This window comes from Prionailurus bengalensis, chromosome D2 (assembly GCF_016509475.1).
Source record: "Prionailurus bengalensis isolate Pbe53 chromosome D2, Fcat_Pben_1.1_paternal_pri, whole genome shotgun sequence".
In the NCBI taxonomy this organism is placed as follows: domain Eukaryota; kingdom Metazoa; phylum Chordata; class Mammalia; order Carnivora; family Felidae; genus Prionailurus; species Prionailurus bengalensis.
In genome coordinates this window covers 75,626,293-75,914,650 of record NC_057351.1, presented here as the reverse complement: position 1 = coordinate 75,914,650, position 288,358 = coordinate 75,626,293, and the positions used below count along the sequence as shown (strand labels likewise).

At 42.2% G+C, this 288,358-nt stretch overlaps 3 protein-coding genes across 8 annotated transcripts; 1 reads left to right on the top strand and 2 right to left on the bottom strand.

Annotated features, from left to right (window-relative positions):
- Nucleotides 1-68,384: 68,384 nt before the first annotated feature.
- LOC122493316 (SEC23 interacting protein) lies at nucleotides 68,385-112,917 on the bottom strand. Of its 4 annotated transcripts, none has more exons than XM_043597708.1 (19): nucleotides 112,605-112,917; nucleotides 108,766-109,298; nucleotides 104,996-105,218; nucleotides 103,618-103,811; nucleotides 101,588-101,677; nucleotides 99,373-99,493; nucleotides 97,741-97,830; nucleotides 96,114-96,255; nucleotides 94,315-94,523; nucleotides 93,390-93,508; nucleotides 92,707-92,859; nucleotides 91,320-91,415; nucleotides 86,492-86,689; nucleotides 80,703-80,858; nucleotides 80,176-80,278; nucleotides 78,518-78,703; nucleotides 77,687-77,849; nucleotides 77,107-77,208; nucleotides 68,385-69,510 (listed from the first exon to the last, which is right to left on the bottom strand). In XM_043597708.1, the coding sequence occupies exons 1-18, from the start codon at nucleotides 112,765-112,767 to the stop codon at nucleotides 77,127-77,129; spliced, it is 3,021 nt and encodes a 1,006-aa protein (XP_043453643.1). In that variant the 5' UTR covers nucleotides 112,768-112,917; the 3' UTR covers nucleotides 68,385-69,510; nucleotides 77,107-77,126. The 4 variants fall into 4 exon arrangements, with proteins under 4 accessions (XP_043453643.1, XP_043453645.1, XP_043453646.1 ...); XM_043597710.1 differs by having other exon boundaries at nucleotides 77,687-77,846; nucleotides 112,605-112,853; XM_043597711.1 differs by having other exon boundaries at nucleotides 108,901-109,298; nucleotides 112,605-112,853.
- Nucleotides 112,918-125,264: 12,347 nt separating this feature from the next.
- On the top strand, nucleotides 125,265-173,423 carry LOC122493315 (minichromosome maintenance complex binding protein). Of its 2 annotated transcripts, none has more exons than XM_043597707.1 (16): nucleotides 125,265-125,618; nucleotides 144,593-144,678; nucleotides 145,513-145,653; nucleotides 145,783-145,824; nucleotides 148,344-148,445; nucleotides 153,181-153,325; nucleotides 155,651-155,802; nucleotides 157,183-157,283; nucleotides 160,758-160,930; nucleotides 161,304-161,427; nucleotides 162,984-163,101; nucleotides 165,826-165,991; nucleotides 166,897-167,030; nucleotides 168,248-168,412; nucleotides 171,103-171,191; nucleotides 171,567-173,423. In XM_043597707.1, the coding sequence occupies exons 1-16, from the start codon at nucleotides 125,561-125,563 to the stop codon at nucleotides 171,691-171,693; spliced, it is 1,923 nt and encodes a 640-aa protein (XP_043453642.1). In that variant the 5' UTR covers nucleotides 125,265-125,560; the 3' UTR covers nucleotides 171,694-173,423. The 2 variants fall into 2 exon arrangements, with proteins under 2 accessions (XP_043453642.1, XP_043453641.1); XM_043597706.1 differs by having other exon boundaries at nucleotides 125,276-125,618; nucleotides 160,758-160,936.
- An 846-nt stretch (nucleotides 173,424-174,269) lies between these two features.
- Nucleotides 174,270-264,371, bottom strand: INPP5F (inositol polyphosphate-5-phosphatase F). Of its 2 annotated transcripts, XM_043597703.1 has the most exons (20): nucleotides 264,031-264,358; nucleotides 242,740-242,820; nucleotides 223,621-223,757; nucleotides 213,849-213,977; nucleotides 213,472-213,639; nucleotides 213,299-213,355; nucleotides 210,782-210,980; nucleotides 209,841-210,020; nucleotides 208,624-208,691; nucleotides 201,194-201,318; nucleotides 200,342-200,419; nucleotides 199,268-199,388; nucleotides 197,902-198,030; nucleotides 191,679-191,796; nucleotides 189,323-189,521; nucleotides 181,406-181,477; nucleotides 180,262-180,335; nucleotides 179,702-179,830; nucleotides 179,017-179,104; nucleotides 174,270-176,514 (listed from the first exon to the last, which is right to left on the bottom strand). In XM_043597703.1, the coding sequence occupies exons 1-20, from the start codon at nucleotides 264,125-264,127 to the stop codon at nucleotides 175,362-175,364; spliced, it is 3,402 nt and encodes a 1,133-aa protein (XP_043453638.1). In that variant the 5' UTR covers nucleotides 264,128-264,358; the 3' UTR covers nucleotides 174,270-175,361. The 2 variants fall into 2 exon arrangements, with proteins under 2 accessions (XP_043453638.1, XP_043453639.1); XM_043597704.1 differs by lacking the exons at nucleotides 174,270-176,514; nucleotides 179,017-179,104; nucleotides 179,702-179,830; ... (8 more) ...; nucleotides 208,624-208,691; nucleotides 209,841-210,020 and having other exon boundaries at nucleotides 210,809-210,980; nucleotides 213,301-213,355; nucleotides 264,031-264,371.
- Between the last annotated feature and the right edge of the window lie 23,987 nt (nucleotides 264,372-288,358).

Here is a 288,358-nt window from a genome sequence, read left to right as displayed (position 1 = left end):
GTGGACCGGGCCCCGTTGTGACAAGGACCAAAAAGGGTGGTGAGCACATTGGCTAAAAAGGAATGACTGTGTTTCACTAAGTTCCCACACAACTTTTTTATTGCCCTAAGAATATTTGTTTCTTTCATTATTCTCTTGTTATCTGCCATAAAGCTGGAAACTGGAACCTGAGGCTAGGAATGGTTGGGAGAGCATTACTCCTCACTTCTCCACTGGAATTTGACATAAGGCCATATATCTAAGGCCACATTAGGAATCTCTTGAAAGCAATAAGTTTGCAAACTACATTACCAGCAGCAAAGCATACCACCTTGGGGTTCATGAGTTCTGCGTTCTCCGAGACTAGAATGCAAACTATAAAATCCTTGAGACATAGGAGGATAAGGAAGAGTCCTCGAAGGCTCCCTCTGGATGCAGTAGACAGAGGCTCTGTTCTAGGCAACCCACCTGGGCCTCCTATGGACACTTCCCTACAAATTACAGTGATGTTCTGATGAATGTCCAGTGAAACTTCCATTCAGATTAAATGACATAAAATGGTCAAAAGACAACCATGTTTGGGTCTGAGCATGCACTCTGCTTGACTGGTTCTCATCAGGGTAGATTTCTCCATTGGGCCAGGAAAAAAAGAAGTTCTAAAAGTGCTGAATCCAGGTATTTTTAAATGGATAAAAAAGAACATATCAAAATTTAATGGAGGAAAATAGGTCAGCTCCTATTTTTCTTCAAGAAACAAGTCTCGGTGGTAAGGCCTTGAATGTGCCACACACTGAAAAATATTGCCATTAGAAGAACTGACACTGAGGCCTAAGAGTTCCCTCCATCTTAGACTTTCTGTCTCCATAAGTGACAGGAAATGTGATTTATTTGTAGAATTTCACTGTGGATTGCTTGAGGAAAGTTGACTTGAAAAAAAAATCTATCACAAAAAGACAGGGGCGCCTGGTGTCTTAGTCGGTTAAGCCCCCGACTTCGGCTCAGGTCATGATCTCCCAGTTCGTGGGTTTGAGCCCCAAAGCCCCACAGCAGACTGACAGCTCAGAACCTGGAGCGTGGTTTGGATTCTGTGCCCCCTTTTCTCTCTGCCCCTCCCCTGCTCACATTCTGTCTCTCTCTCTCAAAAATAAATGAATAAATTTTTTTAAAGAAGACAAATGTTCTGTGGAAAGCAGATACGCAAATGAAAGGCAATGTTTATGTTCCACTGAACTACCGATGATTATTAAAGATAGTAGGTGTGAAGCAAGGCAGGGTTGGAACTATTACTGGATATTATGCCTTATCTAGTTAATCTTGAGAACCAAAGTGAGTTAAAGGTGAGAAAGCAGAGCTATTCCAGGCTTTACCACTGATTCGCCAATTAATGGGAACTTTCTTTTCTATTTCCTGTGGAAATGTCATTATTGCCTTACTACATGTCCGTGGAGTGATGCTTCCAACAAAGAATGCCACATTAACGTCCTTTGCTCTTGTGTCTAATTCCAAAACAAGGCATTCAACAAAAGCCCAAATGTCCATCAACAGATGAATGGATAAACAGTGGCATATCCACCCAATGGAATATTATTTGACCATAAAAAGGAGTCGAATTCTGAGACTTGTCACAGTGTGCATGAACCTTGAAAACATAATGCTAAGAGAAAGATGCCAGACATAAAAGGCCACGTGTCATATTATCCTATTTACATGAAATGTCAGAATAGATAAATCCATAGAAGCCAAATGAATGCTAGTTGCCAGGGGCTGCAGGGAGGAGAGAACTGAAAGCAACGATTTATTGGGTACAGGGTCCCTTTGTGGAGTGATGAAAATGTTTTAAAACTTGATAGGGGTGGTGATGGCACAACATTGTGAATGTACCAAACGTCACTGAAATTTTTCACCCTAACATGGCTAATTTTATGTCCTGTGAATTTCACTTCAATTAAAAAAATTTTTGCAATAAGACAAGGCATTTACTTTATGTTTTTTTAAAAAAATGCCATATGGAAATTTTAATACAAGAGGAAGAGTTAGAACTGTGTGATAAATGCTTCTAATAAAACAAAATTATGAACGCAGGCATCCTGTCCTCCACAGCACTCAACAGAGAAACATAAAATCCTTCAGATGGGCCAAAATCTTCTGAGGAGAAGTGGATTCAATCAAAGAGCTATGGGTTTAGTTGAGGGGCAGCTGGGTGGCTCAGTCGGTTGAGTGTCTGACTTTGTCTGGGGTTATGATCTCCCAGTTCAAGAGTTCGAGCCCCACATCAGGCTGCCGTTGGCACCATGGAGCCCACTTTGGACCCTCTGTCCCTCTCTCTCTCTGCTTCTCCCCCATCCGTGCTCTGTATTGCTCTCTCTCTCAAAAATAAATGTTAAAAGGGGCGCCTGGGTGGCTCAGTCGGTTGAGCGTCCGACTTCGGCTCAGGTCATGATCTCGCAGTCTGTGAGTTCGAGCCCCGCGTCGGGCTCTGTGCTGATGGCTCAGAGCCTGGAGCCTGCTTCAGACTCTGTGTCTCCCTCTCTCTCTGCCCCTCCCCCACTCACATTCTGTCTCCCTCTCAAAAATAAATAAACATTTAAAAAAACTAATAACATAAATATTTTAAAAGATTTTAATAAAATAAATAAAAATAACCTTAAAATTAAAAAAAAAAGACCTATAGGTTTAGTTGAGTGGGGAAAACTACCAGCCACAATGTTCTACCCTCCACCCCCTATGCAAAACTGCTGCAAATGACAACCTCTCCCAAGGCTCTCACTTTAAATGTGCAGTTTGTTATGTCTGCCTCATGCTGGGCACCTGAGGGTGGGGTAGCGAAGCTGTCCACCCCACCCCCGCCACAGATGACCCCTTGGGCTCATGGAAGTGCTGCATTCTACCGCAGTCAGTGACCTGCCTCCATAGTCAGAGACCAACCTCCCAACAGAGAGAAACAGACCTGAGTTTTAACCAAATCAGGGAAGGTGAGAACGTTAGGAAGTTCACCTTTTTGCTGTTTCCGGCTCTGCGAGATTTGCTTTATAGCTTGCCTGCACACAACCCTAACCTAAGAAAGGTGTTCAAAAGAAACAGGCGGCCCAAAATGGAGTCACTTCGGTTAAGGCCCACCAAGACTTAATACCTAGCCTCACTGCAGTTTCCGCCTTTTCCAGGAGTAGAATTTTATTTATCTATTTATTTATTTATTCATTCATTCATTCATTTTTAACGTTTATTTATTTTTGAGAGAGAGAGAGAGACAGAATGTGAGTGGGGGAGGGGCAGAGAGAGAAGGAGACACAGAAGCCAAAGAGGGCTCCAAGCTGTCAGCACAGACCCCAACGCCAGGCTCCAATGTACAAACCACAAACCACAAGATCATGACTTGAGCTGAAGTCAGAAGCTTAACCAACTGAGCCACCCAGGCGCCCCCTGGGAGTGGAATTTTAAACCAATCAGTTGTTCAGTACTCCTGAGGTTGTCTGCCTAAGACCCCTGCCCTCCCCACTAAGGGAAGGTGACTTTGCCTGAAACAATCCTTCCCTTTTGCTAATAACTTCCTTGGGCCACCCCATTCCTGCCTATAAAAGCTTTCTCTGTTGTACAGCTCCTCAGAGCACACTATTTGTTACACGGGATGCTTCCTGATTCATGAATAGTTGACTAAAGCCAATTAGATCTTTAAATTTAGTTGGCTGAATTTTTGTTCTTTAACAAAAGATACTGTACACGAGAGATCTATCAATTTTGAATCCCAGGCCATTACTCCTACCTGTGCTCTTACCAGAAATTAATGCCCTAGAATTCAAAACTGCCACCAGCTAGACCCCAGGACCTGACCTTTACTGCTCACCTGCTTGTACCCACCAACTCTGGTCCATCTTTTTCCGTAAGCTCTTCTTTCCAGCTTATCTTTTAACTCAGGCAAAAGACCCAACGGGTGTAACATTCTATGATGGAAACTGAAAATACCCCTCAAGCAATAAGGACTTCCCAGACCAAGAGTTCTGGCGGGCCCAGACCACCCAGACCAGTTTGAACTCAACTCCAGATTGACGCCTGTGCAGATGGACCACAGAGCAACCCATGGAGTGACTGACAGTTACCTGTACCTCATTATAATACTACAATCTCCACCCAAGGAGGACCAGCGGCCTCACTGACATCACATACCATGTAGATATAAGCAGGTTTCCTTTTTTTTTTTTTTTTTTTTTTTTTTAATTTTTTTTTTCAACGTTTATTTATTTTTGGGACAGAGAGAGACAGAGCATGAACGGGGGAGGGGCAGAGAGAGAGGGAGACACAGAATCTGAAACAGGCTCCAGGCTCTGAGCCATCAGCCCAGAGCCCGACGCGGGGCTCGAACTCACGGACCGCGAGATCGTGACCTGGCCGAAGTCGGACGCTTAACAGACTGTGCCACCCAGGCGCCCCTAAGCAGGTTTCCTTAAGGTGCATGTGCAACCTTATGCCAGCTCCCACATACAACGACAAGGCTTCCCTATCTAAATATTCATTCTAACCCTAAATAAAAGAAATCCATTCTCCCTTGCTCGGGGAGTCATGGCTTTGGAAGTTACTGGTGATCTCCTTATTTGCTGCAAATAAAGTTACCTTTGCGCAACAACTCACCTGGTGCAGTTTCTGTCTGTGACTCACCAAGGAGCAGACTCATGCTGGTTCAGTTGCAAAACTGCTTGGCTCGTAAAATGCTTTGCCGAAACTTGAACATGACTCTACTGGCCATGGTCAGAATGGCATCGGATTGGCGTCAGCAGGTTCAAAGCTGAATCGGTGGAAGAAGCAGTGAGGGCGTTTCCTAGTGCAGGTCTTTCCACATGGGATGATCTAGGAGCATCATCTGAACAGACCACCAACCTTTGCACATACTCTTTGCAGGTCGAATGTTTGCACAGGACAGTGGCTGGAAAATCACTTATCTGAGTGCACACAGAAGGTAATCCGTAAGCAATTATGCAGAGTTGGAAGCCGAAGCTGAATGCAGCCCTGAACACTACATTTGTGTATGGCACCTTCATTTAGAAAGTCTTCCATACTGCAGGGGAAGAAATCTAATTTGTCAGCGTTGACAAGAAAACAGACATGATTATTCTAAAAATGACTGTACCTTGGGGCTCATTTTCAGCAGATGCAGGCACAGAAAACACAGGAATACGTACACCCTGAACCATATGGGGTTTCCAACCAAATCTCCTATTGTTATCTCCCTTGAGAAGAAGGAAGGAAATAAACCAAGAAAATAAATATTTGTACATCGAACTGATAACTAGAAAATCAGTAAACGAAACAAACCCCCAAGATTGGATACCATTATACTTGTCTTCCTCTCCTTGCTCTAGAATTTTCTGCACATCTTTGCAGAGGGAGCAAGGAAGGAACTCATCAAAATAAGAAGTTACAGTCCATCTCGACACGCCTCAGGCCATGAACACAACATTCCTCTGATTAAGTATCTCCATTCATATCAAGGAACTTGAGAAAGACAGGTTTGCATTGGCATTCTTAACCAGAGAGGGACCACCTGAGTTTGTGAACTCTCTGGAATTTACAAAATGTTGCAGTTTACCTGTAACATGTAAAGTGGAGGTTGCAAATTTCATTAGGCTTTCAGAGAGAGCCCTGCCCCCCCAGAAGCTCTCAACTCTTTATTTTAAAGGGCTCCCATGAGATAGATATTGAAACTGAGCAGAACCTAATTTTGATCCAGCCCTAGAGGTGCCCCCAAGAGTTAGAGTTTCACTCCATGGCTTGTTCAACCAATTTTTGTTGTGCCTACCATGTGCCAGAATGGAGGGTAGGGCAGAAAACTACTGCAACATTTGAAGCCAGAAAGCAGGCAAACATTACACAAGAGAACTCACAGTGGGAAACCAAATCAGATACATTTTAGGAGACAATGTTTGCTCCGGGTCAGTGATGAAGGAGGTTGACCTGTCCCACTTGAGATTTGAATCCAGACCGATTATAGTGGGAAGAAACCTCATAAACCCTTCAGCCTTCCCTGAGTTTAATCTACACAGGAAGATACTGCATTGTGAAGGCTGCACTTTACATTGACATCACATATCTGCAGATATTCACAAAACTGAATTAAGTCATTAACATATTGTGGTTTCCCCAGATTCTACTCCTACATAGAAGTTTTTGACAGGCTAATGTTGCTTTGTCTCACATGAGTCCCTGCGAAACTGATTTTGCCCTCTACAGTCTGCTCTGGTTAGATTCCATCTCATCCACAGAAAAAGCACGAGTCAGATCCGTAAGCACACCATTTAAAAAACCAAGTTCCAGCCCAGAGAACGCAGGTGGTGATCCTTAGTGGGTAGGTCCCACGGAAAGCCCCACCCCCCATCCCAATGTATCTCTCTGATTGGCTGCTGAGAGACTGTCTAGGGCTTAGAGATGTACCACTTCACACCGCAGGCAGCAGACCTGGATGGGAATCAGACAGCGCTGCAATCGCAAACCCCACACTTCTAGTCTCAGGCCATTCTAGAAATGTGCCATCCCATTTTACAGATAAGAAAACAGAGGTACACATATGTCCATAAAGTGACTCAGTCACTCACAAGCTGGTGTTCTTCCCATTCCTCCATAATTACTAACCACAGCAATGAGTCAACCTTAAGGCAAAAGTTCCAGATCAGCCCCAGGCAAGACAGCTGGGCTGGCCACATTTGGCTTTTCTTCCCCTCACCCTATCCAGCCTCTCCCCTTTCTATTTCTTCTCCAGCCCCAGTGAATCATTCACCCATTCTTAAGGCCAGCCTGCTGGCCCTGACACCTGCTCCCTGGGGGCGTGTTCTCTCTCACCTCCAAGGGCAGTGGAAATGTCCTCCACAACCAGCCCTCTCTCTCCCCACATAAAATGTGTGCATCTTCGCAGTGACCTTGGCGACCCAGGCTTCATATCTGCTTCCCAGTGGAAAGGGGGGAGGGCGCAGGGAATCCCCTCCGTGCCTATAAGCCATCAGGTCCAATCTCGCTCCCGCCAGCCTCTCTCCACCAAACTCAACACTCGGTATTAGCTCCTTTTCTTTCGTTCTCTGCCTCAAACCTTGGGGGAGCTGCTAATGAAGGGAGAACTGCGGGGAGAGCATGGGCGGTGGGGTCAGCGAAACTGGAAGCCGTCCAAAGGGGACAGGCTCCGCAGGGCCCATGGAGAGGTGACACTTCCAGGGCAAACCCACAGCTGCCTGAGTCCCGCCGCCCTGCTCTGTCCCAAGGGGAGAAACACCGTTAGCAGGCACCTGACCTCAAGCCTGCTCCTCCGCCAGAAATGCAGGTGGCAAAAATAAAAATGAAGGACAGCCCTGAGAGAGAGAGAGAGACAGAGAGAGGGGGGGGGGGGGGGAAGAGGCATCTTAACTACAGAAAACAAACTGATGCTTGAGGAGGGGAGGCGGGGTGGGAATGGGTGAAACAGGTGATGGGGATTAAGGAGTGCACTTGCGATGAGCAGCAGGTGATGTACGGAAGGGTTGAATCACTATCTTGTACACCTGAAACTAATATTACATCGTATGTTACCTGGAATTTAAATAAAAACTTTAAAAAAAAATGAACAGAGAACCCAAGTAGGTCTCGGGCAGAAGTCTCCGCCCCAGCCCATGCGATTCAAAGCCCCCCTCCCAAGGCAGTCTTGCTCGTGGGGGGCTCTGTATTCCCCGAGGGGATGTAGGCAGCCGCTGAGACTGGAGTCAGGCGTCAATCGCCTCGCGTCTCCGCAGGTCTGGACCACTCCCGGCTCGGAACCCGCCCAAAGGGATTCGCACCCCTCTCGGGCGCCACCTGCTGGCCGCTGCCTGCGCGTCAGCTCCGTGTCTGTCAATGCATGATTGTCACAGCCGCCTACTGGCGAGTTGAGGACAGTTGGATGAGTCCAAGGCTTAGAGCGGTGCCTGGTGGAGTAAGCACTAGAGAAAAGGTTTCTTTTTTTTTTTTTTTATCTTTTTTTTTATCTTTTTTTTTTTATGAAATTTATTGACAAATTGGTTTCCATACAACACCCAGTGCTCATCCCAAAAGGTGCCCTCCTCAATACCCATCACCCACCCTCTCCTCCCTCCCACCCCCCATCAACCCTCAGTTTGTTCTCAGTTTTTAACAGTCTCTTATGCTTTGGCTCTCTCCCATTCTAACCTCTTTTTTTTTTTTTTTGAGAAAAGGTTTCTTCTAACAAACCTTGTGTGGGCCGTGTCCCTCCAGTCACAAGACAGCACTACATTTCACTTAACAAGGGCACAAGGCTAAAAATGAGGCATTCTTATGCAACCAACTTGTAGATTACAAAGAGAAAAAATGGTTTATTTACATGATACACAAGGTGCAATAGTCTTATTTATTCAGCCACTAAGAGTCTCATCCTCAGTTGTCATGTTCAGACAAAACCCAAAATTCTTCAAGCTATGTTAACATGAAGAACATTTCCTCGTTCCTCCTCAGCTGTACTCATACTTTACAGGAATCAATCTAAATTTCAACCTTTTCTAACATAAATGGAGAATTGAGAACAAGGGAGAGAAACTGTACTGCTTGGTACCTCCTTGTTATGGGCTGAATTGTGTCCTCCCCGCAAAATTGATATGGTCACGTCCTAAGCCCCAGTACTTCAGAATTTGATGTTAATTGGAAATAGGGTCAGGGTGCTCAGTCAGTCAAGCATCCGACTTCGGCTCGGGTCATGATCACACGGTTTGTGGGTCCGAGCCCCGCATTGGGCTCTGTGCTGATAGCTCAAAGCCTGGAGCCTGCTTCAGAGTCTGTGTCTTCCTCTCTCTCTGCCCCTCCCCTGCTTGCGCTGTCTCTCTCAGGACTAAATAAACATTAAAATAAATTTTTTTAAAAAAAGGAAACGGTCATTGAAGTTGTAGTTAGTTAAGATGAAGTCATGCTGGAGTAGGGTGAACACATAATTCAATATGACTGATGTCCTTATCAAAAGCAGACATTTGAGGGGTGCCTAGGTGGCTCAATCGGTTAAGCCTCCAACTTCAGCTCAGGTCATGATCTCGCAGTTTGTGAGTTCGAGCCCCATGTCAGGCTCTGTGCTGACAGTTCGGAGCTTGGAGCCTCCTTCATATTCTGTGTCTCCGTCTCTCTCTGCCCCTCCCCTGTTTGTGCTCTCTCTTCCAAAAATAAACATTAAAGAATTTTTTTGGTTTTTTTTAAATAAAAATTTAAAAAGGGGAGGGGACATTTGGACACCAACAAACACCCTGGGAGAAGGCTATGTGAATGTGAGGGCAGAGTTTGGGGTGATACATCTACAAGCCAGAGAGTGCTAAGATCAACAGCAAACCACTAGAAGCTAGGTCAGAGTCTTGGAACAGATTCTCCCTCCCAGCCCTCAGAAGGAACCGACCCTACTGACCCCTTGATATTGGACCTCTGGCCTCCAGAACTGTGAGACAATTTCTGTTGTTTAAGCTACCAAGTGTGTGCTACTTTGTTATAGCAGCCCCAGCCAACAAATACACACTTCCACAGCAAGAAAGCATAGAAGGTTTAGACATACAACTCAGTGGTCCATGAATACACAAGGATTTGTTCCACAAAGACTTTTGGGTACCTGCCCTGGGTAGGCACTGTGCTCCATCCTGGGGCTACAATGGTCCCACCACACGGCCCTCGAACCACGGTACTGAATTCCCTATCACCGGGGTGAGTGTTTGGGAAGGGAAGGGGAGCTGTGAAAAGCTTGGACATGGCCCAACAGGGGCCTTCATGTGACCAGCAGCAGCTGCACATTAACTGCGGAGAGCCAGAGGTGGCCAAGGTGACAGAGGCCACATCATCAGGAGTCTGACATTGACAGAAGAGGCGCTTGCCGTCTTTATATGCCCACGATTGTGTTGCTGATGCAAAAATATCAAGGGAAAACATCATCTCGTAACAAGTGGCATGGCAACGTTTCTTGTTAAAAAGACACCTTGCTAAGAATTTAGCTTGAGGGGCGCCTGGGTGGCGCAGTCGGTTAAGCGTCCGACTTCAGCCAGGTCACGATCTCGCGGCCCGTGAGTTCGAGCCCCGCGTCAGGCTCTGGGCTGATGGCTCAGAGCCTGGAGCCTGTTTCCGATTCTGTGTCTCTCTCTCTCTCTGCCCCTCCCCCGTTCATGCTCTGTCTCTCGCTGTCCCCAAAGTAAATAAACGTTGAAAAAAAAAAATTAAAAAAAAAAAAAAGAATTTAGCTTGAAACCCCAAAGGTTATACTCCAGTAAAACCATAGGGTCATTAAACTGCTCACAGGTAACAGCTGGGTCTATTGACCAAGGTTTTTCATCTGGTTGAGCTCTGCAAAGGGAAGGAGAGGCCTCTAGTGGGAGGGCAAGAGAGAGGAGACAGGGGACAAGATAGAACAGTCTAACTGGGATTTTTTTCCGGTGTTTATGGGGGGTGCTTAAAGTCCCCTCCCTCCAGCTTACCCTAGGAATTTTTCAGTGACTGCCCCATGCTCCTTGGTCCTTTGAGGGCTTAGTGGGGGCAAACCAGTGAAAAGGAAAAATGAACAGCTGACAGATGGCTTAGCCCAGAAATTACTTTATACTTGCTTATCATCTCTCTGATTGCAAGGCATGTGCACAAGGAAGAGCACAGTCTGACCCCATGTAAAAACTATTCCCTGAAATAACAAACTCCCAAGATGGCAAGACATTCTTAAACTGGTCCTTCTGGGGGCAGGGAAGCTTATCTGACTCAGGTCTCACAAATACCTTATAAGATTTAGAACATCCTGCCCGTTTGAAAGATGAGGAAAGAACCCTCAGGAGAGCCTAAGTCACCAGCCAAAGAGTGCAGTGATGTGCTGTGGGAGCTGGATTCTCACCCCATCTGCCCAATATTGCTCCAGACGGTGCCTACCCAGCCCCTTCATGCACCACAGGGAGTCCCCCAAACAGGGAATCACAGACCATGTTCTTTGAAATAAACATCTCAGGGGCACCTGGGTGGCTCAGTCAGTTAAGCGTCTAACTCTTGGTTTCAGCTCAGGTCATGATCTCACAGTTCGTGGGATCGAGCCTCACATCAGGCTCCAAGATGACAGTGCAGAACCTGCTTGGGATTCTCTCTCTTCCTCTCTCTCTCCCTCTGTCTCTCTCTCAGCCCCTCCCCCTTCTCTCTTTCTCTCTCAAAAATAAATAAACATTAAAAAAAATTAAAAAAGAAAATGAAATAAACATCCCAACAAATTTCCTAGGGGAAAGAGGATAGTTGGAGCCGTTATAAGATTTTTTCTAGAATGAAAGCCCTTGGTGTTCATGGACTCTGCAGTCTAGTTCTCTCCATTGGATCACATCCCCAGAAGCACTGCTGACCTTGGCCTGTCTCACTTTTAGACTCATATACAGAAAGATGACCATCAAAAGTTGTTTTGTCACATCTGCCCAAATCTCAGTTCACAGAGAGATGATTTACAGCCCAGAGGAGCCCAAATTTTTCCTTAAGGGGCAGAAATCCATTGAGTTCCCCGTTTTTTTATGTTATATGGTATTAATTCCACCCAACTGATTAAGATTCTAAACATATTAGGAGTTGCATTCAGTCTGCAGGCTGCTAAATTATATTTTCTTAAAGTTCATGAATTATGCTTTATATACAATGAAATTCAAAACAGCTGTTAGTGCAGCAGATCTATATATCCTGAAAAGAAAATACTTCTATAGTATGTCAAATGAAATTAAGGAGAAGAACAGTATATATAACATGTGCCTATTTTTATTAAAAAAAAAAATAAAAGATTACATGTAAAGAGGTACAAGACTTACAACCATACAACAGTGAAAATTGGGAAAGGGGCCCCAAAGGACAAGAGAGTTCTGTAGTCAGCTTCCCACCGAACATCAAGGGAACAGCCCGAGAAATTTCTACTTTGCCAATGGGCCGTCCAAACTGGCATAGTCTTTGACTCAATAAGAGTTGTTACCATGAACAGGTATTGGATTTCATCAACAGCTTTTTTGGCATGTGTTGAGATTATCCTAAGACTTTTCTTCTTTAATATGTTAATATGATCATTTATATTAGTTGATTTTATAATGTTAAGTCAAATCCAACTCATTCATGATTTACACATTTAATTGATGCAGGATTTTGCTTGCTAATATTTTCTTTAGGATTTTTTTAAAAAAAAATTTTAATGTTTATTTTTGAGAGAGAGACAGAGAGAGAGACAGAGTGCAAACAGAGGAGGGGCAGACAGAGAGAGAGAGAGACACAGAATCCAAAGCAGGCTCCAGGCTCCGAGCTGCCAGCACAGAGCCCGACGCAGGGCTCGAACCCACAAACTGCGAGATCATGACCTGAGCTGAAGTCAGACACTTAGCCAACTGAGTCACCCAGGCGCCAATTAGGATTTTTGTAACTATGTTTATGAGTGATTTTCCCTTCCCAGTCTTTATCAGATTGTGGGATCAAAGCTATCCATCTCTCAAAAAATGAGCTGTGAGGAAGGAAAAATAAGATAAAAACAGAGAGGGAGGCAAACCATAAGATACTCTTAAAGACAGAGAACAAACTGAGGGTTACTGGAGGGGAGGTGGGTGTGATGATGAGCTACATGGGTGATGGACATTAAGGAGAGCACTTGTTGGGATGAGCACTGGTGTCATATGTAAGTGATGAACCACTGGGTTCTACTCCTGAAACCAATACTACACTGTATGCTAAGTTGAATTTAAACAAATAAATTTTTAAAACTAAAAAAAATTTTTAAAAGAGGGAAAAAATGAGCTGAGTATTGTTGTTTTTATATGTTCTGGAATAATTTGTATAAGACAAATTATTGGGCACCTACGTGGTTCGGTCAGTTAAGTGTCTGATTCTTGATCTCAGCCCAGGTCATGATCTCGTGGTTCATGAGATCAATCCCCATGTTGGGCTCTGCACTGACAACATGGAGCCTGCTTAGGATTCTCTCTCTCCTTCTCTCTCTCTGCCCCTCCCTCGCTCTTGTTCTCCCTCAAAGTAAGTGAATAAACTTAAAAAAATAAAAAATGAAATTAAATGAATCATTTATTTCTTAAGTATCTGACAGAGCTTGTCAGTAAAAACCATCTGGATATCCTTTGTGGAAAAGTTTTTACCGAATGGTTCAAACTCCTTAGATTATGAAACTATTCAGTACATATCGCTTCTTGAATCAGTGTTGGTAGGCTGTATTTTTCTAATTTCCATTTCTAATTTTTCCATTTCATCAAAACTTTAATTTTTATAGGCTTAAGTGGTTTACACTATCCTATTATATTTTAATGTCCACATTCCTAACATTTTTAATTTCTAATATTGTTTCTTTTTTTCTAGATCATTCTTACCAGAAGTTGGAAAAATTTTTTAGTCTTTTCAAAGAACCAAATTGACTTTGTTGATCCTCCCCATTAAAAATGTTTTTCTATTGTTATTATTACTGTTTGTTCTTGTGATATTACTTCCATCATTCTGATTCTTCCTGTGAGTTATTCTACTTTTCTTCTACTAACTTAAGGTCAATGATTAGTTCATTAATGTTGAGCCCTTTTTGTTGTATATTAAATATCAATATATGAAAATATAACATATTAGTTTGTTATATATGATATAGAAATATATAAAATATTTTAATGTGTCAAATTCTGTTATATGTGGTATGTTAAATATTGAACACGATCAATTTCCTTCTAAGAAATGCCTCTTACATTTTTATATTTTACCAGTTCCTCGTGCACCACTTAACTCAAGGAGTGGTGGGGCAGCCTTCTGCTGAAACCTGATATCAGGGCCTCTGGATTTTCCATCAATGGTCCCCAAGTGCTATGCCAGACCCTGATGTTTGCCCTCCCCCTTCCTTGCTAATTGACCCCCCTCCCCGCCCCCACCAAGTTTTGTTCCATATGGCGTGTTCTTGGCTTTACAGGCTGTCTCTAGCCCCAAGGGGAATGCTAATTGATGAGCCATAGCCAGAATCCAATTTCCTCTGCAGCGATTGGTACAAAGGTGAACATGTGACCCAATCCTAGCGTTAGGATTGGGGAAAAGTCAGATGGGGTGGATGTGATGGAAATCAGAGAAAGGTTTTCCTTCCCAGTGAAAGCAGGTGCAGGGGAGAAAACGGTGCTCCCCTTTTCTGAATGTTGTTACATGCAGAAGTGGGACCCCTCGCCCAAGGCTACTTTGCAACTCTGAGGGGAAATGTTACCCATGAGTTGAGAATGGTAGAGCTGAAAGGAAGAAAGCAACAGGACACAATCATGTCATTGAATCCCCATGTCTGCACTTCTTATCCTGTAAAATAAGAAACTCCTTATTGTTGAAGCTCCTTCTGGCCAGGTCTTGTTATTTGCGACTGAAAGTGGCCTGCAGTAGCCCCATGAGGCCAGCCTCCTGCCTGCTGCATGTCACTTGATGGCAGAGGGTTTGTCAGTGATATTGACATGTGATCTTTCAGCACTTGCGATGAATCAGGCAACTGGAAAAGATACTCATTACAGTACAGCTTATGTCATCTCAGGAAAAGTACACTATTCTACCTTGTTCCTTTGTTCTTTGAAAAGCAAAGTTTTCCTTTGTAAGTTCGTAGTCAAATGATAGATGGTCAGAATAAGCCTATGCACAGAGGAGAAAAATCAAGGAAGTGAGGTCACAGCTTGTGCCTGCCATTGTGGCCATCCAAAACAGTCTTGGGAAAGTCATGCTGCAAGCCACGTGGTCTGGAAGATGGGGGCTGTCATTGTATACACACGCCCCTCTCTGTCAAGCAAATGCGGGCACATTGGCGAGAACATGGCCAAGCACTTGCTTTTGTGCGAGATAGCACTTCCATTTGAGGACGCTTTTGCATAACATTTTTAAACACTACCTTTAAATTACATTATTTAGGGTCCTTTGGATGCAAATGACTAAAAAATTATCTCAAACCAAGTTAAGAAGGGAAAGGGGAGCCTGTGTTTATTGGTTCACATGAGCAAACTAAAAGAATGTGTGCCTGGATGTCAGGATTTGAGCACCATCAGGACTTTCTCATCCTCTCTCTAGTTTTCTCCATGCATCTCCAGTGTCTCAGGCAAGCTTCTCCACAAGGTGGAATCATGGTGGCCAGTGGCCCCATCATTACTCTCTCAAGAAGAAAAGTGAGGATATCCCCCAAAAGCTCCAATTAGAAATTCCAAGTGGGGACTCTGGCCCAGGTTAGGCAACATGATTATCATTGGACCAATCATCATGAAAAAGAAGGTAATGTGGATTGAATTGTGTACTCCAAAAAGACCTGTTCGAATCCTAACTCCTGGTATCTGTGAATGTGACCTTATTTAGAAATAAGGTCTTTGCAGATGTAATCAAGTCAAGATGATGTCATACAGGATTAGGGTGGGCCTTAATCCAATACTGGTGCCCCTATAAGATGAGGGAAATTTGGACACAGAGATACACACACAGGGAAAACACCATGTGACAACAGAGGCAGAGAATGGAGTGATGTTTGCAAACCAAGAAACACCAAAGATTGTCAACTACCAGAAGCTAGGAAAGAGACACGGGACGGATTCTCCTTTGGAACTTCCAGAAGGAGCCAACCTTGCCAACATCTCGACTGGACTTCTGGTCTCCAGAACTGTGAGAGAGTAAGTTGTTGTTGTGGTAAACCACCTGTTTGTGGTATTTTGTTTTGGCAGCCCTAGGAAATTCATATGGGGAGATAGTGGTCTGGGAGGCTAGGTACTATGAAGGTAAGCGCCCAATACATGGATGGAGGGGAGGAAAGGGCTGTATCCCAAAGAAAGGAGAGGGGCTCCATTAAAGGGGGAAGAGGGTAAAGGGAGCTGGGCAGACAAAAATAGCAGCCACGACATTAACACACACTGTCATCACCTTTGGCTGGATTTCTTACAGGTAAAGAGAAAGCAATATGGTTTTGCATTGCAGAAAATATTTATTTCTTCTTCCAAAGACATTACAGACTCCTTCATCCAAACTCAGGAATAGATAAGCCACTGTAATTTGAATAGTTTTATTCTTTCAATAAGGACTTAAATAGCTTGATTTTCTTTGACACTCAGGAAGGTCTTGGATTCATTCGGTTGTGCAGTTCTGCTGTAAGAAATGTTTTATTAATTATACCAAGGTACATAAAAAATTAAAAGTTAAGTTCCTGTGAAGCACATATTCTATTTCAGTTACCTATCAGATTTAACCTTTTATCTTGGCCATAAAATTCAAATTATGCATCAAATATAATAAAGATCTGTTTCAATGAATCGAAATTAGTTGTCATTTTAACGTGCCTTTAAACTATTCTTAATTGATAACATGCTTTTATTAAATGGTCAGTTCAAAGATGTAAAAGTGTTACTTATAGAGAGTGATCTTTGAGCAGACGCTATCAGATAGATGGCCTTGTGCTTAAAGATTCTATTTCAAGGCAAGTCCCCTGCAGTTAGAATTCTAATGAACCACACATACAGAATCCTTTAACAGCTTGGGTAGACAGGAATGTTCTCCAAGACCATACTCACTTTGAAAGTGCTGAGCCTGTGAACGAACTTTAAAGGTTAGGGAATTAGCTGTGTGAATATGCGTTCAAATAAGTCAGCAAACATCGAATCTACCGAGACCTTACAATAGCTAATGTGTCAGGTACTGCTGTATGCACTCTGTGGGTATCAACTAAGGTAATACCCCCCATCCCTCACCATGGGATGGGTACGATTATCCCCTATTTTACAGAAGTAAACTAAGAAACAGGTTATGAGATTTTCCCAGATCATGTAACTAACAATGTGCCGAGCTCCAAGATTCTAACCTAGACCAGAGTCCATAATCTTCACCTGCTGGAGACACAGAGCCCTGACCTCCTGCCTTCAAGGGTCTTTGAGGAGATAAAACCTTCCCACATGAAATCATAGCCAACAGTGCTTGATGGCAAAGGTGAAATAATTCATACGGAAGACAGTCCTACTGATCAGCAGGGTGTTTGACGATCACCAGAGTGGGCAGGTAGGCTGGGAAAGGTCAGGACTGGCCTGAAAGGACCTGGAGGACAGACAGGATTGGGTTAAGGTGAGCAGGATTTGGATGCTCACCATCCACAGAAGAGTCAGTTTGTCTCTTCTTTGCCATAAGACAGAGTCATCAGTTTCCTTTCACATTGCTAAGGCCACAAGCCACAGGTCACCAAGAAACATGGCAAAAACCATCCAGGTAAATGGCTGCAAAGCCCTGTAAGTAGGGTCAACAACTCATCTTGGTTGTTCTGGACTTTCCTAGTTTTAGCACTGAAGTCCCAAGTCCCAGGGACCCTGTGAATCTCAGGCAAACATGGTTAATCACTCTGCTTGTTAAATTTTAATAGGAGAAAGACAGTTTTTTTTAAGAAACGGTTTAAAACAAAGCTGATGTCATGCACATATTACAGTAGGTAAGGTGACCTATCAAAAGACTAAAACCTTTGAACTTGAGGTCCTCTGGACACTGCAACATAGAGGCTGTGGGATCTTAGGACAGTCACCACCATTCTGGGCCCAGTCTCCCTCCCTATAAAATTAAAGGTATAAAGTCAGATAAGCCTTAAGATCAATTTCAGGGCTAATAACCAGTCTATTACTCTTGAGTTAACATCAGTATTGGGAAAGCCCTGTGGCCATAAACACACACACACACACACACACACACACACACCTATACAAGTGGACACTTATGCACACCTATACAAAGCTTTCTAATGGGGGGGGGGGTGGGAGAAGTCTCGTGGTATGTATTATCTTGCATTTGAGATGTGAATTAATTCGAAATATACTCAGATAAATTTAGTACTTGGAGGGGTTTTTTACCATGATTCTTTTAGATTTTTACTGTTTCCTAATTTTACTGTCTTAATGAGTTTTACAAACAATAGAGGAAATGCCTTCAGAATAAAATAATTGATAAAAATCAGAAGACAGTTTTCATGAATACTAACCTTTGGCTCCCAGACATGCTTTGGGAAGGCCAGATGAGCTAGGACAGGACATAAGAAATAGGAGTGCTCTGGCTCCAAATAGGAGCCTGTGAACTGAGCTACTACAGGGCCACTGGAAGGCAAGGGTAGAATTTGTCTAATGGAGTGTTTGGTGAGAAAATGCCACGTGGAACAATACAAGTCAACAAAAATCTATCAGAATGTCAGCCAAAAAGAGATGTGGCTCAGCAAATCTAAGTATAAGCAACTGAAATTTAAGAAGTATAACAAAATGGTTGTAAACTCCCCATTTTCCATACTGATGCCAGGGAAGGGGAAAACCTAGGTTCAGATCACTGGCCAAGTAGTATATCATGTGACCCACTCACCTTTCCTATGTGCCTTAGTATGATTAGACTCTTGCTCAGTGTTCTCCAAAGGACCCCAGGGCCACCTTGGTTAATCATGTCCTTGAAATAGACCATAGGCTCTGGGAAATAGATTCAGACTATGAACACTGATACCCTTCTAACCTGACTCAGCTTTGTACTCAGCTCCCGGGTCCAACCTGCTTCTATGGAAGGCAGGTGGCAAATAAACACACAATTATGTTGTCCTATCCACTGAGAGTGGGGTGCATCACAGGGAGGGTCACAGTGTCCATCAAAGACAGCAGAATTGGATTTTAGGCATCTGGTAAACCAAGCAATAAATATTTTTACTTTTCAAATCAGCAAGAGGGATACCTCATCTTTCTTTCTTTGGTAAGAACTTGCTCTGTGGGGAGATTGCAATTTAACCCCTAAAGTGCCATCGCTGATGGTTAGCAAGCACTAACTCCCTGCCATTTCATATCTCCAAGTTCAGTGCAAGTGTCCCCTGAACACAGAGGTACTCCTGAGTGGGGATGCCACAGAGCATCCTGACAGAAAAACAATGAAAGTTTAATCCCAGCCTAGAATTCCTCTTCACTGCAAATGGAATCATCAGTGTGATGCAGGATGCCCCCCAAATACACACCTGCCACCAGCCATTCTTTCATTAGAGTTTTGTTTCTGAGGCACCTGCAGCTTCATTCTCCTATTACAGTATCTTCCCAGACTTCAGTCATTTAAGATAACGTCGCATTTACGAAAGGATAAACATAGATATCAGTGAAAAAGAATACTGTCCAGAATTAGATGCACACATGAGATCAGTTGGATTTTAACAAAGGTGCCAAGGCAGTTCAAAGGGTCAAAAAACAGTCTTTTCAACAAATGGTCCTGGAACAACTGGTTATCCATTTGCAAGAAAAAAATTTTTCAACTTCAAACTTTACCTCAGACAACACAGAATAAAATGACTCAAAATTGATCATAGTCCTAAATATGAGAGCTAATACTGATAAAACTTCTAAAAGAAAACACGGAAGGGAGGGAGCCAAGATGACAGAACAGCATGGAAGTTTTTTGTGTGTCTCGCATCCATGAAATACAGCCAGACCAACACTAAACCATCCTGCACACCTAGGAAACGGATCTGAGGATTAACACAACAACCTGAACCACAGCATTCTCAGGTACGCAGCGGGGAGAGGTGAACTTGGGGAGAGAGAAAGTGCGGAGGGCGCCGCTCTTGCGGACAGAGAGAGGACAGAGATGGTGGGGGAGAGGAGTACAGGAAAAGCACCCCTCCCCAAAAGCAGCTGGAGAGAATGTGGAACATTGGAAACAGCTGCAGGGACTAAACTGAAAAGGGAGAAAGGAGAAAGGAGAAGGTTTAAATTCCATTAAGACTGTAAACAATGGGAGCGCAAAGGCTGCAACTCCGCAGCTCCCTACCTGGCGGTGCTCTGGTGGGAAGGGCGAATCCCCAGGAGCAGAGTGGGGTCCGGGAGGTTCTCGGGCCACGCGGGGAAAAAGGGTTCCACTGCTGGAAGGACGTTTGGTAGAGGCTATGAGGCCACCTGGTCCCAGCAGACCCCAGAGAACGGCCACATTCGCTGGTGCTGGAACAAGGTCGTTAAGGGTGAAGCCTGGTGCCAGATGTGTGTGGTGATTTTCCATAATCCCTGAAACGCTGCTGCTACCCTATCTCGCGATCTTTTTCTGGGGCGAGCTGGCACCTGGCCGCAGTCTCGGCCCGGCGGCAGCAGCAGGGTCCAGCAAGCGTTCCTGGGTGCAGCCGGCATTCAGCCATTGCTCATTCAGCCATTGCTGGTGAGACCCTCCCGCAGGGGGCGGAGCGGGTCAAAGCCGCTGTCCTGCGGAAGTAAGGGGCCGGGGAAAACAGCCGCCTCTGAGACAAAACTCGGGAGAGGGGTACTACCTGGGGCTTGGTTACAGACAGTGTAAAAGCGGGGAGAGGATGAAAGCTGAAGACAAAGGAGGGGTGCACGATTGCTGGTCGGAGAGAACAGAGTTCTGGCAAGAGTGACTGGGTGGCTGGGGGACACCATTTTCACTGCTCCTGAGCATGCGCAATGCACCTCCAAGCGCCACAACAACCCACCCCGGTAGGCTAGCAGCGCCATCTAGTGGAGAATGGAGCCATTACACTAAGCCCCGCCCAACTGGGCCAACCTCCCTCTTCAAGAACACAAGTCTCACCCCCTGCTTAGTTTATGGACTATAAAGCGCTTCATAGTCTGACTTCTAAGGGAAAACGAAGTAATTTCAGTCGTATTTCAGTCTGTTAGCAGGTCCATCTATTAAATTTTCTTTCTTGTTTTCTTTTTTCTTTTTCACTTCCTTTTTTTTACTTGAATACAGAAAGAGAAAAAAATCATTTTTATTTTCAATTTTTCTTACGAATATTTTCTTTAATTTTTTAACTATATTTTTTACTTTTGTGTAAATTTTTTCAAATTCTATTTTACTTCCATCATTTTATTTTAGTCTACTTCAGTGTATTCACTTTTCCAAATTTTCAAACAATTTCCCTTTTTTCTTTTTTTCTTTTGTTCCCCCTTTTTTTCTCTAACCTATCAAGCCACTTTCAACACCCAGACCAAAACACACCTAGGATCTAGCATCACTTATTCAATTTTGTGTGTGTGTTTTTAATTTTTTATTTTAATATTTTTGTAATGTTAAGTTTTCTACCTCATTAATTCCTTTTCTCCCTTCAAAATACAAAACGAAGGAATTCATCCCAAAAGAAACAGCACGAAGAAAAGACAGCCAGGGATTTAACTAACACAGATACAAGCAAGATGTCTGAACCAGAATTTAGAATCACGATAATAAGAATACTAGCTGGAGTTGAAAATAGACTAGAATCCCTTTCTGCAGAGATAAAAGAAGTAAAAAATAGCCAGAATGAAATTAAAAATGCTATAACTCAGCTGCAATCATGGATGGATGCAGCGGCGGCAAGGATGGATGAGGCAGAACAGAGAATCAGCGATATAGAGGACAAGCTTATGGAGAATAATGAAGCAGAAAAAAAGAGGGAGATTAAGGCAAAAGAGCACAATTTAAGAATTAGAGAAATCAGTGACTCATTAAAAAGGAACAAAATCAGAATCATAGGGGTCCCAGAATAGGAAGAGAGAGAAATAGGGATAGAAGGGTTATGTGAGCAAATCATAGCGGAAAACTTTCCTAACCTGGGGAAAGACACAGACATAAAATCCAGGAAGCACAGAGGACTTCCATTAGATTCAACAAAAACCGACCATCAACAAGGCATATCATAGTCAAATTCACAAAATATTCAGGCAAGGAGAGAATCATGAAAGCAGCAAGGGGAAAAAAGTCCTTAGCCTACAAGGGAAGACTGATCAGGTTTGCAGCAGACCTATCCACAGAAACTTGGCAGGCCAGAAAGGAGTGGAAGGATATATTCAATGTGTTGAATCAGAAAAATATGCAGCCAAGAATTTTTTATCCAGAAAGGCTGTCATTCAAAATAGAAAGAGAGATAAAAAGTTCCCCAGACAAACAAAAGTTAAAGGAGTTTGTGACCACTAAACTAGCCCTGCAAGAAATTTTAAGGGGGACTCTCTGAGGTGAGAAAAGATGAAAATATAAATAAATAAATAAATAAATACCAAAAGCAACAAAGATTAGAATGGACCAGAGAACACCACCAGGAACTCCAACTCTACAAGCAACATAATGGCAATAAATTCATATCTTTCAGTGCTCACTCTAAACATCAATGGACTCAATGCTCCAATCAAAATACATAGGGTATCAGAATGGATAAGAAAACAAGATCCATCTATATGCTGTTTACAAGAGACCCACTTTAGACCTAAAGACACCTTCAGATTGAAAATAACGGGATGGAGAACCATCTATCATGCTAATGGTCAACAAAAGCAAGCTGGAGTAGCCATACTTACATCAGACAATCTAGACTTTAAAATAAAGACTGTATCAAGAGATGCAGAAGGGCATTATATCATAATCAAGGGGTCTATCCACCAAGAAGACCTAACAATTGTAAACATTTGTGCACCAAATGTGAAAGCACCCAAATATATAAATCAATTAATCACAAACATAAAGAAACTCATCAATAGTAATACCATAATAGTAGGAGACTTCAACACCCCACTCACAGCAATGGACAGATCATCTCATCAAAAAATCAACAAGGAAACAATGGCTTTGAATGACACACTGGACCAGATGGGCTTAAAAGATATATTCAGAACATTTCATCCTAAAGCAGCAGAATATACATTCTTCTCCAGTGCACATGGAACATTCTCCAGAATAGACCACATACTGGGACACTAATTAGCCCTCAGCAAGTACAAAAAGATCGAGATCATACCATGCATATTTTCAGACCACAACGATATGAAACTCGAAATCAACCACAAGAAAAAATTTGGAAAGGTAGCAAATACTTGGAGACTGAAGAACATCATACTAAAGAATGAATGGGATAACCAAGCAGTTAAAGAGGAAATGAAAAAGTATATGGGGGCCAATGAAAATGATAACACCACAACCCAAAATCTCTGGGACACAGCAAAGGTGGTCATAAAAGGAAAGTATATAGCAATCCAGGCCTTCCTAAAGAAGGAAGAAAGATCTCATATACACAACCTAACCTTATACCTTAAAGAGCTGCAAAAATAACAGCAAATAAAACCCAAAACCAGCAGAACACAGGAATTAATAAAGATTAGAGCAGAAATTGATGCTATCGAAACCAAAAAAAGCAGTAGAACAGATCAATGAAACCAGAAGCTGGTTCTTTGAAAGAATTAACAAAATTGATAAACCCCTTGTCGATTTGATCAAAAAGAAAAAGGAAAGGGCCCAAATAAATAAAATCAAGAATGAAAGAGGAGAGATCACAACCAACACAGCAGAAATAAAAACCATAATAAGAGAATATTATGAGCAATTTTATATGCCAATAAAATGGGCAATCTGGAAGAAATGGACAAATTCCTAGAAACATATACATTACCAAATCTGAAACAGGAAGAAATAGAAAATCTGAACAGACCCATAATCAGTAAGGAAATCGAATTAGTAATCAAAAATCCCAAAAAAAACAAGAGTCCGGGGCCAGATGGCTTTCCAGGGGAATTCTATCAAACATTTAAGGAAGAGTTAACACCTATTCTCTTGAAGCTGTTCCAAAAACTAGAAATGGAAGGAAAACTTCCAAACTCTTTCTATGAAGCCAGCATTACCTTGATTCCAAAACCAGACAGAGACCCCACTAAAAAGGAGAACTATAGACCAATTTCCCTGATGAACATGGATGCAAAAATCCTCAACAACATATTAGCCAACTGGATCCAATAATACATTTAAAAAACTATTCACCATGACCAAGTGGGATTTATACCTGGGATGCAGGGCTGGTTCAATATCCGCAAAACAATTAATGTGATTAATCACATCAATAAAAGAAAGGACAAGAACCATATGATCCTCTCAATAGATGCAGAGAAAGTATTTGACAAAATATAGCATCCTTTCTTCATAAAAACACTCAAGAAAGTAGGGATAGAAGGATCATACCTCAAGATCATAAAAGCCATATATGAACGACCCAACGCTAATATCATCCTCAATGGGGAAAAACTGAGAGCTTTCCCCCTAAGGTCAGGAACAAGACAGGGATGTCCACTCTCGCCACTGTTATTCAACATAGTATTGGAAGTCTTAACCTCTGCAATCAGACAACACAAAGAAATAAAAGGCATCCAAATCAGCCAGGAGGAGGTCAAACTTTCACTCTTTGCAGATGACATGATACTCTTTATGGAAAACCCAAAAGATTCCACCAAAAAACTACTAGAACTGATTCATGAATTTAGCAAAGTTGCAGGATATAAAATCAATGCACAGAAATCGGTTGCATCCCTATACACCAACAATGAAGTAATAGAGAAATCAAGGAATTGATCCCATTTACAGTTGCAGCAAAAACCATAAAATACCTAGGAATAAATCTAACCAAAGAGGTGAAAAATCTATACACTGAAAACTATAGAAAGCTTATGAAAGAAATTGAAGAAGACACCAAAAAATGGAAAAAGATTCCATGCTCCTGGATAGGAAGAACAAAATTGTTAAAATGTCAATACTACCCAAAGCAATCTACTATCATTGACTATAGCATTGACTACATTGACTATAGTCAAGGAAATCCCTATCAAAATAACACCAACATTCTTCACAGAGCTAGAACAAATAATCATAAAATTTTTATGGAACCAGAAAAGATCCCAAATAGCCAAAGAAATCTTGAAAAAGAAAACCAAAGCAGGAGATATCACAATCCCAGACTTCAAGCTACACTACAAAGCTGTAATCATTAAGACAGTATGGAACTGGCATAAGAACAGACACTCAGATCAATGAAACAGAATAGAGAACCCAGAAATGGATCCACAAATGTATGGCCAACTAATCTTTGACAAAGCAGGAAAGAATATCCAGTGGAATACAGTCTTTTCAGCAAATGGTACTGGGAAAACAGGACTGCGACATGCAGAAGAATGAACTTGGACCACTTTCTTACACCATACACAAAAATAAACTCAAAATGGATGAAAGACCTATATGTAAGACAGGAAGCCATCAAAATCCTCAAGGAGAAAACAGGCAAAACTTCTTTGATCTTGGCCGCAGCAACTTCTTACTCAACATGTCTCCGGAGGCAAAGGAAACAAAAGCAAAAATGAACTATTGGGACCTCATCAAAATAAAAAGCTTCTGCACAGCGAAGGAAACAATCAGCAAAACTAAAAGGCAACCAAGGAAATGGGAGAAGATATTTGCAAATGACATATCAGATAAAGGGTTAGTATCCAAAATCTATAAAGAACTTAGCAAACTCAACACCCAAAAACAAATAATCCAGTGAAGAAATGGGAAAAAGACATGAATAGACACTTCTCCAAAGAAGACATCCAGATGGCCAACTGACACATGAAAACATGCTCAACATCACTCATCCTCAGGGGAATACAAATCAAAACCACAATGAGCTATCACCTTACACCTGTCAGAATGGCTAATATTAACAACTTAGGTAACAACAGATGTTGGCAAGGATGCAGAGAAAGAGGATCTCTTTTGCGTTGTTAGTGGGAATACAAGCTGGTGCAGCCACTCTGGAAAACAGTATGGAGGTCCCTCAAATAACTAAAAATAGAACTACCCTACGACCCAGCAATTGCACTACTAGGCATTTATCCAAGGGATACAGGTGTGCTGTTTCGAAGGGACACGTGCACCCCCATGTCTATAGCAGCACTATCAACAATAACCAAAGTATGGAAAGAGCCCAAATGTCCATCGATGGATGAATGGATAAAGAAGATGTGGTATATATATATACAATGGAGTATTACTCAGCGATCAAAAAGAATGAAATCTTGCCATTTGCAACTACATGGATGGAATTAGAGGGTATTATGCAAAGCAAAATTAGAGAAAGACAAAAATCATATGACTTCACTCATATGAGGACTTTAAGAGACAAAACAGGGGTGCCTGGGTGGCTCAGTCGGTTAAGCATCTGACTTCGGCTCAGGTCATGATCTCACAGTTCGTGAGTTCGAGCCCCGCGTCGGGCTCCATGCTGACAGCTCAGAGCCTGGAGCCAGCTTCAAAATCTGTGTGTCCCTCTCTCTCTCTCTCTCTCTCTCTCTCTCTCTCTCTGCTACTCCCCCACTTGTACTCTCTCTCTCTCTCTCTCTCTCTCTCTCTCTTTCTCTCTCAAAAATAAACATTAAAAAAATTAAATAGGTAAATAGATCAACAAAGTTTGGTATATCCATACAAAGGACTACCAGTCAACAATAAAATTGAACAAACTACTAATACACACAACAGCATAGTTGACTCTCAAAAATATTATGCAGAGTGAAAGAAGCCAGAAACAAAATACATATATCTTGCATGATTCTGTATACTTGAAATTCTGGAAAATCCACCTATAGTGCTAGAAACAGATCTGTGGTTGCCTGGGGCCAGAGGTAGAGAGGCCAAAGGAACTTAGGCATGATGGGAACATTCCACCTTGATTGTGGTCATCATGATTTATATACATTCATCAAATTCACCATCACTTAAAAATGGTGCCGTTTATAAGATGTAAATTTACCTCAGTAAAGTTGTTTTTTTGTTTGTTTTTGTTTTTAGGAAGAGAGAGGAGCATGAGCAGGGGAGAGGGGTAGAGGGAGAGAGAGAGAATGTTAAGCAGGATCCATGCTCAGCACAGAGCCCAACACAGAGCTTGATCCCAGAACCCTGGGTTCATGACTGAGCCAAAACCAAGAGTCGGACACTCAACCAACTGAGCCACCCAGGCGCCCTGCAAGTTGATTTTTAAATAAAAAGGTGAGGGGTGGGAATTTCCAAGAAAGAGACATTAAACTACATTCTGGCCACAAAATGAAACATTTTTCCTGAGCTCAACAGAGAACTGAAAAGAAATAAAAGAGAGGGCATTTTCATTATTTGAATCAATGTCTAAAATCAACTGTGAGAAACACTGTCCTCTATAATTTCAACTATCCTGGGAAAGACCTTCCCTTAAACCCATATTTTGGTTCAGATTTCAATTATCAGCTAACAATTTAGCAAGAAGTGGTCAGCAATCATCTAAGAGGGCAGGCTTTGTAGAAGCGGAACAGAAGGGAAGAAAAGGCTGTGGTTTCACCAAAAGCTTCAGGAGAATATCCCCATGAGCTATGGTGTGGAGGGAATTAAATAATCTAGGGGGAGAAAGAGAAAGAGAGAAGGCAGAACAGGCCATCCTCATGTGCTAAGCCTCTTGGTCCTGCTCAGGGAGTTAACCACTTTGGTTTCCCATGGAACAATCTGGACACATCGAGGTGGAAGAAGGAACACAGCAAATGAATAGTCAAGAATAAGCAGCCCCAGGGGCACCTGGGTGGCTCAGTCTATTAGGCATCCGACTTCGGCTCAGGTCACCATCTCCTGGTTCATGGGTTCAAGCCCGCATGGGCTCTGTGCTGACAGCTTGGAGCCTGGAGCCTGCTTCGGATTCGGTGTCTCCCTCCCCTCCCCTGCTCACGCTCTGTCTCTCGCTATCACAAAAACAAATAAACATAAAAAAAAAAAAAAGAATTTAAGAAACAAAAAATTGTCAGTTAAAAGAAAACTTAAAACTTGCAATTTAACAACTTTAACAATTAAAATGATTTTTATGCTTTCAAATAGGCTATTTTCCTTCTAATACATTCCAGTGTGTGTGTGGAGGAGAGAGTATGTATGGGCAAAACAAAATGTTGAATGCATGAATATAAAATTTTTAAAACAAAAGTTCTTAAAACTGAAGTTTTAATTTTTTGAAAAAGGTAACCATACTTTATGGCATATATTTTATAGAAGTAAAACGTTTCACAGTTCTAGCCTTCAATTATCATCTCGTTGCCCATGTGCAGAATGGACACCACACGTCGTGCACGCTGTATTTAGACCTAGGAATATGCAACTTTAAGGATAATATGCATTGTTTTAATATTGCAAAATATTGCTCAGCTGCCGCTGAAACTCCTGCAAACACTGTGCTAATTTATGAGTTCCTCTGGAACGAAGAATTGGAACACAAAGAGAAGCCGGAGAAGGAACGCTTGGCACAGCTGGGAAGCAATAACTCTTTCTACAAGAATCTGTTGGAAGTTAATTAAAGATAAATTAATTAAATTGTCTTTGCTTTACCTCGGTGCTCACATCATTCTTACACCCCAAAGGCGCCCCAACACAGACAGCCACACGACAGTGACCCCTCGTGACATCCGAGGCAGCTGCCTGTGTGTCAAGGACACGGGACCAGAGGCACAAAGCAGTTCCCTGAGGCCTGAATCTGGCTACTTACAAAAGCAGGTGTTTAGGTTTTAAATTAGCATTTAAATTAGTGGTAAATCAAACTATGCCCATGTTGAGTTCCTCAGTGACAAAGTTGCCCCTTTCTCTGACGTGTGTGCGTGTGTGTGCGTGTGTGTGTGTGTGTGTGTGTGTGATAATGGACTCTGCAAAGCATAGGGTTCAGGGCAGGATCCCCTCTGTCCAGGTCCAAGGGCAGCACTGCTTGAGATTTCTCTCTTAAATTTTTTAATTTTTTTTAACGTTTTATTTATTCTTGACAGAGAGACAGACAGCATGAACGGAGGAGGAGCAGAGCAAGAGACGGAGACACAGAATCCGAAGCAGCTCCAGGCTCCGAGCTGTCAGCACAGAGCCTCACGCGAGATCGTGACCTGAGCCGAAGTCGGACGCCCAACCGACTGAGCCACCCAGGCACCCCTCTCTTAAATTTTTTTTAAATGTTTATTTTGAGAGAGAGCCTGAGCGGGGGAGGGGCAGAGAGAGAGAGGGAGAGAGAGCATCTTAAGCAGGATCATGATCTAAGCCAAAACCAAGACTCAGACACTCAACTGACTGAGCCACCCAGGTGCCCCTCTCTTAAATTTTTAGTCTGAAGATATCCACCAGGTTTTTTAGGATCTGTTAAATTAATTTTTTTTATTTTTTTTCTAAGTTTTTTATTTTAATCCCAGTTAGTTAACATACAGTGCTGTATTAGTTTCGGGTGTACCAATTAATTTTTAATTATATAAGTAATATGTGAATTATTTCTTTATTGCAAAAGTATTTAAACGTTAAAGGTAAGGCTAAAATCCAATTCTTTCATCCTCCCATCCCACTGTTATGAGCTTGGCTACAAGTTCAATACAAATTGTTCCAAATGCGTTACCTCATGGTAATAACTAACACTTGTGACATATTTACACTGTGCTAGACATTGTTCTAAGCATTTTACACGCATCATCTTTTTTTAATCCTCATAACAACCTGATGACACAGCTACCTACATATATTCATATATTTATGTAGCTCTGTGTGTGCCTGTAACATAAAATGAATCATACTTAGGGCTTAGTGTTGAAACTTATTCATTCTTTTAATATATCTAGGAGACCTATTCATGTAGGGACACTTAGGGTGTACTTTCCTTCCCAACAGCAAGAGGCACATGGAAGCAAAATTTGCTTTGGGAGGGAAACAAGCTTTCCGAAGGCCTCCAGAATGTTCCATTTACTGAGACTTCTAATTTCTTGATTTCTAATTCGTTTCAGCTTCTGAGATCCGCAGGCAATTAGCCGTCAGGTGAAAGGTTAGCTGCACAGCTGGCCAAGGCAAAAACTCCAATCTGGGCAAAAATTCCTATCTGCTGGGGCGCCTGGGTGGCGCAGTCGGTTAAGCGTCCGACTTCAGCCAGGTCACGATCTCGCGGTCCGTGAGTTCGAGCCCCGCGTCGGGCTCTGGGCTGATGGCTCAGAGCCTGGAGCCTGTTTTCGATTCTGTGTCTCCCTCTCTCGCTGCCCCTCGCCCGTTCATGTTCTGTCTCTCTCTGTCCCAAAAATAAAAAAAAAATTAAAAAAAAAATTCCTATCTGCTGTGCCTCGTTTTCTCCCACTGGACAGCTCTGTGAACGAAAGAGGACAAAAGTCCCACCAGGCTAATTCAGGATGACTTCCTGATAAATAATGTGAAGAAGCAGAAAGTGTAATGTCCATACAATTATTCTTTAAGCAAAGGGACTCCTCCTACTCTAGACTAAGTTACTAGAGAGCCCAAGCTAATCTCAGCTTCCCCTTCGCCTCTCCCAGCATCAGGGCCCCAGCACCACATGCAATTCTCTCTGATATCCTGGACTGAAAAAATCTCCCCCCAACCCCATCCCTACTTTCTTCTCCACCTCATAAACAGATAAATCTCTTTCTAAATGGAGCTTTCAGCTTGGTATGGGAAGGGGAAAAAAAATCTAAGTATTTCACACTAATAAGTGAGTGGCTGGATACCTCTCCTTCAGAACTGTCCAAAAGATGTCTTGTTTTAATCCAGTCTCTACTTGGGGAATTGAGGCTCTTTGGGGTAGGCACAGAGAGAACAGTCAGATGCTTACTCCTCTTTATTGTTGTCAGTAAGAAAGACAGATTAGCTGATTAGTATTTACGATGCATCAAACGAGCCAGGATCACACAGTAATGCAGAGCAGGGCTGAACATGAATAAACAAATAAAGTGAGCATCATGAACTACCCAAAGCTGTTGGGACCATAAACCTGCAAGCCAGAGATGAGGGAACAAAAGAGGCAGAGATTTCATGAAAGCGGATATTTTTAGCCTTTCTGCTTTGCAATGGCAAAGTAGAGTTCACTTCCTTTATAAATCAAGGGCTTGGGTTTTAGTATGCTAGAACCTCTCTGTTTCTTCATAAAAGAAAGTACCAGGATCATTTTTCTAACACTTATTTGTCCCCAGATTCTCAGTGGGAGAGTTTTCCACCATCACCCAGAGTCAAGAAAAAAAGATTCTTGCACACCTGGGCCATCGAGGTCCTGTCTCTAGGTAATTCTCCATGATTTTAAGGCTCTGTAAGAGCTTTGTGCACAAATCAGCTCTGTAACATTCACCCCATCACCTCTAAAACATAGGGCCAGTACACGTCATGCCACTGTGCTAATCAGCAGAAACGTGGTGTGCACAGACTTCGTGGGGACAATTCTGCCAGGGGCACCCACACTCCCACAATTGCTCTGGCCACCCCTCTTGCCAGAGGTCACACACCCCAGTTCTCTGCCTGGTCCTCACTGCTCGAATGAATCCACTGGTTTTGGTCCCCCATGGCCCAGGCAAGAAGAACATGATCCGTGTTGGCCTGCTCACAGACTCCAGACTTGGAAGTGGAAGGGACTACACCCTCACTCCAGATGGCTGGATTAGGTGAAACCTTTAGCGCTCCACGAACATTTGCCGCTCGTTATCCAATCAGCAGACAGTCTGGGCAAGTAGACCCACAAAACATCAAGGAGTGAGTGTACAGGAGGTCCTGTGTCCCACGCCCGGGGCAGGAGGCAAATCTGGGCCATGGCCACGGAGTCTGTGCTGCAGGTAGAAAATGTCACAGAGGGTGGGGGAGGCGTATCCCTGCAGTCCTGGGATCCGATGACAACTGGTATAATGACAAGAGGAAGAACAGCCTATGGGAGAGGTCATGACCCACAGCACTTCCAGAAGGAGTGGCCAGTTTATACAAATCAAACCCATTTTAAAGATGAGGACCACTCCTGTCCCAGGTGCCTCGGTCTGTCTTAGAGGCGCTTACCGAGGTTGAGCCTAGCTCCAGGTAAGTTGGCTCCAGGTAAGTTGGAATGCAAAAGGGAAACCTTCTGCCCAATTCCCCCATTGCTACTGGAAATTTTCTATTTTGTACTTAAAATGTTAAAGAACTCCTCCTGAAATCTGTGCTTGGGATGCAGGAATCTAAATTATTTGAAAGATGGTGCTATATAAACGCTCTTTGTAAAAGTTCCTAGAGGAGTGGTCCTCAGACTTCAGCAAACATCGAAACTGCCTGGGGATCCCAAATGCTAATTCTGAGACACTTCCAGGAGTCTAAGGTTGGATCCGTATTTTTAACAAGGACTCTAGAAGATTCTGAGAATTTTTAAAAAAATTTTTAATGTTTACTTGTACTGGGGAGAGGGAGAGAAAGAGAGTAAGTGTGCAAGCAGGGGAGGGGCAGAGTGAGAGAGACAGAGACAGAATCTGAAGCAGGCTCCAGTCTCTGAGCTGTCAGCACAGAGCCCAACACGGGGCTCAGATTAATGAGCCATGAGATCACGACCTGAGCTGAAGTTGGATGCTTAACCTACTGAGCCACCCAGGCTCCCCCATTCTGAGCATTTTTAACAAGGACTCTAGAAGATTCTAAGGTGACTAGTCCATGGGTCATAATTGTGAAAGCACGTTGCCATGATTCATTAGAAACATCTGGAAAAAGCACTTTAGAGATAAAATGTGTGTGGCTTTAGTGAAAAAGAATCTTTCAAAGTGTAAATCATAGAACTGTTACCTAATTATCATGAGAATTTCAATGGTTTCTGGGTGGGGAGAAGCTGATCCCTCCTGAGTCACCAAACTCCCAGTGAAGACCGCCGTGTGCCAGAAGTTGGGCTGAAGGCAAGGGACACGGAGATGAGTAAGATGTACTTCTAGTCCTCGAGAAGCTTAGCGTCCAGGGAAGGAATTCAGTTGGTGATCGCTGCTGTGTAATTCACACTCGCTGCCTAGCTAAGCCTGACCACAACTAGTTGGACAATCGTGGACAAGTTGATGAGCTTCTCCAGGGCTCCGTGGGGAAGAGAAAACAGGAGGCAGAGGCTAACTCAACAATACTTCCGGGTTCTTCCCACTCTAAAAAAGTCTATGATTCTACCTACACCCCTACTTAAGTAGCCATGCCCAAAATCTCTTCCAAGTAAGTACATAGAACAGACTTAATTGTGAAAGATTTCATATCTTATGATCCTTTTTAAGAATGAAATTGCATCCTATTCAGGAAACACTAACCAGAATGGAAAACAAAACCTCATGTCCAGGAGTCTTGATCTAGAATCTCTCCGAAGGGTGCCCAGGAGAAATGTAGATCTTTTCTTGAATATACAGACCGTCATCCTCAAATATTCTACATACGGCCTGGAATGTTTGCCTTCAAGAATACTGAGCTAATTTACATTTCCTTTCAAAATAACTTTCTTTGTGCCGACTCATAGTGAGGACCAGTGAAAAGAAACCCCTTTCAAACCTTATGGGAATTAGATATTTCTAAGAAAACCTCACCTTAAAACCATTCTCTCCCACAATACAGGCTTTAAAGCAGCACATTCCACAGTAGCTATTTGCTTCACGGTGGGACTCACCAAGTATTTCTTTTACATAAACTTTTGTCGCATCATAAACGAAATGTTACATATAAGCCATTATCTTTACATATTTTTTCAGAAACACAAAATAATAATAGCTAATATGTACTCAATGCTTTGTGAGGTGATGGCCAAAATCCTGGATGTGTTTTGGTTTATTAATGCTAGAAGAAAACTCCCAAGCTAGGTACTATTTTTCCCCATTTTACAGGTGGGAAAAAATAGGTTCCAAGTGATAGAATAATTCGTCTGAGTTCACACGACAATACAGCCAGAGAGTCTGGAGGCCAGAATGTACGCTGTTACTTACAACACGATACCTTGCAAGAACAGAACCTGAGACACAGCAGGTGCTAGAACTGGAAACTAAGGTCAACAGCCAGCGTGACCTTCTCTTCAGGCTCCCCAAGGTGATGACTCCTTGGCATGATCTGTTTTGACCTTTGAGGTCCATCTAATCCTAACCCGATTGAAATTTGAAAGTTAAAACATAGTATCACCCTCGAGATACAGTCAGGCTCCATTAATTCACAGCTTCCGAAACTTCCATCATTTCTGTACCCTCTGTATGATTTCCCCATGTTCATGTATCACCTAAACTACTTCATGCTTAATTTACTTAATATTTCCTTCGAAATCATCTACTTTATTTCAAAAGGATCATTTAATATCTTTGAATTCACTGGGTGCTGTGCTAGTTATGTTTTTTCCAACTAACTTTAAAATAAATATATAGCCACTGAAATTCAAAACCCATTGTGAGATTGTTTCTTAGGATACTCGTGGCAGGGACACACTGCCATTGAAGTCTGTGGCTTCCAGAATGATGTCAGTTAAAAGGTATCAACAACAAGGTCTTTACTGGAAGCCGGTAGGAACCTTGTATTTGTGGAATGTCTTTACTGATAGACACACATGCAAGGACAGGTTCCCCCAACCATCTGTGCCTTATAAACCCCAACCAACTGTCTTGAAGAAAAACGAAGAAATACATATGTTCCCAGGGAACAGTGTTTGCAACCCTGTCATGTACAATTTGTCTTCACGTTAAATGTAATACGGTATCTCATTTGGCATTAGATCTTTTAAGCTCTATTTCCCCCCCAAACTAGTGCTTTTTCTAACTTCCGTATATTTGGGTTGACTTTGGAAGGGAAACTTCCACTGTTGGATGGAGGGCAGGGTTTTAAGGTCTCCACTGGTCTGGGAACTAAGTTACTGACACTTGGATCTCTCTCGATTCCTGTGAAAAGAAATTCCCATCAAAGAAATGGTTTTTATCATAGCATGTCATCCCAGCAACAAGAATATAAAGGACCGAAGGCAGAAACTATGGCCAAATTCCGTTCACTCACTTTCTTATCATCCTTATAGAATCAGACTTATTCATAGTTCTTGGTGTCCTGAGAGCTCGTTAATCCCTCGAAAGAAAAAGGTGACGAGCCAGAAAATAGATGAATCACTAGTTAGTGTGGACAACTGTGAAGTCACACTTCCTGCTGAACTTGTAGGCATTTTTTTAATGTTTATTTGTTTAGAGAGAGAGAGTATGAGTGAACAGGGGAGGGGCAGAGAGAGTGGGAGAGAGAGAATCCCAAGCAGGCTCCGTGCTGTCAGTACAGAGCCCAATGTGGGGCTTAATCCCACAAATTGTGAGATCATGACCTGAGCTGAAATCGAGAGTCAGATGCTTAACTGACTGAGCCACCCAGGTGCCCCTGACCTTGTAGGAAATTTTAGAATGTACCGAAGAAGCAGGAGAAAGGTATGAACCCGGGGGGGGGGGGGGGGGAGAGATAAGGAGAACATCTGATATATTTCTCTATAATTGTCATCTTTATTTCACGTAAAAAGGACTCTTAGACTCTAACAATGGAAAAGAGAACTGAACCACCTTTTAGTTTTATAATTCATGCTACCATTTCACTCTGTTTCAAAGAGACAAATGATATTATAACATTCTTAAATCACTTTAGGCTTAAATTTATGTTAGGAAGGTAAACCGTGATCACTGATGGTTTCATAATAAGTTTAATTTCCACTCAGCCTCTCTTTACAAGACCACAGAACTCATTCCTTGAATTGAAATCCCATAAGCATCCGTTAAAATTACATCCAAAAGAACAGTCACCTTTTGCTTTAAGTGTTTAAAGTCAGCCTGTCAGTACTGTTGGAGGGGACACTCTAGGGAGTTGAATAGAACTCCTCAGCAGATTGTCAATAAATCACATGATGCAGGCAAACAATGACTTCAGGATTTCAGAGATGAATTGTAAAAACCTATGAAAACACAACGTGACCTGATGGATAGACAGAATTTTGCCCTCAACTACAGTGCCAAAGACGCCAAAGTAACCCACAGAGTGGTGTTTTCCCACCTGCATGGAGTTTTGGAAAATTGAGTTAATTGCTTGCATTTAAAAATTGGGAGAGGGGAGCCCGGGTGGCTCAGCCGGTGAAGCATCCGACTTCGGCTCAGGTCATGATCTCATGGTTCATGAGTTCAAGCCCCACATCGGGCTCTGTGGAGCCTGGAGCTTGCTTCAGATTCTATGTCCCCCACTCTCTCTGCCCCTCTCCAGCTCACGCTCTGTCACTATCTTTCTCAAAAATAAATAAATGTTAAAAAATTATTTTAATAAAATAAAGATAAAAATTGGGAGAGTTCACAGAAAATGTGGATTTCCATCTACACTTTAAAAACTCATTTCTGGCTGAGAATGCAAGCTGGTGCAGCCACTCTGGAAAACAGCATGGAGGTTCCTCAAAAAACTAAAAATAGAACTACCCTACGACCCAGCAATTGCACTACTAGGCATTTATCCACGGGATACAGGTGTGCTGTTTCGAAGGGACACGTGCACCCCCATGTTTATAGCAGCACTATCGACAATAGCCAAAGTATGGGAAGAGCCCAAATGTCCACTGATGGATGAATGGATAAAGAAGATGTGGTATATATATACAATGGGGTATTACTCAGCGATCAAAAAGAATGAAATCTTGCCATTTGCAACTACGTGAATGGAACTAGAGGGTATTATGCAAAGCAAAATTAGTCAGAGAAAGACAAAAATCATATGACTTCACTCATATGAGGATTTTAAGAGACAAAACACATGAACATAAGGGGAGGGAAACAAAAAGAATATAAAAACAGGGAGGGGGACAAAACAGAAGAGACTCAAATATGGAGAACAAACTGAGGGTTACTAGAGGGGTTGTGGGAGGGGGGATGAGCTAAATGGGTAAGGGGCACTCAGGAATCTACTCCTGAAATCATTGTTGCACTATATGCTAACTAATTTGGATGTAAATTTTAAAAAATAAAAAAATTAAATTTAAAAAAAACTGCTAGGAGAAATCTAAAGGAAAAATAAAATCATGTAGGGGCACCTGGGTGGCTCAGTCGGTTAAGTGTCCGACTTTGGCTCAGGTCATGATCTCATGGTTCATGAGTTCAAGCCCTGCATCAGCTTCTCTGTTGTCAGCACAGAACCCGCTTCAGATCCTCTGTCCCCCTCTCTCTGCTCTTCCCCTGCTCGCATGCTCTATTTACAGATTGAAAATCGGTATTTACAAATACAGAAGTGTAGATCTATTAGAGTAGTGAATTTACAAATAATGCCTGAATTTGCTTTTAATAGAATAAACTGAGGTATAAAGGAAAACTAAAACAAACAAACAAACAAAACAAAAACTCATTTCTGGCAACACTGCGTCCACCTTCCAGCAAGGTCAGAGAGAGAGGGGGACAGGGAGACAGGATAAGTCCAACTGGTGACAGAATAAAGAGAGTCCCTGGGAAGTCACCCATTCTGTCCGTGGCCACGCAGGTGCTAATAGTGGCCTCTATCCTTCTTAGGAGGTGGGTAATTTTGCAAACAGTGTGTTTCTGGGAGCGATTAGATTGTCCAACTCTGCCATGAGTTACAGACACCATCAAAACTTTTCAGACAAGTTAGAAGCCAACTCAGAAGCTATCTTTCCAGAGTTCCCGAGAGGCCATTCAAGTGCAAGTTGGGAACACATACAAATGTGCAACTACAAACAATGATGTGCAAGACACCACATTTTTCACTTCTTTAATGTTTGTTTCTTTTTGAGAGAGAGAGAGAGAGAGAGTGCACGCGAGGGAGCGGCAGAGAGAGAGAGGGAGACACAGAATCCAAAGCAGGCTCCAGGTTCTGTGCTGTCAGCACAGGGCCCGATGCAGGGCAGAACCCACAACCGTGAGATCATGACCTGAGCCGAAGTCAGATGCTTAACCAACTGAGCCACCCAGATGTCCCTCATTTCTTTAAATCAACTCAAATGCAGGTAGCACCTGCTAAGTAAGCACCATCACCACACAGAATATGGCTGTGACAGGGTCAGGATTATCGAGCATGATGGCAGTGCACAGGGGACAGCCCTCGCTCCCAGGGGCCCCCTACAGACTCACCATGAGAAGTCCTCTCTCCCAGGAGGGAAGGTAGACTTTTGCTCTCATCTCGTGTCCGGGAAGCCATCTCACCCGTGTTCAGTGGCCGTCCCGGGGGAGTGCCATCATGGACCGTGATTCAAAAGGGCACTAGGTGGGTATTGGACCAGTGCCTCTGGCCTGTTTCTCAGAGTGAACTCATCAATTGAGCTGATCAGACGCCAGCACAGGGAACAGGAAGGAGATATTGGAAATCTATGGCCAAGTGGCTGTGGGAAAGAGTAGCTAAGTGAAAAAAGCAATTTGCAGAGAGTACACGTGTGAAGAAAATAGCTGGAAGGACGCACATCAAATGTCAACACTGACCCTCAGGGAATGCATGGGAGTAAAGACAGCGACTATGGCTAACTACATTGTAGCTCACACAGTCTGCTCGCCTCGGGTTCCCTACATGCATTGCTTTCATAATTATAAAAGCTTTTTGAATCAAACATTTATAAACTATCAAGTATAAGATATTCTTATATAAGGGGTGCCTGGGTGTGTCGATCGGTTAAGCGTCAGACTCTTGATTTCAGCTCAGGTCCTGGTCTCATGGTTCGTGAGTCTGAGCCCCGTGTTGGGCTCTGCACTGACAGGGGGGAGCCTGCTTGGGATTTTCTCTCTCTCCCTCACTCTCTGCCCCTTCCCTACTCTCTCTCTCTCTTCCTCTCTCTCTCTCAAAATAGATTTAAAAAAATTTTTAAGATATTCTTACATAATACATGCTATATGTAGGAATATATGCACTAAAAAAGCTTGTCTCTGGGTGGTGGAATGGTGAGTAATTGTTTCCTCCTTTATAATCATCTGTATCCTCCAAATGTTCTACTTTGAAGGAATTAAGTAAATTTAACAGTACATTTTAAGATAAATTTTGTATCTTAAATCATCTCTCACCTTCACCTTCTCACCCTAAAAATTTTAATTAAAACAGAAACCTCTCCTTGCCTCCCTGCCCCACCCTGCTGACTTCCCACATATTGTGTCCCTACATTTCGTCACTCACAGCTGTCCATCCCATGACAACCTCTCTTGACGTGGTCAGTCAGTGACAACATTTCAAACAGAATCTCAGCATTAAAACCGGCTCAGAAGGAAACCTGGAGAGGCAGCAAGCTCTTAAACGTCACGTTCATTGTGTTCCCTCGATGTCCCAAACGTGCACATCCACTGTGTTGAGAAGATCTTCCATTCAAAATTCATGTTCTTTGATTCAAAGCATATTGACCATAAGCATATGGAGGTGAATACAGATCATCAGGTAAAGAGAACCCTCCCCTCAAAAAAGTTCTATTTTTTTATATTCCCAGACAGGGGCTGTTGGAGCTTCAAATGGGTTTATCTAGAGTAAATTTTTGGTAAAGAATGGGCAAATCTTCGCTAGATAATGAGGCTGAAGGATGTGTCACCCCCACTCATGAAAGCTATTCCTGGAGCTCGTCCTAAATCCTATAAACCTCTGATGAATGTTCTTGATATGAATGATGGCCTACAGGTGCTTGGGGAAACTTCTCAAAAACTCTTAAGTACAGAAAAATTCACACGTGCTAAGTCCAAATGGTTATCAAGTAACAGAAACATACAGTCACGATGCAGTTTCTGTACGAAGTTGTACAACTTGGTGGAATCTGTCTCATCACTTTAAGGATACATGAAGCAAAGGGAGGATGGAAACACACACACACACACACACACACACACACACATTCATACACAAAAACATATGAAACAGGTCCCAAGCAAGGACATACAGCAGGATGATGACCTTGTGAGTTAGAAATCTCTACTCACAGTCCCTTTGGATCATGAAAAGTGGGTCATGCTCATGTCCCAAGGTCTGTGACCAGGTCAAGTCCAGAGGACAGAGTCAACAAATTATTCATTTCTAAGTTCAAAAGGCACCGTTCAAATAAAAGACAGAAAACATCTGAAAAGAGGTGCCATCTGGCACAAGTGGCTCCCCATCCTGTGCCCTCCCCACCCCTCACCTACCTCTTCCCTTACCCCGGAGCTACGCAGGAAGGAGGCAGAGAGCGGAAAGGGAAGGGAGGGGGCCGAGGCAGTCTGTCTTTGGGCCCTGCTCCCAGAAGAGAAGGTGTGAAGGCTGGTGGCAGAGACCCAGAAGGATTAGAAATCCCAGAGTGGAAAGCATCAAGCCTCATCTGCCCCATGTGGAACCCTGGACACTCCATGTCTTGTCTCCCATGTCATGAAGGCCAGGAAGTAACAGCACAGAGAGAGCAGCAAGGATGGTTTGGAACTGAGAGGGTCCTCACAGTCAGTCACAATCTTCCCAGAGTCCCAGAAAGGCAGGAGAAAGAGAACGATGCTTTTGAGGAGCTCCTGAAATGTATGGTCAACTCAGAGCCCTCTTCCCTACAAATTCGATGTCCCCAATGACACCACAAGACTGGGTGTGCCCTGCCCCGGAAGACACTGAAGTAAGAACTCTCCAACGCTCGCCAGGGAGGGAAAGGGGGTGTTTGTCCCCTAAGGTGTTGAGAAATGACCAGAACCTGGAAGATCCAGGGGGAAGAGCCTCTGAGGGCTCACTGCAGGGTCTGGGGTCTTTTGCTCGGGGAACTTCCATGATGGTTCAGATCCTGTTGGAGGGGCAGAGGGCTTGCTTACACCGACAGGCGGGAAGGATCTCCAGGGAGGACATGCCAAGCTCACCATCCACCACCTCTTGGCTCCTTGGACTTGCTGCTGGCCCTTAAGCCAGAATGGGATTTCCAGGAGGTACGGACAGTAAGCTCTGGATCTTCCATGGACTGGCTACGCAACAGCGGTCCGTCAGATAAATTACCCTCCCTGAATCTCACTTTCCTGACGGGGGGGAAGGACACAGCCACCTCCCAAGGCTTTGGTAAAGCACACAGAATGCCTCAGGAAGTGGTAGGTAGTCCTACCTCCCTCTCCCTGACCCCAGCTGGAATTCTCCTTGTCCGCAGCATCCTTCCAGAGACAGCTTAAGGCCCAACACTTACTATTTGACTTACACCCATGGCTTCTTCCCTCCTCAGGTCTGCATTTAACAAAACTGCACGTAACTCTTTATTTGCCTTCAAAGTACACAGGGGGGGAGGGTGGGTGATGGGTATTGAGGAGGGCACCTTTTGGGATGAGCACTGGGTGTTGTGTGGAAACCAATTTGACAATAAACTTCATATATTGAAAAAAAAAAGTACACAGGAGAGGCATAAGGAAATACTTTTTAGAGACTTACATCAAAAAGCACCTAATTATTTATTGACCCTACTATTCGCCAAGCATTTTGCAAGGGGTTTTATAAATATAACCTTATGACCCAAAGGGGTCCTCATTTTTAAAATTTTACGCACAAGTAAACCGAGGCCATTAGGTTACATTAGGTTACATTAGGTTACATTAGGTTATGCAACAACAATAATGCACCATGTTTATTAAATATTTATTATATACCAGCTACTATTCTCTTTATAGATATTAAATAGAAAAATAAATATGTTTGTGTACCGGGCACATACTTCGCATTAAGTGTGTGTTGATCATGTATTATCAGAAGTTCACACTTCATTTCTCCCACAATCCTAACAAGTGGGTAATGTCCCCATGAGAAATCAGATCACAGAGAGGTTAAACAAATTGCCCGGGTCACAGGGTTCCTACATGGTAAAATGAAGCATTGAACCCAAAGAGCCGGATCTCAGCGACTACAGTCTTCTGCTCAGTCCCACAGCTGGAAGTGACAGAGGCAGAATCCATACCCCAGGTTCGTCTGACTCGAAAGCTCTTGACCACCTGGTAATTTGCAAGGGGCCAAACTCCACTGACATAGAGAAAGCTCAGGCAGCCTCTTTGTCGTGGTGGAGGATGAGCGCACGTGACACCACCCCCCACCCAGGCCCTCTGCAATGGCTGTCTATTCCAAGTCTGCAGGTGGCCACTCTGTGTCAGACAGACAGACGATGTAAGCCAGGCAGTTGGGATATAATAATATCCATGGCCATCAGGCTGCAGGGGAATGCTGCTCTCAAAATGCAGACGTCCTCGTTTCTAAAGCAAAGCTAATTTGCTCTCCTAATGGATATGATTGCTCCCTCCTCCAAACCCTCAGAGCATTTACTGCACTGTCTCCTGGAACTTCTCATATCCTGACGTGCATGATGGTTATTTCTATAGTCTAGTGCCTTAAGAGCTGTATGGTTAAAGATGGATTGGCTGCTATGGAAGAGACATCTCCAAATAAGAGCAGCTTAAAGGAGATGGCAGTTAGTCTCTTGCTCACATAGTGGAACAGGTGCAGAGTGCAAGGCTGGAGGACAGCTCTGCTCCGCTAGGCGCTACGCGGGGATCCAGGCACCTTCCGTCTGCGTCTGCGACTCTCGACTCTGCCGTCCTCAGAGGGTTGCCTTTAACTGGCTACAATGTGTCAACACCGTGTCCAAATTCAACCAGTAAGAAGGGGAGAGGGGGCCAGAGAGCAAAGAGAGGGCAAGTCCCTGCCTTCGAAAGGCAGAACCAAGTTAAAAGTTCTTATACTATAAAAAAAAAAAAAAAAATTGGAGAGTATATAGTGAAAGAAAGTTGGCCATCTCAAATGACCATTTCTTAGGAAACGCATTCAAAACGGTATTATATGAATGCAAACAACATTTCTCCATCCAACAAACATGTATAACAACATGTCACCCATATGTCACACACTGCTAATTATTGGGAATCCAGTGCAAGGTGTTTACAAACAATGGATGAATAAATGAATGAGCCCTTTTATGGAATAGCATCTGGAGGTGAGGCCATGAAAATTTCATGAAGGTAAATAATTTAAAATACGGACAGAAGTAATTTCTTCCCATAGAAGGTCATAGATAAAAACAGACACATTTAAAGCTGAATTTTTTGTGGCTGGCTGCAAAATATGGAAAATCAATTATAAAGAAAATAAACAAACAGACCTGATTTATTGGGCTATACTGCCACTAGCAAAATATATTATAGAGTCCCAGTGCCGAATTTTTACTTTAATGACTTTTTTTTTTTTGTATTTTACTTTAAGACACATTTTTACTTTTTCCCTATACAAAACAAAACAAAAAAAAATTGTCATTTACAGGGTAGATAAATATACAGGTCTAAAATTGAATTCTTTCTGTGTCTCCTATAAGATAAACATTCAAGGGATTTAATCTGGGAGAGGAGCCAAAAATCCAACTCCAATTTATTATTATTTCTAAATTATATATAAAGCACCACATAAAACCTTTAATAATAATGTCAGTGGCTGCCACTGGAATGCATTATTGTTTTCAGACATCCACATCCCCAGCTAGGCTTTTCTCATTTCCCAAATTCCATTAAGATGGGATTCCCCCCCTCCCCCCCTCTCACCACCATAAAAAAGTCCAGCGACTGATTTGCCCTACACATTTTAACTAAAGTGCCAGCAGCACTGTGAATAGTAATGTTAACGAGCGAGTTTTTAAAATTCAAATTGAGAGATGCACGGAATTTTTGTGCTGAATTAAAATGACCTTGGGTTTAATTAGACTAGTTCTCTGAACTTAGGTTTTAGGTTTCAAAGAAGCAGAAGTATTTGTATTTCCCCCCCTCGTGTTGTTAACTTGTGATGTTTTTCTCTGCACGCATGGCCCCTGAGAACCTGACAATTTCCCCTTTCTCTCCAAGAAACCCAAACATCGTACATCCCCAGCATGCCGTTTCTAGGAGAGCTGCCCCTGGACACATTCTGATAGCTTCCCGCCCTCACACTGCTTTGGGCTCGACCTAAAGGAATCATTCCTAGGCTCTCAATAAGTTTCTCCTTGACAGGAGGCAGAGCATTGTCTCTTAGAACTTTATAAGTCTCCTTTTATGTAACTCAATTGTGCGCGCATTTATTCGGTAAAGTATTTGGCAGTGTGTTTGGCAAATAGTTACCATTTGTTTAGGGCTTAACTCAAATAAGATACCATTCCAAGCCCTCTGAGGAACACTAAGATTCATTCATTCATTAAAAATACTTATGGATCATTAACTACGTATGTGTGCCCATACGTATGAATGAATATATTCATTCAACGTCTGTCTATGGAGCGATGTGCCAGACTTCAGTCTAGGTTTGCAAAAACATAGTCCCCACCTTCATGGAGTTCACAGGCTAGTGGGGAAGGCAGACAGTCAAAAATTTGCACAAGTAAATGTGCAACTAATTATCCAGTGGGATAAATGTTGTTACCCTCATATTATAAAGCGTGGGTTCCTGTGGTTCAATTTCCTGGTGGTGTCACAATCAGAGAAACACAACCCAACAAGCAGAAGTCATTTCAACCTAGCTCAGATCTCTGTCGAGGTAATAAAACCAAGGAAAGATGAAGAAGTGGTCACACCAGGAGGCTGCAGACGTATAATAATTAAAGGCAAGGTGGTGCCCTGCGTGGGATCCTGGAACAGAAAGAAGACATTGATGGAAACACTGGCAAATCCAAATACAGTCTGGATGTTGATGAATGGCAATGTGCCAAGGTCAGTTTCTTAGTTTTGGCAAATGGAATATGGTGATGTAAGGGGTTAACACCAGTAGAAACTGGGTGAGGTATAGGGAAACTCTTTTCTGCTGTCTTTGCAATGTTTCTGTAAATCTAAAATTACCCCAAAATAAAAGGCTTGTTTAAAAAAAAAAATAACACACATCTTTATTTGAATTCTCAAAAATTGATGATGGCGTCTAAATACGCCTTAACACACAAAAATCTCCATTTGTGATTTACCTCTTATTTTGCTATCTGTTGCTGCGTAACAGATCAACCCAAAACTTAGCAACTTAAAACAGCAAATAGTTATTATCTCACACAGGTTCTGAGGATCAGGGATCCTGAGAGTGGCTGAGCCGAGTGAATCTGTCTCGGGGTCTCTGATGGGGCTGCGGTCCAGCTGCTGGCTGAGGCTCCCGACATCTCAGGGCTGGGCTGGGACTGGAAAATCAAATTTCAGGCTCACTCATGTGGTTGCTCGTATGCTTCAGTTTCTTGCCTGGTTGTTGGCTGGAGCTGTCAGTTCTTCACCACATCAGCCCGTAAATCTAACTGCTCCAAAACAAAGCGTGCCTGGGCGGCTCAGTTGGTTAAACGTCCGACTTCAGCTCAGGTCATGATCTCACGGTTTGTGGGTTCAAGCCCCGCATCGGGCTCTGTGCTGACAGCTCAGAGCCTGAAGCCTGCTTTAGATTCTGTGTTTCCCTGTCTCTCTGCCCCTCCCCTACTTGTGCTCTTTCTCTCTCTCTCAAAATAATAAGTAAACATTAAAAAAAATGTTTTAATAACTCTTCCAAAATGAAAGCATATTTAAAAAGTAGAAGTAGGGGGTGCCTGGGTGGCGCAGTCGGTTAAGCGTCCGACTTCAGCCAGGTCACGATCTCGCGGTCCGGGAGTTCGAGCCCTGCGTCGGGCTCTGGGCTGATGGCTCAGAGCCTGGAGCCTGTTTCCGATTCTGTGTCTCCCTCTCTCTCTGCCCCTCCCCCGTTCATGCTCTGTCTCTCTCTGTCCCAAAAATAAATAAAAAACGTTGAAAAAAAATTTAAAAAAAATAAATAAATAAAAAGTTGAAGTAGTAGTTAGATCCCCTAGATGCTCTCCCCAACTTCATGGTCAACCATGCAGGCCATTTTTAGGTATGTGATTTATCCCCTAAATAGGGAAACTCTGAAGGGTCTCCCACAGGGATGCTGGGTCTTATTATTATTATTATTTAAATTTGTGTTTTTCTGATGGAGGTTGAATACTTCTTCATACACTTATTATTCATTCAGTTTTCCCCTCTGTAATTTGCCTAGACATATAATTTCCCTTTTAATTTTTTTCTTAATTTATTTTCTAAATTTTTCCATGCTGATTGTTAGATATTTTTCTCTGCATCCCAGAAACTATTTTTAGTCATAGATGTTGCACGTAGCTTACCAGCTGTCACCTATTCATTCATTTTGATGATGGCCTTTTAACAGCAGCCCCCCAAAATTTTAATTTATTTAAGTTTTAATTTTTTTGAGAGAGAGAATGCAGGCACACATGCACACTTGCATGAGTGGGGGAGGAGCAGAGAGAGAGAAAGAGAGAGAGAGAGACAGAGAGAGAGAGAGAGAGAGAGAGAGAGAGAATCTTAAGCAGGCTCCATGCCCAGCATATATAGCCCTATGCAGGGCTCGATCTCACGACCATGAGATCATGACCTGAGCCCAAATCAAGAGTCAGACGTTTAACTGACTGAGTCACCCAGGCGCTCCCCCCAAAAGTCCATTTTTAATGCATTCAAATCTATCTCTTCCTTTATTGTATAAGTTTGAGGAGCCTGTTAAGAAATCCTCTCCACCCAAGATCACGAAGAATAATTTACATTTTTTCTATATGGGACAATTCTATCTTTAAATTTATGTCTTAAAGCCACCAGGATATAGTTTGAGATGAGGATCCAACTTTTTTCCTCCAGATAACAACCCAATTTTCCCATATACAATATCAATTTTTCCATACACAATTTGATAAAATACCAAATTCCCATATACACAGGGTCTATTTCTGGATGCTCCTCTGTTCCATCGGACCTGTTTTTCTGCCTGGTTCTATAATACATGTTAATATCTGGTATTGTAAGTCTCCTTTTTTTGCTCCTTTTTTCCCCCCAAAATGTCTTAGCCATTCTTGAAGCATTATTCATTTATCAAATTTGTAGAATCAGTTTATTAAGCCCCCTAAAAATGCTCTTGGAATTTTAATTGGAGTTGCATTGCATTTACAGAATAAATACGTGAAAATCAACTGTTTTATAATGTTGTCATCTCACTCGTAGCTCTTCCTTTATTTACATCTTATTTTATATCCCTTAATAGAGTTTCAAATTTTTCTTTGTCAAGGTCTTGAGACTTTTTATTATGGTAATTCCTAGAAACTGGGTAGGTTTGTGGGGCTTGGAGGGGGTTTTTTTCTATTTTAATTGGTATCACTTTTAATATTTTATAATAAGCTATTTATAGAGTATGTGTTAAAAAATCTCCAACTATAATTCTTGATTTGTGTCTTTTATCAACATGCAACACTTTGAGATATATATAATTTTTTTCCATACACTTGTTTTGTCTGATACTAAAATTGCTTATTGAGCTTTTATTTGCCTGGGCACACATCTCTTTTTTTTTTTTTTTCACTTTGCCAGTGTCCTTTGGGTCCAGGTGCAACTTGGTAGATGGTGAATGAGTCACTGGATCTCAGGATTCTCTCACTAGCCCATCCTGGAGTCCTTGACTTTGAGCAGTCATCTTTCTTCCCAGAGCTTCTGCTCCTCAGCTGTCTCCTAATTGTTCTGAGTTCACCTTACTCCCTGAAGAATGACTGTTTCTTGGCTGGTGATAGCTGTCCAGTAGAAAGAGAAGACCCTACCTGCATTTCTCTGGGTGAGTTGGGGGTACAGAGACAACTAGGGGGTACCTAGGATTTCCAGGCTCAAGTGATTCCTGCCTGGGCATCCTCTAGGGGTGGGAGTGATAGACGCTCTGGTCTCACGGCAGTGGGCACTCAGATCAATCAGTGTATCTATTTGTCTACTTGTATATGGACTGCCACAGATGGTGAGCTTTGGAGCAACATGAGTTCTGGTCCAGCCATGCAACGTAAGCCTCGCTATTGCACTGGGGAGTGCCTCCCAGACACCCACCTGGTCCACCCAGGGCAATGTGAGGGAGGAAGAAACCCCCAAGTAAAACCCGGTCTTAGTTCATCCTGGCTTGGGTTTCTGACCCTGCACAACTGCAGCCCCCATGCCCTGCACCCAACCTTCCACTTCCTCCAAAGAGTTTAGGGTCAGTTGCAGAGTGAGTCCTCCCTATCTCCTCTCGGGTGCCTCCAGGGCTGGGATCAGAAGCCACTGGCTTCCTTGACCAGAAGATGAATTCTGAATAGCCTGTAACAGAGATTTTTCTCTTGCAAGAAATTTTGTGACTGTTTGTTGCCTATAAATCAACTTAATTTACATTTTGAGCCTATGGTCAGGCTAGTGGGAAATCACAAGCCCTTTCTCTCTTTATTTTCAATAGGTGATATATTTATATGGCTCAGAAATAAAATATATGTAAAGTGATGCTGTGAAAATCTCCTTCTCACCCTCATACATAACCATGGATATTGGTTTCTTATGAATCTTTCTAGGCTTTCATTATATTTATATACAAGTGAGCATAAGAATGTAATTGAATGCAAGTGTGTGTGTGTGTGTGTGTGCACGCACACACACACACACACACACACATTCTGATTTGCTCCCTTTTCCCACAAAATATGGCCTACTACACAATCTACCCAGCATTTTACCTTCATTCTCTCCCTTGAAATGTCTGGTAGATCTTTCTCTACAGAGAGGTTGGTCATTCTTTTCTGCAGCTGCCTGGTATCCCATGGCAAGGAGGACTGTGGTTTGACCAACCATCTCCCACTAACAGACATCGAGATTGTTCACGAACTTCCACCATTACAACAACGCTACACTGAATAATACAGAGAGTTTAAACAATGGGGGGAAATGGAGAAACTAGCATTTTATTATGTTTTTCCCAGTGATTTCTTTCTCCTGCTGCTGTTTCTTCCTGCTGCATTTTTATCTTGCTGGAAGCCAAATGCTGATGCTTTATTACAGTTTGCGCATGGTTCAGGGCCATTTTCACAGTTGGAATTACACAATAAAACAGAAAAATGCATATTTGTGGAAGTCCTAAAAGTAGTGACAACAGCAGCAAATCTCACATTTTTCCAGGATCTTCTGCAGCCCTCAGTGCTGACAGGGCAGGCTGGTGGGGACTGGGCAGGTTCGGCGCACGGTGACATGATCAGATGCAGACCCCTCCTTAGTGTCCCAGGACACTAAGAAGCCTAGGTTGTGCCAGGGCTGTGGACCACCCGGAAGTCACCCAGGAACTTTTTCCTCCACTCACTGGTGGAGAGGATGGAAAGCCAGGACTCCAAGTGATATCTGCCTGCCAGTGTTCGAGGCAGCATTATTCACAATAACGAAGGGGTAGTAGCAAGCCCGGTGTCCCCTGAGCAATGAATAAATAAGAAAACATAGTATATGCATATAATCGCATGTCGTTCAGCCTTTTTAGGAAGGAAATTCTGGCAAATGCTACAGTATGGATGAGCCTTGAGGACATTACAGTAAATGAAATAAGCCAGTACAAAAGGACACATACTATGTGATTCCACTGCTGTGAGGCCCCGAGAGGGGTCACACTCCTAGAGACAGAAGGTACAATGGCGGTTGCCAGCGGCTGGTGGAAGGGAGTGGGGAGTTACTGTTTGATGGGTACGGAGTTTCCGTTTTGCATGTAAAGAGTTCTGAATTTGCATGGTGGTGACGGTCATATAGTAATATGAATGTGCTTAATGAGACTGAATTGTACACTTAAAAATGGCTAGGATGATGAGTTTTATGTATATTTTACCACCATTTAAATTTGGTTTTAAGAGGAAAGAAAGAAAGAAAGAAAGAAGGAAGGAAAGGAAGGAAGGAAGGAAGGAAGGAAGGAAGAAAACATAGGCAACCCCTTGAGGTCTCTGTGGAAGCAGCTGTAAGGGAGGCTTTTCCAGTCAAATCCTTGTTCTCCACGACCCCTTCGCCTGCAATCAGTGGAGGGAGTCACAGAGAAAGTCTCCACCATGAGGCTGGTAGCAGTGGGAAGGCTGGCTAACACTTATCAGCCAGCCTCTAAGCTAGGCTTCTTACTTTATCTCATGTAACCCTGTTAAAGCTCCAAAGAGTCAACACTATCTGCATTTTGCAGATGAGAAAACTGGTGACCAGCAAATCCAAGAAAAATAACTGAAAACCATTAATGCTAAAAAATACAACAAAACAAAACAAACAAACAAAACAACCAAACCAAAAAACCCTGCAAGGAGTAAGGTGGACAGGACACAAAGTAGATGACAATCAGTGCCTTCCCCGGTACTAAGGCATCCAGCTGAAACCGTAAAAGTCATTTCACGCACAGCAACAATCTAACTACTAAGGACTGGGGAAGCACTATGAAAATCTGCTGAAGAAACTAAATACAAGAGGGATTGGGGCGAGGGGATAGTGTCAGAAAATTCACTCCTACCTGGTGTAATGGACTGAACATGTATGTTCTCCCAAACCCAAATGCTAAATCCTAAAGCCCAGAGTGACAGTATCTGGAGGCGGGGCCTTTGGGAGATGAGTCAGTCCTGAGGGTGGGGCCCTTGAAAAATGGGATTAGTGCCCTTATGAAAGAGACCCCCAGAGGCTCCCTAGCTCCTTCCACCATGGGAGGCCACAGTGATAAGATGGCCATTTATGAACCACAGAGCAGGCTCTCACCAGACACTGGATCTTCCAGTGCCTTGATCTGGACTTTTGGCCTCCAGGAAATGATTTTCTGTTATAAAATACCCAGTCTATGGTAGTTTTGTTATAACAGCTCAGACAGACTAAGACACCTAGTATTAGCTCTGTACAATTTGAATTTTTATGACAAGTATTTTTATAACAACGAAAAGCTGCTAAAATACAAGTAAGGTTAAGAAAATTGTCCAGGTCAGAATTTGAAAGCAAATCAATCCAAATCCAAAAGGATTCCTTTATCCTCCACCACCCCAGAGTCCACCCATGATGACCCCTGTTGGTTTGCATTAGGATCATCAACAGAACGAAAACACGAATATCTAAAACTCCTGTGGAGGGCTCAGTGGGCCCTGACTCTACACAGTGCTCTGACTCCAGCATAAACACTGTTGCTATAAAAAGGTTCCCTGATTTAAGAACTTTCCAAGCCAGGCCACAGTATGGACAGGGGGTGTGATGCGTGGGGCAGAGTCGGTGGGAGGGCACGTTACATTGTATTCAATGAGAATGGTGCCGCCTGGACCATAATTCAAAGCAGAGCCTTTGCTCTGGGCCCCGAATTTCCTATCCCATTTCCCCAGCGACTTGTTGTATGTCACTGCCCCCAAGTATCACCCCTTGGCTTGGACCTAGTTTCCCCCTACCGAGGCCCTTTGGATGGGACACTTCACTTATACTGTCTGCTTCCCCTTGGCACTGAGCCTTGAAGCTTCGGACCTACCCTGTGACAGACCAGACTCCACTTCATGAGAGCAGATTCCGGGCAGTTTCCTGAAGGTGCTGCAGGAAAAACCTTTATCCCTTGGCTCCCTGGATGACCACATTCCCTGCAAGAATCCATCTCATTGTACTCTTAGTACCTTCCCAAATCCTCAGCTCTTTACAAGACCCACAGCAACGCACAGCCCAGAACTCCCAGAAAAGGACACCCAATCACTCTTTTGTGCTGTCCTTTCTATTACCCATGCCCAGATTTCCAGTCTACTAGGCACACGTATCTCTTATATATTCATTTTAGGTACAGCAAATTCCTCCCATACAGTTGAGTTACTCTAGAAATGTAATAACATTTGCAAAGCACTCCTGCATACCTGTTTCACTTGGTAGGTACAGAAACCTGTTAGGTAGCCATGTGACCCACTAGGACGGGCCATCTGCACAATAACAATCATAATAGTATCTGACATTACGGAGAGCTGGCTGTGTTCCAGGCAATGTGCTAGTAAGCACCTCATATGCATTATCTCATTAAAGTTTAAAACCACCCTCTGAGGTTGCTATTATTATCCCCACTTTACAAATAAGGACACCAATGCTCAGAGATTTAAGTAACTTTCCCAAGGTCACACAGCTAGTAAGTGGTGGCGCTGGGATTCAAACCCGGGTCTTCAAAGTTCTTTCTGTTGTACTATGATCCAGAAAGATATGGTGATAGTAATTAGAAATGCCAAAGTGCATGAAGGGTGAAAGAGAAAAACCATAAAAATCAAAAAAGAATTCAAAAAGCACATATATCTAGACCAATGACCCTACACTCCTCCTGGAACCCAGGAAGTTCTGTATCATGATTGATGTCATTTACACAGCACTACTCTGTGCTAGGCCAAGGGGCTTCCGTGTGACTTTTTCTTACTAGTTGTGTGACTTAGGCATGGTCAAGTCTCCCAACATCCTGAACATCATTTTCTCTCTTGTACAATGAGCTGAAGATGCCTAGTCACACAGCTGTTATTACAGGTGAATGGATGGCACTCAACATTACCGTCACAATGGTTGTGATCAGAGTAGGGGGACACTCAAGGCCCCCTTAGGTATGAGGGGCCCCCTTCCCAGAGCACCCTACCCCGACCCTAGCCTGCTGTCTCCCCCCCCAGCATTGGCCAAGACTGAGTACATGACCATCCCTAAATCAGTCACTGGCAATGGGATAAATGCCATCTAGGTTAGACTAGTCACTGGCAGGGGGGGGGGGGGGCCGGAGTAAGGGGTGGGGGGGTGAAGGGGAGACACAATCTAAACAGGCAAAAATAATTTACAAGAAGTTCCTTTTTACTTTGTTTAACTTGAGCCTTTCTAAACATCTTCACAATTCTCGGGAGCCACTCAGGAGGCCCCTTCTCCCAAGGCTCCCCCTCTACTTCCAGCCCTCGGATCCCCCTCCTTCGTATGATGCATCCGCCCATCCCTTCTGATGCCAGCTGCCCCTTCTCTCCGGTCTGGTCCTTCTCCACCTTGCCTTGGAGTCATCCTTACTCCTCTTTGTCTCCCACCCAAACCCAATCTAACAGAAAATCCTTGGCCTCTACCTTCAAACCAGGTAGAGGCGCTGGTGGCTTCTCAGCCCTTCCCTGCCCCAGCTGTGCTCCAGGCCACCACACTCTCTCCCCTGAATTCGTGTAAGATCACCCACGATCTCCCTGCTCCCACCCTTGTCCCGCGGTGGACGCCATGAAGTGCCACCCGGATCCACCCTTGGGACCACTGCATTCATTTCCCTAGCGGTCAGGAGTGTCACCTGCTGATGGCTCTCAGCCAAGTCCCTCCCCAGGAAGGCCCTCTGAGGAAGTAAGAGTAGCCCACGTCCTATGACTGGTCAGTGTAGGGATATAAACCCCCGGCCACTTCCCTCAATCCAGGACATCTCCCATTGAGCCAATGTCGCCGTTGCAAAACACTGACGTGCAAAACACTACATGCCCTGCCTCCCTCACTCCCCGACGGACGCTGCTCTCGAGGGCACACCCTGCACACCCTCCTCCCTCTCGGAGTCCGTTTCTGGGGAAATCCAACTATGACACCCTCTGCTGTCTCCTTTCCCACCGAAGCAGCCAGAAGGATACTGATAGTATCATAACACAAATCCCATCATGTCACACACTCTGCTCACATCTCCCTCGTGGCTCCTCATCTCTCTCAGGCTAAAAGCCAAGATCCCAGTAATGGCTCCTCCAAGGCCCCCAAGAGTCTGTGCATGAACTCTCTCTCCTTTGCTCCCTCCCCACAGCCTCCCCAGCCTCCCTGCCATGCTGGACGTGCCCCACCTCGGTGCCTTCGTTCACACTCACGTGCGCCCTGCCCACCGCTGTCGTCCAGCTCCCTCCGAGGCTCAGGTCTCACCTCCCTCTAGCCTCTGCTCAGATGTCACCTGTGTGTGAAGCCAAGCCTGACCACCCTTCCAGGTTCTAACACCCCTCCCAGACTGTTCATCTCTCCTAGCCCACTTCATGTTTTCCATTGCACTTACTGTATTCTAGAATACCAGAACTTATCATGTTTAATGCTTATTACCTACCACTCCTCCCACTAGAATGTAAGTTCTCAAAACACATGATCCCTGTTTTGTTCAGTGCTGCATCCCGAGGGCCTAGAATGAAGCCTGGCTCATAAAAGGCTCTCAGCGAATCCGTGTGGAATGAACAAGTGAATGAATAAGAGAATGAATCCAAACGTGCTTTACAAGAGCCTAAATTCTCCCCAAGATGCAACACAGTTCATTTATGTCATCGTGGGAAAGAGGAATAAGTCTCTGTCAATAATTTTTATCCCAGCACATAAATACACTCTTGGCCCTCTACCTTACAGCAGAAGCCTTCCTTATAAGTGAAGATTATACCTTGTAAGTGAAGAAGTCCCACCAATTTCAGTACCCAAGTTCATATCTGTATTAAAATCAGATTTCTGGGGCACTGGGTGGCTCAGTCAGGTAAGCGTCTGTCATGATCTCAAGTCATTCAGCTCAAGTCACGATCTCACAGTTCACGAGTTTGAGCCCCCCATTGGGCTCTGTGCTGACAGCTCAGGGCCTGGAGCCTGCTTTGGATTCTGTGTCTCCCTCTCTCTCTGCCCCTCCCCTGTTCACACGTTGTCTCTCTCTTTCAAAAACAAACATTAAAAAAATTATTTAATCATATTTCTGCCTAGTGAAAAAAAGAATAAACGATATGGTTGGCCCGTAAAGGCTTCCCCACGTTGTTACAAGGACAACATGAGATCTTCCATGGCGACGGCTTCTTCTGATGCCTGACAGATACTTAGCGCTGTCTGGAAGGCAGATTCGGTTATTTCTTTCATTTCCTCAGTGCTAACCCAGGGAGAGCCAAAATATCAGACAGGTTGCTGCTAATGGTGGCGGGTATTAGTCTTTGACATTAAGAAAAATTTATTTTCCAATTTTCTACAATGTAGCTAAAATTACAATATAAATTGCACAAGTATGTATTTACCTAAGGAGCAGGAGGAATAGATTGTGAGTAAAACACATTGGAGTAATACACCCAGTGTGTGCCTAGATAAATAATATGAATACATTTTTTTAAAATTTTTTTAATGTTTATTTATTCTTGAGAGAGAGACACACACGCAGAGTGCGAGTGGGGGAGGGGCAGCGAGTGGGGAGACACAGAATCCGAAGCAGGTTCCAGGCCCTGAGCTGTCAGCACAGAGCCCGACATGGGGCTCGAACTCACAAACGGTGAGATCAGACCTGAGCCAAAGTTTGACACTTAACCGAGTCACCCAGGCACCCCTGAATACATTTTTTTAAATGCCTTAACCAAGAAGTTAACAGTAGTCAGGTTAACAGACAGTTGAATCAGGAATACAAGATTCAATTGATGGAAATTGCTATTAAAGAATTTTCCAGTAGAGAAAGTGGTGCATCCAATGCATCAACCTTTCTTTTTTTTTTTTTTTTAACGGTTTATTTATTTTTGGGACAGAGAGAGACAGAGCATGAACGGGGGAGGGGCAGAGAGAGAGGGAGACACAGAATCGGAAGCAGGCTCCAGGCTCTGAGCCATCAGCCCAGAGCCTGACGCGGGGCTCGAACTCCCGGACCGCGAGATCGTGACCTGGCTGAAGTCGGACGCTTAACCGAGTGCGCCACCCAGGCGCCCCGCATCAACCTTTCTTAAAGGCAGAACTAGGAAGCAGATGAAAATGGGCCAGGGTAATAAGAGCAGTACCCTTTACTATACACAGAGACAAACCCTTCAACCAGCCCAGGTGGTTTATTTGATCCTATCAGGGTCTGATTTTTCTGGCTTTTTTGGAAACTTTTCAAACTTTAACGTTCACTTCCTCCTTTGAAGGGTGAAGTTCACCAACTCTTGTACATACTTAAAGAGATTAATTTTGAAGCTCTCTCCTCTGATATAAAATGCACACCTCCTCCTCTCCTTTCATGTTCGGTTCCCACTGGGGCAAAGCAGGCACAAAAGGTCTGAAGAAGCCTCAGCTACTATTAAGGAAGAAATGCATGGCTGTGATCGGGCTGAAGAAATCGATCAGGAAGATTTAAAAACAAGCCCATCCACTAATTGTCTTCTATACGTCAGACACTTTACAAACATGAGCTCATTTAAATCTCATAACAGCCCTTAAAAGTGTAACGGCTATCATCCTTATGGGGCACATGGGGACACGAGAGCTCCAAAAGGTAAGATTATACAATGACTAAGTGGTGGAAGAGGGAGGTGAGCAGGCAGAGTGATCTGTTTCCAGAGCCCGTGCTCTCAGCCATGACCCTATGTGCCTTCCGACCTCTCAGTAAAAGGCCTGCCCAGGCGGATGAGGCACTAGGCATTTCTCCCCTGGGACCACAGACAAGGGCGCAGTGAGAGAAGCACAGCAGCCCTGGGGGCACAGAGACCTCACTCAGGGCAAACGCTGGTCCTTGGAAAATGCTCCCCCAAAGAGAGATGTGCCTGCGAAGAATTTGAAGGCAAAGCTATGGAAGCAGTTGTGGGATACAGAGCAGTAGTGTTTGCCCAAGTCGGTGAAGACATTCTGGTCAAGTAGTGACTTAAGGAGTGATTTAACTCAGCATTTTACCATGATGCGCTTTTAAGGTGTCATTTTCTTTGTATTTACTCAGCTTATGGTTTATGGAGCTTCTTGAAACCATTGTCAGTTTTGGAAGGTCCTCGTCAATTTGCTCTTCAAATACTGCTCCTGCCCTAGTCTCTGACCTGCTTGCCTTCCAGGACTCCAAATACACATTAGATCGTTCATACTCCATATGTCTCTTACACTCTTTCCTGTGTTTTCTATCCTTTTCCTCTGTGTGGTTCAGGCTATTTCTTCCTGACCTGCCTTCTAATTTACTATTCCTCTCTTCAACTACTACATCGTATCTGTGTTGAAACCCACTGCTGAGTTCTTATCTTCTATTACTATATTTTTCAGTTCTAGAATTTCCATTTGGTTCTTTTCACATCTCCAGTTCTCTACTCCAAATTGTCCACTAATTTCTTGATGATATTAATCACCATCATTTTTAAGTCTGTATCGAATAACTCCAATGTCTGGATCTATTGTAGCTGTGTTTTTTCTTCAGGTTTTCGGTCATGTAGATTTGACATCATGTATGAAAAATTACACAGAAAATGTGAAGCTCTGGGTGATAGTATCTTCCTTCCAAAACAATTTGTTTTTGCTTCTTTCAGGCAGTTCACGTGGGAGCAAATCACCGTAATGCATTCAGGGATTCAGCTGATTTAAATCTGAGCTTCAGTCTTGGTGAGAGGTTCTCTACTTCTGGTTCGTCCCCATCTGAAAGAATGGACTTTCAGAAGTCCCAGCTGAAATCCTGTGATTTGTATCAGAACCTCTCCTCGTTGGTGTGCTGTAAACTATCATTTCTGTCCCCTCAGTCCCATAAAAATGCCAGAAGCTCTGCTGTCACCTCCATGGTATCTCCGTCACCACCTTCTGCTTTGGCAATTGCCTCAAGGGGATAAGTGGCACCCACTGTCATACTTATTTTGCTGAATCTCCTCTCTGGAACCTTGGTCCCTTGGGTCCTCGCTTCTTCGGTAGGTCTCTGCTACTCCCAGACATTGTTTTCTAGATATCATAGCTCCTAGTTGTTTATAGCAAGATGGTTGGTGTGCAATAAGCTAGTGCATCATTACTGAAAGTGGAAATCCCTCTCGTGGCTTTGTAATTGAATAAAGTGATGAGTTGGGTAGTGAAAATTGGTGTCACGGCAGTGGGGGCTGCTGGGCAGGAAGCCAAAAAAGGAACAAGTGTATTCTGGAAGACAAGATTGCTCAGCAAGAGGAAACACTGACTGGATGGGCTACTTTGCTCTCCCTCTTCCCCTCTCATGCACGTAATTTGGATTTAAGAGTCTCTGGAAGGTGGATTTGAGAATCTGAATAGGTTTGTAAGGAAACAATACCTACAACCAATAACTGTACTTTCTGAAATTAGAGCTTTATGGTCAAGGGCAAATTTCATTTTTAAATAATAGTAAATAAATGAAACATGCAGGGGCGCCTGGGTGGCTCAGTCGATTGAGGGTCTGACTCTTGGTTTTGGCTCAGGTCATGATCCCAGGCTGTGAGATCGAGCCCTGCATCAGGCTCCACACTCAGCATGGAGCCTGCTTAGGATTCTCTCTCTCTCTCTCTCTCTCTCTTTTTCTCTCTCTCTCTCTCTCTCTCTCCTGCCCACACGTGCATATACACTCCCTCTAAGATAAAAATAAATAAGTAAATAAAGTGCCACAGATACCATAAAAGGAATTTAAAATATTGCTAACACTGGCTACAATGAATTAGACCAAGGACTAAATTTCCATTTGCTTGAATGAAAGCAAATTAATTGAATGCAATATGAATCATATGCACCCCATACAGTGGATAACTAAAACCTTTCTGGAATATAAAGCCTTTCCGGAAGATTTGGAAAGGTTCAGAAACCATATCATTAGGCTTCCATGACCATATGTGCAAGCCACATTTAAATGGCATCTGCTGGTCAAAACAGCTTGTGGATTTAACCTTTTGGGGTGTCTGGGTGGCTCCGTTGGTTAAGCGTCTGACTTCAGCTCAGGTCATGACTTCGCCATTCATGAGTTTAAGCAACATTCGTGCTGACAGCTCAGAGCCTGGAACCTATTTTGGCTTCTATGCCTCCCTCTATCTGCCCATCCCCCACTCACACTCTGTCTCTGTCTCTGTCTCTGTCTCTGTCTCTCTCTCTCTCTCTGCCAAAAATAAACATTAAAAAAATGTTTTTAAATGCCACCTTTTGATAAACACACCCCTTCTAAGTGAATCAGACTTGAAAGCCACTGTGGGTGTGTGAAATGGTCACTGCGTTCTGACAGAGGCGTGCCTTATAGAATTCTCCTTTCCGACAACTGTCCACTTTTGCTTTAATTTCGTTCTTCAGTAGAATTAACTTTTGGTTTGAAAATAGAAAACCGCTTTACTACCCAGCTAAGTAACTGAGGTTGAAATCTACATGTAAGATGGGGTTTCGGTGGATACCAGCACTGCCATTCAGGGAACAGAATCTTGAGGGTGATTTTGAGCCTTTTGAGAGTGTACAAAGACTGAAACAAAGCCACCTCGGGAAAGTCTTATTTCCTTAGCAACTTCCTGTTTCATTGGACCTCAGGGAAATCATACCTGTTCAGTGACTGAATTTAAAACTCAATTTGAGTTTATTTTTGTGTATGGTGTAAGAAAGCGGTCTAGTTTCATTCTTCTACATGTTGCTGTCCAGTTCTCTCTCCCAGCACCATTTGCTAAAGAGACTAAGACCGTCAAAGAAAGACAGATATCATATGTTTTCACTCACATGTGGATCTTGAGAAACTTAACAGAAAACCATGGGGGAAAGGAAGGGGAAAAAAAAGTAGTTACAGAGAGGGAGGGAAGCAAACCATGAGAGACTCTTAAATACAGAGAACAAACTGAGGGTTGATAGGGAGTGGGGGAGAGGAGAAAGTGGGTGATGGGCATTGAGGAGGGCACTTGTTGGGATGAACACTGGCTGTTGTATGTAAGCCAATTTGACAAACTATATTAAAAGAGAGAGAGAGAGAAATGTAAAATACATACATACATACATCTTTTTATTTTTTAAATTTCTTTAATCTTTATTTATTTTTGAGAGAGAGAGACAGAGCACGAGCAGGGGAGGGGCAGAGAGAGAGAGAGAGACACAGAATCCGAAGCAGGCTCCAGGCTCTGAGCTGTCAGCACAGAGCCCGACACGGGGCTCAAACTCACGGACTGCGAGATCATGACCTGAGCCGAAGTCGGACGCACAACCGACTGAGCCACACAGGCGCCCCAATAAATACATCTTAACTCAAATGTTCACAAAGCTATCTCTGAAAGGAGGTTCATCAAAAGGTTGATCTAATGTGTCTATCTTCCTATACACACACATACATGTGCATATATATTTGGAAAATTGGAAACAATTCAAAAACCAAATGATGGTGACTGGATAAGTAAAAAGTGATTTTATAGAAGATTTTTCAGTGACAGAAAATTCAAGCAATAACACACATAAAAAGTAAGTTCCAAACATTATATAGTGTGATTCCATTTTTTTAATGTTTATTTATTTTTAAGAGAAAGAGACACACACACAGAATGCAAGCAGGAGAGGGGCAGAGAGAGAGGAAGACACAGAATGCAAAGCAGGCTCCAGGCTGTGAACTGTCAGCACAGAGACTGACGTGGGACTTGAACTCACGAACGGTGAGATCATGACCTGAGCCAAAGTTGGACCCTCAACCGACGGAGCCACTCAGGTGCCCCAAATGTGATTCCATTTTTATGAGGAAAGAAATGGTGTAATTTTATTTTCTCATTTATGCCTCTCCGCATTTTCCAAATTTTCTAATACAACACGACGTCAAGAGCTACTTCATATTTACACACTTTGGGGTGTGGCAGAGTTCCCAATTATATACTGATACGAAATGTATTCCCAAGGAGCAGCAAGCAGTCTAGGATGCAGTCTAGGGCAGGTCTAGGATGGAAAGACGTGAGCTCCGGTCCCAGCTTCCTCATCCACTCCTGAGTCTCTGTGGACAAGTCACGTCGCCCCTGGGAACCTCGGTTCCCTCATCTGTAAAGATGGAGATGATCATCCCTGTCCTGCCTTCTTCCCTTAATGAGCACAAAGATCAAACGCAGTGAGGTTCATGAAAGCGTTCTGCCAAGGGGCGAGTGCAAACCAGTAAGAGAAATAATTGCCACTGCTAAAGATGCTCTTAATGTTCGTATGGGTCTGACTCAAGCTTATAAAGTTAAGGCTCTGTATTTTACATCAATTAAGATGTTCATCCCTACAGTGCGCCTGTTCCATCCAATACAAACATGGGACCCTATGCAGAGCACTAAAGCGGGGGTACCGGACAGGTGGGTAGCACCAGCCAATCCAGAAAGAGAGAAAAAAAAAAAACCCAAGATATTTACAAAACCCACTAAAGTAAGGAACAGCTGTCCAGGCCCCAGGGGCACATTATCAACAGTTATACGACGCCAGAAAAGGTAAGGATACTGTGGGAGATACGTCCACATATGAGGGACAGGATAATTTTTTAGATGATTAACATACTCCTCTCCCTTCCAAGTCCATGAAAAAGAAGAATTTTTGATCAACACACTGAGATAGTTTGTCCAAACATGGGAGGAACATAAGAAAAGCAATAAGTAAAATCTTGACTTTTCATCTCAGTTTTCCATTCTTGCTTTCTCTACTCTGACAATTCCATCACTGAATCATTGTGTCATCTTAGACAAGTCACTCCATTTTCCTTTTATTTTTAAATATTTTTAAATGTTTATTTATTTTTGAGAGAGAGAGAGATACAGAGTGTGAGCAAGGGAGGGGCAGAGAGAGAGGGAGATACAGAATCCAAAGCAGGCTCCAGGCTCTGAGCTGTCAGCACAGGGCCTGATGCAGGGCTTGAACTCACAGACCACGATTTCATGATCAGAGCCGAAGCCAGACGCTTAACGGATTGAGCCACCCAGGTGCCCCATCCGCTTTTCTGATCTCAGTTTCTTTACCTGTAAAACAGCCTGTGCCATTCCAAAGCCACAAACATTGAAGTGATACATGAAGCTGTCGCTAAGTTTTGGGCTGCAGGTGGACACAAATGGGCTTTGGATTCAGGAGACAGGACTCCACGCTGGCTTTGTTGTTGTCTGCAACCCAAGCCCACCGCCCCCCCCACAGTGCTCAGATTGCTCAGGACTGGTTAGGAGGGTCTTGAGCCCCCAAGTCCAGCCACCCTTAAAGCTACACACACCCATCGTCCGCCCAGACTGGCTTCCCTCCACTTCAGGTGGCATTCTGTGCGAGGACACTGCCTCTGACATGCTGACCCTGTACAGACAGGGGATGCACGTGGGTTGTTTTTATACTTACAAAAATAAACAGATCTGCACTGAACAGTCCACATGCTTTCACTGCCCAGTAAGATTCCTGGTGGCCAAGACTAGAAATGTGTGAAATCTCATGTCTCCCTTCCTCTTCCCTGACTTCTTCCCAAACTGACCATCTTCTTATTTTGCTTCCAGATCTTCACTCTAAAAAGCTCCCCTGATGAATAATCCAGTGTATATAAATCTGTGTCCATTTTTAAGACTATTTCTGAAAGTGAAACTATGGGGTTATAAGACCATTTTAAGGCTCTTAACACACAGTATACCACATTGTTTTCTGGAAAGAAGTATCAATTGATATTCCTACCAGCAATGTAAGTTCTGTGCACGTCTTTTTTTTTTAATTTGCCATTATGAGCAGTTTTTTAAAAATGTCCTTCTTCTTCCCTCTTAGTTTGTATTTCTGAGATAAGTAACAAGCATGAACGTTTCATTTCAAGTGTACTAGTCTTTTTTAGTGAATTATCTGTTCGTGTCCTCTTCCTATTTAAGTGGCTAAGAGTTCACCCTAAAAAATTCTGTGAAGCAATTTCTTCCTTAGGGGGAAGACTCAACTCTAGCCAGAAAAATAAAAAGTGGCCACTTTCTTTTCAGTTGGTTGGGATTCACACCATGCAAAATGAAACAACATCTATAAAATAAAAACAACTTTAAATATTCATTTCCCTTTGAGGCTTGGCGACTGGGAACGTACTTCCAGTTTACTGCACACGCTCACTCTTGCTGTTCAAGAAAGCTTTCCAGAACTTTAAGATATGACAAGGAGAAGACTTCATGTTCTTCTCTCAGTTCCGAAGAAAGCAGACGTGGCTCTAAATTCCAGCCAGCAGGTGGATTTCATTCTCTGCACAGAAGCAGCCCATGTTTTGACTAGTGATGCCCAAGGATCAGAAACCTTAATCTTCATGTCTCTTCTGGAGGAGACTTATTGAGACTCCAAATTGCCAATTCTGAACTCATTATATTTGACAACAGTTGAGGTAAACTATCATTTTCAGGTAACAAAACATTGTCATTTCGTAGACAACGAAACTCCACAGGGCCCCATCGACAGAAAGTGATGACAGAGGAAGGTAATAATACACTGTCGTCCAGAGACCAGAGCCGTGCGAGATTCAGGTGTTGACGAAGCTAATTTGGGAAAAGGAAAAACCATGTAGGGCCATCTAAGGCATTGGGAAATGAATTTTGAAGGGAGTTAGGTGAAAGGCGTTTGAGCTAAAAAAAAAAAAAAAATGAGGCAAAGTCTCAAGGGGTAAAAAGCAACTGTACTTCACAACCGTGTTTCTTTTTTTTTAATTTAATTAATTTTTTTTTAAATTTACATCCAAGTTAGTTAGCATATAGTGCAACAGTGATTTCAGGAGTAGATTCCTTAATGCCCCTGACCCGTTTAGCCCATCCCCCCTCCCACAACCCCTCCAGCAACCCTCAGTTTGTTCCCCATATTTAAGAGTCTCTTATGCTTATGTTTTGTCCCCCTCCCTGTTTTTTTTAATATATGAAATTTATTGTCAAATTGGTTTCCATACAACAACACCCAGTGCTCATCCCAAAAGATGCCCTCTTCAATACCCATCACCCACCGTCCCCTCCCCCTCCCTGTTTTTATATTCTTTTTGCTTCCCTTCCCTTATGTTCATCTGTTTTGTCTCTTAAAGTCCTCACATGAGTGAAGTCATATGATCTTTGTCTTTCTCTGGGTGACTAATTTCGCTTAGCATAACACCTTCTAGTTCCATCCACATAGTTGCAAATGGCAAGATTTCATTCTTTTTGATTGCCAAACAACCCTTGTTTCAAACACAAGACTCAAGAGCTTCCTGCCCAAATGCTGAACAAAGTAACAAAATCTGTCCTGTTGCCACACATGACCAAGACATGACCTAAAGCAAGTTGTAATGAATGATCGAAAAGCGACACTCCAAAGAGGCAAATTAAGGAATTTCTAGATGACCTCCGGAAAGATTTACCTAGTAAAAGCAATCATGGATCCCATTTAGAGAAACTTTTTGACACAAGATGATACTTCGGCGGGGGGGGGGGGGGGGGGGGGGGGGGGGGGGGGGTGCGGAATTTTGTATCTTTTCACGGGGGAAGCTTTGTAATGAAAGCTTTTTTGTTCAGACCAACAAAATGCATTCAGTCCGGATCCTTGAAGTGAAGGTGAGCTCCCCAGCCTAACAGACACGTCCCGGGACCTCTGTGTGTTTTAGAAGCGGCACCTGCGGCCTGGTTGGTGGCTCAAGGACCTCCCCTCACCAGGTGACCCGCCACACAGGGGTGCGGGAGAGCAGAGGGTGAAGACGTTTACCCTCCCTTCTCCTGGCTTTCGGATATTCAGGGGGGAACCTGTCACTCTGACGTGGCTATTCTGCCTAGGGTGCGGCACCAGGTTGAGGACAGCGTGGCAGAGGCCGTGGGGGCCGGGGAAGAGGGGCAAAAGGGTCTACATGTCTGTTCGCCTCCCTTCAACGTCCTTGGAAGGCAAAGGCTGGAATCCCATTAGTCATTTCCCCCTGTTCAACTGTGCTTTTTGAATAAACCCCTGAGACCAAACTGAGGCACAGGGGCTGGGGGAGGCAGCGGCCACATGGGGCCGAGACAGGTGCAGGGAGCAGGTGGGACGGGGCTCTGGTCCCACAGAGAGGCCGGACTCGCAGCTCGGGGCAGCACAGCCAAGAAAAGAAAAGCCACTGGGGAGAGTGTAGAGTTGGCTTGATTCACGGAGGGAGCAGAAGGCAAAACCAGAGAGAGGCTGGGGAAGAGGGCAAGGGGGACAGGAGATTGGGAACAAAGGAAAACCTCTCAGTGGGATGGGAAGCCAGGGGCAGCGTCTGAGGACAAGCTGGGAGGGCTGAGGTTCAGGCTGGACTGACGAGCCAGGGCGGTGTTGTGGCTACCTGGGACTGAGGCAAACGGGTCACGGAAGCGAGAATGGAGAACCGGCCTGAGGACGGCCAGCCTGGCAGTGGTCTCTGCGAAGCCCAGGGTGGGCACACAGACCAGGACGCTTTCGACACTCTGAGGTCAAACAGACCATCTTGCATTTATTCCTCCCTTTTCAGTTCAGAGGGTCGTTGTGCAAACGTCTAGGTCCCATTTAGGCCAATATTTGGGAATCTTCATTAACTAGAAGTTTTTAGCCCTCTGTCAAAGAAAACAAGAGCACTTCGGGCCAAAACGACAAAGCCCATTAGAATCCGCAGCTCCTAAAACTTATCCTTTCTTTCAAAGGTATCTTTTGAAGATGATTTGGCTTATGCAATAATAATGCAGTAAGCTTCGTCACTGCCTAGGCGCTTCCATACAGAGGTGGGCAGGCAGCCTGCGAGTATTTCAAAGGACTTCCCATATTTTCATTTTGGGGGTTTAGGTGCACTTTATTCAGCCCTGATACTAACTGTATGGCCCCAGCAACACGGCTGGCTTCTATAAGCCTCAGTCTTCTCATCTGTAAAATGGAGTAACACCCACCTCCAACAGGCTCCCGTAAAAACTATGCTAAAGAGCTGGAGCATGCACCGTGCCAGAAACACAGTCGGCACCCAAACCCCCCAGGTTCCCACCCCAGCTCTTGTCCGGGAAGGAACGTTCCAAAGATAGCAGCCTTGTTTACCTGAAGCTTCTCTGGGAGTCAGAAGTGCCCTTCAAAACAGCTTTGCAACTCTTCACCTGTAAAGAGAAACAGCTGGACGCAGACCCGAGGGGCACAGGTTAAGGAGCACTTGCCAATATTCCAAACTGCGCTCCTGTCCACAAGAGCGAATGCTACTCAGTGGCTACCGAAAGAAAAGGCACCACTAGGCATGTTGTCTTTAAAACAATATTAATGGGGCGCCTGGGTGGCTCAGTCGGTTGAGCATTCTGCTCAGGTCACGATCTCATAGTTCATAAGTTCAAGACCCGCATCAGGTTCTGTGCCCACAGTGCAGAATCTGCTTGGAATTCTCCCTCTTTGTCCCTCTCTCTCTGCCCCTCCCCCACTCTCTCTCAAGATAAATAAACTTTAAAAAAATACAGTGTTAATGACAATCAGACTCAACACACTCATAGGGTTCTTTTCTTCACATTTCACGCCTAAACAACCTAATTTCTTCCAGCGGCCCGAGCAGGCGACGCCCTTTCCCCCGGGACAGCCTCCCACACATCCTGAATGCACTTCCCCACTTCCCACCTGGCCACTACTTACCTGTCCTTTTAGGTCACCTCAAGAGGCTGTCCCTGCCAATACCTCCGAAGGGAGGGGAAGGGTACCAGGAGATTCATTATACCATCCTCCATACTTCTGAGTGCGTGAAAATTTCCATAGTAGAATCTCTTAGAAGTCACTCTTTAACATAAGGAATGAAAGAAAAACATGGTGGGTCATCCCAAGGATGCCATTTGCACCTGTTCGTGAACCTGAACCTGCAGCTCACCCTTTAACGAATCTACTAGCTCCAGAATGGGTCCTTGATAATCGCCGGTCTGTTTGAGGTGTCATCGTGCGGTTTCACATGCTGAACTGTATTTTGTGGTAGCTTCCGGGGATATTACATGTGTATACCACCCACGTAAAATCGGTCCCCTGGACCTGAGACTGAGGTATGAAGAGGCTGCGCTGTCTCACGAGCTCCCCCTGGTGGTCACAACGTGAAGTCATCTTCCAAGTGTTCTGCGGGGCCAGTGAGTTTGGAGGAAATCTAGAAGGGTTGATGTTTTAAAGCAGGAAAACGAAATATCAGGGAGAAAAGAGAATTTAAGAATGAAAAACATGTTTTCTTGATCTTTATCCCAAAAAGAGCTTAGGGAATCAGGGCATGCAGAAGTAACACACAGGTGCTTTCTTTTTTTTTTAAGTATATATTTATTTTGAGAGTGTGTGCAAAGGGCAGAGAGAGAGAGACAGACAGACAGACAGACAGAGACAGAGAGAGGGAGAGAATCCCAAGCAGGCTCCACACCACCAGTGCAGAGCCCGACATGGGGCTCAACCCACGAACCATGAGATCATGACCTGAGTCGAAATCAAGAGTCGGACGCTTAACTGACTGAGCCGCCCTGGTGGCCCACAGGTGCTTTCTAACGGTCCTGCTGACCTGCTCGAAGCAGCAAAGAAGCGTTAGCATCCCCACCCCCGCCATCCCACCCCACTGGCTCCGCTGTCCCTCATCCTCCTTTCTAATGACCGCCGCCTCCTCCAGGCCACCATGCTTCACACACCTGCACGGCTGCTAGCTGCTCTCAGCTACAGGAAACCTGGCAAAAGTACAACCCAGGGAGGAGAGAAGTGGCCGTGAGCCAGACGCGAAGGCCTGGGTCTTCCCCGACCTGAGTGCTCTGGCGACAGAACCGGGCGTTCTGAGTGCTGCTACGTGCCTGGTGCTGTCACACGCACTTTCCCCACATTTCCATTGAGTGTCACACAACTGCGGGGTCGAGGAATCGCACGGCAGAGGAAACGGACCAAAACCAAAACACGCCGTGCCTGCCGACAAGTTGGGGACAAAGTCTTGCCCCAGGAGCCACACCCGAGGGCTTGGACACCAGGGCGCGTGGGTGCCAGAGCTCTTTACGAGGCTGTCAAGGTTTGGGAAGCTCATTCGGAGGTGAAATGGCAGGACAAGACTGATAACCTGCCGGAAGTATGACAGACATCTCGAGGAGAGGGCCCAACAGCAGGAACGCAGGGTCAGGGTCACTGCTCACAGACCGCGTGTCGTGACTATTGCACACATACGGTCTTCCTGCCGGGATGGCGGTTATCTACTATGATATAATGTGTAGTTATGATTACACTCACGTTTTAAGAAAACACCCTTACTTGAGAGACCCAGGAAACACACAGGTGTATCAGAGCTAGAGCTCTCTCCCCTTGTTACACATCAACTTAACCAGCCAGGTTACCATCATCGGTTTTATGAGGACTCGGGACCTCCAACTTCAGACACTCCTGCTTTTTTTGGTCCCACGCTCTGGGTCTGAAACCCTTTCAGGACGAGTGATGACCTTCCTCACCTGGGGAAAGTGAGGACATTAACCTGGATCAGGGGCTGGGGTGGGAGGTTCCAGGCAGGCGGGGGGGGGGGGGGGGGGGGGGGGAGTTGTTCCTGGGGGATGTGGGGAGATCAAGCTGGACTCGGAAGCTATGCTCACGTCTAGGTTATGTTCTGGAATTCGGTGAAAGTTCTCAGTTTTGCAGACCACTGATCTGGATGGTCTTCCAAGGCCTCTTCCATGTGTTAAACCATGTTTTTGATTCTTAAAATTCTTTTATTCAAGAAATAATTGGAAAGCGCCTTAGTATGAGACAAGACTGTGCCAGGCCTGATATGCTATCAATAGTGAACAACATGCTAATAGATGCCGATTCCGCCCTCATGGGAACTACCAACTACACATTTTTTTTTTTAACGGAAATTGAAGAGTAATACAAATATACGTCCACAGGCAGAGTCACCAAAAAATTCGAATACGTGTTTCAAGTGTTAAAATCTCAAAATTCCTGAAACTCAGCTGGTACACAATTTATTCTTTGCACACTGGTTCAGGTGTTTCTTCTTTGCACAAGACTCAAAAGACATAGGCAGACGAAACCACTTGTCAATTGAAAATTCAAACTGGGGGCGCCTGGGTGGCGCAGTCGGTTAAGCGTCTGACTTCAGCCAGGTCACGATCTCGCAGTCCGGGAGTTCGAGCCCCGCGTCAGGCTCTGGGCTGATGGCTCAGAGCCTGGAGCCTGTTTCCGATTCTGTGTCTCCCTCTCTCTCTGCCCCTCCCCCGTTCATGCTCTGTCTCTCTCTGTCCCAAAAATAAATAAACATTGAAAAAAAAAATTTAAAGAAAATTCAAACTGGATTTTGTTTAGTATCCATAAACAACCCTCACCTTCCTTTATGTTGTCAGTTTGGGGAAAATAAGTGGCTATTAAGTGAAAAACAATAGTACTAGCTGTAGAGAAATGAAGGCCAAAACGGAGTCAGGGAAACTGTGTTCCAGCCTCGGTCTGCAGTCAGAGAAAGGCACTTAGCGTTGTGTCCTCAGCCGGAGAATGAGGTTGGTTGGAATGAACACATGTTGCCAGAGATCACTTCAGCTCTAAAGTTGTTCTGTCCTAATTCTATTATTAGGAGTAATTGCTAGGAACAAACCACATACAGCACGTACTCACGATGAAAAGTAAATGAATGCAGGAATATTCACAGGAACATTTTTAAGAAAGACGAGAAATACAGACGTATGCTGCTTTTTAAAAATGCCATTACTGTTTTATTCACACTAGTTAGAATATATACACAAAAAAATGTGTATCATATGTTGCTTTCAAAAAATTCTATGTTCCATGAGAACTATGTAAACAGTGTAAAACGTTTCTATCGCATAACAAAAGAAGAAAAATCGGCATTCCCATGTAGTATTAGGAAAATATTTAAGATAATTTGATTTTAAAGTCATAGTAAAACAAAGCGAAATATTACAGAACAGTCTTTCCAGGAAGTAGATCTACAGTCTAGAAGCAATACATTTCATACTCTGAAATACTTTGGTATACGTGAAATTAATACAAAGCAAAAAAACGAACAAAAAAAACCCACCCCAAAACCTAAAAAGTCTACTTTGGTTCTCATATTAACTGAAAGTTTAGCAATGAGGCGACTGCACAGCTCCTCAGATGACAAAACGGAAAAGCTCTCATTTGCTCCCCACACCCCTGCGAGCGGACGCGGATGTGCCCGGAGGACACTTCACAGGACCTCTGGAGCATCTCACTTCTTTCCACAAGTACGCTCTCAGCGAGAGCCTGAAAGGCTTCATAAAACCTCAGATTCAACTCGGAATATAAGTGCTCTTGGTTACTTCCCCTTAGACACCAACGACCCCTCATTAAAGCAGCTCGAAACTACAAGTCACATTGAAAGTAGAATATAAATTTTTGGAAAGTCGTATTACTATAGTTTCTCAAGAAGTCCATACTTGAATAAAAGAACATAACTACATTAATTTAAAAAAATGCAAGTTTAATGGCCCATTGACAATAGGTTTTTAAGAAACAGAAATAACCATCTGCATGCTACAAATATTTCTTCATTGATATCACGCATTACTCTGACAGCTGTACAACTAAACTGATCTGAGGAATTTTTAATTGCATCATTTTTCAAATTACGTTTTCTTATCTATACTGTCCACATGTGGTACTGATTTTCTCCATTGTCTTTTTGTTCTGTACGTTTTCTTTGAAACGACTTCCTACATGTGAGAAATTGTGAGCAAACGCTGATGAACCACTTTTCTGTCATCCATCACGGGAGCAAACTGGGAATGTCTTCTGAGGGTTTTCTCGGCAATGCAATTTCTTGCCCGACTTTCTGGAAAGACAAGAAAGCCTTTAGAAGAAAAAGAAAATACCTGGTGAACTTCACAAAGTTACAGTAATAACACACTAATGCACTGTTATTCCTTCCTGAAGTAAAAGAAACACTGTCAAGTGCCTCCGAAGAACACAGCCCGTGAGCACAAGGCCTCGGGCCTTCCACGGGGGTGGACGTGAGGCGAGGAGCGTTCACTGAGAGTCGCCAGCATGGTAGCTCTCCAGAACAAAACACGTATGGAAAATAAGAGAGAAAGTTTCTGTCAGATTCATGAGAGGCTTTTTAAAGAACAATTCTTATTCTATTTTTACTTTTTTAATTTGAGAGAGCGTTCATGAGCAGGGGAGGAGCAGAGAGAGAGAGAGAGAGAGAGAGAGAGACGGAGGGAGAGAGAATCCCAAGCAGGCTCCACACTGTCAGCGAGAGCCCAATGCGGGGCTCAAACTCACGAACCGGGAGAGCATGACCTGAGCCAAAATCAAGAGCCGGACACTCAGCCAACTGAGCCATCCAGGAGCCCCTTAAAGAATACTTGTAAAAAGGACTAAAGGAGAAAAACATAAAATTATTCAATAAAACTGACCTAAGCTTACACGAACCAAGTAGAGAAGGCCTGTTCGCATTCTCAATTATCGTATACTATTACAACAGTCTCAGGAACCAAAGTTCTGGCCCAAATTTTACAACCAAGCATAAGGAGAAGTAAAACAATGAGCAGTGAAAAATTCTGTATGAAATGAGAAAGGTTCTTAGTTTTTCATGCCAGCTTTTGCTTTCTTTTGTGGAAAGACACTGTCAGGGGAACTTGGGTCATTTCAAAAGTCATTTGCGACAACAGCCAAGACCGTCGTATACTCAGAACTTGCACCGCCAGACAGCAAAATCTTCGTCACGGTCACTAAAACACCGTATTTCACGAAGTGTGAGACACCATCGATTGTGAGATGTACCATCATTTCAGGCACCCATCTTAGGCAAAGAAAAAAAGATGTTCAGGATACAGACTCTAAAAGGAGACAGAGACCATCACAAAAAGTGGGGACACGGAATGGCCACAGCCTCAATGAGGGGTAAAAAGAATAACCCTTCCTCTACAAAGGACAGCCAAGAAGTCTGCATGCCTCTTCCTTGATGATGGGAAGAAGGGAAAAGATATGCCTTGGTATGTGAACTGGTCCCCCAGCCCTGCCAGCCCACAAATTTTGTGTCTGAATTCATACTAGCAGCATCGTCCAAAAACCTGAAGCAGAGAAATTAGCTTAAGCAGGCTCAGGTTGGTACTGCCCCACCCAGTAACTGGGAGAAAATAACGCAACCCCTTTTGGCAAGAAGTCAACTACCATCCAGGCAACACCTGATTAGAAGATGCAGTCCAGGGGCACTTGGGTGGCTCAGCCAGTTGAGCGCTGACTCCAGCTCAAGTCATAATCTCACGGTTGGTGAGTTCGAGCCCCGCATCGGGCTCTGTGCTGACCGCTCAGAGCCTGGAGCCTGCTTTGGATCCTGTGTCTTCCTCTCCCCCTACCCCTCCCCTGCTCGTGCTCTCTCTTTCTGTCCCTCTCAAAAATAAATAAACATAAAAAAAAAAAAGAAGATGCAGTCCAAACATAAAGATAAAATGTGGAAAATATACGACTTGCAATCAGTAAAATATGGTAGACAGATGAGTAAGTCAATAGAAGAAATGTCAAAAAACCTCGAAAACAAAGACTGGGTACAATTATCCTGATGAGCACTAAGCTATGTATGGAAGTGGTGAGTCACTATATTGTACACCTGAAACTAATATAACACTGTATGTTAACGACACTGAATTTAAAAAAAAAATTAAATCAATTTCTTGGGGTGCCTGGGTAGCTCAATCGGTTAAGTGTCCGACTCTTGGTTTCAGCTCAGGTCATGATCTCACAGTTTCACGGGTTCGAGCCCCATGTCGTGCTCTGTGCTGGCAAGCCAGAGCCTGCTTGGGATTCTCTCTCTCCCTGTCTCTCTGCCCCTTCCTCACTTGCGCTCTCTCTCAAAGTAAATGAATAAACTTAAATAAATAAATTTTTTAAAAGCAAATTGTTTTCTCATCAAAAAAAGAAAACAATACTGGGCATATAATAAAAATATCAAACAAGAACTTATCATGGAAACATCAAATCAATGACAAAAGGATGCATTTCAATATATGGCATGGGCAAAACAACTAAGAAAAAAGTGAAATCCCTCTATTCTTCTAAAATATATCTTTCTAACCTATAAAGTTAAATTAAAACACTATATAAAAACAAAAAATTAAATGTAATTATTGAAATGGTAAGTAATCTCAAAAGACTGGCTTATGTATTTTTAAAACATATTCTCTACCCATCCAAACCCCCAAAATCCAAAGCATAAGCAAAAATAAAAGGCCAATGTCAAACTGGAAAAAAACTCTGCAGTGACAAAACGTTATTATCCTTAAATATTATAATATAAATCATTAAGAAACAAAAATATCCAGAGAAACACACATAGGTTAAGACTAGACAACTGACAAAAAATACAAATGGGCACTTAAATATACCAAAAATGTTCCATTTCACTAATAATGGAAATATAAACTAAAACAATTATAATAATTTATGCTATCAAATAGGCAAAATTTTTAAAAATAGTAATACCCAGTGTTGGCAAGGGTACAGGAAAACCAGCACTTTTATACTGATGGTAAACATGAAAACCAAGAAACCTTTCTGAAATGCAATTTAGCAATAGGTAGTATAGATCAAAATCCTTTTATTTTGGTTGTTTTTATTTGAGAGAGAGAGGGAGGGAGAGGGAGAGAATCCAAAGCAGGCCCCACACTCAGCACAGAGCCCAACAAAGGGCTTGATCCCACAATCCTGGGATCGTGACCCGAGCTGAAATTAAGAGTCGGATGCTCCAATGAGTCACCCAAGCACACCAAATTCCTTTAAAATGTGCAATACTCTTAAATCCAACGATGCTACATGTAGGAATTTATCCCAGATATGTGCAAAAAGCATATGCAACTACATGTCAGAATTATTTATAATAAAGTTGGAAAACATCTAAACACTCGACAATAGTAGATAAATTAAGTATTTTAATAAATAACAGAACTATAAAATGGAATACAATGCAACTCTTAAATACTATGAACAGTAAAGCCTTCTTTATACTAGTAAAAGATCAGAAGGACCTAAATGCCTATTAACAAGGAGCTGGTTTAAAAAACTATAGTGTAGGGGCGCCTGGGTGGCGCAGTCGGTTAAGCGTCCGACTTCAGCCAGGTCACGATCTCGCAGTCCGTGGGTTCGAGCCCCGCGTCGGGCTCTGGGCTGATGGCTCAGAGCCTGGAGCCTGTTTCCGATTCTGTGTCTCCCTCTCTCTCTGCCCCTCCCCCGTTCATGCTCTGTCTCTCTCTGTCCCAAAAATAAATAAAAAACGTTGAAAAAAAAAAAATTTTTTAAACTATAGTGTAGGGGTGCCTGGGTGGCTCAGTTGGTCAAGCATCTGACTTTGGCTCAGGTGGTGATCTCACAGTTCGTGAGTTCAAGCCCTGTGTCAGGCTCTACGCTGACAGCTCAGAACCTGGAGCCTGCTTCAGATTGTGTCTCCCTCTCTCTCTTTTTTTTTTTTTCCCAACGTTTTTTATTTATTTTTGGGACAGAGAGAGACAGAGCATGAACAGGGGAGGGGCAGAGAGAGAGGGAGACACAGAATCGGAAACAGGCTCCAGGCTCCGAGCCGTCAGCCCAGAGCCCGACGCGGGGCTCAAACTCACGGACCGCGAGATCGTGACCTGGCTGAAGTCGGACGCTTAACCAACTGCGCCACCCAGGCGCCCCTGTCTCCCTCTCTCTTTGCCCCTCCCCCACTCACACTCTGTCTCTCTCTCTCTCTCAAAAATAAACATTAAAAAAAATTTTTTAATTAAAAAAAAAAAACCACAGGGGCGCCTGGGTGGCTCGGTCGGTTAAGCGTCCGACTTCGGCTCAGGTCATGATCTCACGGTCCGTGGGTTCAAGCCCCGCATCGGGCTCTGTGCTGACAGCTCAGAGCCTGGAGCCTGTTTCAGATTCTGTGTCTCCCTCTCTCTCTGCCCCTCCCCTGTTCATGCTCTGCCTCTCTCTCTCTCTCTCTCTCTCTCTCAAAAATAAACACTAAAAAAATTTTTTTGATTAAAAAAAAAAAAACACATAGTGTAGCAGTCAATGGAATAGCACACAATCATTACAAAGAATGAGGCAGCTCTTACGTTGTGATATATATACTTCTCTCTGCCTGAAATGAGCTTTCCCCAGATACCCGCCTTGCTCACTTGCTCCAAAGACATTGTATCAGTGAGACTGTCCCTCACCATCTGATACAGAATAGCAACGAGTCCCATCCCAAACGCACTCCCTCTCCCCCTGACCCTGCTGCTCTACTTTTTACCATCTGGCACACTTCAATTGTTTATTTACTGTCCGTCCTCCCCCAGACGAAAGAAGATCCCTGAAGGCACCACCAATGTCACCACCTATCTGCATCAGTGTCCACACTCCTCTCCTGCATCTGGCACCGGGAAAGATGCATCCCTGTTCTTTTCCTAAGGCTAAACGCTTCACTTGACCTAGGCCCCCTTCCTGCACTGCCTTTGCAAGTATTTCCTCCACAATTATCCCCTTTTGCTCCTGTCTTATCATTGTCTCCCCCCAGCACTGGGTCGTTCTCAGTAGCAAACATACCTTAACATCATAAAATGTCCCCCCATCTTATTTCTATTCCTTCACAGCAGAACTCTTTCCTATCTGATCCCTCACTTCTCCTCAACCCACTCTACCTCTGCCATGGTGTTAACAAGGTTACCAGTGAAGTTCTACGCCTTCCTCGAGCCTCAAGCACACGGCCGAGTCTTGGCCCTCCTCCTTCTTGACCTCTGTGTCAGCAGCCCTGGACACCACTGACCACTCTCTCTTGAAGCAATCTTCTCTCAGCTTCTCTGAGATCGTAAGCCCCCAAATTTTCTTTCACTTCTATGGCTCCTCCTTCTCCACCAGACCTCTTCTCTTCTCCACCTACTCACTCCAAGGTGATCCCATCCAGTTTCTGGCTTCAAACGGCCAAGTATATGCTGATGAATGATTTCAAGGTTATTACCTTAAGCTCAAACTTTCTCCTGGGCTTCAGGCCATCAGCTTCACAACATCATCAACTACTGACTTAACGCAACAGAACTACGGATTCCTCGTCCCCACTCCCCACCCCCACCCCCACCAAAGAGCCTGCTCTGTCCATAAGCCTTCCCAGGAAAGGCACACCATCCACCCAGCTGCTCACCTCAAAATCCTAAGAGTCATCCTCAACTTCATTCCTTCCCCGCTTACGATGAATTCCTCTGGAAGTCCTGGACTTCCCTTCCTCCACAACAGATCTGCCCTCAGCCATCTGTCACATCCCTATCACTAGAGCCCTCGTCAGTCACCACTAGCCTCTTCACAACTCCCCCTTCCACCATTCTTGCCCGGCAGTCTGCCCTCCACCCAGCACCGAGAGCATTCCTTCTACAGCCTAAGCCAAGTCATGTCACTCCGCCCATTAAAGCCTTCCATGTTTCCATTATACTCAGAGTAAAATGCAAAGGCCTTACCAGCGACCTCATAACCAGGCCCGCCCACCTCTCTGGACTCCTCTCCTCTTTTATTACCACCAGCCACAACGATCTGCTTGCTGTCCCTCAAACGTGACACGTCTGTTCCCATCTCATGACCTTAGAAGGAAGCTGCCCTTCCTTCTGTTTCTTCTCCCCAAATCCTCAGATGTCCACCTCCTTCTCATCTTTCAAATTTCAAACCCAATGTCATCATTGCCCAGCAAGGCCTTTCCCAGTAGCTACCCATCACTTGCAACATCTTCCTATTTTCTCTCTCCACAAAACCTACCAATATCTGGAACGCACTTGTGGGGAAAGCACAGGTTTACTACTGCTCTCCTCCCAGGAGAAGGGAAGTTCTTTAAAGGTGAGAAGGCTATCTTATTATCCATTTATCCACAGCATGAAAACCGGTGCCTGGCACACAATAAGTACTGAATAAATATTTGTCAACCAAAGGACAGACCATTTTATAACTGAAAATCTGAACTGGGGTAGCTTTTGACATCACCTCCAGTTTATTTTAGTACTATAGTATCAGAAATGGTGAGAACTGGTAAGACTATATCAAGAGCCTGATTGCAAAATGGCTTTTTTAAACCTCTTACCTACTCTGTTGACTAAGACTCCCTAATATATATTAGGGAATGATCTAAATGTGCATTAATGGGAAACTGGCTAAATAACACGGAGTACAGCCACACAAGAGGTTACTATGCGGCCACTAAAGAGAATGAAAAAGATACCAGCCAACATAAAATACAAGCTGCACAAGTGAGAAGGTTGATGGAAACCATCAAGTAGCACAATACGTTCAATGAGATCCCTTTGTTTCCACGTGCACACACACCAGCCTGGATATGCACAGGGCGATCCCTCGAGGGCAATCCTGAAAGTGGTTACCGCTCCAGAATAAGGCGGAGGCTGAACTTTACATTTATTGTTAGAAAGATAAAAAGTGCCAGGAACTACTTTTGACTTCAACAGTTTAGAGCTCACCATTTGTATTTCATGCTTTGAAGGGCTTCAAAATTTCGAGCTATTTAAAAAACACACCACTTTTTTGTAAATGATGCATCATCTAGTGAGGAAGAGGAGGTGTCGGGGTCTCAGGAGAACCGTCAGGAACGCAGGCTGGCTCGTTCTTCACAGGTTTAACCCCCTTCTCTACCCCTTCCCTCTATAAGGACTGGGGCACATGAAGCATTGCTTTTATAACCCTCCATGCAGTTTGGGGTTGGAGGAGACACGGGACATGTGGTACAGGCTTAGTCAATAGCAAATTCATTAGTGAATCTGCTTTCCTAATTAAAAGGAATAGATATAACGGGACAATCCTTTCCCCCGTATTCATGTCTCAAATGTACACATGATGCCTGGAACCACGGGACCCGTCTTATAATTGTGGAGTAAGAGCCGAGGTGCAGATGAAAAGATGCCAACAGTGTGGATGTCCAGTGACTTCACCCAACAAATGACAAGAAAAACAAAACTCTCTTCATTTAAGGTACAGTGAGCTGCGTTCTGCTACCTACAACCAAAACAACTCCTAACTGATATTCTTGGGAATGTCTCATTGAAAGAAATTGAAAACAAAAGAACTCAAATTTGATGTGGAGTTAGAAAACTGTTAACACATCAGAAATGTAGACTGCAAACCAATTCCCCTCTTTAAGGTCTCTATTCTGAATTTAAAAAAAAAAAAAAAAGGAAAAAAAAAAAACTACTAGGAAGAAACAGAAAAAAGAGAAAATTATAGTCAACATCAACTCCATAAAAAAGACTTCAGAGAGGTGCCCGGCTGGCTCAGTCCAAGTGGAACATGTGACTCTTGATCGCGGGGTCATGGGTTCTATTCCCACACTAGGCACAGAGATTACATTAAACAAACAAACAAAAAACAAAAACTAAAAAAGACTTCAGAATGAAACACTCACAATGTATACGCATAATAAAGATAAACTCACAGAGTGAGACTGAAGTCCAATCAATGCTGGGGCTGTTCTGGACTAATGTTCATTGTTCGATAAATTTCTTTAAGTAACAGCAGGGCAGTATCTTCAGATTCCCTATCACAAAGAAAAGAACATTTTTACTTAACAGACCATGAGGAGAAATTAACCTCTATGCATAAAGGTGAAAAATGCAACTTTGGTTCTAGTCAACCTACCTAAGAAAGGCAAATGAAAATAAAGCAGTGTAGCCTTAAAGCTGCCCGTAAAAACTGGATGGATACCGATCAGCTACAAAACAGCTGTGCCGCAATATGAAAGGGTGGCTTTTCAAAGTCCCCACCGCTCTCATTCTGTGAAAGGTATCCCTACAGAAACAGTGTGCAAGTACCAAAGGCCTGTGGTCAAAGTCAGATGACACACTGCCATCTTGTGGACAACAAACTAAAGGGGGAAAATACTGATTCTGAATACACGGCCGCCGAAATTAATATTCCATCCCAAGTGATAAACCCGCAAAAGAGTCTCCCTAAAACTACTGTATGTGCTAGCACCTAAAGGCCACGGGAATGTTATCAAAGAAGAAGACACTTACCAATAGCATAAATGACTCTGAAGAGCGAAAAGATATTCATTAAAACTCTCTATTGGCTTTTCTTGAAGAACGTAGTCAATTCGACGGCCTCCGTTTAGCATTCCCACCTTTCCTAAGTAGTCCTCATCCTTGGAAAAATCTGGACTTTCAACAATCTTTTCTGCTAGAATTTAAACCATTTCAATATCAAAGTCAATCACTTAATCATTATCCTTTGACTTTAGCTGACTTTCTGGGCTCAAGAGAATATCGCTTGCCACACGTAGCGACCTGGGGAGCTACCAGGCTCCCTTCCCATTCCTCCAAAGAGCCGGGGGAAGGAAGAGGGGCTGGTTACCCGACAGAGAGGAGAAAGAGCCAACGAGCTGACAGCAGTTTTGAAGAAAAGGGGTGAGAGAGTTGCAGAAAGAAAGGAAACAGAATTAGAATCTGAAAGAGTCAAAAAACATCACGGCACAATGACCTGACTATGCAGGTAAAGTCTACAACATAATGACACAGTTCAACAACAGCAAGATAACTTCTCACAGCGAGCGGGCCTTTAACATGCCTGAATACGAGCTTAGCTCTCAACTCTGACATGCCATTCTGGCCTTAGGAGTTTCGACAAAAACTTAAGATTGCAGAGTAAAAAAGTCCAGCAACTATCAGGCGAAACTCCAGGAAAAGGCCGACACGCATTCTGAAGCAGTTTATCAGAACAGATTTTCCTTTGTAGGAAGAACATTTTAACAAAAGAGACTAGAATGGAAACACCTCATTGAACAATTCGTAAGTATTATGCTTACAAACGACATTTGTACTAGAAAATGCCTCAAAGGTTAAATTTACCTTCAACGACTTGTTTTTCTTCTTCTTCTTTGATCTGATTGGCCACCTTTTCCAGTTCTTCCTGAAGCTGAGCTGAAGAGGTGTGAGCGCGGGCAAACTCGTTCAACGTCTGCCAAGCGCTTTTCAGGGAGCTGATGAAGCCCTGCTTCAAATCAGATCCCATACGAGAGAGACTGTCTTTCAACTCTAAAGAGATTAAGACGACATATCAAGTGAATTAGGCACTGGGTAAAATTCTCTACCGCGAAAATTAAAACAAAAGTTAACACCGTCCTCAGACAGGTTAAGACCCCCTCAAGGCCTTAAACGCCAACCACACGGGAGTTTCTCAGCCAAGAACTTTCAACATATAAAAATGTCTTGAGGAGTCTTACTCTGTCATCTTTTTAACAACTAAAGCTAATCCAGCCAAAATGTATACATTTCCTCTCTCCAAAAGAGAAAAGAAGAGAAAAGAGTTCAAATACCATAAAAATTCATGTGCTTTTTTTTTTTTACCATAAGTTAGAAGGAAAAAAAATAGACCCATAAGATTTAAAAGATGACTGCCTTTCTAATCTGTAATGGTAAAATGGTTTTGAGAATTTGAGATTCTGACATAACCACAATTTAACTTCTTTAAAAATGAAAAAACTCCTGCCCCTTCAACCTTTTCTACTTCAGTCTAATAAATCCTATTTGAACTCAAGGTATTTGAGTATCAAATTTCTCATTTTAAGCCCAAAAGAGTTAAATACATTTTTATTTATTTTTTACTGTTTATTTATTTTGAGAGAGAGAGAGAGAGAGCAAGTGAGTGCAAGTGGAGGAGGGGCAGAGAGAGAGAAAGAGAGAGAATCCCAAGCAGGCTCCACGCTGTCAGCACAGAGGTAGATGCGGGGCTCGAACTCACAAGCCTCAAGATCATGACCTGAGCCAAAATCAAGAGTCAGACAGACACTTACCCACCAGAGCCACCCAAGTGCCACAAAAAAGAGATAAATGTTTTTTAAAAGCATGATGTAAGCAAAAAAAAAAAAAGGAAAGGAAACCCCCACTTTCAAATAAAAAGGCATGATCACTTTCCTCGCTCTTCTGTGCCACACTCCCATCCTTTCCACCCAGACCTTTAAACCTATGAGTAATATACACCCTTAACTGGCATTAGAGAAACCTAAACCCCACTTGGAATTATTATTGATCCACTATGTTTAATGAACATTTTTAAAGGGAAAAGTTTATCCTGTTAGCAAGGACATGACAGCTCACTTAACTTAGCATAGGGTTTATTTCCTGATTGCTGGTCCTTCGTTCGTGTTACTCGGCTTCCCAACTCCAAAAATTATGACCAAATTCTATCAAAATCTATGCGTCTCATCATTTTATTACCAACTTCCCCCATTCCTAAGTATCTCAACCATTAGAACGCCATTTCAAGGAAAAAGTCAACGAGGAGAAGCAACGCATTCAAAACCTTTCTTCACAGTTCCTCTGAATGTTCTAATAAATGGGTTCTAAACACAGCAGGCATTTCAATAACACTAATTCCATCAAGAAAGAACTTAGTGTTAAAATTTTCATAATTCAATTACAAATGACAGGAAACACCTAATTCATTAGGACTGACAGATTCCAAAATGACAAGAAGGAAACAAGTTTTTACAGTATTTGCTTTTTACCTAAATGAAGTCTTTTTCTGCCTTTGTGATGGGGAATGAGAACTGCTTTCAGGTCCAAATCTGGAACAATCATAGGCTCTAATCTATACGCCACTGGATCAAGCTGTAAAGGGAAGAATTGGAAATTCAGGAAAAGCTGTTTTATCTTGAGTTACGTATCTCAGTTGGGCGACCAAACGGATAACCAGCAAACCAGAGATTTTGATTTTTTCCCCCAGGTTATTCTGGTATATTACCAGTATAATTATACTGGTAATTATGAGGAGACTTCCACATTTGTGGGTAAAATTACTTTGCAAGCAAAGCAACAGAAATATTTCCTTGAACAAAGGCTCTCTGGTAGAGAAGTTTATTGGAAAGCATCAGACTGTTCTCTATTAGGACAGAGAGCTGAGCTCTATGTACCTCAAAATCAGAGTTACTTCCTAAGAAATAAGGATCTGAGAAGCTATTAGGATGATCCAGATAGGTGTTTTTATGTGGGTGTTTCATCTTCTCCAAAATAAAAAGTAATTCAATTCACTCACTGGATGATAAATATTGAAGAATCCTTTACAGGTGGGAAGCCTGTAGTTCTCATCTATCCTATCCACTCCTCGAACAGTGAGAAACATACCAATTGGAGATCCCAAGGCAAAGAAAATCTCTGGTTCAAAGTCTAATGAGTTGTAAACAACAGAAACCTAGGAAGAATCAAAAATAATGAAAGATCATCATTCCAATGGCATATAATAGAAAATTCACAAGTTCAAGCTGGAACTGCACTTAGTTAAAATCACCTCAACATAGATGATGCCATTCTAGGTGCGGCTTGTGAGGCTTATAATCACTGTCACAGCTATTTTAAAAGGGACTAAAAACTCTCTGTTTAAAATCTTCAGAGGCTTCTCCATCTTCTGTCTATATTTCTCCTTGTTGTACAGCATAGTATGTACAGTACACAGTAAGCATTCTATTTACTTTGGTTATAAATTACCCTTAAAACTGCAGACTCTAGCTTCAAACCGCCTGGGTTTGAATCCTGGCTCCACGCCTCACTATGTGACCTTGGGCAAGTTTCTTAACCTCTCTTGCCTTAGCCTGTTTCCTCACCTATACAATGGGGATCATAACAATGCCAAACTCATAATGGGGTTAAAAAATCAAGAACCTAATCCACATGAAGGGCTAAGCACAGGGCCTGGCGTTCGCCAACTGCTACTTCTATTCCAGCGACCATCTTCGTTTGTTCAAGCGAGTTGCTTTCCATTAGGAAAACGATGTGCCCCCAAAGAGCTGTTTTGGGACAGCTTGCATGGAGTGTCGCAGCCCGCTGAGAACTGTCGAGATTAAGAAAAAGCACCTACATTGGTGCCACTCTACAGTTTACAAAGCTCTTCTGTTTGCGGCTCAGTGGCAGGATACGGGCCTTTGTCACCCGAGTACCCTGAGAACGAAGAACGATCCCCACGTGCACGACAGAGGCCCGCTGAAAGGGATGTAGGCAAGATGATCATGTGACCCCTTGGATGAAGATGTCACTTCTCGGATGAAGACGGTTAAGCTCAGACAGGTGGCACCACTCACCCGAGGGCACTCGGCCGGGGTGGCAGAGCGAGGACTTCTCGTTCCCACTCCGATGCACCCTCGACTACACTAGGCTGCCCCTTCCAACAAAGCGTGGCCTGCACACGCCTTGGCTTGTCCTTATATGTGCAAATTCAATGGTGTCTGCTACTGATGAGGGCCACACAGGACGTGCTCCCAAGGTTACCCACTTCCCCCAGCTCCAGACAAGAAAAAAAGAAGAAAATCCAAAGCTAAAAGGAAAAATACCAACCAGAAAAGGTTTTTACCACACAGATGACAAAGACCAAATACCCTTAATATACAGAAACTCTTCGATATCTGTGAAGGGAGAAAGAACTCAGCAGGAAAGTAGGTAAAACCAGCACTTCTACAAAGAAATCATGCCAAACAGACCTACGAGCCAACAGCTAACTTGTCTAGTGCTCAGAAACACAGCGAGGCGCCATTGTCCCCACAAGGTTATCAGATCAATGAAATACTAGAAAGAAAGTAAAAGTCCTCTGTTTTCACGAAACAGTTATTTCTTCAGAAGAAAGAGACCAAAGTGACAGCACTGACTATCCATAAAGGACGCATGTGTAAAGGGTAGCACCAGTGTCAGTGAGGAGACCGGACGGGGGTCAATGCTATAAACTGCTAGCCAGAGTACAAACCGGCACAGCCTTTTCAGGGGCAAGTAGACAGAACTACCAGAATTTTGTGTGTACGTTCTTGTGCCCAGCTATCCCACTTGTACTTATTTAGCTAAAGGAAATAACGAAGAACGTGCACAGAAAATTGGTTTAAAAGTGTTTATCACTGGGTGGCTCAGTCGATTAAGCATCTGACTTCGACTCAGGTTATGATCTCAAGGTTGGTGAGTTCGAGCCCTGCATGGGGCTCGCTGCCATCAGCATGGAGCCCGCTTCGGATCCTCTGTCTCCCTCTCTCTCTGTCTCTCCCAGGCTCACTCTTCCTCTCTCAAAAATAAATATTAAAAAAAAAAAAAGTGTTCATCACCAGATTACTTAAAAAGGTAGAACACCAGAAACTGCCTACATGTCCGATGTTATGGGTGAACTGTGTCCCCCACAAGATACATGGCACTTCCTCAGACCTTATTTGGAAATAGGGTCTTTACAGCAGTAATCAAGTTATAATAAGGTATTCAGGTGGGCCCTAATCCAACATGATTGGTGTTACTATAAAAAGGGGAAATCTGGACAAAGAGACAGACACATAAAGGATGCAGACACAGGAGGAGCCATGTGAAAAGACGCCTGGAGAGCTACATCTATAAGCTCAGGAGCCCCTGGAGGGCCGCCAGAAGCTGGATGAGGCAGGAAGGGTTCTTCCCCGTAGGTTTCAAAGGGAGCGTGTCCTGCTGACACCCCGCTAGACTTCCAGCCTCTAGAACTGAGACAATCAGTTTCCGTTGTTTAAAGCCACCCACCGTGCGATAGATACTTTGTTACAGCGGCCCGGCCCGAGCAAGCTAATACATCCGGTAACAAGTAAGTGACAAAATAAATCATTATCTTTCCAAACAGTAATACAAGGCAGTCATTAAAAATGACAGAAATATTTAAACATGGGAATATATTCATAATATAGTGTTTGAAAATAGCAGTAGAATGTTTTGGTAAAACACTATGTAGTATTTTCCCATTTTTATTAAAGCATATATACATAAATATATGCTTAAATAAAAGTCTAGAAGGGCTTGTTCAAACACTTCACACTGGTTAGTTCTGGCTAAGGAGAATATGATGTTATTTCTTTTCTCTTGCTTAAGCAGTTTCTTGGCTTTCCGGCAACAAGCCTCCACACAGGCTATTGTCCACACTGCCCCATAGGCCTTTGGGTAACAGACCCTACTTGCCCACATTGGCCCACCCCCCACAGAGGTGGCATGTGACTTGGGCTGGGTGAATCAACTTGTGGCCCATTCCCCAGGCAATATGAATTGGCCAAAATGGACTTATGACCCAAACTAGGTCAAGTAAATTTTCCTAACTGGACCAACCAGGGGAGATTCCTTTTCCTCTGTGGTCATAAAGCTATAAGGAAAGGAACATACAGTCAATGACACCCATGAGCCCAGGTTCATGGAGAAGGCCAACTACCAGAGAAGGGCATGCAGTGAGAGCGTCCTGGTCACAGGGAGTCCCTGGTTCTACAAATCTTCTGTGCTCTGAGCCTTCACAGTTAAATGAGGAAATACCTGCCCTTCATTTGCTAAAGTATGCTCAAGTTTGCTCAAGTTTAAAAAGAAAGACATTTTAGGGGCGCCTGGGTGGCGCAGTCGGTTAAGCGTCCGACTTCAGCCAGGTCACGATCTCGCGGTCCGGGAGTTCGAGCCCCGCGTCAGGCTCTGGGCTGATGGCTCGGAGCCTGGAGCCTGTTTCCGATTCTGTGCCTCCCTCTCTCTCTGCCCCTCCCCCGTTCATGCTCTGTCTCTCTCTGTCCCAAAAATAAATAAACGTTGAAAAAAAAAAATTTAAAAAAAGAAAGACATTTTAGAGGCGCATGGGTGGCTCAGTAGGTTAAGCATCCGACTCTCGATTTCCTCAGGTCATATCATGGCTCATGGGTTCGAGCCCCACATCAGACTCCACACGGACAGTGCAAAGCCTGCTTAGGATTCTCTCTCTCATTCTCTCTGACCCTCCCGCATTCTCGCTCTCTAAATAAATAAACTTAAAAAATTGGGGCGCCTGGGTGGCATGGTCGGTTAAGCGTCCAACTTCAGCCAGGTCACGATCTCGCGGTCTGTGAGTTCGAGCCCCGCGTCAGGCTCTGGGCTGATGGCTCAGAGCCTGGAGCCTGTTTCCGATTCTGTGTCTCCCTCTCTCTCTGCCCCTCCCCCGTTCATGCTGTGTCTCTCTCTGTCCCAAAATAAATAAAAAACGTTGAAAAAAAAATTAAAAAAAAAAAAAAATAATAATAATAATAAAGGGTTCCTGGGTGGTTCAGTCAGTTAAGTGTCCAACTTTGGCTCAGGTCATGATCTCACAGTTTCTTGAGTTCAAGCCCCACGTTGGGCTCCACGCTAATAGTGCGGAGCCTGCTTGAGGTTCTCCGTCTCCTTCTCTCTCTCTGCCCCTTCCCCATGTGAACTGTCTCTCTCAAAGTAAATGAATAAACATAGGGCACCTGGGTGGCTCAGTCGGTTAAGCATCCAACTTCGGCTCAGGTCATGCTCTCACAGCTTATGGGTTCGAGCCCCATGTCAGGCTCTGTGCTGATAGCTCAGAGCCTGGAGCCTGCTTGGGATTCTGTGTCTTTCTCTCTGCCCCTCCCTTGTTCACGTTCTGTCTCTCTCTGACTCTCAAAAATAAATAATAATAAATAAATAAACTTAATAATAGTAATAAATAAAAAGAAAGACATTTTAAAAAATGCAATCTTTATCAGTGAATTGGGTTAAAAGCTTGAATAGACTGTAATAAACACCTTGTTCCATTTTCTGCCTTCTTTAAATCAGTCATGAATTCCTTTATGATAAGGAACCTTAGAGACCCAACTATAAATACACTCAAAAAAACAATGTCTATAAAGATTTTAATACTCCCAAGCCACTGAGATACAAGTATAGTAAAGTATACTATTAAATGAAGCACCACTGACTCCTTGGTTTTTATAGAAATTTTCTGGGAAAAAAAAAAATTTTTTTCTCCAAGGGAAGAATTGTGAATACTAAAAACTGTAAGTCAAGTGAATGCAGCAAGTTTCTCTCACAGGAATCTAAGGATATATTAGTCTCCCCTCATCCAAGGGGATACACTCCAAGACCCCCAGTGGATGCCTGAAACCTCAGATAATCTGGTACACTATATACCACGTCTTTGCCTACATATCTGCCTACATACATACCTACGACAGTTTAATTTATAAATCAGGTACAGTAAGACATTAACAACGACAATAAAATGGAACTGCAACAATATACTATAATAAAAGTTATGGGAACGTAGTGTGTCTCTTCTGAAATATCTTCTTGCACTGCACTCAGCCTCTTCTTGTGATGATGTGAGATGATAAAAGGTCTACGTGATGAGATGAGGCGGGGGGAATGACGGAGGCATGTGACGTAATGTTAGGCTACTGCTGACCCTCTGACCATGTATGTCAGAAGGAGGATCATCTGCTTCCAGGTCACGGTCGACCTTGAGTCACTGAAAACTGCAGGTAACTGGCGTCTACTGTGTTCAGAACATAATTTTCTTTCTAAGCACTGCCACTCTGTTGCTGATGGCTATGAGAGACTAATACTATAAAATATAAAGTACTGCTACAAAATAATGGAAAAACTGAAATGAAAACAATTTCAAAAGTAGTAACGTTCAGTACACAATCTCTTACTTGGAACATTTCCATGAAAGAAGCATACAATCCTACTGAATGCAAATCAGTTTTCTCCATCGCCCCCCATAAATGTTGAATTTTTAAAGAATTTAAAGCCAACTCGGGGCGCCTGGGTGGCTCAGTCGGTTAAGCGGCCGACTTCAGCTCAGGTCATGATCTCACCGTCCGTGAGTTCGAGCCCCACGTCGGGCTCTGTGCTGACAGCTCGGAGCCTGGAGCCTGTTTCAGATTCTGTGTCTCCCTCTCTCTGACCCTCCCCCATTCATGCTCTGTCTCTCCCCATCTCAAAAATAAATAAAACATTAAAAAAAAATTAAAAAAGAATTTAAAGCCAACTCAAATAAAAAAGATATACGATTCCAATATAAAATTTGCAGCCCTAATCAACATATAAACTTACCTGTCCAGTGCCAACTTCAAAAGACTCATAATCAACATGCACAGAAGATACATAAGCACCAACTGGAAGTTTCCTCTTGGACTCATTAGATTCTGAGGGGAGAGAAGCCGTCTCTTTAGCTTTCTGAGCACTTTCCTCTTGCCCTTTTGTCGAAGCAGCCATCACTGCCTTCTTCTCTGATGCTGCTTTTTTCTGTTCCTGTGAAACACCAACAATTCATAACATAACCCTGAGGAAAAGTTCAGTTAATCAGCTATCACTATGGAACACGTTATATCGATGGTAAGGAATCCTCAGTCGTTTCTTTGGCAGTGTGGTGATTAGAGAAATGTCCTTTTTAGAGACACACCCTAAATATTTAGGGAAGAAACACCAGGATTTCTACAATTTACTTTAAAATTCTTAAGAAAAAAGGGGCGCCTGGGTGGCTCAGCTGGTTGAGCATCCGACTTTGGCTCAGGTCATGATCTCACGGTTCGTGAGTTCGAGCCCTGCATCGGCTCTGTGCTGACAGCTCAGAGCCTGAAGCCTACTTCAGATTCTGTGTCTCCCTCTCTCTGCCCCTTCCCTACTTTCTCTCTCTCTCTCTCCCAAAAATAAACATAAATAAATAAAATGCTTAAGAAAAAAATGACTAAGAGACTAAGAAAAACAGCAAAACAGCAACATTAAATCTAAATACTGGCTATCATTATACTATTCACTCTACTTTTCTTTTTTTTTTTAATATATGAAATTTACTGTCAAATTGGTTTCCATACAACACCCAGTCCTCATCCCAAAAGGTGCCCTCCTCAATACCCATCACCCACCCTCCCCTTCCTCCCACCCCCCATCAACCCTCAGTTTGTTCTCAGTTTTTAAGAGTCTCTTATGCTTTGGCTCTCTCCCACGCTAACCTCTTTTTTTTTTTTTTCCTTCCCCTCCCCCATGGATTTCTGTTAAGCTTCTCAGGATCCACACAATCACTCTACTTTTCCACAGAACTTAGATTTTTAATAAAAAATGCCAACTTCTTCCTTTATGGTCTCAACTCTAGACAGATTAAAGTACCATATAATTGTAAAATACATACTTCCCATAAAGATATGAATTTGGGGAGAAATTTCTTCATTCAACATGTTTACACCCATCATGTCTACATGGAGCCACTGACCAATTTTCCTCAAAACCATTTTGGGAAGAATGGACGAGCACCCTACAGCTAGAGTCGCACAATGGAAAAACCACTCAGAGATAAAAAGGAATGAACTGCAAATGTTGCAACAACTGGATGAATCTGAAAAACATGATTGTGAGTAAAAGAAGCCACATACAAGAATATGTGATGCTGATTCCATTTATGTGAACTTGAAGAGCCAGCAAAACTCCACAATGATGGAAACCAAAGTAGTAATCGTACGGCAGGAGGAGTGGACTACAGAGAAGCATGAGAGAATTATCTGATGGCAGAAATGTTCTAACTCCCATCTTAGGTGGTGATTACACAGGTGCAAAAACGCTCAAAACTTCCTGCGCTGAACAGAAGACCCACGTATTTCCATGAGCAAGGAAGTAACCAAAGCGTTAGGAGCCTCTGTGGAACAGGTGTGCCTCTGCAGTAATGAGATCAGGTCCACTCACACTGGTTTGTGAGCGCAGCCTGACACAGCAGCCCGACAGAGTCAGAGGAACGTGAGCAGCTGCCACGGGTGGACTGGCCTGTTCACCACAAGCCCACATCTCAGCGGCCCTCGCTCGCCAGGCTGCACACGACTGCCTAAGTCTCTGCTTAAAAGGGCGCCTCAACAAAACAGCTGGCCAAGCGATCTTGTCTATGAAGGGCTTCCAAACACCAGGAAATCGGGAATCAAGTCTAATTGGTTAATTCTTAAGCAAAAAGAGAATACAGAACTCTCTGGCAGCCTTCTTTTCCACTTCCCAACACACCCCCATCATCTCTCACTGAGTCACTAAATAATCACAATGACTGCTCTGAGATGTGTAACAGCCCCTCACCACCCCACTGCCCAACAGCAGGGGTTCGAGAACCGCGTCCCCTCAGAAACTGGAGCAAGAGGTTTACGGGGGCTATATGAAACTATGGCCCAATTCACACACACAAAAATTTTTTTAATGAAGTCAATCCAATTTAAAAATGGGCAGCGGATTTAAATAGACATTTGCCCCTAGAAGACACATATACACATGGCAAACAGGTACACGAAAACGTTCCACATCACTCATCATCAGGGGAATGCAAATCCAATGCACAATGAGGCATCACCTAACAACTGTTAGAATGGCTATCGTCAACAACAGCAAGAGATAACTAGTGTTGGAAATAACGTGGAGAAAAGGGAAAGCTTGTGCACTGTTCATGGCAATGTTACCTGGCGTAGCCACTACAGAAAACAGTATGGAAGTTCCCACCAAAATTAAAAGTAGATACACTATATGATATCTAGAGGGATAACCAAATCAAACAAAATCACGGTCTCGAAAAGACATCTTCTACCCCCATGTTCATTACAGCATTTTTTACACAACAGCCAATATATGAAAGCAACCTAAGTGTCCACTGATGGATGAATGAATAATGTTTTGGTGGGTGTGTGTATAAATCTGTGTGTGTGTGTGTGTGTGTCTGTGTGTGTATATACACGTAGGAATATTATCTATCAACAAAAAAGAAAGAAATCTTACCACTTGCAACATGGATGGACCTTGAGGGCATTATGACAGGTGAAATAAGAAAGAGAAACACAAAGGCTATATGATCTCACTTAAGTGTGGAATCTAAAAATCAACAAACTTATAAAACTTGAGAACCATTTGGTGTAGCCAGAGATAAGGGCTGGAGGGTACGAGAAATGGGTAAAGGGGGTTAAAAAGTACAATCTTCCAGGTATAGCATTTTAAAAAACTTTTTTAACCCAGCTGATAATAGAATTGTTTCAATTTTAAGCTGACCTCCAATTTTTTTTCCTTTAGCCCTCCATATCAGCCAGTAGGCCCTAGCCAATAGCAAAAGAAAGCAAATGTTAATGGCAAAACCAGGAAGGAATCAAAATGTTAAAAACTCATTTATTACAGACACATTGCTCATGGCTGAAATTTTATTACATAGTTTATGGTACATATTTTTAACTTTTAACATGTCTAAAATAAAAATTAAACTTCAGACTAAACAGATGATTTGATACTAAGTCGTAATTTGTGACAGAACTAATAAGCAGGAGAGTATTTCATGGTATTTCTTTAAAAGCACCATGACTTTTATGGCACCTAGGTGGCTCAGTTGGTTACACATCCAACTCTTGATTTTGGCTCAGGTCATGATCTCCCGGTTTTTGAGATCAAGCCCCGTGTCGGGCTCTGCACTGGACAGCTTGGAGCCTGCTTAGGAGTCTCTCTCCCTCCCTCTCTGCCCCTCCCCCTGCTCACATACATATGCACTCTCCCTCTCTCTCAAAATCAATAAATAAACTTTAAAAAAAAAAAAAAGTACCATGACTTTCATGGCCATAAAAACATGCTTGAGAACCACTCCCTTATAAAAGAAAATCCAAACTCCAACACCTGCCATTCCCGCCTCCAGGAACCTTTGTCCTACAGTATTCCCAATTCACCTGTTTCAGCCCCAGGAAAACACAAGCCCACTCCTGGAAAGCCATCTCCCCTAATCCTCTCTCTCCTTCAAGCTCAAGCATCAGCATTTGGAGGAGTCTTCTCTCCCCATTCCCAGCCCCTTCTCCCCAGGCCAGAAATACCACCCCTCCCCTGGCTGACAGCACAGACGACACTCTGTTCCAGGACCGATGCATCATTTGTGGTCAAATCTCTGCCCCTAACTAGACCACATAACCTTGTTCGTCTCCAAATCCCAAATACCGAGCATGGTGCCTGACCCAAAAGATATTCATAAGATGCCGAATAACTCAACTACACAAGCGAATCGTAACAAATCAGTTCTATGACTTTATAGTCCTATTGCGTATAAAGTGACGTATGTGAAGTTCCAAACATGTGACACAAATAGAAGAACCACAGAAATTCAAAAGATGGAAGGATCAACATAGACCACGATAACAACAATAAAAATAAAGTAGCCACCCTAAGTGCTAATTTTTCTAAGTATTGAGAAAATCTGTCAAATTAATTTGATTAATAAATGAAAATTAAACGAGTGAGTTTTTTCCCAGTTGTTCTATTTCTTCCTGCATGCTTTTTAGTTGTGGCTTTGTTTTGTATTGTTAAGAATTTTTGCTTTTTGGTTGTTACTAATTTAATGAGATTTTAGTGGTCCGTTCTTGTTTCTTTAGATGGTGAGGCCTGAGAAGAGAGAACATGAGCTAACATTTACTGGGGGCAGAGCCGACACGTATGACTTCATCCTCACTGCAGCTCTATAAGGAAGGTAGCATCATTCACATCTTAGAAATGAGGGAAACAAGAGATCCGAAAAGTGAGGCAAATTGCTCATGAGTAAGTAGCTAATAAGTAGTTGAACTGGGAACTAGGGTGACCAATCCAACTTCCTGTCCAGGGCCTACCCCAGTGTTTGCACCAGGAAATCCCCAAATACCAATTTTAAAACTGCAAGTCCTTTGGCCTGGGAATTCTCTCGGTTCCCGGAAAAACAGGATGGTCAGTTACCCTAACTAGGACTGAAATTCAGCTCTGGCTGCCTCCAAAGTCTGGGCCTCCGTCAACATGACTGTGCCCTCGGGCAGGGAGCACACCCGCTGGCCTAACCATACCAGTATCAACACAAACTTCCAAAATACAAAGGAGCTAGTCAAAGATGGGTTTGGGTTTCTAGTTTTAGGGTGGAAATCAACTTTACCAGTTTAACCGCTTTCTGTTTTACAAAGTTAGCTATCTTCTTTCTGGGTCCAAGGGGTATGCCCATCTCCTTCAGGTCATCAACTGTGCACATAAGCTTTAAAAGGAAACAGATAAGCACATTAGTTAATTGGTCTAATGACAGATGAGCTGCAACTGAAATAAGGAAATGATAACAAGGACCCATATCACTGAAAGCAATCTAAGATCCAGTCGATTTTTTAAAAGTCCATTTGTTTTTTAAATCATGGATTAATTTAGCTTGTAAAATCTGGGGCCTCCACATCTAAACCACTCTATTTATTTTTGGCTGAAAATACATGCGTGTTGTACAAAATTCAAAAGCTACAGTCGAGCAGACAATGAAGTCTCTCCCCTCCCCTCCTGTCCTCACCACCCCTCGCAGCAGCCACTGCTGACAATCTGCTCTCCTTCCAGAGACACCTTCTGTATATACAACACCTATGTGGTTTTCCTTGTATGTGTAGCCTGCTATACAAACAGGACTAAACTGTGCGCTTTTCTCAAAACATACCTTGGGAATCACTTCACACCAGTATTTCTGACACTACCTTATTTATTCCACAGCTGCAGGGTATTCCATTGTGTGCATGCACCATTAATTATTTCACTGGTGCCCTACTGGTGGACATGGAAGGTGTTTCTGAGGTTTTGCTATTATAAACAGTGCTGCAGTGAATACCCTTGTAGAAATTCTCGTGTAGGGGCGCCTGGGTGGCTCAGTCGGTTACGTGTCCAACTTCGGCTCAGATCACGATCTCACCATTCGTCAGTTCGAGCCCCAAGCCCCACACTGGGCTCTGTGCTGACAGCCCAGAGCCTGGAGCCTGCTTCCGATTCTGTGTCTGCCACTCTCTCTCTGTCCCTCCCCTGCTTATGATCATTCAAAAATAAGCATTAAAAAAAAAAATATATATATATATATATATATATATATATATATATATAGTTTTTTTTTTTAATTCTTCTGTAAACACTTTTTTTTTTCTTCACTTATTTTCCTACTGTGTTGATGGGCTTTGTGGAACTATTTTGTAGGAGCTTTAAATAATAAGGAAATAAACTCTTTGCCCAGAAAGGATGTTCCAAATATTCTTCTTAATCTATTGCTGGCCGTTAGATGTTGTTTAGGGCATCTCCAGCTATGCAATCTTTCTCTTATGGCTTCTGGGTTTTGTGTCCTACTTAGAAGCATTCCCAGATTATACTAAAAAACAAACAAAACTCCTGCCTTCCATTTTTTAAACATGTAAGTTTCTGCCTTATCTGAAATGTATTATGACGTAAGAATGTTCAAACCATTCTTAATGTTTGATCTTACAGGAAAAACAATTTCAAACAGAAACGAACGAAACTATCATCGGTACCAGAGATTCCATGTCAATCTTTTCCTTTTCAAAAGTGCTAACATATTCAGAGAGGCTAAGTGCTTCCAGAGTTTCTTGCAAACTTAGGACTTCTTCATTTTCAACATCAAGGTCACAAGACTCATCCAAAGTCAGCTTTGACTCTTCAGGCATCTTAAAAAAAAAAAAAAGTCAAGGGAACATTACAAAGCTCAGAAAAACTTCCACAAAATGTCTCCTGACCTACAGAAAATCTTAAACAATTTTGCTCCACAAAGAAATCCATTTTAGGTAGTTTATCATCCAAAGTTTGAATATTCTGAAAAAGAATATAAATTTAATAAATCATTCTCACTCCCATTTTCTACAGTAATTTGCTTAACATTTTTTAAAATCCTAAACTTTCTTTCACATTTAAATTTATAATCCAGAAGAAAGAAAAGTGAGAAACTCCAACAAGCTACATGATCCAATCATACTTATAAACCTCAGGATAATTTGATTTATAAAAACATTTCAGGAGCACCTGGCTGGCTCAGTCAGAAGACTCATATGACTCTTGATTTCAGGATTGCGAGTTCAAGCCCCACGCTGGGTGTAGAGATTGCTTAAATAAACTTTAAAAAAATTTTTTTCCAGGGAAGTTCAGACTTTAATAAACTGTTCAGCTTCACTTCTAAATCTGAATGTTAATCAGGCCATACCTGCTTTTCCTGAAAATGTGGCTGCTTCACAACTCCATTAGCAACAGCAAAAGGCCCAGGAGACTTTGACAAATTCAAATCTTTTTGATTAGATAGGATGTCAAATAATATTAAAGAACCTAGAAAAAAAATTGCATTTTGCTTTATAATGTATTAATAATTTTGTAACACTAATTATCATTTTTTTTTACAAAGTCCCTAGGCAGAAGTCATACAAAAGTTAAATGCCATTCAAGATCTGATCATCAATATCATTGTTTTACCAAACAGCAAAATAAACTAAAATACAAAGCATTCCTAGGTAATTGAAAAGCAAAAGCAGAATCTAACTAGACTCACCGCATTCGTGTTTACCCTTTATAAAACTTAAAACCTGGAGCACCTGGGTGGCTCAATCGATTGAGCATCTGACTTTGGCTCAGATCACAACCTAATGGTTCGTCGGTTTGAGCCTCGCGTTGGGCTCTGTGCAGACAGCTCAGGGCCTGTAGCCTGCTTCGGATTCTGTGTCTCCCACTGTCTCTGTTCCTCCCCCACTCACACTCTGTCTCTCTCTCAAAAATAAACATTAAAAAAAGAATTGAAGGGGCGCCTGGGTGGCGCAGTCGGTTAAGCGTCCGACTTCAGCCAGGTCACGATCTCGCGGTCCGGGAGTTCGAGCCCCGCGTCAGGCTCTGGGCTGATGGCTCAGAGCCTGGAGCCCGTTTCCGATTCTGTGTCTCCCTCTCTCTCTGTCCCTCCCCCGTTCATGCTCTGTCTCTCTCTGTCCCAAAAATAAATAAACGTTGAAAAAAAAAAAAAAAAAGAATTGAAAAAAAATTAAAACCTGTAATTCTAAATCTCACACTAACATTGTCACCCTCTCTAAAAGCAGTGAGGACTCAACAAAAATCATGTTTAAAATGTGGATATTTGACAGTTTTACCTAAACTGTGACCAGCAACAGAGACTCCTCCTTTAAAGTCTGGATTCCGACTCATAAAAAGTGCATGTAGACGGTTGATCTCCATGCTCACTTTTTCCACAATCGTCTGACAGTAGGTGGGGCTATTGTAAAATAAAATATCTAGCAAGGTTTCATTGGTAAAGTGACGAAACCGACCAATACTTGGTAAGGTGATTTTCTTAATATTCCTGTTTAAAGAGAAGAAAAAGTATATTCAGTCAGTAGCCACCTTAAACCTATAGATTTTTTAAAGTTTAGATCCTGATTTCTAAATACACAATGAGTAAAGGAATCCCATAGGCTAATTATGAGCTGATTCTGTAGACAGTTATTATAAACGAATCAAGATAAAGCAAAAATTATGTGTGCCTATAGCTATACTATGACTTTGGGGCTTCATGAAGAGTTATTACATAAAAGAACGCCTACATAAAAACTTAAATTTTATTTTTAAAGATGAAAGGCTGCTCTTCCATTTTTCTTCCAATTAAGTGGAAATGAGGACACCTGACAAAAACTGCAGCGGAAAGGACAACAGGGAATGTAACAAAGAATCAGAAAGCAGCTTCATGCACTGAAAAATCTTTCCTGATTTGAGAATGGAGGTAGCCAAGTTCATGAACATCCACATGGAGAGAAAACACCCTCATAATAGGGCCTGCCTGGAATAACATATGGAATAACACAGAATGCCGTTTGTAGAATTAGTTTTATTAAACTACGTGCCTTGAAACATTATGATGTTCACTAAAACCCAGATATGTTATTAGCCCTGTGCCCCAGCAGAAATGTTTACCTCAATCTGTGTTTCTCAACTGGAAGCATTCAAAACTGAGTGGGACACTAACTTGTCACAGTGCCTACAGAGTGCTGCTGGTCTTTAACAACGACTGGAGATGTCTTTGGCTATTATGGGTTCGAGGCCAGAGGAGGGGGTGCGTGCTGTTGTTGTCTAGTGGGTAGAGGCCAGGATGTTCCTAAATGTCCTACAACATACAGGACAGCACCCTGTCTCAACTACTACAGGTGAGAATAGTATTCTAAAATTGGCTTAAATTCCTTAGATTCTCAGGGCACCTGGGTGGCTCAGTCAGTCAGCTGTCTGACTTCGGCTCAGGTCATGATCTCACATCTCATGGGTTCGAGCCTGCTTCGGATTCTATGTCCCCTCACTCTCTGCCCCTCCCCCGCCTCGTGCTCGGTCTCTCTCTCTCTCTCTCTCTCTCTCTCTCTCTCTCTCTCTCTCATAAACATTAAAAAAAAAATTCCTGGGGCGCCTGGGTGGCACAGTCGGTTAAGCGTCCGACTTCAGCCAGGTCACGATCTTGCGGTCCGGGAGTTCGAGCCCCGCGTCAGGCTCTGGGCTGATGGCTCAGAGCCTGGAGCCTGTTTCCGATTCTGTGTCTCCCTCTCTCTCTGCCCCTCCCCCGTTCATGCTCTGTCTCTCTCTGTCCCAAAAATAAATAAACGTTGAAAAAAAAAAATTTTTTTTTAAATAAAAAAAAAAATTCCTTAGAGTCTCTTATTTATAATAGGAACACATACATATGCCTACACACATGTGCAAAAACACACATGTAAACACACACAGATAAGTAGCATATAAACATTAACGGCCAGTATTTAAATCATATGTCAGGGCAACTAGAACATTTAAATAAAGGACTGTATTTGTTGAATATATCTGTTGAAGCTACAACAAACTATTTTATATTATGGTTTAAATCTTGAATCTAAGTGTGACTAATCCGAACGACGAGTTATCAAAGTCCACAAACCTGTCAACACCTGTGGCGTCCCCACCCAAGGAACTGTGCCAATGAACAGGAAGAAACTCCACTCTGCTTACTTTCCGATCGTCTACAGATTTCTTGAAATGTGTCTGCAGCAATTTCAGAGAAACCACCCGAAAATCATCCACTTAAAAAAAAAAAAAAAAATTCAGGAAGACAAATTAAATAGGTTAAATTTTCCCAGCTTGACAGGTAGTTAGCAATTCCCATTAACTATGCCAGTATGCTTTATAACAAACTTCTTAAGAAAAAAAAATAAGAATGACAAAATCAGTCCAATAAAGAAAAAACCCAACTTTTAGGAAGCTCTTTTCAACTTTTCAATAGTTTAGAGGAATATGTAAATGAATTAACTTAACTACCACTTCTGGAAGGCAGCATGGCACTATGGTTACAGACTCTGGAATCAAACTACCTGCCACTGGGCCCCTGCCCAAGAACCCACAGACCACGAAAGCAGAGAAGCTAACTTGCGCTTACGGGCCTCAGTGCCGCACCTACCGGTGCAGAGGACAGACACCCCCAGGGTTTATTGGGAGAGGTAAGCAAAATGACACACGCAAAATGCCTGGCACAAACCAAGTATTGAATAAATACCAACTATTATACAAAATATAAAAACAAAACTTCAAAAATGTAAGTAAACAGGCAGATTCACTGTTCCATTAAACAACTTCTTTCAACTAATTCACTTTAAATTTTTTTTTTTTCAACGTTTATTTATTTTTGGGACAGAGAGAGACAGAGCATGAACGGAGGAGGGGCAGAGAGAGAGGGAGACACAGAATCGGAAACAGGCTCCAGGCTCTGAGCCATCAGCCCAGAGCCTGACGCGGGGCTCGAACCCACGGACCGCGAGATCGTGACCTGGCTGAAGTCGGACGCTTTACCGACTGCGCCACCCAGGCACCCCTAATTCACTTTAAATTTAAAGCTCAAAGCATAGGTATTCCCAGTTGCTAGAGGTGCTTAGGCAGAGGGTGTCTGTCAGGAAAGGCTAAATCATTTCAAAGATCTCCCTAATTCTAATTATTCTAATTCTTCACAGTCTAGGATTTTATGAGTTACATGTATCGTAAGAGCAAATCAAGTACAAATTATTTCCCAGTGATCATTTAAAAATCTCCCCTTACAGTTCCTCAGCCGGTAGTACACAGCTGGAAACTATCTTAAAAATGAACATTTAGGGGTGCCTGGTGGCTCAGTCGGTTGGGCGACCGACTTTGGCTCAGGTCATGATCTCACGGCTTGTGAGTTCGAGCCCCACGTTGGGCTCTGTGCTGACAGCTCAGAGCCTGGAGCCTGCTTCCGATTCTGTCTCCCTCTCTCTCTGCCCCTCCCCCACTCATGCTCTGTCTCTGTCTCAGAAATAAATAAACATTTAAAAAAAAATTTTTTTTAATGAACATTTAGTTTTGAGTGAACAGCTCTATCTTAGAAAATATTTTGCCAGGTATTTTCTATTTGTTTTAACATAAGGGTGTCACCTTTTGAATGTCTCTGAATAATACCAGAAAATGGTACTTGTTCCAGGAAAAAAAAAAAAAATGAACATTTCAATGTTCTTCTGTTAGTTCTCAAGTCATCACATGAAATAAAATGACTAACTTACCACATTCAATAATGCTTCTAAAGCGCAAGTCACACACAGGTCCAATGCCATGCACCATGAACACCAAATGGTCAACCCGAGGCATTTCTCCTACAAAAGAAATGCATACATGGCTATATAAATGCAATATTATAGATACCCCTTTTGTCACCATAAACTGGGCAAAGAACTGTAGGACCCTTCCATGCTAATAAGCTTTATTACTCTCTATGAGATGAGATGAGAAGAACAAAGCTCAAGGTCCACCTCGGTAAGTAACAGTGAACTAGACCAAGAAGTGGAGGAAGGTCACCCCTGATCCCAGAAGTTATGAGCATGTGATAATCATTAGTTTTGTGCCTACTGCATCTCCATAACCTTTGTGATTTCTTCAGGATTCCCCAGGAGACTACTAAGTCCCACATGGAAAAGCAATATGCCAAAATAAAACTTTAAATATTTCCCCCAGTGGGGCACCTGGCTGGCTCAGCTGGAGGGGCATGCAACTCTTGATCTTAGGGTTGTGGTTTCAAGCCCCACACTGGGTATAGAGATTACTTAAATAAATAAATGTAATTAATTAAAATAAAGCATTTTCCCCAAATCCTTCCATTTCCCTATACAATATATATCCTGTATCAAGAGCATCTTCAAGATATATATAGGAAAATCAAGTTAAATCTATTATCTTACTCTGGCATATAGGAACATATGGAACATATGGCATATAGGAACAAGTTAAATTTACTATTTTACTCTGGTTATTTTGTTCAGATTCACAATGAGTACATTTATTTTATAATTTCATAAGACAATGAAACAAAAACGAAGTATGTAATTGTCAAAATAAAATGTGTATATTTTTTAACGTTTATTTTATTTTTGAGAGAGAAAACGCGCGTGCACGTGCCAGTACAAGCAGGGGAGGGGCAGGGAGAGGGGGACAGGATCTGAAGCGGGCTCTGTACTGACAGCAGAGAGACCGATGCGGGGCTCAAACTCGCCAACCACAAGATCATGACCTGAGCAGAAGTCAGACATTTAACCAACCGACTGCCCAGGTGCCCCTGAAATGTGTCATTTTGAATGGTGCCACAGGAGAAACCAAAGCATATACACTGGAGCAGAGGTTGACCAAACAGGCCAAATCTTGCTCACTGCCTGTTCTTTACAAAGCTTTACTGGAACACAGCTATCCTCATTTGTTGATATACTATCTATGGATGCTTTCGCACTGCAATGGCAGAGTTGAGTAGATGCGACCAAGTCCATATGGCCTGAAATATTTACTATTTGCTCCTTAACAGAAAACGTTTGCAAACTTGCACTGGAGTAATACAAGGTAGATAAGGCATAATGAAAAAAAGCCCAAATGTATTGCCAAAAGCCTGGTTTCAACCAGCAAAGTGTTTCTTCACAACAATACGTATTTTAGAATTTACATTACATGGTTTGTATATCTTCAACAGGATTCTCCACTTAAAAATTAAGAGAGAGAAAATAGGATAAAAAGAAAGATATGTGCCAACCTGGCTGATTTCTGCATGTTACAGCAGGTATTCCTAATAATTGCTCCCTTTTTCATCATTCTAAAAATGATGCTACAATAGAGGAGTCGAAAAAAGACCTTGGCCCTAAGCAAACTATACACACCATCAGGAATTTCATCAAGGTTATCATCAATTCCACGCTTTACAACCCTGGGCCTTGTCTGTCCATCTTGTGTGGTTCCCCATTCATCTGGCACTGATGAAGGCTGGAACTGAACAATAACCTTCAAGACATGACAGAAGGATTATGACAGAGCTCACGACCAAGTGCATTTCCACTACAGGCTAAATAATTTATTTCAATACATACTAAACTACTTCATAGTATGAATAATTTATAAATCAAGTACTCGTATTGTTCTCCCAACACCAATTTTATAACAGTCCTGCTAGAGTTCATTAACCATTAAAACTAGGCAAATCAATACCATTACTTCCAATGCGTATACTGGAAAATACTACAACTAAATCAGAAGTAGTATACCTTGATTTTAAAAATGTAACGTAATAATCCAGGGTTATGCGTAAGAAATTAAGGAAAAGTTACCTAGAAGAGAAGAATCTTTGCCTAACAAAAATATTTAAGGCATAATCCTTTAAATAGCAAGATTCTCAATTAATTTACAAAGTTCAATTTCAATGCCAAAAACTGATATACCCACCACTTTTTAGGAAAACACATATTCTGTTAAACCAACTGTTTTGAACTTAGTCCTATGTCACACAGAACATTTTCTTCAAAAAAAAAAAAAAAAGGATGCAAGATGGTATGCAAAATGTTTGTGTTTGCATCAAAAACAAATGAAAAACAAAAGGTTAAGAGTAGTTACTAACAGGAGGAGAAAAAGGAAATGCAGAATAAGAGGCTTTTATTCTTGATATGATACCTTTTTCTATTGTTTCAATTTTGTTGGCAAATGAATGTTTTTATTTGTATTTATTTCAGTATCAATAAGAACTACAGAAGTGATGAGATTAAAATTACTTTTGTTTTCTTTTATGCTTTTCTAAAATAAATAAATAAATAAATAGCCTATGTTCTGAGAAACTATGATATGCCGAGTACTATGCTGGATGTTTTTGTAGAAATTACTTCGTTTTATTTAAAATATGATCCTGACCCTGGAAAGATTGAAGTAAATCTTATCACAGGTGAGGAACCTGGAACTCAGAGAGACTAAGTGTGGTAAATGAAAGACCACCACTAATCAAGACCTTAAAAAAAAAATAAATTCATGGAGACAATACAAACAAAAATAGGAAGAACATATTTTTAAAAGGTGAAACGAAACATCATCAAGTGGAGGGTGGGTAAACTATGATGCACACTAAACTTTAGCGGACACACAGACATGAACAGCCTCATGAGAAAAATTCAAATTTCATTTTTGTTTCTACGATCAATGTGAATAAGTAAGCTTTTAAAAGCCACATGCTTGTTACAACTAGATCCCTACAGAAGTTAACAAAAATGAGCATTTATCTACAAATCAAAGCCACACTGAGATACCACCTCACACCGGTCAGAGTGGCTAAAATGAACAAATCAGGAAATTATAGATGCTGGAGAGGATGTGGAGAAACGGGAACCCTCTTGTCCTGTTGGTGGCTGGTGCAGCCACTCTGGAAAACAGTGTGGAGGTTCCTCAAAAAATGAAAAATAGACCTACCCTATGACCCAGCAATAGCACTGCTAGGAATTTACCCAAGGGATACAGGAGTGCTGATGCATAGGGCACTTGTACCCCAATGTTTATAGCAGCACTTTCAACAATAGCCAAATTATGGAAAGAGCCTAAACGTCCATCAACTGATGAATGGATAAAGAAGATGCGGTTTATATGTACAATGGAATACTCCCTGGCAATAAGAATGAAATCTGGCCATCTGCAGCAATGTGGATGGAACTGGAGGGTATTCGCTAACTGAAATAAGTCAGGCAGAGGAAGACAGATACCATATGTTTTCACTTGTATGTGCATCCTGAGAAACTTAACAGAAGACCATGGGGGAGGGGAAGGGGAAAAAAAAAGTTACAGAGAGGGAAGGAGGCAAACCATAAGAGACTCTTAAATACTGAGAACAAACTGAGGGTTGATGGGAGGTGGGGGAGAGGGGAAAGTGGGTGATGGGCATTGAGGAGGTCACCTGTTGGGATGAGCACTGGGTGTTGTATGGAAGCCAATATGACAATAAATTATATTTAATATAAAAAAAGGAGCATTTATCAACCACATTCAGTAAAATCTTTATTGAAAGGAACCTTACACTTTAATATCTTTTTTTTTTCCTTAACACTTTAATATCTTAAACATTACCTTTGGATTGTGCATAACGATGGTCTCTCCACTTGGGAACTCTAATCTACGGTGCCACTGATTGGTGGTTACTGCTTTTTTATATTCAGCCTAAAATAACAGAAACATATAAGCCAAGAAGACAAATCTATGCCACGGTGAGAAAAAGTGTGGAAGAAAAGTAGAACTATGATGATGATAAAAATAACGTAACAGCAGTTCTCATGTACTATTTATCATCCTTGTCTGTCATTTTACGTACATTATCTTATTTAATTAATTACTCTCAATCACTCCTCAATAAGATTATCCTCAGTACATACAGGAGAGAACAAAGGTTTACCCAGTCTATTAGTTTCCTAGAGCTGCTATAGCAAAGTACCACAAAATGAATGGCTTAAAACAATAGAAATGTACTGTCTCGGAGTGCCTGGGTGGCTCAGTCAGTTAATCCTCCGAGTTCAGCTCAGGTCATGATCTCACGGTTCGTGGATTCGAGCCCCGCATCAGGCTCTGTGCTGATAGCTCAAAGCCTGGAGCCTGCTTCAGATTCTGTGTCTCCCTTGCTCGCTGCCCCCCTCCACTTGCACTCTGTCTCTTTCCCTCTCAAAAATAAATAAACGTTTAAAAAATTTAAAAAAACAAAAACATAAAAAAAAAAAAAATGTACTGTTTCACAGTTCCAGAGGCTAGAAGTCTGAAGTCAAGTGTCAGCCAGGGCCGTATCCCTCTGAAACCTACAGAAGACTCCTTACTCCTTCCTTGCCTCTTCCTAGCTTCTTCTGGTGCTTTGCCGGCAATCTTTAGTGTTTTTGCTTTAAAGATGCAACACTCCAATTCTCTATTTTTACATGGTATGATGTCAAGTCATACTGGATTAGGGGCCCAACCTTTTCCAGAATGATCTCGTCTTCACTAACTATACCTGCAAGCACCCTATTTCCAGGCAAGATCACATTCTGAGGTGCTACAGGTTAGGGCTTCAACGTATCTTTTGTGGGGTGCAAAGGAGGACACAATTCAACCCCTCAGTAGACATTTTAAGTTCACAGCTGCACGAGATCGCAGGTGTAAAGTAGCACGGGCAGAACCGCAGTTCACTCCCACCCTCAAATTTCTGACTCCAAAGACTGGACTGTTGAACAATCTTCTTTCTAGGGAAGATTAACATTTTAGGGGCCGCTTTCAACATTAACACAGTGTTGTTTTAATGTTTTCTGTTAGTGCCAGTTATCTCAGTTTTAATAACTACTACATTAAAAAATAGTAAGTAGGAGCGCCTGGGTGGCTCAGGCAGTTAAACGTCCAACTCTCGATTTCAGTTCAGGTCACGATCTCACGGTTGGTTGGATCGAGCCATGCGTTGGGTTCTACGCTGACAGCCCTGAGCATGCTTGGGATTCTCTCTCTCTCTCTCTCTCTCTCTCTCTCTCTCTCTGCTCATACCTTGCTCGCACGTGCTCGCACATACCCGCTCTCTCTCAAAATAAATAAAAGTTAAAAAAAAATAGCAACGAAAGTGTTCTGTATCTCATTTCCAATGTACGTAAATTGAATTCATTTATTAATTCAACCATTAAGTAGAATTATCGTAAGAAATGAATGCAATTATGTGAAACAACATTAACCACCAGTTTTAGAATGGCTAAGTCTTAAAACATTTGTTTCTATTCCGTTTTCTATCTATTTTCAAAAATCAGAAGTTAAGCTCAAGTCTTTTACTGAACAGTGATCAGAAAAGAATCCATATGCTTGGCACGTGCTTTGAACAACAGATCCCAGCAGACTAAGTTGGTTTGAATGTTTGATACAAGTATCTAGTTTCTAGATCTGTGATACGCCCCTATAAAACAGTCTACCTTCAGCTACTGAGGCCATGATTAGCACCTCATCTGAACAAAGGCACCACTGAAAAAGCAATCTTCTCTGTGAACAGCATCAAAACAGGCTCTTAAAAAGCCTGCTTCGTTGTGAGTGGTGTCACGTGAGGCTCCAATGTATACAGGGCCTACGGTTTTGAAGGAAAGCATAAAAGAATGAAGCCCACGTACCTCTAGTTTTTCACTGAACTCCTCTGTATAGGGAATAAATCTGCTGTCTGTGTCCCCTTTGTAAAACCAAGTACAGCGTCTGACTTCCGCCGGCTCCTCTTCCCAGTACACAGCCTTCCTCAGTCGATCATAGAGATAAACGTCATAGCGCCCTCCATCGGTGCCTAGAACCACACTCTCAGGGTCCGGCTGGACTGGAGCACAAAGTTCACGTTTTAACCCGACAGTTACAAGGCAGGTTGAAAAATGATAAGTAATGAAAAAAAATAAATGAACTTTAAAAAATAAAAAATAAAAGTAATAAATAATGAATATGGTGGCTAGTTGACCCTTAATGACACAGAACTAAGTTCATTCGTGCTTAAATATTGAAGTTTGGGGCACGTGGGTGGCTCAGTCAGTTAAGCGTCCGACTTCGGCTCAGGTCATGATCTCACGGCTCGTGAGTTCGAGCCCCGCGTCGGGCTCTGTGCTGACAGCTCAGAGCCTGGAGCCTGTTTCAGATTCTGTGTCTCCCTCTCTCTCTCTGACCCTCCCCCGTTCATCCTCTGTCTCTCTCTGTCTCAAAAGTAAATAAACGTTAAAAAAAAAAAATTAAAAATAAATAAAAATTGAAGTTTAACATTAATTTGTGCTACTCAAAATTATGACTCTTCTTGGAAACAAATTTGGCAATAAATTTCATATATTGAAAAAAAAAAAAAATTATGACTCTTCCTAAGTGAAGAAAAAATAGCCGGAGCAGAGTTGTGAAGTAGGACCATAAAATAATTCAAATGAAAAATAAATAAATAAAATAATAATTCAAATAACTGGATTTTCTTTTTTTAATCCAAGCAGCAAGTCTTCATGAGGTATGCTTCCAGAAGGTATTGAGGGATTTTTAAGTCTCACGATGAAATATCATCAGGATGAACAAAAACACGTAATTCTATACTCCAGGACTTCTCAGAGCCTTAACACACTGCATTGCACTATCTCAAGAGGTGAATGAAGTCAAGTCACTTTCAAAACTGCCTGACTACAGAACACTTTTCAAAGCATCTTCAGGAACGAGAGTTCTAAAGAAGATGTTTTATAAATGTCCGTTAACTACAAAAGAATGACAGAAATAGGAAAACTGACACCTACGTTATATGAACTACTCTATGTCTCTAACTTAAAACATCTTTAAACAAAGAAGAAAATTACTAAAACATTTTGAAAACCTTTGCTTAAATCATTCAGGCCTTCTATTACTATCACTATCTTAAGCTACAGAGTCTGGTGGAGTCTACAAGGATTAAGGAATCTGACATTCACAAAATACGAGCCATGGATAAATACTATTGCTTCTCTTCCTAAAATGAGATAAAAATGATGCATGATCTGTCCTTACCTGAATTATAGATTTCTTCAAGATTCAAAGAGTCAAACATACTGAAAGGCATCCACAATTGTTTGTATTCTACCTCCTTGCAGTAAAACCAGTGGGGTTGAACAGGTTCATATTGGTTTTGAAGTAGAAAAGGAGGGGGCGTTTGCACAGAAGGACCTGTGGGTCTAGCAAGAGCCTGCTGTTGTGTTGGAGGGGTCAACCCCGATGGCACTGAAGCAGGAATCTGGAACACACCAGAAAGACAGGACTATGATGTTTGTCCAAAAAACAACAATTCCATATATGCCTCAGACCCAAAGTAACATTCATAATGATTATCCTACATATATCTCTGGACAACCATTTAGTTTAATAATTGGGCCCTAAAACAATGTTTCTTAACAACAACAAAAATCAACAAAATCCAACATCAGTCTCAAAGTAGACTGGGCTTTCTCAAACTGATGGTGAAGTAAACTGGCACCTTTACAGAAATCAATCTAGCAGTATGTCTCCTGGGATTTATTTAATCTCTATAACTTGCATATTCCTTGACCTGACCATTCTATTTCTAAGAACTCATCTTAAAGACGTAATACAGAAACAAAAATTCACCTACAAAGACATATACTAAACGGTCACTTTTAACAGAAAATCACTGGACACAATCTAAATGTCTAACAGAGACCTGATTAAGTACATTATCTGTGACTTAAAGGGTGGAATTCTCTAGAGCCATTAAAAATGTTTTAGAAAAGGGGCACCTGGGTGGCTCAGTCGGTTAAGCGTCCTACTTCAACTCAGGTCATCATCTCGCAGTTTGTGAGTTCAAGCCCCACGTCGGGTTCTGTGCTGACAGCTCAGAGCCTGAAGCCAGCTTTGGATTCTGTGTCTCCTCCTCTCTCTGCCCCTCCCCTGCTCATGCGCGCTCTCTCTCTCTCTCTCTCTCTCTCTCTCTCTCAATAATAAATAAATGTTAAAAAAAATTTTTTTTAACGTTTTAGAAAACAATCTTAACATCTAAAAAACGTTCACAGAAATCATATACAATGTTTGTCTACAAAAAAAGATAAAACATAAAAAAAATGAGAAGAAGGGTTATCCAGATACAATTTTTCATCATTTGACTATTCTGCATTTTTCAAATTTTCTGCACTGGAAATACTTTTAAAATCAGAATCAGGGATGCCTGAGTGGCTCAGTCAGTTAAGCATCTGAGTCCGAATTTCGGCTCAGATCATGATCTCACGATTTGTGAGTTTGAGCCCTGCATCAGGCTCCACACTGGGATTCTCCCTCTCCCCCTCTCTCTCTGGCCATCCCCTGCTTATGCAAGTTCTCTCTCCCTCTTTGTCAAAAAATAAACTTAAAAAAAATTTAAACATGATGTGGCGCCTGGGTGGCTCAGTCGGTTAAATGTCTGACTTCAGCTCAGGTCATGATCTCACAGTTCATGAGTTTGAACCCCACATGGGGCTCTGTGCTGACAGCTCAGAGCCTAGAGCCTGCTTTGGATTCTGCGTCTCCCTCTCTCTCTGCCCCTCCCCCACTTGTCTCTCTCAAAAATAAACAGTACAAAAATTAAAATAAAAAAACCAATTTTTTTAATTAGAAAACAATTATTTTTAAATGTTTTAATTAAAAATCATTTTGGAATGTTGTATCAATGTTAAAATTACGGAGGTGATAACTGTACCGTGGTTATGTAAAAGGACATCCTTATTCTTAGAAATTTGCACTAAAATAGTTAGGAGTAAAGAGTCATAATGCATTCAACTGACCACTTCCCAAACAACTTGCACACACACATAGTGACAAGGGGAGAGAGAGGATGTCCAAATGTGTGAGTGTGTGCCTGTGCACAAGTAAAAGAACAAATGGGGTAAAACGTTAATGACAGGTAAACATGCATTAAGGGCACTGGGGTACTGTTTGTGCTATCTTTATTTTTGTAACTTTCAAGTCTGCAATTATCATTTTTAAATTTCTTAATTAGAAACCTTTTCAAAAATTTAATCAGCAAACTAATATGTTAACTATCCCACATGCTGTGATGCGCTTACCTTCCAATATGCTGAAATCCAACATTATCAAGTTTGTGTATTGATAGGATTTAAATTAAACAATAAAACTGAGCCCATTCTCTATTCCCAAGAGAGAAGTTAGGTTATTTTCTGATTATAATACCGCTATCCCTGCCACACTTGGGTTAATTCTTCCTTTGAATCATTTCCCTTTTTTTGATTCAGTTGATTTCCCTGTGGAAGTCAGTTCAACAATCAGCTGGGGAAAAAGCATAAGGGAATTTCACAGAATTTACCCAATGCAAATGTTGCCCCATCACCCTCCTGAGATAGAGTTTGACTGTCTAGACCCAAACTTCATAAAGTAAATAAAGGAAATTATAGAAGTAATAAATTTTAGTCCCTGTAATTGAATGTTTTGATTGAGTAGGATAATTAAAAACTGAGAAAATGGCAGTCTGTTAATAAATGCTTCAACTCTGACATATCCCCAGATAACATTTATTATTGGTATCTTACTCTAAAATCTGGAAATACTGACATGTAGTTAACTCATTAAAATCAGGTACTACTTTCATAAATCAATAATATATGAACCATTTAATGAGCTTCCTTTAAATTTTTTTTTAATGTTTATGTATTTTTTTGAGAGAGAGGGGCAGTGGGGACCCAGGGCAGAAAGAGAAGGGGGTCAAAAGATCCAAAGTGGACTCTGCACTGACAGCGGGGAGCCCAATGTGGGGCTTGAACTCACGAACCGTGAAATCAAGACCTGAGCCAAAGTCTGACTCTCAACCAAATGAGCCACCCAGGTGCCCCTTTATGATTCCTTTAAAAGAATGTTTACTTCAAAACACATAGCTTACAAAGAATCGCCTCTAAGAACAGTTTATCATCACATTGACTATTAAACGCCCAGTGTTGGGACACCTGGGTGGCTCAGGGGGCTGAGCGTCCAATTCTTGATTTTGGCTCAAGTCATGATCTCGTGGTTGATGGGATCAAGCCCCAGGTCAGGCTCTGCGCTAACAGCGTGGAGCCTGCTTGGGATTCTCTATCACCCTCTCTCTCTGCTCCTCCCCGACTTGTATATGCAGGTGAGCATGCGCCCGCTCTCACATTCTGAAAATAAATAACTTAAAAAAAAAAAAAAAAGGAATGAAAAAATAAAAATAGAAGCTCACTTTTTTTTTTTTTTTAATGTTTATTTATTTTTGAGACAGAGAGAGACAGAGCATGAACGGGGGAGGGTCAGAGAGAGGGAGACACAGAATCTGAAACAGGCTCCAGGTTCTGAGCTGTCAGCACAGAGCCCGACGCGGGGCTCGAACTCACGGACCGTGAGATCATGACCTGAGCCGAAGTCGGACGCTTCACCGACTGAGCCACCCAGGCGCCCCGAAGCTCACTTTTTAAAAACACAGGCTAAGATGAGAGAGAGATAAAAAATCAGAGTGAGGGAGGGGCGCCTGGGTGGCTCAGTTGGTTGAGCATCCAACTTTGGCTTAGTTCATGATCTCACGGTTCCTGGGTTCGAGCTCCGCATCAGGCTCTGGGCTGATAGCTCAGAACCTGGAGCTTCCTTTGTACCTTGTATCTCCCTCTCTCTCTGCCCCTCCCCTGCTCGCATTCTGTCTCTGTTCTCTCAAAAAGGAATAAACGTTAAAAAAAAAAAAAAATTGCTTTTAATAAAAAATAAAATAAAAAACGAAATAAAATAAAATAAATCAGAGTGAATAGCTAAGATATAAAAACACATCTCCGTACCGGTGGCAAAGATCCTACAGGCATCTGGTACATCTGAACCGGGGGTCCGGCGGGTGGAGGATGGGGGGGATGGCCTGGTGTTTGGCACTGTTGCAGCTGTGGGGGTGCAATATAAGGATTAGCCCTGCTGCTTACAGGGGTGTGACGATATGGATTGTGTCCTTGTTGGGGCGTTCCTTGCGGTGGGCTCCCAAAATTGGAAGGAGGGAGACTACTTGGCTGAGAAGGCAGGTAAGTATTCATTCCCATCTGTGCAGAAGGTGGAGCACCATACTGAGCCTTCGAAATGGCTGGTGAGCACGCATTCGACGCATCTTGGGATCCAGTTGTAAAAGGGAGAGCAGCTGGGGACTTGGAGTATGCTGAGTGTCCAGCCGATGCTGCCACAGTTGTTAACGGCGACTGTCCAATATTCCCAAAAGGATCACTACTGCTTGATACCTGAGAGAAGTAACTAAAGGTCTGTGGGGTAGACGTGTGAGCAGAAGTCTGACCGAGGAAGCTGTCCTCCTCCCCAACGTCGGTGGAATCTTCTGAAAAGGAACAGGAGAGCAAAAGATTTAAAGGATATTCTATTTTTCTGTAGCTACGATCCTATAAGGCAGATCGAGCAATTGCACGTGTTCTTTTTTCTATTTCTGCATTACAAAAAAGAAAGAAAGAAAGAAAACCTTGTTCTTTTTTTCTTTGAGATGAAAAACTAGAAAATAAGAATACGAAACAACAAAAGGAGGGAAAAATCAGAATTCATTCATAAGCCCACCTCCCGAAGACAATCACTGTTAACACGTTAATGTTTTGGTACATAACCTTTTATATTTTTTAAATGAATAGTCAAGTATTTATTGTAAATATATATAAATTACACATATCTGTATATAGGAGTTTTTGAAAACAGAAACAAAATCTATACCTACTATTTTTACATCTTATTTTGAATTTCCTCCTGGTAAAAAATAATTCAAATATTTTCTGCTACCAAATACACGCAGTTTTATTTCTACAGTAATAAGAAACTTAAGTACAGACATGAACTCTGTTGACAAGAAGGGGTGTGTCGGGACTCTTACCTACAAAGCATTCATTGTACAAATGAACACGTGGTATTTGTATTCCCAAGGCAAAGTAGGTCAACCATTAATTGCCATCCCTAAAATCACACTATTGCGACCAGAGAACTAGCCATTAGAGAATGCCAAATCACTAAAAAAGCCATTTTCTAACCAAAGTTCACTTCTCTTCACTTCCCTTTGCCCAAACTGATCTTCACCACAGGGATTATCAACCCCAAACTACCTTCTCTTCTGCAACCAAGTTGTAAAATAAAAGTATTCTCCCTCTACATGGCCTCAACAGTCCAGCCCACTCTTCTTACCAAACTTTTATAAGCCCTTAGCTTGTAGAAACTTTCTTCCTAGGGGCGCCTGGGTGGCTCAGTCAGTTGAGCGTCCAACTTCGGCTCAGGTCATGATGTCACGGTTCGTGGGTTCGAGCCCTGCATCGGGCTCTGTGCTGACAGCTCAGGGCCTGGAGCCTGCTTTGGATTCTGTGTCTCCCTCTCTCTCTGCTCCTCCCCTGCTCACACTCTGTCTCTCTCTCAAAAATAAATAAAGATTTAAAAAAAAATTTTTTTTAAAGAAACTTTCTTCCTAATCTTTTCCTTCCCCCGGCTCATTCCCTCTTATCTCCTACTGCTGGAGGCATGGAGCCCAACAGAAGACCCACACTCAGCACACAGGCACACTGTGATCCTTGCCCCCTGAGAGGCCTTCTTTCACTGGCTCACAGAGATTCTGGCTTGAGCTTCTAGGCTGCTCCCACTGTATTTCTCACACATCAATTTAACTGAGATACTCCACTACTCAAAATACTCCTCTCCATTGTTTCTTTGTAACCAAAAATAAATTCTCACCTCCTTCACAAAGCCCTTTGTCTGCTGGCTTTATTCTCCTTTGGAGATACATCTCCAGTTCCCTCTCTCTCTTTTCAGCTGCCTGGACCTCACTTGTCTTACATCTCTCAGTTCACCTCTCAACAACTAAAAACATGGAATGGAAACAAACTAACAAACCCCTGTGGTATCTTTCTTCCTTTAAGACAACCTGGGATCAACCTGATCCAAGAGACTTTTTTCTGATTAGCATCAATTGCAAATGAAATACTGACCTCTCACCTCAGGGGCACTTTCTAATTACATGTGGACACATTCGGCATCGAAACCTACAACCTTAATGAGCACTTGTACACTTTTGACACTCCCAAATCTGTCTCGAACCAGGAGCGTTCTCCTGTGCTCCAGAACCTATCAACCAACTGCTTCCTCAACACTTTTGGCAGACTCAGCCACATACACCTCAAACCTACGAAGCCTGAAAAAGAACTTACCACCTTAATTGTCCTCCTTCATGCGCTTTTATCACACCGCACTATCTCAACAGGTGTTCACCAACATCCATCCAGACACTCAAACCAAAACATCATCTCTTAGACTCCTCCCCCGCTTCGTTTCTCAATCCCTTCATTTAACCATTCAGACACTCATTCAAGAAACATGTACACAGTATCCATTACACGCCAGTTAGGGAGCCAGGTCTTCTGGCTAAAACTGAAGGAAGAGAAGGAGCCTCTGGGCTGATAAAGCTGACAGTATGGCCTCCAGGGAGTCACTGAGGCCCAACAATTTATAGTCTAAAAAATCTCTCCCCTCTCTTCCCTGCTCTTCATACCCAATGTGGCTGGGTAGGGCTAGAGTGCCATCCACTCGTGCCTGACTCCCAGTGGCCCCCAGACTGACCGCTCTTGCTGCAGTCAGCTTTACTCTGGTGCAATCTCAGAAAACTCCAGTCTTTCTGAAACACACCTCCAGTTTCACTGCCTTGTTACCTTAAGATCCTTCGAAGGCTCCCCCACACCCTACAGGATGAACTACAAACTCCTCAGTACGGCATATGAGGCGCTTCGTGATCTAGTCCCCACTGACTACTCACGCCACTCCTCTGCACACACTCTAGCAACAGCTGCAAACTTCAAGAAGCCCACAGTCCAACTAGAGAGGCAGATATGTTTATTTCACAAACATGTAGGTAACACTATGTGCCAGGCACTGCACTCAGCACCTTACAAAAATCAATCCACTTCTCCTTACAGTTTTATGAGGCTGTATGGACATGGAAAGTGAAGCACAGAGAGGTAAAGTAACATGCCTGAGGTCATACAGCAAGTTCCTGGCACAGCCAGGGCTGGAACGCAGTCTGTGCCCCTAGATACTGTGGTCTGGGTAATGCCACACAATCATTAAAAAGCAACACCCCTAGACAATAATAAGGAAATGAAAGAGCTAGGGTGCACGTAGGAGTGGGGGCCAAGGAGAACAGGAAACAGCTTCTTAGACAATGTGATGATGCACTGTCTTGAAAGATGACTACTGCATCGTGTACCTCTACTTTGCAAGTATTACAGGTCTATCCTAGGAGATCTCCTACTGTATCCTAGTTGAGAAGCACTATTCTCTTTGCATTCCCTGCCAGCACCTGGCACACTAGCATGTGTTCGACAAAAATCTGTGCAATGCCAGTGCCAGCGTGGAGCGTCCAGCCCTCGGATCAGAGGATTCCTCGACGAAAAGCCAAGTCTCATGATCTGGCCCCCTACTTCCAATATTTCAAAGTCCCCGGGCCACTCAAACCTGGCCACGGATGGCCCTGGCAAGCCACCCACCACCCACAGAGTCGCATCGAGGCGCAAGGAATACCTCCTTTCCGACCCTCGTCACCCCACGCCCTCCGCCCGCCTCCCTGCACACACTCTTCCCACCGGACACCCACCCCCGCCCCCACTACCTCCAGGCAGGAGCAAGGAGGCCGAGGCAGCGGCGGCTTGGGTGACTGGGATGAAGGGCACGTTGAAGCTGAATTCCGTGGCCGAGGAGGAGAAGAGTAAGTTAGTGCCCGATGAGGAGGTAGAGGCGGCGCCGCCGCTACCGTTAAGTTTCCTCTCGGCCATGGCTGCGGCCCACCGTCCGTTACACGTCTCCTGGCAGCCGGTGCGGCACCACCGGCCGGAAACCGGTCACACTCGGGGCCAGCACACTTCCGCACTTGCGCACAAGGCCCGGAACTCGGATCGGCTCGTCAGCGGCCTTGCCCTTCCCCTGGAAAGCGCCGCCAGAAACCAACATGGCGGCGCTGGCTTCACGCCCGTGTCCTGGCACGTGACACTCCCCGGCGCGGCCGCGGCGGAGGCTGGGACTGGAGCGTGGGAGTGGCAGTACTGCTGGTTCTGAATCGAGTTGACGCTGAGGGTCACGGATTGCGGGGGGCGCGCTGGGCTGCCTAAAAGTATCGACAGAAGAGTTTAACTGGCAAGATTTTGGAGGAACAGCGGGAACCTGCGGGAGCAGTCAGCAGAGCGCTGTCCCCACTGGGAGGGAAGAAGAGGTGTTGAGCCATTTGTAGCCAAAGCTGAGCCCAACTCACCCACGCTAGCACTCACATCCAACCCGCCCACATGTCTTTCTGGACTGAACTGAACTCTTTTTGTTGGCCCAGAAATAGAAACGGTAAAACTTTTGAAGTTTTTAAGCCATGTTTAAAAAAGGAGCCAGGGAATTGAAATTTGGAGATGCTACATTTTAAAATAGCTTTCTATATCTGTCTACAATAATCTGATTAGTTAAATCCCAAAATGCGCCGTGGGTGACTTGGATGTAATTGTCACCTTTCATGTAGGTAGAGATTATGAAATAAAAAATAACAGACAAGTAGCTTTTTTGGAGGGAGGGAGAGGAAGATAGACCCCAAAAGAAGCTTTGAAATAATGAAACTCCTCCCCTGCAGCCATTCCCTCCTGTGCAGAACCTGTTTACTTAATTCAGTAACTATTTAGTGTGCTTACTGTCAGAGATAAACAAAGTGAGACACTAGTTAAAGCAGTAAGGATAGATCTTACTGGGTAATAACTACTACAACAGGAAAGAGGGTACATCGTGAACTGAACTGAACTTCCCCAAAAGACTGCAGACTTTCCAAAGATCAGAGTGCTAAGGGGAAAGCACTGAAAGGTGCCAAGGGATGTTGGTCCACGTGACTAGGCCACCTAGGTTTGTTAACTGCCAATTATCTGGAGGAGAAACAAACTTCTCATATCTTTATGACAGGCAGTTGTACAAGTTAGAGCAATATACCACCAGGCTGGGAGGAGATGGGCCTTGAGAAGACAGTTCTGTATGGCAGATTTACACCTCAAAATTATAAGGGATATAGAATTGCAAGTTTTCTAAAGTAACTGCTCTGAAATGGAGCTCAGGGGCCCAAATGCCTAGCACCAGGTTTTGGCTGGAACATACAGTAAGTTCTCCTGGCAGCGTTGAGCTTTCTCAGGGCAGGCGTTTTAAGGAGGACTGGGGTCATTCTAGGGACATGGCCTTACACTGTTAGAAACCTTGCTAGAATTGGGTCAAGGAGAGAGTCTTTGTCGTTCCTATGGGTGACCAAGGCACTACACCAAACACCGCGGGTTCGGTGGTGTTTAAGAAAGACACAGAAACTTTCCATCTTAGAGCTCAAAGTTTGGCCAGGAAGACAGGAAAGTAAACAGTGGTGACAGTTGTAATGTAGAATTTCCCAAGTTCCCATATTATGTCTAATATGGACACCATCAGGGGAGGGAGGTATAACCCTTCTGTGAGAAAAGATAGCAAATATTTAATATTTTTTTTCAACGTTTATTTATTTTTGGGACAGAGAGAGACAGAGCATGAACGGGGGAGGGGCAGAGAGAGAGGGAGACACAGAATCGGAAACAGGCTCCAGGCTCTGAGCCATCAGCCCAGAGCCCGACGCGGGGCTCGAACTCACGGACCGCGAGATCGTGACCTGGCTGAAGTCGAACGCTTAACCGACTGCGCCACCCAGGCGCCCCAAGATAGCAAATATTTAGACTAATCAGACCATCAACAAAGGACCTACATAGTGTTGAGTGACGTGAAAGGCTTCCTCGAAGAAGAAAATTTAAAGTCAAGCCCTGAAAGACAATGAGTAGAAGTTAAGTGGAAAATTTGGGGGGGGGGGGGGTTGGAGGAAGCAATGAGAGATCATTTCAAAAAAAGTCACAGTATGTAGGAATACCCTGAAATGCCACACTGAGCAACTGGAAGAATGTTGGGAGATGAGAATGAAAAGCAGAGCAAGGCCAGATGATGCAGGGGCTTACAAGTCAAGAGCAACAGGGAGCCAAAGAAGGGGTTAAAAGAGGGTAGAGAGGGGAGCCTGAGTGGCCCACCTGGTTGAGCATCCGACTTCAGCTCAGGTCATGATCTCACGGTTTGTGGGTTCAAGCCTGGCGTCAGGCTCTGTGCTGACAGCTCATGAGCCTGGAGCCTGCTTCACATCCCTCTCTCTCTGCCCCTCCCCCCACTCGCTCTCTGTCTCTCTCTTTAAAAAATTAACATTAAAAATGTTTTTAATAAAAGAGGGTGCTGGGGCGCCTGGGTGGCTCAGTCGGTTAAGCGTCCGACTTCAGCTCAGGTCATGATCTCGCGGTCTGTGAGTTCGAGCCCCGCGTCAGGCTCTGTGCTGACAGCTCAGAGCCTGGAGCCTGTTTCAGATTCTGTGTCTCCCTCTCTCTGACCCTCCCCCATTCATGCTCTGTCTCTCTCTGTCTCAAAAATAAATAAGCGTTAAAAAAAAAATTAATAAAAGAGGGTGGAGAAATAACATTTGCCCTGTAGAAAGTCCACTCTGACTTCAGTGTAATAAAGTAGATACGGAAAGAGCAACCCGGGCTGCTACAGTGGACCAGGGGAGCCGTGAGAGTGGCTCAAATTAGAGCAATTGCAGTAGGCATGAGCAGAGAATTCCTGGGGTAATTCCTGGGGAGAGACATCAGATTGAACCAAAGTGTCTTCATTTCCTTCCTCCTGAAACTCTGTGGAAAACACAAATAGGTGTGTTTGATTTTTAAACCCAGAAGGATAAGGGGGATAGGAGAGGATTCCGCAGCAACAAGATTCTGCATACACACACAAAAAAATGGACCTGTAGTAGGTGATTTAGCAAACCAGTAATGGGGAAAGCCCAAGAGCAACTTATTTGCACCACAGAATCATCATAAGATTGAGGGTCTGATGACCCCAGGCACCTCAGGAGGTAGCAGTGAAGCTAAAGAGTTTGGAAGATTGGGTAAAACTGTTGGAGAAGCTGTTAGGTCTGTACCCCTAACTCTGAGTAACTGGACCACTAAACCATCCCCCTTCTAGAAAAAAAGACGAAATTTTCCCTTCTGGAGTGGGTAACAGAAGAAACACTTAGCAAACATGTACATACTGAATAAAAAAATAATCTCTCCCACAACCCCAGCCAAGTTTCTCCACTCAGCTCTGAGAACACTGGCTGCCAGATCTTCAACCTTCAGGCAGAAGATTAGAAAATTCTTCTTTGGGGCATGGGAAAGAGAAATGTAGAGGTGCTGAAATCTGGAGTCCCTAGGAAGACAGCCCAGCCAGATCACCCCATATTAAGTTCACAATCAACAATCCCTATTTATATGCTCTGAGCTCCCAATCACCTTGTTAGTCCCCCCACTTTTTTTTTTCAGTCCCTTCTGTGGCCAATGTGGGGCTCAAACTCACAACCCTGAGACCAAGAGTTGCATGATCTACGGATTAAGCCAGTCAGGTGCCCCTGGTCCCCACACTTTAAATACGATCACCACATAGTTGAGAAGATCCTTTAATGTGAAAGAGATCAAAACAAGACACACACCAAAGGAAGGAGAAATAGCAACTTAGAAGAAACAACCCACACGGGAAGAAAAAGACTTAGAAAATCTGTCAATAATATCCTCAGAGGGATAAGAGGGTCAGTAACCAAGAAACAAGATCGGTGTGTTGTTTTTTAAAAAAATGTTTTTTAACATTTATTTATTTTTGAGAGACAGAGACAGAGCATGAGCAGGAGAGGGGCAGAGAGAGAGGAGACACAGAATCCAAAGCAGCCTCCAGGCTCTGAGCAAGCTGTCAGCACAGAGCTCGAACCCACAAACCGTGAGATCATGACCTGAGCCGAAGTCGGACGCTCAACCAACTGAGCCACCCAGGGGCCCCCAGGATGTTATTTTAAAAAGAAAATAAGTGTTCAGGGAACACACAAGAAAATCAGTAGAAGGAAGATAAATAGTGAGGAAATTTCCCAAAAAGTAAAGCAAAAAGACAAACAGATGGGAGCTAGGAGAGAGACATAAGAAAATTAGAGTGCTGGGCAAGGAAAGCCAATATCTGTACATTAAGAGTTCTGCTAAGAATAGAGACAGAGAAAATGCGGGGGAGGGAATAATCAAAGAAAAAGACCCCAAATGCAGTGGCTCAAAGTAAAGGTTCATTTCCCACATGAGAGTACATGCAGGTAACCAGTTTTTCATCTTCAACACAAGGCTTCCAAGGCCGCTCTAGTTTTTTGCCAGCCAAGGCAGCGGCCAGAGGTCAGAGCAGTTCAGGCACAGATGTCTCATCTTAAGAAGTAAGGCAGACCTTGTACAAATCACTTCTGTTCACATTCCGCTAGTGAGAACTTAGACAAAAGGCACTCCTGGTACAACAGCTGGAAATACAGTCCTCACCTGAGTATCCACATCCTACCTACAATTCTGTAACTGTTCTGTATGAAGAAAGAAGATTTTAGTGGGCAAATGACGATCGCCACCACAGTCTGCCCCTCTGGCCACCAAACGCCAACCCTTCTTCCCAAATGTAGAATATACTCACTCCTCAAAGGAAGCAACATGCTGCATCCTGTTTAACAGTCTAGGATCTGCGGGTGCAGCTCAGCCCTTTCCACTGTGCCTGGATGTGGCTTCTCACCTATGGCGATAGGGCACATTAGACAGTCATGGACCGAGAACAGGGTAACTGTATGGAGACTCCCACTGTTGCACAGAAATGATTAAATCCTGCGAGGCATAAATTGAAAATACTCCCTGAGAGTGGAGAATGTTTTTGATTGGTCCTGACTGCCCCTGGTTTGGGCCTCTAGAAATACTTCCTCAGTCTACAGTCCTCCCTGGCCTCAGCTTTGCCCTCAGGGAGGTTTCTTCTTGTCCCTGACCATCCATGGCTATATCCCAAGTGGCACGGGGAGGCATGTCCTCTTTGGGGGCTGTACAGCTTTGGTAGCCCACTGTCTCTCCTATGAGTCTGGGGCCTGAGACTTGCCTTAAAACTTAACAAGTTGCAGACTTTTTCAGGCCAAGCTCCTGGCATTTTATTTCCTGAAAGTTCCATGTTCTTTACTTCCTTGTCTGACTTGAGCCCTTTTTCTGTCAGCCTAATAGGTATAGATGGGAAAGCTACATCCTTGATCTGACCTTTGCCATAAGGCAGGACTCTTTAGTTTACCAGAGAAATCTTAAAAGACCCTTGGAAATGCCTTTGAGCAAGATTCTTACCTCCTCTGATCTGAATACTGAGGCCCTGGTCTCTCCTGTGCTGCCTCACTTGATGGTCCTGGCTACCTGTGGCTATCGAGGTCTGGAAATGTGGCTGTCTGAATTGAGAAGTGCTGTAACTGTAAAACGCACACCAGATTTCAAAGAATTCATTCTAAAAAAAGAAGATAAAATATTCATTAATAACATTTATATTGATTATTCCAATTACAATATTTGGAATATGTCAAGTTAAATATAGTACTAAAATTTTTTAAGTTTATTTATTTATTTTTGAGAAAGACAAACCCAGTGTGGGGGGGAGGGGCAGAGAGAGAGGGAGAGAGAGAACCCCAAGCAGGATCCACACTGTCAGCACAGAGCCCAATGTGGGGCTCAAGTTCATGAAACCATGAATCATGACCTGAGTTGAAACCAAGAGTCAGATGCTTAACCGACTGAGCCACCCAGGCACCCTACTATTAAAATTAATGTTATCTGTTTCTTTTTACTTTTTTTTTTTTAACATTTATTTAGTTTTGAGAGATGGAGACAGAGACAGCGTGAGTGGGGAGAAAGCGGGAGACAAAGAATCTGAAGCAAGTTCCAGGCTCCAAGCTGTCAGCGCAGAGCCCAATGCGAGGCTTGAACTCATGGACCATGAGATATGACCTGAGCTGAAGTTATAGGCTTAACCGACTGAGCCACCCAGCTGCCCCTCTTTTTACTCTTTAAATCAACTTTATTGAGGTATAATTTACATGATAAGTGCATGAACTGTAAGTATACAATTTTATGAGTTTTGACAAAAATATCAGTATAGAATAAATCCATCACCCTACAGATGCCTGAGTGACTCAGTTTGTCGAACGTCCAACTCTTGATTTCAGCTCAGCCCATGATCTCACAGTTTGTGGGATTGAGCCCCACATCTAGCTCTGCACTGACAGCACAGAGCCTGCTTGGGATTCTCTCTCTCCCTCCCTCTGTGCCCCTTCCCCACTCATGCATGCACACTATTTTTCTTCCTCCCTCTCTCAAAAATAAAACATTTAAACATTTTTAGAATGTTTTATTTATTTTTGAGACAGAGAGTACAAGCGGGAGCAGGGGAGAGACACAGAGAGAGGGGAACAGAAGATCCAAAACAGGCTCCGTGCTGACAGGAGCAAGCCCCACGCGGGGTTCAAACTCACAAACTACAAGACCATGATCTAAGCCAAAGTTGGACGCTCAACCAACTGAGCCACCTAGGCACCCCATCAAAATAAATATATTTTTTAAAAAATAAATCTATCACCTTAGACTATTCCTTTGTGTTCCTCTTTCCAGCCAATTAATAACATCATAAATTCTATTCCCAGCCCTATTCCACCACTGATCTACTTTCTATTTTTTACATTTTTACATCTGTCTTTAGTAAGTTTTGTATAAATGGAACCATATAGTACATATTCTTTTGTGTCTGACTTCTTTTGATCAATATAATGTTTTTGAGGTCCATCCATGTCATGTGAATCATAGGTCATTCTTTTTTCCTTGTTAAGTAGTGTTTTATTATATGACTATACCACAATTTGCTTATCCATTCATTGGTTGGTGGAGATTTAGGTTGTTTCAAATTTGGGGCTATTATTATTAAAGTTGCAATGAAAATTTATGTAAAAATCTTCATGGGAAATGTTTTCATTTCACCTAGGAGTAGAATTACTGAGTCTTCTAGTCATGTATATTCAACTTTGTAAGAAATTGCCACATGATTTTCCGTCATCTTTTTTTTAATGTTTATTTATTTTTGAGAGAGAGAGAAAGAGACAGAGGGTGAGTGGGGGAAGGGCAGAGAGAGAGCCAGAGACACAGAATGTGAAGCAGGCTCCAAGCTGTCAGCACAGAGCCCGATAACTGTGAGATCATGACCTAAGCCAAAGTCAGATGGTTGACTGACTGAGCCACCCAGGTGCCCCTTTTCCATCATCTTATTTTCCCACCAGTAATATCTATACTTGGTGTTGCCAGTATTTTAAATGTTGGCCATTCTAACCGGTGTGTAATATTATCTCACTATGGTTTCTTGTTTGTTTGTTTTCTATTTATTTAGAGAGAGAGAGAAAGAGGGCATGTGTGCACATTCAGGCACATTCAGGGTGGGAGGGGCAAAGGGTGGGTGGGTGAGAGAGAGAGAGAGAGAGAGAGAGAGAGAGAGAGAGAGAATCTCAAGCAGTTTCCACACCCAGTGCAGAGCCTGATGCAGGGCTCCATTTCACAACATTGAGATCATGACCTTAACTGAAATCATGAGTCAGGGGCTTAACCAACTGAGCCACCCAGGTGCCTCAGTTTGTTTTCAATTTTTTTTAATTTTTTAATGTTTTTTAATTTATTTTTGAGACAGACAGAGACAGAGCATGAACAGGGGAGGGGCAGAGAGAGGGGGAGACACAGAATCTGAAGCAGGCTCCAGGCTCTGAGCTATCAGCACAGAGCCCGACGTGGGGCTCAAACTCATGGAGTGTAAGATTGTGACCTGAGCTGAAGTCAGATGCCTAACTGACTGAGACACCCAGGCACGCCAGTTTGTTTTCAATTTTTAATTGAAGTATAGCTGATATATATTTCAGGTGTAAAATATATTGATTTGACAGTTATAAACATTATGAAATGCTCACCACCACAAGTGTAGTTTCTACCTGTCACCAAAGTTATAACAATATTATTGATTATATTCCCTATGCTGTGTTTTTCATTCCCGTGACTTCCTGATTTTATAATTAGAAGGTTGCACCTTTCGGGGCACCTGGGTGGCTCAGTCGGTTAAGTGTCCGACTTCAGCTCAGGTCATGATCTCACAATTTGTGAGTTTGAGCCCCACGTCAGACTCTGTGCTGACAGCTCAGCTGCTTCAGATTCTATGTCTCTCTCTCTCTCTCTACCCCTGCCCTGCTTGTGCTTTGTATATCTCTCAAAAATAAATAAACATTAAAAAGTAAATAACTAAAAAAGAAGTTTGTACCTTTTATCAACTCTTAATGTGACTACTAGTGACTTTTAATTTACATATATGGCCTGCACGGTATTTCGGGGAGGCTGAATATACAAACAATGGCCAGACCATATTTAACAAAAGAACTCTGACAACCTCTGCAGCGATTGGCCTAGAAAAGTCAGAACTTGGTCAATGAGTCCAGCTTCCCTAGTAGTTGCCCCCACTCACTCCTCAGAAAACAGGGATAGTTAAGAAATCCCTTCTTGTTTCTGTGTTCCAAGAAAGGATTATAAATGCAAAAGACCAACTCGTTCTTGAAAATTCCAACATAAGGCTCACCTCCATTCTTCCTCGACGACTTCCTTGCTTTATGAAACTCAAACTTTACCACTCTCCTTTGAGATGTTTCTGAACGAACATTCTCCCTACTGCAACAGCCTGAATGAAATCAGTCTCCTTCATTGTCTCAAGCATTTCATCTTTCACTGATTGCTACCTTCCTTCCAACCACTAAACTAGAGCCACCTTACTTTGTGTTTGTTGTGATAACACCCCACTTACACCACTTGCTGAATTACTTAGAGTAATGCTAGCAGTTGTAACAAAGAGGCCTCAGAATGCAATGTTCATATACAAATCCAGGCTGTCACACAGAGTCGTTGTAGTCATCACCATCCTGTCCATCACAAAGGAGGAAAGAACAAATCCAGGCCAAATGTTTTCTCCAAACAAATTGAGGGGGAAGTTCCAGACATAACATTTGCTCCCAGTTCATTGGTAGGAACCTAATCAAAAAGCCCTACCTAGCTGCAAAGAAGGCTGGGAAATGTAGTCCCTCGTTGGGCAACCAGCCTCAGCTATACGTCTGTAAGTAGAAAATGCAGGTCTTCCCTAGGAAATCTATCTATAGCTATGGAAGATGGAGGAAACAGATTTTTCTGAAGGGTCAGTGAAACCATGAAAGGAAAGAGAATCTTAAGGATAATGGATAATGGTGGTAGGCGATCCTAGGAAGACAGTTTTGTACCAGAGGTAAAGGGCAGCAAGTCTAGATCAGAACAGGTCAAAAGGCTCTAGGAAAGATACCCAAGAAAAGGTGCTTAACACCTAGAGAGGAAATTTAGGCAACGGATGGAAAATGTGTATTATCCATTCAGAAACCATTTATTGAGCACCTATGCTATGCCAGGCACTGTTTTAGGTGCTAGGGAATAAAATGACATGTAACTACCAAAATCATTGCTTCAAGGATCTTACAGTCTAGTGCAAATTCTAGTGCAGTTGAGGCTTAATTAATAACAAATGTGTAGAAAACTAGCAAATGTTTAAAAAAATTTACTCCACCCTGAAGGCAACTGCATTCAACTCTTTCTGCTGATTCTTTCAGGATTTCTGTTTCCAAATTAACATGATTACGTTGCCACTTCTGATGTTTTTCCTGTTTGCATTATATTGTTGACTTTCCAGGTGAACAATGAGGATTTTGCCCCTTTTGATCTTTGTCCTCATCACATATATGAACCCTTTCCCCCTAGCCTCTCGCTGAAGTTAAACTATAACATTGGTTAGATTAACACTCAAGTTTTACCTTTATTATGATTCCATAAAGATGATTCGCAGCCAAATCATATAATAAGTTGTCACTATTTTAATTTTTGTTTGCAAGCTTTGTTTTCCTAGGCTTGGAACACTCTTCCCTCACTTTTTGCCTAGTTACCTCTTATTTATCTTTCAAGTCCTAGGGTAAATGTCACATTTCAGGAAAGTCCTCAAACATCCTTTGCCTTTACCCCACAGAGGTAGACAGGGTTATTTAATGCCCTCCTTAAAAATATAGGCTTGGTGTGGGGGCAGCGGTGCCATTCGTGGTGGTGGGAAGTCAAATCTTGCCCCAGAGATGTGCTTTTATGGATCCTCCCTGGCCTCTTACATTTTCATAACTACTTAGTAGTAGTATCAACACATCTTGCCACAGAAAAATTAGGTGTTATGATCATTCACATTTTAAAATAATGACATTTCCGGGTGCCTGGGTGGCTGAGTTGAGCATCAGACCTCAGCTCAGGTCATGATCTCACCATTTGTGAGTTCGAGCCCCAGGTCCGGCTCTGTGCTGACAGCTCAGAGCCTGGAGCCTGCTTCAGATTCTGTGACTCCCTCTCTGCCCCTCCCCTGCTCATTCTCTCTCTCTCTCTCAGGAGTAAATAAATGTTAACTATATATATATACATATATATATATATATAAACAAAATGAAATAATGACATTTCAAAAGCATCGTGGGGTCTCTTTAAGTAAATCTGAGCGATAGTTTGTTTCTAAGTCACTAAATACAGAGGAAGAAACCTAAAGCTTCAGTGTTCCTCGCCACTGTTGACTTGGTATCCATCGGCAATTTCATATGAAGCAAATCAATCTGCAATTATTATAACTTAAAAGCAGACATTTTCACGTCCGCATACATTTAATTTGCCCGTTACTGGTCAAGACACTAACATATGGGATTTCTCCATTTAATACAAGGGACTTGGCAATCCTCTCTGCTAAACACATGAATAAATGAACGATGTGGTGGTAGTGCCCTGGATTTGAAACTCCGTTTTCTCAGCTCACCCAAACTCACAAGAGCCAGATGTATAATCCAGTAGACCAATTAATTACTTCACAATGAGAAATACAAACCACCCGCCTTTGCCCTAAGTAGGGCTTGAGCTTCGAGTTCCGTTCTTATTCTCAGGCTTCCCACTTTCCAGTCTCCATTCAGATCATCCTCCTGTTTAACACGCTCTTTCTTCAGCTGTGGATATTTCTGTTTTCTCAGTGTGTTCCAGTCCTAGGAGAAACATGCTGTTTCATCCCTGAACTTGGATGTTTTTCTGAATTCCCTCACTAAAAGTTTACCCCTAGATTTGATCTTTTTGTGTGTGTTCATGCCACCATCTTCAATCTTAGGGTATCCAGAGAGAGGCACACATGGTTTTACTCTGCTTAGCTTTACTGCCTTTCCCAAATACTGCGTTTTTTCACAAATTGAAAGTTGGTGACACCAACATTTGGCGCAAGTCCATTGACGCTATTTTTCCAAGACCATTTGCTCACTGGGTATCTCTACGTGGGGTTGTATTAGATCTTGGCAGTATTTCAAACATTTTCGTTATTACTACATGTGTTATGGTGGTGATCTGTGATCAGTGATCGTGACTTGCTGAAAGTTAAGATGACAGCATCTTTTAAGTTAAAAAAGATTTTTAAATTGACATATATACTTTTTAAGACTTAAATCTATTGCACGCTTGATAGACTACTGCATAGTGTACACATAATCTTCATGTGCCCTGGGAAACCAAAAACTTCATTTGATTTGCTCTATTATGATTTTCGCTTTATTGAGATGGTGTGGCACAAAGGGGCAGCATTTCGAAGGTATGTCTGTACACGCCTTCTGCAGGAACCTGCCAAAGCTCCCTGGTTGTTTCCAGCTTCTAGGCAGAGGCAGACAGGTACGTTTCCACAGTGAGGAGCTTGCCTCTCAAATTATGAACTCGTCACTCTACCACAGTGCCAGAGATCCAGCAAAGGGCGCTTGTGAGTTTTCAAAGTACCCCCTATCCAAATGCATACCTCCCCCAGTGGGATCAGACTTTATGCAGCTGAGGGAGTCACTGTATGGGTGTTTCAGGCAGGGCGCCACAGAAAGGAGCAAAACAAAACAAAACAAAACTAGCACCAAGAGGGGATGGACCGACACCCCAGGGCTGTTTTGCCCACTAATTTTGCCCAGAGAGGACCCGAAGGTCTCCTTGGGCTTGTGCTTTTGGGCTGCTGCGCCCTCCAGCCTGTGCAAGGGCTCGTATTACGAATTAATAAACCGGACCTCGGGAACTTCCCCCTTCACACTAGCACAGCGTGACAAAACGCGATACGCAAGGCTCAGCCTAGAAGCCTTTCCACCCACCAGCCCTGCGTGCCCTTCCTTTGCCCATCTCCAAGATGGCGGCCGCCCCGCCGCCGCGTCGCCGCCGCGTCCTGGCTCCACCCCGCCCCACCCCCGCGCTCCCGCCGCCCCTCCTCCCGCCCTCGGGGCCGCGCCGCGCGCTCCCGCCGCCCCTCCTCGCGCGAGCTCCACCCAGGTCGCAGGCAGCGCGGTCGGCGGCGCCTATTTCCCGCCATTGTGCGAAGTGGAGGCTGGGGGCCCGCACGCGCCGCCTGCCCGTGGCCAGCTGCTCCTTGGCTGCCGCCGCCACAGCCGCCGTCCCCTGAGGCGCGGGCAGGCCGGGCGGCCCGCGCCCCGAGGCTCGCCGTGCGTGGGAGGGCGCGGGCGAAGAGCGGCCGAGCCCCCGAGGAGGAACCGCGGCGCGGGACGCCGGGCCGCGCCGGCCCCGGCCCGTCGGCGAGATGCCCTGTGGGGAGGATTGGCTCAGCCACCCGCTCGGGATCGTGCAAGGTTTCTTCGGTGAGTGGCGGCGCCGGGGGCGGGCTGGGCGGGCCGCTGAGTTTGCCGAGCCCGGGGCCCGGCCCCGCCGCGCGGCCCCACGCGGGGCTCCCCCGGAGGCTGGCGTGGCCGGCCAGGCCTGCGCGGAGACACCCCCGTGCCAGGGCCCGTGCCCGAGCCCGGGCCGCGGCTTCCCCGGCCGGCCGCAGGTGCCTCCCACCTGCCCGATTCGTGATTCGCGAGCGGCCAAGGTTACGCGGCGAGGAGCCGGCGACCGGCCGTGATTGCCGGCCTCGCTCCCCTCCGTGGCGCACCGGGGACCCGCGCCCCGCGTTTGACGCTTCGCGGAGGGGTCCTTGAACCTTCGGGGGGCCCGCCGAGACGGGGCGAGGAAAAGCACTTTGCCTATGGGAAGCCTGCAGGATATTTCAAAACTTCCGGTGTGTCGGGGGAGTGCTCGCTCGCAGCAGAAGTTGGCTCTAACTACTGTATTACACACATCCTCCCTTTTCGCGATAAGATTAGGGGTGACAGCTTAATTTTTTCTGTTATGACTTTAAAGCCTTTTTAGTACACGTCTGCTTTCGTGCCAGAGCTAGCAAGAAATGTTGAACTCAGCTGAGTTCCTACGTAGAAAAGGGCTTTGAATGCTGCAGACCAGCTTAGTAAATTTTAGTTGTAGTTCTTGTTAACGCTACTTTTCTGCTAAGCATCCATGGAGGAAAATTGAGGCTTGTTTGCGGTTAACTGGGCATTTTAACCCCCCTCCCCGTTCTTTTTGCACTTACGAGTGGTGGAGGCAAACCAGAAATCACTGTTAGATTGTGGCACCTGGAGGTAGCTTAGCAGTGAGTGGCCTTAGCTCATTTAAAACACCAGGCGGGTGTTAGTGAGAACGCCTTGATCTAGAAGCTAGTCTCCAGCAGCCAAAACCAGTGGCGTAAAATGCACGTATTTCTTGTAGGAGGGAATCAGCAACTCTTTATTCATTTTCCCTATAATTTGAACTAGTTTAGTTTTCTGGTTTCCCAGGCTGAAACTAGAAGCAGTAAATTAGAAGGCCTGTGTAGGCATCAGGACTGAGTCCGTGAACACTGACAACCTGATAAAGAAGTCTAAAACTAAATTTTTTTCTTTTTCTTTCTTTTTTTTTTTTTTACTATATCCATATGGGTGCTTTGAGGAAGGGACATATAGTCCTCCACTAAATCCTAGTAATTGATGTTCACATTACTGGAACCCATAATTGACGTCCAAAATAATGGCTCCAAAATGTGGAGTGAAGATTAAATTGCACAGTTGGTTTAGGTCGCTGTAAATGCATAGGTACTTCTTAGGGAAAATCCATCAAAAGTGAAACGTTTTGGGGCACCTGGGTCGCTCAGTCGGTTAAGTGTCCAACCCTTGGTTTCAGCTCATGTCATGATGTAACGGTTCATGAGTTTAAGCCCCGCATCAGGCTCTGCGCTGATGGTGCAGAGACTGTTTGGGATTCTCTCTCTCTCTACCCCTACCCAAACCCCTACCCCGATTGTCCTCTCTCTCTCTCAAAAATAAATAAACTTAGAAAAAAAAAGTTTTGGTGCTTAAGGGCAAAGTTCCAGTTATGGATATTTAGTAAATTTCCCACATCCTGGTCTTGCTGGATAAATAAGATGACTTTATATTTGATGTAGTTTTGAAAGTATTTGTCATGTTTTGTTTCCTATGTGTATGATCCTAAGGGACACATCTCATTATAGTACAGAAAGGGTATAATTCGGATAAAAATACTGGCTTTACAGTATTTTGTAAATTTTGTAAGTTGCTATGGGCACCTGGATCTTGTTGAAATGTTTCCCTACAGAATGTCTTATTTCCCCATATAGATTGTTTTATAGAGAAGAAAATAATACTGCTTTATAGCCATAATTTTTTTGTAGAAGCTGTTCTGAAGTATATGTTTTTACTGTATTTTCCTACTGCCATGAATATGTGGAGTACCTTTGTAATAACAGCATTACAGGTATGTTTCTGTGAGAAGTAGGTCGGGTGTTAAACTTGTAGACTCTTTTTGGTTTTGTAGTAAATTGTTTCAAATTGATTTTTCAGCCAGTTAGAGAAATGACTGTTGTGGTTTATGAGGCCTTTCTTGGCTCCACCCCTACCTAGTTCTCAGACCTCACCTTATCACTACATTCCCTCTCCTACTGAACCCTCTTTCAGTTCTTTAATTTTGGACCTTGCCTCTAGACCTTCTGCATCTCAGCTCTTTCCTTTGCCTGGCCCCCTCCTCATTCCACTTGTACTTTCCTGGCTAAATCTTCTTTTGGAAACCTAAGTTAAGTACCCCTTGCTCCGGTTACTGCAGGATCCTTTGTGTCCTGGAAATTAGTATACGTTAACCCTAAAAATAAAACTGCCAGTTATTTTACCAGTGAGAATGGGTTTACTGGGAAATAACAGAGAATTACAGTGCGGGACATGCATGCAAGCTAAGGCAAACCATAGACAAGTCCCACAAACAAAGGAGAGGAACTTTATAAAGGAGGAGGAAGTTGGGACGGGTTATTTTGAAGGGAAGCCCATTGGAGAAAAAGGTTCAGGGTGATGCTGGTTTCTCACTGGCTGAGTTGCAGGGATAGTAGATACCTTGTAGGAGATGCAATGTACATCTCTCTCTGTTGGGGCCTGTAATTGATACTTACCTGTTAAAGATTTTTTTTGTTAGGGATCTTTAATTGATAATTCTTCTTGTAATTAACATTGAGTGATAGAGCTCCCCCTTTCAGCCTCCCAAGTCCACTTTAGTGAGGTTTCCCTTTGTTAATTTTCACATATGTAAAGCAAGTTGTTGAAAGTACTTGTTTCTTGGGTTCCTATGCTATATTTTTTCTCAGCACATTCAGGGCCTGTCTCTGACTTATTCACCAGTATATCTTCATTGCCTGGAATGCACCTTGCACAGTGAAAATGCTCAGTGAACATGTGTCAGAGGCAGTGGAAAGACTGATGAATCAATCAGAAATGGTGTGAATTGGGGTGGTTACTGTGAGCGCAGGTCTCAGACATAGGACAGTCCTGGCGGACCTCCTACTGATTCAGAGAATTCATGATCATACCAGGTATGAGCTACGTTCACATGCAAGTCCTGATTCTTCTTCATTTGGATAGGAAACTTTGAAATTCTGTGAGTGGCCAATCATAACTACCTGGGTCATAATTCATCTTTGCGAATCAATCTGTACTTTAATTTGTATCTGCCATGTTCTAATTGCACATTTTTTTAAAAATGCACATTTTTTCCTGTAAGCCCTCATAAAGTGTCATTAATGTTTCACTTGGAGTTTCTTAAAGATTTTATGTACAGGACATTGAGATCCAAAGCTTTAAATTATGATTTAGGAATACTTCAGCATTATCTTTGTTGGCCTCTGTTATGTGTATAGTGCTAATGGCTAAGTCCCTACAATGATTATTTAGTGATCCATATCAAATTGCTTCCTTTAAACAAAGGCAGGAATAATAATTAAAAACAATTTTGGTATACTTTTTTTTTTCTCTTAATCAGTTTTTATTTAAAAGAAATTTTTTTCTTCCTTCACTCAGGTCCTCTCCACTGTACCACATTAACACTGAAAGACTAGCTATACTCATTCCTGTCCTCTGCTGCCTCAGTTTCTGTTGAATGGTGTTCTCCTCTGGTATGACTATACCCACACAGGTGGCTCCAGCAAGCACCAGGAAGAATGAACATTGGTGGAGCCATCCACGGGAAGCATGATGCACTCAGCTCTCAGACAACCATGAAATAAATGAGAGGACTTCTGTTGTAGCCTATCTCCATTTTCAACCACTCATTCTCATCCTTGAGTGGTAGCTGTTGAAGTGGAATTTGCTTTATTTAAACGAAGACTCGTAAGACAAGATTTCTAGATCTGTTGGTTAGAAAAAATAGATAAAATAAATTTTCTTAGGGCAGCTGACTGGTTCAGTCAAAGGAGCGTTCTACTCTTGATCTTGGGGTCATAAGTTTGAGCCACATGTTGGGTATAGCTATTTAAATTAAAATACTTTAGGGGTGCGTGGGTGGCTCAGATAAGTGTCAGACCCTTGGTTTTGGCTCATGTCATGATCTCACAGTCGTGGGATCGAGCCCCACATTGGGCTCCGTGCTGAGCACGGAGCCTGCTTGGGATTCTCTCTTTCCTTCCTCCTCTGCTCCTCCCCCACTTGCACATACTCTTGCTCTCAAAAAAGAATAAGGAAAAAATTTAAAACACCATTAAAAATTTTTTTCCTTCCCTGAATTAATAACTCTTCAATTTTGGAAAACGTAGGAATGCTTATTGACCGGTTTCTTTAACTGTTTTTATTAAAAAAAGTTTTTTTAGTGTTTGTTTCTTTTAGAGACAGAGCATAAATGGGGGAGGGGCAGAGAGAGCCAGAGACAGAATCTGAAGCAGGCTGCAGGCTCTGAGCTGTTAGCACAGAGCTGGACAACCCACGAACCATGAGAAGATGACCCGAGCTGAAGTTGGATGCTCAACCGACTGAGCCACCCAGGCGCCCCTCTTTCACTGTTTTTAGATTGTTGGTTGGGTCAAGATCATTATTATTGGTTATATTCAAAGTACTGTGGTTATATCCAACAACCAGAACTAGACTAAAAGAGCAGTGTTATGTGGAGGAGGGCAGGGAGAAGTATTTGGTCACTAGCATTTTAAAGAATTTAAAGCAATAATAAAATTGACTAAAAGTTTGCTTTTTTATTGTCACCACGATTCTGGACAGACAGTTCATCCCCTCTTGTTTGTACCCATCTTGGATCTCTCCTATCATCCTGACCTTGGTAGGCCACTGAAAAAAGGCATTTATTACAAGGCTATGGAACCCAAAGATAGGGAGGATGTCTTGGCGTCCCAAGAGTGGAATCTGGAACTGGAAAGCTGGCAGGAATCTAAGCAGCTCTTCTCAGATTTTCTTCTTAGGCTATATTCATCTCTGCACACGAACTTTATCTGTCTCTACTCCACAGCTCCCAAATTCACTTGGTCTCAGTTCCACACTAGTTAGCATCTTTATCTTAATCTCAGATTCCAGGGTTAGAGAATCTGATTGGTCCAGCATGGCGTCAGGAGTCCACCAGTGCACTAACAAGCTGTGTCCAGGGCACAGAGTTATATAGGACAGTCCTGACTTTTGAGTTCCACACCTCAACAATGGGGCAAGTTCTCAGAGAAGAAGAGTGGATTGGGCACCTGTGGCAAAAGGTGTAGATATGTATGTATGCATTTTTAAATAATAGATCACACGTGATTTTAAGAAACATGGTAATAAGTAGAAGGATGCCCTTTTCCCACTGAAGTAACCACTTGTGATCCTACTTTTAGTGCCTTTATTTTTGTTTTTTTTTTTTTTTATTGAGATCTAACTCACAGACATGAAATTAATCATTTAGGTATGTATACTTCAATGGTTTTTAGTATATTCACAGTGGTATGCAGCCATCACCACTATCATTTCCATCATTCCAAAAAGAAACGCTGTACCTATTAGCAATCACTCCCAATTGCCCCCTTCTCCATTCTCTGTCAGTCAGTCTACTTCTTTTTATGATTTACCTATTCTGGACATTTGTATAAATGGAATAATACATGTGGGCTACTGTGTCTGGCTTTTCACATAGCTTAATATTTTCAAGGTTCAACCATGCAGTGGCATGTATCAGCACTGTATTCCTTCTTATGACTGAAGATAATATTCCACTGCACGGATATACCACATGTTTATTCGTTCATTCGTGGATGGACCCTTGGGTTGTTTCCACTTCTTGGCTATTGTGAAGCGTGCTGCTGTAAATATCAGTGTACAGATTTTTGTGTTTTCACTTCTTTTGGGATATACCTAGGAATAGGCTTGCCTACTCATAATGGTAATTTATCTTGATGTATATATACATATATATGTGTGTGTGTGTGTGTGTGTGTGTGTTTTAGGTTTATTTTGAGAGAGAGAGAGAGAGAGAGAAAGTGCACACTCATGAGGACTGGAGGGGCAGAGAGAGAGAGGGAGAGAGAGAATCCCAAGCAGGCTTCGCATAATCAGTTGGGAGCCCGATATGTGGCTTGAACTCACAAACCGTGAGATCATGACCTGAGCCAAAATCAAGAGTTGGATGCTTAACTGACTGAGCCACCCAGGTGTCACTTTTGTTTGTTTGTTTGTTTTTTTTAATTTTTTTTTTTTTAACGTTTATTTATTTTTGAGACGGAGAGAGACAGAGCATGAGCAGGGGAGGGTCAGAGGGAGAGGGAGACACAGAATCTGAAACAGGCTCCAGGCTCTGAGCTGTCAGCACAGAACCCGACGCGGGGCTCGAACTCATGGACCGTGAGATCATGACCTGAGCCGAAGTCAGCCGCTTAACCAACTGAGCCACCCAGGCGCTCCGGTGTCACTTTTATGTTTAATTGTTTGAGGAATTGCCAAACTATTGTCCAAAGTGGCTGTACCATTTTACATTTTCACCAGCAATGTGTCAGGTTTCCAGTTTCTTACATCTAACATTTGTTATTTTGTTTTATTAGTTATAGCCATCCTAGTGGGTGTGAAGTGATAACTTCTTGTGGTTTTGATTTGCATTTCTCTAATGACTAATGATAATAGCATATTTTAATATGCATATTGGCCATTTGTGTATTTTCTCTGAAGAAATGTGTATTCAAATCCTTTGCAAATTTTTTAGCTGGGTTTTGTCTTTTTATTGTTGAGATTTGAGTTCTTTGTATATTCTGCATACTAGACTTACCAGATATATGTGATTTGCAAATATTTCTGCCATTTTGTGGATTGTCTTCACTTTCTTGGTGTAATGCATTTCAATGTAAGCTTTTAATTTTTTGTGCATAATACACCATAGTTTATGTAGAGGAACAGAAAGCACAGAAAAACTTTCATAACATTCTATTTGTATATGTTCAAATTTTTAATTTGATGAAGTCCAATTTATGTCTTCCCTTTGATTGCCATATTGCAGAATCCATTGTCTAATGCCAGATGTAAAAATTTATACCTATGTTCTTTCTAAGAGTTTCAGAGTTTTAGCTCTTAGATTTAGGTGTTTGATTCATTTTGAATTAAATTTTGTATAAGGTATGAGGTAGGGATCGAAATTCATTCTTTTGCACATGGATATCCAGTTGTCCCGGTATCATTTGTTTTTGGCTTATTTTTTACATTTTCCAGTTTATTATAAAAGATACTATAAAGTATTCAGATGGACAGCCAGATGAAAAGGTGCATAGGGTGAGATCTGGAATAGTACCTCGTGCTTTTGTCTCCAGGGAACTGGAGTGTGATAGCTACCTCCCAGCAGTGGATGCATTTGCCAACCTGGAAACTCCCGCACTGTTTTTTGAATAGTCTGTTCTGCCCACTGAATGGTTGCCATTGAATGACACCTTTGTCAAAATCACTGGACCATAGATGTGTAGCTTTATCTCTGAACTCCCAGTTCCGTTGGTCTATATGTTTATCCTCATGCCAGTACCACATTGCCGTGATTAACTTTGCAGTGTTTTTAAATCAGGAAGTGTGAATCCTTCAACTTTGTTCTTTTTTATATAGTTTTGGCTCGTTAGAGTCCCTTGCATTTCCATATAAATTTAGAATCATATCGCCCATTTTTGCAAAGATAGGCAGTGGGCATTTTGGTAGGGATTGCATTGACTCTTTTAGTTCTTTTGATAATAGAGTATAGTTAAGATTACAGACTCTAGAGCCACACTGCTTCTTAACTTCTGAACCATACTGGGTTTTTGGCTCCCTGAGTCATTTTTTAAAATATTTACTTTTTTTTTTTTTAACTGCTGAATGATTTTCAGTAATAATCATGAAATGAAGCTTAAAGTATTATGTATTTCAAAATAGTATAGTTCTGCTTATTGCTTCTATCGCCTTCTTCTGTACGCAACGCACCCCCCCGCCACTGATTTTAGAATTTTTTTGTTGAGTTTCACTGTAATGATGTTGTTTCATGTTGGTATGGCACATGAGATTGGAAGAATTTTGTTTTAATTGTGTAATTCTTTGAATAACTTCCCAAGTTCCTACAGGACAAAAAAGAAACAATTGATAATTAATAAGTGAATTCCAACTACTTGGCAATGGCAAAGAATGAAATCTGGTCATTTGTAGCAACGTGGATGGAAACTGGAGAGTGTTATGCTAACTGAAATAAGTCAGGCAGAGAAAGACAGATACCATATGTTTTCACTCATATGTGGATTCTGAGAAACTCAACAGAAGACCAGGGGGAGAGAGGGGGGGGAGTAACAGAGAGGGAAGGAGGCAAACCATAAGAGACTCTTAAATACTGAGAACAAACTGAGGGTTGATGAGGGGTGGGGAAAGTGGGTGATGGGCATTGAGGAGGGCACCTGTTGGGATGAGCACTGGGTGTTGTGTGGAAACCAATTTGACAATAAATTTCATTAAATAAATAAGTGAATTCTAATAAAACAAGCAACTACAAAAGACACAAGTTAGGCAGTTCCCAAAATCGTGCCCCTGATGTTAATGTATTTTTTGTCATTGTTAACGTTTTTTCTTTTCCTTTCCTTTCCTTTTCTTTCCCTTCCTCTTCCTTTCCTTTTCTTTTCCTTTTCCCTTTCCTAGAGAGAGCACACACACCAGCAGGAGAGAAGGGCAGAGGGAGAGAGAGAATCCTAAGTAGGCTCCATGGTTAGCACTGAGGCCCACGCGGAGTTAGATGCAGGGGCTCGATCTACCATCATGAGATCATGACCTGAGCCTAAATTAAGAGTCAGTCACTTACACAACTGAGTCCCCCAGGCGCCCCTGTTAATATATTTTCTTGATTCATTCTTTAGTTATAAAGCGAATAACAGTTTGATAAGAATATATTTTAGTATTAAATACTAAATTCAGTGCAATATATACGTGTGAGCTAAAATTTGCGCTTCCTATGCCTCTCATTTTGCACTGTTTTAAATATTAAACACACTCCCAAGTTGTCTCATAGAAGATAGAGTTGAAATAACTCAAGTTCTGTCTCTTCATCTTTACAATCACTGTGGTGTTTATTTAAAATCTGTTGTATGCATGTAGGGCTCTAGAGTGCCACACAGGGATTGGGGGATACTCACTGCCCTAAGAAACTTTGGACTGTTCTGGACCACTGAGAGATTTACTGTCCAAACAAATGCACTTAGCTGAGTCTTGATTGAGAAGAATCTTGACAATATTGAGTCTTCCTAGCCATGAATGTGGAATATTTCCCCATTTATGTAGTTCTTGAGTTTCTTTCATCAGGCTTTTATAGCTTTCCTCATACAGATCTTACACATATTTTGTTAGATTTATATACAAGAATTTCGTTTTGGGGATGCTAATGTGAATGGTTCTGTGTTTTTAATTTCAAATTCCACTTGTTCATTGATAATATGTAGGAATATGATTGACTTCTGTATACTAACCTTGCATTTTGCAATCTTGCTATAATTGCTTATTAGTTCCAGGCGGGTTTTTCTTTTTGTTGATTCCTTCGGATTTTCTATGTAGAAACATGTCTTCTGTGAACACTTTGATTTTTTCCTTCTTGGCCAGTATACCTTTTCTTTTCTTTTCTTTTCTTTTCTTTTCTTTTCTTTTTTTTTTGTCTTAATGTATTAGTTATGGCTTCTAGTACAGTGTTGAAAATGGTGAGAGGGCCATCATTGTTCCTTGTTCCTATCTTAGTGTGAAGCTTCTGGTTTTTCACTTATTTTTAATTCTTCAGTTGCTTTCCTTTTGAATGTAGAGGCATATTCTAAAGTTGTTTTTTCTCTCCAGTAACTTTAGATACCATTTCAGAGCTTCCATTTCATAAGATGAGGAAATAGTGTCTATACAACCCTCCATTGCTTGTACCCAATTTTTGTCAGTCATTGTGCCACAAATGTGGCACCAAAGTTTACAGTGCTCTAGTGCTTTGTCTGATCGTATTATAAAGGTCAAAAGCCAGTGAGTAACATTTATGTTATTATGATTGTATAATAGCTTTCCCTACAGAATCTACTAGGGTGTTTGGACCAGTAGGGGAGGAAGTAAAATCCTGTCATTAAATTATTTTGCTTTCAGGACAGTGTTTCAAGAATCAAGGTCAAAAGATTTCTCTTATACTCCAAAGTTTACTATCAAGCCATAATTTATCATTTTTCATCATGAAATAGGTTTTGCACTTTATCAGGTGCCTAGTTTTCTATCCCCTGAGATGGTTATATTTTTTCTTTAATCTTTTAATGCCATAAATTATACTCTTAGGTTTTCTGGTCATAAACTACTTTTGTATTATTGGGATAAGTACTGCGTGATCATGATTTCTTTTTGAATACTCCACTGGATTCAGTTAATAGTTTATATGGGAGTTTTGCATCTTTATCTTTTGTGAACAGCTTGGCTTGAAAGTGCATAATTTTCTGGACTTGGGACTTCATGGGATTGAGAGGAAAGATCAGCAGTTTTTCTCTCGTGCAATATTAGACATACAATGTTCTTTGACCAGATAGTGATAACCAGAAGAGCTCTGCCTGCCAATCTTGTGGCAGTTTTGGCAGTTCATATTCTTTCAGAAATTTATCTTTTGCCTGGATTTTCAAATCTGTTTATAGTTCATAATATTTTGCATAGTTTTTAGTATTTCTGTCATCTATAGCATTTTCCCTTTTTTCATTTTGTTCTACCTATATTCTTTCCTTTTAGTATTGTGTTCTGTGTCTTGTTTTTATTTGTATGATTTTGTTCTTTGGGTTTTCTTTGTTCTGAACTGGCTTGCCAAAAAATTTAGCTATCTTAACATTAATGATTTGTATTAGTATTTTTCTCCATTTTATTTATTATTTTTCTTATTCTTTGGATTTTCTCTTCTAAAAGCTTCTTAAGTTGAAAAGTAATAAGCTCATCTATTTCCATTCTTTCTTTGTACTTGATAAGCATATTCGAATCTATAACTTCATAAAAACCACCTTAGTAACCCACAGACATTAAGCTGCACAGCTTTCTTTGTTATCCGTCTGGGAGAATTTCATAATTACTCCCTATAAAGTCCTCTCTAAATTATGGATTATTTATTATCATGGGCTTCTCTGTTTTTAAAAATCATTATAGACATAAGGGTGCTCATGTATTAAGCTTCCCTTTTGTACTGAGTTCTTATCTTGTCACATTTTGGACAGAGAACATACACCTGGCATCTGTTGAGGCTTCCTCTGTGACTAGTACGTAGAACTTTTTGTAAATGTCACATGCTAAAAATGTACTCTGGATATTTTTATTTATTAGAGAGCTTACTATCTTCATACCTGCTGTGTATTTAATTCTGTGTTTCATGCTTGATTTACGTTTCTGAGAGGGCTGTGTCAAGTCTTTGTGATTTCTGTTTAGTCTTTCCTCCTTAGTTCTGAAAGTTGTTGCTTTATGTATTTTGAGGCTATGCTGTCAGGTACATACACACTTCCTTGAGCAGTACTATGTTAAAACTTAATTTACTTATATTTGTATTCTTGCATTTCCTTATTGAACAGAAATTTGACATCATATTCAATAAGTTCTTCCAGCATCTCATTCATATTATTCACTAAGAAAGAACTATGATATCTTTGTGGATGTTCTTCAACTTCTTCGTTTTTAAAATTTTATTTATTTTGAGAGAGAGGGAAAGAGAGAATCCCAAGCAGCCAGAGCCAGATGCGGGGCTTGAACTCACAAACTATGAGATCATCACCTGAGCCAAAATCAAGAGTTGGACGCTTACTCAACTGAGCCACCCAGGTGCCTCAACTTCCCTTTTGAATTATTCCTCTCATTTGTGCTAGTTGCTTTTTAGGTTTGTTGCTTAATTATGATGCTTGGACTTTTTTTCCCCCCCATTGCATTCATGAGTTAATTCTGTTGTTTCTTAGACCTTAGGTCTTCCTCTTTAGCGGATTCTTCATTTTAAATTTAAAAATATTTTTAAGAAATATTGTGTGAGAAGAGAACAAGAGATTCATCACATAATGATGAAACAGTTCACTAAGAGGCCCTACATGTAAATGCACCTAACAGCAGAGCTTCAGAATGCAGGAAGTAAAAACTCCTGGAACTGGAAGGAGAAATAGAGAAATTTGTAATTATATAATTATAAGTGGAGATTTTACCATTTCTCTTTTAGTATTCTACAGAACAAGCGAATAGAAGATAAGCAAGGATTGGGGCACCTGGGTGGCTCAGTTAAGCATCCAACTTTAGCTCAGGTTATGATCTCATGGTTTGTGAGTTTGAGCCCTACATTGGACTCGCTGCTGTCAGCATAGAGCCCATTTTGGATCCTCTGTCCCCCTCTCTGCCCCTCCCCTGCTTGTGTGTACACATGCACGTGCTCTCTCTCTCTTTCTCAAAAATAAATAAATGTTAAAAAAAAAAACAAGGATTTAGAAACACTGCACAACACCATCAACCAAATAAATGTAATTGACATTTGTAGAATGCTCCACCAACATCAGAACATACATTTTTTCTGAGTGTGCATAGAACATTCACCAAGATAAGCCATATTCTGGATTATAAACAAATATTAACAAATCTTAAAGAGTTGAAATCATCAACTATGTTCTCCAGCCATAATGAAGTCAGATTAAAAATCAGTAACAGATGACAAGAAGATTCAAAGTTGTGGAAATAATATTTCTAAATAATCCATGGATCAAAAAGTCTCTAGGGGAATTTTAAAATATTTTGAACTAAATGAAAATGAAAACACAGCATATCAAAATTTGTGGGATACAGCCAAAGATGTGCTAAGAGGCATTAAGTGCACTTATCAGAAGAGTAGATCTCAAATCAATAATTTAAGCTTCTGTCTTAAAACTAGAAGAGCAAAATAAACCCAAGTCAAATAGAAGAAAGGAACTAATAAAGGTAAGGCAGAAATGAATGAAATTGAAAATAAGAAAAAAGAGAAAATCAGTGAAACCCAAAGCTGTTTATTTTTTTAAAAAGATCAGTAAAATACATAAGCCTATAGGCAGACTAGCAAAGGAGAAAAAAAAAAAAAAAAAAAAAAAGACACAAATTACTAGTACCAGGAATGAAAGAAGAGCTACCACCACAGACTGTATGGACATGGAAAGGATACAAGATAACTCTAAGGACATAAATTCAACAACTGAATGGAGCAGTTCTTCAAAGAACTGTATTTCCTATTTTTACCGTGACAAATCACCACAAACTAAGGGCTTAAAACAGTATAAACTTATTATCTTACAGTTCTGGAGGCCAGAATGATGGGACAATCAAGTTGTCAACAGGACAGAATTCCTTTCTGGAGGCTCTAGGGGAAAATCTATTTCCTTATTGTTTTCCAGCTTCTGGAGTCTGCCAACATTTCTTGGCTCATGGCTCCTTTCGAGTTCTTTTCTCCTCGCTCTGAAGACTTCTGTCTCCCTCTTCCATGTTAAGGACCCTTGTGATTATATTGGATGCACATGGATAATCTCTCTGCTTTAAGGTCAGCTGATGATCAACCTCAATTCTATCTTCTACCTAAATTCCCCTTTGTCATGTAATATATTCAGTTTCTGGGGATTAGGATGTGGCCATCTTGGGGAAGGGGGAGGCATTATTCTGCCTACCACTCCACATATTCATACTCACCCCAAGGTAAAATAACCATCAGCTCCCCCTCTTTCATGTGTCTCCCCTACAAAAGCCTCTGTTCTAATTTTTGTCTCTGTGATTTTGTCTATTCTTGGTACCTCATGTGAGTGGAATCCTACAATATTTGTCCTTTTGTGTCTAGGTTATTTCACCTAGCATAATGTTTGTAAGGTTCATTCTTGTTGCTCTCATTGTTTGACAGAGTACAAAGATAATTCATGGAAAAGGATATTTTCAACATAAATGTGGGAACACATTTAAAACCTTTAAATCTCATACCTTATACAAAAATTAACTCAAAATGTGTCACAGTTCTAAGTATAAAATTTAAGACTGTAAAAATATAAAACTTTTAGACGTAAGTAGAAGATCTTTGTGACCCAGGGTTTGGCAGTGAGATCTTAGACATACACCAAAGACACAATGCATGAAACAAAAATTTGATAACCATCAAAACTAAAAACTTCTGCAAAAAAATACTATTAGAATGGAAAGATAAGCCATTAACTAGAATATATGTGAAAACCATAGATGAGATTTGTATCCAGAATGTATAAAGAAAGCACAATGGTAATTAACCCAGTTTTAAAAAGGGCCAAAGATTAAATAGATGCCTCACCAATTCAGCATCATTAGCCACTAGGGAAATGCAAATCTGAACCATGATGAGATGTTACACACCTATTAGAACAGCTAAAATTGGAAAACATAGTGACAGTACCAAATGCTGGCAAGGATACAAAGAACTTGATCTTTTATACATTGCTGGTAAGAATGCAAAATGGTACAGCCACTCTGGAAAAGAGGTGGAATCTTAACTGTACATTTACCGTATACCCAACTGTCCCATTCCCAGGTTTTTACTTAGAGAAATGAAAGCCTATGTGTACACAAAAACCGCTACACAAATGTTTAGTTGTTTTGTTCATAGTTGTTAAACTTGGAGACAATCTAAATGTCCTTCAGCGGGTAAATGGAGAAACAAATTGTCATTCAGCTATACTGTGGAATACTATTCAGCAATCAATAGAAATGAACTATTGATGTACTCATGTGTTAGGGTTCCCAAGACCACTTCTATCTTGAGAGACTCACTAGAAGGACTTAATGTGACTCCATGTATAGTTTTATTCAAGGCCAAGATTTATTACAGCAGGATAGTAAAGATACACAGCTGGATCGTAAGGGAAAAAGACACAGATGAAGTCTGGAGGAATCCACGTGTAGGCTCCCTTATTCTGTCTCGACTCTGTTAAGATGTCAGTTCTCCTCAAATTATCTGTAAGTTCAACACAACCCTAATCAAAATTTCAGCAGACCTGACACAGAAGTCCATAAGCTGGTCCTCACAATTACATAGACATGTTAAGGATGACAATAATCAAGACAAATTTGAAGAACTTAACTACTTGATTTTTAAGACTTAAGACCGAGCCATAATGGTTAAGACAGTAACGAATATAGTATTAAGACAGCATAAAGATAAATAGATCAGTGTAACATAGCAGAGTGTGGAAATAAACTAACATTAAGTACAGTGAGTTGATTTTTGATACAAGTGCCAAAGCAATTCAATGCTAAAAAGAAAGCCTTTTAATGTTGGAACAAGTGGATATCTTTTTGGGGAGAAAATGAGCCTCAACCCCTATGTCACAATATAAACAAAAACATTAATTTGATGTGGGTTTACAGACCTAAGTATGGAAAATAAAAAATGTAGAATATCTTCATGACGTTGGGGGTCAGTTACTATGAAAGAAAAAAAAACTTGGCAAATTGGACTTCTCCTTAAAAGACACCACTAAGAATGTCAGAGAGATAAGGGGAAAATAATGTGCCATGCATATATATCTGGCTTCATCATCTGTTAGGTGGCATGGTCTTGTTTGTATAACTTTCTTTTTTATTTTTTTTTTTAAAAGTAAACTCCACACCCAATTTGGGGTTTGAACTCAACCACTGTAAGGTCATGAGTTGCATGCTCCACTGACGAGCCGCCCTCCTCCCCTCACCCCCCAGCATGTCATGTTTCTTACTCAGATGCAGTCAGAATAGCAACGTTGCTGTGGCTGTCATGGCTGTGTATCAGCCTTTTCTTTAAACATCCATTTTCACTGAAAGCAAAAATGCCCATTCTTATTTACTTATTTATTGTCCATTTTGGTAATCCTTTATCGGCACTCCTCTAGTACAACAGCAGCTCTCTTTAGTATGCATCAGATTCACTTAGAGGGCATTTTATTTGTGTATTATTTTTTTTATCGCGATTTACCAACAGCACTTTATTTTTGTCTTCTCGACATCTCGTTCCACGGCCTCCTTGGCCCTTTCTGCCGGGGCATCAGAGTCCAGCGTTGGCACCGGCCGTGTAAACACTGGCTGCAGTTCTCCTCCTCCTCTGTTGTGACTCTGACTTCCTCCTTGCAGACATTCCATATGGGCATGACCGGTCCTGTCAGCTGGGTTTGACCGATTTGAGGTCTTCCGGAGAGCCATCCCGGAGAGGGGCAGAGAGAGAGAGAGAGAGAGGGAGACACGGAACCGGAAGCTGGCTCCAGGCCCCGAGCTGTCAGCACAGAGCCGGACACAGGGCTCGAACTCACAAACTGGGAGATCATAACCTGAGCTGAAGTTCGGGCCGAGGGCGTCCGGGAAGGAGGATGGGCTGGGAGCGGTGCCGCCACCACGGCACGCCGGCCTGCAGCACTCTGCAGACTGGTTCTGCCCTCTTGGATTCCACCGAGATCACTGGTTCATACCGCCTCCTTGTGGACGCCGGCCTCTCGAGACTCTTCTGAGCTGAAGGCCCTGCCGGCTCGCACTTGGGTGTGACGCCGCAGCAGAGGGCACCTCGCTGTGGGCTGGAAGGGTCCAGGAGGGGTCCAGGCGCAGGGTGCGGGTGAGGCACCAGGCCTTTGGTCTGTGGATCTTCCAAGCTGGCTGGTTGAACCGCAAGGCACGCGCCACTGTGGTCCTCGTGGAAGTGGGACTTCAGGGTCCTGCCGTTCCGGCCACGGGCCGTGGCTGCTCCAAGGGGGGGGACAGCCAGTGGGAAGGGACGGGCCCGCAAAGCCATTTAGGCATTTTAAAACGCAGATTGCTAGGCCTCAGCTCCAGAATTTCTGATTCAGTAGGTCTGGAATGGGCTGGAAATTTTGGATTTTTAACAACTACTCAGGTGATTCTAATGATGGTGGTCCGGGCACGCGCTGAGGACCAGTTTCCCGGTGGATTTAACCCTCGTTGCACATCTGAATCACCTCAGGAGTTTATTCCTCCCTCCTTTTTTCAGAATTAGACTTGGCTCAATTAAATGAAAGTGTTTGGAAGCCCTGCTGAGCATGGTGTTAGTGGAATTTTATGAATATTTCTAACAGAATCAGCTCGTCACAAATAGTTCCTTCCTTTACTTCACGGCACCGTAGCACCTGTGTGATGAATATAAATGGTGGAAGTATTGGCTAGCTATGTGGTTTGCTGGTTCTCCCCAAGCAGATAATTCCTAATTCTGTCAATAATTCACTTTGGTCTTGGCCAAATGCTGTAATTTTTTTCAAAGCCGTGGTTTTCTTTTCTTTTTCTTTTTTTTTAAGATTTCATTTTATTTTTATTTTTAATGTTTATTTATTTTGGAGAGAGTGAGAGAGTGCAAGCGGGGGAGGGGTTAGAGAGAGAGGTTAGGCACAGAATGTGAAGCAGGCTCCAGGGCTTGAGCTGTCAGTGGGGCTTGAACTCAGTGAACCGCGAGACCATGACCTGAGCCGAAGTCATACACTTAACTGACTGAGCCTCCCAGACACCCCTAAGATTTTATTTTTAGGTAATCTCTACGTGCAACGTGGGGTTCAAATTTACAACCCCAAGATCAGGAGTTGCTCCACTAACTGAGCCAGCCAGGTACCCCGGTTTTCTTCTCTTTAAGAAACATTTTTTTTTAATGTTTATTTATTTTTGTGAGAGAGAGACAGAGAGTGAGCAGTGGAGGGGCGGGGGGTGGGGGGGGGTGGGAGATGCAGAATCAGAAGCTGGCTCCAGGCCCCGAGCTGTCAGCATGGAGCCTGACGCAGGGCTCGAACTCACAAACTGTGAGATCATAACCTGAGCCGAAGTCAGCCGCTCAACCAACTGAACCAACCACCCAGGCACCCCTCTTCTCTTTAACATGACATTAGAAACACCTTTCTCTTCATTTTACAGTCATCATTGTAAGAGTTGTCAATGGATGCTAAATCTGGGGGTGGGGCAAGATTTGTAATAATTATTTGCATGCTCTTGAAGTGCCTCCTGCAGATTACTTAACAGTTGCAAAGGGGAAAAAAGTAACTGTACTGTGGAGAGATTGGCTATCCTTTTGACTGGGTGGTTAAAGTGAACATCATCAGTGAGGGGAAGGTGGACATTTGTCTCTAGATGATACCATTACAAGGACACAGCATCGCTTAGGGAATAGTCTGATAGTGCACACCTGCAATCTAATCATAAGAGAACATTAGACAAACCCAAAGTGAGAAGCATTCTATATTTTTATCTAGGGTTTGTATTCTTCTTAAATATGAATGTCATAAAAAATAAAGATTGAGGAACTGTTCCAGATTGAAGATTAAAGAGACATGATAGCTAAAAGCAGTCAGTATGTGATCCTAGACTGGCTCATGTACCGAAGAGGAAAAAGTGCAATAAAGGATAGTATTGGAATATGAATGGTGGGTTAGGTAAAAAGCATTAGTTTTGAATTTCCTGAGATTGGTAACAGTACTGCTAGTTATATAAAATAATCTCTCTATTCTTAGGAAATGCATATTGAAATATCTAAAGGCAAAAGTGTATGGATGTGTGTAATTTAATCTAAATCGGGTCAGAAAACTATGAGAGCAGATAAATGGAGCAAAGACAGAGGTATTCTTTGTACTGTTCATGTGATTTTTTGGAAAGTTTGAAATTACTCCCAAATTAATTTTTTTTTTTTTTAAAGAACATCCTCTTTTTATTTCAGGATAGCTGTAAGGGAAAAAAATCTGTATAAAAATGTTTTCAAAGAACATCGTGCTTTACAAATGATGGTTCATATGCTGCTTTGCATAGCTTTAGGCCTCGTTCTGTGGTGTTCTCGGCTAGGGTGTTGGCTCCTGAGAGCCTGCACGAGGTCACCATGCCCTTCCTTGTGACACCCAACCCCCTGGAGGGCAGCCCCCCCCCCCCCCGGGTGCCCAGTGCAGGGCTGCACCTGAACGCGAAGTGCCACACCTGACCAGAGTCTGTTGTTACGTATTGTAATCTTGTACATGTAGCTGTGAAAAGTGCCTTTTTTTTTTTTCCAGCCCAAAATGGAGTTAATCCTGACTGGGAGAAGAAAGTAATTGAATATTTTAAGGAAAAGCTGAAGGAAAATAACGCTCCGAAATGGGTAAGTTTATTGCTGCTGGGTTGAGCTGACTTCCAGGTTCTCTCTGTAGAGTGGTAATCCACGTAAAATTTTAAACTATATATACACGTTATATATATACTATATGTATACATTAATGTGCCCTGTCTTCTAAGTGTATATGTATTAAAAGATTTTGCCCTCTTTCAACTGAAACGTCGAGCAATTCGGTGCTTCTATGTTGGTGCCTCTAGGTGGCAGTAACTGACCATATTACTCTCTAAGACCAAAAAAAAAAAAAAAAAAAAAGGTGTGAGTCTCTATTATCTTTGTTTTATTGCTTTCATTTAAAAAGAATTGGCATGTACTAGGTTGTTTTTAATGTTTATTTATTTTCGAGAGAGATGAGAGACAGAGTACAAGCAGGGGAGGGGCAGAGAGAGAGGGAGACACAGAATCCGAAGTAGGCTCCAGGCTCTGAGCTGTCAGCACAGAACCTGATGTGGGCTCTAACTCACAAACTGCAAGATCATGACCTGAGTCGAAGTCAGGTGCTTAACCAACTGAGCTACTCAGGTGTCCCTGGGATGTACTCGTTTTAAGAGAAGAGCTCAGTAAGGCAAATGCCTTTCTGCTACTTGTGAAGTTTACATTAGAGTCCAATGTCATTATACAAACTAGGAAGAACTCAGTACTTTTATGCCCAGCACTTATGTTAACTGTTGAGATCATTGGCTTCCTAATGGGGTTTGGGGTGTGTGTGTGTGTGTGTGTGTGTGTGTGTGTGTGTGTGTTGCAGTTTGGGTCTGGATATATAGTTTCTGTATATGTGCTTAATGTTTTACAGATAGGAGTATTGACTTGTTTTCCTTTAAGGTGCCATCATTGAATGAAGTTCCCCTTCATTACTTGAAACCTAACAGTTTTGTGAAGTTTCGCTGCATGATTCAGGATATGTTTGACCCTGAGTTTTACATGGGAGTTTACGAAACGGTTAACCGAAACACAAAAGCACGTGTATGTATTGCTTTTTTTCATGAAACTTTCTGTTTGTAATTAGTGGTGTTAATCTTATCCTTGTTGTTTCTGGTGGTTTTGATTCAGATATACTGAAATGATACTGTTATTCTTTGTTTTGGATCATAGGTCCTTCATTTTGGAAAATACAGAGATGTAGCAGAGTGTGGGGTATGTATCCTTAAGATGTATAAAACATTTTTAGTAAAAATTTTTTTTCTTTTTTTTCTTTATTTTTTTTTTTTTAATTTTTTTTTTTTCAACGTTTTTATTTATTTTTGGGACAGAGAGAGACAGAGCATGAATGGGGGAGGGGCAGAGAGAGAGGGAGACACAGAATCGGAAACAGGCTCCAGGCTCTGAGCCATCAGCCCAGAGCCCGACGCGGGGCTCGAACTCACGGATCGCGAGATCGTGACCTGGCTGAAGTCGGACGCTTAACCAACTGCGCCACCCAGGCGCCCCCAAAATTTTTTTTTCTTAAATGTTTATTTTTGAGAGAGAGAGAGAACACAAGGGGGTGTGGGGCAGAGAGAGGGGGGTGGACAGAGGATCCAAAGCAGGCTCTGTGCGACAGTGGAGAGCCCGATGTGGGACTCACAAACCATGAGATCATAACCTGAGCCAAAATTAAGAGTCAAACGCTCAAACCAACTGAGCCACCCAGGTGGCCCAATACGAATTTTTTCGTAAGCAGCAAAGTTATTTCCTTTGGTTGATCTTAAATGTATTTATCTTGTGTGTAAGTAAGTTCTAAGAAGTCACATGAATGTTTTATTTATCTTTTATTTGAGTTTCTCTGGTATGGATGTATTTTTGATCTTCTAAAAATCTCTTAGAAGGTGGAGTACTATAAATAACAAAATTAATTCCTTTTCCTAATATCTCTATACTTGGTTAAAAAATTACAGGTTATGATAAGTTATTTTAAAATAAAAGTGGAAGATTAATTTAGGACTTAACACTTGCTTAATTAAATTTCATTAAATCCTGTCACCTTTTTGTAGGAGGAAAAATGTTTTTAATAAACTTAAGCTTTCTTTGATAAAAAAAGGCAATGGAAGCTCTCTTACATATCATGGGAAAGGCCAGAAGGCAGAGAACACCAGTCAGGATTATGTTTGGGAAAGGGATTGTCATGAGGTAGAAACTTACTAGGAAAGCAGTTATAGAGAGGACCTACAGTGTATCTGCAGTTTTTTAAAAATTGCTTTTCTGATAAAAGCAAAAATATCTCCCATATTTTACTTTTTATGTGTTTTTCATGTGGTTCTATTGAAATTGATGGTAATTTTATTGTTGGGGAAAAAAACAGGTATCATAGGTGGAGATTGATCAGGCAGGTGCTTACGTAGAAAGGTGTTACCTCTATTCTAGGGTCTAGTTCTCTGGTTTGCTGATCCAGAATCTTAATTTAATCAGATTATGTAGGGCTTTTTATATTTTGGGAGTCTGACTCCTGCTTACTCGAACCTTAAGAGATTGATTTATAACCCTCATACCAGCCGTTAATTCACAGTAGAAGCTGTGCCTGGCTGAATAAAGTGTTCTAGTTCAGGGGCCAGTCTGAACAGAACAGCCCTAATTTGGAAGGCTGTCGTGAAGATTACATTCAACAAAAATGTATCTTCCTACAGTTATTTAGGGGGACCCAAGAAAGATGGATTTGTTCGTCTTAACACATGATGAACCAGGTCTCCCGACGTCTTTTTTTCTTTTACAGTGTTTCTACAAAGTAAAATGTGGGAGTAAAACGTGGTGCCAAATCGAATGAGTTAACTTTATAAATGCTTGCTGCCTCCCTTTTTTGAGGAATCCTAAGGCACATTAGCCTAATGTATTAATAAATACACAGTTTTGTCCAGTACACAAAATGCAACATCACAATAGATTACCAAATCTCAGCATCTGGAAATAGGAAAATAAAAAAGATGATGTGTCTGTCCACGTGTGACACTTCCGAAGGCAAATAGTTTCTATTGTTTTGCTAAAGGTCATAAGTAAAAGCACCAAACTAGGAAAACTTGGGGCCTGGGAAGAAAGCAACACGCAGAAAGCCCAGGTTGTACATATTGGCTAAGGCTCACACTTGATGTCTCTTGGGTTTGTGGGTCCTTGGGCCCTTGTTTTTTTCCTTACAAAATGGAATATATATATTTTTTTTACTTCTAAGAATTTTTTTTGTACTATAAAAGTATGTACTCATTAAAGTAACATTTTACTATTACATCCTGGGTTCTTTCTTACCTCTTAGGATTTTCTAAGTGTATTTGAAATAGAGAACATGCCTCTTTTAGGGAATAATATCTGATTCCAATCTCATCTCAGTTACCTCCTAATGAATATTTCATTAAGTTCCTGTTTTGTAGGCTGATTCTGATCATTTTCTATGAAAGAGACAATGGAAGTACCATGTATCCTGTTTATTAAAAAAGATTTAATTTTGTAACAGGGTGCTGTGTATTATGGATTTGAGGGAAGCTAGTATATTCATTGCATGTGAAATGATTTTATGTCCATTTTCCTTTTTAAAAAATGACAGTTTGGATTTGGTATTTGTTTTTTAGCTCTTAATGTGTAATATTTACAATGATTTTATAAATAACATGAAAAAAGTGACTTGCTAATTAAAATTTTTGTTTTTGTTTTTCTTAGTAAAATTTTAAATATACTTTTTGTGTACATCACAGCCTCAACAAGAAGTTGATTTAAACTCTCCACGAACTACCACATTGGAAAGACAAACTTTCTATTGTGTTCCAGTGCCTGGGGAATCTACGTGGGTAAAAGAAATATCCTTTATCTGAAGTTTCTTCCATATTCAATGGTTCCTGATTATTAATTGAAAAGACCACAATTAGGGGTACCTGGGCAGCTCAGTTGGTTAAGTGTCCACCTCTTGATTTCCACTCAGGTCATGATCCCATAGTGTGTGAGTTCAAGCCACGAATCCACCTCTGCACTGACAGTGTGGAGCCTGCTTGGGATATATTCTCTCTCTCTCTCTCTCTCTCTCTCTCTCTCTCTCTCTCTCTCTTTCTCCCCCTCTCCTTCTTCCTCTCCCTCTCTCTTCTCCCCCTCTCCTCCCCATCCCTCCCCTCCCCTCCCTCCCTCCCCCCCACCTTGTTCACACACACCCACTCTTTCTCTCAAAATAAATACATTTAAAAATAAAATAAAAAACAATTACATTTTGAGTTTTTAGAAACTTCATCTTTTTATGCCAATGAAGTTAGCCGGGAAAAAATTGTTCTTCATTTACAGAGGTTGGCTTTATTTTAATGAGGTGTTTTTCATTTGTCCTAAATAAGAAAGCTTATAAAACAACCCAACTATTCATTGTGGAGAAATCATAAAATTATGGTATATTCCTATAGTGAAATACTGTTGGGGCACCTGAGTGGCTTAGTCAGTTAAGTGTCTGACTCTTGATTTCATTCATTTCAGGGCTTGATCTCACAGTTCATGAGTTTGAACCCCAAGTCCAGGCTCTGGTGCTCGCAGTGCAGAGCCTGCTTAGTATATTCTCGCTCGCTCTCTCTGCCCCGCCACTGCTCACACACACACTCAAAATAAATAGAAAAAAACTTAAAAGAAATACTGTTAAAAAGATTGAGGTGGCTAAATTAAAGGTACTTAAAAAGTACCATAATTAAGTAAAAACATAGTTTCAAATTAGAGCTAATGCTGAATTTCTTAAGGGAAGGCAATATGTTGGCTATTTTGAGAGATGTGGAAACATCTTGGTGTCTTTTTTATTTTTTAAATTGTATAATTTTTTTAGTTAGTAATTTTTTTAGGCATAGTTCACATACCCTGAGATGCATAGATTCTAAAGGTACACTGCAGTGATTTGGACAAATGCATACCCATTCAATTTACACCCGTCAAAGTAAAGAACTTGTGCCAGCAAGTTCCCTTGTGTCTTTTCCAGGCACCTGCCTCCTCTTGGAACCACTGTCCTGATTTCTTTCACTATAGCTTCATTTTACCTATTCTTGAGTGTCCTGAAATGGAAGCAAGAGAGAGTCTGTGTGTCTGATTTTTTGTTCTGCATAACATATTTGAGATTCATCTCTGTATGTGTGTTAGTAGCTCCTTCTTTTTATCACTGATGGTATTTGTTTATATTTTTTCTGCTTGATGAGCTTTTAGGTTGTTTCCAGTTTGGAGCCTGGTGTTTTCTTTGTGAGAAGATTTTCAATTAAGTTTAACAGTTTTTTTCTGTGTCAGTTGTAATAAGTTGTATCTTTCAAAGAATTGTTTCAAAATCACTTAATCTAGTTGTACTCATGTCAGTATCAAAGCTTTTCATAATATTTCCTAGTTTTCCTTTTAATGTCTGGGGCATATCTAGCAATGATCTCTTTTCATTTCTAGTAATACTAATTAATTTTTCTTTTATTCTTGGTCAGTGTTAGTGGTTTGTCAGAGAACCAACTGTTTAATTTTCTGTTTTCTATCTCATTGACTTCTGTTCTTGTTTCCTTTTATGATAGTTTGGTTTTAATTTTTCTCTCACTTCTCAAAGTGGATGCTCAGATCATTAATTTCAAATCTTTTATTTCTAATATTAACATTTAAGGCTGTACATTTCTCTATAATCACTGCTTTAATTGCATTCCACAGATTTTGATTTGTTGTTTTCATTATCATTCAACTCAGACATTTTCTAATTTCCCTTGTGGTTTCTTCTTTGTTCCTTGATCTTTACAAAGTGTACTTGCATTCATCCACTTCATACTTAGTGCTGCTGCCATAACACTTGATTTGTACTTAAATTGTAGAGCCCCCAGTATATTATCATGTTTGCTTTAAACATTTGGCTTCTTTGTAAATTAAGAAATGAGGATGGGGCACCTGGGTGGCTCTGTCGGTTGAGCATCTGACTTCAGCTCAGGTCATGATCTCACAGTTCATGAATTCGAACTCATGTCGAGCTCTACAGCTCAGAGCCTGGAGCCTGCTTTGGATCCTGTGTCTCCCCCTCTGTCTGCCCCTTCCCTGCTCACGCACTCTCTGTCAAAATTGAATAAATGTTAAAATTTTTTTTTAATGAGAAAAATGTCTTTTATGTATTTTTGTGTGTATGTATCATTTCTAGCTCCCTTTGTTCTTTTTTAAGTTCATTTATTTTAAGAGAGCTTGAGCAAGGGAGGGACAGAGAGAATCCCAAACAGGCTGAACTGACTAAGCCACCCAGATACCCCTGTTTTTTTTGCTTTTATATAGAGTCATTTTCCTAAGCTTTTTTTTTTTTTTTTTTTTTTAAAGTACACATCTGTTGGTGATGAATGAATTTTCTCAGCTTTGGTTCAACTGAAAATGTCTTTATTTCACCTATATTTTTGAAAGATGTTTTTGCTGGATATAGAATTCTTGATTGATAGCTGTTTTCCCTCCCCAGTGCTCTGGTGGTATTGTCCACTGTCTTCTGGCCTCCATTGCTTTTTTGATGCAAGGATAGCCATCATCTTACTGTATTCCTGTGTGTAATGTCTCTGATTTTCCTCTGGCTGCTTCTAATGTTCTCTCTTTGTCTGTGGTTTTCAGCAGTTTGTGATGTGTGTGAGTATTTTTGTATTTATCTTGCTTGGGTATTTTTGAGATTTTGGATCTGTGGACTGGTACTTTTCAGGTTTCGGCCTTTATTTCTCCCAATGTTTGTCTGTCCAGTCTCTCATCATTGTGTCATTTTCTGAGGATCCACTCACATGATCATTAGATTCTTTGTTACTGTCCTCCTGGTGACTGGGCTTCTGGGAGACTTTTGTTTTTGTTTTTATTTTTATTTCAGGTATCTTATTTTTCTCTTCTTCATTTTTCTTTTTTTTTTTTTTTTTGTTTCCATTTCTCTGCTAACATTCCTCATCTTTGACTCATCTCATCTTTGCTTTTAAAATTGTGAATTTTATAACTGCCCTTTAGTGTCCTTGTCTGTGAATTCTAATATCTGAGTCATCTCTGTGTTTATTATTAGTGATTTTTTTTTTTTTTTTTTTAATTTTTGGGACAGAGAGAGACAGAGCATGAACGGGGGAGGGGCAGAGAGAGAGGGAGACACAGAATCGGAAACAGGCTCCAGGCTCCGAGCCATCAGCCCAGAGCCTGACGCGGGGCTCAAACTCACGGACCGCAAGGTCGTGACCTGGCTGAAGTCGGACGCTTAACCGACTGCGCCACCCAGGTGCCCCTATTATTAGTGATTTAAAAAAAAAATTTTTTTTAACATTTATTTATTATTGAGAGAGACACACAGAGCATGAGCAGGGGAGGGGCTGAGAGATGGAGAGATACAGAATCCGAAGCAGGCTCCAGGCTCTGAGCTGTCAGCACAGCCCAACACGGGGCTTGAACTCACAAACTGCGAGATCATGACTTGAGCCAAAGTCAGACGCTTAACCTTAACCTTAAGACTGAGCCATCCAGGCACCCTGTTTTTAGTGATTTAAAAATTTTTTTTCAATGTTTATTTTTGAGAGAGACAGAGCGTGAGGGGGGGGAGGGGCAGAGAGAGAAGGAGACAGAATCCAAAGCAGGCTCTAGGCTCTAGGCTCTGAGCTGTCAGCACAGAGCCCAGTGCAGTGCTTGAACTCACAAACTGTGAGATCATGACCTGAGCCGAAGTCAGATGCTTAACCAACTGAGCTACCCAGGTGCCCCTGATTATTTTTAATCCGGATTGTAGGTCATATTTTCTTGTTTTTCATCTGTAGCTAATAATGTTACTGTATGCTGATATACAATATTGTAGAAAGTTTGGTTTTGTCTTATCTCAGGAATGTTGCATTTTGTTCTGATAGGTAGGTGATTTAAGTTGATCCCTTGGACCTTGTTTGTCATGGCTTGGTTTTGGGATTGGTTAAGGTGGGTATGGAGTGGCTCTTGCTGTGTAGGACACAGTCCTTATTCATGAGATGCGCTATTTCTGGGTCACACTTAAGTGCCCGATATGTTCATTAGGGTCCAGTTCTACTATTGTACAGTTTCCCCCAGCTGCATTTAGCTTGCAACCAGCTAGCAGCTGTTCTCTGCTAGGCCTCAAGGAATCCTGACTTGAACATCACAGGTTTCAGTTCAGCCAAAGACCCAAATGGAACCTGCACAGATTTCTGGGTGTTTATCTGCAACCAGTAGCCCCGAACTGGGTGTTCTGTTTTCTCTACCTAGTAAGGGCAGGGCCTTTACTTCTCTTTGTTGCAATTTGGGCGGTGTTCCAAGAGAAAGCTGGGAAGAATGTGGAGTTTATCCGTTATGTTTTCTTATTCAAGGATTATAACCTTACGCTCCCTTACAGTGACTAGAAATCGTTGCCTTGTGTCTTTTGCCTAGTTTTACACTTCTTTATAGCAGGGGTTGGGGGCATGAGGCTAAGTTGCTACCTTCATAATCAAAACTGGAAGTCTAGTCTTCTCTTAAAAGAATGTTTTAATTTTAACCAAATTGCCAAACTAGTAATTATTGGTCCTGTAATTAGCATACCTTAGGATATTCATTTCATGGTGGACTTTTCTTAACTTATTTAACGCCTATGTTAATGCAAACCAAGCTCGAGTCAGTCCTTCAACGTCCTACACCCCCAGTCGTCACAAGAGGAGTTACGAAGATGATGAAGATATGGACCTACAGCCCAGCAAACAGAAAGACCAGCATGCGGGTGCCAGACAAGCAGGTATTGTGTGCCAGTGGGCTTTCTGTAGACTTCTCTCTCAGATTCGGTTTCAGAGTGAATTGTCGTGTGATGTAGCCCTAGATTTAGGAGCTGGCAGTGATGGGACAACCTCACTTTCAAGTTTATCGAAATTACAGACGGTTTTGAGAGATTCTGCAGTACTTTTGGTCAGACTGTTTCATAACCAAGTAGTTAGGCATCACTTAGTGAAAAGTGTCTGCTCGCTTATTAGTTTGTAAGGGTCTTCAGGTGGTTAGTCAAGAAAGGCCTTTGCTCATTCTTCATACTGGTTTTTATCTCTGCTCATAAGTAATACGGAAGCATAGTACTTTATCCTGAAAATGTTTTTTTCATATCTGAAAACATCCTTTCTTATTTTCCTTTTGAGATAGTGGTATTTTAAGTTAGTGAGATTGAGAACACCAGCAGAAAACCTGAAATTGTGGCACATGAGATGACTTAGTCCTCAGCTTGAGAGCAGAAAGCCCTCGGGATAGGCAGAATTGTACTTAATACATGTTTGTAGTGGTTTATCTCGAAATGTGCTGAAAACCCAGTGAATTCTCATTAACACAGGGAGAACGAAAGGGGCAGTGCCCTAAGAGATGAGACCATTTCAGGATTGACATAGTTCATTCTCGATCTCACCGATCACGGTTTTTAGGAGTATTCTTTATTGTGGCAGGTAGAGAGGTTTGTCTTTCCTCCTTTTCTGTCCAGGCATTGAGCTTGAGCACCTTCATCAGAGGGCAAGTTGAAGGGAGAGGAGGTCAAACAAGTCTGTCTTGTCAGTGAGCTTCTGTAAGATTGGGCTGAGGGTGGTAAACAAAGAATTAGTAATGAATTTCACTTACCCATATGTTTTCCTACTTAGTAAGTTCATATTACTATATTTCCTTAAAGCCAAGGCAGATTTTAATGTTCTTAAAATTGGGATGTTTAATGGTAAATCTATACAAATGTGGTTATTCTTTTTCTCCACACCACCCCCCCAAACAGTATAAATTAATGGTGTAGCATAACAATAAGTAACCTTAGAATCCAGGACATAGTAATTCTCTTATTGTCTAAGCAGTTGATGCTCTCTTCTGTTTTTTGCCTTTTGTTTGAATGTCATACTGTAGGGGTTTTTTTTAAATACATTTGAGTGTATTATTTATGTAAAACTTGTTTGTTGGTTTCTGGGTAATCTGTCAAGCTACATATATTTTTAAACTTTCTTTGAGATAAGTGTAGACCACATGGCAGTTGTAAGAAATAATACAGAGAGAGCCTGTATATCCTTCACCCAGTTTCCCCTGATAACATCTTCTGTAATTCTAGTAGAATATCATAACCAGGAAATGGTCATTAATACCACCCATTGACCTTATATTCACATTTCATGGGCCCACTACCACGGTCAAGATCCAGAGCAGTTCCTTGCCCGCCATCTCTCAAGTTGCCTTGTAGAGCATACTTACCCCTTTCCTGCCTCTCCCCTCCCCACAGATTCCTAACCCCTGGCAAACACTAACCCATTCTTTATGCTTCTGTTACTGCATGACCATATGTAGTCAGGTATACTTCAATTAAAAAAAAAAAAAAAAAAGAAAGATTCCAGCCTAGCATTAACCCTGAAAAAAAAAAAAAAGGTTACATAAATGCAATCAAATATTACGTAAACTTTGTGGATTGGCTTTTTTCATTCAGAATTTCCTTGAGATCCATCCAAGTTGTTGCAGGTATCAGTAATTTATTCCTTTTTATTTTTTTATTGCTGACCGATACTTTATGGTGTGGCTGACTATCTGTTGATTCTAATTAGTTATAAACCCTAGGCTGGGACTGCTTCAGAGATAAGAGGGTACTTTTTAATCATCTTTGTATCCCCAACAACTGGTCTGATTCCTAGTACATAATGGATGCTAATAAATATGTGGTAAATGAATATATTGCTATTATATGGTTTTATTCTGCTTAATAAGTAGAAAAGAGTTCTACCAAGGTGGGTTTGTTGTCTGTAAACCATGTATTTCTTAAAGATGTCAAAGTAACTATTAAATGTTAACTTTTAAAATACTTACACTTGAGATTTGATGGGAATTTTTTGCCATCTTATTATAGGGAAGAAATGATTAAAATTTGCAGATCTTCATAATAATCTTTGTTCTTTTAGGTCAGATAGTAGGTTTTGTTAGCATATGTTATTTAAGAACCGTAACAACTTGAAGTTTGTGAGTTCAGCAGCACCATTTATATCAAACTTGAGAGGCTCTTTGGAATGTTCTTTATCTCTGGGAAGCCTTAAAAATGACTAAGTGCAGTGTTGTTCTTTGAATTTAGGCAGTGTTGGTGGTCTTCAGTGGTGTGGAGAGCCAAAACGTTTAGAAACTGAAGCTTCTACTGGGCAACAGCTGAACTTCTTGAACTTCTCTTCTCCTTTTGACCTGAATTTTCCACTGCCAGGGGAGAAGGGCCCTGCATGCCTTGTGAAGGTACTAAACCCTTTATAGACCCCATGTGGATACAGATGTGCTATGCGTCTCAAGTCGACATGGAGTGCTCTTAGCATTGTGTTTGTTTCCTGTGGCTGCTGCAGCAAATACAACTTCAGTAGCTTTTAATAACAACAAAAATGTATCATTTTATAGCCTTTAGGTCAGAAGTCCAACATGGATCTCACTGAGGATAATATGCAGTCCTTAGGGCTGCATTCCATTATAGATGCTCCGGGAAGACTGTTTTTCTAGCTTCTAGAAGTGCTCACATTCCTTGGCTTGGGACCCCTTCTTCCATCTTCCAATCCAGCAGCCATGCCTCTCTCTAACCATTTTTGCATAGTCACATCTCCCTCAGACTGTTGGTAGGAGAGATTCTCCAGTTTTAAGGGCCTTCATGATTATATTTGGGTCCAGTCAGATAATCCAGGATAATCTCCTCATTGCAGGGTCTTTAATTTACACACATTCCTTTTGCTTGCAAGGTAACACATTCACAAATTTCAGGGATTAGGATGTGGACGTCTTTAGGAGGCCATGTTCTGCCCACCACAGCATTCTGAAAGAATTGAAGAATATTCGAACACAGAAGTGGAACAGTTTTTTAATTCATGTCTACTGCCTTCCTTAGTCATTTCCATCTTCCTAATAACGACTTCATTTTCAACATTCTCACCCCAAAATCCATTTCTCATTTGAATTTAAAATAAAATAGAAGGCAGCAAATCTATTGGTAGTTTGTTCTCCAGTCTTGCTTACCCTGGTTTTTTTGAAGTTTCAGAAATGATCTTGAGAATTTCCATTCTCATATTTTGTGGTTTTAACTTCAGTGGCACTTCAGTTATGTAACACAGGGACCAGAGTTAGGACAGCTTTCCTGCCATGCTTCAGTTAGGTCTCCCCAATAGGAGGCTTTGCCAGTTACTAAAGTCCATTAAAGACAGACAACTTTGAAAGTTTGTTTTATTGTGAAAAACCTCATGGCCTGAGTTAGTGTTAATCCTCCTAATGGTACCTAGTGTGTGAATAAGTCCAAAGTTAGTCATTCTGGTTTTTTCCCCCTTCCCTTGGTATACCTAATGGATTTTGAGTTATATAATGCATGTTTCTTGTTTAGTTGGCTATCATTCTTCGGGAAAGCCCTTTTCTTCACAGCAGTGTGGTATATTGAAAACAGACCATGGTCTGGGAGTCAGGAGTCCTGTGTTTTAATTGTTAATTGCTAACTAGGAGAATGACTTCAGGCGAGTACTTTACCTCTCTTGGTTTCAATTGATGAAATAAAGGAGTTGCCTTAAGGTCCATTTCCTGTATTTTATGATTTTTTGGTGTTGGTTAGTGCTAACAACATGATTTTGTGTGGTTTCGTCCTGTTAGGTCTACGAAGACTGGGATTGTTTCAAAGTAAACGATGTTCTTGAGTTATATGGCATTCTGTCTGTGGATCCTGTGCTAAGTACACTGAATAATGACGAAAGGTGAGTCTGTTTGCTCTTTTTGGGGGAACTTTATTTTGATATAATTTCAAACTTGCAGAAAAGTTGGAAGATAGTTATAAAGAACTTTCTCCCTATGCCCAGATTTACCAGTTGACACTTGTGCCTCATTTGCTCTGTCATTCATTTGTGCTCTTACATGTACACATTTTTGTGTGCATACATACATTTTTCTGAAACACTTGAGAGTAAGTTGCCTACATTATACCCTAAATACTTGAGTTCATACTTCCTAACAACAAAGACTTTCTCATACACATTCAGAATATAACTATCAGAATTAAGAACTTTGCCATGAATGCACAATACACTGACCCACAGTCCACACTTAATTTCCCCAGCTATCTCAGTCATGTTCTTTCTGGTGTTTGTTTTTTGTTGTTTTGTTTTTCTTCTTTTCCCTGGTACGGTATCCATAGGGTCACATGTACCACTAACCTGGAATAGTTCTCAACTTTTGTCTTTTCTGGTCTCGATGCCTTTTTTTTTTAAACAACAGAAATTCATTGCTCACTGTTCTGGAGGCTGGGAAGTCCAAGACTAAGGTGCTGCCAGATCCAGTGTCTAGTGAGGGCTCGTATCCTGGTTTGCAAATGGCTGTCTTCCGTGTCCTCACATGCACAGAGCCTTGACACTTTTGAAGAGTAAAAGCTAGTCATTTTATAGAATATCTCAGTTTGGGTTTGTGTGATGTTTCCTCATGATTAGATTCAGGCCATCATCTCGGGAGACATGTGATGTCTGGTTGCCCTATTACTGGTGATACTAATTTTGATTACTTGGTTAAGGTGGCATTTGCCAGCCTTTTTGTCCTACAAAGTTACTGTTTTTCAATTTGTACTAAACAAGTAATTTGGAAGGTGATACGTTGAGACTATAAATACCTGGTTTCTCATATAACATCCACTTATTTTAATATCCATTGATGATTCTTGAACCATTTTTTTTTTTTAATTTTTTTTTTCAACGTTTTATTTATTTTTGGGACAGAGAGAGACAGAGCATGAACAGGGGAGGGGCAGAGAGAGAGGGAGACACAGAATCTGAAACAGGCTCCAGGCTCTGAGCCATCAGCCCAGAGCCTGACGTGGGGCTCGAACTCACGGACTGCCAGATCGTGACCTGGCTGAAGTCGGACGCTTAACCGACTGCGCCACCCAGGCGCCCCTCTTGAACCATTTATTACTGTGATGGTGATTTTATTATCAGTCATTCTTCCTACATTTATTTATTGGCATTCTGTTGGAAGAGCAATTTCCCTTCTCTCTCATTTGTTTATTCCAGTAATTTGTTTATATCAGCATGGACGTTAGCCTGGTATAATTTTGAGATTCAGATTTTCTCATTTTGCTAGTGGGAGTCATCGTAAGCAGGCTTTGGGTCCTTGCTGACATGACCTTTTCGATTTTGAACATCTCTTTTCTGGCATATTAACAGTGTTTCAGCTTCATCTTGTCCTTCCCATGCTCCAGCTGCAGTATCAGCCATATTTCCAAGGAGCACCAGTTTCTTTTAGGGAGGAATTGTATTTAAAAGTCTAGATCTGAGTGCTTGTGTGCTCCTTGGTACTAGGATTGGTATTGCTTCTATGCCCTTTGAGTGGACAGTGCTGGGAAATATATATACACATACTCGCACTGTATACATACAAATAAATGCACGTTTATATACACATACACAAAGATCTGTGTATTTTCAAGTCTGTATATGAGAACCATGAGTTCACACTGTTTCTGGTTCCAGTTCAGCACGTAGATCGTCCTTCCCCCTTCCCATGTTTGTAACTCCTTTTCTAACAGAAAGAAGCTTGACTCTCATTATTCTCCATACATCCTACAATACAGGGAAGGTCATTGCAGAATTGGTAGTCCATAGCACTGCAAAGAACAAACCTCATAACTTGAGTTCAAGATTTGTTTCCATTTCTTCTTGTTTTAGAATGAGGTTTGTAGTCAGAGTGTTATGTCCAGAGTTACTGGGGTGGGTACTTTCCTTCCCCTTGGTTCTTTTCCTCATCATTCATTTTACGTGGTCACGTTCCTTTGCTTCCATTGTGCTTCATTTCAGAGTTTTTCTTCCATTCTTAACTGTTTTGATTTTTAAAGTCTAGAAAACATTGACATTATTGCCAAAGTTGCAGCTGTACACAAAGAATGCAGGGCTGTCATCGCCCTGCCCTGTTCCCCTCACCCTCCACAGGGAACCAGCCTCCCTTTCCACTTTTATCTTCCATGTAGTTTTGGCCAAAATAAGTAGAAACGTGTGTATTTTATTCCCCCTTTATTCTTATGGAAAAGGTGGCACAGTATATGTATTCCTTTATACTCTTTCTGCTCATTTAACAATATATCCTGAAAATCCAGATCTTCCTCATTATCTTTAGAGATTGCCAGAAGAGTGGAATCGCATCGCGCCCTTCCCCTCCCCCGCCCTGCACACACACGATAGCTTTGTTGAGTATTGGACATTGATCTTGGTTTCTCCACAGAAAGAACTTTTCACTGTTAAAAAAAAAAGGTACAAAATAAAAATTTTAAAGAACTTTAAATAAATAACATTTCCGTAATAACAGTATAGCAAATTACTTTTCTCAGCTGTTTCTGGTTATGATGATTTTTTCCTGCATCGGTTACTTCATTTGCTGAGGCCACGCAGTGTACAGAGAGACCCGGATCGCCTGGGCTGGGTTGGCAGCCTGGTTTGGCCATTTACTGGCTGTGCAGCCTTGGGCTTAATTGCTGCGGTGGCTTGGTTTCCTCTCTACAGAGGGTGTTGGTGCACAGCGAAGAACACTGCCCAGCACATAGTACGTGTCACCTAAGGGTTGTCATTGTCCTTGTGTGTGAGGGAGAAAGCAGTATGAAGTGGAGACTCTAGAGCAACCTGTAAAGTCTGAAGTTCTAAAAACATTTTAGTGTTTTGTTTCAATCATATCACAGCAAATCCATCGTCTGCTCATTCATTTGGCAAATTTGAAAAACTCACTTTATTTTCACTGCTTGACTACTCTTCAAGGGAGGTGTCGTGTAGGAATAACATTTAGGAAGAGCAATTAGAATAGAGGTGAGTGGATCTTCCACACACTGAGTAAGAGATACCTGATGGCTTTTGAGAAAAAGACCCCAGTTTGGGGGTAGCTGAGATGCTGCTGCGAAGTATTTCATGTTTCAGCTGATAGCTTAAGAGTATCTGTGTTTTGTAACAGCCTTATCAGTGACATACTCTGTTCCATTATTTGCAGCTACAGCACACTGAGTAAAAATGTTCTTGTTCTCAAAGAATAAATCCATATCCTCCTACGACCTTAACTAGCCTGAAATCGTGTGACCTGACAATTTAGAGGGGCCCTTTTTTTGTTCTTTATGGAGATACACAGGTGGAACCGTTCTCGGCCTGAATTCTCATTTCATTTTCAGAGATGTGTCTGGGAATTGAAGCTTTATCCTGTCTCCGTAGGGATGCCTCTTCGCTCCTGGATCCAATGGAATGCACAGACACGGCTGAAGAGCAGCGAGTGCACAGTCCTCCTGCCTCGTTAGTGCCAAGAATCCATGTGGTTTTAGCCCAGAAGTTGCAGCACATCAATCCTTTACTGCCTGCTTGCCTTAACAAGGAGGAGAGCAAAACCTGTAAGTGTAAGTGCTGACGCCGTGGGGCCCAGACCGTCAGCCCCTGTGTGTGTCGGGAGCTGCCTGTGACATGTGCTCACGGTGGCGCTGAGTTGGTCAGGTCCTCGCTCCTCAGGTTGAGCTTCTCTAGTAATCCCCCTTTCTCTGCCCCATTTTCCTCTGTGTTAATCCTCTTTATTAAAACGAAGCAAACGAAAGTTTACAGGCTGTCTTATTTTGAAGATTGGCATCACTTAATGACCAATATTTTAAGTCTACGTTAGTTGTCTATGGACCATAGTGCTCTGTTCCACTCGGGTTTGTTTAGTTTTTTTAGCCTGAGATGCTCGAGAGGAGCCGCGTGTGTGTTCTAAATGTGGTCTCCCCTCTCCAGTCATTTCAGGTTTCATGTCCGAACTGTCTCCCGTCCGGGCAGAGCTGCTTGGTTTCCTCACGCACGCCCTTCTGGGAGACAGCCTGGCCGCCGAGTACCTTATCTTACATCTCATCTCCACAGTGTAAGTGCGGTCGTCCCGGGGTGCTGAGGGCAGCTGGGGGTGGTGTGGAAAGTTGGAAGAGAGCGGGAAGGTTTCTCCGCTAACTTGTGTGTCACAGTTTATTAGCTTCATCATCAGATGGTTTTTATTTGTTCAGTGTAACAAGTGTTACACCAGATGGCAGACAAATTCCTTTTCTCAGTTTCACATTGAACCTTTTGTTTATGTCTCCCGTAAATAGAAGAGCCACAGTCAGACAGAGCCTGGCTGATGAGTAAAATGAGCTGTTTTACTCTTTTTGGGTCCTGCATTCTCTGTTCATACAATCCAGGGCTCCACACAGTTCAGTGTGTGCACCGCTGACTGGTCTGTGGACGTGAGCGCCTTGCACAGCACTGTACGTGTGTCTTCCCTGATTTCGGAAGTAACGTGTGTCTTCAAAGTTTCAGGAGCGTAAAGAAACGGGAAGTCATCTATAATCTCTCCAGTCAGAAATGATCTCTGTTAACACATCTTGGCTCATGTCCATTTCATCTTTTTGTTTGTTTGTTTTTAATGTTTGTTTATTTTTGAGAGAGCAGGGGAGGGGCAAGAGAAAGGGAGACAGAGGATCTGAAGCAGGCTCTGCAGTGATAGCACAGAGCAGACTCAGGATTCGAACCCACCAACCATGAGATTGTGACCTGAGCCAAAAGCAGCCACTTAACTGACCACCCAGGCGTCCCCATTTCGTCCTTTTTGTTTGCATATGGATTGGATATATCCCTACACAGATACTCCATTGCATTCTTAACACAGATCTACATCTTGGTTTTATCACTGAATATATCTTAAATATTTTCCCTTTGTGATTCTTCATAAAACTTTTCAATGGCTGCACAGTATGTATTTCCTTATAGACAGTTGTACTGTTTCCATACGTGTTAGATTTCCTAGTTTTTCATTGCAGTAAACATCTTTGTACTCCAATAAATCTTTCCTTGGATACGACTTCAGACAGCCATACGTGATGGTTGAGTGCACAGATTCTGGAGCCAGACTGTAGGTTTGAATCCAGTTCTCCCACTTCCTGACTGTGTGAGCTCTGGGCATGTTACTTCAGATTTCTGTCTCAGATTTCTTACCTGTGCAGCGAAGATGACCTACCTTAGAGTGTGTGGGGACTAAATGAGGCATTTAAGCTCTCTGGACAGTCCCTAGCAGCTGATCAGCACTTAGGTTCTGCCTGCTACTTTTATTGCTGTCATTCTGATAAATGAACCGATCAGAGTAGTCTGCTTTATTTATTTATTTTTTCTAAGTTTATTTATCTTGAGAGAGAAGGGGAGAGAGGGGAGATCCCAAGCAGGTTCCGTGCAGTCAGGTCAATGCAGAAGTGGACACGAGGCTCAAACCCACAACTCTGACATCATGACCTGAGCCGAAATCAAGAGTTGGACACTTAACCAACTAAGCCACCCAGGCACCCCTAATCTGCTTTATTTTTAATGACAATACCGTGCTGATCTTTGTTTGCTCTTTGGTGGAAATCAGGAAGTGACCTGAATATCTTATTGGTTGGTGTCTTTTTTTTCTAGATATACAAGAAGAGATGTTCTTCCACTGGGAAAATTCACAGTTAACTTGAGTGGTTGCCCGCGGAATAGTAGCTTCACAGAACACTTATACCGAATTATTCAACATCTTGTTCCAGCAGTAAGATCAATATAAATATTTATTATAAACCTAAGCAGACTTGAAAAATTTATCTAATTGTCTTTCATTCAACCCAAGTATTTAACTTTGAGATTATAATAGATCTTACTCAGGGGAAACAAAGCCTGCCAAGTTCCAGAATTTAAAACCTATTCACCCCTCAACATGTCACTTTTCTGTTATTGCCTTAGCATATATTTCTGCAAATCTAACAGCACGATTGCAGGGAACTTCCTTAAAATTGTACTCTCAGTCGATGCCTGTTTGTGCAGTTTGGTATCCTTTGTGTACGTTAAAAATCTTAAATCTTTAAGTGAACCTAAATTACAGGAGCATAATTCATTTAGCTGAGGTAATAAAGATCTTTATGTCCATTGCCCCAGTTTTAATTCTTGCTTGCAAAGTCGAGCTGCCTTTGCTTGCCAGGGCATCTAGAACGAGCGTCACCGTGGGGACCGAGGGAGTTGCTTCTGAGTAGTAGTGTGACCGGCAGTGCTGACCGCTTGTTTAACTGTGCTCGCTGAGGGCGAGTGTCAGCGCTCTTCTGGGCCCTCAGGAAGCAGCAGTAGACCAAATAGACCAGCATTTCTCACACTCCTTGACTCACTTTACACTCTTAAATTATTGAGGACTCAAAGAGGTGTAATTTATTTGGGTTGTTTTTGTCATCAGTTTACCATAGTAGAAATCAAAAGCTAAAATACTAATTCACAAAAATAAATCAGTTACATAGGAACATAAAATATTTTTGTAACTATAGCTATCTTCTCACACCAAAAACCGTTAGCGATAAAAGTGACAGTTTTTTGCCAGTCTCTTTAATATCTGGATTAGTAGATCGCTGGGTTGTCAAATCTGCTTCTGCATTCAGTCTATTGTAATAGGACACTTTGATTGAAGTATATGAAAGAAAGCTGGCTCCTTACAGAAAAGTAGTTGGCCAAGGAAGGACTGTTTTCATAGCCTTTTCGGATACCTGTGGATATTCTTTGATACTAGACCAAAACTGCCTACGGGACATTCTCTTGAAGGATGGTTGCAGGTGTGGGATCTGTAATCTCATCCGTGAACTTGCATTCTCCACTACAGTAAATTTATTGGTCTCTCTTGCACGTTGAATGGATCTTTCATCTATGTGTGATTTTGACCTCGTGGACTCCATAAAAGGGTGTCAGCAACTCCCAGGCAGTTCCCTAGACCACATTTTGGGAATTACTGAACCGGTCAGATTTTAGATTGTAGTAGAACACCAGTAGATACTAAGTAAGTATGTAGTATGTCATTGAAGTGCCCTGGAGAACAGTAATGGCCCAGGAGAAAGGGTCTTGGGGGCACTGGGCCAGGGTGGAGTTGCTAATGTAATCCGAGTGGTCAGGGAAGGTCCCGCCTTCAGGGAATTCAGGGAGACACTTGGTCGAGTGTGGGAGCAAGTCAGATGCTCTGTCGGGGGTGGAGGGTGTCCATCCTGGGCAGAGAGAGGCAGCAGTGTGCCTGGCACGTTGGAGGCCCAGTATAGGCCGGTGTGGCTGGTGCAGAATGAGTTCTGGGGAGGAGGGGAGGAGGTGAAGTCTGAGCACATACTAAGCACGAATTGTATTTTGTAAGGCGTCTGTGCTGGGTACTCAAGGGGTGAGAGTGGTAAGGGATTTCCTTTTGGTTCCTTCTTATTTTGCATCACTTTGTAGTGGGTTTGCGGGTTTTACTCTTTTATCGCTACCATATCCCACTCCCTACTGTTCCTCTTATGTTTATGTCCAGCACCAAACTCTTTCTGAACACTTGCCTTGTTCATCTCTTGTTTAGTTTCCACAGCGGGTTAAGTATGAGAGACCTCATGCCTGCGTGGAGCTAGACCTGCTCTGTGCCACCTTGTGAATGACAGACTCTGCTTCTTCAGGGCTTGTTTGCTTCCATCTTTGGTATTCCAGCCCCCTGCGCATTTTCTTTGAGTCACCGAGCCAGCATACCATAATCCTCTGAACTCTGAAAGTTTCTCTCTTCCTCAGCACCCTTTTCCCCAACCCTAGTCTCCACCCCATCCATGCCTACCTCTTCTGAGGCTGGAGCAGGAGGAGGGGTTGGAGTGGAAGCAGGGTGCAGAGGGTGTTGGTGGGCTCGGGGAGATGGAGGAGAGGCTGCATGTGGTCTAACGGATACTGAAGCGTGTTGAGACGGGACGAGGAGGCTGCGTGCAGCAGGTACACGACCCGCAGGGCCCGGTCCCCGCTCCGTGCGCTTTGCGCCACCGTGTTTATTTATCGGGGCTGTTTGTTCACTGGTCTGTGGTAGCCTGATGAATGAATGTGATTTTAACTTGAGGCACACAGAGGAAAATTAAACTTTTCTCTCCCTATCTTGAATAAGTATTTTCTGTTTTGTTAGCATGTGGTCGTGGTAGGCAAAAGAAGTCAAGCTCCTGAATATTTGATAATAGTATCTGAATTATCTGTCGTTTCTTGTTCACTGGTAAAATAGAAATTAGTCATTAAGAATAGCAAACAAAACGGTTGAGAATAAAGCAGCTCATACAATCAGTGAAATTCTTATTTAAGATGTAGATATTATTTTTGCTTCTGAGAGCTCAAGAAACCATGAAACTCCACCCTGAGGTTGCAGAGATAAGCTCTTTCTTACACACATGTGGCAAGTGTTTAACCCCGCGTGTGTATTTTCTTAAAACAGGGAAACTTCGTTCCTTGCTTAGTGAAACGTGTCTCTTTGTAGTCTTTTCGCCTGCAGATGACTATAGAGAACATGAACCATTTGAGATTCATCCCCCACAAGGACTATGCAGCCAACCGCCTCGTCAGCGGGCTCCTCCAGCTCCCCAGCAACACTTCCCTTGTGATCGATGAGACTCTCCTGGAGCAGGGGCAGCTGGACACACCAGGTATGGACGGGGGATGCTCCCCTTCATTTCTGACCTCCCGGGAAAGCCGGATCTGGTAAGGACTTTTGAAAGAATCGCTGAACAAAAGGCAGACTCCCGTTTCACAAATATTTAATTAAGGTCAAGGCTCGCCCTATGATCTGCATGCTGTGGGTACTGTAAACTTACAGATTGGGTACATCAGCTATGTTTTGTGTCGTAGTATGGAAATAGTACAAGGACAGAGCAAGGACGTAGCGAGGAGTTCTTTAAAAGCTGAGAAGGCAGGAGATTTTGCCTTCAGTAATCTGTTAGCTAAAAAGGAGAGGGTAGAAAAGATCTAATAAAATGTTTTTTACCGCCCGATGGGAAATTTAAAATTATTTTTCCCAGAATCCCTGAAAAAAAAGTACTATGTTGAATGGTTTGAACTAGCCTCAGTTACGAAACATGTTATAAAATCACAAGAAAGCAGATTGTGCTCAGCTGAGGTTGGAGGAGGCACTTTGCTGCTGGGGGTTCAGGAGGCAAAGGTAGGACAAGTAGTGTGGATGGGGGTGCTTAAGGCAAAGGTGAATCTAAGAGTCACTGCAATTCAGTAACCTCCTTTCTCTGCATAAAATAGTTTTAGTTCTGTCATTTCAGACCTGTGACACCGCACACAGTGATCGTACTTACTGGGAACCTGTCTTAGGCCTGGTTGCACGCCGGGTGCTAGAGTAGATGTGGGGGATCTTGGCCCCAAAATACGTTTGTCCAGCATTGTCTGTGGTGTCTGTTAACGTAGTGAACATTTAGTTGAACGGTGCCCAAACGCTTTTTTTATAGAGGTAGAAACCTCACGTCTTAAAATCAATGTCCGTAAAACCAGTTTGTTTAGGTGATTAAAATCAAATGACCAAAAAAATTTTTTTTTTATTTTCTAGGTGTTCATAACGTGACTGCCCTGAGCAACCTAATAACTTGGCAGAAAGTCGATTATGACTTCAGTTACCACCACATGGAGTTCCCCTGCAATATTAATGTTTTTATCACTTCGGAGGGGAGATCACTCCTCCCGGTAAGAGGAGTCATTCTGAGATGGAGGGAGGTTACATTGGAATGGGATCTGTATTTTTGTTTTCTTTCTCGGTACTGCTTGTTATTATTGGTAAGTTAAATTTGTTTCACAATTGTGGCTGCTGATTGTCAGTAAGAGAACTGGTTATTTTGTTCCTGCCTTGGCGATGAAAACCTCTCCGAAGAACTGGCCACCGGCAGATCACAACACAAGCAAGGGAAAGCTTTTGGTAGCCGAAACTCCCACATCCAGGCCTGGAGAGGAGAAGCTGTCTGTAAATTGCCTGATTAACATCTAGACCTTTGTTCTTGCTGCCTCGATCCTATTGTTTTCTGTCCGTCTTCTGTGAGAAGTATTTTAGAGTTGCTTTTAAAATGTTCCCAATGACATGGTAATTAGTTTTGTGCCTTATGGTGGAATGCTGTGGTAAATCATCAGCGTGATTTCTGAAGAGAGCTTTTAATTCTGAATCTTTTAATGATGAAAAGTATGCCCAGTTGCTTAAAAGGTATGTCGTTTCTCTGGAAACTAATGTTCACCTGTGATTTATGAGAAATTGCCTCTGGATAAGAATGAAATAGCCCAGGAGTAAGTTTTCTTTGGGAAAGTGTTACGTTATGTGGTGTTTAGAAATGCAGATCAGTAAGAAACAGTACCTATTCCAGGATGAGGAAACCTCTAAAACATTTTAATTGGCTGCTTTTTAGAGGTGGGCTCCCTTTTTATACTGATACCCTTTTTACTGATACTGTTAAGGAAATAAAAGTAACCAAACAAAGGCTAACTTTAGTGAGTATTGCTGAGGTAATCATCGTGCTTGTAAATCAGTGTTAGGAAGTGACATCCCCACCCCTCCCAGGGCGCCTTGGTGGCTCTGTCAGTGTAGCGTCCGCCTCTCGGTTTTGGCTCAGGTCACGATCCCAGGGTTATAGGATCAAGCCCCGTGTCGAGCTCTGGGAGTGGAGCCTGCTTACCGGTCTCTCCCTCCCTTCCTGCCCCCCTCCGTCCGCTCTTCCCTCTGCCCCTCACCTCTGCTCGCACGTGTGCGTGCTCGCTGGCTCTCAAAACCCCCCAAACCCCCCAAAAACACAACGTGCCCTTCCCCCAGTAGTAAAGAGTATTTTCCGATACGTGCAGGGGCCGATAAGGTGACGCATCCCCCCGAACCGTCAGACCCTGTGGCAGCCTGGAAAGCACTGTGCCCTTTGTCCTTGCAGGCCGACTGCCACATCCGCCTGCAGCCGCAGCTCGCCCCGCCCAACATGGAGGAATACACCAACAGCCTCCTGGCCGCGGTGCTGCCGTCCGTGCTCAACAAATTCCGCATTTATCTGACCCTCTTGCGGTTCCTGGATTACAGCATTTCTGATGAAATCACCAAGGTGGGTTTGGGTCCAAACACGGGATTTCCCCGTGTGGAATCGGACCGTCGCATCGACTCCCGTGTCCTGTGACTGCCCTTGGTTCCCTCGTTCTCCGGCGTCGTGTCGTGTTGTGAGGAATCGTCCCTTGTATACAGTTGTGGTTTCCGGGTCTTTGTTTTTACGGTTTGTCTTCCTAGTAGCTGTCCTGGGTTCTGCGGCTCCCAGTGTGTGTGGGGTCCGTCACAGCGTGTACGAAACGGCGACTGTAACCCCGTTCCCGGTCCCCCCGGTGCTTTATTGTCACGCACGTGACACCGTCGGGCCTGGCTCTCCGCCGGCGCTTTTACAGTTTGTGCTGTGTGCGCTCGTCTTTAAGTCGGAGGAGAAAAGTCCCGAGGCAAGAGACCTGCATCCTGCTTTTGGTGTTTAGCTGCGTGCTCACCTTCGCCGGTGACGTTTGCGTGGATGCGAGTCACCGTGCAGGGACCCTTCCGTTCCGGCCTGAAGAGCCCACTCGGGCTCCCGTGGGGCAGGTCTGCTTCCCTGGGCCTGTCTTCGTTTCTGCTTCGCTTCCGGAGACCGCTTCTGCCGGATGTGGTGTTCTCGGTTTAGAGACTTCTTTCAGCTCTACCGTTTCCTCCGGTTGCCTTCCGGGCCCGCGGTCTCTGACAAGCCCGCTAGGGCCTGAGGAGAAGCTTCTCGGTGCACGGTGAGTCCTTTCGCCCCCGCGCCTTCGGACTCTCTCTGGCCCTTGACGGCTCAGCTGGGGCGTGTCTAGGCGAGGAGCCCCGGGAGCCTGCGCCGCCGGCCTTCGTGGGGCGTCTTGGGTGTGCGGACAGGGGCACATCTTGGGAAAGTCTTGAAGAGGCTTGGTGGGTTTTGGGGGCCCCCGGCGTGGCTCGGTCGCTCGAGCGTACGACTTCTCGGGTCGCCATCTTGCGCTTCGGGAGCCCAGCCCCGCGTCGGGCACTGTGCTGTCAGCGCGGAGCCGCTTCGGAGCCCCTGTCCCCCTCTCCCCCCTGCCCCCCTCGCGCTCTCTCCAAAACAAATACTAAGGAAAGATTTGGTGAGGTTTTGACCGTTCCTTCTTTACGTTTCTTTCTGCCCCCCTCTGTCTCCTCTCCCCCCGACACGCCCGTACGTATGCGAGTGTTCGCGCGTGGAATCGGGTCCCCCGGGTCTCTGAGGATTCGTTTCCCCCCCTCCCTTTTACCGTCTCCTCTGCAGACCGGACATTCGCATTCGACCTTCCCGCGCGTTCGCAGAGACTTTCTTCTGCCTGCCGCGCAGAGCTGCTCTGGAGCCTAGCTTCTAGTGAATTTTCAATTTTGGTTCTGTTTTTGTGAGAGAATTGGTCTCTGTTGAGGTTCTTTACTTGGGGAGACGTTCTCGTCCTTTCTTTGAGTTCTTTATATGTGGTTTCCGCTGGTTGTTGGAATGTATTTAAGATAGCAGATTTAAAGTGTCTGGTGAGGCCGATGTTTCGGCTTCCTCAGAGACAGTTTGTTGCCTCCTTTGCTCCCAGTGAAGGGCGCCGCACATTCTTGTTTCCTTCCCCGTCTCCTCAGTTTTGTTTGGAAAACCAGATGTTTTACGACGTCGCCTGGCCCTGCTCTGGGGGCTGCTCACCCTCCCCCCCCGCCCCGCCAGGGGTGGTGGCGTGTCGTTCCGCGACTTCTGAGTGAATCCTGTGAAGTGTGCCCTTGGTATGTGGCTTAGCGGTCAGTCAGTGATCAGACAGAAACTTAATTTCCTCAGATGCGATGTCTCAGTCTAAGCCGAGGGCTGTGGGTCTTGTGTGGACAGGCCTCCTGCTCTCAGCCACGCAGGTCACGACTGTGACCTACCCTTCTCCTTCTCACACAGAAGAGGCTACTCAGAGGGGATGGCCCGGAGCCCGCTCCCTGTACACGCACGGGGCCTTCTGCGTTGCCGGGGAGAGGGGGCTAGATCTGTCCGCTGGGGGCTCTGGGAGGAAAAACCTCGCATTTCCTAGTTTTTTCTTTTAAGGGTTTTGGTTAACCGCGTATCTGCCCCGACTAGTACCCGACGCGTGAGGCGGCCGGGATGATCGGTAATCGCTTCTGGTGGTTTCTGGTCAGTCCCCTGGGAGAAGAGGCTGTTCACACTGGGCAGGCCGAGTCAGGCTGAATGAAGACCACCTCGCAGGTGGGTTCTCCCGGGGAACCGCCAGTCAAATAACGACCGTGCTCCCGGGTGGTGCTTTGAGAGGACCCTCTCCAGCAGTGGCCGAGAGTTCCCTCTTCAGGGCTGCTGGGGCCAGGGGATAGATAGGGCAAGCTGAAATGACTCACAACCTCGTGTTGTGTCTTTCTGGAACAAACGCTCCCTGCATTCTGGTTAATTTTCAGCTCTCGAAGAAGCAGATTTTCGTATTGTTTGCTCCCGTTCTTGTGCCCTTTAATGGGGGAGAGAGTTTTCAGAGGTCCTCGCTCTGCCACTGTGGTGATGTCACTCTTCCCCGTAGGCCACGCACACTGCCGACCGGGACGTTTGCCTTGCCGGGCCCCGGTTCCGTCAGCAGCGACAGCCCCGCGTGTGACGTGTGCTCCTCTGTCCGCTACCTTCTGGTCTCCACGGCCTCAGAATCGGGGCCGGTGGCCCATGTTACTCTCGCTTTCCCTGCGGAATGCATGTCGCTTTTCCAGAAGCAGTCGTCTTAAAGTCCGCTTTCTCTCTCGATACAGGCAGTCGAAGATGACTTTGTGGAAATGCGCAAGAATGACCCTCAGAGCATCACCGCGGACGACCTCCACCAGTTGCTCATTGTTGCTCGGTGAGGAACGATGTGTCCGTGAATTGCTTCCTTGTTTAGTAAGCCGTGTACGAACCTCGCGACTGGGGGGAGTAACAGAGGCAGATTTCTATAAATGGAAGATGTTCTTCCTTTAGAACACCTTGCGAAAGTGCTTAGCGAGGGGGATTGCTTGGCAAGTGACCACTACAGTGGGACGGGCTTGCTCTTTGGCTCCAAGCTTCAAAGATCCCTCTGTGGAAGTCTGACTGGGCTCTTGACTTCCGTGTAGCCAACAGATGGTCTTGACCTGTAACTCAGGATTCCTAGGTTCTTTAAAAAAAGAGAGAGAGAAGGAAAGAGAACTAGAGACTGCCCTAAGTCTAGACTTCAGTCTATTTCTGTGTTTCATTCCAGGTTTCTGTCTCTCAGTGCCGGTCAGACAACGCTGTCTAGGGAACGATGGCTAAGAGCAAAGCAGCTAGAGTCTTTAAGAAGAACCAGGCTTCAACAGCAGAAATGTGTGAACGGAAATGAACTTTAAAGATCTGACACTTATGAGAGTAGTGGGCAAGTTGTAGCCACATTATTGTAAAATTCCAATGCCATTTATACCACATTGTTTTGTAGATAATTTGTATCAAAAACCAATGACTTTTCCTGAAATCAAGCCTGGTAACATCTGAAGTTTATATAATATTCAGTAAGGGCTTTTACCTTACTGATTTTATGGAGCTTTTGATTGTTTTATAATTATATAAATTAGTAACAATGTACAAAAATGTATTTGATATTAAAAGTTTAATATTGATAATGTTGCTGATTATACCATTTCCTTAGTTTCAGCTAAGTCATAGGCCAGACTCTGTTGAAATGCTCATGTCAACTTCATTTGAAGAAAATTGTTGGAATTCCAAAGTCAGAAGGGTTGTTCGCTTCAGATTTTTACATCTTTCCGATTAACGGTGGGTCTGAACGTGTTTAGTGGTCCAGGTTTGGGGAATGGGGTGTACTTGCCATTAATTCACACGACCGTGTGAGGTTCTGCAGTATCACTTCCCAAACGTTTGGCCACAGATTTTTTTTCCCCCATTTAACAGTTGTTAATAACCTACAAAATTAGTCTTTTTACGTGGCAGTGGTTCCCAGACTTTTGGATTTCATGGACCAGTAAGGTTTCCAAAAATTTGGGGGACAGGGTTGCCAATATGTTTTGCCAAGTAATCTGAAAGAAACCCCTGTATTGCCATTTGTTTCTTCCTAAAAGGACAGTCTCCGAAGGAGAGTCCTTGAAATGGAATAAACACAGCTTTTTCAAAAACAAAACAAAACACTACATTGTCCTTATTTTTCTCATTTCACCCCGGTGCATCTGGGAACCACTGTTTCATGGGGTTTGTTTAGGGGAATGCTGCTGGCCTGGGATAGGATATCTTGCCCAGACCTGAAGAGAGCAAACAGTTAACTTTTTTAAAGATGCCTTCTGTAGAAAATAAAGTTTTAAATTGTTTTCCTAATGGTCATTTAGTTGCTTTGATGATTGTACTGGATTTTGAACTTTTATCTAAGTTTCTCCATTAGTTCCAGATGAGTTAGTTCAACTAACATTATCTGCTAGTCCAGGAATACCTGATAAAGCTATGGTACGTTTGTCCCAGACCAATTACAGCTGTAACATGAAAGTTTTTAAACTAACAGAAAGTTTAGTGCAGTGTAGTAGGGAAACTGTGGTATCAGAAAGGTTTGGCAAGTTTAGAGCATTACTTTCGTTAGAAGCCATCAGTGGTAACGTATAAAGATGGTTTTCTTAGGCAGCAACTTACATAGTGGGAAACGCGAGAGCTCAGTTAAATAACTCCCGAAGTCTGCCCCCCACTCCAAATTGACACAGCTAAACAAGGAAACAGGGTCTGCCTTGAAAACCAAGGAATTCGTTATGCTTAACTGAAGTGAAAATTACTAGTTTAACTTTTCCTAAACTCAAATCTATTTTTATAAACTAATGTAAATAATGTTTATATTTAGAATTCTAACTGGTTTTCATTTTTATAACTGGTAGACTAGACTTCCTTAAAGTTTTAGAAATGAAATGAACACTCAACTGGATCTGTGAGAATAAAATTCAAGAGAGTAGATTAGTTACCATGTGATTACTGTGCCAATGTGAACTGTAATTTACCAAAGAGAAGTACATGATTTGCTTGATTTTGCAGAAAAGTTCCCCTGAAAGGAAAACCCTCTTTCAAATAAATAAAACTTCCCAAATGACCAGTACTTGGGGTTGTTTTTCATGAATTGTAAGACTCTTCCCCTGTGACGTGTGGGGAAAAGATCCCACTTCCTCCTGCTAGAAAACCGTTACTGGAAACTGTGTCCTCCTGGCGTCCCACTTGGGTAAGACAGCCTGGAACTCTGGGCTTCGGAACTCCCTTGTCCTTTGCCTACACACTGGACCTCACAGGATTGTTACCTCTATGTGAATCACCAGGAAACTGAACATAGTACCCTCACTGGAATTAAATGTTGCTGTATTTTTCAAAAATCTCTTTGGAACGAATTCTGTGGCGCTTAAAAGATACGTTTTATCACCTGACTCTGCTTGTATTTCTCTCTCCCGTTGTGGGACACTTTAGCATTTCAAGACCCAGAAGAGAAGCTGCTTGAGAACAGGATAAAGCATTCAGTGTTCAGGTGTTTAAAATTTGCGATGTGCTTCATCGTCACGAGGGGGCACTTGGGTGGCTAAATTGGCTAAGCGTCCAACTTTTGGTTTCAGGTCAGGTCATAATCCCAAGATTGTGGGATCGAGCCCCGGGTCAGGCCCTTCACTGATCGTGGAACCTGCTTAAGATTCTCTCTCCCTACTCTCCCAAATTAAAAAAAAGGGGAGGGGGCAGAATACTAGAAGGGCTGTGACTTTTTTTTTTTTTAAGTGTCCGAGACAGGGAGACTGAATCCCAAGCAGGCTTCACGTTGAGAATGGAGAGCCTGACGCAGGACTCAAACTCACAAACCCTGAGATCGTGACAACCTGAAGTCGGCTGCTTAACTGAGCCACCCAGGCACCCCCACCCTTATCTTTAAAATGTTATTCAAGGACTCCTCATACACACTGTCACATTAAATTACAATGGTCTTTTATTTTAAATAGTCACAAGATTCGACACTTCAAAAAAAAAAAGATACCACTAATAAATAACAAACGTGGAAATACTTATCAAAGTTACAACAGACATAATGTTTAGCTGAGAATCCCTTCAACAGAGTAAGGCTCTAAAGATACCAGACAAACCAGAACTTGTTTGTAATAACGTTCTTGTTGTGTAGGGGCCCTTCTGGGGCCGTGGTTCCACGTGGTCAGGATTAGAAGTCCTGTAATCGGTTTCAGCACCGCTGTGCTTCAGCTGAACCTTTAATACTTTTCAGTGAACACAAGATGTTAAGGAATGCCTCCCTGCAACAAATGACTTGAATACTCAATTACCAGTATCTAATAGATGCACAGTCTTACACTCCTGAAAACAGCAAAAATTTAAGGTGCTGATCTTCACATCTGGTGTCGCAGGTTTCATGACTGACAAGTCTTAATCCTAGACTTCGGGGTGCAGAAGGAAGCAAAATATTTTAAATTTAGGCTACGGGGAATGCATCAGATGGGCATACCCTTCTTGGGCCAATAACCCTCAATTTAGTCTTTCTAGGGGATGGTTAAGCCATCAAAACTAAGTTAGTAGTTTTTATATTCAAACGCTTCTCTGTACTAGTAACTCTAAAGTCACTAAGAACTAAATGTATTTACACAAAAGAACGGACAGAACAAAAACACATGGTGGAAGAGGCTGTTCCCCGACATGTATCCACGTGTGTACTTTCCGTGTTTACTTGCACACGCCACCCGCCCACCTCACTCCCAAGAAGGGTCGTTCAGGTTATTCTGTCTCAGAGTAATTATCCCGAAATTCCTTCCAGAGAGACACCGCTCCATAGCGTATGAGCTACTCACGTGTGCACCCTTCGGGGATGACGCACTTCTATTCTGGCTCTCAAATCTGGACATCTGCTCAAGTTCACACTCCTTTTAAAACCTTTCCCGATAAACACCATTAGGATTTGCGATCCCTAGCTTCAAAGACCACGAAGGTTAAAATTGCCTCACGCGTGAAACCTCTTTTTGGATCAAACAAACGCCAAAGGATTCTTTGCAGCTAAAAACTAAATCTGAATTATTCGTGTCTGGCATTGTGTAAACATATTTTTAAGTTCGTTTTGCCGGACTTCCTGGACCACTTCAGACTCTGCAGGGCTCTTCTGGACCTTGGCCACCGCAAAGTTTATCCCCTGGGTTAACCCGGCTTGGGTAATACTCGCCACCTGGACCATGGAACTTCGGATCTTCGCAAAGGGGGAGACTGCCCTGCTGCCAGCGCCCTCTGAAGGAGAAGGAGTCACCGGAAGCCCGGTCTCCAACTCCCGAGTGCTGGAGCCAGAGCCCGGGGTCTTCTGAGATCCAACCGGATGCACCGGTTCAACCGACAAATACTGGGGGCCGCTTGCGGAAGAAGCCACGTCTAACTGAGACGGTCGAGAAGGTAGCGGTTCTGTTGATTCAGACGGTGTTTCTTCATTAGAAACTTGATTGGTCACTTGGTTTCCTTCCTCACTGGCCTGCTGAGAAACAGACCCCGCTTCTGATGGCCGGGTCATTTTGTTTTGTGCATCTCGTACAAATCTGTGGCAGTAAATATCCACAGGCTTGGCAAAGCCAGTCAGTACGTGTATGTTGTCGGCAGAAGGGCTCTTCTTCAAAGGGGACTCCTGGCCTTTTCCAAAACCACTTCCGTGAGCGGCACCCTCTGGAGGGACGTGAATGCTAATATCCGTGCTGCTGAGAGACTGGGACCGACTGCCTAATCGAGGTGCTGAAGCAATAATCCCACAACTCGGAAGTACGTAGTCTATTGGCCCTACGTTCTCTAGGGAGTTAGCTAGCTGTCTGTCTTCATCAGACTTGGAATTTGTGAGGAATTCATCAGAGTGGTAGGAGTCGTTATCTGAAGACATTTCCCCATCCGACTCTGCCTGGACTTTATTATCCATCACACCGGTGTTCTCCATGGTTTCCAGACTACTATCTGATTTCCAGAGATTTACTTTTAAGTTTGGTTTTAGAAAGTTAACTTTCATTTCAGGTTTGGTAAAGTTTCCTAGCTTTCGTAGATTGCCAATATTTACATTAGATTTGGTCTGTTTCACTTTTTGATTTAGAGATGAAAATTTGCTCATTAAAAAATTTTTTCCCTGTGCCAAAGAGCCTTGGTTTTGAGATCTGATGCCAATGATGTCTTCGTGAGGTTTGCTGCTCTTCCTACAAAGGAGAAAAAAAGTTCCCTGTGAAATCCAATATGCCAGTTCCAATTACTAATGTAAATGAAAACGGTTACTTTCATTGGGCCCAATTTCTTAAACTCATATAATCCCTTGGAATTGAGGCTACAATAGTACTGTCCGATAGAAATGTGAGCTATATGGTAATTGTGAGCTACACAGTAATATAATTTTCTAGCCACTACTAAAAACACGAGATTTTGATAATCTTCTGTGTATATTAAGAGACTGTATCGTTTCAACATATAATAATCACTATTAAAAGACAATGAGATATTCTTTTCGGTATGAAGTCTTTCAAGCAGCCAGTGTGTAGCAGTTGACCACTGGGCAGCAGAAGCCTCTGGAAACAGTGTCGACAAGTTGTCCCCAAGTTCTGAGTGGGAACAGTGGCCTGGCTGTGATTTTAACCCCAAGTCCAGCAAGCAGTGTCCTGCCCTTACCATCCTCAAACAGGCCATGCACTGAACAGCCAGTCCCTGGAAACACAACACCTATAAGATCTTAGTCTGACTCCGAAGCTCTTCACGATAGTTAGGTTCATCATACTGGGTTCTTTGGGATCAAACCTTTTGTCTTTAAAGTTGACTGTAATTATTTCATGTTTCCTTCAACTGAGTTCTCTCTAGCATTCAGAGGAGGGGGAGGCAGCAGAGGAAGGCAAGGGAGAGAAGCATCCCAATGGTTGCCTCAACCTGCATTTTGGGGTATTCTGAGAATTAAGCACAAAAAGTTCCCCCAAAAACCACACCTAAAATTCAGGCAACAGCAGTTATCCCCTCATCTGTGGGGGATACATTCTAAGCCCCCTGCAGTAGCCACCTGAAGCCATGACTGGACTAAACCCTGTATATATACTAGGTTCTTCCTTACACATATGCACCTGTGATAAAGTTTAATTAAGCTAGACACAGTAAGAGATCAAGAGCAGTAAGACAATAATACTGTAATAAAAGTTATATGAACATAGTCTCTAAATACCTTCTTGTACAGTACTCACCCTTCTTCTGATGACGGGAGATGATAAATGCCTACACGATGAGATGCAGTGAACAACGTAGGCATCATGACTTAGGCTACTACTGACCTTCTGGCAATGGGTCAGGAGAAAGACCACCTGCTTCCAGACCGTGGCCGACAACAGGTAACAGAAACGTGGATGGCAGGGGGAGGGGAGAAACTACTACAGTCACTTTGGGGGCATGTCCACCACATCCACAATCTAAAGGACCAGCAAAGACAACAGGCCCATAAATAGGAATCTAACATCTTGACTAAAGCTGCCTGCACGCATTCCATTTGGCTGAATTCGGATGGGAGGGAGGGAAAATTTTCCTTATGTTTTCTATGATTTACCTACATTTATTTAAAAAGATACGGGCTATTTAACATAGCGTTTTCGCATTTGGCATCCCTCGTGACAGCTATGAATGTCAGAAAAAAGTATTGCTGTTTGCCACATGTCTCAGTATGTACGTTTGACTCTTGATGGTTATGTGGGATTGCTGGTCATGAGCATGTTCAGAACAACTAGGATGTTACTAAAGCGCTACTGGAACAATTCTCTCTACTAACAGAAGACCGAACAATTATTCTCTAGATGACCAAGTGGCTCTCTTCAGTGGAATGTGAACCATGAAATGTGATTAGATAGAAAATCCAAATGTTAATGTAAATAATCTCTTCACAGGCATTCATTCCTTCCCCAAACTCAGAAACCACTGGTGTTTAAAACATACTGGCTTGGGGTGCCTGGGTGGCTCAGTCGGTTGAGCATCTGACTTCGGCTCAGGTCATGATCTCACAGTTTGCGAGTTTGAGCCCCACGTCGGGCTCTGTGCTGACAGCTCAGAGCCCGGAGTCTGCTTCAGATTCTGTGTCTCCCTCTCTCTGCCCCTCCCCTGCTTGTGCTCTCTCTCAAAAATGAATAAATGTAAAAACAAAAAATTTTTTTTAATTTTTTTTTTTAACATTTATTTATTTTTGAGACAGAGACAAGAGCATGAATGGGGGAGGGTCAGAGAGAGAGGGATACAAAGAATCTGAAACAGGCTCCAGGCTCTGAGCAGTCAGCACAGAGCCCGACGCGGGGCTCGAACTCACGGAGTGCGAGATCGTGACCTAAGCCGAAGTCGGACGCTTAACCGACTGAGCCACCCAGGCACTCCCCCCCAAAAAAAATTTTTTTAAATATATTTAAAAGAAAAAAGAAAATAAATAAAACATACTGGCTTGTCATTTTCTCTATACAGTTGTTTAAATTATGGCCACAAGTAATGTATTGCTTAGATCTACTCTCAAGAGAGAGCATTCAGATTCAAACAAAAAGCATTACTTATTGATCCACAAAAACGGGACACTTCCCAGCCTAAATACCAATACATTATCACAGATTTCTCCCCATCTTGCAAACACTTTTAAAGGAGTAAGACTTTGAATAACAATGTCTTCATTCTTCAGAAAATCAAAGTACTGTACTTACCTCTCAAGTTTTTTCTCAATTATAGGTACATCTAATCCCATGGCTTGCTTGGTTATCTGCAGCATCTCCGCAATGCACTGAAGGGTATCTGAAACCCAAATACAACTGCTTGACAATCTCTCCAAAAACAGATGAAAAAACAGCACTTGTAATTCAGAACCCTGAATGAAACGTGCGGTCTTAACGCTTAAATACAAATGTACTTGCTGCGATTTACAGAAAACTGCTTCTTGTTCATTACTCTCCCCCACTAATTTAAAATGCCCTAAAACAAATTTTTTTGTTGTTCTAAAATTAATAAAGGGCAAAAGACCCAAATCAACTGGAATTAGAAGTTTCTTCTCATTCTTCTCATTGTCCTGTGTTAGACACCAAGGCAACAGCCACAAACAAGACAGGAACGGTCCCCGACGAGTGTCCACGAGAGGCACCTGTGTTGGGGGAAAGGCCTGGCACCCATATGGCCAAATACACAGATCTCCCATCAGATACCCTTGCCCGAGCTACATCAGCTCAAGTAACTTCCCTGCTTTGCTGGGGACAAAGTTGCTATGTGAAGGTTGCAAAGCTCAAAGCGGTTTTCCTGGATCGTTCCGTTTGTAATGGTATGTACTTTCCCCAGTTCCACCTGGATTTTTAAGAGCAGATCAAAAGCTATCCCTGAATACAGGCATCTCTTCATTACCTTTCCCGTCCTCTTCTGGATTGCGCATTACAGCTCTCAGTGTGTGGAAATAGCCACTTGCTTCTTTGTATCTGTAGTGCAGTCGCATGCAGGAGAACTTTGGCTTACCAAAAAGAGTGGGTTCAGGACCTAAAAACCCAAAGGAAGATGTTTAAACGATTCATATAACATTCACTTTTTTAGCTCCAAAATACCAACACTTACTCATCATTAACTATTTAGCACATGTTTCTTATTTCTTCTAAATGAGGACACACAAAATACAAGCTTACTGTGATGATTTGATGAGACTACATAAAAACTCTTCTTCAGTTTCAAATATGTAAACTTTCTTGATCCCTGGGTTAATCTTCACAAGGTATTAAGCACAGTTATTACAATCTATCCATCACTCATCTCTAAGGAACAGAAGAGAGTCCTAAAAATTAGACTACTTGCAGTATAGTATCAATACCCCTTTCTGGGTCCACTATGCTATAGTGCTTGCTCAAACAAAGTGACCCATTCTTGGAAGAAACCGTATTTGCTTCCGAGGAGTTGATTAGCATGTTAAAATTTACCTATTTCTATTTTTTCCAGGTCTTCTAGACTTAGTCGTTGATACTGGTTTACCTTATCAACTTCATCATCATAACTGGATAAAAGGAAAGGGAGTAAAAACAGGATTAAAATCAAAAGCATATTTGGTTTGTCGGCTGAAACAGTATCAACTTCTATACAGTTACAATATTCCAGGGCATAATACACTATGGGATAAAAGGTTAAACATTTTAAAAACTAGATGAAATGGCATTAACATATATATACAGTTCAAAAGCTAAGTAACAATCAGCTTATATCTTACATTAAAATGAATTACAAAATGTAATTTGTTTTATAAAAATTTTTAAACCCAACCAACCTAAAACTTAACCTAAAAGGCAGGTAAACACATACGTACTACACTAAAGGCATGCATCTGTGAATAATAACAGATACATCTGATATCCGAAATCAAGAATAAAAAATCCATACATCAACCTCAATGGGCACCTGGGCCAATGACTAAAAAAAAAAAAAAAAAAAAAAAAAGGCCATTCAGAGTCACACAAGTCCAAAAAGAGAGTATTTACTTAACAGGAAAAACAAAACAAAACAAAACAAAACAAAACCTGATTCTGGTAAGGCTAATGAGGAAGTGCTTGTAATTTTGCTAGTGGCATTGTTAATTGGTAGCCTTATTGGAGATCTGATAAACCACAGAAATATTGTAATTCATCATACCCTTTTAACCAAAGGGAAGCAGGTGTGTGCTTGTGTGTACACACACATATACAATTACCTGCACAATGACAACTGTATCATCCCTAACAGCAAAAAAAAAGAAAAAAAAAAAAAAGGAAGTATTTCAGTACTAAAAGATGGGGAATTGTTTACTGTAGAGTAATAAAAAATAATGTAGGGTCATTTACATTAAAAGTATGGAGTACATCAAAACACGGAAAATATATAATACTTAAATACTGAAAAAACATATAAATACTGATTACAACTCTAAAATCCCATTTTCAAGTTGATAAGAACAGTTATATGAGGTAAAGAAGTTCAGTGAAGTTCCTTAAACTATGTAACAAAACCAGACTCTTAATTTTTTTGTCATGAATTCTAATAAGGAAGTTGACTTAAAATAACAATTAAAAAGCTTTAAATCAAAAAGCAACTTACTAGGCCACGTAGTAGGCAGAGTTAGAAAGCAGTAACAGCACATCCACATCTCTGTGAGTAGCATCAATGAGGCTAAACAGACACGACACAAATAATTAAATATTTTCATTTTCACCTGCATTTGTGCCAAGATTATTTGTATAGCAGAGCCACTTGTGATAAAGATTGGTTGGGGGGGGGGGGGGGGCGCAGAAAATCAAATAATCAAGGAGTCCCACTTTTGAAGTTAAATGTATGCAATCTATCCATCTGGAGGGGGGAAAAAAGGAACTCTGTTTGAGAATGGGGGGTAGGTGTCAGGGAGGACTAGCTGAGGAGAGAGGTCCCTTCTCAGAGAGAGGTGGCCAAAGAGGTGGGAGGATTCGGCAAAATAAGATAATATGTGGGGAGAGGGGTTTGAGAAGAAAGGAAAACCAGGGTCTCAGAAAAGAAGAAAAGGTCTACATGATCTCACAAGACCTAACCATCAAAACGACAGCACACATTAAGGATATTTTTACATATGTGCAGAATGCATCTTTTGAAAAAAATTTACATAAATAAAACATTTAGATGCAAAAATGGGACCAAGCCCAAGCAACTTTGTGTATTTCTTACTCCAGATTAATTTATTTGGCTTTTAAGGAACAAGTAAACATTTCCTTATTCTAAGTCCATTTTCTGGACTTGTTTCACCATATTTTTACCTCCCCTCTCAAATGAAATATCAAAATAAGGGTCAGAAACATGAGTGTTGGTGAGACCATTAAGCCCCACGGCAAAATCTACATTTCTGTAAGATTATGAATTAAAAAATGGTCCAAGTATAAAAATCTACAAATAATCAGCAGATAAAGCGGGCAAAACCTGAACTCAAATAAAAGTCTTAATATTCATCTAATATTAACTATTATTTTCCAATCAAAAGGTGGAAGTTAATCTACATTCTTATATTGGTCTCAATATTCCACTGCACGAGTGGATATTGCTCCTTTAGAATTTCATACCTATTCGCCCAGATTTGCCAAAATGCTACTACTGAAAAACAAATGGAAAACAGTAGGGAAAAAAAATCATTTGTAGATGGAAGTCACGTCCTTAAACTGCGTCAGAATGAGGTCATTGTTTAATGCGTACTGCAGAGACAAACTAACCAAAATCTTAAAACTGCAGTAATTTACATCCGCGGCCCCCTGCCGCAGCATAACTCAAACGGTCTTAATCTGAAATAACTAATTCGCCTCAGTTTTCACCTACAGTAAGACACCGAAAAATACAACGAGTAAGATGCTAGGAACCGACGTTACGCAGATTGGTCCAAGAATCACGCGCACTAACTAATCAATCCACCGGGAACACAAGACCACGCACTCAGGCTACCGGCGGCTCCACCGCGAACCCCGGATCACACTAGGGCGCAGTGGGGGTTTCCGCAGCGATACTTACATGCACTCTGAAAACTGATGCTTGAGCCAAGCCATAAAAATTATGTCACGACACTTATCTTAAGGAGAAATTCTACTTCTACAAGTCAGTGTTACTTCCTCCGAGCTTTTTCCACTGAGGCATTAATATATTTACATCAGTCCAACAGGATCCTCAGTCAAAAACATTATGTCTTTAACGAAAAGCACTGGGCACGTAACAGGCGGTCAAGAAAAAGGTCAGCCCTCCCCCCCCACCCGCAATTTTACTGGAGTCGTAGCTGCAGTAAATACTTAATTTCCCTCCCCGCCCACCCTGCCCCTGAAGCGCACAAAAAAAGACACGTTTTTCAACACGGACAGTAAACGAAGGAAGCCCCCCCACCCCGCTTAGGTACCTCCCCACCCCCCGCGTTTGCAGCTTCCGAAGCTGCTCTACTCGTTTTTGTTTTCCTGCCAGTCAGGCATGCCCTCCTTCCACACGATGAAGACAAAAACTGCCAGCACCACATGCAACCCCACCACTGCGACAATGGTCGCATAAAAGCCACTGTCGTCAGGAGACATTAACAGGAGACTTTGGAAAAGGAGCAACTTGCAGGAAAAATACAGCCCCACAGGAACTTTAACCATAAGTCCTGCAAAAAGGAGAAAAATCTTGAAAGTCGTGGCCAGGCTGCCGCCTTCGGGCTTGGGCTCGGCAGCGTTGCCGGTGGCATTGCCGGTGGCGTTGGCGGGCCGCTGGGCGGTTGGTGGAGGCCTGTGGGAGCGCGGCATCGCGTCCGTCCGTCCGTCAGTCCGTCCGTCGAGAAGTCGAGGCTCAACCGGAGCCGCCTGCACCCAAACTCGCGCCTGCAGCGACTGCGGAGACTGCGGCAACTGCGGCAACTGCAGCGCCAAGCCACGCCCAGGAGACACGTCTCGCTTCCGGCCGCCCCCGCTGCCGCGGCACGCGCCCAGTGCGCATGCGCATCCGCCCCCGCTATCCCGCCCCCGCGCAGCGCGCGGTCCCAGCCCGCGGGGGCGGAGCGCCGAGGTGCCCGCGGTCCGGCCGGCCCGGCGTTCGCACTCGCTGCGGTTGAAAGGGACGCGCGCGGCCGCGGCAGTGTGAGCATCTGTCCGCTGCACTCACACGCCCAGCAGCGTGGCCGCCCCACGCCTCCCCGCTGCCCCGAAACGAGTGGAGAAGTGGGCATCTACTCGGGGCAGAAAAAGCGGGCTCGACAGAGTTGGGCAAAATAATGAGTGGGCTGGTGGAGGTGCCTGCCGAAGGGCACCTGGGCGGTACGCCCGCTGTCCTTTCCACTCTGCCGACTCCCCTCGCGGCCAGCAGCGCGCCCCCAGGCACCTGTCGTTCAGGGCCCAGCGTTTTCGCGGCAACGGGGCGCAGTGCAGGGAGCAGGGACCCAGACCACCCGTCATCCGCGCCGCTGGCTGGCCGTGGGGGTACAAGCCGAACTCGACGCTGGAAGGCAAGAGGCCGCGACGGGAGTAGCCGGGAGGCCCGCAGGCAGTGCGGGAACAGTGCAGCGACAGTGCGCGGCCGCCCCGGGAGGGGTGGAACAGCGCGGGGAGCGGGTCGTTCCTGCGGTGGCAGGGCTGCGCGTTTGTCAACTGCGGCCCAAACTGTTTTCCTGCCAGAGTTAAGTGACCGGGACCGCATTGCGGCGAGCCTCTGGCGCAAAATTTAACCGACATCAAAAACACCCAGCCATTAATTTTTTAGTGCAGTATTAAAAAAAAAAATCCTAACGCCAAAATATCATGAACAAAACACCAACCAACATATTTGAAATAACGACAGATCTGACCCTGCACTTGTACAACCTTGTCTCACTTGCCTCCATCCCCAGCCCTGTAAAAGTTTATTTACCAAAACACAGTAGCTCAACAACAAAAAGACACAGACAACAACAACAAAAAGACACACTTCCTTGGACATTTTTCCAAGGAAGATACACAAATGGCCAACAAGTACAAGGAAAAATCCTTAACATCCTTTGTCAGTAGGGAAATGCAAATCAAAGCCACAGTCAGATACTACTTCACACCTCTTAGGAGGACTGTAATTTTAAAAAAAGGTGGGGGGGGACAAATGTTGGCGAGGTGGAAAAATTGGAACCCTCATACACGGTTGAGAATGTCAAATGACACAGTCACTCTGGAAAATAGCTTGATGGTTTCTCAACAGTGAAACACAGATTTACACATGACCCAGCACTTTCCACTCCTAGATATGCACCCAAAATAAAAACTGATGTTCAAACCCAAACTCGTACAGGACTGTTCTCAGTGTTACTATTTACAACCACCAGAAAGTGGAAACCACCTAAATGTCCATCCGTGGAAGAAAATAAGCAAAACATGCTATATCCATATGACGGAATGCTACTCAGCTACAAAAAGGCCTGAAGTTCTGATATGGTCCACAGCATGCACGAACCATGAAAACATGATGCTAAGTGAATGAAACCAGTCACAAAAGTGGTCGTAAAAGTCACTTATTATATGATTCCATTTATATGCAATGTCCAGAACAGAGACATCTATACATAGACAAAAAGTTGACCAGTGGTTGTCTGGGCAGAGGGACAGGAGAATGGGGAGTAATTGCTAGTGGGTGCAGGGCTTTCTTCTGTTATAATGAAAATGGTCTAAAATACACCATGGGGATAATTGCACAATTCTATGAATACACTAAAAGCCATTTAATTGTATGCTTTAAATGGATGGATTACATGGTATATGAACTCTATCTCAAAGAAGGTGTTTTTAAAAATATATACACACAACCCAGGAGCAAATGGCGGAGACAGGTAGGTATCAACTGCTGAAGACCCCAAGCCCCATGGCTGGCTGGCTGGCTGGCTGGCTGGCTGGCTGGCTGGCTGGCTGGCTGGCTGGCTGGGGATCTGAGCTCACACAGCCATTCCTGGAGCTCTCTCTCCCTGTCCTCCATCAGGGTCCGCCTGCTCTGGGTTTACCTCTCTGGCTTAGTCGATAGACTGTACAAAGGTTCCGTAGCAAGTCAGCCAAAGAGCAAGTTTCCAAACATCCCCCTTTAAGGGAAAATGGTCCGCCATCTAAAAAAAATCTTTAATCTTTGCAAATGAGGAAAAATACCAGTAGTGAAGTTAAAGAAATTTTAGCAGTATTAGAAAGAATGACAGCCACAAGAAAAAGTAGAGAGGAGCTGACAAGCAGGAGAATTCTAAAGAACTGTGTGCAATCGAGATGCAGACACACAGTTAACTTTGGAAATTCAAATGGGCACATGAGACCCATCAGAGAATAATCCACCTGAGAGGAAAATGTAGTGAACCCGAAGATGGTAATAATTCTGTATCTGAAAAAGCATCACCTCTGGAATAAAAGAGAAGACTGACCTGAAACAACGATGGCTTCTGCTCCAGCTCCTCCAAAACCCAAATGTAAGGCTCCAAACCATGCCCCCCATAGGGGCCGACGCTGGGGCCAGCCGCAGGGTGGCAAAGTGTCTCCCATTACCTCAAAGATACCAAGACTCCTGATGGGCGGGTCCCGGCCTTCTACCCAAGCCACCAAGCCAAAATACGACCTTCGAAGTCACTGCCTCAGCTTCACTACCTATTCTATCCATGTCATCTTGTCCCACAGCTTCAAGGGTGGCAGTTTCTAGTAAAACAGTAATAGTGGGAAACACAAAGGGCAAGAAAACCTAGCAAGCAGCTAACACCTCAACCGTTATCAGATGCAACCGCTTTCAGTTTGGTCAGCCTCAGGGAAAGGAGATCCTTCCCAGACCAGAGTAGAGAGTCTCAAACCTGAGCCGTCTGTCCCTGTCACCCAGTAGACCACGTGCATATTCCCACAAGTCTGTGTCCCCTCTGCTCCCCCAACCCTGTCCTCCTCTTGAGAATCCATACGTCACTTCCTCAGACACTCCTGATGTCCGGCGTAGCAGCGGGGCTCCCTGCCCATCTCTTCTCGGACCAAGTCCGGTGTCTGTGCTGAAGAGGCAACACACAGAACCATTCTCCCATCAGGAACTGGCTACGTGTGAGAACCAACAAGACACAGAAGACGACACCTCGGCCAATGAGATGTAAGCTGATGGGACAATCTTCAGAATCTTTCTGTGTCCTATAGCACAGAGGTCACGAGGTTTCACTACGTCCATGACTCTGGCTCTGATGGGCCTCTTTTGTCCACCAATGACCACGAGGAAGAAGACAAGGATGAGGACGGCGGGGGTGAATGTGCTTTGGCATGTGACATAGGCAAAGGGGTCCTCTCATCACACTAAAACTTAGCCACAGACCGTCTAAGAAAGAATTAGAAGACAAAACACCTCGCAGGGGTGACACGTGAAGAAGAGAGGCAGGGAATCCAGGAACAGGTTGGAAATTAGGAGACTTAGCCAGAGGCCCACAGCCGAGGAATTTGAGGGAAGAGATATCCTTAACCCAAAGGAATGGGTAGGGAAGGATTCAGGGACACTCGCTGCCTAGTATGGGTTATCCGAGTAAATTATTCTTCCTCAGGAGCTTCAACCAAAGATGAGCAGAACACAATCACCGTCTCCCAGTTACCAGAAAGCCCAAGGGTATAGTGCAGGATTAAAGAAAAACGAGGAGTTCAATCATCGGGCACTAGAAAGGGGTGGAGGGGTCAAAAAAAAATCAGAAAAAAAGAGAAGTATTTCATCATGTGAATGAAGAAAGGACAAAACTGGGATAGGCATTGGCATCTGGAAAGTTATTACGGGTTTGGGAATCTAACCACCCAGCAATTTTCTTAAAGACCTGATCTGATCCCAGGAGAGGAGACCAGTCTTGTTTCAGCTGTTCTGGTACATACGGTACCAGTAATTTATGTTGTGCCAGTGAGCCCAGTTGCCAGAAAAAAGCCTTGAGTGTTTTCATACACATTTTTCTTAAATGCAGGAGGCTTCTTCTGACTCTTAACAAGCGTGCCTACCCAAATTGTGCAGCAAGCTTTAAATACAGCACAAACACACTTTACATATTTTTAAACTCCTCATCCAGGAGACCAACTTCATGTGAGAATTACAGGATTGGAAATCAAATCAGGTGTAATGTGACCTTGCAAAATGGTAGTCAGCTTTAGAAAAGAACATTTTGGGGCACCTGGGTGACTGTCAGTTAAGCATCCGACTTTAGCTCAGGTCATGATCTCATGATCTCACGGTTCGTGGTTTCAAGCCCCACATTGGACTCTGTGCTGACAGCTCGGAGCCTGAACCCTGCTTTGGATTCTGTGTCTCCCCCCCCCCCCCCCCCGCCCGCCCTCTACCCCTTCCCTGCTCACACTCTGTCCCTCAAAAATAAATAAACATTAAAAAAAAAAGAACATTTTGGTCTTTCCCTATTTCAATAATCTCCAAAGCAGAAATAAAAATACTTGATCTAAGGAATATGATATTGACAATCACAACACCTTTACAAATCTGAAGTGCAAAGTTAAAATTCAAGCAAACTGCAGGTGTGCTGCCCATAATTATTCCTGAATCTCCCTCTTTTGGGATGCTGCCTTAAGTTGAACTAATGTTATTTAAAAAACACACACAAAAACCTAAGGTACATGAATCAAAAATGTTTACCAAATGGCTCATGGGAACCCAGAAGTTTTCCGCTAATTTGTATGTAAGAAAAACCTCATCTCTTATTTTATGAGTCTGAAAACTGCATCCACACATACAGTATTGATTATCAAAGTGAAATAATCCAGGAAATTAAAGTCATGGAAGGATTCCCTATGAACCTACAGTCAATATTGTTTTTAATTTTAGTATACATATAAATATTACCTTGCATTCAATTGTTCTTTCAAGCTTGTTTTATGCCTTTTATTAAAAGCACATGAAAGGTAAAGTGCAATAAAATCTAAACAGAGCCATTTGTCCTCAGAGCTTGGTCTAGAATTTTCTGCAATGTTTCTAATTCATAATATTGAAGATTATAATGTTAGATTTTAGCGTAAAAGCAAACACTCAATCTGTGAATGAATTTAGATCCTGCTGTTCCTTTTGAAGAACAACTTGAAACTGGATGGTTTTCGTTTAAAAAATGTTGAGCATTCGTTGGCCGATTGATTTTGTGAAAGGCCAGGATACTTTCCAAACAATCCAAGTAAGTGCCATCATCGTTCCTCTTGCTGCACTCAGTTGTGGGCAACAGAGCAATAAACCTAGATTCGGGGGGGGGGGGGGGGGGGGGGGGCGGGGGGCAGGCAGCTGTGAACTGTAGTTCTACAATTTGACTCAAATATGGATTTTTTAAAAAATTGCGTTAAAATATGTCTCTTCATTGCCGAGTTTTTTAAATGCCCCTTCAATTTTGCACCCAAAGTGAGTGCCTCTGTCAGCTTGCCTCAGTTTCCAGCCCTGGTATATGAAAACTGCCATGCACCAAGCATGCATGCCCACAGCTTGATGGACAGCCACTAATGCTAATTATGACAACAACATCAGAAATTGAAACACGTTAGTTACCAGAACGTGACTCCAACTCACCTGGGGTCACAGTCAATGAGGGCCCAGCCCCCATGGAACTTTTCATCATCAGGCAGCAGTAACTTCATATAACTTTGTAACAGCTGGCTAATTAGTTCCTGGTGGCTTCGCTGATTCTCCTTATGCAAAGCTTCATGCTCTTTCTCCTTGGTAAATATGGAATAAAGATCTTCTGTCACTGGAATGCCTTGCATCAAATCTAGAGTAGAAAGTGTTAATATCTATCATCATCTTAATTTGCTAATATAATTAAAAAAAAACAAGACAGTGTAAGACCTAAAACAATAAAACGCATAAGAAAACATAGGCAAGGGGGCGCCTGGGTGGCTCAGTTGGTTAAGCGGCCGACTTCGGCTCAGGTCACGATCTCGCGGTCCGTGAGTTCAAGCCCTGCGTCGGGCTCTGTGCTGACAGCTCAGAGCCCGGAGCCTGTTTCAGATTCTGTGTCTCCCTCTCTCTGACCCTCCCCCGTTCATGCTCTGTCTCTCTCTGTCTCAAAAATAAATAAACGTTAAAAAAAAAAAAAATTAAAAAAAAAAAAAAAAGAAAACATAGGCATGAATCTTTGTGATCTTGGATTAGGTGGGTTTTTTCTGGTTTTTGTTTTTTTAAAGTAGGAGTCACACCCAGCACGGAGCCCAACAGGGGGCTTGAACTTAGAACTCTGAGATCAAGACCTGAGCTGAGATCAAGAGTGGGATGCTTAACCGACCGAGCCACATAGGCGCCCCCCCCCGCATTAGGCCTTTTTGTTTCATTCAGATAGGGCACAAAAATCACAAGCTACAACAGCAAACTAGACAAAGTGGACATCATCACGATTAAAAACTTGTGTGTCTCAAAAGGCAATGCCATGAAACCGAAAAGAATCTACAGAATGGGAGAGAGTGTTTACAAATCACCTGATAGGGACTTACATCCAGAACGTACAAAGAATTCCTACAAATCAGTAACAAAAAAAACAAACCAATTTTAAAATGGGCAAAGGAACTGAACAGACCAGCTAACTTCTTTGTGGTGTGGCATATAGCTCAAGCCTTCACACAGCACTGTAATCCATTCCTTACAGGTGTTCAGGACAGTGAGCCTAGCAGCTTCTGGGAGAGAGCTGCTGGCCACTGGCCTTACAAGGGGAAGCAGTAAGCCCAGACTGCTGTGGCCTCACGCCTTCTCTCACCTTTAAAGAAATCCAGTTTCAAGATTAAGGTGAAGCTGACGCAATGGATGGTCAAACAGAGAGGGACAGAGTCTGGGTCCTCAATGACTTAACTGAGCTGCTAGATCAACCAATGGAGGAAAAGTGTCTTATTTTTTCTTGAATAAACTGCTCAAATCCAATTTTCCGGTCAACACACACCCTACCTATGGGCAAAACCAAACTTTTTTATACCAGACTTCTCAAATACCTAACTGACCAGTGTACAGGCCTTACCATTGCATGTATGGCAAATAATCAGATTAAACAATAGAATTTCAAAAATATTCTCAGAGGGATGCCTGGGTGGCTCAACTGGTTGGGTGTCAGACTCTTGATTTCGATTCAGGTCATGATCTCATGGTTTGTGGGATCAAGCCCCACGTCCAGATCTGTGTTGACAATGCAGCCTGCTTGAGATTCTCTCTCTCTCTCTGCCCCTCCCCTGCTCTAAAGCATGCACTCTTTCTCTCAAAATAAATAAACTAAAAGGCAAAAAAATTCCTCAGAGACCATAGGACGAGTTGTTACTTTGGTTCTAACCCAGAACGTTCTACATTTACTTTAATCCTATGAGGTAATACTTTCATGAAAATTAAATTAAAAACGTGCCACTGTATGAATTCCACTGGGCAATCTACCTCCATGTCCTCTTCTAAATCGTGGTAAGAACTGGTTAGGATAATTTCTAAATAAGATACCCTAATATCATGTTCATTCATGCTTACAGGAAAGGATGGTGTGCTGTCCACAGCAAGAACATATGACAAATGTCATACAGGGCAAGAAAAACATCTCATCACATCTTTCAGCCTTGAGTAATGGAAAAACAAATAGAACATGGAGTTTTCAGTTGATGAAATTTTAGGGTACCTCATGCCATACTCCAGGAACCTCAACTCTGCCTTCTGTTACATGAATAGCAAACTGACAAATACACATGGAAATGAGTGGTTGCTTTTGTGCTTCAGCCTAAAAAAATCTGTCAAAGTCTAGTCTTGAAAAAATTTGAATTTGATTTCTTGGGTAAGATGCTCAATATAGAAACACAAGTAAGTATATTATAAAACATGCGCTGTGTTAATGAAGTTGGTTTCTGCAAAACACTAGTCAGGGAGGAATAACAAATTTTAAAGAAAGAAAGCCATTTATGTTCCTTACCTATAACAGCTTGCCTATAAGCATCCTTAAATCGATTCAGGTAATACCGATTTGCCGAGTTCACACCATCTTTCATAACTCCAGCTAACTTCCTTTCTCCTGTCCTTGTAAAGTCACCCTGTTGAGGAAAAAGTCATTCTGGCAATTGATTCAAATGTAAGAATTTTCCCAAAGTCAATGTGGGCTTTCAATACAAGACCAAAATTCTATAGGCTTTTATAATCTCTAAATAGTGCTGTTAAATTAAAATACCTACTAATATTAGGCTATGACACAAGCACATCAAATAATTAAAATGCTATTTGTGGCATTAAGTCTTCAGTTAGAAGGTGCTTTAAACTAAATCCATTCTTGGCAACCTGTAGAATTTCTAGAATTTACAGGTCAGAACTTACTACATAACAAACAAAAAGACCTAAAGCCTCAACCTGGTAGGATACTCAAAAACTACAAATTTCTGATGTCGGAAAATGTGGACCATTCGCTAGAGTTTATTACAATGGTGTTTAACTGGTGGATGTGGATGTTTGTGTCCAGAGAGAAAGAGATTTCTGTATTTTTCTGTATCTTGCTGCCCATTACAATTCCTGTAGAATGATTTAATGAAGAGCTAAACTGTTTTCTCTTGCTTTTCAAGAGAGGTGTCAGAGCAAGGCCCTGGAGGGCAGTGATTTAAACTTAAACAAAAGGAAAGCACTGTCCTCTTTTTTGTTTTTCCCCATCACAACCCTACTCTTTCCATCCAAGGCGATTTCAAAAGCAGTCCTAACACTGATGGCTTAGGAAGAACATATTGCTAATTAGTGAAGTTATTCATAGGAAATATTTAGCAATTGCTAATTAGTGAAATTATTCATAGGAAATATTTAGCAATAAGAATCTATTATGAAGAGAAAGACATAAATGCTGAGTCCAAAGAAGTGTAATATCAAGGAAAAAAGAAGTATTTCTCCTTTTCCTCCCTGCTTTACTGAGATATAATTGGCAAGATATAAATGGTAGTAGCACTGTGTGACTTTAAGGTGTATAATGTGATGATGTGACCTACATATATATTATGAAATGATTGCATTAAGGTCAGTTAACATATCACCTCACACAGTCCGTGCGTGCGTGTGCGTGTGTGTGTGTATGTGTGTGTGTGTGTGTGTGTGTGTGTGGTGAGAACATTTAAGATCTTCTCTCTTAGCAAATTTCAAGGATGCAACACATATGTTTTTAACTATGGTCACCATCTTGCACAGGAGATCCCAGAACTTGTTCATCTTATAACTAGAAGTTTGTATGCTTTGACCAACATCTCTCCATTTTCCCCTTCCCCTGGTAACCACCAATCAACTCTTGCTTTCGAGTTTGACTTGTTTAGATTCTACACACAAGTGAGATCATACAGTATTTGTCTTTCTCTGTCTGGCTTACTTCATAACACAATGCCCTCAAGGTTCACCCGTGTTGTTGCAAAGGCAGCATTTCCTTCTTTTTTATGGCTGAATAATAGCCCACCACACACACACACACACACACACACACACACACACACACACACATATCCAGTCACTCACTCCACATTCATCCACCACCGGACACTGAAGTTGTTTTCATGTCTTGGCTATTGTGAATAATGCTTCAGTGAACGTGGAAGGGCAGCTATCTCTGAGACACTGATCTCATTTCCATATATACCTATAAATGGGATTGCTAGATCATATGGCCATTCCATTTTCATTTTTTAGGGACCTTCCTTACTGTTTTCCATAATGCCTGTGCCAATTTACATCCCATCGATGACATCTATTTTTCCACATCCTTGCCAATACTTGTTATCTCTGGTCTTTGATGACAGCCATCCTAACAGGTATGAGGTGGTTAGCTTACTGAGTCTGGATTGGCATTTCTCTGCTAATTACTGATTATCAGAGTTGAGCACTTTTTCATATACCTCTGGGCCATTTGTAGGTCTTATTTGGAAAAAATGTTCAGGTGTTTTGCCCATTTTTTCACTCAGATTATTTGTTTTTTTGCTACTGAGCTATAGGAGTTCCTTATACATTTTGGATATTAGCCCCTTATCAAGTATATGGTTTGCAAGTATTTTCTCCCATTCTGTAGGTTGTCTTTTTGTTCTGTTGTTTCTTTTGCTGTGCTGCAGCTCTGTCATTTGATGTAGTCCCACTTGTTTATTTTTACTCTTCTCACTATGCTTTTTGTGTCACACCCAAATAATCACTGTTGAGGCCATGTCTCAGAGGTTTCCTCTATGTTTTCTTGTAGGAGCAAACTGTAAAAGCTCAGGTCTTGCATTTAAGTCTTTAATACATTTCAGTTTAATTTTTGTGAGTGGTGTAACACAGGGGTCCAACTTAATTCTTTTACATGGTGAATATCTGATTTTCCCATCACTATTTATTGAAGAGGCTATCCTTTCCCTATTGGAAATTCTTTTTGCTCCAGCTTTGTTCCAGCTTTGTTTTGCTCCAACTTTGTTCTTTCTCTGAACTGCTTTGGCTGTTAAGGGGTCTTGTGGTTCCATATGAATTTTAGGATTTTTTCTAGTTCTGTGAAAAATGTCATTAGAATTTTCTTCTCTAAGTTTATTTATTTATTTTGAGAGAAAGAGGGAGGGGCAGAGAGAGACAGAGAGAGAAAGAGAATGAAAGAAAATCCCAAGCAGGCTCCACACTGTCAGCACAGAGCCTGACACGGGGCTCAAACTCATGAACCACAAGATCATGACCTGGGTTGAAACCAAGAGTCAGATGCTTAACCAACTAAGCCACCCAGGCGCCCCGCCCTTATAATTTTCATAGGGATTGCATTGAATCTATAGACAGCTTTGGGTAGTATGAAAATTTTAACAATATTAATTTTTATGATGTATGAACACAGGATATTTTTCCTTTTGGGTCTCTTTCCTTGATGTCTTAACAATTTTCACTGTACAGGTCTCTTACCTTCTTGGTTATATTTATTCCTAAGTATTTTTACTGTTTTTGATGCTACTGCCAATAGAATTGTTTTATTTCTTTTTCAGATATTGTTAGTATATAGAAATGCAACAGATTTTCATGTGTTGACTTTGTATCATGTAACTTTATTGAATTCATTTATTAGTTCTAACAGTTTTCTGGTGGAGTCTTTACGATTTTTTTATGGATAACATCATGTCATCTGCAGACAATTTTACTTCTTCCTTTCTGATCTGAAGGCTATTTCTTTCTCTTGCCTGATTGCTCTGGGTAGAACTTCCAGTACTATCATGAATAGCAATGGTGAGTGGGCACTCTTGCTCCTGATCTTAGAGGAAAGTGTTTAGCCTTTCACCACTGAATATGCTGTTAGCTGTGGATATGTCATATGTAGCCTTTATTATGTTGAGTTACATTCCTTCTATACCCAATTTGTTCAGTTTTTATCATAAAAGGATGTTGAACTTTATCACATGCTTTTTCTGCATGTACTGAAATGATTATACGATTTTCATCTTTCAGTCTATTAATGGGACATATCACATTTACTGATTTGCATATGTTGAACCATCCTTGTAGCCTAGGGATAAGTCCCACTTGATCATGACGTACAATCTTTTCAATGTGCTGTTGAATTCAGTATTTTGTTGAGAATTTTTGCAGCCATATTCATCAGGGATATTTGCCTGTAATTTACTTTTCTTGGACTGTCTTGGCTTTGGTATCATGGCCTCATAAAATGAATTTCAGAATGTTCCCTCCCTTCTATTTTTTGGAGGAACTTGAGGAGGAATAGCATTAATTCTTCTTTAAAACGTTTGGTAGAATTCATCGGTGAAATCATAGTAGGCTTTGGCTTACTGATTCAATTTCTTACTCATTGGTCTGCTCAGATTTTCTATTTCTTCATAATTCAGTCTTGGTACGTTGTATGTTTGTAGAAATTTATCCATTTCTTCTAAATTGTCCAATTTGTTGGCATATAACTGTTCAGAGTAGTCACCTGTGATTGTATGTATTTCTGTGGTATCAGTTGAAACGTCTCTTCATTTAAAATTGAGTCTTTTTTCTTGATTAGTCTAGCCAAAGGTCAATTTTGTTTATCTCCAGAAAACCAGCTCTTAGTTTTGCTGATCTTTTCTACTGTTTTTCTCATCTCTATTTCAAATATTTCTGTTCTAATCTTTATTATTTCCTTCCTTCTGCTAACTTTGGGCTTACTTTCTTCTTCTTTTTCTAGTTCTTTGAAGTATAAAGTGAGATTGTTTAAGATCTTTCTTTTTTCTTAACGTAGGCATTTATAGCTATAAACTTTCCTTTTAGAACTGCTTTTGCTGCACCCCATAAGTTTGATATGTTGTGTTTCCAATTTCACTTGATTCAAGACATTTCCCTTTTGATTTCTTCTTTAACTCACTCATTATTCAGGAGTGTGTTTCATTTCTACATATTTATGAATCTTCCAATTTTCCCATTATTGATTCCTAGTTTTATATCACTGTGGTCAGAAAAGACACTGATATAATTTCTACCTTTCTGAACTTGTTGAGACTTGTTTTGCAGCCTCACATATGATCTGTCCTGGAAAATGTTCCACATGTGCTTCTGAAGCATGTGTATCCTGCTGTTGTTGGATGAAATGTTCTATATATGTCTGTTGGGTCCATTTCACTGTTTCCTTATTGATTTTTTGCCCAGATGACCCATTGTTGAGAACAGGGTATTTAAAGTCGCCAACTATTACCGTACTAGGACTTAGGCAAGTTATTTCTCCTTTTCATTCTATTAGTCGTTGCTCTATATATTTAGGTGTTCTGATGTGGGGTGCATCATTTAAACAAGAACTTGTACAAGGACTTCTAAAGTTCAATTTCTTTAATTAATAAAAAGCTTTTTGAGATTTATCACTCAACCAAAGATGGACTATCTGATGCCTGTTGAGACCTTGACAGTTTTTTTTATAAGAAATATCCTGAGATGAACTATTACCTTAAAGGAAAATTAACATAAAACTAAACTAATTCAACCACTTCCTATTGCCCACAGAGGGAGCATTTAGTGACCAGTAACTATAATTTACATGTAAATTAAATTCTGTGAAGAATGGCTCTGTAGGATCCTCCAAAGACTTATTCATAACAACCACGAAAAGATAATAAAATATTTCTTCAGCATTTACTATGTGCCAGGAATGACCCCCACATGCACTAATGCGTATAATCCCATGACAATTTTTTTTTTTAATTTATGTTTGTTTTTTTTTTTTAATTTTTTTTAACGTTTATTTTTGGAGAGAGAGACAGAGCATGAGCGGGGGAGGGGCAGAGAGAGAGAAGGAGACACAGAATCTGAAGCAGGCTGCAGGCTCTGGGCCATCAGCACAGAGCCCGATGCAGGACTCAAACCCACCAACTGTGAGATAATGACCTGGGCCCAAGTCGGACGCTTAACCGACTGAGCCACCCAGGTGCCCCTTTTTATGCTTATTTTAAGAGATAAAGAGAGAGAGAGAGAGTGCACACAAGAAGGGGAGGAGCAGAGAGAGAAGAAGACATAGGATGTGAAGCAGGCTCTGGGCTCTGAGCTGTCAGCATAGAGCCCAACACAGGGCTGAAACCCATAGGCTGCGAGATCATGACCGGAACAAGATCATGACCTAAGCTGAAGTCAGGGCTCAACTGACTCAGCCACCCAGGTGACCCTCTCATGACAATCTTTTGAAGTGTGCCTAGTATTATCCTGTTTTACAATGAAGAGACAGACACAGAGAGGTTAAGTGACTTGTCCAAGGTTGCAGAGCTAGTAAGATGCAGGATTGGGGATTCAAATTCAGTGGAGGCCAATCATCATACTAGGGACTGAGTCCTGTCAACAGACACATTTTATCTGTACAAAGTTTTAAAAAAAACTATTCCACATGAAATTCCTCATTTCCGAACTCCCGTGAAAAACTGGAAAATCTAGCAACCCTGGGCCTCTGTCCCAAAAGGAAGCAGAACAGTCCCCTCCTGAGACAAGATATGCTTTTCCTTAGGGTCATACCCATCTCCCCCTTTAATCTAATGGGTGGTCACATTACCTGGCCTCAGCAGGATGTGAATGTGTGATTCCCACCTTAGCCAAACATTCCTGAAAGGAGTCAGCTACATAGACTACCATCTGTAGCCCACATATCTTCCTCTCAAAAGCAGAGTCAGTTTTCAACCACGTCCTATCTCCCCCAGAATGATCCACAAAAGCATGCTGCACTTACTTACCTTTAGAGCAGCTGTCCCAGCATATTGTCTGCTAATGGAGTCTCCGTTGTTGGCCCACATTATCTGATAGATCCGATTGCATTTCACTGGTAGTGGCTGTTCCGGGGGCATCACACCTAATTTTTTTAGCTGAAATCAACACATTGGTGGATTAGCTACATATAAGCCAGGAAACCATAGCATAAAATACACACTGCAGAAAAAGGAAGTATGTTCATAAACAGTTTAGGATCCTCAAATAAAAGTAATGGTGTTTTCAGACTTTCCCCCCAAAAAAGCACGGTTGGGAGAGAGTTTTACGAACTGTTACACATGAATGAATAGAAGGAAATATTTATACTGCTTTGGTGTAATTTTTAATGTGTAGGCTCTTATTATATTTTGTCCGTGTTTTTAATTTGCCTATGAAGTCAAACTATCAAAAAAGCCTACTGAGACAACAATAACACTAACGGTAACACAGCAGTATGTGCCCAATAAAGGTGAACTCTGTGCTGGGGTTCTAAGAGATTTTTTATATAAATTATTTCCTTTACTCCTCATAACAACCCTATGCAATCAATACTCTTATTACATCCATTTGAAGGATGAAGAGACAGAAGTTTCGAGAAGCTGAGTTCTTCACATGGGGTCAAACCTCGTATGTGGTAGACAGAGCCAGTGCTTGGACTCAAAATCTGGCAGCTTTAGTGTAACATTAGAAGGAACGGACTCACAATCTCAAACAGTCACTAGGCTCTATCAAAAAAGCCCTGAAACCATGCTAAGAATTTCCACCTTGAGAACTCACTACTCAGGTGTTGCGGCGTTCAAAGATCTAAAGGAGGACACTGAGTGACAGGCGTAAGGACTGCACAATGCAGCTGCAACCAACTGGGGCGTGGAGGGTAGAGGCTGGTCCTGTGGTGCCAAAGGAGCCAATGGCTGGAGAGGGCGCTGCCGACAGGACCATAACACAGGTGAAGAAGCCTGTTCCTTCTCCTTCCTCCAGCCTCCTGGTCTTCCTCTGGCACCTCCTACTGGCAGAGACCAACACAGAGCTCGGGCTGAGCAGAAAGTGTGGCAAACTCCCAGCCCCATGTGCACAAGGCAGGGTTTGGAGCTGAGAGAAAAAAGGCGTATGACCACAAAGTGCCACCCAATCGACGTTGAAATGCAGGGGTCTCGTATTCTTGAATTGAGTACGTAAGAAAATGCCCCTAATTCCACTCATTTCTAGTGAAGGTTGTACTCGGCAGGTTTGAATGTAACAAGGTTGTTCGTATGCTGTAAATTGTCTACAGAACAAAGATTTTAGTTACTTGTTTACATGTGGGGAAGAAAAGTTAGAAATGAATACTTATAAATCCGAGGGACCACCAATTACCTGCTGTTCCATGACCACTCGCGCAATGGCGGCTTGGACCACGTTGGTGCGATCCAGGCAGTCCATGCAATTGACACGAAAAATCCCTTCTTGTTTACATATTACTCCAGCTTGATCCACCCTTTTCAAAAATAGTGTGGGATTATGTTACAATATGAAATACTTCAGCAAGTTTTTCAAAAACCACAATTCCTTAGAGTAGAATAACAATAGCACTGGTTATCCATTGTTTGACATATCATTATGTGATGGGCATGACTGAGTACTTTGTAGACACTGTTGTTAATTTACATAGTAACTTGGTAAAACAGATGTGATTATTCCCATTTGGGGAAAAAACAAAAACAAAACTGAGGTACAGTGACTTGCTCCAAGTTTCACAACTACGAGGCAGAGGTGACACAACCCCAAATTATGATATTTAAATATATATATATATACAAATATTTAAATATATATTAAAGCCAGAAGCCACTTTAAAACACCATCCTGTCCCTCCTTTTTGACTCCAAGTAGAAATGCATCTGAACGCATGGAGCTTGAACAAAGTCACTTTACCACTCAGTGAGAAGGCATGCAGCATGCCTTGTGCGTCTAATTTCTCTGTCCACCTCTGGCCTTTCGAGTCCAATTGAAGGTTCTTCCCTAGCATTTAAGCCAATTTCTTCTTCCTACACCTCCCTCCTGCAGTCTGAGAATCATCTTCCTTCTAATTTTGAACTACCTGCAAGCTGAGACCGAGTACCTCTAAGGCTTCCTTCCCTTAGATGAAGGGATGGTGAGAAGAAGAGGAAGAGGAAATATAGACCATGGAGCATTAGATGGAATTAAACAACAGTCCTAGAGCATTTCGCTTCATCTTGCCTGACCATCTGACACCTCTTCCCTTTTCAAAGCTGATGCTGCCTAGTGACTGACACTCTCGAAAAGGAGACTGGGAATTAGGAAGCAAAATAAAAACGAACACGCTTTTTCAGCTTGCTGCTATTATTTTAGTGCTTAGCAGTACCAGACAAATACATCTGATTTCACAGACCAACAGTTTGTCAAATTGACTTCTTAGGAGATACCTACCAGCACCACTTCATGTCAAGAATAATGTCATAAATGGCATCCGTTAGTGTTTGAACATTCTCAAACTTCATTCCTCGGCTAAAACACATGCCAAAAGAAAAAAAAAAAGTTTAATAATAGGTTAAACCTAATAACAGATTTTTTAGCTTAAGTCACAGTATTTAAAGTAGCTTGGAAAAATTAAAGAAAACTATTGCTGTAAGTACGTGAGGTTAACTCTACTATAAATTATATAGGCAATTATATACACGTTTGTAATTAATCTCCATTGTGAAAGAAAATATATTTAAGAATACATTGAAACATATCACAGCTATCAGAAGCTTCTTTCTCCCACCAAATTTTCAAAACTTAGGTAAACGAACCCACATCAGAGCCAGGATTAGGACAAAAGAAGCTAGCTTTCAGAACACGCACAAGTTAAAATTACCATCAAAATGATCCAGTGACTGTTGTTTTTCCAGAGCAAACTCTAGCGAAGCTTATCCATAGAGAAAGAAGTATTATTAATAGAGCATGAAGATGAGCCAGCAGAATGATTTTTAAGTAAGGGGACTCGATTACTTCTGCTAGGCTTGGACTCAAGCTGAAAGGAAAAGCTCCAGAAGTTCTTCGAGCGATAAAAGGAAAAATGGAACTCTCCATCGCCATGTTGTTTTGGGAAAGACAAAATATTTCAGGAACAATTCAATTTTTAGCCAAAATAAAGCTCATATGAAAATTAAAACTAAGTTAACAATGAGAAGAAGAAAGTGTTCTTCCCCGTAAGGAAGAGGAGAGCTCAGCTTGCTGTGGGAGCGTGTACCACAAACGCTGGAACTGATCAAAACTCCCATCAGGAAGCCCTCTTACCAGTGCTCATGGAAGTCAAATGAGACATAAGTGAGGTGTGAGCTGTTGAAGAGTAACACTTGTTTCAGGTAAGCATCGCCAATAATTTTCTCCCTGCCTGCCTGGTCCACCAAGTTAATAATAACCTGTGAAAGTTAAGGAAACACAAATTCAGTTTAATCAGATGCTAAACTCAATGTGGTTTTGAATCAGTTTATTTAAAATTGTTTTAGAAATATTTGATAGCCATACTTAGAAATTTATCCACTCAGGCATCAACTTTTTCCCCTATAAAGTTAGATTTTCACTTGTTATATTTAGGCAGCATTAATAGTTGTTTAATGTGCTATGTATCTGCAATGACCAATTAGGATAAATTGGTAAAAGCCAATTAAAAAACCAATTAGAATTGGTTATAATAAAATAATAAACAAGGTCCTTTGTAACGCAAATATTAAAAAATATTTAGAAGTTTTAAAAAATATACAAGACCTACTTATGGACACTATAAAACTTTGCTTAAACACATAAAAGAAAATCTGAGTAAATGGAAAGACACAATATGGTGCTAGATAGTGAGATTCAATATTATAAAGATGTCAAGTCTCCCCAGATTAAACACTCAACAATCCCAATCAAAATTTGATCAGGATCTTTCTGTGGACTTTGACAAGTTAATTCTGAAGTTCCTCTAGAAAATAAGTATATGGAAAAAGTTTTGAAGACTAATAATAAAGGAGGACTTGTCCCATTGGAAAGCAAAACATACTCTAAATCTGCAGCAATTACGACAGAAGTACTTGTGGAGAAACAGATGAATGACCCATAGAACGGGACAGCCAGCTTAGAGACAGACCTATGCACATTGAGGAATCTAAAATATTAACAATATCATTCTGGGAGAAATAAAAAATACTCTATAAATGGTACTGGGATAATTATCTATCTATATAGTGGGGGAAAACTTAGTTTAGCTCTCTAAATCTCATTATATACAAATCATAAGATGCATTAATGACCTAAATATTTTTTGAAGTTATAAAAAAGCTAGAAGAATATTCGGGGTGATGTTTCCATAACTGTAGGATGGGACGTGACTTTCTAAGCGTAAGAACCAGAGGGCATAAAGAAAAAGATGGACAAATGTGACAACATAAAAATTTAAAACCTCTTTACCCAATGACAATACAAGTAAGCAAAGGTAAAACAAAACAAAAAGACACAAAGGACTACGTGGGGGGACAGGCCTGTAACATTAAACCAATACTATATAAGAGTGCTATAAATTCAGTAAGAAGAAGAGTAAATTCACAATACAGAGGAAATTCACAAGAGAAAATATATAAATAGCCAATAAACATGAGGCTACAACTTTGTTAATAATCAAAGAGACAGAGGCAAACCAAGAGACAGACTCTCAACTGTAGAAAACAAACTGGTGGTTACCGGAGGGGAGATGGGTGGAGGGATGGGTTAAATAGGTGATGGGGACTAAGGAGGACACTTGTGATGAGCACCTGGAATTGAATGGAAGTGTTGAGTTGCCATATTGTATACCTGAAACTAATATTACGCTGTATGTTAACTAAATGGAATTTAAATAAAAGCTCTTAAAAAAAATACTAATTTTAAAACAGAAAACTAGCTTTCATCTTTACAGAGGCAAAAATTGAATCCTAAATGTCATCAGCATTGGTGAATATATGGGGAGATGGGCATGGCTCCCACTGTTGCTGAGGGTATAAACTGTTGGGATCTTTTGGGGAACAACAAAGTGGTAGTTATCAAGTTTAAATGCATCCTGTTTGATCCAGTCATTCTGCCTCTAGAAATCTGTTCTGTAAAGCAACTAGGTGTCCCAAAGTACACAAAAGTTGTTTTCTGGAATTTTTGTTTTTACAATAGCAAAAACTAGATCCTAAGGGTCCACCAAGAGATAAACGGTTAAATAACAGCCATGGAACATTAAGTGAAAACAGCTGCAGAATAGCATACATGGTATAGCCCTCCACTGACTTCATTTTAAATGTGTATATATACACGTGTCCAGATGGGCTTTTGCTGCAAATGACAAATCACTGACTCAGGTCTCAGAGCAAGAAGTCTGGAAACGGCATGGTTCCGGAATTGCTTAATTCAGTGGCACCAGTACCAATTGTCTCCATCTTTTTGCTCTGCCATCCTCAGCACACTGGTCAGCCCTGAGGCCAGTTCATTCATGGTTTTGCCATAGCTGCAGCGGCACGTCACATCCACACACAACAATCACGGAGGGACTGTTGGGTCCTGTATCTCCGCTTATTTATTAGAGCAGGAGATCTTTCCCAGAAGCTTCCCAGCAGACTTCCCTCACATCATCCCTCACTGGCCAAACTGCCAATGAACACAAACAGGCCAATGCCTAAGCCAATCACTGGCAACAGGAACACTGGTGCCACCCTGACTGAGTCAGGCTGACCGTGGACCCACCTCCCAGAAAGCAATTACCCAGGGGATGCAGGTGGACAAGGGAACATTACTGGGGTACTATCAGAAAGGAGGTGTCTGCTCAATACACACACTGGTAAAACTGACGTGTACAATCAGGCTTTAAAAGTCCGTACAGAACAGGGATGAGGGTGGTTAAGGAGGTTATTGTTACTGCTTCCTTTACACGCTTCAGTATCATTAAAATTCATTTTTTAAGCAAGTCTATTTTTTTTATTTATTTATTTTTTCAACGTTTTTTATTTATTTTTGGGACAGAGAGAGACAGAGCATGAATGGGGGAGGGGCAGAGAGAGAGGGAGACACAGAATCGGAAACAGGCTCCAGGCTCTGAGCCATCAGCCCAGAGCCTGACGCGGGGCTCGAACTCACGGACCGTGAGATCGTGACCTGGCTGAAGTCGGACGCTTAACCAACTGCGCCACCCAGGCGCCCCAAGTCTATTTTTTTTTAAATGCTTATTTATTTTTGAGAAAGAGAGACAGAGTGAGACTGGGGGAGGGGCAGAGAGAGAGAGAAGACACAGAATCCAAAGCAGGTTCCAGGCTGTGAGCTGTCAGCACAGAGCCCTACACAGGGCTCAAACCCACACTCCTGAGATCAAGAGTTGCATGCTCGCCAGCTGAGCCAGCCAAGTCGCCCCTAGTTGTTACATTTAAATTGTGGTTTGGAGTGCCTAGGTAGCTTAGTCGGTTAAGCATCTGACTTTAGCTCAGATCACAATCTCACATTATCTCAAAAATAAACAAACGTTAAAAAAATAATAAATTGTGGTTTATTTTCTGTAGTGCTAATTATAATTGCACATATTGCTGATATATGAACTTATTCACACTGTAAAAAATTTCAACCATATGGGAATGCAAGCCGGTGCAGCCACTCTCGAAAACAGTATGGAGGTTCCTCAAAAAACTAAAAATAGAACCACCCTATGACTCAGCAATGGCAGTACTAGGCATTGATCCAAGGGATACAGGTGTGCTGTTTCGAAGGGACACATGCACCCCCATGTTTATAGCAGCACTATCGACAATAGCCAAAGGATAGAAAGAGCCCGAATGTCCATCGATGGATGAATGGATAAAGAAGATGTGGTATATATATACAATGGAGTATTACTCGGCAAGCAAAAAGAATGAAATCTTGCCATTTGCAACTACATGGATGGAACTAGAGGGTGTTATGCTAAGTGAAATTAGAGAAAGACAAAAATCAAAGGACTTCACTCATATGAGGACTTTTAAGAGACAAAACAAATGAACAGAAGGGAAGGGAAACAAAAATAATATAAAAACAGGGAGGGGGACAAAACAGAAGAGACTCATAAATATGGAGAACAAACTGAGGGTTGCTGGAGGGGTTGTGGAAGGGGGGATGGGTTAAATGGGTAAGGGGCACTAAGGAATCTACTCCTGAAATCACTGTTGCACTAGATGCTAACTAATGTGGATGTAAATTTAAAAAAATAAAACAAGTTAAAAAAAATTTTCAAACATAAAGGTCAAATCCCTCCTCACCACAACCCAGACCCACACCCTTCCCTGGAGGTAACAACAGTTACCGTTCAGTGTGTGCCCTTTCAGCCCATATAAAGGTATGCCTACATAAATGTGCATGCCACATATGTGTGAGAACATATATGTGGAAAAGAACTACGTGTGTATAAAAGACACAGTTTTGTTTTGTGGGTTTGAGATGGCAACACACCATATGCTCTTACAGTCTTTTCTCGCTCTGTGTGATCTTAAGATGTTTCCATGCTAGTACACACAGATCTACCTCATTGTTTTTAAGCATCTGTAGTCAACACTTTATTTTTTTAATATATTTTTTTAACGTTTATTTATTTTTGAGACAGGGAGAGACAGCATGAACGGGGGAGGGTCAGAGAGAGAGGGAGACACAGAATCTGAAACAGGCTCCATCCAGGCTCTGAGCTGTCAGCACAGAGCCTGACGAGGGGCTTGAACTCACAGACCGCGAGATCATGACCTGAGCCAAAGTCGGATGCTTAACTGACTGAGCCACCCAGGCGCCCCTGTAGTCAACACTTTAAATGTGTCACACTGTTTATCCACTGACGTTCTGATGAACAGTCGGGTTACTTTCATGCTGTAAAAAATGCTCTTGTACATCCCTCCTGGATTGAACGTGAGTTTCAGGTACATTTAAACATTTTTTTGTATTAGAGTCCTAGTTATTTCACATCCTTAATGGAACTAGGTATGTGTGATTGTTTTATTTTAGTCATTCTGGTGTATAAGCGGTTTTAGTTTGTATTTCCTTGATGATGGGTGAAGTTCAACACCCTTTCAGATGTTTATTGGCCTATTAAATACACTTTTTCATGATCATCTGCTTAAGTCTTTTGTCACCTTTTCTTTTAGGTTGTACATCTATTTTTAGCGTTTTTAAGAGGTTTTTTTGTTTTTTGTTTTTAGTAATTCTAGATAGGAATCTTTTGTCCTATATATGTATTAAAAAATCTTAAATATCTTCTACTTTGTGAATTGCTTTTCCATTCTTAGTGGTGCCTCTTAATAAACAGAAGTTCTTTATTTTAATAAAGTCTAAATTATTTTTTCATTATGGTTTGGGATTTAAGTCCTATTTAATTTTAATACAGTTTAAATAAATGATAAAACTTTGATAACAATTAAAAATTTAGTAAAGTCAAATGTATCAATATTTTTCATTATTGGTTAATGCTTTTTAAGTCCTAAGACCAAAGATCAAAAAGATGCTCTGGGGGTGCCAAGGTGAGTCTGGGCCAAGGCCCTGGGTCTTTTTAAAACAAAACAAAACAAAACAAAACAAAACAAAACAAAACAAAACAAAACAAAACAAAACAAAAAAACCCTATATTTTCCTTTAAAAGGTTTACAGTTTAACTTTTTGCATTCAGATCCATATCCACCTAGAAATGACTTCTATATATAATATATAGGAAAGATATCAAAGAGCAAAACTACCAGATTAACAGTATAAGCATATTTTATTTTGATTGATAATACCATTCAAAATAGCTATACCAACTTATGTTTCCTCTAGCAATCTGTGAGCGTTCTCATTTCCCCAATTACTTGCCTTTATTTCTTACTGTCAAACTTTATAATTTTTTCAATCTGAGGGGTTTTAAAATTTTTTTATTTTTGAGAGAGAGAGAGCAAGAGGAGGGGAGGGACAGAGAGACAGGACAGAGGATCCGAAGTGGGCTATGTACTGATAGCAGTGAGCTTGACTCGGGGCTCGAACCCATGAACCGTGAGATCACGACCTGAGCTTAAGTCTGACACTCAACTGAGCCACCCAGGTGGCCATGAGGGTTTGCTTTTTATTTCCCTGCTCAGACTTTGGGACTGCACGAAATTTCTACATTAATTTTGGAAGAACTGAAATCTATTCAGTATTAATCCTGCTTTCCAGGAACATGGTATTTTTTCTCCATTTATCCAGGTTTTCCTTTGCATTCTTTAGTAATTCTTCGTCCCATCTCCCATCCCCATACACCACAGACTAGACTATCGTAGACTCTAAGTCTCAAGTTCTCTCTTGGCCAGCAAAAGAACAGATGCAGGATTAAAAGTGAGAGATGGCTCATGTCTGGGAAAAGACAAGAGCCCCGAATAAGGGTCCTTGCTCCGTATTTATGAAGATTAAAAGGCTTACAAACTTGATGGGAGCGCATAAAGCGACAATGAATCTGTGAACATTAACTCATGGGCATGAGGGAAAGGGGGTTTTGAAGATATACGGTGTTTGGGGTTTGGGTCAATATAAAACAAAATCCTGGCACCGCGCAGATGGTTGTTAAAGGCAGACAGGAGGCACTGCGTCTGTTTATCTTAGCTAGCCTAGGGGATAAGACAGGGAAAATAACCTCAGGCTTAACAAGGCACCTTTCTCTTGTTAATCAGCTCAGCTCTGGGCAGCATCACCGCAGGGCAGCAGTCTATAGCCCTATTTACCTGTTTACCTAATTTGGTCCTTCCTTCCTGTGAAAGCTTTCTGCTATAGCACTAATTTGGGGGGCTTGGGGGGTAATCTTGTTTACCCTACATATCTTTGTATTGGGGGCCTTTGCCCCACCTACTCTATTCTGGGGGCCTCAGCCACCCCCCCTTCTTCATCCTTATAACACCTAATCTTGTTTACCCAAACTTGGGTGTGAGCATCCTATGGCTTTGTAATTCTTTTTTTTTTTTTAATTAAAAAAAAAAATGTTTATCTTTATTTTTGAGACAGAGACAGAGCATGGGGGGGGGGGGGGGGGCGGGGAGAGGGAGACACAGAATCAGAAGCAGGCTCCAGGCTCTGAGCTGTCAGCACAGAGCCTGACGCGGGGCTCGAACTCGACAACTGCGAGATCATGACCCGAGCCAAAGCCGGACGCTCAACAGACTGAGCCACCCAGGCGCCCCTGGCTTTTTAATTCTTTATGCCTTGTTAACCCATCAGTGCTTATTCCCCAAGCTTATCCCCCACAGGTTATTCTATACAAATCTTGTATCGGAAATCTGGTCATCTTATTGAACTTGTAATTTCACTTAATAGTTTTCACTTGATTTTAGTCTATATGATCACAGTCCTACATATAAATACATAAGAGAGGTGGGCAGAGAGAAAAGATCTTGAAGATAGATGCATATCAAATTGTTATCTTCAGGAGGCAGAACTACAGGTGGTACTGAGAGATGCCTTTCTTTCCTTACTCTGGATACTTCTTCAACTATAATAATTAACGACAGTAGACTAATTTTTATCTAAAAACAGTCTAAAGTAGCTGATTGAATTCTTCCTAGAGAATATTAGAAATACTCTTAGCTTATGTATTCTTCAACTTCATGGCAAGATGCCATTTTGTTTAATTACAAATAGTATATTGTTATTTTCACGAAATTTAAAGAAATAGATACATAACCATGGCTGAAAATGAAGGAACATTAATACAGATCAAAGCCCACCTGTTTTTTGTAAATTTTCAGTTGTTCTTCGAAATGGGCACAGAAATAGGCAATGGTGTCCTTTTCACCTACAAAGAAGTGATACAAAATCTATTTTTCCTTCCGATGTTTGAGACAGAAATTAGTGTCTATTCCACCCTTAATCTTACTTTTCAACAATTTCTTGGCCACCAAATGTAACTAAGATGGTCTAAAACCAGTGTTTTAAAATAAAATGAGCCAAAGCCAAAGCCCTCAGATTCCTTTTCCCCCCAGTTAGACTGCACCAGGTCACACTGGAAAAGCACACTATGTAATCAGGACCTTTATTGTTCATGTGTCCAGCCTGTTGTCAGAAAGGGTTCCATGTAGTTTATAGTAAGAGAATAAAACTCCTCTAAAAATATGAATATTATAAACTGAAGGTTTACTGGATTCTTACAAATATCAATTGAGTTTTGAGAGAAAAATATTCTGTAAACAATTTTTAAAATCAACCTCATTGAGTTACCTGGTTAGACTGATATGATTTGGCCATTCCAGCGCTAAAGCTAAAATACTAGAAGAAATTAAATCCTCAATAGCTAAAACAACAACAAACCTTACACAGCGAGACACTTGAGTAAAGGCATCTATTTTTTGTAGATGCCATCTGAACATATCTCCTGCTTCTATTAATATTGACTACATTTACCCTTTTCCAAAAGTAAACATTTCATAAAATATTCTCCAAAGAAACAACAATTAAAATCTGTGAAATAAGCTTTATTTTACTTTTTTTTTTTTAATTTTTTTTTTTAACGTTTATTTATTTATTTTTGGGACAGAGAGAGACAGAGCATGAACGGGGGAGGGGCAGGGAGAGAGGGAGACACAGAATCTGAAACAGCCTCCAGGCTCTGAACCGTCAGCCCAGAGCCCGACGTGGGGCTAGAACTCACGGACCGCGAGATCGTGACCCGAGCTGAAGTCGGACGCTTAACCGACTGAGCCACCCAGGCGCCCCAAGCTTTATTTTATTCTATTGTGAGGGCATTTTTTATCGTTAAACAACTTACTTAAACTGTCAACAACCATTATAATTCTTGCAATTACGATACCTCTATTAAATCTCACCAACTGGAATATTGTTTTAAATGAAGTATCTGGCCAAGCAAATCCAAACCTATAAAATACCTAATATTTTAAAAAATACTCTCTCAAATCATCACTGCAAACTAAGTAATGAACATGCTTACTTTTGTCCAGTCGTGGTCGCGGATTATATCGATACCCAACCTGGCTCCAAAAGACAGGCACAGAGCCTCGTGTTTGAATAAATGACAAAGTATGATTATGAACATGAATCAACTGCTCAGTTTCCACATAATTGGCAACATTGCCATTTTTATCCACTCCTCTTCGTTTATAACGCATTCCTAAAAGAAAATTAAAACAGAAAACAACATAAAAAAACATTATTTAGTCTGATTAGATATGCTACTGCTTTTTTTTTATGTTTATTTTGAGAGAGAGGGACATAGAGCACAAGCAGGGGAGGGGCAGAGAGAGAGGGAGACAGAATCCAAAGCAGGCTCCAGGCTGTCAGCACAGAGCCCGATGCAGGGCTCAAACCCACGAACTGTGAGATCATGATCTGAGCCGAAGTCGGATGCTTAACCGACTGAGACACCCAGGCGCCCCTGATTAGATATGCTTCTTAACCAAATCCATCTTCCAGGATAGCTTTACGGATCTAATGTGCAACTTCCAGGCAGAACAGCATCAACTTCCCCCAAACTCATAACTCTATGCATCATTGTTTTGTACAAGTTGAAGCGAAGCTACTTTCTGTGAACTGAAAGGGAAAGGTTTTCCCGAGGGCGCTGGTGCTCAGGAAGGATTTATTACCGTGATACAGGCTGTCAGTGGGAACAATGGTATTTAGAAACATATCCCAAGTGACTTTCTTCTCTTCTCCATATATATACCTCTTTTCTTTCTGCTTTTGTTAACTCTCCCCCATTCACCGCCCTCCAAAAATTGGTCCCCAATTACATCACACGATTTAGAGTCACTGAGCACTTTGAAGCCAATTATGCTTCCAACTCCATTATTGTCATTAGCATTTCAACCCATCTGCAGCTTTTCCATTCTCGTCTGAATTTAACTTGCACATGATTTCAGCCCTTTTACTCACCTGCTCTGTGCCTACTTCGGCGTGAAATGAGAGCCACGAGAAATCGTGGGTGAATGTCATCTACACAGGTGGACTCCTGAGGGGGGGTCTCTGGGCTGCTTTTCTCATCATCAGATGATTCATTATAATTAACCACAAGTTCTTCAATCTGCACGAAACCTTGGATAATGGGGAGAATCCAAAAGTCCACATCTGGTGTCTGAAAACAATATGAATATCATGTTGTTTCTATTCTGTATGGTCCTGCTGCTTTCTTAAATAGAGGCTAGCACATATTTGTCGGTTTCCTAGAAGCAGAAACCTTCTGTTTCTTAACCATGTTTTCTGCTTATTGGAGAATGGCAGAAAAAAGGGAGGGAGGAAGGAAGACAAAGGGGAGAGCCTTTTTCTCTATGGTGAGCATTCAAAAATAGCTGCCTGAGAGGTCCCTGGCTGGCTCAGTCGGTAGAGCAGATATAGCGTGAGACTCTTGATCTCGGGGTCACAAGTTTGAGCCCCACATTGGGTATAGAGATTACTTACAAAAATAAATAAATAAAAAGAGCTGCCTAAGAGGACCCACCGGATAGAAGCCACACTGCCTGGGTAACAAATTCAACCTCCACCACTTACGAACTCACTCTGATGAATCACTTAACCTCACCGTGCCCCAACGTCCTGCTTTGAGAAATAGGAAAAACTGTTACCTCATTTGGTTGAGTGAATGAGTAAAATGTAAAAAGTGTTTGGCATAGTGCCTGCCTTATTGTAAGGATTTAACAGACATAGCTACTATGATTATTCCCATTGGTACAGAAAAAACAAAAAACAAAAAAACCACTTATAGGCTGATTTTTAACTCACCATTGTATCAAGGCTTTAACAACATACAACCAACTCTGATCCCCTTACTACAAAGCGCAGAGGTCCAACTCTATGTTCTAGTTTAGAAAAAACTTGCCTTGCCAAGCTAAAATCCACATAGTAAATGAACCAAAAAAAAAAAAAAAAAGGAAAAGGAAAAAAAAACGCTTTCCATAAATATCTTATTTTACAATGTCACCCAACATAATTAGGAGAGTATTAATTACAGTTAGACATTTCCCCTTCTGTGCCTTTGAGGCTAAGAATACTCCAATTTCCCGGCTGACTGTCTGCAGGGAGAGTGAAGGGTAAGAAGTACTCTAGGGTGTTGTTCTCTTTCTCTCCCGTCTCCACAACTGTATCCAGCCTTAACCTCAGCATGACCTTCAAACCCACCTCATCATCCATAACCACATAAGCCGGGCAGGACCTGTCTCACAGTTTTGTTTTATGGAGCAGCAGACAGGATCCTAGGAAGGTGGTTAGAATTGAAAATTATGAAGGGTCTATATGCATTCATTATCCTTACCACCATCCTCAATTATTTGTATTTTTGTTCTGGCAACAATGCAGAACTCTTGACGGGAACAGAGAAACATACGTGGCCAAACGCCACCTCTACTGCAAGCCATCAATTTTAAATGGTAATTCGAAGTTCCTGACAGAAACCCTGCAAAACGTATTAGAGCCCAATTTGTCAGCAAGCAGGAAAAATATGCATTATCGTCACCCTTATTTTTCTCCCCTGTCACTGAGTCTCAGTGGTCACAGTTTGATCAGCCTCCTAAAAAGAGGTGAGAACATTTTCAAGCCTCATTCTCAATAGAGGCATGACAGATATCTCGTGGGAGACACTGCTAAAGTCAAAATCATTTATACTAACCACTGCCAAGGGGGAAGAGATAGGAGAAAAAAGGTTTGAAATTTTTGAAAAGTTAATGAAAAGATAGTATGTCACCCACTCAGCTATTTGCCCACTTTGTGTCCAAAACAGCAACTGACACACAGGAGGCCTTCCATACATATTTGTTGACTGAGTGAACTGTCCTTGGATGGGTATAATTCTTCCACACAGGAGACAGAGTGAAGGAACAGAGTAACCATTAAACTGGAAGGATCCTCATACAATAATCTCAACATATTCCCTCTCGTCCCTGATTCAAATACTGGCAGTACTGGAATGTCCTCAAAGATCTTTCTACTCCAATCCCCAGATGAGGAAACAGGAAAGGGAAGTGACTGGCATCATTAAAGAAAAAGCACACTTCACCATTTCCAATGGGTGCAAACAAAATCTCTGTCTCCTAGGAACTCTGTGGACATTAGTTCCGCAGCCTTAAATTACTTCTATCCCATGGGAACCTGCTAAAAAGGCAGGCCTGTGGCTAGGCTGTAGAGTTGAGAACTGTCTTAAAACAAGGTCTTGGTGTTCATAGCTAAATGATTCCCATTCTAGAGAGGAAAACATTATAGTGAGATTTTTTTTTAAGTAGATTCCATGCCCAACGTGGGGATCAAACTCACACCCCTGAGATCCAGAGTCACATGGTCTACCGACTCAGCCAGCCAGGTGCTCCCATTTTAGTGAGATTTTGAATTCGTTTTAATACAGTGTTTAAAACTTTGCTTAACAACCATAACTACCTTTAGGATATTTTAGAAACAACTACTCACACCAATCTCAGTAAGATCTTGTATCATATATTTATTCCAAAAAAATCGGTCATCAACCTGGAAAAGGTAGAGAATGAACAGTTCAGAAACATGTTGAGCTTTCTTATAGAAGTCAAATGGGCCCATAAATCATTCTGGAGGGCAAAGCCTGCCCTGAGCCATGAGAGAAGTACCTTCTGCCAGAGGGGACGGGGGTCTCTCTCCCCAGTGCTTTGCCTCTGTACCGAATTGGTTAGGTCATAAGTCAAGCTATAGTAAAAGGATTCTGAGTCCATGAACATCTTCAGCAACTCCTCGAGTAATCTCCTCTCCAACTTCTCCTTTTCTTTACTTTCCTTAACCTGTAAGAAGTTAATCTACTATTACTACAGGAATTCAATGTACAGTATTGTGTGGATAATACCCAACTTCCTAGGAGGGAAGTGAAAATAATCCCAAGAACCATACATGGGACAAGCAGTTTGAAAACAAGTTTCCTGGGAAGGAAACTACCCTTCAATTTAAAAGTAATCAAAGATGGATTCCAAGCCCGTATCAATGAAACTCTTACTTTCTTTTTATTAGGAGCAGACACATTGGATTTAATGTGTGTAAAGGTCTTCAGTAGAAACTTTGAGTCATCAGGAGATGGTACAATCTTCTCTGGTTTGTTAATTCCAAAATGATGCTTCTTACAGAGCTAAATAATTAGGAAGAGAAAGAAAATTCATTATTATTACCGTCTGCTTGTTAAATGTCCGGGTACAAGTGCACAAGTGACTGCTACTACTCATGCATAGTAGTTAAAAGAAAACCTCAAGATTTATTAGTAAAATGACCAAGTAGACAACTGATATTAGAGAGCACAGCTATGGTTTCAAGGATTAGAAAGCTACCATAGAGGGGCTCCTGGGTGGCTCAGTCGGTCAAACATCTGACTCCTGATTTTGGCTTAGGTCATGATCTCAATGGTTTGTGAGATAGAGCCCCGTGTAGGGCTCTGAGCTGATGGCATGCAGCCTGCTTGGGATTCTCTCTGTCCCTCTCTGTCTACCCTTCTCTGCCCCCACCCCTTCTCAAAATAAATAAAAATAAACGTTTAAAAAAAAAAGCGATCATAGAGGATAAGAAAGTAATACAGGACAAGACATCCTTAGGATTTAGGGGTGGGAAATTCAGGCTCGGATCACAACGACAGTAAGTCCTTACCCAGTATAACTGAAGAATAAAATACTCTGGTTGAGGTTTATCCATGCTTTGAAAATCGGCATCTGAGATTTAAAGTATCGCAAAATACACATCTGCTATGCCCTAGGGGCATTACTTTACAGCTGTCTGCTAAAGATTCATTCATGCTAGTTAATGGAGCATTTGGATTGAGAAGATGTCAAGAGTCTGCTCTGTAGGGAATCTTAAAAGCTGGACATTTCAATCACTCTCCTCCTATCCTCATACCTACTAACAGAATCAGCATAAAAACATACTCTTTGGGACCAGAGATTAAATTTGAAGAAGCCGTAAGCAGAGACTGCAGGAAATGTGCAGTCTAACTGACAAGTATGAGGAAGAGGATGGGAACCTGTTAAGACAAGGGCACAGAGGTTCCAAAGAAGGCTACCTGCTTAAAGCCAAGGGTTTTACATATAATTTTCACGTGGCTCAACACACAAGGCAAATACTCTGAGAGGTACACAGAGATTCTTTTAACTGTATGCAGACGAATTCCATGTTTTCAACGCAATGGGTGTATCACTCCACTAAGTGGTAGACACTCACGAAGAGCAAACAATTACTACGTGCCTATTATAATTAGTGTCTTACTTGCAAAATAACTATTACTAGATGATAAGCAGGATAAAAAAATGAGAACAGAATCTAGCTCAAACTGTGATTTTAAATTTAATAAAAAGGGGAGAGGTATTCCTGATCGATCACCCTTGAAAGTGGCCAATTTTGTCAATTCTATATACCTCAATAAAGCTGGAGAAAAACCAGAAGTGCAGACTGAGAATGGGACTGTATTCAGACAGAACAGGATTTTACAGACTTCAGGCCTTTTCAAGATTATGGCTATCAAAACCTCCGTTCACCCGGGTCTCATAACCTGACTGCAACTTTATGCTGCTCCTGCTCCGCTTATGAACACAGGGGACCCGAAGATGGAGTCGCTCACGGCTGTCCTGCCGAAACTGAGCTGACGATTTCCCAGAGAGTAAGCAAAACTACCAGGCTCTGAAGCTGACAGGGAAGGGGAGGAGAGCTAAGCAAGTACACACCGCTCCGGGGGCTCTCTCCTCCTCCCCTCCTTGCGTGCGACACTCCCATCAGCATAGAAACATACCGATAGATCTTTCCTCGAACACCTTCACTTGACGCCTCTTCTGCTAGCCAGTGCCCTGTTCTTGTACTCCTCACTGCCTCCAGCCCATGGCATCCCCTCCTCTCCTGGGCCCACTCCAGTCAGGCTTCAGCCCCCCACTACTCTACGTAAACTGCTATCTTCAGTGCGACCAATGACCTCCACTTTGCTAATAAGTCCAGAGGCGGACTCATCTTAACCTCTCGGTGGCATCTGACACAGTTGGTCACGCTCTGTCATCACATCATGCCATCTGTCACGCACTGTCTGCACTTGGCTTTCACCGGTTGTTCCTTCTTTATTTCTTCTGCTGGTTCCTTTCTGACCTTTTGACTCAATGTCTTGGGCACCACAAGGCTCAGCTCTTGACCCCCTTCTCTATCTAAATTCAGTCCCTTCGTGATTTCATCCAGTGTCGTGGCTTCAGATACCACCCATATGCCAACTCCTCCTTCCCAAATGGGTATTTCCAGTCCAGCTCTCTCCCCAGATTCTAGACTCTCAAATCCCAACGTTCCCTTCTGAATTGCCACCGGGCATCTGAAATTCAACGTGTCCAAAACTAGACTCTTACCTTCCCTCCACTGCCTTCACCTCCCACTTTCCTCCCCTTGTTTACTCCACTCCATCCACACTGGCCTTCTTGCTCCTCAACACGTCAGGAATGCTTCCGCCTCGGGATTCCATTCTAGCTGTCCTCTCTGCCCAACACCCTTCTCCCCAGACCTCTCACCACAATCTCCACTCCTGAGCACTCCGCCCACGGCCCTTCCTGTGCCCGACTTTTATTTCCCATAGCATTTATTACTTCTCAACATACTGCATAATCATTATGCTGACATTTACTATCTGTAATGGAAGCTCATAATGGCAGAGGTGTTTGGTTTTTTGCCTCCTGTATCTCTAGTGCCGCACAGTCCCCGGCACAGGAGGTCACAATATTTGTTACGTGACTGAATGAGCGCTGATGCTAAAATATAAATGGTAAACTCCAGGTTCATACACGGGGCAGGCATCGAAGTAGTCCCAGGAAAACTGTCACTGCCCTTATTCCAAGAATATACCTCACCCCCCACGCCCCCACCTGCATTGGTGCAGAATCACTGGGGTAGCAGAGAACTGGTTTTAAAAAGAGGCTCTCCCGTTAGACCCCTGCTGCCTCCTCCGCTTGCAACACTGAGTAACTGCTGGTTAGCAATTTTTATACAGAATGTTAGTAATTATCTAGTCATATTAATAACACTCTCAAAAAAATTGAAAACATGTCCAAACCTAGTTAGGGACTACCACGATTTTTATTTCCAAAACAGGGGATTAGGCATTTGTCAGACATAGTTATTCCTTAACAGTACTCAAGCCAGCAAAATTTCTCCCAGGAAAGTAGAAAGCAGATGCGTAAGACCCAACTACTCTAAAGTCAGACTGTGTCTTTACCCACACATTCCTCACTCTCAGAAGGAGCAAGGCTAGTTTCCTGCTGTGTCCCTTCTAGGACCAGGACCTTTCCTTCATTTCCTCCTCTCTTGTCTGTTCCAGCCTCTAAGAGCCCCTTTGCTACCATCTTTTAACACTGTTAGAATTTACCAGAACATGTATCTTTTAATCCATTCCTTAACCGGAGAATCTCCTCTGAGGTAGCAGGGTAAAAATGGTGTCATGGTCACTTGAATTGTGAGGACTGTGGTCTGGTAGGCATGGGTCAGAGAGTAAAAGCCCAATGGGACTGCTCAGGCAGAGTAAAATAAGGGCCTCCTCAAGTATGGAGAGGACAAACTTTATCTCTAAGAACATGACGCTAACACTCACCCCTGTGATCTCTTCCTCTGGTTCCCACGACTCTGGGCTCTTCCCCCACCTCTAACTTCTCCTGCTTAGTCTTCTTTGTTGGCATCTCTTTCTGTCCCTAAAGACGGTGGTATGTCCCAACATTCTGCCCTTAGCTCTCTTCCCCTTCTTCATGAATTCTAGAAAATGTCATCCTCTCTCCTCATTTGAACTACTGCTATGTTTAACTACACATTTCTAATGCCACTCTTGTGCTGAGTTCATGACCCAAAAATATAACATCTCCCAGCTACTGACACCCTAGTCCCTCAAATTCAGCATTTCCAAAACTGATCAAAGTTTGTTTCCCAAATCTTGTTCTTCCTCTGGTTGCCGTAGGTCATTGACCACACTATCTACTGGATCCCTTACACAAGAGATGGACCCCTGGGTAGCCATCTTCCATTATTTTTCCCTAGCGTCTCTCCTATCGATCCCAGCTACTTCATGCTGATTGCCATTATGTTAATTCAGATCCTTACCTTTTGCCCAGATCAGTATTTCTCAAGGCAGGGCCTACTGGCTAAACAGGAGAATTCTTTATACATAATTATCCCACATAGAGCAGACAACCTAACAAGCCTCCTCTCACAAGGTAGCAAGTTGGGCTCCAGCACTGAGCACGTTCCAGGCCCCCATCTCTCCTGTAGTCCTTTCAGTTCCCTTTACTGTGCAGATGCCAAATCTCCACCTCCCACTGCCTGATTCTGGACCCAGAACCAAGGAGGCCTATAGCCCCAGTTCGACCTAATGTCCATTTATGGTCCATGAAGATGCTTCTCCTCTCTAGGCCTGGCCATGTCTTTGTTTTCCTTTTTCTTTCTTTTTTTTTTTTTTTTTTTAAAAACAAACAAACAAACAAAAAAAACCCTATCCCCTTCCTGGGCTTGGAATAGAGCCTAATCCCAATAGCCCTTAACTTCATTATCCACAACTCAAAAATCAATGAAACCTGCAAGTTAATTTTTTTAAGTTTGTTACAAACTCATTTAATTGCCAAATATGCCCTGAACTGATAGAAGGCTATTGAAAGTCATCCTAGTATGAATATTCATATGATTCTTTAGGAAATATTAATGTATTATATTATGGGGTAATGCCCCAGACTCACTGGATGTGTATGGAATGCATGGAATAGCCTTTTGAAAACTCTCAAAATCCTGAATTCTAACACAAATATGGCCCCAAAGTTTTCGGATAAGGATTGTGATCTGCATAGCAAAGCACAAACGCAGGATACCATCTTACCTGGAAGTTGATTTCTGTCTCTTAAAACCAATTTTTCTAAATAGAGATTTAGGGGCACCTGGGTGTCTTAGTCAGTTAGGCATCCAACTCCAGATTTCAGCTCAGATCATGGTCTCACGGTTCGTGGGATGGAGCCCTGCGTCAGGCTCCACACTGACAGCACGGAGCCTGCTTGGGATTCTCTCCCTCTCTCTCTCTCTGCCCCTCCCTGGCTCGTGCTCGCTCGCTCTCTCAAAATAAACTTAAAAAATAAAAATAGAGATTTAAATTTACTTTAACAATTCCATAAATATTTTAGAATCTTCCACATAGTTACGTTAGAAAAGTATAGACCACAATTGTTTTTAAAAGGGCTAAATTTTTTTTTAAAGGGTTACATTTATTTTTTTTAAATGCAGGCTACCATTTATTTTTAAGTTTTTATTATCACCACCTCGTGCTCATCACAACTGTGCATTCCTTGATCCTAAAAGGGTTAAATTTAGTCCTTCTGAAAAACAAGGATAGAGAAAATAACCTCTTGGGATCCTGTCCAGTCCTAAGATGCTTTGTTTAGACAGAGCTCTTGGGATTACAACATTCAGCATTGACAGTGGGATCACCTTCCCTTTTCCGGAGGCCCAGCCAGTTGTGCGCAGTATGTGCTTAGGCCCTTATCACAGCTTTGATCCACACGATCTCAAAAAGAAAACCACCACCAGAGGCCCCAGGGTGCTCCGCTACTTCTTGTATTACTCTAGCAACTTACGTCTCACAACCAAGATTAAGGGCTGATGTTGACGCTGCTATTTAAGAAAAGGAAAATGAATGATTTTACTTTCAAAGTTGGTATCTGTGTCCATCTGGAGCTAAAATTTTAAAGATGTCTAATGGGAAACCAAATATGGAAAATGTTGCAGTTATCTATTAAGGCAATGAGATACAGCAAATAAGATATGCAGACATGGGACAGAAGGCTATAAAACTTTAAAGGATGTTTTTTCAAAAGCAAGAACATCGATGTTATCTACTGAACCCCACAGATTCTTCACGCTCTTGGATAGATGTTTTAAAATGGCATACTGCTCTGAACAACAGTCTGGTGCTTCCTCAAAAGGTTGAGCACAGAGTTACCGTATGACCCAGCAATTCCAGTCCTAGGCCATGCCCGAGAGAAACGAAAACAAGTGTCCACCAAAAACTTGTGCACAAATGTTCACAGAACTACTCCTAACAGCCAAACAGTGAAAGCAACCCAAATATCCATCAACTGGTGAATGGATAAATGTGATATATCCACACAGTGGAATGAAAAGGAATTAAGTACTGGGATACGAACAATGGTTATGCACCTTGAAAACACTGCACTAAGTAAAAAGAAGCCAGTCACAAAAGGCCACATATAGGGTCTCCTGGGTGGCTCAGTTGGTTAAGCGTCGGACTCTTGATTTCAGCTCAGGTCATGATCTCACAGTTCGTGAGATCGAGCCCTACATCAGGCTCTGCACTGACAGCAAAGAGCCTGCCTGGAATTCTCTCTCTCGCTATGTCCCTCCCCACTCCCTCAAAATAAATAAATAAACATTAAAAAGTATTTTAAAAATAATATTAAAAAACAAAAACAAAAGGCCAAATATCATATGATTCTATTTAAAAGAAATGTTCAGAATAGGCAAATTTAGACAGTAGATCAGTGGTTGCCTAGGACTGAGGGAGCTGGGGTTTGGAGAAAAATGAAGAGTGACTGCTAATGAGCACAGGGTTTCTTCATGGAGAACATACATAATGAATATGTTCTAACGTCGATTGTGGTAACGGTCACAAAATTCTGAATATATTGAAAGCCACTGAATTATATGCTGTAAATGGGTGAACTGTATAGTACGTGAATTTTTTTTTTTTTTTAATTGGCAAACAAGCCTAATACTTGAGGTGAAAAGGCAACCAAGGCAGAAAACTAGAAAATCTATTAAATTCCAGAGTCTGGAATAAGACTGCTTCTGCTCTAATTACAGAACACAGACGAGGCCCCAGCAAGTCTGAGAAGTGACCGCACGAAAGAGTCCGAGGGCCCTGCTGGGAAGGACGAGGGCACTGAAAGCAATACACAGACATCCAAATGAGAAAGAGGTAGAAAGAAACATAAGAATTGGTTTTAAAAATATGTGTTTATGAAAAATAACAGGAGTTAAGTAGGAAAAAAATATGTAAAAATGCAAAAAACCGAAAACGAGTCTAAAAATTTCAAAGTAATGTTGTTCCTTCAAAAGCTTGGGGCAATGGAAATAACCATTAAGACTCACTAAAATATGGACAATGATTATTTCTAAGTAGTGGGCTTTTTTCCCTTCTCCTCATTTACAATTCACTATGAAATCAAAACAAATAACAGTGATTGCTAAGCTTCTAAAAGCTCCCTTTACATGGATTTATATGGCAATTGGAATAAAGATCCCAAAGATTTAAATTAACGTGTTGGAAAACAAGCAAGCAATTCATGATTTCCAAAATAGCTGTTCTTTGCCCTTTCCTCCTGTTTTTCACTGTTGAAAAGCTCTCCTAAAAAGGGGGGAAAGGCTTAAGTGCAGATTTCTAAAATGATAATCTCCTCAGAGAAAGGTGTGCCAAACTACTCATGAAAATAAGATCTGGAAATATTTTCCCTATGTCATGTTTACCCCCAATTAACAGGGATCATTACATATTTTCAGCTCTTAACATGGACCACACCCTTAATGCCCATAAATGCTATAGTTAATATGGTCCAATAGTGCTGTAAAAACATTCAACTCTCTTATGTTGGGGGTAAATCTCATTTTCATTTTATTTAAAGATAATCTGTTTTACTTGAGAATATCAAGAGAGAAAAAAGGAAAAATGTGAAGAATGAAAATCTCAAAGTTTTCATAATATTCACATTTCTGAAAAAAAAATAAAAATAAAAAAAAAAAAAAAAAAAAGGGGCGCCTGGGTGGCGCAGTCGGTTAAGCGTCCGACTTCAGCCAGGTCACGATCTCGCGGTCCGGGAGTTCGAGCCCCGCGTCAGGCTCTGGGCTGATGGCTCGGAGCCTGGAGCCTGTTTCCGATTCTGTGTCTCCCTCTCTCTCTGCCCCTCCCCCGTTCATGCTCTGTCTCTCTCTGTCCCAAAAATAAATAAACGTTGAAAAAAAAAAAAAAATTCACATTTCTGTGTTTAAAAATTCCACATAAATGTCATTTGCTTGCCCCCCCCCCCATTTTTACAATAGCCAGCTACGAGTCTCAAGAATATTACAGATTAGGGAGCAAAAGGGTGTCAGAAAACTTCCCTGAAAAATCCAACAAGGGTCCCAGGGTTCTCTGGATGAGGAGTGACCGTACATTTCCCAGAGTGGGGAGTGCAAATGTGCAGACCAATGACCGACAGGTGGATAAAGTGCCAGACAAGCTGGTCCCCTACTCTAAATCTAACTACCAGGGTCCCTAGCTTAATGCTTAAACCAGAACGCCAGTGCTCCCCCTCAAGGCAAAGGTTGGTGACAGAAAAGTCAGGCTGATCTTCCAATTTGTCAGCAAAGCCATCCAAAGACACTGATGACACATTTATTGGTTTAGTAAACTAACTGAGTTTTTGCTAGTCTGGCTGCCCTTCCCTACGATAAAATGCAAACAAAAACTGCCAAGACCTGCTTTTAATAGGCTTAACTGCTACCTAAGTTATTTGTCTCTAGATCAGCAATAATGATTAATGTTCTAGCACTGGAACCAATAAAGGGGAGTAAGAAATACTCTAATCTTTTTTGATTCCCATAATAAATAAAATATCAGGGTCCTCTTAAATTCAATTTAATGCTGGTTTCTAAAAATTAGATTGTCAAACTTCCAGCACAATCTGAAACATAAAAATAACCGTATTTTTACTTATTTTTCTAAACAATTTAACCCTGTCCCCAAATTTCCTCCCCAGGAGACCAGCCCAGAAAAACATGTATTGAACTGTGGGATAGTGGGTGCTCTGGTACCTGTTACCTGCTGTTTAGGTACTAGGGAGGCAGCTCCGCGGAGTGATACAGGACCAGATGGCCTGAGTCCAGGCCCAGTCCCCATGATGTGCCAGCTGTGACTTAACTCTTGCCAAGTCTCCTTCCTTCATCTGTATAGCGTGGATCCAACAGTGCTCACCTTATAGGGTGCTCTGAGGCATCAGATGGATAAGCCACTCAACCTTCAGGGCCTCACATATCACATAGTGATGAGGACACCCCAGGACCAGGGCAGAGTGAGGACATCCCTAGAGGCCACATCCCTGCACCAACTGCAAACATGATACAAACGCTTTCGTGGGCTACTTCTATCTACTGGTGGTACAGTTGGTGGAAAAAAAAAAAAAAAATACTGGCCCTGGGAAATCTCATTATTTTGGCCTTAAGTCCCTCTATTGTAGGCTTGGTTTCCTTTTGAAAAATTAAAAGATTGCACTAGATCAGTGGTTTCTTTCTTTAAGAAAAAAAAATTTTTTTTAATTACAAAAACAAATATATGTTTAAAAAATTTTCAAGAAATACAGATAAAAAAGGATGTAGAATAAGTGAAACCTCATCACCTCCTTGACTCACTCCACCCTCTCCCAAATCAGGAGTTTTTAAACTGTCCTGTGCAGAGTTCTGGGTTCCCTGGAAGCAGAAAATGGCTTTCCAGTAGAGGCCAGGTGGGCAGGGTCCCAAGGATCCCCTCCCCTGTATCACCACCTCTGCCTTTATGCATTTTATACACTGGATTTCACAGATTTTGAAAGTTTCCACTACTGAAGTGAAGTTTGAAAACCACAGGATTAAGTTACTTTTAAAATTATTATCCAGTTCTAAAATTACGATTTTGGACTATTAAACCAAATCCTATTTGTTGTTATATTTACATCAAGCTTCCATAAAATTTCCTGAGACTTCCACCTTACCTCTAACTCAAGATCCTGAGGCTCCATTTCAGAAAGCGACAGCACAGCAATTTTGGTAACTTTACAGACCTCATGGTCTCCTGGAAGTTTGCCCACCAACGCTTTCTGCCGAATTAAAATAAGCCACCATGGAAGATCTGAAAGAGAAAAAGTCACACTAACGTCTGGTATCTGTAAAATGCTACTATCCTAGCAGGCTGAAGACGAATAATCTAACAACACAATATACATTAAATATAACCCTTCAGGGTGCCTGGGTGGCGCAGTCGGTTAAGCGTCCGACTTCAGCCAGGTCACGATCTCGCGGTCCGTGAGTTCGAGCCCCACGTCGGGCTCTGGGCTGATGGCTCAGAGCCTGGAGCCTGGTTCCGATTCTGTGTCTCCCTCTCTCTCTGCCCCTCCCCCGTTCATGCTCTGTCTCTCTCTGTCCCAAAAATAAATAAACATTGAAAAAAAAAATTAAAAAAATATATATATAACCCTTCAAAGTAAAGCACACGACAAAGATATAAAAATGGCCCCGAATATGGAAAAAGATGTTCCGTCTCACTCATAATTAGAGAGATGTAAATTAAAATGTAGTGATGCCACGTTTACCTATCGGACTGGGGAAAATAAAAGGTATGACAGCACATTCACTGGCAAGGCTGTGGGGACACAGGCACCATCATACAGTGCTGGTGGGAATACAAACAGGCAAAACTTTTCTGGAGGGAAATTTAGTGATACCTAACAATAAAACATATGCACTTACCTTAAACCTAGCAATCCCACTCTTGTGAGTTCACCCAAAGATATGCAGCCAGCCCAAAAGTAGGAAAACTCAAGTCTATTCATTGCAGCGGTTTGTAATTGCCAAATACTAGAAACAATTTAGCTGTCCAGACATAGGACAGTGGTTGAATAAACTGGGACACATCCTCTCAGTGGAATACTATGAAGCTGTAGAAAAGACATTAGGCATGTTCTAGGAACTGACAAGAAACGATTCCTGGATATATTACATGGATAAACTGGAGATACTTATAGAACAAGGATATAATGAAGTCATAGATGACTTATCATCAAATCAAAGTACAAAAGAGTATCTAGAGTGTGCCACCTTTTATGGAAGATATGAGAAAAAACACACACACTGCTGAGTTACACACAAAAATAAAAGAGAAATTAGAAATTGATGAGACTGGTTACCTACAGAGAGTAGTAGGCAGAAATATGATGCAAAAGGGGGGAAATGGAGATAAAAGGGATCAGGGGAAGTGACAGTTCTGAGTATACCCTTTTGTATAGTTCTGACTCTCAGGACTGCGGTGATATTTCACATCTCCTCAAAAATAAGGAAATAGTTGCTTTCAACCAGAATGGGGAGTGGGGGCAAGACTAAAAACTAAATGCAAACAGCAACTTAACTCTAATACAAATGGAAAATGTAACCACATGGTTAGAAAAAACTCACCTAAATAACTCTGGAAAACATTATTTTTTAAGGATGAAGACAAAAAGAACTATATATCATACTGTACTCTGGTTAGTGAATTTGTTGGAAGGGTGTGAGTTAGCGATTCCAAAACCACTTTATGCGCACACTAGGACCAAGCAAATAATATACTGAGACGAACGGGTGGGGTGAGAGGGGAGGGAGATGGTAAAACAAACTAAAGAAATCTTTAAGTACAAGAAAGAAGGAAAGAAAACACCCAAGGGCCCAACAATGATCTTTCCAATCCAAATTTTTTATTTCTCACAAGATTTTTATTTTTTTTAAAGATTTTTAATTAAATGAGAAATGGTCTAGAAAAGACGGCATGCAAATGCTATTTTTCAGTTCATGAGGTTACAGACACCCTTAAAAAAAGTACTCCCGGGGCGCCTGGGTGGCGCAGTCGGTTAAGCGTCCGACTTCAGCCAGGTCACGATCTCGCGGTCCGTGAGTTCGAGCCCCGCGTCGGGCTCTGGGCTGATGGCTCAGAGCCTGGAGGCTGTTTCAGATTCTGTGTCTCCCTCTCTCTCTGCCCCTCCCCCGTTCATGCTCTGTCTCTCTCTGTCCCAAAAATAAATAAAAAACGTTGGAAAAAAAAATTAAAAAAAAAAAAAAGTACTCCCTAATTAGCACCAAAAATAAACATAATCAAAATAGTGTTTCAGTAATTTCTTGTGGAAAAGCAACATGATGGATATATATTCACCATATAAAAAATGTTCTTAAAAGAGATATATAGTATTTCAATTTCCCCCAAATATCAATCAACTCACATTCTAGGGACTGTGCTTTGAAAATGTGCTTAAGGCATCTCATAGATGCAAGAGTTTGGAAGAGTTTCATAATTCTTTATAAAGTAGGATGGAATTTTACTCCAAAGTTTCAAGGCTTTTACAGGCCATTTCATTATTCATTATCATTAAACATTAAGCAGGGACCTACCACGGGCTACGGAGTATTTTAGGCATGGATCAAAGTTATCAAGCACCTATCATATAATAAACCTAACACATAATAAATAAAGCACATAACACTTGTTCTTCAGAAAGGTAGGAGTTAGCAACAAACAATATACTGTTGAATGTCAATACAGTATTTTGTTGAATAAAACAAAATCCTTACTATAGGATTCCTAACCTCACAGGAATAATTTCTGTTAGAGTGCTGGCAGTTGACCAGGCAGCCAACACTAGGAAGTCCTTTCCCTAGCTTATGCCTTCTAGCTGGAGTTGACTTTGGATACATTTCATATTAACACTGCAAATTATGGTTTTAATAAATAACAGCAATGAAAAACACAATATGCATAATCAAATGTAATAAATATCTTTCCAATAAACCACCTTATGGCATAGTGCCAACATATAAAAATATTAACCTTCGAACAGAGGTTTTGCTCCATGCATAAATTCACTTGGGAAACCAAAACGCATTTTTTTCTTTCATAAAAATACTGATCCTGCCAATACTGAAATACAACTTCCAAACCCAAACACATTTTAAAATATGCATACTTTTAGAGCTTAGTTAGCTAGTTCTACAGAAAAAAAAATATGAAAAAAGGTGTTCTTTAAAAATATATATATTATGGACTGAAGTTCAATATGTTTGGGGAGTTATAATGAAGATTAAATCTGAAAAAGTATAATGTAAGTGATCAAACAACAGAGAAAATCTGTAGTGGGCTGGACTTTGAGGTCAGAACTCAGACTGGAATTTTAGCTCATCACTTATTTATCGGGTACCTAGCAGCACAATACTTAGCTGACTTCCTGGTTTTCTTATTTGTACAGTGGGATAAAACTGCCTGCTACAGAGAATAGCTACGAGGATTAAATAATCTTTATGATTCATGTTATTGTTACTAAGAGCTAACGTTTACCAGATAGCAAAATATACTATAAAGCAGGTAAACAAAACAATGGGGTAGTGGTATAGGAATGGCCAAATGAACACTGGAAGAGAACAGAGCAGACAGACACAGACCCGTAGAATATGAACACCTGGTACATGATGATAAAGTAGGGGAGAGCATGTAGGTCATTAAACGGTGCTGAAACACATACTGAAGCATTGGTGGATAAACAGGGCATCTGGAATCGGCTTTGAAATAATTTAGCAGCTGGAAGTGTGCGAACCATGGATTTAAAAAAGGCTTTTTTATAGCTAACTTCCAACCAATCTACAAACTGCATCGAAAAGAAAACATGAGGGGTGCCTGAGTGGCTCAGTAGATTAGGTGTCAGACTCTTGATTTCCAGTCAGGTCATGATCTCACGGTTCTTGAGAGCAAGCCCCGCGTCGGGTTCCATGCTGAGCCCACTTGGGATTCTCTCTCTCCCTCTCTTTACCCCTCCCCTGCCCATGATCTCTCTCTCTCAAAAGAAATAAATAAGCCTAAAAAAACTAATAAAAATTAAGAGAAAACATGGAAAGTAAAATTAATAGGGGAATAGATTTCTACTAGTTATAATCTAAGGAAATTGGGATGATGAAAATATTTTGGAATTAGTGGTGATGATTGTACAACTCTGAGAATGTATTAAAAACCACTGAATTGTACATTTTCAAAGGGGTGAATTTTACGGCATGTGGATTACATCTCAATTCTTTTTTTTACTTTTTTATTTAAAAAAACTTTTTAAATATTTTGAGAGGGAGAGAGAGTGAGCAGGGGAGGGACAGAGACAGAGAGGGAGAGAGAAAATCCCAAGGAGGCTCCATGCTGTCAGCACAGAGCCCAGTGCAGGGCTCAAAATCATGAGACATGAGATGATCACCTGAGACAAAATCAAGAGTCGGATGCTTAACTGACTGAGCCACCCAGGCAGCTCCTCAATTTTTTTTTAAAGTTCCTTCTAAAAAAGAGAAAAGAACTTGTTAGGAGTCTTACCTAGCAAAGCAGAGAATAAAAAACCAAAAAGTGTATTTTCTGCCCAAGACAAAGGTAAAACTAGGACAGCCTATTAATTCTTGAATTACATCAACATCACTCCAAACAGCTACCAGTTTTCACTAGTGTTGAAAAAACAAAACAAAACAATTAAAATTATCACAATGGAAAGAAAATGAAAATTTTGAATTGGACACAGAGCTATCTCCAGACAAAAATCACTGACTCTAGAAAACAAAACAAACAAAAACCTCATGGAAAATAATAAACTTCATTTCTATAATTATTTTGCTTTAGGTGAAACCGCACATAACAACCCTGTAAGCCTGAAAGTCTGGCAAGAATGAACATGTTAGGAACAGGGTTAAATGATCCAAAAATATGTTTTATAGTTTAAGAAAAATGTAGAAGCATCCAGTCACTAGTGTTTGGCAGTCCCAGTATGCATCAGGCAAAATTCTATAATTAAATTTTTAAAAGCACCAATGATATTAATTTATATCATCATCCACCAGGGAAAAAAAAGTGTGGCTCAATGAAAGCTGCCACATTGAGATCTGGATGTGCAGTGCAACCAAGTCAAAGGTAACTTTGGCGTAAAGATACTCTTTCACCTTTTTTTAACATATTACAATGGGAGAAATAGTCAGTTTTGTAACCCTGGCTCCTCCAGGAAGAGACAGACAAGGAACTCTGACTTCCCCAGCAAGATAAGAAAATGGATTAGGAAATAATTATCTTGAAAAGGATGACCAGTAGGGCAAGCTAAAACAATAGTACTGGAAGATTCAGTTGTTTGCTCTATACAATAATTGACTCACTTAAAAGGGTAAAAACAATTGTGGAATAAAGATTTTCACCAAAAAAATTTTTTTATCCAATTTCAGAAAATGTTTTTACAGACACTCATGACCTCACCTCTGGGAAGTCTTCCATCTACATGTTTCTCGACATGGTATCCATCCTACCAACATAATGATAAGCATGTGATCCAACGATGAGTGGCCAGCAATCCTTTTTTGTTAATGTTAATTTTATGAAGAATATATAAACACATTCATTTGCTTAAAAATGTAAATGTTGGGGCACCTGGGTGGCTCAGTCGGTTAAGTGTCCGACTTAGGCTCAGGTCATGATCTCACAGTTCCTGAGTTCAAGCACAAAGCCTGGAGCCTGCTTTGGATTCGGTGTCTCCTTCTCTCTCTGCCCCTCCCCTGCTCTCTCTCTCTCTCCTTCAAAAAAACATTAAAAAAATGTAAATGTTAACAGATAAAACTAAACTTCCTTTTGATCATTATTCCCCCTTCCACAGATAGTCTTTATATCAAATCCAAACCCCACTTCAGGAGAACAATTAGTTACTATGCTTGGCACTAGCCCTTTTACTTACTTTTTATTTAAAAAAAAAAAATTTTTTTTTTGAATGTTTTTGAGACAGACAGAGCATGATCGGGAGGAGGGACAGAGAGAGAGGGAGACACAGAATCCGAAGCAGGCTCCAGGCTCTGAGCTGTCAGCACAGAGCTCGATGCAGGGCTTGAACTCATGATCATGACCTGAGCCAAAGTCAGATGCTCAACCGACTGAGCCACCCAGGCACCCCTGGCATTAGTCCTTTTAATCTTACTTGAAAGCTTAAAGATGACATATAAAAAAAGACTATTTTTTTAATGTTTATTTTGAGAGAGCGCATGTGTGAGCACACACCTGCATGCAAGGGGGAAGGGGGAGAGAGAGAATCCCAAGCAAGCTCCACGCTGCCAGTGCAGAGCCTAGTGAGGGGCTCGATCCCACAAACCACGAGATCATGACCTAGCCAAAATTAAGAGTCAGACACTCAACCAACTGAGCCACCCAGGAGCCCCTTAATTTTAGTTTTCATATGAAACATTCAAATGTATATTGATTTACCTAGAATTTTGAGAATGGGCTACTGATGGGTATTCAGTGTTGCTATTTATTCTTTTTCTTTCTTTTTTAAAAAATTTTTAATGTTTATTTTTGAGAGAGAGACAGAGTGCAAGAAGGAGAGGGGCAGAGAGAGAGAGGGGGACACAGAATCCGAAGCAGGCTCCAGGCTCCGAGCTGTCAGCACAGAGCCCAACGTGGGGCTCGAACTCACGAACATGAGATCATGACCTGAGCTGAAGTCGGACGCTTAACCAACTGAGCCACCCAGACGCCCCTTATTCTTTTTCTTTATAGCGCAACACAGCTTTATCTACGTATTTCCAGAGTATTCAGTTCAGCTTTCCTAGAAACCATTAGTCTTCCTTTTACACTTAGAGTTGATGGGCTTAATAGTTAATCACATAATTACAATAACGAGTTTAACAGATATAAACAGGTTTGGGAACAAGCACCATCCATGATCCACCAGGAGAGAGCGAGCTTCCTGCACAGTCCTCTACCAGCCAGCAGCTTTCAGCCTTCAGAGCATCCAGCATATCCACCAACAGGCTTTACAGAGAGGCAGTGGGGGAGTTGGTTCATCTGGTAAATGGCTTAAGTGAGATTCAATTAAAAGAACTCCTCAAAGAAATGCACATGCAGTACATATTCGTATGTGCCAGACAATTGAAGTGAATGAAATATTTGTGTGAAAAAGATTTTGCTTTTCCTATTTTCTTTTCTTCTGGCTCACCTTGTCCAAAGACTGGTTCTAATTTGAACTGGTTCAGTAAGGTAGGAATTTTTAAGACTTTATTTGCTTATTTATTTACTTACTTACTTACTTAGCATACAACCATAGTTGTTTTTTCGTAGCATACAACCACAGTTTGTTTTGGAGGTTCTGTTTTCACTGCTCTTTTGGACACTTTCTACTTTCTCTGTATCTCTCTCCAACCATTCGTTATGACCAAAGGCAAAAATAAAAAGAGAAGCCTGCTGTTGACTCTCACACATTTACCTCCTTTAGCTTGCTCGCAAAGAGTAGACTATATTCCTGAGGACAAAGCAACCCTGCACCTCTCCTGGGTCCACTTCTCAGAGGAGAAGGTGGGAAATGCGAAGCAATGAGCACAAGCTGTCTTAACACAGTCCTGTGTAAATGGAGGGCCCGGCACGGCAGAGTCCATGACTACACCCACATGCAAATAAAAACTAACCCAAAGACAGATGGGTATTATATACTCCTAAGTTATTTGTCATAGAATATTCGAATACAAATATTTCAGTTCTTGAAGGGCTTCTACAGATGGCATCTCAGGGAGGGGTCTGCGTTCCCACAACATATATTGGAAGATGGAGACACATTGGTGAAGAAGGAAAACGAGAATTAGGAAAGGAGATTAGAGTTGGCTCACCTTTTCTTTCTTCTGTATCAAAGTGATATCAAGAATCCTTACATGATTCTCTGTCATTTCAAATTGACAGTCTGAACCAATTTAAGTTAAATGACTCACTGCTCTTTATAGATTTGGAAGTTATGTTTAGGTGCTTACCAATTTAAAATTGTTATACCTTTCTGGTGACTTAAATCTTTTGGTATTATCGAAATGTATATCATTCTATGCTTCTTGCCTTAAAGTGTGCTTTGATAATAGGGGCACCTGGGTGGTTCAGTCGGTTAAGCGTCCGACTTTGGCTCAGGTCATGATCTCACAGTTTGTGGGTTCGAGCCCCGCGTCGGGCTCTGTGCTGACAGCTCAGAGCCTGGAGCCTGCTTCGAATTCTGTGTCTCCCTCTCTCTCTGCCCCCTCCTGCTCGCTCGCTCTCTCTCAAAAATAAACATTAAAAAAAAATTTTTTTAAGTGTGCTTTGATATTAGTATACTGCACATCAGTTTTCAGGAGGTTAGCATTTGCATGATTTTTTCTATCCTTTTACTTTCAACCATTCTGTATACATATACCTAAGGTACTTGCCTTGAGAGCAGCTTGTAGATGGATTTAACTCTTCTTCCAGTACTAAAGCTTTGTGCTTTAATGGAGTTTAAATCCATTCATATGTAATTATTGATGTATTTTTTTTTAATTTTTTTTTTTTTCCCAGCGTTTTTATTTATTTTGGGGACAGAGAGAGACAGAGCATGAACGGGGGAGGGGCAGAGAGAGAAGGAGACACAGAATCGGAAACAGGCTCCAGGCTCTGAGCCATCAGCCCAGAGCCTGACGCGGGGCTCGAACTCCCGGACCGCGAGATCGTGACCTGGCTGAAGTCGGACGCTTAACCGACTGCGCCACCCAGGCGCCCCTAATTATTGATGTATTTAGAAATCAATCTACCATCTTATTTTTTGTCCTATCTGTTCTATGTACTTTTCTTGCCTTTGGGGGATTTTTAAAATTATTGCTGTTCTATTTCCCCCTTTAGTCACATTTTACAATCTTCTATTATTTTGTTAGTGATTATATTGTAGGAGATGAAAACATGAACCTGACCTACAAAAGCCTTTTTTCTTTTCTTTTCTTTTTTTTTTTTTTACACTAGTTTTACTAGTTCCTGGACAGGGGAAAGGACCTTAGAACACCAATTCCTTTCAATTCCTTATCATTTCTACTGTTGTGTATTTTAATTCTATCTTATTTTAAACTCCATATAAAGTCAAATTCCTTTAAATTTGCCAACATATTTACATCTCCTGTAGACAGAGATAGAAGGGGTAGAGATCCCTTCCCACATCTCCATGCTCCATCTAGAGTCATTTACCTTTTGCCTGAAGAACTCTAGTATTTCTTGTTAGCAGATCCTGCTGGTGACAAATTCTCTCAGTTTCCGTTTGTCTCAAAATGTCTTTATTTTCCTTAACTTTTGAAGGTGCAAAATTCTAGACAGGCACTTTGAAGACATCATTCTGTCGTCTTTTGGCTTCCATTGTTTCTATCAAGGCTCACTGCATGCCTTTAAATTTAATGTGTACTTTTCCTTTGTCTGCTTTCAGGGTGTTTTCTTTGTCTTCAGTTTTCATCAGTTTCATTTTGAGGTGCCAAAGTGTGGTTTTCTTTATACTTTTCCCCTTGTGGTTCAAAGTACTTCTTAAAGCTGTGACTTGTATTCATAATTGGTTTTGGAAAATTTTTGGCTATTATCTCTTCAAATACTGCTAGTCTGTTGCTGTCAGAAACAGAATCTCTGACTAGTTTCTCTTGATCTCATTTTTTTGAATGTATGAAGTCTCTTCAAATGAGCCATCATATATTAACACACTATACATTATAAGAGAATCTAATAATTGGGATATCTTAAGGGCTTATCTCAGGATAAATTATGCTCCAATTTGAAGGATCCTGTTTTTGGTTTGTTTTTGTTTTTGTTTTTTTTAAATACAAATCTTTGGTAGGAATTCAAATTCAGTCGGATGTATCCATAAAACCTACTTCATTGATACCCACTGCATAAGCTATTAATTAGCCAGTTAGTACTTTTATATGAATGTGAGCAAGACTCTATAATAGTAGGTTTTATGCAAATTTATAAATGAATTTAAATTTTTAAAGATATGAATCCATAGTATATTTAATATGTTTTATATTTAAAGCCATTTCTATTTTTTTTAACTACATTAACAGAAATGCTCCCCCTCCCCCTTAATAGAAACAGATCACTATACATCCCTGAATACATTTTAGGGAGCATTGTACATCGAGTAAGTGGAATTGCAAGTAACACTACCACTATACCAGCACTGTTACTTTCAGTCAGGTACCTAGCAGCTAAGAGTACATGACATTGGCCTTCTAATTCTCTTACCAACTCAAAAGCCAATTATTAATTTGTTTATCTTCCATACGTAGTAGTTACTCAATGCTTCCTGACTGGCTGCTCTGTTGACTAGTAAAGGTCCCTCAAGTCTGGGTTTATAGAAAATTGACAATGACTCACAAAGAGAGCATCTAGGGCAAGAGGCACTTTTAATAGGCACCATTTCAAAAATACCAAATGGTGGAATCAGAAACATATTCAGGTCAGCTTATGATGCTTTAGGATGAATTTAGTTCCCTGATAATGACCTGCCATAAAATGAAATAATCTCTGACACTGTATAAAAATATAAAATCTTTTGTGTCTGTAATAGTTTTAGAAAACTAGAAAAGTCAAACTTATAAAGTGTCATTGGGCAAAATGAATTTATATATAAAAGTACATTTTCAACATAACTATAGCTTACCTTCCTTAAAGTGCAAAGATGTATTCTCCTATGTTTATTAAAAACTTTAATGTATTACATATTTTCCTATTAGGTATAACAAGTACATGAAGTATAACTGGGATTTCTACTCATGATGCAGGTTTACCAACAGGAAGATAAATCACTGGTTGAGAGGGGGCACAAGCATGCCTCAAGGCTGGAGGCAACTGGCCCCTCCAAGAGGGGACCCCAAGCCCACAGGCTATAACAAACTTATGACCAACTCAATTCAATCAGTAACTTTCATTTTCTGCTCTGGATGGCTGATACTGGCCCACATCTATATAAATGACAACTTACTGTATTTATCAAGAATCTCTTTTCTTAAACAATTAGGCCTGACAATAATTTGATTATCATCACTTCAGAATGTTCAATAATATAAAAAGTTCAAAAAGAATTAAAGGGGGAAATAAATATAGAAAGAACCTTTATAGGTGGTCCATACACATAGTCACTCTTAACGTAACAATCCTTTCCTTCTGCCAAAGCTAAAAATTTTAGTATCACTGCCATATGAATCACTGAGAGAGACTGGAGTTTAAGAACAAATGGCTGGGCACCTGGCTGGCTCAGTTTGTTAAATGTCGGACTTCAGCTCAAGTCACGATCTAGTGGTTGGTGAGTTCAAGCCCCATGTCGGGCTCTGTACTGACAGCTCAGGGCCTGGAGCCAGCTTCAGATTCTGTGACTCTCTCTCTGCCCCTTCCCTATTCATGCTCTCTTAAAAAATAAACAAATGTTAAAAAAAAAAAGAACAAATGGCTTATAACTAGAGAATGGAATGGAAGGGGCACCTGGGTGGCTCAGTCATTAAGCATCTGACCCTTGATTTCAGCTCAGGTCACGATTCATAGGATTAAGCCCCCTATCAGGCTCTGTGTGGACAGTGTGGAGCCACTTGGGATTGTCTCTCTCCCTCTCCGCCCCTACTTCACTCTCTCTCTTGCTCTGTCAAAAGAAATAAACAAACTTAAAAAAAGAAAGAAAATGGAATGGTAGTGGAATAGCATAAGAGGCAAGCTGGCCCATCTCCTAAGAATCTCCCTGCCCGAAGATATGAAAATCTGATTAGAAATGCGCTCGGAAACAAGAAGCTTGCTTATCTGACAACCACTGGGAAAGCTCAAAACTGTGGGTCACATTTGTGTGTCCAATTTGTCCTGCCAGGGTGGTGGAACCATCTGCACCAAGGAGACTGGAGCTCAGATCAGGGACAAGGGAGGTGATGGAAAATTCTGAAGTGTAAAGTGATGGAAGAGACTGAAGGGAGCAAAGAGAGGAAGTAAGGGCCATTCAGCAGTCACGTACCTTGGGAGAGAGTAAAAGGAAGAGCAGAAAAGCAGAAAAGAGTGAGAAGATGCCAGAGAAAGGAACCTCCTGCCACGTAGCTGCCTGCTTCCCAGACCCAAAACCATTCACAGAATAGGTCCCCTACAATTAAAGAATCTTTTAAGGGTTAACCAGGAACCTAGTCACCACTGAAAATTTTACCCCCAAGATAATAATTCTTGAATTACACTGGATAATTCTTGAATTATTCTTGAATAACAACGTGAATATAAGATGACTACGTTTGAATTACATTTTAAGTCATTCCTACTTTGGTAGAAATATTAGGTCACAAATAATACTTCCTTAGAATGCTTCCTTCAAAGCAACTTGAAAAAGTACATGAAAAAAAAAAATCATCAAAACTTACCTCAAAAGAGGTATTTATTTTTTTAATTAAGATAAAATCAGGGGGCGCCTGGGTGGCTCAGTCGGTTAAGAATCTGACTTTGGCTCAGGTCGCGATCTCGAGGTTTGTGAGTTCAGGGCCCACATCAGGCTCTGTGCTGACAGCTCAGAGGCTGGAGCCTGCCGCGGATTTTGCGTCTCCTCCTCTCTGCCCCCCTCCACTCATGCTCAGTCCCCTTCCCTCCCTCCCTCCCTCCGTCCCAAAAATAAACATTAAAAATTTTTAAAAAGATAAAATAAGAAGTAATAACAGTGTACATCACAAGTTACCTTCCAAAATGGCTTCACTGAGATATAATTTACATACCATAAAATTCCCCCATTGTAAGTATACACCTCAATGATTTTAATAAATGTATGGAGTTGTAAAACCATTATCCCAATCTTCACACGTTTTTAAAAATGTGAGTTGTCAGTAGACAATAAAACAATCTACTTTTCTCACAATGCAAATGGATGCCGACAATCACATGGGTATTTATTTATTTATTTATTTATTTAAAAAAAATTTTTTTTAACGTTTATTTATTTTTGGGACAGAGAGAGACAGAGCATGAACGGGCGAGGGGCAGAGAGAGAGGGAGACACAGAATCGGAAACAGGCTCCAGGCTCTGAGCCATCAGCTCAGAGCCCGACGCGGGGCTCGAACTCACGGACCGCGAGATCGTGACCTGGCTGAAGTCGGACGCTTAACCGACTGCGCCACCCAGGCGCCCCCACATGGGTATTTAAACATAAGAAGCAATATCTAAAAGGCGTGCCCCAAGAACCAGGCCTCCAGTGGAGGCCGAGAGCACCACAAGGCTCTGCCAGACTTCTCTTTCTTCCCTTCAGGGCCCTTGACAGCTGGGGTTTTCCAATGGCTTTTCAGGAAAATACTGAGGCAAAGCTAGTGACACTCCACTCATTCATCTCTAAAGTAGGTTGAAGATTTCATGTCATCAGTGTCCTAGCCAAGTCTCTGCGGCAGACTAAAATCACACTTTTTAAACCACATGCATAATACATTTTACCATTTTAATGATGGAGACATCTTCCCCACGTCAACAGTGGAGAAGGAGCAGATGGCCAGCACAATCTGAATGAACGAGAGCTACCGCGGTGAACCGTGTCTCTGGCTGTTCAATACTACGACTAGTAATTCACTTAATTACTAAACCAAGAGCCTCTATTGCCACTTCAATCAAGATTCCTTACAGTTTTCACGCTATTCCTGAAAATCTCATGGAATATATATTTTTCTTTCTATATTCAGACACTTCTTACCCTAACTGAGCTTATCTTATCTTCAAAATAGATTTTTTTTTCCAAAATAGATTTTTAAATTTTTCCAAAATTGATTTAAAGAGCTTTTGTGATCCATTTAAAGCCTCCAGCCTCATGCAACCTCTTCATGGAGATCTCCGCGAAGGTACGACTATCTCCCCGGCATCGCACAGAAAACAGGAAACATCAATCATGTGGAAAGATCAATCATGCATCTTTTTTGCACAGCTGCTGACTCCGCCAAGAGTCATCTATCTCTTCTCGCTCTCTACCCTTAACCCTAGCCTTTTCCAGATTACCTTGCTCATTTCTCAGGCCTTGCTTCGAACATCAAGTCCCCAGGGCTGCCTTCCATCCGAGACCCGCACCCACCAGTCAGGCCCCTCTGCCACGTGCTTCACCACATCCCACACTCTTCTCCAGAAGCTGAAGTCTAATGAGCACACAGTGTGACTGGGTAATTAATGTCTAGCTCCTGGATCCAATCCTAGACTCCTAGAAGCTTCCAGTTTTGTTCACCCTGTGATCCGCAGCACTGAGTGCACACCATGACACGCAGTAGGCGCCCCATAATTATTCGTTACAGTAGTATTTGCTGTATATTTATGAGTAGCCCTGCTATAGGCCAGCATGGGAGGACACAGCAATTAGCACAAGAGAAACAGCTCCTGTCTTCCTGGAGCTTATCCTAGGAGATGGAGTGAGACAGGGCCATGAGAAAAAAGGAACACAAAAAATTAATGTGTAATTACAAGTGTGATAAGAGTATCATTCTTATGTCCCCCTAGACCCTACAATGGATTAAAAAAAAAAAAAGTGTTGATATTTCATGGTGCTTTTCTCTCACCTATTTACCATGTTACGTGTCCCTATTTTCTGCTCCTCAAATCGGTAAACCCCACTGATCAAACCAAAGTCAGACACATTCAAGTTGTCAGAGATAGCCTACATTACACCCTCGCTTGAACGTGGAACTGCTCGCAAACGTGTGGGGAAGAGGCCTTCCTCATATTGTGACCCTATTTCAGAGACAGGGTCTTAAGGAGGTAATTACGTTAAAATGAGGTCATTAAGGTGGGTCCTAATCCAGTGTGATTGGTGCCCTTGTAAGAGGAAATTTGGACACAGATACACACAGAGAAAGGCCAGTGTGAAGACAATGTGAAGACACAGGGAGAAGACAGCCATCCACAAGCCAAGGACAAAGACCTCAGAAGAAACCACTCGCCAACACCTTGACCTCGGGACTTCTGGCCTTCAGAATCGGGAGAAAATACATTTCTGTTCTTTAAGCCCCCCAGTCTATGGGACTTTGCTATGGCAGCCCTCACAAACTAATACTGTTCCTAAGTCACACCTGCTGACACTCCACAGAGCTCAGAGTTCAGTGACAGTCAGGAACAGTGGCATGGCTCACCCACGCCGCTGTTAAGACTGTCAATGACATCTGTTCAAATAAACTTATGTTCCCATCACACTAGACAAGAACAAAAATTCGTGCCTTGAAATGCAGAGAATAAGTAGGAGGGAAACAGGAGTGAAAAAGAGTTTAAGTACAGACATGTTATCCCCCCCGGCCCCATCCTCTACCCCCAGAAGGGAAGATGCTCCCAGGGGAACATGCATCTCAAATCATTACATTAGATCTGGTACATCCAGCGAACGAACCTCCAACCAGCCGAGCTGATGGTGTGGCCAGAGCAAGAGCTTTAGCGGGCCCTAAGGAGGCCTGGGGATGAGGCATCGCAGGGAGGGAAGAAGGGTGTGGAACTGGGGGGGGGGGGGGGGGTGACACACTGGGGTGTGGCTGCAGTTAGCTCTTGTGGGTGGTGGGTGAGGGAAGAAAGCGCAGTAGGGGGCCCAGAAAAGATGTTCCTTTGCTTCCTCCCCACTCCCCCTCTTAAGAGCCAAACCTCAAAAGGGATGTGATGAGAGGGAGGGAAAAAAAAGTACAGAGATTACTTTCCCTGCCTTTCTTACATTTTCTTTCTCCACCTCCCCCTTTTCCAAAGTCCTGGAGAACAGGTATCCCCAGTGCTTACCAACCACTTGTTCTGAGTCCAAAGGCAAGCGGTGCAAGGAGGGAAAGAGCATATAAACAGAGGCTGACGACAGGAGATGCCCATGTCCACTACCTCCAAAATGCCCACACTTTCACTGCATCACGAACTCATCGACCCACAACGTCTATCTGTTCATTGCTTGTATGAGACAACTTTGCATCGTCTGCCCAGTCCAAGGCCTCCTACTCTGATCAAAGAAGTAAACCTCTGGAGCACAGTTGAACTTTGAGAACCAGGGGAGGCCCATGGCCCAGACAGCACCAATAGCAATCTCTTTTTAGGGGTCTGAACTAGACTCCCTACTCAATCCCTGATGGCTATAGGCAACCTCCGGGGGTTGTAGGGAACAGGAGCTGTTGTTGGGCTTGAGGGCTGAGGGTATCATTTATGAGCAGAAATTTTGTCCTACATACACAGAAACAGAAAGCCAAAAGAAGAGAAAAATAAAGGAGATACATAGGAAAGCAGTGCTCAGAGACCCCCGGCCCCAAAATGTAATCTCAGATCCTGTAAAACATCCACTTCTTGGTTTTGGTCCCTGGGGTTTCTAATAAAACTTCGTTTTCTGTATGCTGATAGGTTTGTTTTTGCAACCAAAAGAGGCTTAATAAAATAGTGATAATTTATTAAGTACCTCCAGGTATATTACCTCATTTAATCTTGTTTTACAGCTTACAAAGCAGAGGCTCATGGGCATGGCGGCCAGAGTGAATCAGCCTCCTGGGATACAAGCTTTGTAAAGTCTCCTCCAATGTTGGCTCTGGACTTGGCTATGGGACTTACTTTGGCCAATGGGATATTAGCAAGCTCGATAAACCTTCTCATACTGACACTTGTCTTCTTGGCACTCAGCCACCACCTTGGAAAAATGTCCAGGTATCCGAGAGAGAGAGAGGACCTAAGGGAGGCCTTGTGTGTAAGAGAGGATTTACACGGGCAGAGATGCCCCTGGAATGAAAACAGATACCGCAGGCAAAATCCTGGGTGGACATGGTCACATGAATGACACCAGATGACAGAAGAGAAAGGGCAGAAGAGCTGCTTGGTCAATCCATAGTATCATGTGATATTTTATGTTGTTGTTTTAAGGCATTAAATCCCAGGGTCTTAGCAATAGGTAAACAAAACAGATGTTAAGCAACCCCCTCTATTTCTCAAAGCTAAGAAATAAAGCTTGGATCCAGATCTCCTGATTTCAGCGATTTATTCACTGCTGTAGGATGTGACTGAAACTGAAGAAAAATAACTCAAAAGTTTCATAAGCTTCATTTAAACAATAGAAAATGAGTTTTAGCTCAGAACACTCAGCTATGAAATTATCCTGTCAGCATATAAATGAATTAAAAATATATTTATGTAAATGTGGACAGGTAGGAGAATGTTACTAAAATACTTAGCATGGTTATACAATGTCTAAATGCTTTTCTCCTTGTACCACAGAATTATAAAACTACCAAAGACAGAATATTCAACAATGCTTTTTTTTTTTTAATGTTTATTTATTTTTGAGAGAGAGACAGAGAGAGAGAGAGAGAGAGAGAGAGAGAGAGAATGGGGGAGGGGCAGAAAGAGACGGAGATACAGAATCCAAAACAGGCTCCAGGCTCTGACCTGTCAGCACAGAGCTTGATGCGGGGCTCAAACTCACGAACCATGAGATAATGACCTGGGCCGAAGTTGGACACTTAACTGACTGAGCCACCCAGGTGCCCCATGGTACTATTTCTAACAGCAAAAATAACCCCCTAAACAATTACCCAATGACAAGAAAAAGGACAAATTTAGGATATATTCATACAATAGTGAAAATAAAAAACTAAAGCTTCATATATCAACATGGATAAATCTCAAAAACATCAAATTAAGTCGGGGAAAAAAAGAAGTAAAAAAACCCACAAACAGCTTAATAGTAAAGTCCCCAAATACAAACCTTAGCAACTTACTACTTAGGGATACATATGTAATAAAAGCAGTAATGAAAATCAAGGGAATAATAAACACAAAATTAAAAATAGTAGGTGCTCTATGAGCACCTGGGTGGCTCAGTAGGTTAAGCGTCCAACTCTTAACCTCAGCTCAGGGCTTGATCTCAGCTCCACGCTGGGTGTAGAGCCCACTTAAAAATAAAATAATAGGTGCTCTTGAAGGGAAGGAAGCAGGATACACTTGGAGAAAGGCACAGTGAGGGATCCAAAGACCTTGGTCATGTTTCATTTCTCAATTTGGGTGGCAGATGTATGTATGTTTTACAACCTATACTGTACGTCTCTAATAAATAGCTTTTTGTATCTATGATACATTTCATAATAAAAAATTTATTTAAGACTTTATTTTATTGTTTTAAGTGACCTCTACACCCAACGTGGGGCTCAAACTCATGACTCCAAGTCACATCCTCTACCAACTGAGCCAGCCAGGTGTCCCGATAAAAACAAATTTTAAAAAACCACCAAAGAATCTAACAAAGGAAAATTAGATGGTCTCCAGTAATAGGTGCTTTACAACACAGAGAAAGCAACCTAGCTCCCAAATGCATAACAATTTTATTTTATTTTTTAAAGATTCTATTTTTAAGTAATCTCTACATCCAATGTAGGGCTTGAACCCACAACCCTGAGATCAAGAGTCACACACTCTACCCACTGAGCCAACCAGGTGCCCCGCAACAATTTTATTTTAGAAGAGTAAAAAAGGGCATACCACAGAGGTAGCTAGGCTCCCAATTACACAGTAATTATGGTAAAGCTGCCTATAGTTTTTAACTCATTAAAACTGATGCCAAAGGAAAAATAGATATTTAAATATAGTACTTAAAATATTTCAGTTAGTCCTTTTCAGGACTTTTTGGAACCTGCCTATAAAACATCTCTTTTCTCATCAACAAAATTCCCTCTGAACCCCAGATACAAGTGTCTGTCTTTGAAGCAACGGTCTGGTGAATAACCTAGACCTTTCCTCAGTTTGCCCTGGAAAGGGCCACACTGCATGCTAAGAGAACCATGCCCTTCCTTAGCCAGAGTTGATTGCATCCGGGATGGACAGCTGACCAAAGTAGGCCAGTCATGGTCTGCCACGTGCCTATCTGTGCAGTCTTAGTCCTACCACCCTCTCCCTTGAAATCAGTGCAGTTTGTGTAGTTTTGTCAGAGCACCTACCACAATTATCAGACAATTTCATATTTATTTCAGTGATTACTGACCGATATCTGTCTTCCCAAACTGTAAGCTCCACAACAAGGGTGAAAACAGGTCAGTTTTTTCTCACTATTGCATTCTACCAACTAGCATAATTCCTGACACACAGTAGGTATTCAATTTTTTTTTCTTTAAGAGGAAGAAAGGGTTGTAAAATTATCCCTCCTCCTCCCTCAAGCTTTATTTTTATTTCATGAAACTTACATGGAACTTTACCTACTTTGGGCAGACCTAAAATTAAGGCAAAGGAATCAAAGCCATAACAGAATCCACATTCATCCTCAAAGAAGAAAATATCATAGGATGCCACGTTAAATTTGACAAATTTAAGGACTTGATAGAAACATACCTGAATGAAGCTGAATTTTCCCAATAACACCTTCTACCAATCCCAAACAAATGGGATTCCAGGCAAGAAGTAGATCAGTAGCTAAAATAAAATAAGAAGCAATCATGAGAAAATATTCATCAGAAAACATATTAAAACAATAGCAGCCTATTCTAAATGATCAACATCCCCAAAGGGCAGTTATGAACATCCAGAACTGTAAAGCAATTTGTGAAAAAGCATTAACTCCGAGGTCTGAATTAAGGTTTCTGACATCAGGACGTGATGGGGAGAGAAATGACAAGCCGAAATTCTACTCTGATGGGAGGCAGTACTTTGGCGCCCTGCAGTGGAGGAAAGAGGCTGGTACATTGCAAGAGGGCAAGTTAGAGGAGTTCTCTAACCATCCTGTGGCCCATAGCTAGTCCCAGATTCAAAGACAAGGCCTGGGAAACAGCCACAGAGATGTCGACTTGCTGGATCACACTCTGGAAAATATGTTTTCCCAAAGAAGCTTACACCAAGCAAAGAAATCCAGAAAGCCAGTGCTCTTTTATGTGACTTCTCTGGCAAAGGCAGTAAGAACCACTGCCATTTCCTGAGTGTCTACCATGTGCCAGGCATCCCAATCAGGGGTCCTTAGAACAGAACAGAACGCAACGCTTTGGTGACTCTTCTCAATTCTCCCAAGAATGGCACATAACTGATATTATTCTCCACGACCAGACAAGAAGCTAATTCATTACACACAGTGGATGTGTGAGAACGTCAGGGCTTAATTCCCTTGTGAGAGAAACCCAGGTTGCAAAAGTCTGTTAAATACACGGAGATAAATGTAGCTCTAATGGTAACTCAATAGCTGGAAAAAATTACCAAGAATGAAAACAATATTTGTCTTAGCAGGAAATTTAAATTACATTTTAATTATTACCATTTAAATTTTATTTTAGTGAAATTTATAATCAATCTATAACTCACAGGGTAATTACAGACTCAATAGTTCATAGTCTCCAAATTCATTTGAGTTTTGACTACTGTATCTTAAATGTCTTTGTTGTTAATGATCTACTCAGTGGGAGGCATATGAAGTTGACTCCTCTTTGGGCAGAAATGCAATTCAAAGCAGACCTGCATGACTCATGCATGGTCTGTGCTCTTAACCATCCTGCTACAGAACCTATACATGGAACTAACCAATAAGAAGATATTTACATTTTAAGTAATATGCATTCTTACTATAAAAGTAATACTGTACAAAATTGGGAAAAAGTATTTTATCACTCCCATTCCACCAGCCAGATAACTTATTTTGCTATGTTTAAGGTCATACTTTGTGTGCATACCAAATCACAAGACTGCAAATATAGCAGTATATGCAAATTGTTTTTCTTATAACATGAGTATTGTCTCATGTCTTTAAAACATTCTTCAGGGCACCTGGGTGGCTCGGTGGGTTAAGTGTCTGACTCTTGATTTCAGCTCAGGCCATGATCTCACAGTTTGTGAGATCGAGCCCCATGTTGGGCACTATGCTGACAGTGCAGAGCCTGCTTGGGATTCTGTCTCTCCCTCTCTCTCTGCCCCTCCCCCACTTGTGCTTTCTCTCTCTCACTCTCAAAATAGATAAACTTAAGAAAAAAAAAAAACTCTTCAAAACTATAACGTCACAGCTACGTAATTTTCCACCACAGGAAGCACTTCCTCACTCTTGGGCATTTAAGTGATTTCTAGTTTGTCCCTATTATTAAAATATACTGTAATAAATGATGAACATTATGCAAATATTGTATTGCCTCCCTAATTAACAGCTTTAGGGCAGATTCCTAGGAATGAAATTCCTAGGCGAAAACAAAAAAAAATTTAAATATTCAATTCAAATATTCAATTACCAAATTGCTTTCTACAAAGGTTATATACCAAGTTAAGATTTCTGCCAGAAACATATAAAAATGCTTGTTTTAAAACACGCTTGTGGCCATTCAGAATTTCTTTTTTAAATTGTTCTCATTTGCTGGCATCCATTGCCTAAATGATGTTTATTTTCTTTTCATTGCTGATACAATTAAACTTCTAATTATAAAACTGGCTTATGTTTCTTCTATGATTTTGCTATTCATATTTTCTAACACTTTTTTTTATATTCCTTATTGATTTGAGTCCCTTTTATATTAAAGACATCAACTCTGACATATTTACAAATGTTTTCATTTCTTAATTTTTATACACAACCTTTTTTCATTATCTTTACACCTAAAAAGCTGTACTTTACCCAGTATTAAATATTTATTAATTTTATCTTTGTTAATTTTTAAAAGCTTAACTCTACTGGAATTCACGCTGGTGTGTAGACTAAAAATACCCTGATTTCTTTTCAAAGAGTGTGCCAGAATCTCTATCAGGCAGTCCAAGTCTCAACATCTGCCAACACAGATGCCCCTCTAAGCAAAGAGCTCCAATCACCCATAACCCTTCACCTTGACCTCAAATGAACAGACCACAATTTTGTGACTCTATCCTTTGGGACCAAATGAGCTATAGCAATAAGAAAGAGGAAACAAAGTTAGAGGTAAAGCAGTCAGGAACAGTTACACAGAAGAAGCGGAACTTGAAGCATAAGTAAAGCAGCAAAAAAAATAAATAAATAAATAACGCAGAGGAAAGTGCAAAGTTTGTTCTGGAATGTGTCCCTTCACTGGAGAAATGCTTATCAAGTACCTGCCAGGGACCAGGCACTATACCAGGCTACGTAGGTAGATATAAAAATAAAGGAACAAGCTGTCTAGAACAGAAGACCAATGGCGTGGTGACAATGTGGATTGATAAGACTGGAAAAAGTAAAGTGAGGCCAATTGTGGCGAGATGTGAATAAAAAACTAATGAGCGTGTGCTTCCTGGAGACCAGGGCAGGCAGATAATGGCATAAATAAAACAAGACTGCAGCCAGGGATTAGCTGACAGTATTGACAGGAGGCGGAGACTAAGAGTAGGGAAAGGAACAACTAGATGATTGTTGGAAGGGTCTTAGCCGGACGGGACCTGGAGCTACATAGCTTGAGGGTGGGGTGGACAGTAAGTGAGGACTGCGCAGGAGGTTAACAGAAAACACCTCAAAGAAAGCCAGGGAAGGATGGGAAAATAGTAAGTAAAAAAAAGACATTGAAACAGCTCTTCTGAGTGGGAGAAGGAGGAGAGGGGGCAGGGCAGAAAGGACAGGGTATACAACAGCTGAAAGAAAAGGTCGGTGAGAACCTCCTAATTCAATACCCTTTTCCATCTTTGGCATTTTGAACCACAAGAACACATTAGCCATTCAAGAAAATTTTAACTTAAAAAAAAAAACTGGAAAAACTATAAGGATGACCAAATTTTGTGCTCTAATGACTGAAAATAGTCACAGATAATCTTTGCGATCCAGAGAGAGCCAGTTAAACCCGTTAAGACTGAGTTCCTTGGGAACACAAGCTGGTGCAGCCACTCTGGAAAACAGCATGGAGGTTCCTCAAAAAACTAAAAATAGAACTACCCTATGACCCAGCAGTTGCACTACTAGGCATTTATCCACGGGATACAGGCGTGCTGTTTCAAAGGGACATGTGCACCCCAAGTTTATAGCAGCACTATCAACAATAGCCAAAGTATGGAAAGAACCCAAATGTCCATCGATGGATGAATGGATAAAGAAGATGTGGTATATATATACAATGGGGTATTACTCGGCAATCAAAAAGAATGAAATCTTGCCATTTGCAACTATGTAGATGGAACTGAGGGTATTCTGCTAAGTGAAATTAGTCAGAGAAAGACAAAAATCATATGACTTCACTCCTATGAGGACTTTAAGAGACAAAACGGATGAACATAAGGGAAGGGAAACAAAAATAATATAAAAACAGGGAGGGAGACAAAACAGAAGAGACACAAATATGGAGAACAAACTGAGGGTTACTGGAGGGGTGATGGGAGGGGGGATGGGCTAAATGGGTAAGGGGCACTAAGGAATCTACTCCTGAAATCACTGTTGCACGATATGCTAATTAACTTGTATGTAAATTTCTTTTTCAACGTTTATTTATTTTGGGACAGAGAGAGACAGAGCATGAACGGGGGAGGGGCAGAGAGAGAGGGAGACACAGAATCGGAAACAGGCTCCAGGCTCCGAGCCATCAGCCCAGAGCCTGACGCGGGGCTCGAACTCACGGACCGCGAGATCGTGACCTGGCTGAAGTCGGACGCTTAACCGACTGCGCCACCCAGGCGCCCCTATGTAAATTTTTAAAAATAAAAAAATAAAATTAAAAAAAAAAAACAACACTGAGTTCCTAATGTAATAATCAAGGAGAAATAAGAACCAGAGGAGATATTCAAGGAGGAAAAGAAAACAGAAGATGATGAAATCAAAGTACAGGTGTAAAAGTTGCCCTTGGAAAGGAAGGTCACTACCTTTCTCTAAGTCTGGGAGAAGGTGAAAAGCTAAATATAGCACTGGAGAAGCAGCAAATGATTAGATCAGATGGCCTTGACTCAGTAAAAGCAGGAGTCAAAGTCATCTTTGCTTTAGCAGGGGGGAGGGAAGTTCGGAGGGAGATGGAGAGGGGCACCAGAGGCTTGGCTTGGTGAAGGGAATCCAGAAAGTCAATTTTTAAATGTTTTATCTGTGCATGAAACTCAGTGTTTTCAAGAAAAAAAGGTGTCAATCCATTAGTGGGTCATGAAATCAATTTTGTATAATGAGATCAACATTAACATCAATGAAACTGAACAGAACAGAAAATAGGGAAATTGCACCAGGTAAAGAGAAACATTTCATGAAACTTTTGTTTCTGGTACACACATATAAGTATGTGCTCACTAGGTCATAATTTAAAAAGTGTTCCTTATTATGGATCTCAAACATTTGAGCATACTATTTAACCTTAGGGTGAGGATTCATTACATCAACTTTGTTGATTATTTTGCCCAACTCGTGTATGTACTAATATTTTTGATTGTTTCACCAAAAAGTTTTTGAGAGAGGGCTTATTTTTATAACCTTATACTTTGTGTATATTTTTCCATTTTTCCCTTAGTTTTTTTTTTCACATTTTGAGACTGTGCTGTCAGGCAGATACACATTCAGGATTATTACACCTTCCCTGGTGAACTGCTGTTTATCAGGATGTAATAACGGCCTTTATTTTAAATGTTTATTATTTTTGAGAGAGTGAGTGCATGCACACACAAGCAGGGGAAGGCAAAGTAGGGGGAGACAGAGGATCTGAAGCGAGCTCTGCACTGACAGCAGAGAGCCTGATGGAGGGCTCAAACTCACGAACCATGAAATCATGACCTGAGCTGAAGTCGGACACTCAATTGACTGAGCCACCCAGGCACCCACCTGCCTTTATTTTAAATGTTGCCCTTTGCCCTAAAATCTGGTTTGTCTAACATTAATATTATGAAAGAAATTACAGCAGGTATTAGAAAAGCATAAATATGAACATCAATAATCCGAATGTATCACTTCCACTCCTCCAGCCAAATTCCAAAGTCCAAATTCCTCAGGAAGGGCTGCAGGGGCTGGTCTGGCTGGTGTCTACCCTCCTCTTGCCCCCTCCCTACCCCCCAGCACCCTGGCCTTCCCGCAACCACCCAGAAGTGTGTGCAGGCTGGGTCTGGAATGCTGCTCCACACCCACTTCTGCCTGCTTTTCATTCCAGACTTAGAACAAGAGTCACTGGTGTTCCCTGACACAGTGCCCACTCCACCCCCCAGGAGAACTGATTAGGCACTCTTCTGTGGCCTCCTGAACCCTGTGCTTATTTCTATCATGGCACCTTATTTTGGTCTAATGCATCTGATTACTGACTTCCCTATCTCCCTGAACACGAAGTTCACGGAGACCTAGTCTCATCTAGCTTTATGTCCCCAATACACGGTACACAGCAAGTTCCAAAATGCTGAATGGACAAATGAAGGAAGATACAGCGTGGAATGGAGAGGCAAGTTGAGGTCAGGTAACTTACACTGAATCACACAGTGATTCACTACTTAAAGTGGCAAAGTTAAAGTCACTTGGTCTATTTCAGATAAAGATATCAGGGCTGACTGTACCAAATACAACACAGACTTGTCGAAATCAGAATACCACTTCCCACTTAGTGCAGGGCTCTTTTTTAATGTACCTCTAACACCATAAGGTTCCCTACAAGACGTTCTTGAGTGTAATACCCTCACTTTACATTGGAACAGGCCTTTCAGCTCACCAACATCATTCCAGCTGCACAAGTCAGAACCTGGGAGTCATCCAAAATGTTTTTCTTCCACCCCAAGTCCTATCGATTTACTCCTCAATATCTGATGAATGTTTCACTTCTCTCCAACCCCACTGCCATGATCCTTGTCCAGGCCAAGACCTCCCCCATCTAGATCATTAAAAACGCTCTCATCAGCGGTGCATCTGACAGGCTGCTTCACACATAACAAGCATGCAAATATTTACTGAATGTGGTGAGGACTCTAGATAGTTTGGTACTGTGGGGCAGAGAGCTGTAAGTTGGGGGTGGACAACAGAGAGTAAATGCAGGGGTCATTCCATCCAGATGGGGCAGATTTGCATGGAGATTGAATGTTAGGACCAGCGTGGAGAGGATGGACATGAGAGGACGGGCCTACAGCCAGAGATCCAGGTGACAGGACAGGGCCAGGTGCACAAGAGCAGCCTGGGCAGACACCAGAACCAGGAGATGAGACAGAGTCCAGAGATGCGGGCACGATGAGGTAACGCCTGTGCTCCGTGCCCCAGGGGAAGAGTCTCAGCTCCACAGCTGTCTCTGAACCCCTCTCAGCAATAACTCCTCTGCTGTCAATGGAAATCCCATCCAACTTGTAGGGTATTTAATAAGGATCAAATGAGAGAGAATCATGAGAAAGCGTCCAACACAACGTCTGGCACATCAACATTCAATAACTTTTAGCTCGAGTCGGGAAATGTAAGTAAGTGTTTAAAATTCCAGGTTCCTACCACTCAAATAGTTCCATAGATTATTTCAAGGTATACATATGGTTTGTTATTTTTTTTTTTTAAAGAGGAAAGGCAAAAAGGAAAAAAAAAAAAAAAAACTTCAAAGTTTTTACTTATTAAATCTTATGGTAGGACCAGAATTCCCAAAAGCCTTCTCAGAGTAATGAACGTTTTATGAGAATATAGCAATGCCTAGATATGCCCCCAGAATCCTGTTTCCTCAGAACATGAAACACGCAGCTCACAACTGGGTGTCCAGCCTCAGTCCCAGCAACCCAGTTTGGGTCCAAATGGCAAATTGAGCACCAGGGCCAACTTCCTCCCTTTCCTAAATCCTCTACACAGGACAGAGGGAGAATCTACAAGAGGTAAAAACCTAAAAAAGGGGTAAAAACATGCTTGGGAAAAAGACATGAATATTGGTACACTTTCCTTATGTATGTGAAAATAAGTACTGGGTCCTAAGTCATAAAAAACCACAGAAAAATATAAACAGAATGTATTGTATAACTTTTCATCAGCAACAGAAAGACACCTGACAAAAATTCAAGCTATCCAATGGAAGACAGGAAAAAGTGGGAGGAAAAAGAAAAAACAAAACCACATGTACATAATGGGAAACATAAAAAAGTAGAACTCCTAATAATAATTATAATAATCTATATAATAATTGTATATTATATATTATATAATTAAATAACATTATAATAAATGTATAGGTTATTTTTTAAATTTTATTCATTTTTGAGAAAGAGCATGAGTGGGGGAGGGGCAGAGAGCAAGAGAGGCACAGACTCCAAAGTAGGTTCCAGGCTCCAAGCTGTCAGCACAGTGCTCAACGTGGGACTCGAACCTACAAACTGTGAGATCATGACCTCAGCAGAAGTCAGACGCTTAACCGACTGAGCCACTCAGGTGAAAATGTATCATTTCAACTAACCAATTAAAGGGCCAATTGTTAAGTTTCAACTTACCAGTTTATTAATTCTATGCCTATTTGCCACTGGTAGCAGGCACTCATTTAATAGTTATTGAACCAAATGAATAAATAAGTAAAAGCAAGTGTGAAAGATTGAAGTGGAAAATGGATTTCTCCTACCAACTTTATCTTCAATGTTATTTCAGTATTATCTTCAGTGACATTTAGGGGCGCCTGGGTGGCGCAGTCGGTTAAGCGTCCGACTTCAGCCAGGTCACAATCTCGCGCTCCGTGAGTTCGAGCCCTGCGTCAGGCTCTGGGCTGAAGGCTCAGAGCCTGGAGCCTGTTTCCGATTCTGTGTCTCCCTCTCTCTCTGCCCCTCCCCCGTTCATGCTCTGTCTCTCTCTGTCCCAAAAATAAATAAACGTTGAAAAAAAAAAATTTAAAAAGACTAACATTTGTTTTTACCATATTTAGTTAGTTAGTTAGTTTTGAGGGGTGGAGGGGAGGGGCAGAGAGAGGAGAGAGAGAGAATCCCAAGCAGGCTCCATGCTCAGCTCAGGAGCTCAGTTTCACGACCTGAGCCAAAATCAAGAGTTGAATGCTTAACCGACTAAGCTGCCCAGGCACCCCTGTTTATACTGTTTTTAAAGGAAGTCCCCAGGGGTGCCTGGGTGGCTCAGTCGGTTGGGCGGCCGACTTCGGCTCAGGTCACGATCTCGCCGTCCGTGAGTTCGAGCCCCGCGTCGGGCTCTGTGCTGACAGCTCAGAGCCTGGAGCCTGTTTCGGATTCTGTGTCTCCCTCTCTCTGACCCTCCCCTGTTCATGCTCTGTCTCTCTCTGTCTCAAAAATAAATAAACGTTTAAAAAAAAAAATTTTTTTTTTAAATAAAGGAAGTCCCCAAAAGACCAGCATTTTGCAACAGGCACTCTTAATACTAAAAGCATTTATTTTTCAATAAATATAATAATGCAGGTGTGATTTCTCACAATGGAGACTCGCCTGAAAATTCGAGGAAACTTTAAGCTAACTTAAAATGGCTTCCCTTGCCAACGTACAGATGAGACAAAACAACAGAGGAAGGCCTAAAGAGGCAATGTACCTGGCACAAGAGGGGAGCTCAGTATGTCTTTAAAACTGCTGGGACTCTGCCGCCTGGTAGGGTACCTTGCACACAGTTCACTTCAAAATGTGTGTGTGTTTAACCTGTCACTCTTCACTAAGGAAATAAAAGTTGGCATTAGCAGAAGTCTGCTTGTACAGAGGACACATGTAGATGACATTAATCTAAGCATATGTAGCAACTACACTCGGTAATGGACATCCTATCACCAATATGAACGGCTACTCTGGAGGCAGAAGGCAATGGTATGGCAGAGAATATGACCAATGGGCCTCTACCACCCTTCCACAAAGAACAGCCATGTAACTGATGTGCTCCAACAGACTGCTTTCTAATCGCTCCTTCGAAAGGGATGGTCCAATGTGTCACACAAATTTGAAAGAGAAACATTTGAAATTTGCAAACAGGTTCTAAAATTTAGGAATTTCAAAGTTAGATAGTAGAGTTGCTTACAAATTGCAAAAGTATAGCACTTTTGAAATAACACCAAATTTAATGTAGTGGAATAATTAAAGTAACATACACCCAAAGATATTTGGGTATTTTGTCATAGCTCAATTGTTTGACCCATTAGGTCAACATTTCCACTCTTATTTCAGGCCCCTTTGGCAGCACATGGCTTCTATTTTCACATGCCCTCCTCTTCCTGGTATACAGAAAACAAGTGATTAACTACTGTATGCCTGCAGAGAGCATGAGTCATTCATTCCAAGAGCCCAGAGAGCCTGGCGCTCCCTCAGCCCTGGCTAGAGAAGCCTGGGTGTCACACATCTACTAACGTTTATAGGCAGTTTCACTTGTGTCTTTAAGAAAAAGAATAAATAAGGTATGAGGGTATGCATAAATAATCAGACCCAAGTTTCATTTCCTGCTAAAGACAAAGGATATTACTGCTCTGAAAGACAATCACCAATACCAAAGTCAGATGAGGAAAAGGGTTCTACCGTGAGGAACTGAAAGTTCCCATCAGTAGCTCATCCATGCCTCAGTTCTCAGAATGATGCAAGGAAACAGGTTAGGGAATAATTTGACTCAGGTGCCATCTTAGAAATGCAAAGTTGGATACACGTTTCTTTGAACTAATGGTAATTATTTTCCAGCATTAAGCAAGCCAGAGAGCTAACCCAATTTAGAAGTTCCAGCAGCTGGTGATTTCCCCATGTGAACTCCAACTCAATGGTTACTGACCCTGGCTTCTCATTGAGAAAATGTGGATGCCTGGGCCCCACCCCTTCAGAGGGTCTGACTCGGTTGGTCAGGGTGGGGCCCTGGCATAGGTATTTTGTTAATCTCCCCTAGGTGATTCTAATGTACTGGCCGATTGAGAATTACTCGTCTAAGGGATTATAGGTTACTGGGTGGAACCTGCATTAGTAATTTTATTCTATCAATCACTTTGATTCATAGAGGATGCCTGTGCCATGTAGGACTTTAAATACTTCCATGAAATAAAGTACGGCTTAGGATTCTCTCTCTCTCTCCCTCTCTCTCTCTCTCTCTCTGCCCCTTCCTGCTCGTGTGCATGTGCGAGCCCGCTGTGCTCTCTCACTCTCTCCCAAAATAAACAGACTTAAAAAAAAAAAAAAAAATGTTTCAAAAAATTACCCATATACTTAAAAGATGAGAGACACTACTTAGGAAAGGGATCTTAAGAATTTTCAGACTTTTCTATTAAAACGGGGATCTAATTATGGTGCAGCAACAGAGCCACAAAGTTTTGACCATGATCATGAAGGGTATCAGAAATTGTTTTTTAAACTCTACCAATAACCAATCAAAAAACTGTTATGATTCTCTGACACGTAAAGTCCCAGTTGTCCCATCTCAAGAGAAGGCCAGTGCACATCGAAAAAGAACAGAGGACAATAAAAGGGGAAAAAAAAAAACAACTTTTTTGTGTGTGAAAGGTCAGACAATGTAATCAGGTCATGGGAGGACCTGCTGGAAATGTATAGAATTATGAAAGGTGTGGACTCCACAGTGCATTCAGAATACCAGCACAGGAGATACATGTCTAAAAGACCTGGTCTGATACATGTCTAAGATACCTGGTTTGAGAATAAATGAAGGCAAGTACAGCTTAAATTGCAATTTTCCAAACTCATTACCTTAAGAAGCTGACGATATGATCAGGTCAAATAAGGATTAGATAAATCCTTGAACAGTAAACTCATAATGCGTTACCCAAGGAACAGCATTGTGTTGGGTGGGATAGACCCCTCACCTTCTGTGCTCCCCAAAACAGTTCTTTGATAGATCTTTCAGAAATGGGATCCTGAAAGCTAAATCAGAGCTAATAATTGGTATTTTCTTTCCTCATCTTATTTCTTTAAAAAAAATTTTTTTAATGTTTATTTCTGAGAGAGAGAGAGAGAGAGAGAGAGAGAGACAGACAGAGCATGAGCAGGGGAGGGGCAGAGAGAAAGGGAGACAGAATCCGAAGCAGGCTCCATCCAGGCTCTGAGCTGTCAGCACAGAGCCCGACACAGGGCTCGAACTCGTGAACTGCCAGATCATGACCTGAGCCCAACAACTGAGCCACCCAGGCACCCATTCTTTCCCTCATTTTAGAGCTCTTAACCAAGATGCATAAAATTAGCACTTCAGTTATTAAATAGACACAACCTTTCTCCCAGCTGGTGTTTAAATAATTTCCTGGCTTTTCCTGGAAAGTTTGTTCAAAGCTGACCCCTTCCATCTAGGATGGTCTGTGTCATTCTCCCCCCCACAGGCCCTCACCAACAAAAAGCTCCGCCTTCAAACCCACCATCAGATCTAGGATTTGCCACCTTAGCTGGCCTCAAATGAACTGCTTCTAGATCAAAAAACAAAGACCACAGCAGAGTGTCTGTGGGTGGGAGGTAGGGGGGGGAGCCCGGACTACTTCAGTCTGGCCACTATCAACTTTTTTTTAGATATCCAATTAGAACGCAGTGTGCATACAAAGCATGAAGTCTGGCCAGGAAATAAAGTCCATAGCAGTCTACTAAGGTATACAGCCAGTTTCTTCCAGGGCTTCCCACTTTTATAGGAGACATACAATCAGACTATTTACAGCTGGTAGAAACTTCACAGAACCAAATAAAAGGGCACCGTTCTTCCCATTCCTTTTACTAGGAAGAAAAACAGATTTTCACCATCTTGTGGGGAAAAAAAAAAAAGACAACACTAAAACCTCGAACTTCAATACCCAACTCAAGCCTCCCACAGAGCTGGGCTGTACATCTCTGTCACAGAGCCTGTCACTCTAGAATCCTGTGTGTCTCTCCCTCATTGGACCATACCCTCGGCTAAGGTATACCATTTTATCCATCTTTTTCTTTGGCACAGTGTCCAGTAGACAGGTCTTCAATAAATGTTGAGAGAATAAATAACTTCACAGAATTTCAGACTTAATATAATTTGGAAGGAGACAAACAGAATGCTAAATTTGAGGGGGAAAAGTGAGGCTGCTTCTCTGCGAGAAGGGAATACAGATGGTCCCCCACTCACGACGGTCCAATTTACGACTTTGACTTTACAATGGTGAAAAAGCAATATACATGCAGTGGAAACTGTATTTTAAATTTCGATCCCGCCCTGGGCTAGTGTTACACAATACCATACCCTCAGGCTGCTGGGCAGTCACGGGTACCTGTAGCTCCCAGTCAGCCACGTGACCCCACAGGTAAACAACCCACACCCGAAACAACCATCCTGTACCCATACAGCCATTCTGTCTTCACTTTCAGTATAGTATTCAACAAATTACAGGAGATATTCAACACCTGATCATAAAATAGGCTTTGCGTCAGAGGATTTGTGCCCAACTGTAGGCTAACTAAAGTGTCCTGAGCATGTTCAAGGTAGGCTAGGCTATGTTTGGTAGGCTAGGTATATTAAATGCGCTTTCGACTTATGGTATTTTCAGCTTATGAGGGGTGATCAGGACGTAACCCCATTGTAAATCAAGGGAGATGTGCACTGTAAAGAGGTAAAGGGGGATAAATGTAACAGCTACTAGAAAGAATCGAATCCTGGAGCTCAGGAAGTACCCAGAAGGGACAGTAGCAAACTATTACTCTATTCAACAATTTGTTCTGTCTCCTGAGGGTCTGAAATAGGGAGAAGAACGTTTATACTTGGCATAAAAATGAAGTATAATGATACTCAGAAGCATCATTAATATCATACATGCAGACTACTGAAATTAAAAACATTATGGCAATGTTTAAAATTTCCTAATATTTCAGATCCTGTGACTGTTTCAAATTGTAGACACTGACCATGGCAGAAACAGTGAAATTTGAAGTTTGGTGTAAATGAAAAGCTGTTTCAAAGAATAAGATTCATAGGGGCGCCTGGGTGGCTCAGTCGGTTAAGCATCGGACTTCAGCTCAGGTCATGATCTCACAGTCCGTTGAGTTCGAGCCCCGCGTCGGGCTCTGTGCTGACAGCTCAGAGCCTGGAGCCTGCTTTGGATTCTGTGTCTCCCTCTCTCTCTGCCCCTCCCCTGCTCATGCTCTGTCTCTCTCTGTCTCAAAAATAAATAAAAACATTACAAAAAAAAATTTTTTTAAGTAAGATTCATAAAGAAAATGTATTTTTAAATATCCCACTATAAAGTTAAAGAAATGCCTGGTTAAAGTTGAATCGACCTGAGATAAAATGAATTACCTTAAAAGAAATAACAACAAGAAACACTGACCTAAAATCAACCTGTATTTCATTCAACCAGGCTTACCAAAGAAAGCAACCAGGAGTGGATGCTTTTTTGTGAATGAGAGCAGTTTCTTTAAGGGTCTCACAGCAACCGGAAAATGAGTCATCCTAACAGAGCACGAGATTTAATTAAGATCTTACCAGTATATGTTGTGATAGTACTATAATGCTAAACGTTCAGGGTTTGTCATCAGTTGAAAAATACTATTAATGCATTATTACTTAACATATTATCAACAGCTACTGATGATTTAAAAAATGTATTATTTCTCTATTTTGTTAAACATACTCCAAATGTTCTTCTCAGTTCAATTATGGTCGGTTAATACATAATGATTATAACTCAGACTTGCTAACAGGTAATTGTTAGAGGTTCTAGGACATTGCTGTCACTTCTCAGGACTTGTGTTTGCAAAACTAGATTTTTAAAAGTTATATTTTAAAACATTTGAACACGGCATCTTGGATGGCACAGCCGGTCAAGCATCCAACTTCAGCTCAGGTCATGATCTCGCGGTTCCTGGGTTCAAGCCCCGCGTGGGACTCTGTGGTGACGGCTCGGAGCCTGGAGCCTGCTTCAGATTTTGTGTCTCCCTCTCTGTGTCCCTCCCCTGCTCACGCTCACTCTCTCTCTCTTTCAAAAATAAACATGAAAAAAATTTTTTGAACAGAAATAGAACAGTTTACAGTTTACTCATAGAGAGATACTGCTTACAAAGACCCAACACATTTAAACCCCCATGAAACCACACCAAAGTTAGCCTTTGGCTCTGAGAATCCACTCAACAGCACAAACTAGTTTGATTTGCTAATAGTCTAGTATCTATCTGCAAATACATCACCTAATTTTGTCACGTCTGTGCTGCCAAAGGACAACCTGATTTTGTCATAAATCACAAGGACCAAAATTAGCAACAAGCGATTTGTGGTTTTTGCATAATGGCCAGTTCAAGAAAAATTAAAATGTCTTCGCATCCCATTTATTTTCATTCAAAGACAGAAGAGATTTATTGAATTCCAGACTTAAAAGTCCGATTCCTCCCTTCATGAATAAAACGACAATGAGAAATTAGCACGTTTTTTGTCGTTTTTGTTGTTGTCAAGACAGGCAGTGTTCTAGTCTTCTGTTCCTATCTTCTCCATTTAATCTTCCCAACAGACCCTTTGTTGCTCGGGGTACCCAGGGTTGACCAGGGACCAGAATCCTTTCAATTCATTCAATATAGTTTTTACAGAAGACCTGCTATGGGCCAGGTGCTAGAGAAATAACTATAAATCTACACCTCCTTTTTTTTTTTTTTAATATTTATATTTTGGGAAAGCGCAAGTAGGGGAGGGGCAGAAGAGAGGTGGGGACAGAGGATCTGAAGTGAGCTCTGTGCTGACAGGCTGACAGCAGCGAGCCTGATGTGGGGCTTGAACTCACAAACTGCTAGATCATGACCTGAGCAGAAGTCAGATGTTTGACCGACTGAGCCACCCAGGTGCCTCCAACATGTCCTTCTTCTTTGGGCTGAGTTATTAGCCTGGGAAGTTAGGACAAAGGGGAGTCAAGCTGCTGGGCATCGGGGAGCAGCACCAATGCAACCAAATTTCTCAAAAACCAAGCTGTCTGGGCTCCCTGGTTTCTGGCACCTGAATGCTCTAGCCTAAAAGGCCTTGAGACTGCCTCTCCTGAAACCAGCCTTTGGCAAGTCCTGGCCTCTGCTGGCTAAGGCCTGGTCACAGCCCAAGCATCTGGGAACCAGGGACTCTACAGAGGTTCTTCCCCTCTTTGAAGGTGGCTGCCCCGAAGACGTTTTCTCCTCCACTCCCTCTCTGCTCTGCGTGCTCTGAAAGGATGCCTGTGAAATTGGATCTAGGACTCCTGACAGGAGACTGGGAAAGGCTTCAGGTTGCTCATCACTGGCTGAAATAGTTCCCATCCAGTACATATCGATGTTTCTGCTCAAAGATCTACCCTGTATCTATTCCCTGCCCAAACTGCAGATGTTCTAAGAACCGAAGAGAAACCTGATAAACTGACCCTAACTGGAAAAACAATTAGTCAATTATATAACAATGTTCCCTGTACTACATGAACTAATTCTGCTACAAGGAGTCAGGGCAGGGGTAGGATCAAAGACTGACCAGTAGTCCCAGTTATCAGCCTTTCATTCTACATAGATCCTTTCTCAATGTGCATGCTCTGACATGTGAGGCTCTTTTACTCTCTACATATGCTACCCTATAATGATTACGATAGCGAAAGATACATTCCAGATATTACCATTAAAATATAAATCCTATAACTGTAGTCAAGAAGGTAGAAAGGTTTATAAAACATTTTTGTCAATACTGGGGAAAATTTGGCTTTAGAGTCATATACTGGGTTAGAAGCCTAACTCTCTTACTCTTTGAACTTGGACAAATTCATTCTCTGTGCTTCAGTTTCCTCACCTATGAAATGAGGATAATAATAAACCCTCCTCCTGATGTTTATTGTGGGGATGAAATAAAACAGTACGTGTTAAGGGCTCAGAACACTATCTGATTCAGAAAAATGCTCAATAAATAAAAGCTGTTACTATTACTATGATTAATCTCGGTTGACAATGTAGACAACAAAATATGCACAAAAACTTCCCACAATCTATAAAACTTGATTGCAAAGGTCATCAGTCACCTTAGAAAAACTAGGTTTTTTTAAGCTAAAGAAGTGGGGGAGTAGAAACAGCGGTCTTTTCTATCTTGCACGCATAAATGTTCATAAAAATAAATGTACAGGGGCGCCTGGGTGGCGCAGTCGGTTAAGCGTCCGACTTCAGCCAGGTCACGATCTCGCGGTCCGTGAGTTCGAGCCCCACGTCGGGCTCTGGGCTGATGGCTCGGAGCCTGGAGCCTGTTTCCGATTCTGTGTCTCCCTCTCTCTCTGCCCCTCCCTCGTTCATGCTCTGTCTCTCTCTGTCCCAAAAATAAATAAACGTTGAAAAAAAATAAATAAATAAATAAATGTACAATCTAACTGCTAGCTTGTTAGAAATATAAAATACGGGAGAAAAGGGGTTTGGGGTATAAAACTGATAAACTGCTTAAAGGAAACTGAAGACTAAAGACACCAGGAAAAAACCTAGTTATTCAACAAAATGGTTAAAATATTTTTACAACAGATTTAATAATCCAATTTTAAATCAAAATGCCCAATTACATTTTGTCGTGGTAATTTGTGAATTTTTAGTAAACGTGGTGTTTAAAAAAGATAAAGTTCAAAAATCTTTTTTTTCCCAAGTAAACAGCAAATGACACTAAAAAACTCTAAATAAACTGAATATAGTTTCATAAAATACGATTCCTGAAAAGAGATAAAAGTTCTATGTTATTTCAATTCCAGAGCTACAATTTCTCATTCAAAAAAAGTTAACTTCATATGGCATACTAAAAATAACTTTCATCAAAAAATAACTCGACAAAGAACAGGAACACTTTTAAACGTTTCTGTGAATTCTGAGAGCCACTATCCCCTCCAAAAAAAAATGTTCTCTGGTATTCATTAGAGTATCATAACTATAAATATAGTTTACAGGCTTATGAATGTTATGTATATGACAGATGCTCGCTCTCATCTTTTCATGGTCACTCAGTCTCAGAATAGAATGAACCAATACTCAGCAGGAAATTACATAACACCCGTCATATCAGACAAAGCCACAAGGCTAGTAGCAGCAATGTTTAAGACTAAAGAGATAAGACCTTATCACCCTTCCCCAATAGTAGACTGTTTTATATTCCTTTTTTTAAGTCTTTAAATTATAATCCTTATTCTCAGATAGTAAAACACCACTCTAGGAAGATTAGTGAATATTCACACGGAGCTTTATCATTTTCCCTGGCAGAACATAAGACAATCTCTGGTAGTCATTACCTTGCAAGACAAAAGCATCCACCAAAAAGCAGTTGCTATGTATGAATACAGACTCCTCACTACCCTTAAAAAAGTGGAAACACCAGAAAAATAAAAAAATAACAGCACTCAAGTGTTTAGCTAGAAGAAAAAACTGAAAAATTTAAGCAATGTTAAGAAAATAGGGAATACTACCACAGGGATTAAAAAAAAAAAAAAAGGTGATACTAAATCAGGTAGAAAAATAACACAAGTGGAAATACACCTTTTCTCGTGGTTATTTCCTCACCCTGCTGGACAGAGATTTTCTGCCCCAATTAGAAGATATTCAAAACAGGGCTTAAAATGAATATTAAGCATAACACAACATCCTATTTTTATGGCAATGATATCACTGAGAGAAAACCCGGACTTTATTTTTTATCTTATTTTATTTATTTATTTTTTTAATATATGAAAACCAGGACTTTAGCTCAACTCAACCAAAAATGCCTTCTTCATCCTAACTACTCTAAAGCCCACATTCCAAGATGAGTAAAGTCCTTGCCTTGGGGAATACGCTGTCCAATAGGAAAGAAGTAAGCAAAGTACTACCATGTGAGGCAGTATGGGCTATAATCAAAGTGTGTACTAAGTGTATAAAGCACCTAGAAACACAATAAAGGTGACCAGTAATTCTGCCCCAGGGATGTGGGCCTTGGTGAGCACAGCGGGGAGGCGGTATCTGAGCAGGGACTTAACAGAATAAATTAGGCAGGAAAAGGGGCTGACAAACATTCCAGGCCAAGGAAATGGTCGTTTAACTTTAAATATCAATACAGATTCTTTTGATGTCTCTAGGAAAAAGACAAGTCCCGTTTCAGGTGGTTCAATAGCCGAAAACAAAAACCACAATGCCCACAGGCTTTTTTTGGTTTTATAATACTGCCCTTTGGAAGAGAAAAAAGGAGTTGGCTAGTAACCCATTCAGTTAAATAGCCAATAGGAAGCAATGAAAGATTTTAAATGCTGTCATTACAAACAATAGCAAACCTGTCCATAAAAGCAGAGGGAAAAGAGCCAATAAAATGAAGACAATATTAAATGATTCTATAGAAAAAGATCTGAAAAACACTTATCCAATTAAAATACCATTATTAATAGCCATTCTTTAGAAAGGACCTTGAGTACTGGATAGGAAAAACTATTTGGAAAAGTTAAGTGCACGGGATTCTTTATTCACTGGCTACACTTGAACACACCTGAAGATCAAAACAAGCTGTTACTTCAAAAACATAATGGCCTCTTCCTTCCTCTAGATTTTCAGTCTCCTTCTGTCTGTGGTCTGCTATATCCTCAGAAGTGATATGAATTTAATTGCACAGACTACAGTCATTTTATTCAGGAAAAAAACTTTTAATTTGCCTTCTGATATGGACTTTGGATATATAAACAGTAATTCAAACCACATGGCTTAATACAAAATCTAGGCCCACATTACCTGTGAATATTCATTAAAGGCTTACGCCTGTGACTCACTGAGCTTCTTGAGCTCAGAAGTAGGTGTTTCGGTAGCCTTCCACTGAAAGCATACAAGAAGAGTTGACTTACTTCGAGTAATTTATGCCCAAGCAACCATTAGGATTGGAGAGCCTCTTGTGCACAAGAAACAAACACAAACCAAAGAAAAGACAAATAATTCACTTAAAACCCCTCCTATTCTCAAGGCTTCCATGACCTTACTTCCTTGCATGCAATCCCACCAGCTTGGTTCACCTCTGTCAATCTTAGAGGCCAACAGAAAGGAGAGACTAGCCCTAGAAATGGAAACAACCAAGTCCACCCTATTTATATAGGTCTCAATCCACTGCCCAAATTCACAGGTGACCACCTAGAGAGCTGTTTTTTATGAAACACATTAATTCTTGTCCTCCAAGATGTACACTGAACAAACACCGAACAAATTAGTGCTGTTTTAAACATATTTTATGTACAAGGACTCCAAAGCCCAACCCTCATTTTATAGTCCAGGAAATGTGCCACAGAAAAGTGTTCTGCCGGATGAATTGGAGATGATCTCAAGTTCATCCAGTTGTAATAGCCAAGCCCTAAGAATCTAAAGGGTCGGCTGTTAGCCTGGAGAATTTTGCAATCTACCTTTCTTCAAGGGGCATTTGAAGCCTTACTCCAACTGAAGGGGCAGAGGGGTGGGAGGTGTTAGGCAAATGGTCAAATCAGAAAAAACACAGAAGAGAATGACTGGAGACTGGTCAAATTTATCCTGTCTACAGCAACTTCTGTCCCAAGATCATCAGGAACCTTATCTGAGCGTGGTAGTTTGTCTTTACTCTGAGTAGAGGAAATAAAATGTAATTGCAGGAAAATACAGCCAGAGCCTAGGAAAAAATAATAAGTTCTCCTTCACTGCTCTCACAAATCAACTAGCAGGCCCCCATAAGAAAGCAGTGGAACCTGCCAGAAAGCGTTCTGGCAGGCTCTCTCTGTGAGCCCAGGCAAGTCACTCAAGTTTCACACGTTGTCTTCTTCTCACCTGAAAAAGAGAATACCACCACCTGCTTTGTAAGGTTGTTGTGGGGAATGGGAATAACCTATTAAGGGAAAAGCTCCGAGGAAACCATGTTGTTATAAACACTAACAGCTGTCATGTGAAAAAGCTCATTTGGACCTTCTATACTTCTCAATTCATACCATGTAATTCTTGTCTACAATACACACTGAATTACAAATAAATTTTAAATGTTCTGGCTATTTCTTTAAAGAGCCCTGTCCTCTCACTTCTCCTAAAATGAAAGCTCTCGGAGGCTCTCAGGAAAAAATAACTGGGAACCTCAAAGGAGAGGTGCACTGAGATCCTCCCCCTCCCCCGCCCCCCAATAAAGGAAACCGCGTCCTGGACTGTCAGCTCTTTGAGGGCAGGGACTGCTCTATTTAACTCACCACTCTCAACTAACTTTCCTAACACAAACTCATCGCTGCAGACTTAGGCATCTCCTAACAGCTTATATGACACCCAAATGTGGCCCCACGACACATCCTGTATCACACAATACTGAGTCATACAAAAGTATTAAAAGTTTAACATTACGATGCAGTTCAACCGTAACACTAAAATCAAAGAAAGGGTGCTTTAAATCGGGTGCTTACGAGGTAGGCAGAAGGAAGTCACACCTTTAACAAGAAAGGACCAGAAACACACAGATGTCAACAGGGAGTGAAGCTCCGGCAGGACGTTCCACTGAGCTGGTGCGTCGGTTCTGGTCTGAGATCCGGACGGGATTCAAACCCAGAACTTGTCTCAGAGGACGTGCCAGAACCGCTCCAGAGTGGAAGAGGCCTCTAAGGCCAGGCGCACCTCGCCCCAACTTTCCGACCCCGCGACTCGGCTCGGATCCGCTCCCCACTGGCAGCAGAGCGGATCTCGACGCGGAGGCGCGCTCGGAGGGACGAGGGTCGCCGGCCCTTTGTCCCCCGCGGAGGGGAAGGGGCGAGGCAAGCGCTCCCTCCCGCCAGGAAATAATGACAGCTCGTGCGCCTCCCCTCGCGCCCGCCCCGCCCCGCCCCGCGCGCCTGAGCCGCAGTCGGCGCCCGCCGGGCTGCCCGCGGCTAGGGGCCCGGCCGCGCCCCCTCCTCGCCCCCCACCCCGCCCCGCCGCACCGGGCCCGAAGCCACCCCGCGCCGCCAGTCTCACCCGGTCGGAGCTGGAGGCCGCCGTCGCGGCGGCTGCACCACAGCGCGCGCTCGCCCTGCTGCAGGATGTAGTGGTCCTTGGCTTGGAAGAGCTCCATGCCGGCCCCAGGCGCCGAGGGAGGCAGCGGCGGCGGCCGGGCGCGCCCAGGTCTCCGCGGCCCCCGGCCCTGGCGGCGGCGACCCGCGGGGGGCGCGCGGGGCGTACTAGTCGACTGGGGCCGCCAGAACCCACGCCTCCAGGAACGGCGGCTGAGGGAACGCCCCGGCGGCCAGGCCCGCGGGAGAAGAACGCGCACCGGCGGCGGCCGCGGCGGTGGCCTTGGAGGCCTCTCCCTCGGCTCCGCCTCTTTCCCGGCCCCGCCTCTGGCACCTCCCCCGGCTCCAGGCTCCACCCTCTTTTCTGGCTCCTCCCCCGGCTTTTCCCAGGCTCCTCCTCCTCCCTGTCTCCTCCGCGCGCCTTTTCCCTCTCGGCTCCTCTTCCTGTCCCTTCCGCCGCCCTCTCCTCCAGCTTCTCCGGGGTTTCTTCTCCTGGCTCCTCCCCTCAGGCTCTTCCTTCTCCCTCCTCTCCCCCTCCTTCACCCCTCCGCCCGCTCTTCCCAGGCCCCTCCCCTGGCGGGCCCGCCTTCCCATCTGGGGCGAAAGCGGGCAGAACCCGGGCTTGACCGAGTTAGGGGATGACTGACCTGCCCTGTGGCCCGTGGAGCAGAAGCTCACTCGTGGGGTTTTTCTTCCCATGCTGGCTCCTCGTGGGGTCTTCCCTCCCATGCTAGCTCCTTTCACATCCGTACATCCACCCCCTCCCCCCCTGGGCCTGAGCAGCCGCAGAGACCCGGACCAGCAGAGCCGGGAAAAGCGACCGAAGACGATGGTTACTGGGGTCTAGCCCCAGCCAGACCCTCCGCTGAGCAGGGCCGTTCTCTGTTTTGAATTTACTCTCAGTACCTTGTGACGTTTGACAACAGCAGGTATCCAATAAATGCACATCAAGGAGCATGTAAAAATAGAAAATACACAAGTATTAGCGTAGGGCTCTAAATAGCGAGGAAGAAGGCAGCAAAGTTCAGAAGAGATCATGAATTAAGCAGGATGGGTCTGAGAAGGCATCAAAAAATATGTCGATTAGTGGAGTGAAAGGGATCTAGTTTGACAAGGATAAGATGTCTGGTGGAGGGTGGAAGCCCTCCAGAATATCTTTGAGCTATTTTGAAAGGTCAGGTGGTATCTTGAACCCAATGCGGCTTGGGAGTCAGGTACCCAGGTCAGCTCCAGCTCCAGGCATGATCTAGTGTGTAATCTTGGCAAGGTCTCAAGGTCTCTTGGTCTCAGATGGTGGTTGGACTAAATGACTTTTCTTTTTTAAAGTTTAGCCGTTTATTTTGAGAGAAAGCAAGAGCAGGGGGAGGGGCAGAAAGAGAGTGAATCCCAAGGAGGCTCTGCAGGGTCAGCGTACAGTCCTACATGGACTCAAACCCATGAAACCTGAGATCATGACCTGAGTCGAAATCAAGAGTCAATCGCTTAACTAACTGAGCCACCCAGGCGCCTCTGAACTCAATGACTTTTAATTACATTCCGTTTTATAAATCTGTGACTTTTGCTAGTCCTATCTCTTGTATTCTGTAATGCTTTAGAAGGAAAGAAGAAGAAAAAATGAGGTAGGAGATAAGAAAAGGAAGGCAATACTTTTAACCTTCTGCTTAGATAAAAGTGAGAAGGCCCCAAAGCAGCAAGGAATTCCACATTACTAATTATTCCAGCCCACACTGATTTCCCTGCTGAATTTCCATAGCACAGAAAGACCCCTGATGGCAAAATGTCTGGAATCTCTGATAAGCCCCAAGCATCCCGGACTGCCCAAATGTCTTCAACATAAAGATCAAGAGGAGTGATTACTAGAGCAAATCTTTGTGATGTGACTTAGACACAAGATGATGGAGATAAGGTTCCGTGAAATCATCACTTTCAGATTTACTGTTGAATTCAGCCGTATGTTGACTTTATTTAGCAAAAAATTAGTAGGTGATGAGAAAGCCCTATGATGACAGTTTGTTCTACAAATTATATCATTATTTTTAATGAAGCACATTGCCAGATGTGAAGAAAACAATGCTATTGTAATTGAAAACAATTGGCTAGGGACGCCTGGGTGGTGCAGTCGGTTAAGCGTCCGACTTCAGCCAGGTCACGATCTCGCGCTCCGTGAGTTCCAGCCCCGCGTCAGGCTCTGGGCTGATGGCTCAGAGCCTGGAGCCTGTTTCTGATTCTGTGTCTCCCTCTCTCTCTGCCCCTCCCCCGTTCATGCTCTGTCTCTCTCTGTCCCAAAAATAAATAAACATTGAAAAAAAATTAAAAAAAAAAAAGAAAACAATTGGCTAGTTGATTGAAACTTCTCCTGATGTTTTAAATCAGTGGTTCCAACCCTAGCTACTTATTAGAATCACCTGGGGAGTTTTTCAAACACACCAACGCTAGGACCTCAGACTAATGAAATCAGAATCTAATTGGGGTTGGCTCTGACATCAGCATTTTTTTCCTCAGCTACTCAGAAGATTTTAATGTGCAGCCAGGGTTAAACAACACTTTTAAAGTGAAATTTATTGGAAAAATCTGCCCAATAGTGGCTTAGCAGAAAACAGCAGTCAATCATTAACTAATACCATGGAAGGGGGTGGTTACCTATAAATTCAGAGTTAACAAGCAGAATCTTTAGGAGACAGAAAACCTGAAGAAAAGTTGCTCTTGGACTCTGACTTTCTCCCTCTCTCTCTAAATGGATGCCTGGCTGAGCAGAATGCGTGAAGCGAGTAAATGCTCTGTCCTCGGCAGGTATCACATCGCCAGTCTCCTGCCACAGCTGCCTTGCCTTGCTCTTGCTACGGACTTCCTGAACCTCAGGCCTGCTTCTCCATTCCCTTGCTGGCCTCCCCGTCTTGGTCTGTGGCTACTGGCTAGCCTTCATCACTCTCTTCCAACTTCCTAATTCCAGGCCCTCTTGCCCTTGAATAGTGTTATCCAGGTTGTACTGGAAAGTCTATGTGATGCTGTTTGGCTTTTTAAACAGGAATAACCATCATGCATGTTACCTATCTTCTGTGTATGGTATCCTTATGCCCATTTAAGTATATCCCCTAGGGAGTTAGTTGTACTAGACAGCTCCGAGTGACCTCAGTCAAGTTACCTAATCTTTTTTAGTCTGTTTCTTTATATATTAAAAGAGATGATCACTAAGGGTTCTTCCAGCCCTGAAATCAATGAACATGAAGAAATGTGTCCACATAGTTAAACCTACGCAAATAATGATGGTAAATGACTAAACTCTGATTATCGATTTGGCCTTCAGTGTCAAGTTTACTATTTGTCTCTGAGATTTTTGGGTTCTGATTGGAGTCTAGTGTCCGCTGGTGAAATGTGACTTTTAACATCATTTCCTGTCTGCTTGCCCACAGTCTTGTATGTTGTGTGTCTATGAGAACTTTCTTTAGTCTGGTTTGTGTATGAGAAATCTCCCAAAGGAGGGAATTTTAAAAATACATGTTCTGCCTGCCGGGAGGCTGCTAATTCATAGGTCAGCAGTGCAAGTAGTTAAAGGCACAAGACACTTGGAAGCCAAAAGTTTGCGTTTGACCAGTCCTCAGCCAATTTCTCATGGATTTGTCTGCCAGTAAACTTGTGCTACCTCCTCCCCTAACTTCATCAGGGACAATTGGAAATTGTAACAACCATCTCAGAGCACTTGGACACATATAAAACTGCTTGAAAAGCACCATGGAAGAAAAAAGGGAAAAGCCTCTCAGGAGACTGTCACATTGATCCAATAGAAAGATACCACTCTGGGGGCGCCTGGGTGGCTCAGTCGGTTAAGCGTCCGACTTCAGCTCAGGTCACCATCTCGCCGTCGGTGAGTTCGAGCCCCGCGTCGGGCTCTGGGCTGATGATGGCTCAGAGCCTGGAGCCTGCTTCCGATTCTGTGTCTCCCTCTCTCTCTGCCCTTCCCCCATTCATGCTCTGTCTCTCTCTGTCTCAAAAGTAAATAAAAACATTAAAAAAAAAAAGAAGAAAGATACCACTCTGTTCACTGGAGGAGACCATCTCCTTCATTTCTATACTTTGGAGGGCTAAAAAGTACTCATTGTTGGGGTGCCTGGGTGGCTCAGTCAGTTGAGCATCTGACTCCTGATTTCAGCTCAGGTCATGACCTCACGGTTCATGAGTTTGAACCTGGCGTCAGGCTCTGCGCTGACAGTGCACAGCCTGCTTGGGATTCTGTCTCTCACTCTCTCTCTGTGCCTCTCTCAAAACAAATAAACTTTTTTTTTTTTTAAAGTACTCATTATTTAGTTGTATGGCCTGATAAAAGTGTCCACCTAAGTTATTGTTTAACCAGCTGTAATAATTTGTGTGTGTTTGAGAGAGAAAAAGGAATCGATTCTTTCTACATCTAATCTCCTTCCAGAGGGAAGGTAATTAGCCTTTATAGTGATGATTTCATAGTTGTCTAAAGCCAGCTGTCTCTCACTTCCTTTCTGTTATGCATTTACTTTCCAATTAAAAAAATAGTTAAATTAGATAGTTCTAAAAAAAGCTGTTTTGAAAAAAATGCCCAAGATATACTGTTACACACTAAGTCCAAATTGCAGAATAGTATTTTAAAGTATCCCATTTGGGTTTTTAAAAAGGGAGAACGGGAGAGAGGTGTTTTTATAGGCCCAGGACATTGCTGAAACAAAACAAAAAAAAGTACGGTTACTTCAGAGGAATGATGATGAGGGAGCATGGGGCAAGCTGAGGACAAAGGACAGGCTAACAGCATCCCCCCCCCCCCCAACAAAGGTGGGATATGCGTGATCTTCCTCGACACTCCTGGCTGCCCCAGAACAGGGGAAAGGAAAGAAAGCAGATGGTTGACTGATAGAGATCACAGTCATGCAGGACAGGAGTCTCCTTCCATTTATGGATAACTTAGTAAACTGCAAGAAAAAGCCTAATCTCCAGAAACCTACAGACTCTATTTCCTGGAGCCCAAATATCACCCTCATCAAGATGTAAGGAGGTTTAAGTGCTTGCCGTGGTGATGTGGGAAACAAAGGCAGATGAAAAATTAAATCCCCTTATTGCCAGCAGCCCAATGACAAGTCCTCGAAACAAGTGGAGTGACCTCCCTCTAGGAGCTCAGCTGCCATGATGATGACACTTTGCTGAGGGCAAATGAAATCCTGGCTTAATATTATCCCAACCCCCTAGGATCCTGTAAGTCTCCTTAAATGCATAAAAATTCCTTTGCAAACCTCCTTTATCTTTAACCCCAAGTATATGTTAGCAATTATACTCCGGACTTATGGCCCCCTGATGTAGATCTGAAGGGTCTCATGACTGAGGTTTCACTAAACAGTAATAAATGATGTTTTCCTCACAACAGCCAGCCCCTCAAGGTCCTGAAAACCTTGCTTCCAAAATTCCTTAGAGACTTATGCTGTCCCTAACTATAATCAGTCACTCTTCACAATCCCAGTGCAGCTCTTCCTGCCCACGGGCCCTGTCCCCGTGCTTCAATGAACCTACCTTTTTGCATCAAAGACGTCTTCAAGAATTCTTTCTTGGCCATCAGCTCTGTACCCTACCATCACCCCAAAATCCCATCAATGGGAAGGAGAGATGGGTCTGGCAGGGGAAGGGAGATCAGAAATGTAAGGACGGCAAAAACTTCTCCTTTTCACTTTATACTCCTGTATGATGTTTCTGTTTTTTTAACCGTTTTTTTAATGCTTTAAATTTTAAGACAAACAAACAAGAAACACTAGTTAAATGTGTCTGTGTAAAACTCATTCTTCCACCACACACAAAAACATTTTTAGGTAATTTATTGTCTAAGGATCTAGAACCTTTTGTCTTCACAAGTCAGCAGTCCAAGGCGTGGGTCTTTTCATTTTTCATATTCTGCTTAGTATTTTTGAGCTTTCCTAACTTCTTAAATGCCGTCAAAACAAGGTATAGTTAAGTATATAAGCCATCTTTCTGCACAGTATACTTTAAAAAAAATCTTTAACATTGATTCATTTTTTGAGAGACAGAGAAAGACAGAGTGCAAGGTAGGGAGGGGCAGAGAGAGAGGGAGACACAGAATCCGAAGCAGGCTCCAGGATCTGAGCAGTCAGCACAGAGCCATATGTGGGGCTCGAACCTATGAACTGTGAGATCATGACCTGAGCCACAGTCAGCCACTTAACCAACTGAGCCACCCAGGAGCCCCTGTATACTTTTTTAAATGGAGCATAAGGAACAGAGTTGTTTTCTTAGGCACTTTTTCTAAACCACAGCAATTAACTGTGGCTTGTTCTTCCTCTCTGCCAATTATAACTCTCCAGTGGATGGCCTACTGGGGTCGGTACCATAATAAATCAATAACAATTGTCAAAAATGCTGTCTGTTAGATAATCATGTCAGAGATTTTTAAAATGTTTTTTAATGCTTATTTATTCTTTTTTAAAATTTTTAAAATGTCTTTTTGAGAGAGAGAGCGTGAGCAGGGGAAAGGCAGAGAGAGAGGGAGACACAGAATCCAAAGCAGGCTCTAGGCTCTGAGCTGTCAGCACAGAGCCAGATGCAGGGCTCATACAAACTGTGAGATCATGACCTGAGCCAAAGTCAGACACTTGACTGAGCCACCCAGGTGCCTGTAGAGATTTAAAAAAAAAAAAAAAAAAAAAAAAAATGCTTGTACTGCACCAGAAAACAGCAGGGGGACTTGCTCCTGCAGAAACTTACATCCTTGAAATGCTGCCCAGTAGATTTTAAATCCATTGTTTCTTCTCCTAGTTAAAGAAAAAGAACATCTCACTGTTTTTCACCATTTTGTAAGGGTAGCACTTAGTGACAAGGAAATACAGGGTTTCGGTTTTCCTACTAGTGGCCCATCCTTTTCCCTCTATTTTCCAGCAATTCTTCAATGAGCCTGAGGAAGCACAGAGAAGGTGTATATTGGGGGAGGGGTTTCTGGACTGCCCCGGACTGGATGGGCAAGGGGGTGGGGTACCCAGCTGGGGGAAGTGAAGAGTGGAATAGTATTTGCAAAGTCCCCAAGGTGACCTTTTAACAAGGCTCATGATGAGTAACCAGATACCAGCTGCAGATGTGGCAAACATATTTCAAAATCTGGCCATTTCATTAGTATCAGAGTAATGTTGCTGCTTTTTGAATATGGTGAAATCCTGACATTTAAGTTGCCTGTAAGCAGCGCCTTGCTTCTCATGGTTTTTCCCACTGCGGTTCTATGATTTCATCAAGATTCCAGGTTGTAGGTGTGATGCTTGTAAAACTGTAGCCCAAGGGACTCAGTCCAGGGCAGCACTGAACTTAAAAAAAGACCCATTCCACACAATTAAAAATAGTTTAAGGAAATGCAAGTCCTTTGTGTGTATTTCTCAACTGTAAGTTGTTTTTTTAATCTTACTTTTCTTCTCACCACTGTCTTCATACAGCACAGATACTCCTAACCCTCTCCAGGCTCCTTCCTCTTTTTCAGTACTTTGCTGTGAAATCTGACCCCAGGAGAGTCAGGGGCCCTTCTTGGAGGATGGGAAAGGGAGAGAGATAGCAGGAAGCTAAGCCAGAAAGCTCTCCAGCTGGGCAAAGGGAAACACCCAGACATTAACAATGGTGTCTCGTTACTTCAGTGGGAAGCCTGTTACTCCCTTGGGATTCAGTATAACTATTTTCATTTTGAAAAAAATGTGCCCTGTAAATATGTGGGGGGTTGAGGGGGGCCTTCCATTCTGAACTTTTCTCCCCTTGTGAATTCACGATGAAAACTGGAGAATTTGGCCCCGAGGAGGATAACAAGCTTGAGGGACTGATGTTCACCTGCAGAAACAGACCAGCCCCGGATCTGAAAGCACTCCCCAGCACACCACCAGCTCCTTGTTTCCTGCTGACCCTGACTATGGTATCATAGGATATAATTTGATGTAACAGCATTACTTGCTATTCTGCCTGTCGAGCTTGGAGCTGAGAAATCCAAGGGGGATGGGGAGAGACAGGTAGGAAAGAGTAGTATAAGGCAAGCAGTTCAGATGGGATCTCTTTTCTTGTTCTCCCCTGCCCACCCTCCTGCTGGCCCTGGGCCCTGCCCCAGCCCCCGTGGACAGAAGTGTTTACCAGTTGCATGTGACCCCATCAGCGCTGGCCAGTGGGGAGCCCCGGTCTGGCCACCACCTCCATTCACCAAAGCCCTGTGGGCCAACAAATCTCCCAATTCTCTCTAAGGCCGGCTTCCTTCATGTAAAATGCAGAGAAAATAGAAAATGTTCTTTATAAGTTTCTCAGCAGGATTCAATGAGGTAAAGTCTTTGAAAGGGTGTTCTGACCTATAAAGTGTTACAGAAATGTCATTTTATAATTTTGTAAAAATCTGCTTTATGTATTAAGGGTCTCCACGAGATTTCAGATTATTTCATAGATTCCTAACATGTTTTATACATGTACATATACATTATGTTAATATATATTAAAGAGAAATATGTTAATATATCCATGATTCAGATGCTTTTAGCTCAAATCACATCACTGGGAAATAGGAGCAATTGATATTAATCATGTAACTCGAAGGTGGATGTTGGCCTGGATTCAAATTAGAGACAGAGGGTTTGCCCTGAGGCTAATGACACATAAGCTTCAGGACGTTTGGATGTCATCCAAAGCTCTGTACCAAATTCTGTACCCTTTCTGTATTTTCCTAAGAGGACCGTCCATATTTTAAAAAGCATTAGGTACCACAAGCCTTGCTCCCAACACTAGCATAAAAGAACATTCTGGGGGCACCTGGGTGGCTCAGTCAGTTAAGCGTCCGACTTTAGCTCAGGTCACGATCTCACGGTCCATGAGTTCGAGCCCCGCGTCGGGCTCTGGGCTGATGGCTCAGAGCCTGGAGCCTGCTTCGGATTCTGTGTCTCCCTCTCTCTCTGCCCCTCCCCCATTCATGCTCTGTCTCTCTCTGTCTCAAAAACAAAATAAACGTTAAAAAAAAAAAATTAAAAAAAAAAAAAGAACATTCTGTGCTTCTCCACATTCTAGAAGAATTTTGTGCCCGCTCTTTGTGTTCTCTTGATTTGTCCTTCCCTCTTCAGATCATTCTCTGGCATCATTTTAGCCCCTCCCCCCTTTCTAACCTCAGATATACTTTCTGCTACCTCCAATTCTTTAATCCACTAACAATCACGTAGCGGGGAACACATGTACACACACACCCACACACTCACTTCTCTCAAGTGATAAATTTGGAGATCGGAAATAGTGTGTTCAAGAATAGCACCATTCATCCCAAATGACTCAGAGAGCTATTCCCAGTTTATGCGGAGACTTTCTGGTGAAAATGGAACTAGGAAGAATTCTTTGATTCGATAATGCTAGGCTTATAGATTTTCCAGGAGAAGATTCAAAAGTACAATTATTAGGAAGCAAGTGTTTTCATCGTGTGGTATTAGGCTAGATTGTCTCTGGAAGAAATGGAACACTCCTTGGGGCAAGGTATACTTGCCCTTGAGTGATTCAGAAGGAACCTGGCCACACCCTTTCCTGGTCAAGGAACTCTCTGGAATTAAGTAAGGCACACAGCCCTCTTCTAACTCGTAGGAACCCAGGCTCACCCCTCAACCCCCAAAACGCACACGCACATACACACACTCCAGAGCCAACAGAAGGACATCCTTAGTAACATCAGGCTGAAGCCCAAAGTGGTAAATACTTGGGGAGACAGAGGGCAGGTCCCAACCTGTTGGAAGGTTTGGAATTTCTAAACGGATTGGGAGACATCAGACTGGAAGGGGATTAAATGAAGGCAGGAGGCAGACACTGAAAAATTGGAGAAAGAGAATTAAGGACACGGGTAGTATCCATTCAGAACATTCTCTGAAGGCCTAGCCTTCACCCCACCCCCACCCTGAGTGGCATGAGGAAAAGACGGAAGTCAGATGAAGGCAGAGCTTCCAGCCCTTCTACTGGACTGCTTTAGGTGGCTTACCTGACATTTCACTAAAAGCCAGTTGAAGGGCATCTGGGTGGCTCAGTGGTTAAGCGGCTGACTTCGGCTCAGGTCATGATCTTAGGGTTTGTGAGTTCAAGCCCCGCATTGGGCTCTCTGCTGTCAGCACAGAGCCGGCTTCAGATCCTCTGTCTCCCTCTCTGTCTGCTCCTCCCCTGGTCTCTTTCTCTCTTAAAGATAAATAAAAAAAAACATTAAATAAGTAAATAAAAAATAATAAAAGCCAATTGAAACCCCCAGAGGCAGCTGAATAATAGCCCTCGAAGATGTCAGATCCTAATCCTGGAAACTGTAAATTATGCCTTACAGGGAAAAAGTGTCTCTGTCAGTATGATTATGGATCTTGAGATGTGATTAAGGGTCTTATCCCGGATTAATTGGGTGCGCCTAAAAACTCTCCTTATACCCTTATAAGAAGGAGGCTGAGGAAGACCTTAAAAGTTCTCATCCCAAGAAAAAGAACGGTAACTATGTGAGGTGATGAATGTTAACTACATGGTTGTGGTAATCATATATATATATATATATATATATATATATATGTATATGTATATATGTATATGTATATGATAGATCAACTATCTATCATATACATAAATCAGTTCTTTATGCCATACACCTAAAACTAACAGCGATGTTGTGTATCTATTATAGCTCAATTTAAGAAGAAAAACAGGAGGCTGAGGGAGATTTTACACACAGAAAGAAGGTGATATGAAGACAGAACGACACTTGAAGATGCCAGCCTTGAAGACAGAAGTCACGTGTCCACAAGCCAAAGAACGCTGGCCGCCACCAGAAGGTCCATGAGGCAAGGAACCGATTCTGCTGAGACCCTCGGACGGAAGCAGGGCCCCGCTGGCCCCTTGATTTTGACCCTTTGACTCTGTGAGGCTGATTTTGGACTTCTGAGCTCCAGAACTAAAAAAGAATAAAGTATGTTATTTTAAGTCACCATTGGAAATTAATACAACCCCTGTTAGAATGACACAGGTGTTTGGTCGGGCAAGGATGGGCAACACCAATTTCTAATCATCAGATGTGACAATGCTGACTCCTGTGTCACTAGCAGAGAGGCCTATTGTGCCCAGGCCCTTCTGACCTGAGGGAACTGTATGGGTTTCTGGGGCCACCTTACAGACCACCACAAACTCAGTGGCTTAAATCAACAGAGAGTTATTTTGTCACAGTTCTGGAGGCCAGAAGCACCAAATCAAAGTGTTGACAGGACTGCTTTCTTCTGAAGGCTCTGAGAATCTGTTTTATGCCTCTTTCCTGCTTTCTGGTGGCTTCTGTGATCCTTGGTGCTCCTTGGCTTGGAGCTGCCTCCGGTGCTCCAAGAGCACCTCCGGTCTCTTTCCTCTGTCTTCACACAGATCTTCGTATGGTGTGCACCCTTGCAACTCTTTTCTCTTCCCCTTTTCTGTCTTTTACAAGGGCTGAGGTCATTGGATCTAGGGCCCTCCCTAATCCAGGATGATCGCATCGAGACATCTTTAAATTAATTACATCTGCAAAGACCCTACTTCCAAATAAGTTCACAATCACAGGTCCCGAGTGTTAGGGTTTGGACATATCTTTTGCAAAGACACTCTTCGACCTACTACAGAGGCCAATGCCCCTCCTTTCTCACTGGGTGGGGGAATTACAGAGAACTCTAGTAATCATCCAGCTTAATAAAGACTCAGCAAAATGCAGCAACTTGTCTAGGAGCAGGCAAACATTTCTAACCTCAGACCTCATAGAAACCAACCTTGGAATTTCTAATTTTGTGTGATTCCCAACACACTACCCAGCCTCTTGGTAATTCCCTACCTAGGAACAATTTCATTTACAATTAGCTTCAAACATATTCTTCACTCATCTTCACACGACTCCTTTTGGCAGAAAAGACAAGCATACCATACATTAAACATTAAAACCAGGGCTTCATATTTCAAGTTTACATCTAAGAGATTTAAGAAAACATTGCAGGGGCGCCTGGGTGGCTTCATCAGTTGAGCCTCCAACTCTTGGTTTCGGCTCAGGTCATGATCTCACGGTTCAGTTTGTGAGTTCAGAGTTCTGAGCCTTGCATCAGAATCCGCTTGGGATTCTCTCTCTGGCTCTTACCCTCTCTCTCTCTCTCTCTCTCTGCCCCTCCCATGTGTGCTCTCTCTCTCTCTCTCTCAAAATAAATAAATAAACTTTAAAAGAAAGAAAGACAGAAAGAAAAGAAAGAAGGAAAGAAAAAAAGAAAAAAAGGAAAGAAAGAAAGAAAGAAAGAAAGAAAGAAAGAAAGAAAACATTGCAGTGTCTGGGGGATCTGGCTGGCTCAGTCAGTAGAGCATGTGATCTCAGGGTTGTGAGTTCTAGAGTAGAGCTTGTTGGGCATAGAGCCTACTTAAACACACACACACACACACAACAGCAACAACAACAACAACACAACAATATTGCACTTCTAACACTTCCCTTTCTGTACCTGTTGCTAAATGATAATGTTCTCATAAAGGGAGCTGATTTTACATCCCAAAGCAGCTATTCTGACATTTCAGAATATAGATGATTCTTCACACTGGACGTACAAGAATCGCCTCGTGGTTCACAAGGCATTTTCTAGTTCTAAAGCTCTTTATATGTGTTATCTTATGTGAGATAATGGATACCGTCAAGACGTCCCGTGGAATGTCAGCCGGCAGTGTCCATTTACCGCAACGTGTGTTGGAAAGGAAAGGGAGAGTCATTTCTGAGGTCTGTCCTAGACATTGCCACTTATAATACCCACCACGGGTTTGAAATCTCTCATTTGGGCCGGTAGCTACTTATTATATGACACTTACAAGCCCCCAAGCACTTGTCAAGAGCTGTGCTTGCCCCTGACCTGCTCACTTCCTGTGTCAGTTTCATGGGGCTGTTGTAAACAGGTTCTACAAAGTGGGTGGCTGAAAACAACAGAAATCCATCCTCTCACAGTTCTGGAGGGTAAAAGTCCAAACTCGGGGTGTTGGCGGGACCATGTCTCTCTGAAGGCTGTAGGGAAGGATCCTTCCTTGCCCCTTCCTGGTTTCTGGTGACTTCAGCCATCTTGGCACTTCTTGGCTGGCAGCTGTGTTATTGCAGTTTCTGCCTCCACTGTCACATGGCCGTTTCCCCTCTAATCCAGCCTGACATCATCTTAACAGCTAATTCTATCTGCCAAAAGCCCTATTTCCAAATAAGGTCACATTCATAGGTTCCTCAAGGACATGGATGGGAGGGGGGCACTATTCAGCCAAGTACACTTGCCCAAGGAACATTTGTAGGTCTCTTTGGATGGCTTGATTTTCTTTCACTGCCCCCTTTTAATACACCAATTTCTTATGTCACTTAGAAAGAAAAAGCCATAGGGGCACCTGGGTGGCTCAGTCAGTTGAGCGGCCAACTTTGGCTCAGGTCATGATCTTGTGGGTTTAAGGCCCGTGTCGGGCTCTGTGCTGACAGCTCGGAGCCTGGAGTCTGCTTCAGATTCTGTGTCTCCCTCTCTCTGCCCCATCTCTGCTCACGCTCTGTCTCTCTCTGTCTCTCAAAAAATGAATAAACATTAAAAAAAATTTTTTTTAAAAAGAAAGAAAAAGCCATAAAGAGTTTACTAGAAGCCTATACAAATTAATTGTATCGTTTCCTTCTATTTCTAGAGAGTAAAGATTTATCTTCTCTTAAGGAAAGGTAAAACATCAGCCATTAGGGAATTTAGTATGACAGCCACCAAATTACTAAAGTGTGAATATCAGCAGCCGTTTCCCTCTGTTCCAGGAGTGGATGTTGGATGTGTGCCCTCAGGAAGAGTCCTGCCTCCGCCAGCCAGCCCATCTGTGATGACATACCTAGAGCTTTCAGAGCTGTACCAAGCAGGTCTCCAAATTGGTGGTCTGCCACCCATCCTTCTCCATGCCCTCCCTCTGCCCTTCAGGCTGAGCTCCGAAGTAGGGAAGGACTATGGCCGGTACTCAGCTATATCAGCAACTAAGCCTGCCATAAGACAGTGCCACTGACCAGGTGGCTCAAACAATAGAAGTTTCTGGGGCGCCTGGGTGCCTCAGTCAGTTACGCGTCTGACTTTAGTTCAGGTCATGATCTCGTGGTTGACGAGTTCAAGCCTCGCGTCGGGCTCTGTGCTGACAGCCTCAGAGCCTAGAGCTTGCTTTGGATTCTGTGTTTCCCTCTCTCTCTCTGCCCCTCTCCCATTCACATTCTGTCTCTCTCCCTCTCTCTCTCTCAAAAATGAATAAACATTAAAGATCAACATGTCATCAAGGTTGATTTCTTCTGAGGTTCCCTCTCCTTGGCTGGCAATTGACCACCTTCTCACTGTGTCCTTACATGATTATTTCTCTGTCATGTGTTAGATGTGTCCTCATCTCCTCTTCCTTTAAAAAAAAAAATTTTTTTTAACGTGTATTTATTTTTGAGAGAGAGAGAGGGAAAGACAGAGTGCGAGCAGGGGAGGGACAGAGAGAGAGGGAGACACAGAAGCAGGCTCCAGGCTCCAAGCTGTCAGCACAGAGCCCACATGGAGCTCAAACCGACAACTGTGAGAGCAGGTGCTGAGCCGAAGTCGGACGCTTAACAGACTGAGCCACCCAAACGCCCCTTGATTACCTCTTTAAAGACCCTATCTCTAAATACAGTCACAGTCTGAGAACTTCAACATAAGAATCTGGGGGGGGGGGGGGGGGGACACAATTCAGCCTGTAATAACATTCAAAGACCTCTTCAGTTTACCTACTCTTCTCCCCATCACGCCCCACCACCCTTGGGGCTCCATCCAACCACCCTACAAGATGAGGAAGGAATCTTTTCTCTCAGCCCAATGTGAACTATATTAAATAATATAGACATATATAAGACAGATACATGCAGCAATCTACCCATGACTGATCGATTCTGTGGGGTCCTTGGATCATTGAGAGTACCTATTAAAAATGATCATTTCAGAGACATATTGCAAATATGAACTAAGAAAATGGGGAAAAACAGAGTCAGGGAATTTAGTTCCATTATTCATTTAATTAAAAACAACAGGTTTGCTGTGTGTTAAAAATAGCACCAAGTGTCTGAGCCAGATGACTGAGAATAGAAAAATCATAAAGATCTCAATCATAACCAAGACCTAATTTGAGGAAGAACCTCCTAAAGCACACAAAAAAGGTGAGCAATGGGTAACAAAAAGTCTAAATTTCAGAGACAGAATGAGAGTCAAATAGTTGTACACATAGAAGAATAAGACGAAACAGCTATTCGTATTTTTCTTTAGGGCTTGAGGAGAAAAACCATTGGCAATGTTCTAGAAAAGAGTTAACACTGCAGCTGCAAAGTAAGCATGCAAAAAATATCCCTAGCACCAGGACAAAGGATTCCTCTTTCAGCAGGTGGAAGAAAACCTTTTTTAGAGTTAGGAAGTATGAGACCAGCAAACTTATCACTAATGATGATGTAAAGAAGCAATGCATACTTTTTCAGGTCATCAGCTTGGTGTATGTTCCAGGTTCTATGTGATTCTCTGTAACAGTAAAAGTTGTAAGAAAGAAAGAAAGAAAGAAAGAAAGAAAGAAAAGAAAGAAAAGAAAAGCATGAGGTCAACAGGATTTATATGTTTTTAAAAATGTTTCTTCATTTTTGAGAGACAGAGAAACACTGAGTGCAAGTGGGGGGTGGGGCAGAGAGAGAGGGAGACCCAGAATCCGAAACAGGCTCCAGGCTCTGAGCTGTCAGCACAGAGTCCTACGCGGGGCTCGAACTCACAAACCGTAAGATCATGACCTGAGCGGAAGTCGGACACTTAACTGACTGAGCCACCCAGGTGCTCCCAACAGGATTTATATTGATTTCACATATTAAACAACAAAACCCATAATCTATAGAATTGTTGATTGTACACCTGAAACTAATATAACACTGTTATGTTGGCTATACTGGAATTAAAATAAAAAAAGTTAATAAAAAAAAAAACCCTGCAATGCTAGACAGGCATGCCATTTACACTCATCTTGACAACCTGACAAGTAAGGGAATATAGTCAATCAAAATATCCTTCTCGGCTAGAAATCTGTGCATAGATGGAAATAAATAGCTGAGTCCCAGATAGAATGGGGAAATAACACCCTTGCCTAGGTGAGGAATCACCAATGACATCAGAACAAGAATTCTAGTCAGGTTCCAAAGTGAAGATGTCTTAAGGGAAAAGATGTGAACAACAAGTTCTGAGGAAAGTCAGTTTAAAGAAAAATTAAAGGGGGGAGGGGAGCAAAGGAAGATAATAATGCTACCTCTAATTTTCCACAGCAGCTTCTAGAGCTCAAAGTACTTAAAAGACAGGGGCACCCGGCTGGCTCAGTGGGTTAAGCATGCAACTCTTGATTTCAGCTCAGGTCATGATCTCACAGTTCGTGAGTTTGAGCCCCATGTCTGAATCTGTGCTGACAGCTCAGAGCCTGGAGCCTGCTTCGGATTCTGGGTCTCCCCCTCTCTCTGCCCCTCCCCTACTCATACTCTCTCTCTCTCTTAAATAATAAATATTAAAAAAATGTTAATACTTAAGAGCATATTTTTCTTCTGAGGTCATAGAAGCTATGTAAACCAGCATTTACAGATGGTTTCTGTGGTGCCTGGGTTCTCCTGGTAGGATCTCCAGTCCTGGATGGAGCAGCACAGAAGAGAGCCTGTGGAGAGAATGTCTCTCTTTCCCTGGGAGCTTCCCCCAATTCGAATATATATTACTTTAATATAAAAATACTGTATAAGATACTATACAATTATTATTAATAATTCTATCAAAACTTCCATCAGAAGTCTGAAAGCTATTGAGAACAAGGATTAGTCCTATTCTGTAGGTTAAAATAAGAAAGGGGACAGAAAGATGTGGTCATTGGGTCAGTGGATTAGTTTCCTAGGGCTGCCAAAGTACCACGTGCTGGGTAGCTTAAAACAACAGAAATTCATTCTCTCACAACTTCTGAAGCCTAGAGGTTCAAAATCAAGGTGCTGACAAGGCCATACTCCCTCTGAAGGCTCTAGTCTTCCTTGCCTCTTTTGGCTTCCGGTGGTTACTGGCAATCCTCGATGCTCCTTGGTTTATATAATGGGTCACCCCACTCTCTGCCTCCATCATCACAAAGCATTTTCTGTGTGTCCGTGTCCAAATTTTCCTCTTCTTATGAAGATACCAGCCATCAGATTAGGGCTCCAGTATGACCTCATTTTAACTCGATTACCCCTGTGAAGACCCTGTTTCCAAGTATTCACATGTACCGGAGACCAGGACTTGAATATACCTTCTGAGGGGATACAATTCAACCCACAGCAGTCATTTGAAGAACAGGATATTGCTGTCCAGAGGTAAGAATACTGAAAAGCACCAAAAGCCATGTCTCTCCTGGCAAAAAGGGAGACAAGACCATGTTTGATGGTGAAATGATGCAGCATCTCTCTCCGAATAAGCTCTTTCAGAGTTATTGTCATCTCGAAGATTCATGATTTTATGACTTGAAATGTATTATCCCACAGAATCTATCTATAATATCTTTTTTAATGTTTATTTATTTATTTTGAGGGAGAGAGAACACGTGTGAGTGGGAGAGGGGCAGGGGGAGAGAGGGAGGGATGGAGGGATGGAGAGAGAGAGAGAGAGAGAGAGAGAGAGAGAGAGAGAGAATTCCAAACAGGCTCCACACTGAGCACAGAGCCCTACATGGGGCTCGATCCCACAACCCTGGGATCATGACCTGAGCTAAGATCCAGAGTTAGACGCTTAACCAACTGAATCACCCAGCAACCCCCCCCCCATCTATAATGTCTTATGTGGCTTTTTTACTTTAAAAACTTCACATTCCTATTCCCTAAAGCTGGCAACAATGTCTTTCAGAGGAAACTTTTTCCAAAATGGGATCATCTGCTCTAAAGGATTCATCTGTTCTTTAGACTGAAAGGAGAAGAATGTCCATGGAGGGGAAACATTATAAAAATGACATTTCGAGCTTCCATTTTAGATAAGACTCTGTGATGGGCACCATTAGTCACTTAATGTCATGTACAATCGTCCCCATTTAGAGATGTGGAGGATGAGTGGCAGAACACAAAATAACTTGTCAAGGTCTCATAGGCCCTAAGAGGGTAAAGAGTGAGTTAAAGACAGGTGCAATCTTCTTCTGACCCCAAGACCAAGACAACTGGAGCTAGAGACAGGAGGAGAGAGGATCGGGTAGGAAGGGCCTGGAATGGAAGCTTCCTTCCCTCCCTCTGAACCAAGCAATGGTTGTTTAGGAGCTGCTGTTTCTGTTTGTGCAGTGATGCCACTGACTGACCAAGAGAATCAGAGTAAGCCACTCACACAACATCCTACAACAGGGGCCCATTGTCATGTGGGTCACACGACTGTGAGCAAAGCATTTTTCTCTTCAACTGTACCATGCTTTGTTGCGAGGCTGGAGGAAATCATGAAATGTAATCATTCTTTCTGAGTTCTGGAGGACAACCAACAAAACTGAACAATTCATTCATGGGTGACCCCACATTGTTTCATTTTACCCCACAACATTCTTTGTCCACCTTCTCCTTAAAAGCATTTATTCACTCCAAAACATGCTAGTTTTAACAAGCTGATAGTTTAAAGCAGCTACTATATATAACCTCTTTTTTTTTCTTTAGAATTGCTAAACCTTAGAGATGCAAGTCATAATGACTTCTGAAGAGTTCATCTTACTGCAAGAGAAATATAGATAACCAGATTTCTTCTTTCTCTTCAAGCTTAAATAGGAAATTTCATTGGATTTATCTTTGCAATTACAAAAAAAAATTTTTACCTTCCATTTCTTCCTTTTTAACTTGTTTTACTTTACTTCTTTACTTTCTGCTTTCCTGAATTATTTTATATTGCCTTCTTTGTCCTTGGAATTCTCCCATTTCCTCATTTTCTTTTTTCTGTCTTCAAACAGTTTCCTCGTTGTGCGAGATGTCTGACTCTCTCTTCCTTGTGGTTCTCTGTAGAATCATAAAAGCATAGGACTTAAGGAAAAAGGAAAATTTCAGGGAGTTTGATGGCATCATTTTATTAGCACCATGCTCTAACCAGCTGAACTAACCGGCCACCAATGGCATCATTTTAGATGAAAGGCTAAGGTCTAGGGAATTTAAGGAATTTGCCCGACATGACACAGTTAATTTGTGGAAGGACCTAGCACTACAATCCAGGTGTCTTGATTACCACACTACGGCACTGATTCTTTCTTCATACCTAATTCCACATTCATATAAATCTTCATTTCCCTGCCATGTTTACTGCTGTGCAATAATGTCAAACCATAAGCTCTGTGTTATTAAGTACAGAATCTTTAAAGTTAGTCTGTGCTTAAAATTTTTGAGTCATTCCTAGACAGATCGCAGATTTCATAAAAATTTGTAAAACGTGGGATCCTTATTATTTAACTTTATAAAAAAGAGAAATACAAAGAAGAAGAAAAAATGGGGAAATTTGGATACAGCACTACCAACAGCAAAAGTGTTGAGAAAGTAAGAGGAAGTGAAATTATACAACTCAAAAATATACTCATGGTAGACTCATAAATTTCCCTCACAAGCACAATCTAATAGTAAACATTTAGGTCATAGGCCAAGCAAGTAATGAGAACCAACAATGTTTTCCATTAACTAGAATGGAACCAAATTTTATTCAGCGTTGTGTCCCAATGATCCTCACAGTTCTTGATGCATCCTAAGTGCTCAATGCACTTGTCTAATAAATGCTGATCAAGATTAGATATGTGGGCTACAGGGTTCTTTTAACACCAAGATCCCATACCTCTAATTTTGAAACACAGCACAAAAATATTACCAGTTAGTAATGAAGAATCCTCAGTTTTGAGCTTTCTCCATTTATCACATGTTGAGATACATACATATAAGGGATATGATTTGAATTCCTTGGGTGCAAGCAACAGCAACCAACTCAAGCTAGCTTAAAGAGACTATCACGTGACACAGGGTGTCTCATGGAACCTAGCACTCACCAACTCTTCCATGAGTTCTTCCACATGCCACAGCCTCCCTTGCAGTTCATTTGGGACCATGTGTCTAGACCTAGCCAATGGACTGTGACATGTGTCATATTGGGACTGAGGCAGTTATGAGTGACTCTACTTACTTGAAGACATTATGTTAAAAGAAATAAGCCAGTCGCAAGGGGACAAATATTATATGATTCCACTTCTAAGAAGTACCTAGAGTAGTTGACATTTGGTTGCTAGGGGGTGGGAGGAAGGGAAAACGGGGAGATATTTTTTTAGTGGGTATGGGGTTTCAGTTTGGGAAAATGAGGAAAGTTCTAGAGGTGGTGGTGGTGGTTGTATAACAATGTGAATGTATCAATGCCACTGGATTATATACCTAACCATGGTTAGGATGGTGAGTTTTATGTATATCTCACCACAATAAAAATAATAAATAAATAAATAAATAAATAATAAAAAAGCAAGGTAGAGATAATGCGTATGGTATTGAATAAGGAGGGAGGGGAAACTATGTGCATAATTGCTTATACTTTTAAAAGGAAAATAAACATAATTTTTTCATTGTTAACTTTAGTGGAAAGGGGGGAATAGGGTAGAGGGAACTGGGCAACAAACTAGATTTATCTAAATACACCTGCTTCATAGATTGGAATTTGAACCTCTGCAGATATACTATATAAGTATAAAATCAACAATCTAAAAAAATAAAAACAGAGTGGCTGTACCTCCCCCATCAATCTCTCCCTCTGCTCCAGCAGACTTGCAGGCCACCTCTTCCAGATGACTTAGGTATAAAAGAAGGAGCTCCCTACCACTAAGGACTTCGGTGGGAGGCAAGAAACAAACTTGTGTTGGGTCAAGCCACCAAAACACTGCAGAAACTAGGATGACCAATATATCAGGTGATGTAGGATGCTCTGGACAATGTTAAGCTCTCAGTACCTGTTGCTAGTGGTATCTTTAACCGTAGGGCACAAATGCCACCATGTCTTCTAGCAGCCCCAGAACCAAGAATGAATGGGAAGAATTCAGACTTCTTGTCAGACTCACATATCTTCCTCTTTGAACATCTGTTTTGTTTTGTTTTGTTTTCTTCCATGTAGAAACCAGTTTTCTCTGTTTCTGTCTACATATAAATAGAAGAGAACTACCCCACAACTCATACATTTATATTTCCTCCAATCAAGAGACAAGTTCAGACACTGGTTATCTCTCAGTCCTATTCTAAATCCCCGGAAGAGGGAATGTTATTCGCTTGGCTTGGGTCAGGTGTCCATTCATAGTCCAATAATATGGTCACTGGGGGAGGGTCCTGTCACACTCCAGCCCCTGTCCTGATTGGGGCAGGCTGTCACCCAAGAACAGTCTCCAGCAGATTGTATAAGACAGGCACTGCAGCATGACTCTGGTGGTTGGGGTATGGGTTCGGAGATCCAAAATATTAATGGCATAAATAAGAGAAAACAGAGGCACCTGGGTGGCTTAGTCGGTTGAGCGACCAACTTTGGTTCAGGTCACAATCTCACGGTTTGTGAGTTTGAGCCCCACGTCAGGCTCTGTGCTGACAGCTCTGAGCCTGGAACCTGCTTCTGATTCTGTGTCTCCCTCTCTCTCTGCCCTTCGCCCACTCATGCTCTGTCTCTCTCTGTCTCAGAAATAAATAAACATTTAAAAAAAATATTTTTTAAAAACAAGAGAAAACAGTCTTTTTCTATCCCTTGAAAGGCTTTTACAGGCATTTAAGAATTTATATAGTGGGTATAATGAGTTGAATAGTGTCTCCCAAAAATTCATGTCCATATGAGACCTCAGAATATGATCTTATTTGGAAATAGAGTCCTTGCAGATATAATTAGTCTTTGTAGATGAAATCATCCTTAATTTAAGGTAAGCTCTACATCCAATGATTGATATCTTCTAAGAAGAGGAGAGGATAGAGGGAGACACACAGAAAAGGAGCCACGTGACAACGGGGCAGAGATTGGAGCAAGGCCACCTCAAACCAAGGAACAGCTGGGACTCTAGACGCTGGAAGAGGCAAGGAAAGATCGATCCTTCCCTAGAGTCTTCAGAGGGACCATGGCCCTGCTAACACCTTGATTTTGGACTTCTAGACCCCAGAACTATGAAAGAATACATTTCTATTGTTTTGAGCCATACAGTTAGTGGAGATTTGTTTTGAGCCACACAATTGGTAATGAATTGTTAGGAAGCTAACACAGTGTTACTCGTAGCATCTGGGACCCAGGCTACTTCCAGCTTCCTTTCTACCATCCCTAGGAGGTGGCCCTCATCAGCATGGTCCAAGTGGATCTCCAGTCTTCATATCCACTGAGCATTGGGATGGGAAGGAGGGAAAAAGAAACTCACTCTCTCCTTTTAAGGACATATCTTGTAGTAGCACCCACCACTTCCATTCCACACCACAAGCCAAGCCTAGCTGCAAAGGAGGTAGGGAAATAGTCTTTACTCTGAGTCAACAAAGGCTCAACTAAAATCTAGGTTTCTACTACTAAGGAAGAAGATGAGAAAGATATTGGTAGACAAAGAACACTTTCTACCTCTGTGTTGAAACATTTCTAAAGGTTTTTGGTTTTTGTTTGTTTGCTTCCTAGCATCTTATTTTATATTTTATTTTATTATTTAAAGTTTATTTATTCATTTTTGAGAGAGTGTGTGTGAGCAGGAGAGGGGCAAAGAGAGAAGGAGAGAGAGAGAGAGAGAGAGAGAGAAAGAGAGAGAGAGAATCCCAAGCAGGCTCCATATGCCCAGCACAGAGCCTGATGTGGGACTTGAACTCATGAACCACGAGATCATGACTTGAGCTGAAATCAAAAGTTGGACGTTCAATTGACTGAGCGACCCAAGGACCCCTCATTTTATATTTTAGCAAAAATATCAGGGACAGGCTTCTGGAAATTTCACTGGATCTGGATGTTGAATTGTGGTCAGGGGCCAGAGAAAATCAGTGGGAAAAGCATGCCAGCCCAAGAGGCAGCCTGAGCTAGCACACAGAGACCTTAGCTTAAATTCATCACTTCTTCAGGAAAGCCCTCCCTAGCTCCCCAAATTAGGTTACGTCTCTCTGTCTCACACCCATCGGCCTAAAGTTCTCCTTTGTAGCCCTCACTGTGCTTGTTCAAGTCTGTTGACCTTCTAAAGGAGAACACGTTAAGGTCAAAGACTATTCCACCTTGATCACTCGCCATGTCCCCAGCACTTGGTTCAGTACCCAGCACACAGTAGGTGCTTAATAAATATTTGTGATCAAATTAATGCAGGAACTAAGGCAGGAGAGTGCATATTTCAGTAGGGTCAGTAAAGCATATGACCAATACAGAGGCACATCAAGAAGCGGGCCAGAATGAAGACTAATTAGAGACTAGGGCCAGATTTTGAGAAGAATGGGGTCTGCTACTTTTTTTTTAAATGGAGATTTGCTTTAAGGTAATTCACATGGTAGGGGCACCTGGGTGGCTCTGTTGGTTAAGTGTCTGATTCTCGGTTTTGGCTCAGGTCATGATCTCATGGTTTGTGAGGTCAAGCCCTGCATAGGACTCTGTGCTGGCAGCGTGGAGCCTGCTTGGGATTCTCTCTTTACCTCTCTCTCTGCCCCCTCCCCTGTCTGTCAAAATAAACAAATAAACTTTTTTTTTAAGTTAGTATGGTGTAGTATACAGGATTTCCTCTTTTATAATGAAAATAATGATACATACTTGGTAGAATGTTGGGTAGATGCAATGAGATCGGAAAAGGTATCCAGTCTGGCAGCTACTACAAGAGGAGGGAAGGGCTGGGGCATATAAATCAGTTCACTTGTTTACCTGGCAAATATTTGATGAGAGCACTAAGTGAGTCTGTAAGAGAGTCGCTCACCCTGCCTCTCCTCTAGGCTGCACACCAATAGAATCTATGTCCAAGAATCTCTAGCCAAATGGGAAACTAAAAACCAAACTTCATGCAAAGCTCCAGTAAAAGCTAGATTTGAACATGGCCTGAACCTAGGTCTAAGGGGAGATATAGTCCCTCCTCTCTCTCCACTGAACTGAATAGGCAGGGCCCACAGGGCAAGGGTCACTGGACCTACCCACCCAGTTACAGAGGAGGTGATTGAAAAGACAGAATGACAGATTCCCACTTCCCACTTCCCCAAGAGGGTGGCCATGTCAAGGAGTGTTAACCACACAAGAGCGTCCTGTGTGAATTCAGGAAGTAAAAGAAGAGTGGAGCCTGGGGCCCTGCCTTTAAGACCAACTACCACCGCCCCTGCTGTG

Bases quoted from the DNA above. Each gene is read 5' to 3' on its own strand.
- LOC122493316 (XM_043597708.1), bottom strand. From the start codon at position 112,767: ATGGCCGAGAGGAAACTTAACGGTAGCGGCGGCGCCGCCTCTACCTCC. The intron at 80,859-86,491 runs GTAAGTTTATAT...GATTCTTCCTAG, and splicing joins TTGAAGTTGGCACTGGACAG to GTTTCTGTTGTTTACAACTC. The intron at 80,279-80,702 runs GTGAGTGAATTG...TTCCCTTTACAG, and splicing joins TCTTCAATATTTATCATCCA to CTTGATCCAGTGGCGTATAG.
- LOC122493315 (XM_043597706.1), top strand. From the start codon at position 125,561: ATGCCCTGTGGGGAGGATTGGCTCAGCCACCCGCTCGGGATCGTGCAA. The intron at 145,825-148,343 runs GTATGTATCCTT...TGTACATCACAG, and splicing joins GAGATGTAGCAGAGTGTGGG to CCTCAACAAGAAGTTGATTT. The intron at 155,803-157,182 runs GTACTAAACCCT...TCGTCCTGTTAG, and splicing joins GCCCTGCATGCCTTGTGAAG to GTCTACGAAGACTGGGATTG.
- INPP5F (XM_043597703.1), bottom strand. From the start codon at position 264,127: ATGGAGCTCTTCCAAGCCAAGGACCACTACATCCTGCAGCAGGGCGAG. The intron at 223,758-242,739 runs GTATGTTTCTAT...TTTCTCTTTCAG, and splicing joins GAAAATTCAGCTTCATTCAG to ATCTTCCATGGTGGCTTATT. The intron at 189,522-191,678 runs GTAAGGAACATA...TTTCTACTCTAG, and splicing joins TTATAGGCAAGCTGTTATAG to ATTTGATGCAAGGCATTCCA.